The sequence below is a fragment of the Tyto alba genome, unplaced genomic scaffold (assembly GCF_018691265.1).
Source record: "Tyto alba isolate M040663 unplaced genomic scaffold, T.alba_DEE_v4.0 Super-Scaffold_44, whole genome shotgun sequence".
Classification (NCBI taxonomy): Eukaryota; Metazoa; Chordata; class Aves; order Strigiformes; family Tytonidae; genus Tyto; species Tyto alba.
Window position 1 is genome coordinate 6,383,274 of NW_024881320.1, and position 283,232 is coordinate 6,666,505.

General features: G+C 37.1%; 4 protein-coding genes and 1 long non-coding RNA gene across 31 annotated transcripts; 3 read left to right on the plus strand and 2 right to left on the minus strand.

Moving 5' to 3' along the window:
* Nucleotides 1-42,392: 42,392 nt before the first annotated feature.
* PIWIL1 (piwi like RNA-mediated gene silencing 1) lies at nucleotides 42,393-62,480 on the plus strand. Of its 3 annotated transcripts, none has more exons than XM_033008347.2 (21): nucleotides 42,393-42,460; nucleotides 43,129-43,212; nucleotides 44,704-44,854; nucleotides 45,580-45,705; nucleotides 47,266-47,480; nucleotides 48,565-48,686; nucleotides 49,351-49,431; nucleotides 50,364-50,561; nucleotides 50,899-51,010; nucleotides 53,229-53,349; nucleotides 53,976-54,093; nucleotides 54,257-54,371; nucleotides 55,100-55,287; nucleotides 55,876-55,948; nucleotides 56,287-56,487; nucleotides 56,781-56,884; nucleotides 57,394-57,464; nucleotides 57,953-58,106; nucleotides 58,993-59,118; nucleotides 60,238-60,385; nucleotides 61,172-62,480. In XM_033008347.2, exons 2-21 carry the CDS (start codon nucleotides 43,132-43,134, stop codon nucleotides 61,286-61,288), a joined length of 2,622 nt encoding a protein of 873 aa, XP_032864238.2. In that variant the 5' UTR covers nucleotides 42,393-42,460; nucleotides 43,129-43,131; the 3' UTR covers nucleotides 61,289-62,480. The 3 variants fall into 3 exon arrangements, with proteins under 3 accessions (XP_032864238.2, XP_032864237.2, XP_032864239.2); XM_033008346.2 differs by having other exon boundaries at nucleotides 42,420-42,520; XM_033008348.2 differs by lacking the exon at nucleotides 45,580-45,705 and having other exon boundaries at nucleotides 42,420-42,520.
* Nucleotides 62,481-63,740: 1,260 nt separating this feature from the next.
* RIMBP2 (RIMS binding protein 2) lies at nucleotides 63,741-217,252 on the minus strand. Of its 19 annotated transcripts, XM_042805397.1 has the most exons (28): nucleotides 217,154-217,235; nucleotides 216,302-216,436; nucleotides 178,135-178,272; nucleotides 133,448-133,537; nucleotides 127,187-127,309; nucleotides 120,520-120,624; nucleotides 116,644-116,694; nucleotides 114,557-114,577; nucleotides 111,025-111,229; nucleotides 105,137-105,288; nucleotides 101,933-102,009; nucleotides 100,917-101,026; nucleotides 99,689-100,498; nucleotides 95,280-95,431; nucleotides 94,445-94,912; nucleotides 92,186-92,335; nucleotides 88,073-88,231; nucleotides 84,326-85,057; nucleotides 82,488-82,605; nucleotides 79,420-79,572; nucleotides 76,289-76,473; nucleotides 73,855-74,023; nucleotides 71,671-71,736; nucleotides 70,222-70,325; nucleotides 68,377-68,448; nucleotides 67,232-67,366; nucleotides 66,599-66,645; nucleotides 64,679-64,806 (listed from the first exon to the last, which is right to left on the minus strand). In XM_042805397.1, the coding sequence occupies exons 2-27, from the start codon at nucleotides 216,425-216,427 to the stop codon at nucleotides 66,619-66,621; spliced, it is 4,698 nt and encodes a 1,565-aa protein (XP_042661331.1). In that variant the 5' UTR covers nucleotides 216,428-216,436; nucleotides 217,154-217,235; the 3' UTR covers nucleotides 64,679-64,806; nucleotides 66,599-66,618. The 19 variants fall into 19 exon arrangements, with proteins under 19 accessions (XP_042661337.1, XP_042661327.1, XP_042661340.1 ...); XM_042805403.1 differs by lacking the exon at nucleotides 66,599-66,645 and having other exon boundaries at nucleotides 63,741-64,806; nucleotides 217,154-217,252; XM_042805396.1 differs by having other exon boundaries at nucleotides 64,679-66,645.
* A 21,179-nt stretch (nucleotides 217,253-238,431) lies between these two features.
* STX2 (syntaxin 2) lies at nucleotides 238,432-257,078 on the minus strand. 7 transcript variants are annotated; one of them, XM_042805484.1, is made up of 11 exons: nucleotides 256,861-257,078; nucleotides 250,360-250,431; nucleotides 249,884-249,983; nucleotides 248,322-248,396; nucleotides 247,313-247,386; nucleotides 247,009-247,117; nucleotides 245,212-245,285; nucleotides 244,963-245,100; nucleotides 243,443-243,553; nucleotides 242,038-242,086; nucleotides 238,432-240,547 (listed from the first exon to the last, which is right to left on the minus strand). In XM_042805484.1, exons 1-11 carry the CDS (start codon nucleotides 256,888-256,890, stop codon nucleotides 240,414-240,416), a joined length of 966 nt encoding a protein of 321 aa, XP_042661418.1. In that variant the 5' UTR covers nucleotides 256,891-257,078; the 3' UTR covers nucleotides 238,432-240,413. The 7 variants fall into 7 exon arrangements, 6 of the variants coding, with proteins under 6 accessions (XP_042661418.1, XP_042661413.1, XP_042661414.1 ...); XM_042805479.1 differs by having other exon boundaries at nucleotides 241,959-242,086; XR_006166736.1 differs by lacking the exon at nucleotides 238,432-240,547 and adding an exon at nucleotides 242,458-242,531 and having other exon boundaries at nucleotides 242,072-242,086.
* Nucleotides 257,079-257,162: 84 nt separating this feature from the next.
* LOC116965384 lies at nucleotides 257,163-259,163 on the plus strand. The gene is made up of 2 exons (XR_004409327.2): nucleotides 257,163-258,012; nucleotides 258,535-259,163. It is a non-coding gene; the product is annotated as an uncharacterized LOC116965384 (long non-coding RNA).
* A 2,200-nt stretch (nucleotides 259,164-261,363) lies between these two features.
* Nucleotides 261,364-266,194, plus strand: RAN (RAN, member RAS oncogene family). The gene is made up of 7 exons (XM_033008299.2): nucleotides 261,364-261,496; nucleotides 262,397-262,439; nucleotides 263,346-263,430; nucleotides 263,523-263,648; nucleotides 264,682-264,869; nucleotides 265,436-265,606; nucleotides 265,715-266,194. Exons 2-7 carry the CDS (start codon nucleotides 262,404-262,406, stop codon nucleotides 265,757-265,759), a joined length of 651 nt encoding a protein of 216 aa, XP_032864190.1. The 5' UTR covers nucleotides 261,364-261,496; nucleotides 262,397-262,403; the 3' UTR covers nucleotides 265,760-266,194.
* Nucleotides 266,195-283,232: the final 17,038 nt, after the last annotated feature.

Consider the following 283,232-nt stretch of genomic DNA (forward strand, 5'->3'; position numbering starts at 1 on the left):
ATTTTGTTAGAGTTCTGAAAACCAAGAAACAGGTGGTTGTACACAAGACACCGTAAAAATCTAGAGACAACAGAAAATTAAATGGGACATAAACTCAATTGCTAAAACAATCTGAAATTAAATCAAACAATCTGACTTGTTTGAAGTGTAGTCAAGAATATCCATGCTGGTTGGAATTTATACTGGAAGACCATTCCTGCCCCCTCAATCTTTCTCTCTCCTGCTCTTTCTCTGTGTTTTCTCTTTCCTAACATGTTCTCCTGCTAGTGCACCAGTACCAATCTCTCATGAATTTTCCATAAACATTTTCCCTTAACCAGCCTTTCTCCCCCAACATCCTTCTCTCTTCCTCACTGGTATCCAGTTGCCCCTCCAACTCTCATACCTTTGCTCTAGGTGTTATGTTGTACAAGGGGGCCAGACCGCCCAAGACAAAACAACAGAGGTACATCTGAGCCTACCAGATAAATTGCTTCTCCCTGAATCTAGTGCTAAAAATGTTTCACATTTCCACAGTATCTTCCATTTTAGCACAATAGTGCATTTCAGAAATAGAATTATTTGTTTTCTAATATCTTTAGGGAACAGATAAGGCAACATTCAGAGACACTGCAGCATTACTGTTGAACACCAAGAAATGTTAAGTGCTAGTTAAGAAGTGAAGAGTATTTTCAGTTCCCTGTGAAGCCACAGACATGATTTAAACATGAGGAAACTTTCGCGTACATTGGGTCGTACCTTCTGAGTGTGAATTTTTTTGTGAATACTTATTATGAGTTTTGTTGTGCAGTACAATTCCTAGATTGGGATTTCAGTGCAGGAAAATGCTGTGGGCACAACAGGCTTAAAACAATAAATGGAACCTAACTTTGTCTAACTCAGCATTTAGAATTTTTATTGGCAGAGACTTGCAGTAAGGAACCAGAAATCTTAATTCAGCAAATTCTTTCTATCACTGCTCAACCTTCTGTCCTCATAGTAAATTATTTACCTCAGCAATGACTCAGTTAGCAAAAGATTAAAGGCTGGATTCTTGCACCCTTGCTGTTATTGGCTAGTATTATGAAGCATCCTGTTGAATGATACAAAAACATTAGTGAAAGTAGTACAACTCTATGTGAAGAAAGGTATCAGTATTTGTGTTCATAGTCACAATACAAAAAATCCTTGAAAGCTCACTTGATAGTCAACTCATAGATTTATGTCACAGTGGGAGCTGTGAAGCATTACCCACTTTAGAGCATGACCCACAGCCAGATTCCAGGTACTGGAAAACCATACCTGGCCCTTGAATTTCTTAACCCAATACCTTAGGAGAGGCCTTATAAGGAACTATCTCAACCATTTCACTCTATTTTGTCTTACCATTTTCAGTTTCTGTACAGGTAAACATAAATATCTGTCATTTTACAGTGATGTCTATGTATTCCACACCATTGCTTTAACCTTTGGCTCTATCTTCTGAGGTAGTTTAGGTTGTAATGATTTTAGCAGTGCTTTTGTGTCCTGTTGTCGTGGTTTAGGCCTGGTTGGCAGCCAACCACAATGCAGCAGCTCTCTCTCTCCCTTCCCCCCCGGCAATGAGAAGGGACAGAGAACCAGGCTTGGGGTTCAAGATAGGACTGGGATGGGGAAAAATTCCCCTTTATGATCACGAGCAAGAGGCAGACTCGTTAGGGGAAGAAAAAATAGAACATACATTTATTACAGACACTAACAACACATAACAGAGTAGGACAGTGAGAAGCATTGCCACATCTTGAGAACACCTTCCCCCCACCCCTCCCTTCTTCCCGGGCTCAGCTCTGCTCCCAATATCTCTACCTCCTCCCCCAGTGGGGCAGGGAATGGGGGGTGCAGTCAGCGCTGCCACTTTATTCATCTTCGGTGAGGGGAGTGTCCGGAACTTGTTCCTCCTGCTCCATCGTGGTCCCCCTCTCACAGGAGACAGTCCTCCACAAACTTTCTCCGACATGAGTTCCTCCCATGGGCCGCAGCATTCCCCACACTGCTCCGTCATGGGTCACTAACTTCCTCCGACTGGATTCCCTCCCACGGCTGCAGCCCTTCCCGAGCTGCTCCGGCGTGGGACTCCCCCGCATGCTGCAATCCTCCCAGCACTGAATTACAGCAGCGGGGCTACCTTTTCCCATGAGACCCCAGCCTTCTTCGGGCACAGAACCTTGATCAGGCAAGCAGAAGCCACAGGCCATAAATCAATGTCTGTTCCACCGTAGATCTTCATGGGTGGCAGGGGGGGGCCGCGCTGCCGTCTCACCACAGGATACAGGGGGGTCTCTGCTCCAGCACACCTCCCCCCTCCTTTCTTCCTCCGTTCCTCCACTGACCTTGGTGTTCACGCAGCTGCAGCAACTCCTCCTCACAAGTCCCACTGCCCGTCACCACGTCCCTTCTTAAATACGTTATCGCAGAGGCGCAGCTGATTGGCTCAATTTCCCAAACAGAAGTGGAGCTGACTTGGAGCTGGGGGAGCTTCGAGAAGCTTCTCACAGGGGACCGCCCTGATAGGCCCCTCCCCTGCCACCAAAAAGACTCCACCATTGACTCAACCCAGGACACCTGTCATGACACCAGTTTTTTTCATTCATTTCTGGAGGCTTACAGATAAGTACAACCTCTTTAGTAGACTACAGTGTTTTGCCTTGTTACTCACAGGATCAAAGTTGTCTGCAAAATACAAAAATTTGACCCTTTTCATGTCAATACAAAGGCAACAAAAACAGAAACTCCAGTATAATCATCCATATACAAGTCTAAATAAATAAACCTCATGAAACTACAATTATTAAACTAAATGTATCTGACTCCACAAGCCTTTCATGGACCTAACTCCAATTTAAACTGATAGTTCTCTGGATTAAAACTTTCAGTAATAAATCCTTTTTTATTTGAAGTTAGCAAGTCCTGAAAAAATATGCATGAAACTAATATTTTGTCACTAGACAAAGGTCAACAGGTGAAAAATTTTATTTGGGCTTTTTATGTGCTTTGTGTTTTTTTTCCAGCTGTCTTGTAGATTTCTGTAAAAGGTACAGAATCCTGTCAAATGGCTCACAAATTCCACATACAGCAGAAGTATTTTATCCTAAGGCTTTTTAGTAAAATTTTAGACTAAAATGGTTGCTCAGTGATCAGCTATATGTTTGGCTACTTGTAGCATCATGGTTGATTCTCCTTTGTTTTGTACCTTGAGCAATCGCTACGGAGCGAACTAGTTGTTAGATACTTCCATCCTGATCATCCTAAGCATTTTGCATTAACTATGACCTGCTGTGCAGAAGGAAAGCAGCAATGAGGTATCACATGTAAAATGTTCAAGATAAGCAATTAGATTCTGTAAATTTAGGGAGCAGTACCATTCTTCATAAGCAAAGTGTTACTTCATGATAGCTTGGCAGAGGTAAATCAAGGGTACTCCCAGAATACTGTACTATGCATTGTGAGTGTTTTTGGTTGGCAGTAGTCTTTAAGAAACACAATGTTTCCATTTCTTTGTTGAAAGTTGAAATGATAAATTTCCCACATAATATTTTAGAATTCAAAACTGTTTGGCAACTCTTATAAAACAACCCATATGCTATGTAGGCACTAAGGTTTCATCTCTTACTTCTCTCAGCTATCATGAACTGAGAGTTATCATTTCAGCTTTCTGGAGAGCACTTGATGCGGTCAGTTCCTTCTAAAGCATATTTTGTTGGAAGCTGTTAGAAAATTCAGTAAAGAGACTTTGATCACGATCCATTCATTGATTTTCCTGGACTAACTTTTATATGGGATTTAAAGTGGATTTGAAGCTTCTGTTTCAAAAGCAAAGCATATTTTCCAAATTCCTGCAATGCCTCACGGCATCAGCTTTGCTTTTGAAATAGAGAATGAGGATGCAGAGATATTAAAGCTAAGCTCAGAGAAACATGATTTTTCACCCCCTCTAGAAAAACAGGAACATCCTTACTCTTCCTTTGAATACATAATTAGTGCTAATTGAAGACCCATGTCAGAAATTTATACAGTGGGACAGGATATAGAATGCTCAGGGTTTTTTGCTATCAGTGCCAGAGACAAGCAAATCAAGATCTGCATTTGTCCTCTTCGTGGATTCTTATGTCACATGCAAGACCTACAAATTATAAGTGGTCCTCTAGTTATACATAGTCCTCGCAAGTAGTTCCTTGATATTAATGTACTGGTTCAAAATCTTAAGTAGCACAAGCTGAATCCTACCCTTATGCTGACAATTTTTTGTTGGGCCACGCACCCTACAGGCAATATCTGTTCTAGGGAGATAACCTCAGCCCCCCTATTTAACTGCCTAAACTCTTGGCTAATTGGCCTGAAGCTGAGTAGGGAACTATTTTGTCAGCTCAGTGGAGGGGTCAGTTATCTCTGGCAAAGACACACTGACAAACGGGTGATTATCTTAAATCGGTTGGGCTAGAGCTGGAGACATGGTGAGAGTTAAAATTTACAGCTACAGCCCATGTGTGATAAAGACAGAGCTATCCAAAAAAACATGCATGCTTTTGTTCATAACTTAGATTGACTACAGAAGGCCTTTTTTCTCCAGATAAACTCTTTTGCTGCCAATATCTTATAAAAATGGTTAGTTTCACAGTAAAGTTAATTGATAAACATTAGGCCAGAATCTCAAAAAAACCTGACAGGGATGTGACTACTTTTGAACAAGAAATAGGTGAGCATCCTTACTGTGCAATACAGCTTCCTAACCATAGTTACCCATAGTAATAACCTAACTAATTAAAAGAATGTTCTGGTTGAAAAGTTAAGCCTTCAGAAGTTAGACAGTGTCAGAATTAAGGTCATAATTTCTTAATGCCTTAGCAATTTTTATCTTTTCTCCGCTGTCTTGTTTACATGGAATTTAGGCAGGCCTCTGAAGAAGCACAGAGGTTACAGAAGTATTGTCTGCATTTTGATTTCTAGTGCCTGCCCCCACAGTGGTTCTACTAACTAGGAGGGATTAGTCCCCAAAAATTCTTCTCTGTTTCTTTGATAATATAATATAATATAATGTAATGTGATGTAATATAATATAATATAATAATATAATATAATATAATATAATAATATAATATAATATAATATAATATAATATAATATAATATAATATAATATAATATAATATAATATAATAAATATAATACAATATAATATAATATAATATAATATAATATAATATAACATAATATAATATAATATAATATAATATAATATATATACTATAATAAATATAATAAAATAATTCATTAGCTCTGTGGAGATCTTAAGTTCCAAAATAAATATATCTCCATACAGGCTTTTTTGCACTCAGCAAAATTTCCACTGAACTGTCAAATCTGTATTCTTAACGAAAAAAGATGTCCTTCCTTCAAAAATATATGTCCCTCCTTCAATTTTTTTTTCATTAAGCCTGAAGTAATATGAGATTCTCAGAAAAAAAAATAAACACAACTTTTTCTTTTGAACAAAATATCCTTTTTTTGTGAAGTCCATCCTTACAAAAGACTGAAACATTTCATCTCACATAGTGTCCATAATCACATGCTCAGCAATGAAGACTTCAGCTCAAACAATTAATGGTTAAAAAAAGAGGCAATTAAGGCAGCTTTGGTAAATGTTGCTACCTATATTGACCGCAATACACCATTTCTGTTTAATTCTGTTGATGCCTAAATTAAATGCACGCTTAAAAATCTTAGACTATTTCATGACACTTCATACCAGTACTGAAATTGTTACTGTTCTTTGTAGCATACACAGAGATAGTAGGCTCAAGTTAGCACATATCAAGACCTTGAGAGTGCATTCTCCTTTTCATACATACTAATGCAAGGGTGACTTCCATCAGTGCTAACTAAAGTTACATGTCTAGCTCCCCCATTCATTAAGATGAGAAAATTACATAACACAAAATTCCCATTCAGCTTTTAAAATTTTCCAGCTGTTAAGCAATTCCCTGGATCCAAATCAAAGTCTGCACATGCTCTGGGGGTAGAATCTCTACTGAACTAATAACAGAGTCTGGATGGAATTGCATTATTAAGAACATTCACGATAGCTCCATGAATCTGCCTGGATGTGGATCAGCTGCTCCTAACTCAATCATATGCTACATAGTTATGTCCTTATGTCCCTGGTATCACTTTTTATTTTTAGGTTTCCTTCCCTCCCCCTCAATTTGACAGTAAAAAATAACCCACTGAAGAGGTATATCTGAACTAATGTGACATTGAAATGGAACCAAAATTCATTGCCAGCTTTGGGAATGTATATCTACAAGGCAGCCCCACATTTGGTTAAACTAACAAGTGAAAAAACCTACAACCCAGCACTTCTCTGGATTTTCCCTTTATAGATGTTTGCTGTAGATCCAAATGAGTATATCCTTTACTCTGGAACTGGAAGAATAATGCACTGCGCTCATACATTAAGAATGAATGGAAGAGAACTTTAGAATGTAATCTGTCTTTATTCACTTGGGGCCCTATTCAGCAAAGTGCAAACCAAATGCTTAGTTTTAAAATAAAATCACGTGTGTGTTTTAAATGTATTGCATGTGTTGAGTAAAATTCATCCTACCAGTAAGGTCATAAAGACATAACACATCAGCACTGGTGGATATTTCTTTTACATAATGAGTTCACTACAGAGACTAGCAAATTTTCTAATTCCAGTCAGACATTAGCTCAGGCTTTATGGAAATCATTTAACCTCTCTGCCTCTGTTTGCCCATCTGTAAAATGTGGATATTAATGTTGAAAGAGCATACCAGGCAAATTTCATTAATGGGGTTTACTGGTCTAAACTAACCATATCTTTACACAGGGCACTAATGACAAAAAACACTGCAGAAAGAAATTGTAGTGTTAAATGTCATCTCCACTAGGAAACCAAAAAATAGTGAGTAGTTCGGGCCTGAAGGGGCAGGAGGGCTAGCAGAGGTGGCTCCTGCTTACATTCCCCCAGGCCCAATTTTCATGAGGCTGTGTCATGGATTAAAGCTGTGCCCAGGATTTCAACGGGTAAATCTGTAAATCTGGTAAATCATTTACATCAGGACTGCCAACTCAGTGTCTGAAAATCATTTTAAGCATGGAATATTTGGTAGAAGTCTTGCTTACTATTATGATAGTATTTTTACATTTTGGTTTTATAGAATCAACTGTTAAAAACTGAATACAACCTTGAATTCTGGCCAGCATGGAGAAAGTGTTGTTGCAGTAATTGCAGTAGTGTTTGTGAATGCATCCCAAAACAAGATACACTTGCTTGATTTTCAAATTCAGTAAATAAGAACTATTTATCTGTGTAGAGGGAGAAATCAGTTTCCCTCTATCAGCTTTCCCAGATGCTTATTCTGATGGAGTGGAACTTGAAAAGCCTGGCATGTGGGCCATGGTTGCCTGAACAATATCAGTCTTTCATCAACAGCTCTACAATCCAAATATCATGTTCTGCACAGATTCACATAATACTATAAAGTACATTAGCTGCTTTGGCTCTGTTAACTAATATTACCTAGGATGATCAGAATTTTGGTTTGATTCTTTGGAGAGAATGGCTATATAGGAGTTATCAATAATGGAATACGAATTTCTGAAACAAATTCAGTTTTGAAGGGCAGTTGCCTCATTAACCTCAACAGCAGTATTTCTTCATAACGGTTTTGCCTTTGCATATCAGGGACATAATAAACTGCAATAATGAATGACAAATAGTTCTCTTATACCTGTGCTTTGTTCTGATTAAAGTGACCCTGCTGCTGGACCATTAAAGAAGTAGTGGGGGTTTGTTAAGTGCTCATCCTATAAATAGCAACATGCAAAGCCCAAACTATTGCAACATGACAAAAACTGGAACCAGTATTAAATTAAGTCTCAATTGCAGGAATTCCTTAATAGGAGAGCTTTCTTGGACATCTGGGTCTTCCTAAGGGTTTTCCTAAGCCTTTCACTCAAGTCACTCAGAAAAAAAGATTGCACACTGAAATGTATGCTAGAAAGATCCAAGCAATTTTGGAATATTTGTTAGGGTACTGGAAGTGGACTAGCTTCAGCAGCACTGGGCTCCACCTGGGTTAATTTGTCCTGTTGCAAAGCAGTGAATATTCAATCATTTGCTTTCAGTTTTTTTGTTTTAATTTGCTAATTCATGTTGATACTTTATAAACTTGAACTGAAAAGGAAAAATGTGAATTTTGGTGTAATTAAGTGTGATGAGCTTTACAATGGGTTTTACTTTATGTTAGTGTACACTTAATTTCTATAAAGATTAAGTAGCTCTTATACATCACACAGACCATTTAAAATGGTTGTTCTGAAATCAAATTATTTTATTTTCCTGTACAAAATGTGTTCAGTATAAAGATTTGTGTTGCAGTGGCAGATAAAGAAAATCCAATAAACAAGCAAAGTAAAACCTTCAATAAAGTCATATGCTAAGAAAGACTTGAAGAGAAACTGTTCAGCTGTTCAAAAGTAATCATATTACATAGTGGCTACAGTTTGGTGCAAAACAGTTCTGAAAAGTCAAAGAAATAGGATGTTTTGGACAGAGACTGCAAATGGAACTAAGGAAATATTTCTGAGGTTAGCAGTTTCATTCTCTGTCAAATTGATCCTTCTTCAAAGATGAATCATTTCAAAGGGTAAAAATGGACAAAAATAGGACAAGTCTCTCTTTTTTTTTGAGTATGAAGACTTAAGTGCTAGGTTTTCACTCCTTAAAATGTGTTACTTGATTTATTTGGCCTAATGATAATGTAACAATATTAGATTTGTATTACATGGTTTGGTGAGGGCAGAACAGAATTTCTACTATATTGGAGAGTAAATGAAGGGAAGTAAACCACTTTGCTATACTGCAAGAACAATTATCCCTTGAAATAGATACATAAATTACTCTAAAAACTTTGAGGGAGTGAAGGGAAGTGAACAAAAATCTCTAATGCTCTGTTAAATAAGGTGAAATAAAAACTTAAAAAGGGTTTGCTTCATGAAATGTGCATGAAGTTGGAAATCTTATATCAGCAGATAATACCAGTTTTGTTCTGCGTGTGGTTTCTTGTAATTTGCTAGGAAACATCTGTCACTGACCTTAGTCAGAAGCGGAAGACAGCACACATCTGTCTGATAAGGTGAGTCCCTTCATCTTCAACATGTTCTAAGTAAAATTCTGGATCTCTTATGGAACTTCAGTACACATGTTTTAGGTTCCTTCAAAAGCCCAACCAGAAAATGTGAAATGTAAATTCAAATATTTATTCCCCTTAATTTATCTTTTACCTCAGCAATACCTTCATATGTTTAGTCAGATTAATATAGTTATTCTCTCTTATCAATTAAAATATATACTTTCATAATAATTATGCTATGCCATCAGAAAATAAACTAGGAATAAACCATGGCTGAAAAATTCCAATTGATTTTGCCAGGGTCAGTGTTTCATTTTAGGAATGGTGTCCCTTGGAACTACTTATACTGGTGTCGGTACTTGCAGAGGTTACGCTGCTTCCGAGGCAGGACCTGGGTCTCTGCATATTCCTGCAATTCAAATGGATATGCAATGTTTATAATGATTGAAGTTATGGCCTATATTGCAATACCCAAGAGTCTTTTGAGTTTTACAGTGTATTTTATAACTGTTTGTGCTACCCTGTTTAAAAAATAAACAAAACAAAACAAGAAGCTAGTAAAAGAGACAATTAAATGTCTTAGGTTAAGATGCTCCATAATTTATTGCAGATCTATGAGAGAACATTTGTAGAACCCATTTAATTCATTTAATAGTAATGCAAACATTGATATAAATTAAAACTCCAGAATACTCTCTCACATCTTTTCTCTCCCCATGAGAGGTGAATGAAAATGATTTATTACTCATAGATTATAATTGCTTAAATTAGGTTATGATGTAAGAAAAAAAATTCTAATCCCTTCTACCAGGCAGGAGCAAAATTCTACAGACAGAAAAATTATATCTAATGCCAGTGTGTTAAGGAAGAAACATCATTCTTCTCCCTTTGGGGAAACTCTAAGAACATCTTTTTAGAACTGTCAAAATTCACAAGCTGTAATAAATTATTCTTTTTCATTACCCATTTATTAAGTAGGCTGTTTGGTATAATAGCAGAAAAATTCTGTTTAATTTTTACAGTATTACAGTACTGTGATTTCTAATTTGAAACAGAATTTATCAAGAGCAGTGATGTGTTTTATTTTGTACATTGGGACCATCTTTCCTCTGAATTCTGATGAAGACAACTTTTAAAGCATGTAATACTCTGCCTGCCAGGATGGTTACATGTCAGGGAGGTAGGCTGGCTCAGTGGAATTGCCAACCTTAGGGCTAGCTCATATAAAGAACTTGGACTGCAAGCTTAGTTAAGTTGGGTACATGATATGTACTACTGCATTTCTGCAATCTCTTCCTAACGTACGTCACAATGTTTAGTGCTTCTCCTCCTTTGAAATAGGGGATCCCATCTTTTTTCTCTGTCAGATACTGATGGACAATTTATGATGAAAGGAGTTCACTCACTGCTTGTAGTAATTATATTAATGTATTTGAATCTCTCTTTTTTGCAATTACTTGAAAAATTAAAGTGGTCATCATATGCAAAATTTAGTACCAGGTTAAACAGGAAATTTGAGGAAAAACAGACTACCAAAGAATTATAACAAAAATAGAAATGTTATAAATATTGGCTGTAGGAAGCTTCAGTGATCTCATTAACTGTAATGCTAATGTGAAATTCTGAATGAAACTTTATTCTGGATAAATGGATAAAACCCTGGTTTAGCAGATGAGAAATCTGGAATAAGGTCCTGGCTCCATCACAAATCTCTGTATGATTCTGAGAGTCTAATGTATTTAATATAATAATTGAATGTCTTATAAATATTTACATATATTACACTATAACTTTATTACTATAATTTATTTTATATAAAATTTTAAAATATATTATAGTAAAGGTCTGCTCAGAGTAAAGCTTCCTTGCCCTTGGTGGTGGAAGTGAAACACTAATGACTTTGTTTTCATAAAATGAAAGTAAAAAGATGTATTACTCTTCTGGTTTGCTTAAACTGGAGTGAATGTTCACACTCTACCATAGGTTTATTATGTGTAAAGAGCTTCTGAATACAAGATCCAAAGTTAAAAAGCACATTGTAAGTAGTGATTATAATGGGTTTATTTAGAGCACTATCAGGTGTCACTCAGTTGTCATGGACCATATCGCATCCATTCTACCCATGCTCAGAATCAAATATCTGAGGTATAATACTATAAATAGCAACTACACTTCCATATTCAATTGTTGTGCAAGCTCAAGGGGAGGTGTCTGGCCAGATCCTCAGCTGGCAAAATTGAACTCTTGCAGGTCACACAGTATTACACCATGCTTCTCCTGAGGTTCACTATGTTTTTTTATATGGTGTTGCACACATGGTAACACATATCTACATGGTGTAGCCTAGAAGATATGAATTCAGAAGCAGAGGGAATAGATGGATGCAGTAATATTTTCAGGAGATATTTGTGAGACCTACGGTCACCCTCCACCCCCAAAAAGGACATGCAATGAAATCAGGAAGATAAAACTACCTATCTCCTATGCCCTGAATGGCAACCACAAGCCAGGAATGCTGCCTTGTTGGCTTTGGTTGAAAATATATAAATAAATGGTGGTTATAAAACCCACATTGTATCTTCACAACCAGCAGCGACATAAAGCTGCTTTCTTCAGCTAGGAAGTAGATTACATTTTTATAACTAATCTGCAACTCTTTGACTGAAAAGATTTGCTAAGCCCCACCTCACTACTTTTTTTCTTTTAGGTCTGTGCACTCTAAAAGCTTCCTTCCACCTTCTTCCACCTACTTCCCAAAAGTATATGCTTGGCTATTTTTTTGGACTTACAGTATGTAACTTTGTTTGTGCCTTGCATTGTTAAACAGGATTCACAGACAGGGAAAAAATCCCAACACCCAAACAACTCAGTGCTTCACTGATCCATAAAATCATTATAGGCAGCATTTTAGTTTCAACAAGTGCCAAAAATTCTCCCACCCCCTCCCCCCCAAATAAAAAAATAAAGCAGAAACAAAAATAACAAGGCTATTAATCTTTCATTAAGTTAAAGGGATGAAAAGGAATCGCTTAAAGTATCATTCTTTCCTTGCACCACAAGATTGGATGCCCCCCTGCTAACTTCAAAGGCTCTAAAAGAAGCTGGTTAATATTGTTGGCACAGAACCAGATTGTGGTTTACTTTAGTTTTGCTGATTTTTTTTTTAACAAAAGAAAACATTAAGAGTTGGACACTGATTGCTGAGTAACAGCTATTGAAAGAGGGTGCCTTTTGTGCTGCTACCAGTAATATGTCAATTTTCAGACATGTAATAGCTGTTCAAAAAATCATGTCAGTCACTGCATGAGGGCAAAAGTCTGTAACGTTGCTCCTGTTTGTTCTGTGGTTTCAGATCAGATACAAATCACTAGTTTTCCCTGTATGCCAGAGTGTTTGGACTTGCAATAGCTTTGGTGAAATATGGACTTTATCCATCCCAAGAGAAGTAATAGATCCCCCATAAACCACAAAGTCACTCACCTGCTTCTGCGCACAATTGCTATTATATTTTCATTCCTCCCCAGCCCCAAAGTTTGTGTATATTGAAAACAAAGCTAATTGCTACTGAGTGACATAATTTTGTGGTTACATTTCTTTGTGCAGGGGTTTCTTTTCAGTGTAGTGCAAGCTGTTAAGCTGCAGATTGTGGTTGCCGCTGCCTGGCAAAGGGTAAATAACAAGAAGCAGGGAAAGGGAAGGCAGGAAGTGTTTGTGATGCTTTGATGATGTGCTGATAGCTTAATGTGCTTGGCTGAGTTGTGCGGTGCAGGCTCCTGTAAATCCATGTTGCTTGGTGTGCGTGTGTGGCAAAGGGAGAAAACATTCAATATAGTTTGCTCTCTTTTCCAGATAAAGAAATAGCTCAGTCTCCACTGCATGGTTGGCCTTCAGCCTTAAGTGGACAGTGAGGAAATACAGACGTGACCATGCAAAGTGAGCCCTCCTGGGGGGTTGAGCACCTTAATTCCCTGGGTTTCAGTGTGACTTGTCATGGACAGAGTAATTGGAAGGCTCAAGGAACCTTTCTACATCCACACAAAATAGCTGCTGCACTAGGCACGGCGTGTGTGAGCAGTGATGTCAGGCTGGGGAGCTGGAAACAGACAAGAGTACCCTCCCGGTGTGGGGCACGGGGAGCTGTAGAAGCTTGGCTCTACCTGCCAACATAGCGACCAGGGTCACTGGCTGTACACACCTGGGAAGACAAAAAACCCCACATGTGCTTCTACACAGACCAAACCGAAAGCCAAACCCTGGAGCTAAAATTTGCAAATGGACAGTCCTAGAGTAGCTGAAAGTGTTCTATTCCTATAAAGGCAGAGCACTTTCAGTGTCAGGTCTCGCTAGTAATGGCTATAATGCTGACTTCTAACATAGGCCACTGGTCTCCAGACTTCTGCTTACCTGCTGTAACTATCTTGGGTGTAAAATGGGTTGAGAAAGTACCAGCTGAGAATTTCAGTGCAGTTTATGGAAATATTCTGCATATAAAGGGAATAGATATTTTTAAAAAACAAACTATATAAATATAGGATAGTTGGAGGTATCTATTTTATTCGATCTGTTGACATTTATTCCCCTAAGGCAGCACTACTAGATCTGGCCTTTCAAATCCATATTACCAAATAAAGCAGATATATCCCATTTGTCCCTGTGAAGTTCATTTTCTACTTATACCAGGCTATTAATGCATAACAACTGCAAATAAATTTGGCTACTTTCCCCGAAGTGTATTTTACCCAACATCTTCCTGTCATGCTCATATCCATTATCTCTTCTAACTATTCCCTCTGGGCCAGATTCAACATTCATCAAAAAACTTACATTTAATCCAACAGTGTTTGCATAAGGCGTATATACATTCTTGCATATGCCAAATATGACAGATATCTTAAATTCCTTCTTTAAAACTCTTTTCAGGGAAAGTCTGTTTTACTGTTGCTATGATGAATAATGTCTCCCTGACTTCTAATAAACTATGTATTTTATTTGTCTGAGTTGGCCCATAAATTCTTTGGAGCAGGAGGAAAGGGCATGACCATTATCCTTTTTGGTTTTTTTTCAAGAGGAAACATACATATCCTGCACAAAATAGCAAATGGAGCCAGTTGCACTGTTTGTGAGGAAGGGCACCCAATACGTCCTATTATGAGACACCTTTCAGTTGCTCATAGTTCTACCAAACTGTATCTGTTTGTCTTGAAATATGTGATCTCAGCTGACTGCCTCAGTCATTTCTAAGAGTAAAATGGATAAATTTCTTGTGTTTTGTGTTAAAAAATCCTGGCAAACAAAGTGGCAATAATGCTGTTATTTGTCTTCACAGACCCTGAAAGTGTAAGTTATGTTTTTAAAATACTCATACTTCAGTGATAAGTGCTACAGAAAGCTCCATTAGGAAATTAATAATTCTATCTCAAAGTCAGTCTGTGTGCCATACATAAGGTAGGGAGGTACACACTGAACACTGGAGACAAAGAGAAGCATTGAACAATGCCGATCTATCTCCATGTGCTGAATGAGGCACAGGTCCTCTGGAAAAAAAAAAAAAAAAGTAATTATGTAATTAAAAGCTCTGCCATAATGTATAAACAGCAGGAGGCTAATCCTGCTCCATGAGCATCTCAACTCCCAGCATTTTCTTATTTTTAAGTGCTTGAGTTTGACCTGAATAATTTTCATATAACTTGCTCCTCTGTGTGTATAATAAATAATAGAGACTAATGCAAACAATCCAAAATGCAGTTATTTCATTTAAGCAGCTGTATGAATTGCATCTGTTTTGGGTAGAATGGCTCCTACATAACAAAAGGGATTCCTTACCTGAAAAATTAGTTTTCTCCATCTCTCAAATTTTCTGGTGGCGTTCCCAGTTGGACAGGACAAAGAGTAAATTCTACAGAAGTGTCTCTGCCAGAACCTGAGGAGAGATGCATAAACAAGACATCAACTGGGTGCCCTTCCTGGCTATGGGATCTGTGCAATCCCATCAGCAGTGACATTACTCTGATTTTTTGTCAGCAAACTCTCCTCTTGCAGATGGACAGCTGGTGCACTCAGTTGACTTCAGTGGCTTTGGATCAGGCCTTGGGCATGAGGCACAGATGTAAGCATAAGGAAAGATTGTATTTCAACATCCGATATAGTCTGGCTGCATGCTGCATCTTTGTGAGTTTTACTGAATTTATGCTTCACTTTGTGCAATGTTTATCTTGAAAAGAATGGTTTTTTAAGCTTGGCTGAGCAAAAAGACTTTTCAAGAGGGGTAATGGCGGTTCATGCTTGAGACGACTGTCTGTTAAATGTTATATTAATGATAAGATCCTAAAAGAGCTAGTTTGGGGTGAGCAATCTTTTTCTTTCCTTTTTTTACACTATCTTTGCTGAAGTTTCATTTCTGCTTATAGTGAAGGGGAACAGTTTTCTTTTACTTTTTTTTTTTTTTCCTTTTTATCACCAACTTCAACCACAGGGTCAGCTTTGATTTGGGTGACTCAGAAACATATTTATCTCTGAAGTTCTCCTTCTGTTCCTGGGAATGAAGTGTTTCTCCTCATCTCAGAAGAAAGAGACATATTTTAAATAACAGCAGTGCCAAAAAAAAAAAAAAAGAAGGTAATAATAGCTGTTTGTTTTACCTGCTATATAGTAGGCCTGATTTATATGTTGCTGGTAGATACACGATTTGAAGAGAGTTCTTTAGTTTCACCGTGGCAATGTTTATAGTTTGTTTATAGAAAGAGATCTGTACTCCAGATTTTATTCTAAACTCTTCTCAGCTCAGACAGTTGTTACAACAGATAGGCTTGACCTAGTACTCACCCTGTTTAAGATGTGTTTTATTTTTGCAGGCATTCCATAGTTACAGGAAGCACTCAAGCCTTAATCTGGACCACTTGTCGGGTAGTGAAAGGAAAAATACAATTCAGGGAGCAATCCTCTTGAAAAACCATACATGGGTTTTAGGGAGAACTCGGCAGGCCTGCAAATGCTGTAGGCAGCTTTGAAATCCCCAGTTTAAGATGGGCCACTGAGGCTTTCTTGTTGATGCCCCCAGGGAAAAGCCAAATGCAGCGCTCATCACAGTGTGAATGCACATCAAGAATAAACTGAGATTTTACATGGTTTGATCTGTACATCCTTTTCCTGCCTCCTTCTGCAGTTTTGGTGGAAACAAAACTGCTTAGAAGCCTGAAAACCCTGGAAACATGTTGGTTCTCAGACTCTAACAGGTATCTCCATGGTCTTCAAGACTCTTAATTCTTTTGTCCTCATAGTTTATGCCCTTGGGCAGAAGTACATGCCATCAGTGCAGCTGCCTATCTGTTCAGAGGGCTGTGCACAGTTAGAAACAAGTATTCTTGGCTATAGTTCTTTGTGAGTATCAGACATCCTGACAAGGGTCTTTGTAATTTTCTTGGCTTCTGTGGTCTTCTGTTGCTGTACCCATAGTAACTGGACTGTAACTACGCCTGGTGTGGCCAGGATCTCTTATATAGGATCTCGCATGATGTGTATGGTAGTCTGGTAACAAACTCGTAACAAGCAGTACTTGCTTCATCTTTCTTTAGTATTTGAACTATCAATTTTTTCTTTGACTATAGTATGGCTAAACTAGAAATAACAAATTTCAAGTTAAGTATACTTTAGAAACACTGCTGTGAGCTTTAATTTACTTATTTTAACCAAATGCACAATTTGAAAGAAGAGGGTCTTGGAGCAAATGGAGAATATAAACAGTGGTCTGTAACACCCATGTGCAGTTGCTCTTTGAAACCTCTACAGTCAAAATAGCAATACAGAACACTACCTGGGAAGAATCCACCATTCAGAATAAAAATAATGTTTTCCTATTTGCTTAGCTACAGATCCAAAGATGCAACCTCTATAAGCAGACTGCAATATATTTAGCAGTAATGAGATAGTACTAATGGAATACAATTGAGTATGTCCTTCCAGTAATAATTTTCTCTATATTTTCTTTTTTAAGACCTTTGAGATCTTTGTTACCTTAATTTTGTTCAGACCAGGGGATATGTGATTAAAGACAAACTGTTTTCTGCACTTTGAATTTTTTGTCTAATTTATTGAGTGAGAAACCAAATTCCAAGGCTGTAGATCATTACAATTTCAAATTAAGTCAGCTGCAGCTGTGGGTGCTCAACATCTCTGAGAGATAGACACGAGGATTTTATACTACATTCATGACAAGGGCCTAGTAAGTACCCTGCTAGTTCTACAAACACAAACAAGAAGATTAGATATGTAGTTTCAGATTGCTCTGAATTACCTGACACAAAACAAAACAACCCAGATGTATTTGTAGCAAATTGGAAAACTCAATATTATTGTTTTATTGCGTTCAGTGGAAGTGGAATTTGCTTTTTCTGTTATGTATCCAGTTCCATCCAGGTAGATCAGGGAATTAGAAAGTTCTAGTAATTCTTCGAGGGATTCTTTTAAATTCTTTATTGCAAATCCCAGTTGCAATGTTGCAATTACTACTTTTCTGCAAGGTATGTTCACTCCAATGTCATTATGATATTCCTTTTCACTGGACAATCCTTTTGGAAAATGAACTCATGGGGAGGAATTAGGTTGCAGATGAAAATGGAATCAGTGGTCAAGTAACTCATATGCATGCAACCACAGGGAAAAACTATTGTACATGCAAACCTATTATTCTGTACAAGCAGTAATGATATATGGGCCTGCATTACTGAGGACCTAAAGTGTACAAGTTCTGTACAAATTTTTTCTTTAAAGAATTCATAATTTGTTACTTGTAAAATTGGATATAATACATATTCTGTCCAGTAATGAAGCATCATTGAACTAGAATTCCTATCTAGCAGGAAGCCATACTGGGTTGACAGCTTGATTTAAGGAGGTTCATTTCTGAATGACTTGGGGTTGAATGCAGATATGTGGTATATCCACACAAACCTGAATTAGCTAGATGATTGTTTTTCTACTAACAATATATAATTATAACTTGGTTTTATTGTCATTAAAAATGATTTGCTGAGGTGATCAATTACATATGTCATTTGGAAAAAAAACCCAACATATGCCTATAGTTCTAGATCCTAAAGAATTCATATTAAAATGGTGGTCATATTGCATTTTGACTTGTAATAAAAATATTACTGTTTAAATTTTTTTAAAACTACACCAGTACAGACATCAATGGCTAAATACAGAAAGCCAGATATTCAGCAGATACAAACTGCTGTAATTTATTTCCATTGAACTGTTGCAGTTTAAACTAATTCAGAGAATCACTCTAATGGACCGCTTCTGCCTTCACACTGAATGTTGCCTGAGTACACAATTAGTTTTACTAATTTAATGGAAACTCTTTGCATGTTTTCCCACGTGCACTAACCTCAGTTTCAAGATAAGAAAAGCACACAGTGGAGATCAGTGCTGGCACAGAGAATGTTATCGAGGCTGAAGTCAAAGGGTGATGGTAGTAGCTGCTACTTGCAAAATTCCTAACTCTCCTTGGATGGGAAATTTGCACAAAGGGACAGGAAATTCCACAGTACTGATAAAAAAGTAATTTAAAAGAGTATGATGCTAATAAGTATAGCTTCACTTTGCAACAGCACTGCTTTTTACTGTCTGTGCTGAGACTGGTTCCACCTCTGATTTCTCAGGTTTTGAAAAGGATGTTGATCCAATTGCCACTACCTTGTGCTCCAGTCACTTGTAAATTTGGCAGTGATTTTGTATTTCTGAAAGCTTCATGGAAGCAACCGCTTGCTACAGTGCTTCAAAGTTCTTTTCTCTCAGCTCCTGTTGCTCCATGGCTTTTGCAGGAGATCCATTTCCCTGCTCTCCTGGAGTGTTAGCTTTCAAGCTGCAAACATGTGAACGGAGTATGGGAGAAAACAGGGAAGGTTCATTTAGAAGTGGAAGGACTAGCATGACTAAATAATACCCTGTGTATCCTGCAATTTCCAGTGAAAGTGATGGGGAGAAAAAGACTAAAGATTTGAGAATTAATTCTTTTATCCTTCTCTCTTGGGCTTTTTTCCCTAGCCTTTCAAATAGGATCTGGACTATTTAGCTGATGTCTCTTTCCTGTGTTATTTCATTTGATGATCCTGTGTTCAAACTTGCTTACAGAAGCACAGAGCCCTGAACACAGAACATATGCACAGAAAATAAAACTTTTCTTCATAGCTGTTTTTGGATAATGTTTAATGGATTCATGGATTAAAGAAAAAGATGGAAGAAGTACAAATAGTTTATCTTTTAATATTTTGTTTAAGAAACCCTTAACACGTGTACACATCCTATTCTTATCAACCTGGGAAAACAAATAGAAAGTTAATGGAGCAAACCAGTCAGCCTAATATGACGATTACTAGCCACCCTGAAAAAAAATACATACATGAAGAAACAGGCTTCCTATTCCTTCTTCTAACAATGCTCCCCTTGCATAGACCTGAGACCAAATCCAGTGTAATGAATCGTTCATGCTAACACTCAGCATTATGAAAGATTAAACATAGAATTGAATGGCAATCTTGTCAGACCATTTACTTTCCTTAGTTGCAGCATACAAACCATGATGCATTCCTCAACTGTTGTTAATTTAAAGGGTTTGAGGCTGAAAAAAGGAAATTTTGGAAATGTCATGCTGGTCCATGTGGGTTAACTTAGTTTGAGGTATCTGCTTTTTCAGTTTGAGGATTCAAAGTGACTTGGTAGAAGACTCTCATTTGCTTTTTTCTCTCTGCTCTTTCTCTTTATTCTGAAAATCAAGGCTACCAAGATATAATATTAGAATTTTGTGCAGCAGATTATTAGCAATATTATGAAAAATAATTAATACCTTAGTTCATAAAAAGTTGAGTAGATTTTAGGTGTGTGTAGATAGAAAATAAAATGTTTTCTGTTTGGGAGATTGTACAGTGTAAGAACATATTTGTATTTCACTAGAAATAATGTTAAATTGTGCTAAGAAAAATCATGCAGATTACAGATTTGTCATGTGCCACCAGAAAATATCTGTATCCAGATAGTTAAGATTTTAGAAAGTTTATTTTGGCTTTTGCTTTTGTAATAGAAACCTCAGACCTATATTATTATCTCTCCAACTATCTAGGCTCATTGTCTTCAAGCTTTTAACATATGTTCTTAACTGTGTTTTCAGGAATCTGTGTAAATATCTTTTTTTTTTTTTTGATAATATGTTTCTTCTTATTCCTTTGTCCATTTGGGAGCTACACAATTCTGACTAAACATCCCTGTAGAGAAAGAATATCCCACTGCTCAAAAATTTTTTACTTTGCTGAGTTCTGTTTTCATTTAGACGCATAGTCAAAATTCCATACTTGATCAGACTAGTGGTATAGTTAGCCCAGTATCCTGTCTTTAAGAAAAGCTAGTAACAGATGCTGCATAAGACAGGAAAAGGAATGCTTCGGTTAGTAACCCAGGGGTAACCTGCCTGTGGGGAAAGATTTCTCCCCAAGCCGCAACAGTGTGAGACTGAGTTATGCTCTGAAGCATAAAGTTTTATATCCCTTCAAAAATTGCAGTTTTAACAAATGGCTGTCGTGATATCACAAAACTTTTTGTGATCTATTTCTTCATAGAGTCCCACAAAGTTCTTGCCTCCACAGTTTGTACAGTGACAATGAGATCAATAAGCCAATTACACTCAGCTATGAAATAGATTTCCTTTCTGTCACTTTTCTATTTGATCCATTTCAATTTAATTAAATAGTCAAAATTTAAAGTATATTTTTTCCATCTTGAAAAATAGATCCTTCATTGTAACTTTTCAGAAAATAGCCTATCTAGTTCTTTATTTTTCATCTGTAATAATTCTGAGTTCTTACATTGATGAAATATTGTTTAAGCAACCATCTCACTTATCTGCTGTGATTGCAGATTCAATTTTCTGTGAAAGAAGCTAGTTCAACTTGTAATTCTCTTCTGTCTTTCATGGATCATTTTCTCAGACATAATGAATTCTTCTGAAACTGATAACTTTATTTCTGATAAAGTAATCACAGTAAAATAATGAGTCACTATATCATAATTTTTGCTTTGTTTCTCATTGCTTGCCTTTTTCACTTGAAAAAAGTCCTTGAGTTCTTGATTAGTCTTCTTGGCTCAAAGTACTCGTGTTTTGTCATGCTGGAAGAAAAAAAATATTCAGATTCTTTACTTTTGATTCACCACTTCTCTGAAATAATGAATGGTATTCTTTCTTATAATGACCCAAAACATCAAGGGTGGCTTCCTACTCACTATGAAAAGACATAGGTCCAGCTTTTTCATTGGGATAAAAAACTTGTTAATAAAATCAGCGCAGTGGTTCAAATACATTAGTCTGTTAGACCTCCAGTGTGAAAGTCACAGATTGTAAGAAGAAGAAAGGGAAGGAGAAACAGATTCATGAGAGGAAAAAAAAAGGAGAAAAACGTGATTTCAGGAGGAGGAGAGGAGAGGAGAGAAGAGGAAGAGGAAGAGGAAGAGGAAGAATGTTACCATCAGTTCTCTCCCACCAAATTTACTTCTGCCCAGTTCAGTGCTGGTACCACTACTCAGGTCAGAGATTTATTAAAATGCAATGAAGTGACAATATTTCTGGAAACCTGGAACCATCCTGTAACTGTTTGAAGAATTCTTCTTAAAGGGACTGATCCAAACCACACAAAAGTAAATAGGATCTTTTGCACTGATTTCAAGAGGCTTTCAATTATACCATAATACTACATTGTTGAAACAAATGCTGAACTGGTTGTAGGCAAGGTATTTGGGAGAAGCCACTACTACTGTTACTAACAGAATTTATCAGTAATAGAAACAAAATACTGTACTGTATTCACTGACATGGTAAAATAGTTCTCTGTTCGATAACTTTATGCAATGAAAACCATCACAAACTTGAGATCTTTGAAATGTTTGAAGAACATTCATCAGAAGTTTGAAACCTGTTATATTAGAACTATCAGAGGTATTTCTTTCTCAACCAGCACATTTTAAAAGTATATGCACTTTTTCAAATGCTATTTCATATCCTATTCCCAGTGATGACCTCTACTATCTGTGCTGGACTTAGGTATTATTTTTTACTGAAATGAGATCTCTTTAATCAGCTTTAAAAACATCATGAACTGAAACTGCTCTTATGTAAAAGTTTAACTTTACTTTCATCAATTTATAATCAGAGTTCCTCTGGTATGTTTGATTCCTGACAAACAAGGATAAAAGTCTTGTGCCCCCATTGCTAATGAGATGATAAAACAGCAGGGATCAAGTTTTTAATTACTACAGGCTATGCACTGGAGAGGTACCAATGATATTTTCTATTGCATGTCTAAGTTGTAACTTCAGGCTTATGACAGTCATGCTGTGTTCCTCTGCCTTTGATGATCACTCATCTTTGTCTCCTGAGAACATACAAAAATTTCTGAGCTTGGATCCTGGGGGGCTTGCAATTATTGCTGTAACCTGGCACAGGTTCCAGTGTAGTACCATTGCTGCTCAGCGAGGATCTGATGTATGAACGGAGGATAGGACATGCAAAACATCTATGAACTTTTCTTCTCAGACAATCTGGCTTCTCAATCTAGTTGTTCCTTTAATAATTATGCTTTTAATTAAGCTGGAGAATCATTTAATATTGTTTCATTTTTTCCTATTAGAAGCACAATCTATTGCCTTCTCATACATAAAGAATTACAGCCACAGGCACACAGCAATACACATTTTTGGCACTAGGGGACTCAGGTCTTGGAAAATTGACAATACAGGCATATTTTTGGAACCGATCATAATTCCTACCCATGTTTATAAGCTTGTTGAGCAAGTTTTGTTTCTCTAGATAAAATTAATACTGATGTAAGAGATTAAAATGCATTTTCTAGTAATAAAGTTCCATTATTAGAAAGAGCTGAAGCTGATGATTTTGCAGACCTGTCCCCAGTTTTACAGATCTCAAACACACTGATCAACATGGATATATTTGGCCATTATTCTGGTTATTCAAATGCTTCTTTTTCCTTTTGCTCCATACCACTGTCTTAGATAAAAGGATATTTCCTTTGGCTCCAGTGCAAGGCAAACAAAAGGAGAGCCACCAGTTGTGCTAACATAGGCAAAGCGCTGATGAGACCAGAATGAGGATGTTTGAAGGTTACATGGGAAGTCACCTCTCTCAGTTGCCTCAGGACTGGATCACTGCTTAGATCACCAGAAATTTGTGTGTGTGGGATAAAAACAGAGGAAAAACACTGAAAGTATCTTCTCGCTGAGCGTCTATGAGGATTTTTTTCTCTGAATACAAGGTCTATCTTCTCATGAAATTTGTTAAGTTTGTGAAATCTGAACATGAACTCACCTGATTCCTCAAATCAAGAAGAGGTTTCCTCCCTACAGGCCACATATCCACCAAAATTTGCTCTGGACCTACTGCTTCTTTTTTTTCTGCCACAGCTGCACAGCTCTGCCACTGTTCCACAGAATCCTACAGATCCTTTAAATTCCTTTATGCTGGGAGAGCACTCTGTGAGAAAATTATTTCATCCCTATTTTGTGTTGCCTTTTCTGTTCAATCTCTGCTAGATGTGAGAGATAGGTATGTCTCAGCTTTTTTTCTAACCAAAATTAAGCTGCTATTCCTTTCTTCAATTCCTTCAGTTTAGACTTTTTCTCTGCAGCTAATCTTAACCCAGAAGGGAGTTTTTCATCTGCGGAAGGAGTTAAGACCACAGAAATAGTGACATCTCTAGCATGAAGTGGAGTCAGCAAGGAGGAAAAGAAGAGTCTGAATTCAGGAGCAGGAGGTCCTCCTTGAGTCCTGAAATACAAAAAATAAGGAAGTACTTTTTCTCTGTTTAAACCTGAAGATTTTACAGTAGCACCATTTGTGTACGGGAAAAATACCAAAGGATGTGCCAGTACACAGAGATATTACAAAATACTGTATGAAAACAAATCTTAACTAATATATTCACTTCAGCAAGAATTGTGAGTTCTGATCTGCCTTGGATTCTCCAGGGACTGCATGTCAGACAAATGTTACAGAAATTAAGAGACCAGATGACCCACTTCTCTCTAGCTTGAGGATAAAACCCCACTGATTTGGTAGCCCCATGCAAACTGGCTATAAATAATCATTCTTAAGAAAAACAGGGTGGTAACATTAACTTCAAAAAGTACTTCCCAAATTTGAAAACTTCTATTAAATGACCAGACATGATTAATGCAGTTGGCTGTAGAATTCAATTACATTTTAAAAGCAACTCATGAAGGAGACTTCATACTTGTTTTCTTTTACAACTGATATGACAGATCAAAAATGTTAATGCTACAAATACTGTACTGACTAGAACTCAAATATAGCTTAAATGCACTGATTTATTTTACAAATGTAGGACATCTAAGTGATATACTATTGTTCTGTAGAGGCGATCAATGGCACTTAAGAACTATACAGCTTGTATCAACTCAAAACAAAGCATAAACAGAATCAAGAGACATTTAATATGCTACATAATAGATCTTGAAATGAAGTTGACAATAAAATGTGTATAATCTAAACTGCAGAAATCACTCCATTTTAATGATCAGTTCCTTAAAAAGCAAGTGTAAGGTTTAGCAAAATGTGTGCATAGATTGAATAAATCATTATGCGTATCAATTATATCTCAAAAACTGTGTACAGCTCTTATAATATCAAGGACTGGTTTTAATTACAGCTGCAGTGTAACTAACATTTTCCTAATTTTAATGAGTGTTGTTCAATTATAGGATTAACTTGTGCTGAAGCTGAAGAAGACAAAAGAATTTTGAATTAAAAGATTTCCAAAGATATCTGAGAGGTACACAGAATAGCAGATTGTTTTGAAATATGTTGGATTTTGGCCCAAATGCTGTTTTACTTTCTCACTCAATGAGACATCCCATAGGAGCAAGGCAAACAAGATTTTGCCTTTTTTCCAGAATTGTAAAAAGTAAATATTGCAATGGGCTACAAGAGCAAAACTGTAGTAAATTCCTGTCTCTATAAGATAAATTTGCATAACTAAAATGAGCACATTACTTCATTATAATCCTTGATTTGGAGATACATCATTAACACCAACTCTTGTAACTTTCTGTGTTTAGTTGTAAATCGTGCTTGACTGGCATACTGTATCTGTATTAAGTGTGTACCATTATAATAACACTGATATAGCAGCAAAATTTTACCAGCTAGGCAAAGTATTAAGTGAAATATTGTATAGAAGTCAAAGAACCACTTGGAAGACTCCTGAATCAAAACCAAAGCCAAAAAACAGAGACTTTGCATTTATCAGTAGCATTTCAAAGTGTTTAAAAATTTTATTGTTGAAGAATGATAGAACATAGTTTACCATAGACTAGGGTAGAGAACCCACACTTTGAGAGGTGACAAGAGTCCATTTTGTGGGCACTCTAGTTTTTGTCCCTCTCTTTCCCTGATTTATCCAAAGGGTGGTCATGGTCAACTACTTGCTATTTATGTTCAGGTTTTTTTATTTTGGTCCATTCTTAGGCTACTGGTCATGAATGAGGTTTAACGTGGGACATAAAGAAGACTGACTTTATGATCCACAAACAATTTATGGGAAGCAGATGGTTTTGTGTAAACATGTGAAGTGTTAGTACAGAGATTAGAAGTCATCATTCAGACTTGAAAGCAGGCTCTTGAATACAGGAGCAGAAGGAGCATTATATTTCTGTTTTGCTAAAACTATGCCACTATTAAATTAAAGAATTCCAAACCAAAGTATTAATGCTTACAGAAAAGTGAACATAGTTCTTGAGGCTACTGACATACCTCAAGACTGTGATTTCTGTCTGATGAGGACAGAAACATTTGCATTTGGCATCTAATTTTTCTTCAGCAAATTTCTTTCCTCTGACTTTATCATTAAAAGAGCTGTAGTGTCTATCAAGAACATTATTTTGCTTATGCAAAAGGAAAACTAGTTAATAGGTGCCTTTTATGTCAAAAGGTTGTATTGCTTTTGTCCTACTGCTGGGTGGCCATAATATTGAAGTCATAAATGGGCAAATGTCAAAGCAGGTCTCCTGGTGTGCCTGACTCCCTCTAATAATTAGTTGCTGTTTTATTATTCTGTGCCTTAGTTGTGAGTACAGCTGTCAGCTGACATAACTGATAATGGAAGGACCACATTCCTCATAGCTAGACAACTCCCTTCAAAATACATGGCATATTTACAGCCATCAGATTTGCAGTATCAGGTTCCAGACTATAGCTGTGCACAGCAAAATTATATCTGAACCTATGTGACTGCACTGTTAAATGCATGTATTTAACATCAAAAATTTATAAGCATACAAAATAAAGAGGATCAGACCTTCCATCCAGATATGAGTGTGCCTTATGTTGTTTCAAAAGAACCAAGCAGCTTCACCACCTAGCTGGGAAGTCTCTCTTCCCTGGTATCACCCCGTGGAGTAACTGCTGCACTGGCCCCAGCTCCCTTCCCTCTCACACAAGTCCTGGAGAACACAAGAGAAGGAGAAGGAGGCCCCATGGAAAGAGTATCCCCATGGTCCCCAGCCACCACAGCAGACGTCTGGAGCAGTAAAGCACTAACATAATTTAGCAACTTACTAAAAAGCAAGTTAAAATAAAAGGCAACTGCAAAGGTTGTTGGGAATATATCCATATGTAGACAGGAAGCTCCAATTTCTATTTGCCTAGCGAAAAATACATCAGCCATTTATGCCTTACCTATCTTGCTGCTGTTCGAAAGGTGTTTTACCATCCTACCATCCTTTTTCAGACTCTATAGACTCCTGTGATACTTCAAAGAGCAAAAAACTTCTGTTGGATCTGATAACTAATAAGGGAGAATCTTCCCATTCTAACATACCTCTTCTTTGAAAACTCCAGGTAGCAACACCAGGTCAGTGCCCACTAGAAAAGCTTGTGATGCCAAAGTTATTTCCTGGGTGACTTGACCTCGTGGGAATAGGGGCTTATTGACAGAGCAGTGCCGTTGCGTGGGCTGCACCAAGAGCTGACCAGCTCAAGGTGACTCTTCACAAGGTGTGCTGCAAGGACACAGGTCTGTGTTCCCCCCGTGCAAGCAGGCCTGGGGTGGCACACAGTGATGATTATTCTAGACATCTCTCCTAGCCTGAGCCAATTTGGATAGCAACAAGAAGAAAGCATAGATGTAGGAGCTGCTGTTCCCTCTGACACTAGTGGGAGATTCCTCCATGCTGTGAAAGCCTTGGGTGAAATGTGGTAAGGGTGTGTTCTCAGAAACAGCCTTCTTCAAGAAGCATTCTTGAAAAGGAAGAAGTTAGGACTTCTTGCTGAACCAGCCAAAAGGTACACAAGTTTAATGCTGCAGTATTATTAGCTCTTTGTGTACTTAACAAAACATGTCAGTAATATTCTGTACAAAAACTTTTCCGTAGCAACTGTCAGACTTGTTAAAATCTGTAGTTGAGCAACCAGTCAGGACATGTGGTTTTCTTGAGGAGAGGATTGTTAGGAGAATTGTTGTGCTACTTTATTCCGGAAAATCAAATTAGGTCCTTGCTATTCCATATTCTATCAATAACTTCCTACTGAAAAGGCACCCTCATTCATCATGGACTTAGGAAAACAAGGCAAAAAAGCTGATTCAAAGCTAGCGGTGTTCAGGAAGAATATTTAGAAAACATTGAATCCTTAACATCTCATTCCCTAGCCTTTATTCAAGGAAAAATGCTCTGGTATAAGCGGCAGAATCTCTTTTCTGGGCAGAATATATAAGGGCAGTCCCATATGGCCAGAAGAAAGGTAAGAGACCAGAGTTTTGGGTAGAGAATTTATTTGTCAGAGCATGCAACTGAACACAGAAATGATAAGAAAAAGTTTACTGAGAAGACAGACAACCAATCATATATCAGTAAATATTAGGGTTCTGCTAGCAGTCACATATTGACCCTGATGAAGATGGTAATTCATTTTAGCAGTTATTTGAATAGGAAAAAGCCAGAGTGAAAAAAAGGAAAAATAGAGCAAACAACATAGGATTTTTTTCTGTTTTCTAAACACTAGTGAATCATTCACCCCACTTTTTGCTAGATAAGAAAGTTCTAGTGGTGGCTGTTTGTGAGATACTTAATGCAGTGAGGCTCTTTTTTTTAATTATTTTTGCCCAGGAGACAAATGTGTAACCATATGATTTTTCCCCCTGCTATGTTAAAAATGCATTTGTATTTTTTCAAGCACACCCCGATTAAAGAGGGCACATCTGTTTTAAGTCCTTCTTTATGAAAATTACTGAGCTTCCTCTGAAAGCTTATCTTTTAATTTCAAAATTCTTTGTAGCAATAACTTAGATAATAACCAACCATATTTCTGTCTTCTTTAGGAAAAAAAAAAAAAAAAAAAGAAAAAAGAGAGAGAGAAAGAAAGAAAGAACCATTTTGAGCTTTGAACTCCCCCTCCCTCCCCTCTTTGGGTCTCCTTTGAAAAGGCCCCCCTCATTTGCGTTTAAAATGGATGTTTCATACTGGTTGATTAGTGTTAGTATGGGATACCAGCCGCTCTGAGCCCAAGGCTCAGCTTGAGATCTGCGGATTATTCATCAACTTCCCCGGCAGGGGGGACCGTTTCTCACTTTCACTGCACAGCAGCAAAGTGTTCAGCTTTGCTTTTTAAGATTTTTTTTTTTTCCCTTTTCACAAAGTTTTTTTTGTTGTTGTTGTTTTTTGGTTTGTTGTTGTTTTGTGCTTTTTTTTTTTTCCCCCATGAAGGGGTTACTTGAGTGTACATAACACCAGATCACCTTTAATGCCAAACCTCCCCCCTCCCTGACCAGCTTTTTGGTCTGAATAGCACATAATGGATCGGGACGTATTTACCATATGTCTGTCTGGTTACATCCATTGTTTAAGGCAAAGATCATTTAAATACGTAAATTGAGACTTGGAGAGGCACTCGATTTTATCACTATACTATAGCCTTATTTTAGCATCTTTTCTTTTTCCTTGGGTCTGACTGATGTTTTGTTTATCATATATTAAGTTAGAAAAGATGTAGAGGACATATGTCTGTATTAAAAATATTTCAGTAACATTTATCATCATTGCTGTTAGCATTTTGAATACCAGCTCTGAACAGGCTTTTTCAAAATTGTTATTTGACATTAGCTACCTGTGTATGTTTGTAATATTTTATTGTTATTATTAATCATACCTATTGAGATAGTGCTTCAGAATCAATGAAAAGGAGTGCAGAATGAAATGTCCAGAACAAAAATAAACAGCAGACAATTTTGTGTGCCTGAAATCTAGCCCACTTTTGTGTCATCTGATCTCACAAAAGATGAGTTCCCTACAAACCTGGTGTCTCTCAGTCCCATAAGCCATTATGGATACAGGAATACAACTGCTACATGAAGAGTTTTTCCAGATATTAGTGAGCATATATATTTTCCTTTGCTCCTTTGTCTCCAACTGCCTAAAGGCATTCATCCTTCCTTGAACATAGTGACTACACACAAAATTATAATGTCTACAAAAAGGCAGAATTGCTTTCTTTTAACTTTAGCCATCTAAACCAGACATGAACCTTGATGATTAGTTCAGAAGAATCTATTGCTGATGGAAAGAAACCAGCACCTGCAAAATGTGACCATCCCATCAATACTTATGATGGAAAAGAATATCCTCTAAATATGGCACATACTGTCCCAACTGACAGAGTCCAGATAACTAGTTTGGATCAAACCCCTAACTTTTAGATAGCAGAGACTCGGTGAGAAGCTTCACATTTACTAAGACACAGGATGATTTGGTGCAATGCTCACAGTCATTCATTATTCTTAAAATTAACAGCTACCACAATCTGAATTTTCTCTTTTGTTTCCTACTGTCATCCCTGAAAACGCTCAAAAAAAAGATTTATCTTCTTTGGTAATTGAGTGAACTGTATTTCTCCTTTGGGACATCTTCAATCTGTTTACAAGGAGATTAGTAGGAGTAAGAGACACAGCACAGTACTATGCAGACTTTGAAAACAAGAACTTCTTTACACCCTCATGGGCACCCACAGTTCCCCCTTCCTACAATACATTTCCTCTGTTACCTTTTTTTTTGGTTTTGAACCTATACCTCCTGGCTGAGCTTTCTCACCATGAAATCACTGCATGTAAAAGTCAGATGTGATATTTTAAAATACAAATGGCCACAAACACTGCACACTGTGCCAAGCTCAGGACTACCGATATGTATCAGGCATGCTCTTCTGGGAACTGGCACTGCAATACTCCCTCCAGGTCCTGTGTTCCAGGAGGGCTCAGCCAGGAGTTGTACCCACCTGCTCAAGCACCTAAGGATCGGGAAGCTAAGTGATCAGAGAATGATTTTAGGCCTATCCAGGGTTAAACATATGCTAAAGAAATGATGCAGACTGAAGCTGAGGATTTAGGTGCCTAAATCTCTCTAAAATTTGTTTGGCACACAGGAATGTTTCTTTTGACAGCTTTTAATGCTTTCTTACGCTTCTCAATTTTGTGTTTGCTGCAGCCATGACCACAGCAGTATCTGAGTGTCATTCAGAATTACCTCATGTGAATTCTGCCTCTTTCCTCTTTTTCCCAGGAGGAATCCATGTAATAACTACAAAAATTTAAATACATACTATATATATATACATATATGCATATGTATTTGGACCAGTGAAACTAGTAACCAAGATGTTTGACTCCTGCAGCCAGGAGATGGGTGTTTTCATCACAGACATCAAAAGAAATTTATGAAGGAGGTAGGAATGACAACGAAGCTGATAAGTGAAAGGATATTGCAAAAGATGTTGCAAGAGCTAGAAAGACATATTTTACATACCGTGCTGCATTACAAATGATACAGTCCACAGAAAATACTCTGGAAAGAACTCAGAGAGTGTGGCTAAATTTCTTAGGGCCAGTTCAGCAGGATAGTGTAAATTGGCACAGCTCCACTGACTTGAATCAATTTGGCCAAATAAATTGCAACAAAAGAGACACCAAAAGAAAAACTAATGAGCCCTCAGTCACTTTATTTGGTTGTGTCTAGAGGCATAGTGATACTTCAGAAGTATTGCTTACAAAGCATTAGTGATAGTGGTAAAGCCATTTGTACTAGACTCATTTAACACACATCTGCTCAACTCAATTCAATTCAGTGAAGCCATGTACATAAGTACATCGCCTGCTTGATGGGATAAATATTTGCTTTATAATGCTGGCATGCCTGCAGGGCTCAGTTGAAAAGGCTTTGGGGCAGTAAGCTTGACAAGGCAGGGAAGGTGGTGACCTCTTCTCTCCTTTCTTTTTCTTTACTGAAGTATTATCACAGAATCATAGAATGGTTTGTGTTGGAGGGGACCTTAAAGTTCTCCTAGTTCCAAACCCCCTGCCATGGGCAGGGACACCTTCCATTAGATCTGGTTGCTCCCAGCCCCATCCAACCTGGCCTTGAACACTTGAAGGGATGAGACAACACTTCCAGGAATGGGGATTATAAATTACAATCAAGGATTATATACTATAATACTAAATACATTTGATAGTACATCCTTATTCAATACATGAGAGCAATGCAATGGGTAGCAACATGGATCAGAGTTCAGCCCAGAACAGATTTTAAATACAATGGAGTTACTACATCTTCAAATTACTGTTACTGAGATCAGGATCTTTACTACTATAGTGATCACCATGCTTTCTCACAGAAGTCCATGTGGAAATCCATTCAGTAGGATCATTTGTAGCATGGTCCATCAGGCATTTGACATTTTGAAAGTTAACCAAAACAGAATTTTATAAGGTCATTATCTGCAAATATTCTGAGGGAAGTGAATGAAATGGTAACAAATGTTTTGCATGTAGGCAGATACAAACTTTTTTAACATAACATAAAATGTGTGAGAATGATTTAAACTCAATTGCAAAATTAATGATTGGGTTTTAAAATTGTAAAGCACCATTTAGGCTTAAAGAATCTTCAAAATAAAGAAAATAACTCAGGTATTTATTGTTTTGCTTCAATTTACATTGGTGCTATAAATAGCTGACAAGAAATGATGACAAATAAGCTATTGTAACCCTTTGGGAGTTTATTAGGTCATTTGTGAGAGCATTGAATAGAGTCATTTGTTGCCCTCAGGTGTTTGAGAGTCTCTTTACCCTTGGGAAAGGAATTTAACAAAGGAGTGTATTTCAAAGAAGGCACTCTGTGTTTTCCACCCTTTTTCTGAAGTGTTTTCAAACACACTCCAAGCTAAAAATTCTCAGAAGTGAGAAAAGGAGGTATATATCAGACAACCCCTGAAGCAGCTGACAATCCCAGGGAGCAGAAGATAGGGTCAGATTCTAGAAGCTTGAATCCCAAATACATTTTCACCGTAGGAGGCCCTGATTTATTTTTGCCCCACCCACTGGGTGCAAACTTTGAAATGCACAACACAAAAGCATTGGACTAATGCCCTACTTGCTTTTTTTTTTTTTATTTGGCTGAGATGTGACATGTCTTATTTTTTGTCTGCTTCCAAAAACACTGGGCAGGTCCTTTGTTACAAAAAGACATTGCATCTGCCTTAATCTATACATCTTCTTAATTAAATAAAGGATTAGCATTTGTTTAGGCTATAATAAAACCGATTGTCAGGGAATGTCCATATAGCCATCACAATGAATCTGCTAAACAGCTTTAAGGAAAAGAATAACTACAGCTTTAATTATCTAGGTAGCAACTAGGTAGTTATCTGTTCCAAAAGCAATGGTCCTTATAATCCCTCCAGTGGAAAGAAGGGTAAAAAGGAAGCCAAGGAGAAAAGAAAAATGGAAGTGAAGATGTATATATTTTTTTTTCTTTTTTACTTCTTTGAACACTAGCAATGAAATTTAGCTCATGATTCCTATCTAAAATGCACTGAGTAAGCAGTTTTAGCATCACCCATCTTGTATTTAGTTCAGAAGGTGCTATCAAGTGAATTCACTAGCTCATTATTTCTGCTTAATTAAGATACTCAGAGATGAAAATCTGTGGAAATTAAAAGGTTAGTAGTGACAATAATGAAATAACAACACTGTCTAACTAAGTAGAGCAAATTTGCAGTATGGAAGTCCTAAATGCAACTACAGCAGCTGAAGGAAACCAGGTAATAAACAAGATTGTTGTTTTATTTTTCCTTGAAGGCTATTGCTGATGGGTCCAAGTCAAGATTGATCATCTTTGTTTCAGGAAAAGCATCCTTCCTGTACAAATTTTGTTTAAAATAACTTTTATTTCTGCTGTCTATCAGAGAAACGAGTGATACAGAAATAAGGAAACCACAGACTATAAAAATAGTGCAAAAAAAATGATTTTGATTAGGGAGCTGCTGAAAAGACAGTAATTAAGACTGGTGTCACAGGAGTCTATATATTAAATAGGGGCAAATGCACTTGTGAGATTCATTGATTGGGCCAGGGATATCTAAAATGATATAAAGTAGAATTCAGCATGAATTTTTCTTCCTTAATCATAAAGGATAAATCTTAAGAATTAGTTTTGTAGTTCATTTCAAATTAATGCTGATCAATCTTCCAGCATCACTGCTCTATCCTTCACTCTGTTTGCCACTAGCAGTAGAGAAAAACTACAAATGGCTCAGAGATTTTTTTATTTTGGTATTAGGACTGATTATTATTTCTAGCTCTATACAACCAGATGCTCTATTTGTCACTATAAGGCCATAAACCTGGATTTGGTGGGAACTATTAAAAACTCTTGAAGTTTGGGAAAAATTTATGTCCTTCTAAAAAAAATAACTTCTTTAAAAATGTACTTTATAACTTCTAAGGGATGAAAGCTGGCGCTTTTTATCTCACTGGGGGGCTGGAAGATTTCACTGTGTTTTTACAGTGTCTGCCAGTCTCCTTTCCATAGCACAGTGTCAGGCAGGAGTTAACTGTATGATTGGGAATGAGAAAAACAGAACAAAGCAATGTGAAAGAGAACCTGTTTTGAAAACATCTTTCTGTGTTCTGGATGGGGTTTTGTTTCCCTTGACAGAAGTCTGAATGTAGTGGGCATTTCTGACCTACATTTTTGGGAGCTGACTACTGCCTGTCTGTGTGTACATAACACACAGCAAAACACTGTCTGCGTTCTCACTGCCTGCTGGCGGGCAGGGACTTGTACATTCCCAATGCCCTTCAGAGCTGGTTACAGAGGTTCCCAGACCATCTCAGAGATGGTCCTGCAGATTTGGTTGCTGTATAACTCTTCTGTCACTGAAAGGACCCACTTCAAGCAGATTATAGCTACAATAGAAGCTAACAGGCATTACAAACTTTCAACCTGAGTGTAGCAACTAGTGTCTCAATGTAATAAAGATGCCTGGCCATTGGCCAGAGTTCCCCTGCTCAGTAAATAAGACTCAGGAGGAGTCTCAAATAGCCAGCTTAACATCTGCATGCTGGAGTTGAATCCCTCTGTCCCCTTCTTTGCATCTATAGATGGATGCAGGCTTGATTCACTAAGATCTGCAGAGTAACAGTAGTTCCCCTACCACATTGCTTGAAGTGTGTATACTAGGACATGCCATGGAGGAGGCTACAGTCCTGCTTTCCACCACTCAAAAATTATTTCCTGGCCTTATTCAGGGCTTCAAGAGTGTACTGTCATCCACTTAGACTCCACTTGAACCCTCCCTCAAGTGAATGCCCTCCAGCTCTTGTCTTCAAATAGTAGTGTCCATTGGTTTTGCTCATACAAGCCATACCGATTTTTCAAAGGCAGAGCTGATGCTTATGGCACCTCTTCTCTCTTGCTTTCTCATTCCTTAACTGGATTCACTGTGCATTCAGTTTGCAGGAAATTCATGCAAATAAGCCACTGCATGCTCAAAAGATGAAGAATGGATGAGATTAGGCTGCCCCTATGGGAATAATTCATGTAGCCCACGTATCTTTTGCTTAGGCTGAATTTGAGAGCACACAGAAATTAGCTTGTCAGTAGGTGAATGTTCTGACTGTGACTGCTGCTTATTCCTGGCTGCCGCTCATTCCTGGTTACTATAGCTCTTACAGGCCTTTCAGTATTTTACCCGTATTATCATGAATGTAATCCACAGACTGCATGCATCTGACTGGAAGACACTTGTTTTCTCCTAAGCTGACTCTTTGGTGCAAAGAACCTGATCAGTTTTGTCAAGATAGTTTTGTGCTGGGAAAGTACAAAAGAGTAACTTGGAGTGCCTGAGGAAATCTATAATCAAAAAGTTCAGTGCATATGAAATTAGGCACCCTCAAGAATAGGCAGCGTCTAAGCAGGAGATTCCAGTATCAGTATGGTAATCATATTGTACCCTATAAGCACACAGAGTCTGTTCTTCCATGTACCTCAATGGAAAGTTTGTTGTGTAAGCAATTTAGGTAATTAAAATCCATGTGTTTAATTCTGGAGTGCTTAGATTAAATTAGGAGTTCTAAAGAAACCTGCCACTCTCCTTGGTGGTAGAATAAATTAAGACCTCTGCAGAAACACTGCCACTTAAGGCAGGGAAATTTAAAATCAATCGCTCATACTACCTACAGCAAAATTAGTTCAGCTGTGAGAGTTGATTTCCATCACAGTGCAGATGATAACTCCTGCTAGTTCCCCTGTTATTGATATCTGTGTCAATAATTCAAGCACACAAATGAAAGACTGAACTAATATGAAGACCAAACTAGTGATATAGTAAGCGATAAGAAAGGTGTTGAGATCCTGAACTGAAATGCATCTTTGGTATTGGAAGTTACATCCATACCTTGGAAGAACCTAAAATAGAGCTATTCCAATTCTTTCTCATTCTCCCAATCACCACTAGCTTCCCAACACAACCCCTACAAAGGAAATCAGATGCCATTCCTGTCGAGGGATTAGCACACCAGTGCAGCCTCTGTTAACATGTTTTCATACCCTGTGCTTCCAGTTCCTTAATAGCTTTGGTTTAGCACATTGCCTCACTTGTGTCCTGAGAGGATGGTCTAGGTTGAAACATTCATAATGAAATAATGCACTCATTTTTCTCTCTCATGCAATCATTGTATCACTTTATTATGTGGTGCTCATTTTTAATTAATTTTACACATAGGAGAAATATCTTTCCATAGTGACAAATGTGCTCTCTTTAAATATGTAGCAGTAGAGATTGAGCCCTATTAATTTTAACTTACTGTATTATATATCAGATCATTGTGATTGATTAATTCTAAATGAGAGATGCTAAAATAAGATTTAAAGAAAAGGTTCAAAATTAAGATTAAGCCTTCATTATTTTGGTGTTCAATAATTTAAAATTACATCCTTAAATATGGAGCAATGCATTTAATTTCCAAAGTACCTACCAGACTGCATCTGGAGTGAAGTTAAATGCTAAGACACAACTGAAATATTCATGTTGTCATCTAGAGGGTGCAATACAAGATGACAAAAGTGATTTCAGGTCTTGACAATCAAATATAGGAGGAAAAGGTAAGAAACTCTTATTGAAGTCCTTGATATAATCTAGCAAAGTTTTCTAGTTTCTGAAAACTATGAATCCTTCAAGCAAGTCTCTAACTGTTGGCCAGGATCTTAAAGCATCCATTTATATGGAATCCCACAGAATCAAGGGTGGGTCAATAGGGGCTTAACTGTCCATCCCTGTTTTGCTATTCTGGAAACACTGAATTCACAAGCACCCTAACTAAAACTTATTGCCCTAATAGGCGGCTTGGGATAGATTCACTGAAACTGTAAGAACAGATGTGTCTGTGCTTATGTAGACTGCAGACAATAATACTTTTGCCCATGTTTCCTATTTGTGCAAGTACTATATGAAATATGCCAGAAAGCCACATTTTCAAGAGTGCAGCAGTCAGTCTTAAGAATTACATTTTATGTGGATCACTGTCATGAATGAAGCAGTAGAATATGAGTAATTACTGCCACTTGTGGAAAGAAGAACATGTTTAAATGCGACATCCTTTGAAAAAGGTCAGGGAGCACCAAATGTTCATATTTTATTTTCCTTGTAAATACAATAGACAGTTGCCTTCATGCAGTAAAATGTTCAGATTAAATACTGTAATACAGAAAATTTATATGGAAACAGAACACAGGGTGTGTGGTTTGGTTAATGCAGCTACCCAGGTGTAGAAGACATGTAGAAACGTGTTTGATACTTGGTTGTGCTCTTCCACTCCTCTCAGCCCTGCAGACCAGACTGTATTTGTAGGCAGCCAGGAGTAATGGGCTTTTTCTAATACCTTACTGCTACACTGAGGAATTTACTCTGCACTTTTGTAAGTAAGGGTATCACTTGTGGGTTTGTGTTCTTGGTTCTCATGGGAGTATATTTCCCAGATAACCAAGAACTTGGCCCATCTTTCAGAAGAAATTATTGGAATAGTGTACTGAAATTGTTAAGTCACTTCCTTAGATAGTCCTCTAGATTGTCACTGTGGATCTGATATTGTGCACAAAGGAGTAGCCACACTGGCCTCTGTCTCTGCATCAGTGACACCGAGACACAAATTCAGTGCTGTGGGCATGCATAAATCCTGTGCTTCAAGCCCACTCATTCTCATGCACAGTGCTGACAGAGGTTTCAGTGATAACATTTCAAAAATGATTTTGCAACTTAAGAAAACATACTTCAGCAATTACCATTTCCTTTACCATGAAACCAAATTCACTGTACATTACAGCTTTAAAACTGAGATCTAAGGTTCAGATCAACTCTTTAATCCTGACTGTGGCTTCGGGTACTTCCTGATATTTATGAGAAATGCTCCAGGCCTGCAGCTGGGCTTTGAACAAAAAAATAATGAACTTCGTTGACTGTGAACAAAGTTCTATACTATTTTAAAGAAAGTTAAGCTGTGACATTTTTTAATCCAACACTAAATTACATAACCCAAATTCTCTGCATAATTCAGGAATGTTCAGAGCAATAAGAAGACAATTAGATCAAACCAGGTTCCTAGATGAGCTGAAATCAATCTATCTAAACTTGAGAATTCTTGCTAGTCTCTCTCCTGAAATACATCTCTTTGCTTTTTGAAATAATACAATATTTTACTATAATATCTGAATCAAAATACCATTTCAGTTCTATTCTAACATACTCCATACACTAATTCTGCATCTCCTCTTGTTAGTTAAAAAAACAGAGATAATAAAGGATAGGACCACATCTTACAGAATTTCATACTTATTTATACAATATGCTTTACAAATCTAATTATGGTATTAGCTTCTGGAGGCCTTGTTCCAGTCTGTTTAATGTGACCTCTCCATTTAATATGGCTATTTATCGAGAACTTCTGTCATATCACTTCTTGCTCACTTCGCTCAGGATTTGGATACAAATTAAACATCAGCTAGGACTGATGTGAATTTGTAATGGGCAGAAGTTAACAGAAAGTAGAGTTAAGTTGATACAGCAGAGGAAACTTTGGCAGGGATATGATGGTTTGTAAGTAAGAGGCCATTTTCTCTTCAGGAAAAGAGGGCACAGTCTGACAAAACAGGGCTTGGAACAAGTAGTGAAGATAACTGCAGTGATTAGATACCCTGGTAAACAGGGAACACATGGAACAGAAAAACAGTCTGCTTCTATTGAAACAAAATACATTGTTGTCAAGGGGAACAGCAGAGAGTATTATACAGATTCCAAGAATAGTGAGTGATATTTTAAGGGAAGTTACAAAGAATAAGGGTTCAGACGAAGGAAGTAAGGATCTGAAGGAAAATTAGAAATTAGGGATGAAAAAAAAATAGACTAGAGAACAGCAGAGGAAATACAAAGTTGAAAAATATACTTTCCCTCTTCCTGAGTGAAAATGCTTGCATTATATTTGTTATGCAGTGAGTTGGGTATTATCTCCTTAGTAAACATTTTTTCCATAACATGCCTTTTGCTTTCTGTTTTGGTATGTAAATACAAGTTTCCCGGCCCCGCACACTCTACCCAAGATAGTAAGTAAACCAGGCTCCACTGTGTAAGCAGATCAGTCCCTCTATCACACATACTTATAGTGAATTAAATGTGACATTAAAAACTTGAACTGGAAAGAAGCAAGACTTTTAACTCATCTTAACTCATCAGAAAATATTTCGATAGTAAGTCAATCTTTAAAACCTTGCCTCTCTCACTTTAGAAAAAAACTAATTAGGAATGTAAACCCACTGTGGTCCAGATTTGTGAATACTTAATACCTACTACAGGAACTTGAATTTTTAAGTTTAGTTTTCAGCAATTCCCATTTGAAATTTTTTAACAAATATTTAATAAGGTTCAGGAGCAACATGTTGGGCTTTTTAAAGTCTAGCCTCACGTATGAATTGCTGAGTTCTGTTGTAAACTGTTCCTAATTGTTAGTTGCTTCATCAAAATAGACAATACTTTTTATTCTGATATCTTGAGGTATAACCTCTTCTGGGACTAGAACCAAAAGAGCTATTGATAGCTGGACTTTGTGTTACAAGAAAGACATGAAGGTAAGAGTTCAACTTACATTGCTAGGAGTTTGCAATACATTTCAACACTACACTAAAGGTACTGAAGTGATCGTTTTCCTCACTGTGTGTGTTGGAAGTTGGAATCACTTATTTATTTACCATTCAGAATCCCAAAGTGCTGCTAACTACACAAGTTAACAGCTGTCTGGTAGTACAGTTCCTGGCTCCTACCTCCTCAGGCATCTTTTTCCTGTTTATACTTGTACATCAAATGGGCCTTTGGAAAAATCCCTGATTTTCTTTTGTTCTGTTTTCTTTGTTCTGTTTCCATGCGGTCTTTTCCCCTTTGGAGATGACATATATGGGAAATGGCTTATTGTAGCAACAGGAGGCAGAAGGCAAAAACAATTGCATCATGGGTAAAACAAACATCAAAGCAAAGTGCAAGCCAAGTAGCTCTGAAAAAACTACTTTATATGTGATATTTTGATGTGTCGAAGTCCAGCACTGCTAAGTTTTTTGGCAACACAGAAAAAATAAAATGCAAACAGTTACCATTTTCAAAATCCTGTTTTTCTCAGTGATACTGAGAAAGCAGCCAGGACTAAGGACATGATGCACCTGTTGCAATTAGAGCATTGCCATTCCCACATTCCCTCTGACTGTGAAAATTCATTAAGCCTACCTGTAGAGTCAGTTTTAACTGGGCTTGAGTTGCTAAGAAAAAAAAAAAAAAAAGCAAGTCTGAAAGACTGTGAAAACCAAATTGGAACCTATCTTTCATGAAGTAGTAATTAACTGTCTGACAGCCCACATATAAAAATGAGGGTGCTTATTGTTGATGTTTATTTTCACTTTATAAGGAATTGCTGTAGGTAGCCAGCCTGATTAAGTACTTTTAACAACTCCCATCTAAGGATAATTAAGTTCTGCAGTGAAATGTAAGGAATTTGGCATAAAAAAAATAAACATTAAGTACTGCAGATATTTTAAACTAATAAACAAACATAACTATTTCCAACACACACATTCTGCTTTCTCATGATTTACATGATGTAAATGACTTTGACAACATCTTTATAATACTGTTTATCTTTAAATACTGCTGAGACAAGAAAATCTGCATATTGTGTTTCTGCAGCTTTAACCCCCTGACCCATTGAGGAGTTCTGCAGGCTAGAGAGCAATAAAAGTTGCCACTGTGGGTGCAGAGCCCATAGCAAGCAGTAACCACTGCTCTTAAAAGCACTGAACATGCCCCATTTAAGTGTATGTATTGAGTTTGTTAAATATTTATCCAGATCTATATATGAATAATAAAAATCAGATTCTAAAAGTACTCCAACTATCTTTAAGCAGCAATATCCACGCTTTCATAGTTTGAAAGCTCTTTTTAACTTATAAAAGAGAAACTGGCTTCCTATGTGGGTCACTATGCTGACATCAATAAGCACAATGCTGGCTTTAGAGACAAACTGACAATCAAAATCAGAGATATTTGTATTATTTCTGTTAAGTGTTAGTGTTAACAGTGTTACTCATTTCTACCTGGAATAACAGAGAACAAGGAAAATTAACTTTATCCTCTATTCACTGGAAGTACCTGAAAAATTGTAAATGACCTCATGAGGTCAGACTGGTCTTTTATAAAGGTAAGTTTTTAATTAGATAGTGTTATCTCTTGTCCCTTGAAGCTGGTGTCTCCAGATGCATCACAGCCATCTAATCTTTAAGCAAAGGCATACTTAAAAACAACAGAAATGTGCTCTTGAGCCTTGAAGCAGTCTAGACATCCTGTCTTTCCACTGAAGCGTGGAAAAGCTTGCGACAGTTAATTCCCATTTAAGACTGCTTACTTCCAAATCATAAGATTTGATAGTTCTCTTGTGAAGTATCTAAAATACGGATTGTGATTCTCTGTGACAATCATAGAAAATGAGTTAGCCTGGGTACTTAGAAAAGAAAAAAAGAACACTTTTTTTTCTATTTGATTACTAGTCTGCTGAAGAATGTGTCTCAACAGACAGTTGCTCATGTGTTTTGAATTGATGCTTAATCAGATTGTGTCAAAGCATTCCTGCCCACGGTTCCTATGCTATGAATATTGTATCCCTTGACAGTTTCTGTCTGTATTCTGTACATCTCTGGAAAAAAGCAAAGGCATCGTTGTAACTGTTGTTGAGAAATTCAGTCCTTCACTGAAACAACTTAAGGGTTTCATTTCTTGTTTTCTTGCTCCACCTTCTGGCTAACTTAAAATTTATTTTTCAAGTAAGACGTAGGATGAGGAGGAAATAATTTTTAGAGGGAAAACCCTCCCCTCACAAAGGTGACAAACAGCGTTCAGAAGCCCAGTTTTGCCAGCGGGGCCGACACCGAGGCACGAAGGGCTGAGGGAGACGGCGCTGCCCGAGGGCCCGTTTCTGCCGGGAGCGCTGAGGCCTCCCGGCCCCCCCTCAGCGTTAACTAGGCGAAGCACCCAGCGCCGCTTCTACTCGCCGCCCGTAGACGGGAGCGGGGTAGCAGGAAAGCGGAGCGGGCTTCGGCCGCCTTCGGCTCCCCGCCTTCGGGGCTCTTCGGCAGCCAATCGGGGGAGAGCGTGCGTTCCCGCCTTGCACCGCCAGCGCGTGCCGCCCAGGGGGGTGTGCGCCTGCGCGTGGCGCCAGCGGCCTCAGGAGAGGGGGGTGCTGCGGGGTGGGGGGCGATGCGGCTGCTCCCGGGGGACAGGTCTGCGGGTACTGGCGGCTGCGAGTGTGGCTGTTGGCCTTAGCGGGAGCACAGCCGTGTGGCGTCGTGAGAAGGACGGTTTGTTGTGTATCGCTGGGGTGGGAGCAGAGTCTCTTTGCGGCCCGCGGACAGGCTGAGGTAACGCCGAGTGCCCGGCAGCGCTGGCGGCGGAGGGGGAGCTGCTCTCTCTGGGCCCTGCAAACTTCTCGAGGCTGGTGGAGAAGTTAGGGCCGAGCCCATGTGGAAAGGAAAGTTGGGTGGGGGCACACGATAGACAGATCCCAGGGGCTGGTTTTGTGCCGTCGGGGAGCTTAGCAGGCAGGAGTGGTTGGCGTGTGCTTTGGGTGAAGGTTGTGCTGCTCCTAGCATAACCCAACAAATCAGGCTGAGTTGAGTCTCGAGTGTGTAACTTGAAAGAGGCATCAGTAGGGCCAGAGTTAAGCTTGGCTGGGGTTGCAGATCCTGCTATGCTCTCCAGTTTAGTTGACTTTCTTCACAGCTTCAGAATTTTTGGTAGACTCTGCTAGTCAGTTTAAATTTTATGATAAGAATCTAATTTTTGCACACTACCTGTCGAGGCTGTGTGGAAATCCAAGAGCAAGGAATTCTGCAGAAGTGGGCATATTTTAGTGAGCCAGTTGAAATTAAACAAGGGCAAATGCAGTAGTGCTGCTCATAATATCTATTGGAATAAGGCTGGGGGAAGGAGAAGATTGAACACTAATGCTGTAGGTGGTTTGTCTTAGAAAATGACAGGAAGAGCTAGAGCCAGAGCAAGAGGAAGACCTCCAGGACAGGAGACTGCTATTCCTTCTGTAGGAGCTGCATCTGTAAGTTGGTTCTCTTTTTAAGGAGCACAGCCAGGCTTTGAAATGTCTTAGCTCGACTACCTATTTTAGTATCATGTTAGATGATATATATGTGTGTATATATGTTATGTCAGGTGTATACTTCTATTAACTCATTATTAAGGAAATGTTTGTGTGCTTACAACCAAGTACTCTATTGTAATACAGTCGTCATAATAGAGCTAGTGGAAATAGGTAAGCGTTTTCATAGTCTGCTTTGTCCACTGTCATACCCTGAAGAGAAGCAGAACATGTTAGGCTGCTGTTGCTGTTGATGCATACTTGGGCAGAACCTGGGTCTGGCAGGTGTTCTCATCTGTTCCTGTTGGTTTTAATATCAAGGACTTTCTGTCTGCATTGGAATTGGTGTTTAGGGCTTGTTTTGTGTTTATATGCTCTGCTCAAACTGTTGGATGAAAATGGCTGATAATTCTGTATTTGCAGCCATTGCCAAATACCTAGAGATTTTTTAAAAGCAGTTCTTCAAATTTGTCAGTTATTAATAATCATCTTTCATTTGAGAATGTGGTTAGACTGGAAGAGTGTTTCTAGTCCATTTCTTGAACTACTTTATGAATACTACAGGGAGCACAAAACTTAGGATAATATGCTGTTACTGTGATAGTACTGGGCTCTGATTTTCACATATAATCTAGGGCTCCATACATTTGATCTTTGCTGTAGTGTGTATGGGTATTTACAGACTTCTTAGAGGGTATACTTTCAACAGATTTTATAACATGTAAAAATAAGGTGGAGAATGTAAGAACAGAGGCCAGCTTAGTTACTGATATTGTGGTCAGTGTCAGATGCATCTGGGAATCACAAGACATGTACCAGGAGCTCTGAAAGCAAGGGTGTAGGGAAATTCCATGGATTGCTGGCAGGTTGTATGACACTAGTTCAGACAGAGCCAGGCTGGCTCTCTAGCTCAGGTTTCCTGTTCATCCTTGATATTGGCCTCTTGCTTGTTTACACTTAAACTAGAGAACTTGACTGCTCCTGGAGAGACTCACTTGCATCGCAGACTGCAATCCGGTAACATGCAACTGAATTGTTGGATTGCTCATGGCTGAAGGTTGTGTGTTGCAGTTCTTCCAGGCATGACTTTTAATATGATTTATTCACTAGACAATAAAATTACAAAATCTTTTTATAAAATAAGTAGTCAGCTATTTATTTGTTAAAAATGAGAAGTCCAGATATTTTAGTTAGAGCTGGGAAAGAGAAGATTTGCATTTACTATTAGTTAAATGAATATTAACTTAAAAAAAAAAATCCTGAACCCCATTATATTGGAGTTTGAAGTACAGAGTAAAAACTGTTATTTATTATAGAAAAAAAGATTTAAAATTATGTAACACTTGGGTATTTGAGTATTCTGTACCTGGTTAGTGACTTTGTTTTGCTGTACTCTTGGAAGTATGCTGTTTCTTCAGTTGCGGTAGAAAAAGCTGTTCCCAACTATTGCAGCTTCAACAGACTTTGTCAAGTCAGCCACCCCATCATCGGCAACCTCAGCAGCCCTGTGCTCCTCCAGCAGCATCAGAAGATCTTGGTGGCCGTGGGCGACAGAGGGGCCCCCAGGGTATTCCACAAGGCCAGAATGGGAGAAGGCCAGAAGGTAAGAAAGAAAAAGTTCATTTCCTACAAGAGCAAGTGTTTTGAAGAGAGTGCAATTAAGGCATTTTTTAGACTGTATTTCTATTTTTTTTTTCTGAAATGAGGTTTATTACTAAGATTTGGAAAAGTTCACTGTACATACCTTGTGGGGATAGTATTGTCATTCTAAGGTACAGTATAACTGAACCAGGAATTTTGAAAAGTACATTAAGTGTGTTCTATTCCATCTGTACCATCTCCTTTAACAAAATAGTTTAAAAAAATAAATTAGGAAGCAGTTGGCACGATTAACTGCATGAATACCAATAGTAAATTTCATTTTGATATTTAATTGTTTTTCATGAATCTTAATAAGTAATTTAAACTTGCTTATTTATTTCATGTCACACTGTATTTAAACATACTGCTGCCAGCTGTGGCTGGAGTGAAAGGTTTGTCCTCTGTATTTGCAGAAAAGATTACTGATTTAAAGGGTTTACATCCTTTTTTTCATCTGTCTAGTGAGCGGCTCCATTTGCTTACTAGTTAACTGGCTGTATATCTTAAAGTTAATATGTTACCTGAATGTTATTTTAAGATTAATTTCCTACATAGCAAAAGCTGAAACTTAACATTTCATGATTTCTCTTAATTTTATATATATAAATGACTTTCAAAATTGAATTGTATTTATTTCTTTGTATATAATACTTGATCGTAATTCTTCCTCAAATTTCAAAACAATAGGATTACAGATTTCTGCAGGATTTCAGGAACTGTCTTTAGCAGATAGGGGTGGACGTCGTAGAGATTTCCATGACCTTGGGGTAAATACTCGGCAAGCCATAGAACATGTTCAAGAATCAAAAACTGGTATGTTCAGATTAGACTATAGACATTTAAGCAAGTTGAAATGAAAAATAGTTTTGCTTTGTTTCTGCTTTTAGTATGCGGTAGAGATCCAAATAAAAAAATCTTCCTTGTGTACTAGAAAAAGATACAAATAACTCCTGATAATTGAAGAGTAAGATGACATGTCTGATGGCAGAATGATTCAGACAGAAGTTATGTAACTTTTTAAATTTCAACTGTTTAGATGTAAATGATGATCCTTGTATGTTCCTGTTGTCCACTTCTTCAAGCAGAACTCTACAGGACTCTAGATTTGCTTCTAGAAGTTACAGTTTGTAACACATTGGCATAACAAATTTGTAAATCACTCCTAATAAATGTGGAATTTGAGACCTTTTCTGAAGAAGCTTTTTAGTTTAAATAAAAGGTGATATGCTTATTTCCTTGAGATGAAATCATGCATATGAAAAGAAGTAAAACAGTCTGTCATGATGGTCCTGCCTTCTTGCTAAAATGCAATCCTTCTTAATGTTCAACAGTGCAGGGGTTCTGTGCTGATAAGTTTTGTGTTGCAAGTGACTCTGTGAGACATCAGAACAGTGTAATGGCAACTGTAGTCTACTTTTGCTTAATTGAATGATAACTGGAGCATGCCACAGGCCCGGGAATGGTAGGGCTTAGTTCTGCTCATGTCACTTTGGGCCACAAGCAGTGTAGTTGTTTTCAGTCTCACCTAGATTTTCTATTTAGAACTGTGCTGATGCTAGATCATGGATCACTGTACTTTGTAGGCAGCCATATTTCTGGCCTTTTTTTTTCTCTTTACAGCTTTGTACAGCTTTCTAGTATAATGCACATACTTTGTATGTGGTAGGATTTTTTTGTTTTCATTTAGGGTGTTGTATTTCAGATAGGAAAAAATGGATAATGAAAACCAAATTAAAATGGATGATCCATAATTGTCTGCAATGTATTTTTTGTATTAGACTTCTGTCTTTAAGTCTAAAAGAAATTGAAATGAAACATGAAAAAAAGCAGAAAGGGATACTTTAAATGAGTGAGTGATCTGGAACTAGTTCTTACTGTTGTGGTTTCTTTTGTTTGTTTGAAAAATCTTGAAATACCTGAAGATATGTCATCTCATCACATAGGAATGGGAATGTAGATATTTCTAGTGGTTGATTCTCTATTAGTTTTTGTTCTGTGTTTATGATTCATGTAAAGGAAGATCAATTTGTCCACAAAGGAAGTTTAAGTTTTGGTGGAAATTCTTCCCTCCAGTACCTGGTACTCATCCTTTGGGAGACAGATTACTGATCTAAATGCTTACTTCATTTGTTGTGGGAGTTTTCCTGAAAACTGAAGGAACTGTGAAAACCTCTAATAAGTGGATGAGTGTCTATGATAACACTATGCCTGTGTGAGCATTTCCTGTAGCTTACTGAGCTAGAACAGTTGCAGAACACAATTGACCTCTAATCTTGGTCTTAATGCCTTAGTTTTATAAAATTTCTCAAAGCTGTTGAATTACTAGAAACTGGTGAATTTTGTAACTACTAAGATGTTTGCCTCTCATTTCAGGTTCTTCAGGTACGATGATAAAATTAACTACAAATTACTTTCGATTGACGTCTCGACCTCAGTGGGCTTTGTATCAGTACCACGTTGGCTATAGTCCCGAGATGGAAGCACGTCGTCTTCGATCAGCTTTGCTTTTTCAGCATGAAGAGCTAATTGGAAAGACACATGCATTTGATGGATCAATACTATTCTTGCCAAAAAAACTAGGGAATAAGGTGCGATTTTATTCTTTATTTAGATTTGTGTTTTATGATGCCTCTTGTTTCTTACTGGTCTGGGTGAAGTTAGAGAACTGATGTCCCATGAGCAACATTTAGTTGGATTGAATATATTAGTATAAGCTAATTCGCTTGTGTAAAGAAATTTGGTAATAATTTCTGGTTTTAATGCTTAGGTTCTGCAGGCTAGAATAATCCACTGCACAGAATTGGATAGTACAAACAGTATTTTTCCTTTAGTTTTCCTTCTGCTTACATCTTTTCATAACTTCTGCATTTGAAAGGGTGGATTCGTTGTGTGTATGTGGGAAGGTTTTGGTAGTTTGGGGCTCTGAGGTAGCCCCTGTGGAAAGAGTTTAGGGGCTGCCCTGTGCTGTACACAGCCATCTCCAGCAGGCTTCACAGCAGACCCACCACAGACCAAAGCTAAGCCCATCCACAAAGTTGATGGCACCTCTGTATATTTAAGAAGGAGGAAAAAATGCCATAGCAGAAGAAAAATCTGAGAATAAAGGAGCAGCCGAGGGAAAAGTCCATGTACGGATGGTAACCCCTGCCTCCCCCACCTCCAGCCCAGGTGCTGCTCATTGCCTCGCTGGAGGGACTGATTGTAACCGGTGGTGTTAACAGAGAGGGAGAGCAGAGTACAGAGTGATCTTGAGCCTGGAAAAGGGAGAGGGGGAAGATGTTTTAACTCTGTTTTAGTGTTCGTCTTTTTGCCTCTCAGTACCTGAATCAGTAATTAAGTAAATATTAATTGGCAATATATTAAGTTTATTTCCTCAAGTTGAGTCTTTTCCCATGTGATAGTAATTAGTAAGTGATCTCCCTGTCTTCATCTTGAATTCAGCTGCCTTGGGAACAGCCTCCATTCTACTCCGTTAGCCATCTTCACTCAAATGAACAAAGCATTTTAGGTTGTAGTTTACAGTCAGGGTAGGAAATCTAATTCCTGTTTCAGCTAAGTCTTGAATTGTTACTTAGAATCTTACTGTACAAGTCCAGTTTGATATTAATGGAGCAATGTCCAGATAAAGCCCTGTTTGCCTCTAGATTTATTAACCTAACTTCACTTTCTCAGGTTACTGAGGTGTCTAGTAGGACTCGAAATGGAGAGGATGTGAAGATAACAATCACGCTAACTAATGAGTTGCCACCTACTTCACCTACATGTCTACAATTTTACAACATCATTTTTAAAAGGTTTGCTGTCCGAGTTATGTCTTTATAAGAAGTCATTCTGAAAATATCTGACTTAAGTTTTTCCTTTACAAAGAATGGACCAGAAATCAATATTACAAATGTAAATTTTTAAGCGTTTGTAGCTACCATTACTGTGTGGCCAGCCACATCTGGCAACATTTTAATGTGCAGTTTTATATGTGTGTTTCTGGCACATGTTAGTGTGAAATTAATTTATACCTTTTCCCTTAAAAGCAGATTCACAGTGGAGCGCTAACTGTTGTAGGCAGTTAGTCCTATCTCTGCCCTCCTTTTGTGTCTGTGAATTTGCCTCATAAAACAAATAGTGCTGCAGAACCTTCAATTGGCAAATTACTTTTTCTGCTGTAGGTTTTCCACTTAACCTTGGTACCCAGACTACCTGGTTGATCTGAAGTATAGCTTGTTTAGACTGCTACCTTCAACTGGTCAGTGAAGGATTGGGTTGTATGCTAACTTATTTTCAACTGATTATAAAGGCTCTGGACACTTAATAATATTAAATTTAGTTTCATGAAAAGTTCACATTCCAAACTGTTTTATCTAGTCAGATGAACAAAAAATGAGGTTCTGCAGAGGGATGGGACCATGCATAGTTGATACACTGAATAATAATGGTAAATGACATCCATATTTCAACTTGTAGGCTCTTGAAGATGTTGAATTTGCAGCAGATTGGACGTAATTATTACAACCCTGGTGACCCAATCAGCATCCCTAATCACAGGTTTGACAAAAAGGATACTCCAGTTTAAGGCGGGGTGCAGGGATAAAGGGCGATATTTTGATACCGCTCTGGTGGTTTGTCTTGTAATAAGACCATGGCCTTAAAAACTGGTGTTCCCAGGAAACATGGTATCTCATTCTCCTAACTTAGTTTCTTCCATGTATAAGATCTCATTACTTGTTACCAGTGTGTGTTCTGCTATTACATTTTACTCTAATGTCAAAAATCTTGCTCAAATGTCTGTACGGCTGAGATCTCTGAATCTTTATTGCTAAAGCTCAGGAGTGTCCAGCCTTCATTCTGAAGGCCATTTAATGTGCCATGTAAATTCATATCTGGCCACACCCCAGTGGATGGGTAGTTCTGGAACACCCGTTGCGAGCTGTCGTGTCTTGTCCCCATTCCCTGCCAGGATCCTGTACAATGTGACTGATGCTTCTGGCTAGCCTGAGGCCTGTTGTACACCTTGGTAAGATTGAGTTGGACTGAGGCCCTGCCATGGGGCAGTGGTGTACTCCTTGCTGCTAACCTAGCCTACAGAACCTCGTTGGTGGAAGAAACTGGCCAGTGTTCTACTAGATAAACTGTTGGTCTCTTTCGCTTTAAAGTGGCTTGTATACGCATATACTTTGTATTTAGGATATTTGTCTAATAGCATGAAAAGGATTTTTTAGGTTTTGAGACATCTTTTCTTCCCCTTCAATTGTATTGCTACATAATTTAATTAATCTTTTATCTTAAGTTAACTAAAGATACCTGCATGTAAAATATTTTTCATTTTGTTAGCTTTCAGGAGCTTGCTTATATTTGGATAATGATTTCTTTGTGTCTTGAGTGCTTTATAGTGTCTGGGAAGGTGAACAGAAATAACTCGAGGGGTGAGAATAGCAATGCTTTAAAGCATGTTAAGATTCTGTGTTCTCTTTCAACAGGTTGACAGTTTGGCCGGGCTTCACAAGTTCTATCCTCCAGTATGAGGAAAGCATTATGTTATGTACAGATGTGAGCCATAAGGTTCTTCGCAGTGAAACAGCGTTGGATTTTATGTATGGTCTATATTACCAGGTTGAAGAACAAAGATTTAGAGATACCTGTGCTAAAGAGCTAATAGGTTTAATTGTTCTTACAAAGTAAGTCTCTTTGGACTCTTGTTGTCTTGGGGATCTGTTTATTTTTTGGATGTTCCATGTCCTGAAGTATACAATGAAGCATCAGAAAGCATGAAAATGATATGATTGTCAAGGTAGCAAACTAATTGAGGTGACAGTTCTGTTTTCATTTGATTTTATTACAGTTTAGCTTTTAGTAGAATTGATGGCCTGTTAGAATTGAAAACTTGAAGTTATTGCTGCTGATAAGAGCAAAACTTTCAACTTACATAAGTATTGCTATTAACTTTTTTGTCCCACAGTTCTGTTTCTTTTCTATTTGAGTTGTCAAAGAAACCTGATTAAATTGTTTACTTAGGTACAATAACAGAACATACAGAGTTGATGACATCGACTGGGATGCCAACCCACAGTGTACCTTTAGAAAAGCGGATGGTTCTGAGATCAGCTACGTGGACTACTACAAAAGGGTATGGAAACGTAACTGTCAGTGTGTGCATTATGCTTTAACTTGAGGCATTAGGGCATTGTTGGAGGTTTACTTATGATGCATGGATTTGTGATTCGTTATTTTCTTTAATAGAATTTTATTTTTAATGGATACTGTGTAACCTGAGAGCAGAATGTAACCTGTGCATCATGATTCAGCATGAGTAGTCCATTCCAGAGAGTAGCTGGTCAGGCAAAAATGCCAGGAAGCCTGCGTGGTCTGAACAAGTAGCTCCTGGGAAAACTCTGAAAGGAAGGATACAGAAGGTGGAAGCAGGGACAGGTAATCTGTGAGGAGTACAGAGATATTGTCCCAGCATGCAGGAATGAGGTTAGGAAAGCCAAAGCCCTACTGGAATTGAATCTGGCCAGGAATGATAAAGGCAACAGGAAGGGCTTCTATAAGTACATGAGTGACAAAAGGAAAACTAGGGAAAATTTGACCTCACTGCTGCCAGTGAGTCAGGGCCCCTGCTGGTACAGCATGTGGAAGAAGGTGAGGTACTGAATGCTGCCTTTACCTCAGGCTTTACTAGCAAGACCGCCGTTTGGGATTCCCAGGCCCCAGAGACCAGGAAAAAGGCTGGAGCAAGGAACACACGTGCCACTGGTGGAAGAGAATCAGGTCAGGGAATACTTAGGCAAATTAGATACACTGAAGTCCATGGGCCTTGATGGATTGCACCCGCAAGTAACTGGGGCAGCTGGCCCATGTCATTGTGAGGGCACTGTCAATAATCTTTGAATGATAGGGAAAAGTGCCTGAGGATGGGAGGAAATCAAATGTCAGTCCTGTCTCAGAGAAGTTCAGGGAGGATGATGCAGGGAACTTCAGGCCAGCCAGCCTTACACTGATCACTGGGAAGGTGATAGAGAAGCTAATCCTGGAAACCATTTCTAGGCATGTGAATGAAAGTAAGTTGTCAGGAGTAGTCAGCTTGGCTTCACCAAGGGAAAATCATGCCTGGCCAACTTGATAAACTTCTGTGATGAAATGACTGGCTTGGTAGATGACGGGAGAGCAGAGGATGCTGTCTACTTGGACTTAAGTAAGGCTTTCGACGCTGTTTCCTCTCAGATCCTAGTAGAGAAGCTGCTGAACTGTGGGCTGGGTGAGCAGGCAGTGAAGTGGATTGAAAGCTGGTGGAATGGCCAGGCCCAGGGGGTTGTGACTGGTGGCATGGTATGTAGGTGGAGGCCTGTAACTAATGGGGTACCCCAGGGCTCAGTGCTGGGTCCAGTCCTATTTAGTGTCTTTATTAATGATTTGGATGATGGGGCAGAGTGTACCCTCAGCAAGTTTGCCGATCACGTACTGGAGGTAGAATATATGAACTGCCATCTTCAGAGAAATTACTCTTTGATGCTTTAGTTCTTTGAAACAAAGTTTATGTATGTCTTTCATAGCTTAACCTTCTCTACCACTAAGGCCTACCACTGTAATTGTGACAACTTTCTTCACATCAGTTTCAACTGTAAAACAGGATGGGACTTAATAAACTAGAAACAAAATGTATATTATCCATTCTAGTTCAGGATGGAGTTTATAAATGATAAATTCTCTCTGCCACCTTGCCTTTGCTGTGATCTCACTTTTTTGTTTTTAAATGCTATCCTTTGGATGGTTTGTGAGGTCGTGTTCTCTTTAAGGAAAAGTTAAACTGAAGTATGTTTGACTGTCAGCTTGTGTCACTTTTTTGTTTGTTTTTTTTTTTTTTTTTTTTCCTTTCTAAACTAAACTAGTGGCTGCTAGACAGACCAACTCTTAGCAGATGCAAGGAAAGGTTTCAGGAGGGTTGAGTTTCAGAAGCTTCACTTGGAATCTTGTTTGTTTCTTGTGATGTCTTGAATTAAATTGCTCTGTAGGGCGGGAACCTTGTCCATTGCTGAACTGCAACGAGCGTCCTAATCTTGAGTTAGATACTGTGGGTTATACTGCCTCAGCAAGACAGAAGCATTGTTTCTGTTGTCTCTTGCAATTCAGTAATTTGATGGCACCAATAGAATAGTGCTTCCCTTCTTGGCCTTTTCTGACAAAACCAAATCCAGTTAGATGTGCCAATTAAAAAAGGTTGCTCATTGCTTTGTGTTGTTTTTGTTTGTTTTGGGACAAATACTTATTTTCTAAAGTGAGCATTATTACTAAGAAAACTTGAGTGTTTGTTATGAATAAACTAACATATGATATATGTTATACAGCAATATAATCAGGAAATTACTGACTTGAACCAGCCAGTCTTGATCAGTCAGTCTAAGAGGAAGAGAGGGAGCATGATGCCAGGACCTGTGGTTCTAATTCCAGAGCTGTGCTTCCTAACAGGTACTGTAGCATTTTTTTCATATCAAATCATCTGTCAAACCATAATGTGTACTGAAACTGGTATTTTGACAGCAGCCTCTTGCCAAGTTAAGTAGAAATGTTTTGTTTGTATAAGTGTGAGTTTAGAAACAAGTTTTGTAGCTAAAATCTTAGATATTTGAATGAGTCTGGGGGGTTTTGATGTTGCATAGTCCTATGTGCGGTGTTCAGCTCTGGCCTTATAGATAACTTGTAGAGTTTTTTGGCAGTAGGACTGCTGTTGAAAAAGATAAATTTGCTATAAATTGATAATTTTGTAAGATATATCAATACATATTTTCCTCTGAGATACTCACTTTGTACTAGCAGTAGGTGTCCCATCTCAGCAATGTTTTATTTCTGCTTTGGAAATATAAATAAAAAGCTGCATGTCTTGTGTGGTTTCCTCTCAAGTGCAAAAATATAGAATATTTTTTTTTCTGTGCAGATGGGAATGTATGTACAGGGGGCAACTAAAAACCTTGATTACTACTTACACCACTTTACGTGTCTGCAGTACATGCATGGTTAATCTGCATGACTTGCAAGTTTACTTTTCTTAGTCCTTAGTCTAACTTTTACTCAGCAAAAGATTTTGCTGTTAACAGGATTAACTGAGAAGATGCGTAATGATTTTAATATGATGAAAGACTTGGCTATTCATACACGACTGCCACCTGATCAGAGGCAACGTGAAATTGGAAGACTTATTGACTACATCCGAAAGTACGCTACCTTAGTATCTTCTGTACTTTTTTACCATACAAATTTTTCACACCAAACTTCTTTCTTTCAACAAAACTTTGGAAGTCTTACTGGTTTTAAAAAAGAAAAGTCTCATCAAGAACAGATGTCTTTATGTTTTAATTTGAATCTTGTTTTTAAACAGAGATGACAGTGTTCAGAAGGAACTCCGAAACTGGGGTTTAAGCTTTGATTCTAATTTATTGTCCTTCTCGGGAAGAGTTGTTCAAGGAGAAAAGATTCTTCAATCAGGAAATGTGGTAAATAAAACAACTTCTAAAATCTTCTGGATCTCTTACTGATGACACGAGTTCTTAAGGAAGGAAATAATACTTGTCGGTTTCTAAATGAAGGATTGTGAGTGAAACTGTTATATAGAAGTCTTTGTCCAAACAGGAGACTTACAAACTTCTTCAGTTATTTACAAGTTCTGTTTAGAAACCCCAGAAGATTTTTCTGGCTTTCATTACAATAGTGTCTTTCTTGTGATATAGCCCCTCTATCTAAAAAAAGTCATTTTAGATACACAAACTAGGAAACTAGAGATGTTTCTAACTATTTTCTGTTTATTACAATACCAAGGCTTTCAAATGAAAAGCCACTAATTATTTCAATTCAGGAGACAGAACACCTACAGTATCTGTTCACTTATTAAAAAGAAAAATGGGACAAACCCAAGTCAATACATAAACAGCTACGTCTTTGTAGTGCAACATCTGTGCAGAAAATAGTAACAACTTATCTGGGCTAAAAAAAATCTTAAGTATCTTTGTATAAATATGAATGAAACATTTGAAGAGTGTAGGATTTCTTGAAAGGGCTAGATAAAGCTTGTTTTAGATTAGTGGCAATAGCAGTAAAAGAACATAGGAAGTCAAGTCATTTCTTCTAGGCAGAAGCAATACAGTCTGTTGTGTATTGGGAAGTATTGTGGTATAGCTTGTTGGTAGGGTGCTGATTTTCTTTCCTTACCATCTCTTATTTACAGTTTGATTACAATCCTCAGTTTGCTGATTGGTCAAAAGAAACTAGGGGAGTTCCCTTAATCTGTGCAAAGCCCCTGGACAACTGGTTATTGATATACACACGGCGCAACTATGATATTGCTAATACATTACTTCAAAATCTGTTTAAAGTCACACCATCTATGGGAATCAGAATGAACAAGGCAACCATGTAAGTGTCTTTAGAAAGCTGATGGAAAAATCATTTTATACTTACTAAGGTATATCTGTTAGCATGCTTAGGCTGTTAAATGAGGAGATATGTCACACTACTGACTTTGGTCAGATTTTTAATAAAACAAAGCTGCTTTCAGTATGCAATTTTCTCTAGTGCCTGACTTTCTTATTCATGCTTTTATTTGTGAGAGCTTTTGCTAGGGGTTAAAGCATGCCAAAACCAAACAGTATTAGACATATAGTCATTGAGCAAAACCTTCTCAAGTGGAGCTATATTTAATACAAGAAGGAATATATGATTTATTGCTCACTTTGAATGTATTCTGATTTGTTCTTATTGCAAATATCTTCCTTTGAGTACCTGCGCATTGCTTTTAACTTGGAATGTCATTGCTTTTAGAAGCACAAGTTGGGGATGATTCCTCTTAATCTTCAGAATATGTGAATACTGTATGTTTATTAATAGCTATAAATGTGACACTTCATACAGTACTGATGCATAATGACCATTTATATTTTTGCTGAAGTTTCAGTAGTTGTTAGTTGTGTTTTTTCTGTAAGCATGTTTTCTCTTCCTTTTCAGGATTGAAGTAGATGATAGAACAGAAGCTTATTTAAGGGTTTTACAGCAAAGTGTTACCCCTGACACAAACATAGTATGTATTTGAATCCATAGTTACAAATCACGGTAATCTCTAATTGGTGTTTTAAGACTAGTGGGAATCATTCTCAGAAATAAAATTCTTGGCTCCTAAGTATCTACCAGATGCCTATTCATACTCCTGTTCAAACCCCGAACTAACTATGAGTATCCTTCTGGAAAAGAGCCTTTGTATTTGTCTCTGAAGTATAGACACTGGAACTTTCCAGGTATTTCTTTCACCTTAAACACTTGAATATTTCTCTTGAGTGTAAGAAACTTTTCTTAAAGAACTATAACTGTTATGTAAATCTGAGAATGCAGCTTCTTAAAATCATTTTTTTTCCTTTAAAGGTAGTTTGTGTTTTGTCTAGTTCCCGAAAGGATAAATATGATGCTATCAAGAAATACTTATGTACAGAGTGTCCCATTCCAAGTCAATGTGTGATTGCTCGCACTTTAAGCAAGCCACAGACTGCTTTGGCCATAGCAACAAAAATTGCCTTACAAATGAACTGCAAAATGGGTGGAGAACTTTGGAGTGTTGAGATTCCAGTAAGTAATTTTTTTTTTTTTTTAAATAGTAGCTGTTGTCTTTATTAAGCCTTTATTAAAAAGCAACTTTTTTTTCCCCCAAAATAAAATTGAGCGTTCTTTGTGTAGTTTGTTTTGTGTCTGTGAGAAGAGGCGTGAAGTTAAATATGACACACGGAGACATTTAATTCAAGAATTTGGTGCCTGTGGTTTACTTAGGTGTCCTGAAACCATACAGCCTATATCATGATCGTGTTAGGTGCTTTGGCATGTCTTTACGTACTAATACACATTCTGTATTGATTCCTTTTAAGCTGAAACAGGTAATGATTGTGGGAATCGATTGTTACCATGACACTTTATCTGGGAAGCAGTCAATTGCAGGATTTGTCGCTAGCCTGAATCAAACAATGACGCGGTAAGATTTGAACGCCAAAACAAGCAAACAAATTTGTATCTTTCCCTTAACTGAAAAGTAATTTGAATATGGTGGTCCATCACGAGTGTCCAAATTGATTTACTGTACATTGTTAATAAGAACTATCATGAATTATTTTTTCCACGGCATCCCTTAAGGAATAGGCTTGTTCTTCTTCCACAGTGCTTGGGAGAAGGGGTAAATGGTGGGGCAAAGGCTGGGATGAATTGAGGGCATCAGGGTGACAGGCTCTTCTGCTTCTTGAGTTGACTTGTGTGAGAGTGTTTTGACTGAGAGGAACTGCACGTGGTGAGAAGGCATTTGTCTATACTGCAGGGGCTTTGCGAGGAAAATATTCTCATAGTACACTAACTCTTGCTTGACTGCCCTGACCCACAATAACCATAAAGACTAAAAAGACTACGTGGTCATAGCTGTTTTAAAAATAACTGCATTGAAGTAAGCCTGGGAATTGCTTTGAAGGTCATAATTTATTTTGTCCTCCACAGGTGGTTCTCCCGCTGTGCTGTTCAAGGTCGTGGGCAAGAACTTGTGGATGGGCTCAAAACCTGCTTGCAAAGTAAGGGAAGGCTGTCTGCTCTTGTTGAGTCAGATCTAAGGATTGACAATTTAGCTTCCTCAAAATGCACTTCCTCAGCTGCCTTGAGGGGAGACATTACCATCTTGCACTTGGATAAAACCAGATTAAAAATACAGTTGTAAATATTGCTGAAAATTAATAGCATTTTGTTTGTGTTGTTTCACTGATTCCCATATTTCTTAATAATAATTAAATACTACTTATCAATGCACTTCAAAGCATGTTTTAAAGGAGATGGATTTAAAGGATTCCAGCTCCTTGCTGTGAGAGAGGCCAGCGGAGTATGTAGCCTCCTCAGGTTTGTTCTTTTGTGTCGGTACATAGGTAAACAAGAATTCTTTTTGCAGGTAACATCTGTGTATCATGATGCGTACCTGTTTCAGGTTGCTGAAAGTTTCAGTAATCCATTTTTGTTTTGCAATGAATTGTCATTATAGCTAACAGCTTTTGCTCTTTTTTTTTTTAAGCTGCTCTAAGAGACTGGTTCAAGTGGAATAAGTATTTGCCCTCTCGTATTATTGTGTATCGTGATGGTGTGGGAGATGGACAACTAAATACGTTGGTTAATTATGAAGTGCCTCAATTTCTGGATTGCTTGAAGAGCGTTGGGAAAGACTACAAGTATGTTTCCACCAACCCCCTTTATTATACTGCAAGAGAAATAAACACTGGGATAGAAAAACTGGTTACAGATGAAGATTGTGTCATCTCTTCATCCGTATTTATTTTTACTTATGCTCAAATAACTGCTTTTCTGATGATTGCTTACATGATTTGAGAGAGCTAACTTATAATGTAATAGGAAATGTTTTTAGTACGTGCACCACATGAGTATTCAATACACACATATCCACATATACTCTTTATGCATACTCTTCGTTCTTGATGCATGTGGGAATTAATACTTTTTTCCAACTGCTTGATCACATGTGTCCAGTAGGTCCTATTTTTTCTTCCCGCCTCTGAAAGGACTATCCATTGTCCAGTTACATATGTTCTGCACAGTTTTCAACATTCCTCTTTAAAACTTATCAACTGCAGTGATGTGAGTTCCTAATCTGCTCTGAAAATTGTAAAAATTTCCTGACACTGCAGGCAAGCGGAGCACAAAACAAGTTCTGTTTAGCTCCTGTTAATGGCTTGCTCTTTACCAAAAGTACTGTTAAAACACAGTGTTTTCTTTATGAAAAGATGAGGTAGAGAGATAGAAATCAGTTCTGTATTTAGATCCCTCTTTGGTCTGCTTTGTGTCTCCCTTATAAAGTTAAATACAAGCTGGATTGGTGAAAAACAATGAAAGTTGTACCCGAAACTAAAAGTCTACCTTTAGGAGCAATGTCCTGTTTAATCTAAATCAATGAACTAGTGAAGACTTGCATGTGAAATTAAAGCCCTGGAGAACTCTAAAATTGCTGTTAAGTTGAAGCTCTAGAGAATCTGCTTCTGAAATTCTCTCAGTGCAGTTTTTCAGGATAGTTTTGGGTTTTTTTCTTTTCATTTATTTTAGTCCAAGACTTACTGTGATAGTTGTGAAGAAACGAGTGAATACCAGATTCTTTGCACAGTGTGGAGCAGCACTTAAAAACCCACCCCCTGGTACTGTTGTTGATGTGGAGGTTACCAGACCAGAGTGGTAAGTTAGTATGGAAGTAACGCTGTTTCTGTTTGCTGGCAACCTGATAATAAAGGAAATAGATCTGACTTCAAATTGACGGTGGGATCAAGTAGAAGAATACTTTCCACACTTCTGTCCTTTTGAAAAGAAATCATAGAGAATGTGTAGATGAAAGAAATGGACGGGCTTACATTTTATGAATTCATCATGCAGTATGTCATGTTTCCAGTATGCTATATTTGCGTACATGAGTGTGTTACATATGCTTGAAGTGTGTACGTGCTTTACTTTTTGGTATTTCTCTTTTTGATTTTTAAAAGTTTAGTACCAAATGAGTACCTATTGATAGGACTGCCCAGCTGTCCATAACTGAAATGAAATTCTGGTTGTATTTTTGACACTGCACATAAATTTTGTTACTTTGTAAGGGTGCATTTTATGAGCAAGTGTTGGAAGCATTTTTTGGTGGTTGGGAAGTCACCAGAAGACTCAGAATTGTACAGGGATGGGTGTAGGTAACACACATACACAGATCTCACTGACTTTATTTGCAAAAACATTCATTACTAACAGCAAGTCGCGCTCAGTGACACTCAGGTCAGGCCTGTGGGAAATGCGAAGCTTCAGCGCATGTTGAAAAGTTTGACTTTGGTCAGGGGATGCTGGAGCGCATGGGGAACAGTGCGGCTGTCTGGCAGCACATGGTTCCAGTAGGTCTCTCTGCCTTTTTTTTTGGTATTTTACCAACCTGCTGCAGGTGTTCCAAGTGTTGTGATAGGTGACAAACATCCAAACATGGCTCGGGGTGCTAGATTGAATGAAGAGCATAAGCCAAGTGCATGTGCAGGGTGGTTATCTGGAGGAAAAATGTATATGGTGAACGGTTTAGATCGTCATGGTCTTAAGACCTGTTCCATATAATATTATTTACATTCTTCCAGATTTCCTGGCCTTTCAGAAATAGAGGAAACTGATTATTTTGTGACCAAAGCATGGACGTACTTTTGGGGTTTATTGAGTATGTGTGTAAAGTGACTTGAAGAAAATAAGTAAGAAAATTTGTGGGGATTTGCATTTTTCTAAGAAAAGCAGCCTTTTCTGTATCAGACTTCTGGGGTTTTGTTTTTTCTATTACAGGTATGATTTCTTTATTGTGAGTCAGGCGGTGAGAAACGGTTGTGTTGCACCCACTCATTATAACGTAATTTATGACACTAGCAAACTGAAACCTGATCATGTACAACGTTTAACCTACAAACTTTGCCACATGTACTATAACTGGTCGGTAAGTATTTCCTCTGGGAAACGATAGTATTTTTCTTGTAAGATTGTCCATCTCCATGCAGTAACAACCCACAAGAAGATAGAAAAAGGTATCCTTAAAACACCCATTCAGATCCAGAAAGCCTGCAAGTATGCTTTGTGACCTCGAGTGGTGGTTTGAGAACTAAACATTTTATAATTACATGATTTCTATGGAGTCTGAAGATAACTTTAATCTTTATTCTCACCAGAAAATACTTGTAATTTTGAATACTGTTCCCAAATTCTATGTCAAAAGCAAAGCTGAAGTGACTATTTCTTACCTGCAGAAATATCTACTACTTTGTGTGGAGATGGAACTGTGTTCCTCCATTTCCCTTGTGGCTTCTGTTGCACACCAAGATCAGCACACAGTCAGGTCTTGCCCGAGGTGTGCTTTAGATTTGTCAGTTTAGTAATCATAAATATTTTTCACGACTTACCCATGTCTTGCCTTTGGTGAGATCCAGCATCGAATGTAAACCTGTGTAAGAGGCTTTTTTGGAGTGAGGGGAATGGAGTTGGGAAGTTTTTTGCATCTGTTTTTCTATAAAGCATGTTTTTTTCATGTGTTCAGTGTATGCAATGGTGTTTTCACAAATTGACATAAACTACAGGGAATATAAATTTGACATGTATCCAGAGCTTTGAATTTCAGGACTCTGTTAGAGTGAATGCACACTTATTTAAATGACTTATGACTTTGAAATAATTCTTGTTTTGTTGTGTCTTTGTTTTTTCTTTTTTTTTTTTTTTTTTTCTTCTGCAGGGTGTTATCAGAGTACCTGCTCCTTGCCAATATGCTCATAAACTGGCTTTCCTTGTTGGCCAGAGTATTCACAGGGAACCAAACCTGTTGCTTTCAGACAGACTTTACTATCTTTGAAGTTGAGTTACCAGTTAAAAAAAATAGTGTAGTTCCTTTCTAGGGAATGTAGAACTGTCTGGATTTTTGTTTTGGTTTTGTTTGTTTTTAAGACATGCATTGGATAATGAGTATGTGCAGTTGTGGAAATTTAATTTCATTGTTGCAGCAAAAAATTTGAAATAGCAGATCTGCATTTTGAATAGGTCTCTGCTCGCTATAGAAACTAAATTTTTTATTATTTTTTAATACTTATTTACTAAAGTGTTTCTGGTATTCTTCACAAGAGATTATCAGTTCTTATTTTGTTTTGGGGAAGTCTTACACTGAATTATTTTTTGCATACAAGATATATAGTTGTGCAAACTTCTGCAGCTAGCAGATTACACTTTCATTTTTTAAATTGCAATTATTATTTCCTTGTTTTTCTTGTGTGTTAAAGTGAGGGTAGAATTTTGTGTCCTAAACTATTTAGTATCTTAAAAAGAGGCTATCAGGTGTTCTTGGTTATCAAGGCTTTGTTTTAAGATGGCGTAGTGCTGCAAAACCTATGGAAGGGTTCTTAATCCTTCTCTTGTAAAAGATTTGCAGACCAGCCAGAAACTGTCTTGTGCTATAGAAGCACCTTTATCATCTGAGGCTTTGGTATTCTCTCCACAAAAAGTGATGGCTTTGACTTGGCTTGCGTGCTGTTATGGGGGCTGTGGGACTTACCATGGAATTTCCTATTGGCATGCTATTTCTTAGTAGATAGGAAGTTGCAAGACTACACAGTGTGAGTAAAACATTGTTTTAGACAACTGCAAATTCATAACTGGAATAAACTAAGTTTCTGGTTGACATTGTTTAACTGCATGCTTGTTAAATAAGAAAAATAATTCCCATCAAAGAATATCGGTGCACTGATGGGTAAAAAGTAGTTTTACTACTCATGTTTTTTTTTGGTTGTGCAGTTCCAAGTAGCAGGAAGTGCTTTGGCCTTGGTTTGTATTGTACTTCCAAGATTTTAACTGGTGACTATTCAGCAGCAGTCACTTAATTTGTAAAGCAAGTAGTGGTTGTGTTGATGGAAGTCTGATTTCACGTTTTTGCATTACCAGGCGCAGAGTCAAACTAGTGCAAATGGAAGAATTTGGATTAGTGCTGGTTTTTTACTTAACTTGTGAACCTTGTTCCTCTTCTTTGTGAGATTTAAATAAAGTTGTTGCTGTAATCCTTGTTTATTGGATTGTGTTAGAGGTATTTGCATACATATTTCATGACTGGGCGTTGGGCATACTATGTGACATTGGTTAGAAAGTTACTCTAGCCTTTTTTTATCTCTGGAAAGCTCCTGGAGTCTTGCGTTTAGATCAGCCTTAATTCTACGGTAAGCTTCAGCTGCTGTTGACAGCTCTGAGAAATGAGGGAGCTCTGGAACTTGTATTCAGTTCAGGTTTTTTTCTTTCCTCAGCTGAGAGAATTGTACCAACCTCTTCCTTCCACACTAAATACGCGAAGAAGAGAGGCACAGGGGTTTTTGGCAAATATTTTGGTCTTTCTGTTGTCACAGAGTATCAGCTTTCCCTATTCACTACCTAGTATTTTGTATTTCGTCCTAGTTATGTATCGTTTACACCAGTGATGGGTATTCATTCTGATCTGGTCTCTATCACTTGAGCTCAATGGAAAAAGCGCTTAGTGCCGCTGCTTCCCGAGTGGGCTGCGGCACGGTGGGGCACGGCTGGAAGGTGCAGCCTGTGCCCTCACCGGGCACGTGTCTTCCCGGCTGTGTGCGGTCCCTTGGAACGGGAGGGAAGGCTACACCCTCATCGAACAGCTGATACACTAGATTGATGAAACATACTGCACTCTACAAAATATCAAATTATTTATTTATATAAAATATAATACACAACAGTTGAACACATGCACACACCCACACAGTACTTTACCACAAATTTAGGCCGGTTATTTTCTTTAATTAAATGTTATAATCTAGCACACAGTATCTTACAGTAATTTACATTATTATCTGAAGACACAATGGGGAAGCTTTGATCATTCATTTATAAACCTTCCATAAATTACAAAAAGAAAGGCAGTCTGAAAAGTATGTATAAAGAGTAAAAACAATTTACAAATGGACAAGAATTACAAAATAGTAACAGCCAATGACTGCCATCAATGTGTTAGATTGTTTTTCTTGAGATGCCAATATTGCAATTAATATTTATCACCTGTTGCAGCCTTTTTACTGGCTACGGCTTCTGTATGTAACGCAGTTTTTCACTTTTTACTTTAGATGTACATTTTATCTTGAATCTGACATCAGCAATATGAAAATGCCTTTTAACTTAGGACTGTACCTCCACAGGAAAAAAAGTTGGAGAGAAAAGGTCTTTTTGTTGTGGGATTTTTGTGTTGTGTTTGTATTGTTTTTTGGGTTTTTTTTGTTTGTTTGGTTTGGTTTTTTTTTTTTTTTGTTTGTTTGTTTGTTTGTTTGTTTGTTTTTGTCCTGGTAATTTAGAACAGTGATCCAGGAACTCTGAAACTGAAAGTTGTATGGTTGAAACTGGGTGAGTCTCTGAATAACTTACACTGTATCTGATTTCATTTTGGTGAAAATGTTGACAAAAGAAATCAATACAAGGGGGTTTGGTTTGGGAGGGGAAAAAAAAGAAAAAAAAAAAAGAAGCAAAAACCAAAAAGAAAGCATTTTGCACAGCACTTTCAAACTCCCAGGAGTTACATCAGACATTGAATGGAGTCAGTAACATAGTACTTGATCTTAAATTACCATGTTTTAGGGAAGATGAAGACAGTTGAATACACAGTACATACGAAGTATACGCTGTATATTTATTAGACAGTACAAATCATTGTGCATTAATAAGGCAAAACATCAAGGCTGATTAAACTAGGAGTTTCAAGACCATTTTTGTGTATGATAAAGATTAGATACAGTGGGGTGATCTCTGAACAGGAATCAATGAATAGAGTTTTCTTCTCCCCACGCATGGTTAAGGAGACTAAAGGCTGAGGTTTATCCAGTGGAGTTGCAGGTGTTGAGTTGACTTCGAATAAAACCATGTTCTTCTGGTCTTAATCCCACATTTTTTTTTTTTTTTTTTAAGGAAAAAATACTTGCAACAGCACATCCATTTCCTTTTTTCTTGCTGTTTTGATTAAGCAAGTCACATGATTCTATTATGTCAGAGTTAAAAATGCAAAGGTTTGGTATAGTTGTACCGCATAGTCATGAAAGCCCTAGTTTTGACGTTTAAAAAAAGAAAAAAAAAAAAACAAAAACAAAACAAAAAACAACAAAAACACAGACTGGAAGCTTTACAAGTCCAGGAGTACATGAATCATTTCACTGCACCAAGCTTTTTCAGCAGTTTCTTGCCTTTGGAAAGCAGCCCCTTTTTCTTTTTCGAGGACATATCCCTGCCTCTCCCGGGACTACCAGACCCCATAGGTGACGGAGGTGACTCAGAATGGAGATGAACTGTGGGGGATGGTGCTCTCCGTGATGTACCTGTATTCTCAGGAGGAACCTATTAGGTACATTGTTATAATTTATTGAATGTTTGAAAGCTTAACAGCCATTATCATCAAGAAAGTTGGTAACATCACTTGTTCCATTACCCACTTAAACAAAAGGGCTGGTTCCTTGCTTCCTTGTGGCTTAAAATACTGTATGGGCTTATGAAAAATACATAAATTTTGAGAAAAAGTATAGACACTAGAAAACACTCCAATAGGGCCCTGGTTTGGTTATACTTTTCTAAAGAAAGAGTTGAATACACTTGCTTTGTTGTAACTCTGTCCCCAGAAGCCACAAAACTGCTTTTGGTTTTGCATTTCAGTACTCTGATAGTACAAAAATTAAGGATACTTGTAGCTATAGATTTAAGAAAAATTAATGTGTAAATTAGTACAGATTAGAAACGTATAGAAGCCAAACTGTTTTTAGAAGAAATTACTTAAAATGCTACATGATAACTTATTTTTTAATGATCTTTAAATGCCTTTTCTTAAAAATTGGCTAGCAAACTTTATGTACATATTCGAGAAGATGGCACACTGGCTTAAAAAAAAAAAAAAAAAAAAAAGGAAAAAGAAAAAGCTAAAATGAACCTTAATTGCAATCAAAGAAAGCTTAAAGACCCTGACTGCTTGATGTGTATGCTGCAGCTATGAGGTTGCTGAATGAAGGTGAATACTTGTACGATAGTTAGATGACAGCATTCCTAGATATTTTAAACACCAATTTTTTTTTTTTTTTTTTTTTTTTTTTAAATTGTCAAAAGCACTTGAATGAAAATGCTAAAACTACTTATACTCAGCCTGTCCTAACTACAGTGCCTGGCTGACAAAATGTGCTACTACCAATTAAGATGATATTTTCATAGTAGAATCCATGCCTCAGGGACCCCTACTATCTTGTAGTTCAGGTTAAAACATTCGCGATTTACTGGCTTGTGCAACAGTGAGTTAAGCAAAGGGGCTTCAAGCCGACTTTGATTTTAAATCAAGGTCTAATTCTAATGAAAAAAAAAAAAAAACAACTTGGTAAAGCACCCCAACGTACACCTGAAGATACCATATATTTAGTCTAATGCATTCGTTCAGTGAGCTGCATGGTTCATACTGAGACTTTTATTGCATTGGTAAACCAAACAGTTGCTAGTATTTCAAATGTGCACTTTCTAGGAAAATCCAAGTAAATTGTACCATATAAAGGGATTTTTTTCAGAATTGTTAATAGTTGGTCTTAGGCAAACTGGGGTATAATCGATTATGGAAAACACATTTTAAGGCAAACAATTTAAGTAGCTATATTTGAGTGTAATGAGTTTCAAAACCAACTATACCCATGTAAACTACAGTACATATCAGCTTGAGTTTCATTTGTATGTTCTTTAAGGGTCGGGGGTGTTGTGCTTTTCTCTTGTTACAGGAGCTTGGAATTTTTATATCCCAGGTTGGCTAACAATGCAATATGCAGCTTTTGTTTGCAGGGTAGTTAGACATCCAACTCTCCTTTCTACGTAAACATAAACATTTAGCTCATGAAGAAATATGTTCCAAACTTTGACCTTCATATAAAGTGAGGTCTAATTGACTTATTTCTAAGGAATCCTTTTTAAAGGATTTGTCTCCTAAAAAACTATATTGACTTGACTAGATAGCATAAAAGCATACAGCCTATTCTTCTGTGGCCAAGGATTTTGGAGACATATTTCTTTCTTTTTTTTTCCCCCACAATTAAGTTTCAAGACTTGCATTAGAATGCCAGGTAGCTTTAATTGAAATCTCTATTGGTATCTTCAGTTGCTCACTTACGTGAAGGCTACATTGCCTTATTAAGGTGTGAAATGAACACTCTTCTTCTGTTTCCAAGCAGATGAGCAAAGAAATAAAAATATATATAAAATATATAATATATAAAAATATTGCAGTGATGAAACAAAACCAAAAATGAGATACTCTAAACATGATTAGTCTTTCATAAAAGGGGAATTCTCTGTACAATTAACTAATGCCAGTTGGAAGAGGAAGGATTAGAAGTTGAACACTGTCAGTCAATCAGCTGCATTTACAACTTGTATTTAAAGGAACACTTGTACCAGCCTCGCATCCACAAGAACGTTTGCTTTCATCTAGATACTGCACGTACTAGGAGTAGTTTAGAGCCATTAGGAAGTAACTACTTTCACCAGGGAAAAGCTGCTTAAACTCAAATTATAATTGAAGCTACTCTAATGACTGCAATCAAATGGTAAATTTAGTTTCTTCATTTACAAATGTAACAAGCTCGTGGAAGGCTAAGTCAAGTCCTCTTTATGTTTTATGTATTTGAAAGTTAATTTTAAATGGGCAAATGGATTTAAAATGTTAAAAGTAATATCTAAATTATATATGAGATAGAATGGAATGGAAAATAAAAATTTAAGTTTTTCTTATTCGGTTGCTTACCCTTTTTGCTTTTGTACGCATCGGTGTGTCGTGAACATAGCGCGAGGGTGCATCGGATAGAAAGACTTCAACATCATCAGGCACTTCTTCAAGAAAGTTGGAAGGAACCAGCCCCTTCTGTCCGTTAAGTTCACCCTGCAACATCAAGAAAATTTCAGTAAATATTTTAATTAAAGCAAATGTAGGTGCCCAAGCAGGTCAGGAAATACTTGTGACCATTTCAAAGCCAGTGAGAAAATGCAACTACCCATCTCGGGTCACTGGGGCCATGAAGCGGTTACACACGGCCAAAGATGGGGCGAGGTCGTTTGTGTCACGGGGAGCAACCAACCCTCCTGCCCCCCGAGCCGAGGTCCCCCCCTGCCTTGCCTTGGGCCCCACAAAGGCGCTTCCAAGACCATCGAATTACTCCTTTGGGCCTCAACTTCTAAAAATGTATCTGGGGCAGCTGGGCCTGTGTCCTGCGGCCAGCACGCTGTGGAAATGGAAAACACAGGCAGAGAGGCAGCTACTACCAACTTGAAGACAGTTCAGCTGGGCAAGTGACACTGGAATATGGTGTCCTGTGATTAAACTGTTCCTCTTGTTAAAGGCATGACAAAGTAGTACGATCAGTTAACTAGTGCTTAAAACACCACTGAAATATTTTATCGATTTATTTTAATCAAATAACACCTTAGCGTAGGGACAGGCTGGATCTCCCACGTGAAATGCCTTACCCATCAGAAGTCAGCACCATGTTTGCACAGGTACGTGTTGATCAAAAGGTGCATTTTCCAGCAAACTAAACGAGGCACATATAAAATGCCAGAGGCAGCTCTGAGCCGCATGAACAGCCACCCCTAAAATCAAGTGCTGAAGGGGCAAGAGTTGGACCTTCTTTGGTGCCGTGTGGTCGCTGTCTCGGGCTCCACCACATCCCTCACAGGGAGGGACCTTGAACCTGGGAACCTCCCTGACAGCGCTTCCAGGCATGCCCTGGAGGTTGATGTTTTTGTGGAAACGGGATCACTGCTATTCCCACCCCACGAGGAGCTGGGGCTGTGACCCGAAATCCTCCCGGCGCCCGGGTGATGGCTCCTGCTCGCGCGGGCTGCTCCGACAGCTCGGAGCAGTTGGAAGTGGCCAAACAGGCACCAACTCACGTAGTAAAATCCATCTTCGTCAATCTCGCCAAAGACAGTGATAATGTCCCCTGTGCAGAACGTCAGCTCCGCCTGCAGAAAAAGGAGCACGTGACTGTGTGTATGTTGTTAGGCAAAGGTTAACATTTTCTTTCGTAATAGTAAATCCATTCATATTTTTCCCTCTCCTTTATGTTAAGACACGGTGAAACCGAATTGAACTTTGAGAGCAAAACCTTTTTTTGTTTTTTAAATTTATTTCTTAGCTTGCTAAATCTGGCACCTCTCCCACTGGGTTCCAGGCACCCACAGGATTCCCTGTGACAAACGAGCTGTGTGCGACACTCAGACCTCATCTGCCCAGAGCCTTGAACCACCTGAACAACCTTCGAACTATGTGGCTTCAGCAGTCCCTTGAAGTCAGTCCTGTGAGGAGGGAACAAGCCGCAGGGGTGGGACATGGTGCAGGTCCACTCTCTGCACGGAGCTGAGCTGGGACTGCGGGCGCGAGAGCAGCCGAGCCCTGCCCCTCCCGGCACACAGCGCCCCGCGCTAAAGCCCGGGGGCGACACTGGCCTCCGTTCACTTAAGGCTTCGTAATGGGCATCTCCAGTCTCTGAGCTGCAAACAGTGTACTGGGCTCTTTTTAATTGCCTGGGGTTTAAATGTAACTTAATTAGGTTTTAAAACTTATTTTTAATTTCTTTCCCGTGGCCATGGAAATAGAGAAGACAAATAAAATGTTTGCAACATATCAGTACAATTTATCTGATTTGTTGCCCAAACTACGAAACACCTTAATTTAGAACCAGGTTTGGTTCAGTGAGAAAAAGAAGAGATCTCTGGCTGCGTTTTAAAGCATTAAGTCCCACGTATTTCAAAATTCACTTTCTTCTAAAAAAATCCAAATTGTCCTACAATTCACCACTTCAAAACAAACCAAAACATTTTAAAGGCTGAGGAAGCTCCCAGGTATGCAATACTGGTTTTAGAGCTTTGAGTGTACCCTGACATTCTTACCACAATGCTTATATAAATGAAAACTGCATCAACTCTTGACTTTCCATGTAACGTCAACGACAATGTGAAAAGTGATTCTATTGTTGCTGATAACAAATGTGGAGAGATGGGAGACTGTACGTGGGTAAATGGAAGATAAACCTACAACGAAGATCTACCTAATGCTCAGTTGTTAAGATATCCTTACACTGTTATAAACAAAAAAAAACAACAAACAAACAACAAAAAAAGAGAGACTACATATTATCACAAAAGTTCAGATCAATTAGGAGAAAAATACACTGTATTATCAATGCTGTTCTACTGTGCTATATTGTTCTGGTGGGGGCTGTGGAGGAGGGCTGCTCTTTGAAGGAATTGTAGGTTACAGAGATTTGAAAGCATGCGTCACTGTCAGCTCATCAGTGTGAGCTAGGACACTTCTCAAAAATAATCATGTTAATATGTGGAAACATAGAAAGGAAATCTGAAAACAATAATTGGAAAATAATAATTCTCTACTATTTATAGCTCCATGCTTTTTTCCGTACAGATTTTTGTTATATACATGTGTACACATACATCGCACAACATATATAGATAGCTGACTATAATGTATTGAGCCATATTAAATAAATCCTACAAAGAATATTCCTTGATTTTGTTTGACCAAGCACCACAGGTCTATTTGTACAGAAGTCACAGGCTTGTCATATATGTTTGCCCAGAAACATTTGCCCAGTGTTTATAATTCTGAACTTTTTTTTTTTTTTTGCACAACCACTGTAAATGTGTAACAGTGCTTCTCAGTACCGACTATGTGATGGCTCCATAAATGATAAACACAGGAAACAGTTCTGTCAGTACCTCCACATCAACGTTAGGAGAACTTTCTCTTGGATCATAATCATACAGCGCCACCATTCTTCTCGTAGACACAGAATGCTGTCTGCCACTCCGCCTGTTTCTTTCTGTTCCAATCACAAGGAGAGGAAGGGAAGGAAAGCTATCAAAGTTATTTTGAAAAGAAAAACAAGGTACAACTTTTCCCACATCATTTTCACAACAGCGCAGTAACAATGTTGATATTTCTCTAGCACAGTGATAAAAGGTCACAGATTATCAAACCTCCTAACACAGATAAAGGTTTCAAAACAGTATGTACTTTTCATAAATAATTTTTTAACAGTTGGCTTGCCCTTTTTGTTCTAAGCCACTGAATCCTCTGAACAGTATTTATCTGCAAAACTAACGTTCTGAAATTTTCAGCTATTCTTGGTTGTAAGAATCAGAGGTTCCCAGGGTATAACAAAGCCAAACAGTCAAAATTCATGTTTGTTTCATTTTATTCAAACTTCCACATTTACTGCCTACTCCCCCCTCCTAATCACAAGGAATTTTATGACTGGGATCATTCTTCAACTTTCTGCTGTGAGACGGGAAGTAGGAACTTGCAAGTGGCTTGCAATATTTTCAAGACTCTCACTAGAAAACCACATTCTCGAGTACTGTTCAATTTTACAAGTTTCCTTTGTGGGGAACAGAAGGAAAGAAGTAAAATTTGTAGTTTCCAGGAACGACACAAAATGCTTATTGATTGCTATTAAACATTTACAGAGAAGTCCAAAATGGGCTTCATTTTAAATTTGAATGCTATTAGCATGATTCTTGCGGATGATTGCTGTAGCAAGAGAAACATGCTTGTTAGTGCAGGTCTGATGAGCGTTATGCAGTGTGACAAAGGAAACCTGGGGCTGGGAGGCACCCTGTGAGTGTTCCGGCAGGAGGGGGGCACTAAAGCTTCGCCCGGGGCAGGAGCGGGTACGGAGTGCAGCGCGTGCTCCCCGCCCTGCCATCGCCCACCAGCCGACACTGAAGCATTCAGTCAGAGATCGCTTCCTTTGGCTGGGGGTGGCTTGGCGTCATTTTCCCAGCTAGCAACGCAAGGGAGAACACAAGGAACACAGAACACAAGGAGAGATCCAAAACGAAGGCACAGACTGCAACAGACCTGGGGCCCAATCCCCCTGATTCCCCAAAGCCTGGACCGACCGCTACCCAAACACTTGTCTCGGAGTTGCGCTCTCCACTTGGAGGTACTTCTCGGGGGCAAGACCTGCCCGCTGCACAGGGTCAAGGGCCCCTCTACGACCAAGGAAAGGATCTGAAAAGGACCCTATTGCTAATTGCTATGTGACAATATTTTCCAACTTCTGGTTTCCAAAAGTTCAAAGGCATAAAAAAAATAAATCTAGACAGCTCAAATAATTCAGCTAATTTACAGCTTGAATCAAATTATTGGTTCTTAGCACAGACCTCTTTTAGACTTTCTGGATCTGCGGTGTACAGAGCGTGTGCTCTCTTTGAAACGGTCACAGTTGACTTCAGGAAAGGAATGCATATAAATAAAAGAAGAAAAGATATGAAGCTGTTCAAAGTTCTGTTTTTAAGGATTTAATGTGGGCAAAGGATTAAGAAAAAGATAGTCATATGAACAGAGCATGTAAAGTGTCTGATATGACATTAAAAATATGAGTAACAATACGAGACAGACTGGCAATTAGAGACTGCTTCTGCTAAAAATCCACGTGGGCAGCCTCTGTGACAGCGAAGGTCTGAGCACGTGGATCCCTGCTAGTCAGAATTGGTATTTTGTTTAAAATTAAGCCAAACTAACTATTCTTTCCAAATCCATTAGTAAAAGCGTTTGTTGGTTTTTTGCTTTTGAAAATGGCTAACAATTTAAATCCATATTAAAGAGAAAATACATGATGCTTTTTTTTAAAGTGCTAAAATATTTAAAGGTGAACTGCTGGGGGTAGGTTGCTAACAGCTTGCTCAGAAACATCCCAGAATAAAAAGAATTGACTGAATATGCAAGGCAGGGCAACACTTTTGTCAGAAATTGCCTCTCCCTCTTTCCAAGATAAAGACTTTCTGATTTCTCAGCTATTTCAGGAGACACTTCCAGTTGAGCACAACAAAAACATCCAATTAAATTTGCAAAATATGACTGTTAGACAGCCAAAGCATTCAAATTACAGGGAGCTATGTAGATTAGTGTTTTCATTTCACAAGTGTTCTGTATCAACAGCTTGCTGTCGTTGCTAAGAACAGAGAGCATTGAGCAGAACTTGAAGCAGTAAGTTTCGACCTTAGCTTTTCAGGAAGGTATTTTCTGTACCCACATGTGACCTTGTTGCTAAAAGTAGAAATATATTTAGACACTTCTTAATCCCATCAGGCCCCTAGTTGTGTTTACAGATGTACCTGAAGCAGGTCAGGTATCTCTTTCTAATGGACTTCAGAGGATGCAGACCCGTGCTAAAACAACTACTTGTGCAGAATAATGCTGTAGGCAGCCAACCTATTCAGGCACATCTGTAGGTCCCACCATGCACCTATCCCAAGCTTTTGTCCTATAAATGTACATGTAGGTGTATGTGCTATATGCTATACCTACAGGAGCAGATGGGCAGAGGGGTTTGCAAGTGCGTGTGGGTAGGAGGATTCACTGTATTTATGTGGCAGAAGTAAATAAATACACAGATTTGAATTAGGAATTCAATTAAGCATTTAAGAACTTGAATCATCCTTCCCTTTCATGGACAATGGAGAATTTAAAAATATCTCAATATCTTAAAAGAACAACAAAAAATAATCTGTCTCACATTTACTAATACAGTTTTGGAAACAATAACGTCTTATTCAATCTAAGAAAACAATTGTAGAAGATTTCTTTGGGTTTTTTAGCAACCACTTTTACAGTTCACTTTTAAACAGGACTGGACCAATTCCAGCCCTTTATACTTTCTGAATCATGTTGAAAATCTGAAAACATATTGAGATAGTTGTATGAAATTTATTTTTAGAAATAAATCTAAGTTAAGGTACTTGAATTGTGTATCTGTGTACAACATTGAACCAATGCTGTAATGTACATGGTTCATAACACAGAATTGTTTGGCCAAACTCTGCTTTGTAAAGGGTTTGTTACTGCAATATCCATAAAATCTCATAATATATACTGATATCCCAGAGAAGATTATACATAACCCTTTGCCACCATCCCTTTAAATTATTGGTAAATTAGGAAAATGTAGAAGAGTAAAAATAACAACAAATAAGTGATTCTTTTTATGCTTTGCAGCAGTGAGCGTATCACAAAGCACCTCAGCACAGCACACTCCAAAGCACAGGGATCATGTTCTGTGTCTAGAAATCTTTCAGGTGACAAAAACCCATTTTTTTTTTTTTTAATAAGAAAGTAATGAGTGGTGAAGATCCAAGTCCTCATTTGCAGCAAAAGATGTGACCAAGATTAAATATTAGCTGAATAAAGTCATCCAGATACTGACACAGAATTTATCCCATGGTGTAGTAAATTGCTGTAAAATTTAGATGCATCTGCATATAATAAAAACAAAAGGCAAAGCGGATCCAGCCAAGTTATTAGCACCCAAAAGTTAGGAGAAATTAAGTGTATATATTTTCCCTTACCAATTTTCTCAACTGGTGTGTTCAAAGGAAGGAAGCCTTGTTTTAAAAGCTGATCCATCATTTCTTCATCATCTGCTTGGATCTCAGAGACCATATTACATGGGATAAGGCCAATTCTTGTACAGGTTTCTCCACGATAGAATCCATCAGCATCTTTGTCCCCATAAACCTGTTATTCAGAGTGATAATGTTGGTTAACAAAGGTTTTAGCATTTAGGAATTTTAATGCAGGCTAAATGCTTACTAAAGCACAGACAGATGACTACAGCTCGGCTGTGGAATTACATTACTTTTTTGACTACTCTGACTTGTTACAGAACTGGAATTTTTATGTTAATTTGAATTATGACTTCAGATACATAAGCAGAATTCGGACTTCTTTTGTCAGCAGTGAAATGCACAAAAAGTGAGAGATACCATTAAAATTCATCAGTTTCTCCCTGTGCTGAGCCAAAAATGTACCTGCTGGTTTACACTGATGTTTACGGCATTATTCATATGGCATCGTTTTTGGTGCCATGTGAACTATATTAAAAAATAAGCATTTGCAAAACTCTGCCAAAGTGGTGTTATTTTGAATAGAACAACTTGTATATGATCAAAAATGCCTATCTAATACTTCATATACTTGGTATATGGACTTAAGCTCTGCTCCTGTCTTTCCAGAAAACATATAATAAGGTATTAAAATAGCATGAATTTTCATCAATGAGAACGGGTAAATCCAAAATTTATCTTAAGTTCCAAACACAGAGTCAATTCATAAAGGCTACTAATGATACAAAGGCCTAGATCAAGGACTGTATTAAAACCACGATGTTCTTAAGGCCTCATTGATGACTGAATTTAGACCGTTCCTTGTTGAGGGTCAATTGGTTTATTTATCTTCTTTACAAACAAATAAAAAACCCCACACCAGTCCTGTCAGTTCAAATCTAACTTCATTAAAACTGACTGTTGAACTGCCTCATCTTTGTAGAGCAGGAACTTTTTTCAGTTTTAACCACTATATATCCATGGCTTACTTCTCACCACTACTACTTCACACAGTACAGCATACGTGACCGTAACATCTGTACGTGACAGACCTCATACTGACCCCCCACCGTCCCACTGCTCAGGTAATGTACAGAAAGTATTTTGAAAATGAAAACTAACTCATCTTCGAAACAATTTGATAAGAAATTCCAAGCAGCAGATCACACAGTAATTACCATGGTCCCAAATATAAAAGAAACATCACTAAGAGTAAACATCTGATACAAGATCTCTCTAAACTTTTCAGTGTCAAACATGTACATATGTGTGAAGAAATAATTAAAATACCTGAGTGAAATCAACATTCTTGCAAACAAAAATGACCTCTTAAACAAGTTCCATATTTGTGGCATAAATCTTATATTATGTAAGGATGTAAACAAAATATCTAATAAAATATTTAACATTTAAAAAAATGTGATTTAGGATATGGACATTTGTGTTATGATGCAATCCAACACAGTGGAAGGCAGCCAGTGTTTTAATAAGTTACAATTTTATCTTTGAAAAGGGTAGTGTAACAAACGAGTCTGTCTTTCTTCAGCTTCTGTTTCAGATCTTAAATCTCCATTACCCTGGGACTATCAGCAGCTGTTTCCTCTGCCTCTCTCATTTCTGCCCATTTTGCACCAGATCGATTAGATACAAGCCTGCAGGAGGAGATGAATATATTTGCTGATCTAACAGAAAAACCTGCTAGCTTTTAAAAATCAAATCAGCAAACTGAACAAATTTGCCTTGCAGCTGCACAACCGTAAGATGAGGCAAGCTGGGATAGAGGGCTGGCTAAAAACGTTGAGAGAGCCTAACACTGTCCCTGCCACCTGAAACACAGCCCTTTGGCCTTCTGTGCTCTGTTTAAAGGCAACTTGCCTATTTTATACCAAACAGTCAGAAAAGGTTTTCCCAGTTTCAGAAGAAGGTGACTCTAGAAGAGAAATACCTAACTTCTGGACTTCAATTAATCTTAAGTGTACACTAGCTAGGAGCATTCAGCATTTAACAAAATACAGCAGCTCTGGCACGTATGAAGGTATAACACTGAGTGCTTCTGCGGTACCTGTGCAGCAAAGACATCCTCTCTGAAGCAGTTTTTCCTGCAGGGTTTGTGGCAATGGACACAGGGGGCTTCAGAGTCACAATTTTGGGCTTAGCATCTAGATTTCTAATTGAGTCTGGCCCTAGCTATCTATAACAACTTTGGAATTTTTGCCCATTACCTAATTATTTTTAAGCCATTAGCACTAGGTATTAGGTTCCACATCCATTGAGGTTTACAGCCTGAACCTCTGGAGGAAAAAAACCTTGGAGTCTAGTCACACAAGTTGCTTTCTCCACCACGAACAAAGCCTGTTTTAATACTGGGTCCTTGGTTTCCTTTGTTTTTAGATCCCACCTTAATGATCTGCCCTTCTTTAAATGGCAGCTCTTCTTCTGCAGCATCAGGATTTGGGGACATTGTCAGTGGATCGTAGTCAAAGAGTGCAACAAATATTCGAGTAGAAATATCTTCTGTGCCAGGATCTGTTTCTGATTCTTCATAAATATCTGGAGAAAGATGGTCGTGACCACCATAGCCATCTATGAAAGTAAATCCAGAAAAAAACAATTCAGTAATACAAGTTGACCTCATCTTTCAACTAGTCCAGTTAATATTTGAAAAAAGTTTGGCACTTCAGTGAAAAAACCCCAATAACTTAATGCATGGCTTGCTAAGCTTGGTGGGGTTTTTTTAAGTATCAAGTTGTTATTTTTTAAGAACACATATACAATCTGCATGCACTGAATGTGGTTTTGATCTCCTACACCACACTGACATTTACACACGTGAATACAGCTCAGGTAAGAAAGCAATTTCTGTTAGGTTTACTAGAGTTTGCCATAAGTCAATGAAGCATGTTAAGAGTGACATAATGATCAGTCTGATAGGCTTCATCATTACTGCAAAAATAACCATGCTTTGGATCCACCTGTTTTCCAGCACAGCTGCTTCTGCTCTTCATGGACACAAGAAAGCACATCCCAGCTGTGTTGACATACCATGTTTTAGGTACCAGGTTTAAAACATGGTTATAACCTCTTAACTCCAGACAGGCAAGAAGAAATATATTTCAGTAGTGTTAGTTATGTCAGGGTTGGAATTGCACTGCCTATGGTTTTGTTTAAACACGGTCAATAGTTAACAAAGTCAGCAGCGCCCCAAACCAACCCAAACACTAACAAGATGTGTTAAAATCCAGGAGAAATGGTTAATTATGACTGCATTTAACCATGAGCTCATTAGGAAAGATCATCCACAAATATCGCAACACTTGACACTGCACTGAACTCTGTCCACTGCAGGGTACCAAACTGATTAGGACATAAAAAGTGAGAATTGATATGTTGTCTCGCACATCTTTCAGACTTTTCAAATGACCTGGAGAATGCATTTAGTTCATGATTCAACAACATACTGGATGGACTTCAGTAAAACTGAATTAGAAAATTAGGCCAAAATGGCTAACAATGAGTATTTTGATTGATAGATTTCAAAGGCTTTTAATTTTGTTTTGAAAAAGCATATGGTAATGCTTTCCTCAAAAACAGGCTCTTTCAAGACCTATGAATTTGAAGTCCCAAAAAACAAAGCCCTCAAATTCAGAAGACACTTCTGAAAAACTTGGCTCATTGTGCAAGTCCCTCTAACTTCAGTGGGAGTCATGTACTTTTGTTCTTTGCTGAATCAACACTTATCAACTGGTTTACAAAATCCTTCACAATGAATAAATTGAGAAAGCAATGTTATGAATTATGATGAAAATGTAGTTCAACTATATCAAAACTTTTACAAACCATTTTCATATTAATACAATTTTTACTGTAATCACCTCTTACAAATTAAAGACTCCCATTTTTGGTAATAGTTTGAACATTTAATATGGAACATTTTAGATAAGATTTCTTTTTTTACCTCCACATCAGGTGCACTTTATTCAACACTGGATATTTTTAAACTACCAGAAAAAACTTTCAGAGGGTCACAGCTTTAAGGGAACAGCTAGTAACTCTTGGGTCCAGAGCACAAGAAAGAATGTGAAAAGGGAAAAAATGCAGAACAGCAGAAGGGCAGGGAAAAATTCCAGCCAAGAAGCTTTAGGCAGGCACAAAGCACAGAAGGCAAGTGTGAGAGAAGGGCATATGTGGGACAGAAAGCAATGGGACACAAAGGATGGGATTCTTCTCTGTTCTGTTCTCCTCCCACAGTCAGGTTGTGGTTCTGTGGTTCATACTCAGGCCCACCAGGCCACCTAAGAGAGGTGGGTTGAAGGGTGTTTTGTTTTTTAAATTAAAAGTATCAATTTTTGCGTCCAACTCCAACTGCAGTTAATGGGGGTTAGGTGCAAACATGAATTATAGCCAAATGTATGAATGAATTGTAGCCAAATGTATCTCAGCACTGGCCTGTAACAACCTGACTCAGAATAGTCATGTTTGCTTCAGTGAACCAGAAAAGCAAATAATCTTTTGAATGAGTTCAATAGCCACTTATTCTTTCAAGAGGTATTTATGTATATCATACATACACACACACATATAATTGTGTATGTAAAATCTTAAGTCTTTGGATGCAGTCAGCCAGATTCCCAACTGCTGCACAGCTGCAATCACAGTTGCATTGAATTCACTAGGTATACACAAGCTGATGATCCAGTTGTAATTCAGTCAGATATGTTTGCTTTGAAACTCAACATTAAATTACAATTTCCCTAAACTTCTGGGCCCCTTTTGTTTCATTCTGGCTATCAACAAAACCCCAATGTATTTCTTAGCACTATATAAGGCCTGGGCTGCTTTTATGGGTTAAGTGTTAGACGCTTCAATTTAGTGTTTTATGAACTACGAAAACTGAGTTGTTGATCATGTAATGATTTCTATGTTGATGAAGCAACAAATACTATCAGTAGTGGGTATAACTGTCTTATGTAATATGTCACTATGATGTAATTATTCCTAAAAATAATAGTAATGTTTGTCTTCACCAAGTGACACAGCCAAAGTCCTGTGTGGTCACTGAAAAGACCCTGAATCTTTGTTTAGCCCAAGCCATAAATCATAATAACATTTGGTAACTGCTTCCTATGGTAAGATGCTGGGTTGTGATATACCAGCTACTGTTTGTCCCTGTCCAGTCTATATGAATCAAGTGGAAATATGGTCACTTTGATGAATGGTTGTTTGGGTGTATACGGTAAATACTGACTGGCAGTAGTAGCAGCATAGCTTCACAGAGGTTCATGCAACGCAGTGTGCTTGGAGTCAGTCGAGTATGGAAAGGTGGCTGCACAGCAGTTTCAGGACAGAGGACTAAGGGCTGTTTGTCCCTTACAGCTGAGCTGGAGAAACTTACCTGAGAGCAGACAGGACTTAAGAGCTAGTTCCCTTGGCATTCTGCTTTGCATGCAATGTTGCCATACAGAAACCGCACTTGTTAACACGCAGCTCTAAAACGTGTCTGTCATAAAGGATGAATAATGTTCGGCATACCGTATCTATATTCAGAGGCCATGGTACGCTGCTGAGGCCATTTCTTGTGTCCACCAATGCTGCGATAATAAGCTTCTTCTTTTACAGGTGAAATATTTCCCTCACTACCTGACCGAGACCGACCGCCTTCACTGTTACTGTCCATTGTAATTTCTATGGAGAAAAAGGGAATGATCTATTAAAACATATTGTATAGTTGCCTTTGTGGAGGCTCCTGTGGTCAGGCTTTGCCTACCTTTTTTTCTGACTTGCATACAGCAGGAAGGCTACACACTGCATAAGCTTTGCCAGATGTCTCAGCCCCTAGAAATCCTTCTTCAGGAGGGGAATCACATAAATGTGTATCTCCTTTTTTTTAAAGTATCTGAATTTTGTGCTTTTAAAAATTCATACAGTGTAATACTGTTTGTTAGATCTTTGTATAGGAATCATCTTTTATTATGAGGTTTAAACAATCCTACCTGCCAGATCTGCAAGGTCAAGAGCACTGTAAACTGTACTTCACCTTCTAAAGTATCAACCTAAAAACAAAAATTAATTAACTTATTTAAATCCTACCTGCAAGAAGATACTAATCCAAAGTACTTACAGCCTAATGGAAAAAAAAAACCTCAAAGAATTTAAATTCTGGAACATTTTGGAGAAATTTTTTATCATTGGAATCCTAAGATGCTTACAGTTTTGAAGGTCTTTCCCACTAAACCTCCCAGAGCGGCCTTAGGAAGTTTCCATCACTTCTATTTTACTCTGTTTTTCACTCTGTGGAACTACATATTATAACGACACAGCTATGATAACTTCCTTCCTCAAAACTCATACTTGAGGCCCTTATTCACAGTAAACTTCCTGTCAGTGGGAGTTGTGAACAGTGGGTTCAAGTTTATACAATGCTCTACTGTATGTTTTTGGACACCCTACTTCTACCACATTTTACTTATCTGAACTCTTGATACAGTTCATATCTTGTTCCAGCAGGCTCACAGGAAGCAACTTTTGTGCAGAGTTTTATCAAGTGTTTAAGTTTGCTTCACTTATGCTCAAAGTGATTTATTACAGTATGATGCTGAAAGCAAGAAATATTGCATACATATCCTTTAGAAATTTTAATCGCTAGTCTTTTAGTTATAAATTAGGACTCTTGAACTCGAAAACACGTAAGGCCTTTCAACAGATTCACAGCAAATAATTTGTTTAGTTAGATACTGTACATAATAGTCAGCAGTTTGCTTGTTACCAGCATTAGACAGTATTATTGTTTATTCCTAATGGAACTTTCCCAAAGAACATTTGTGGATTGTACATAACACAAAATACACTAATTTATTCTTTAAGGTACACTGAAAGAAATAAAACCCCAGAGTTTATTTTCTATTTAATTATCTGTTTGAGCACAGATCGACTATCAGAAATTAATTTCTTTATCTGATTCCTAAGCTGTTGCTATTGAACTGTTAAACAGTGAAGTCATTACTTAGTGGTTTCCATGTCCTAACTTTGTTGACAGAAAGTGAGCTTTGATAAATTTAATCACTTCCCTTATTTTGTAATTAAAATGAAAATTAAAAGGAAACTCAAAGGATTAATTCAAACCAACCTGTCTACTCTCTCACTATTAATAAAAAAAAAGTTTTATCAGATAACATAATAGAAAGAACTTAGATAAAAAACTTGCCTCAAGTAGTCCAAGCATAAAAGTGAAAACTCCTGAGGAAAAAAAGGCTGCTTGCAGAGAAAAAGGACATGAAAATCTAACAGTTTTCACACCATTGTCCACGAGCTATTTGTTTCAGCTAAAAATAACCTGTCAAAAGAAGCACAAGAGCCTCCCTGGAGCTGATTCTGCTCCATACCATTTTCATACCAATGTAATTCCATTGACATCTGTGAAGATTATCCTGGTTTACACCAGGATGTGGGACAAGAATCAGCCTCTCACCCATCATACTATATTGAAGACACTAACACAGTTTCATGTGTTATAGCTGTGTGTGTTTTCTTATCTATGTTTTCAATAATAATAATTGCTATCTACTAGATAGCAAAATAACTGCGCCCACTAGGGAGATTTTGCTTTTATTTTACACTACAGGCATTTGAGTGTAATTCTATGAAAAGGGAAAAAGGGAAAAATGTTTAATATTTAAAAATAAAAGCATTCCCTAATGATCAGTCTTTTTCTTTCTGGTAATCCCCATTTGTGATGTCTCTTAGTCACATAAATGTCAGGTGAGAATTGCCTAACACTGCTTGCTTCTCCTCCTGAGTCCTACAGTATTCACAAATTAAAGTCCAGGTTAGGGACGGGAACCAGACTGACTTTACATCTTCATGGAGTGAAGTTCTGCTAATAGCTCACAGAAATCTTCCTGCATTTGTTTTGCATGTGTTTCCTGATTTTCAGTGTGAATGTTTCTTATTTGTCAGTATAGAGTGCAAGTTTTAACAGATATGTATTTGTCCATAGTGTCTTGATTCCATTATCTTTTCTGCACTATTTTTTGGATTTTCTGGTATACACCAACATATAATTTAAGTCATAAGTAAAGCAGAATAGGGATGATTCTGTAAGAAATATAAAATCTAGTAAATATATGAAATTTCTACTAACTTGTTATATTTAACAGCTTCCATTTTTTCCTGAAAAATTCCAAAAAGTAGTCAAGAAAATGGAAAGTGAATGCAAAATGATGGTTGATGAATGGAAAGATGGATGGCTGAATGGATGGCTGAATGGGTACATTTGTTTTACTGATCATATAGTAGCCTGTTTGCAATTTTCTTCTTAGGTAAGATCTAACAGCATCTAAGCTTAACGAAGCTTAGAAAAGCTCCAATATCCACTAAATTCAATGAAAAGACTCCCAGTGATGTCAATGACTACTGATTCAGTCCCCTGTGAAGCCCCAGTACACTTATACTTGGTACGAGATGTTTTTAATTCCATTTCATCCCATTTAAACTAAGGGTAACCATAGTTCAAGACAAGTGACTGTTGTTCCTTTTTTAAGGACCACCTTCCCAAGTCTGAGTCTGCAAAGAACAGAAATTCACCAATCTGTCCAACTAACCAATGGAAGGGACCAACATTGGTCGAGACCTTTGTGGCACTGCACTGCCATGAGAGGACCTTCGTCCTGCATGCTCCGCCCTTTCAGGCCGTCCTGCAGATGATGGATTACCTAAAAGCTAAAAAACAACAACAGAAAAAACAGGTTGGTAAGTTACATGCATGGTAACATTATGGTAATATGGTTGGACATCAATCAGGTCAATCACATTTGGAAGCATAAGCTCTAAAGGCAACTAAACTTAGCTTTTAACTGAAAGGTTAGCTGAAAAGTAAATACAGTTGCCTGGCAAACCTGCAAAAGAAAAAAAATGGTTCACTGATTTATGACAAGTTTTGTAACCAGCAGTCACACATCAGAACAAAAAGAAAATAAAAGAATAATTTTTGAAATATTCTTTTGCCTTTGTTGTTGCTGCTAAGGTAATGTTATAATCTCCTGAAGAGTAGTACAACCAGTCATGAGAGCTGTGGAGATTGGACTGCACTGAAAAGGCAAGCCTTTTTTTGTATTCAGCTATATAGCTTTGTCCAGTTTGTAGCATGTGAACAAGTGTACGTCCTTCTGTCTTTGAGCACAGTGCTTTTCTATAGTGGCCTTCTGTTGTTAAAGCCTTTTAAAGGTCATTGAAACACGTAGAAGGGAATGTAGACACACTTCATCTCACATCACAGCTGTCTCTGTTCACTACCCTTGCAGAAAATGTTGCTATTTTAATAAGCAAATGGTATAATTTTAATGCTCTTCAGAGTTTATCATGCAGTCACTGAGATTAATACAGCTTGGGCACCAATTTTAATGGGGGAAATTTTTAAGGATCATTTCAGAATAAACTGCTAGGCTAGAAGAGCAGTCAGCTGATTTCTACTCTTACATGAAACACATTAGATCTGAGGTTTCCACTCTGGACTGTTCCAGACTGAGAGGGTAAAGAATTTGCTTTGGCCTTCAGGGAGCAGGAAAGCCTATGGATGCATCTATCAAAGCTTGGAGACTACAGATTGATTGGAGACTACAGTGGAGGCTATAGATAGATGGACAGAAATGCAAATAGGCAAGATCACACGCAGAGGCATCCTTGGAAGATATGGAATGATCCTGGCCTCTCCCTTTGGAAGAAGCTGTTTGCCTGCATTCTCATGCAGAGATGCAGTCTGCAACTTCAAAGGCAAGAAGAGGTGGTCTAAAAAGGAAGGCAAAGTAGTGACATTGCAAAGATAAGGTAGAAAATGGAAATATGATGAAACCTGTGACTCCATAAATCTGGGTCACTGTCACACTGGGGGAGAATCTTGATTCTTGTCCAGAGATGTTTCATGATAAAGAGCATATCCTGAAAATTCTGGGAATGAGGTGAATAAAAACAACATGATGAAATGAATTCCTTGACATTAAAAAAAGAAAAAAATTACTGATGAAATATTTTTCCAGTTAAAATGCAGCTTTTATTTTAAAGCAACATTTAGATGGGCAAAATAACGGAAAACAATCTTTTGGAAAAATTATAGTTCAGCTAACCCTTAATTAAAATTTAGATTCAGTTGTCCTTTAATAAAAGCAACCATTATTGTAATTTGTTCTGTGGGAAAATCATTATAAAGCAAATTAAACTGATTTCAGCATGACACAAAAGAGGACTGTAAAGGAAAATGCAGAATAGTAAACTAAAATGAATGGGGAGAAAAAAAAAATGAAAAAATGAAGCAGATAGGTCCAAAGGATGGACCCTAAAAATTAAATCAGAAAAAAAGAAAAATAAGAAAAGATAAAAGGAACAAAAGAAAGAAAACAGACTGATTTGGCAAGCAGATGTTAGAAGGAAGATTTATTTCACACACCAGAGAGTCTTCTGCATCTCTGTGGGATGGTTTTGCAAGTAGACCAGCTGCCCTAGAGTCAGCCATTTTTAAGTCGGTCTTCCAGCCTCCCTGAACATCTTCATTAGACAAATTATCTGTTCTATTACATTTCTGAGTGTCATACTTTTTCTCGTAACTGGGCTTGACCTGTTCACTCCTGGGGTCTACAAAGGAAGGACCCAAGTCACCAAAGTCTTCTTCAATGCTGGTTTGTCTTGTTAAAGTTTTCCTGCGAGCAAGCAATGGCCTCATGCTTTTCCTGCAGGAACAGTTAGCAGTCTCTGCACAACAGCTAGAAGCAACGTTGGCAGAAACTGAATCGCAAGTATATCTGAAATTAAAACGTGATTCTTCTTCTTCACTTCCACAGTCTAGTCCACTGTCTGGGCTTCTTGATAAGGAACGGCTATATTTACATCCTTTGTCTTCTGCAGCAAAATCCTCCATGCCTGAAATTCTGTGTTTGGCTGGGTACCAGAAGTTGTGCTGCTGGTCTTGATTGTAGGGCCTAGGTGGTCTAGAGTCTCTAGCTATTGTGGGATTCTTTTTATAGGGCATACCTAAACCCTGCTTGTACAGCAGTTCAGAGTATTCACCATCCTCTTCAGCTACTTCTGGAATACTGAAAAGCTTTTTACTGTGATGTATCTGCTGTGAAAAGTCAGGCTGTTCCAAAAAAGTGGCTTCAGTGGTCTTATTCTTATCGCACTCCTTAAGATTATGTAATGTTAAAAACCAGACAGGGAACAAATAGTGTGTAACAAAAATAAAATGGGAGGGAAAAGGGAGAAGAAAAGAAAAATAAAGACAGAATTAGTTTTAGAGCAATGGCAAACATAAGACATGCAGCTTATTTAGTGAAAGGATGTCATGCTTTGAATGAGAATCTGTGAAAAATAAAGACATGATTAAGAAGTTGCTGGATGTCAGACAACAACATGAGAGGTCAGTACAAACAACTGAGTGATGCTCTTAACAAGAATAAACCCATGCATTTAAAACAAAGCAATAAAAGCTGCATACAGGTTCCAGCATGGTGAATGAGAATGGCATTAAAGCACAGCACTAATGCTTAGTATGTTCCTTGCCCCATGCCAAACTGCTATTGACGTTTTCTTTGTAACCAGAACCCATATCCGAGAATTAAAATTCTGTTCTAGCAAGCTTTCTTGCTTTGTACCTGTTAAAGCATCCTATATGAGTAACAAATACTCCTAAATCTCCTGCCAGAGGAGAGCTATTCTGCAGACATCATTAAAGGAGTTCTGGTTTCCTTTGTAAAATTGTAAAAAAAACTGCACCAGTTTTAAAGCTTGGCTTCCACAGAAAGAACCCTGAGAAGCAGGCTGCTCTCTGATGTCACTTGGTCTGTACTGTCATCAAATCTCTCATCATAATCTTGTACCTGCTTGATAAAACTAATATTTGAAAATCAGCCCATTAGCAGAAGTAAGTAAAGGTCTCTTTTTATACCAGAAGTACGTAAAAACTATCCCATCCTGGATATAATAAGCATTCTAAACAGGAGAGATACAGTTGTAATTTTTCTATTACATTTACACAAAACATAGGTTGGTGTGACAGAAGAATCCTATGCAGTAACTTTGTTGGACTCTTGGGAAGAGACAAGAGAATAATGATGGAAGAGGTGTTGGTTTTGATTAGCATGGTTTATGAATTCTACATCACGGAGATCGCCTCTCCCTGTGCTTTACTCAATGCCCAGATCAGGTAGGTCTCTGGACACAACAGCACCCATAAATAATGACAGGATCATCTTGGAGATTTCAATAGCTCATTCTCTGAGCATGTTAAACTTCACTGAGTTCTGGATGTCTTCCCCTTTCAGGCATTAGGAACTTTCTAAGTTACTTTATGACAACACTTGTTTCATTAGTTTTTAAAATATGTGTCATACTTGTGAGACTTCTGAGACAAACTGCGATAAAAGTGGAAAATAGTCCATAAATATGAACAGGGATAGTTTTGATTGGAGCTCAAATATTCCACATTTTAGAATGCTCAGATTAGGTAAGTGATTTGAATCTTCCTTTGATCATCTGTGTCAGCCTTTGTTTTAGGGAGCCATCGGAGGAAATAATAATCTCCCGATAAAGTAAATATATATCTGGATGCAAAATGTTTTCTTGTAACTTAGGGGCATCTATTAAATCAGGAGAGAATACTCAATTACAGCTGCAAGGACATAGTTGGCATACATTCAGATGCAAGAGGAAGAGGAATCTGATTACATTATGGAAAATTCAGTAAACACATTTTTCATTTTTTTGCCAATTTCTGATGTTGAAAAGGGAAATTTGATCTAGTGAAAGAGGGGGATATTATTGAGCACTTTGGGAGCAGAATCTGACCTGCATTTTATATCAGAAAACTTATCAGCATGGTGGGCCATATTCTCCAAATGAGACTCAGACATCCATGAGTCCTTCCCCAAGAAGGACTTGTATACTGAATTCCACTTCTGCCGTAACCTTCATATACACTACCACATCAAGAGAAGTATGTCTGCAGACTTTAATGGGTTTAAAATTATTTACGACACCAGTTAAGAATCTGGACCTTTCTTTTTAAATATCAACATTGGCAATGCTAATTTAAAACCAAGAAGCAAATATACTTTCTGATGCATGAAGAACAAGAACAGTCTAGGGATAATTCAGTTTTTCCCAGAGGAATGGGACATAAGCAGCATGCAGAAGGATTTCAGTTTCAACCTTTATGTTAGCAGAACAATAGAAACACTGATTATTTTTTCTTTTGAAAAAGTACCTGTTCATTCCAGATAGTATCAGAATAAAGGGACTGAATTTACAGTACATGAAAACAGTTAAAAGAATGGTCAAAATTTTTGTATGCATGAGAAAATAATATGTTTTATAGTTAAATAATAGCATATTGGAAGAATAATCAACCTGTGGGTTTCCCTATCGCTCAAGTTATCCAACTTTCTAACACAATTTAGTGTAATTGCTAGGCACATAAAAAACAAATACAACTTACATATACAAATATACTGTGGAAAATATATATTCTGTATTGGGTAGATTCAACATTCTACTTATGCTTTAATTGTTGACCTAAAGTTGTCTTTCATGATGGATATTCCTGTGTAGCGTTAAAGCAATATTTCAGATAGGTATTTCCTATTGTCTCTGGTAATTCCATAATAATCAGAGAATGAGGAATTCTGATAATGCATATGTAAACAAATCTGACTCAACTCCCTTTCTTACAAGCACAATTTAAAGCCTGTGGAAGAGATGTGACTAGCACTGGAAACAGGGACAAATTACTCAGACATGAAAAACCCAAGTTGTTTGTTTGTTTGTTTGTTTTTCTATATGTATGTATGTTTATATAAATCACCTTGCTCAGAAACAACACACTGTCCAAATAGCACATGTAGTATATTGTTGTATAAACATGGGAAAGGTCCCCAGATACAGAACAGAAATTGCAACTTCAACAATTACATACAGGAAAATAGTCAATTAGTTAAAAGTTTAGCTATCAGATAATGCAAATTAAAAAGTATTAAATGTATTAAAGTGGCCTTGACATAAACAATGTTTACTGTAGTTCTAGGTCTATATGACAGTGTGAGTTCTAACGGTCTGTAAAATCCATAATTGACTAAAAGAAACATTTTGAAGGAAGAATCAAAATATGGAGGTACTCTTAAGGTTTCTCTGCAGTCACACTTACCTTAAGTGCATTGTGTGAAGTCACACTGACTCGTCGCCTTCCTCCATCCTCCAGCTGCATTTCGGAGTACAGCTCTTCCTCATCTTCTTCCATAATATCAGACAAATCAGAACCTCTGCTGCTCTCTGTGTGGTACTCTTCACCATGGCAATAGTGAGGCTAATTGATGGTGAGACAGAAAAATCTTAACTGATTGTAGGGCTGAAAATCCTTGTATAACACCAATGAGGACTAGAGCATCTCCTAGTTTTGTATATCACACTAATAACCACCTATAAAATACATCATGTGACTTGCTGCTCTATTCTAGTGGAGTGATCATGTATAAATCTTTTTATTCCCATTTATGCCCCCAACTCAAGAAAACTAATCTTAATCTCATAGGTGATACAAAAAAGGATATTTGCATTCACAGCACCAAATCTAGTTTTAGTCTTGATTAAAGAGGTCCTTCATGCATCAATAGACTTGCTGACCAAATTGTAAAAGCCCTAGGATAATTCACATACCATCTGTTCTTCATAGGTGTTCATTACATCACATTGTAATTTAAAAGTGATCAATATTTAATTCTTGCAGGATGCTATCATCATTGTATGATACAGTTAGCTGTTGAAATTTGAAGCTTTCATTCTCTTAAACACTGTAGGAAGACACTGGCTAAAAGCTTAACTATCTTTTTAAATTAGTCCAAATATTTCAAGTTCCTTTCGGTTTCCAATTGGTTGGAAGATAAGGAGGAAAAAATATGTCCTACTAAATTATTAATGTTAAATAGGAGTGGCCTCTGTTAAGCATTACATCTAACAAATCAGATCATAAACAAAACTCATTGTATTTTCAATGAAAAATTTTCAAATGGAGTCATGACATGACTGTCAAATTGCAGTAGAATATTTGAAGAATCAAATATTCTAGAAGTACTAGACTGCTATAAATTACCACATTCCTTCCCCCAGCGATACTAATAAAGAAATAATTTTTGTGGTGCCAGATCGATTCCCATACCTGTGTAACACACTGATATCAATCAATCCCAGCAATGAGGAGAAAATGTCTACAATAAGCAATTTCTCCAAAGTGAAGATGGATTTGCCCTCCAAACATAATAGACCGTTTCTCCTTTTAACTCTTTGTTCTGGGGCTGAAAAGATACTAGGGTGAAGCCTTTAGTAGCAATTCTCAGTGCCAAGCCCATAAGTGTTTATGCATTATATTAGGATCATCTTAGGAAAAAAGGTACTACAGTTTTTGGTTTCTTTTTGAAGTTAAAACATCAGACTATATTCTAATGCTTCATTTTTCACATCTAAACATTGTGGCTCTTATACTAAATTTTATTATTTTATCAGTTCTATTCCATCAGAATCTAAGTCCTGTTTTTCCTACAAAAATCACTCCTGCACTCCTGTTCTCAGCTGTATTCAAAGAAACTTGGGGGTTGCACTGGCACAGTACTACAAAACTTGCAAGTGCACAATGCCTTGTAGATTATCAAAGGTCAGTACTGCTGAAATAAAGCCCCAATTGCATGGGCCATCAAACTACAGAGACCTAGCAAACTGCCTCCAAGGCTTACCCATTGTGGTTGTACTAGCAGGAATGCCTTGCTAAACAACCACTCAATTATTCAAATCTCATTCAAGCACTGCATTAAATGAGGTATAAAATGCAACTAGAAGATATTATATAAGCAATTATGCAATTCTGCTTGCAATCTATTAACTCTGTATGTAACAGGGCATGCATACTTTATGTTCAATAACTGGGTGCATTTATACATGCAGATTTCCAGTAAAATCTCTATGGTCATATATTCCGTGCACTTGTGGTTACTATTTCACGTGCTTATCTAGGATTGCCCTTCCTGCAAATGTCCCAAGTTGTCTCTGAATTTCAGGTCTGTCTCTGATATTTGTTTCCCTTGGCCTGGTTTTCTATTCACAAAGCAAATCAGAAAACAGTATCTTCATACATTTTTGTGACAAAAGAAAGAATTATTATTCCCATTTTAGTCTTGGTTGACAAGTCCACTGACCCAGATCCTCAGAAGTATTGAGATATTTAGATGCATAAATACTTGTGAGGATCTGGGCAAGAAAGACTAACTTTCTAAGTCGAAGTTCACAAAGAAAATCTGTGAGAGACTGATATTGCATCGCTGTTTCAGAATTGTGATCCATGCCACCCTTCCCTGTGGGGCATTTTAAACTGGAGAGTGTAAAATCAATATATCTTCCTGCAAAATACAATGTGACAGACATGAATGATTTCCATTAGTATCCATATCTAATGCTAATAAAAAGCTTGATAAAAACCCACCAAAGTTACTTGCATTTGCTTGCAGTTTTTTAACTCTTATCTATGGACTAAGGCACATCAACTGACAGGAAACCAAAGACCTTTGATAGGGAATCATCATACAGAATAGGAGTTGCTTCTGGAAGACACCAGCAGCACATGAACATTACAATGAAATCAGCAAACTGATAGTTTCTTATGGAGAAAACCACCACAGATTAGGTTTCTCCAATTATTTTTTCACTAACAAACCAAGAGGTAAAAGTGATCATCTTTCATAAACAATGTAAATGAGCAATTAAACTACAAATAGGTGTATCTCTGAAACTATAAAATAAATATTTAATAATAAAATTACACTTAACACACAGCAGCTGTTTTGCCAGACATAATTTAACCACTATTTCTCAAAGTGCATTTTGTGACATAGTGTTTTAAAGCAGTGAGGAATTCTTTCAGCCTTACATGAAAACTAAACTTGAAACATAATCAGATCTAAGAATACTTGTAACCAGAGAGATTTCAAATCTAGCTTTGAGGATATTCCTAGTAGATAACAGAGCTTTATCTTTTTAGGCTTCAAGGAATATAACTTTAAGGGTTCCCAGGCTTCCAATATTCATATACAAACTTCCTATTTTGTAGAGCTTGGTAAAGCAGACACCCTCCAAACCGCCCTTTAATTATCTGAGGTAGTAAGTCCATGTGGAGCAGCAACTTTGTACTCACATGGTAGATACCCTAAAGTTTACTTACCAAGGTTAAATATGAAGTACGGTTATCAGAAAAATGAAGTTGATCTTGCTCCGTTACAAACACTCTAAACTTGTTACACTGGGCCTTCTTAATAAGGTCACTGGTCCTACTAGAAAATCTTGGCCTCTTTGTGTCCAGAATAATTTTAATTGTATAAAGAAGTACAGATACATCTCACCAACAAGCACATTTTGTAATCACAGTGTTCATGTATTCTAAAAATGGGAACCATTGCATGTGAAGATGGAACAAAATCAAATTCTGAAGCCACGTTTAGAATGCTGGAAATTTGAAACAATGTTTATACACTTACAAATGGTTGAACTTCTAAAATGAAGGGAACAAAAATTCCAGAAATTTTCAGAACTGGTACAAGAAGGAATGCCATTGCTGAACCCTTCAACATGGGAGGTCAGATGTTTGGCTAATAAGATTATTTGACCATGCTAAAACATAATTAAATATATCTTTGCTAGAATTCACATCTCTCTTGAAAGTAGTGTAATAAATTACTTTATATTTGTTTCCAGTGGGATCAAACCAAAAGCTGCACAGATGTGCAAAATTTTTCTGGCATCTTCCTATTCATTACAACATGTCAAGTATATATGGTACTGGTTTTCCGCTAATTAGGATTACAGTTTATAGCTTTTATGAAACACAAAGATCCTTCCTCTTTTCCCTTTTTTCATAGCATGTTTTCATATGCAGTAGTAACATATCATACAGAAAAAGCCCAGAACTCAAACATGACATTCCACTCACATTTTCAACTTCAATTTTTTCAGCTTCAGCTTTTTCAGTTTCCAGTGCTGAAGACTGCTACATGGGATAACAATCTATAGATGCATGGTGCCAAGTATTCTGTTCCCATTAGACACTGCTATACTCCAGTAACAGGACATTCATCTACCTCCCCACGATTTAGCTGCTTGTCTACGTAGCTTACCAATATGGCTACAGTAATCAGATGGTGACTTGGATAGCCTGCTGAGCTTCATAAAATACCTGTTTCACGTTGGACACCTGACACAATCAAAAGACCAGGCTACTTACTTGTTTTCCAAGTTCTGACCCTTTCAGGAAATCATCAACTGAAGCCCCCCTTCTTTTGACATTAGGAGAATCATAGCCATCTTCCTCATCATCTGAGTTAGCATACTGGGCTGCATTACTCCTTTCACTAAAAACACTCCTCCTCTCCATCTAGCAAAGCGACAAAAAAATGCAAAATTGTGAAGCGGACTCGTTCTTGCAAGCAGTGAAAGAAACAGTAAAAATAAGACATAACAACTCAAGAACACAGCACTTAAATATACTCGTGGCTTAAAGCAATGTTAGCTTACCCTGAATGTAACCTTTTAGGAGTTTTGAAAAATTTTTTATTTGTCATATTTCTCTCATCCATAAAGTTATATGTTTTTATGTGACCATCAACTCACCTGCTAGCTTTCTTTCCTGTGCCACTTAAGTCAAAATTCTCAGTATTCTACAGTCCGAGACTGCTAATGAAGACACAACCTAGTACCTACAGCATTTTTGACCTCATCACAAAAAAAAAAATTATAAAATAGAATTAGACCATGCTTTTCCTCTGATCTGAGGTGACTCTTACACTCAGGTACTGATTCCTGTTGCTTACTCTCATGAGAATAACCATCAGCCATCTAACAGGCTGGACGAAGGGCAGGGAGAAAAGATACAGCTTCATCTGCAGCAACCTAGCACAAGGGAGGAATTTCTACTACTGGGGACTAAATGTGACAAATATCATTTGCAGAATTTGATTTAATTTAGAGTGAATCTATCTGTAAACTTCTGTTCAGATCCTGAATTAAACATTTCAAACATCACTAAAATTAATATTAGACATGGTTCAGAGCATACAATATGTCAGCAATTTTCAAAAACAAATAGTATTTAAATTGTCTTTCCTATATGGTTGGTAAATCAACTTTGACCTCAGAGTGCCAAAGAAACCTATTTGTCTTTTCTCCCCCTATTACATTTATTCCAGTTTGCTTTGTTTAATAACAAAGGGAAGAAATATATGCATGCATACATATGTATTTAGCAGACCTTATTGATCCAGAATTATTCAGCTTCCCAAAATCTGTACCATCACCCACTATCTCAGTTCTGTCCCAAAACAGGGACACTCAATAAGTTGGGGCTGTTAAGACATGTGTGAACTGTCAAAATTAATGGAGTTATTTTGGAGATGCGATGGGAGACCAAAGACTGGACATAACAACTGATGATTGCCAGATGAATGACCAATAGAATGTATGAAAAAAGTGATACCAGAGCTTGAAATGAGTAGCAGGTGGTTGTGAGCAGCTTGTGATGAGAAAGTAACTGCCCAGGGCACTGGGATTATTTAAATGTTGTATGCTTGGGTAGGGAAACCAGAGGATGTTGTCATGATATATACACATCAGATATGCTGACCCAAGAGCCTTACATATGGGATTTAACTATCAAACATCTGAATCACTACAGCAGCCATGGGTCATAATGGTCTCAAAACCAGGGAGTCTCATTTGGGTAGCGATGTTTCTAGCAGCCACAAAAGGAGCTGTAATGAAAAGCTTTCACATGGCAGCTACGTTGAAGCAGCTGTAAACATATGTGAAGGTGTAGCACTGATAAAGGGGCACTCCTGAAGGACAAATATGTAAAATTACCTGTGGATCCATGACAGCATACAAAAGAGTACTTTATGTGCATCTAAACAGCTATTTGCTATTTTGAAAAAGCAGATGGTTTTAGAATATAAACATGTCTCTTATATGACTGCTGGTTAGATTCTCCTATAGAAATGAGACTCTGTCCTCATTCTGTTAACTGTCAAAAAAATTAACTCACGGTAAGTCTGCTCAGGACTTCTGTCTATCTGCCTATTTCTGCACCCATTTTTAAACTGCCCTTTATTGTTTTGGTAAATTACTTCAGTACTTTCTCACATAGGCACAAGCCTCCCTTTTAACTCCTGCAGGATCCAAGCACAAACTTTGATGATTATGATTTTTTTTTTTTCCAGAAGTAAGACTGCGTTTTTGGAGACAACATTTCTTGTGATGTTACAGGGTTTCTATAATGAACCAAGGCCAATCAATGTTCTTTATGCTACAAGCATATTTGTGGAAGATGGCACAGAATTTTAGCATACTGCTTCTTCTCATACTATGGATCTTCAGGGTTTAGGAATGATTAGTTACTACTTAAAACATGTGATGAAAATATTCTTTGACGGAAAGTGACACAATGAATAAAGCCAGCCCCAAAAAGCCTTAAGAAAAAGTTTGCCTTTACCCTATTGCTCTCTGCAACTCGTTGTGCAGCTTCTCTTGCCATGGCTTTTGCAACAGTATTTGGGACGGGTGTGCCTTGAGGTTGGGGGAGTATTCGGTTAGGTGATGGCGACCTCCTCCCCTGGAGTGGGCTGTGAAAGTTAGGAGCAGGTGGCTCAAGCATGTGTCCATGAACAGGGGATGCCGAACGAGTCTGCTCCCATGACTCATCCATTTTTAAATGTGGGCCTAAATGTTCTTCTTTGGTTTCTGGGGCTCCGGCACTTGCTAATGGCTTAGATTTGGGAGCAGTTCTGGGGTGAGGGGTTGGAGGCACCAGTAGGTCAGATGGAATGGCAGCAACAGAAGAGTCCACTGATTCCCCTTGTGCAGAGACCGTTCGAACTGTAACTTCCTTTGCTTCCAAACTCCTCAGTCTCATTAGCTCCACCATTGTGTTTTCTGCTGTTGGAAAGATCACCTCTGCCACCTGAGTACACAAATAAACAACTTACTAGCATGAAGACATCTGTTTCCCTCCCCTAAACACAACTAAAGTCTTAACATGGACTGAATTATTGACAACACAGAGTGGGTTGCAAGTGTCCACATTAGGGCTCCACACCAGTTAGCACCAGTTATCTTTAATCTTTTCAACCCATCTGTCCAAAAGCTTAAGTGTTTAAAGGAAGTAAGCTAATGAGTAAGTTATGCACAAACAAAAGAGTAAGTTCTACTGAAAGCTGAGAAAACCCTGCACACATTCAAGTGCTGTCACATGTTTATTGTTGCCTTTACCTGTCAGCTGAAATTCACCTAATGTATATGGTCACTGTAACACTGCAAGGAGAACTCACCCGTTGACCTTTCGCATAAACACCGTAGCCTGTGACGGTGGCACCATGGGAGGTCCCTGTTGCTGTCAGAGTTGGTGGCTTCCAGGACACCTGTATGGTTGCTGGGGTGGACCCAGCCCGTACAGTAACATCTTGAGGTGGAGCTGGAGGACCTAAGACAGACAAGATTGGTCACTGTTGAGCCTTAGATCAGAAGTATATATGTCAACTGATATACCTGTAAGTTGGAACCTACAGATCTCAAAACACTTTTTTTTTTTTTTTTTTTTTAAGATAACAAAATATCCTTATTGCAGTTGTTATGTAAAATCAGAAGCACAGGCTCAGCAGGCCATGAAGCCAGACACTGACTCGCAGCTTACAGCCATTAACTAGGCTATATTTCTTTGCAAGATGGTCTGTACTTGCAACTTGCCCTGGACCTATTTTTATCCCTCTAGGCTGCATAACTACTACTTATTCTGAATGCAGAAGATCTTTACAGAAAAATTCAGGGAGAAAAAGGCCCAGAAGTGGCACTGTTAGTGGAAAACTGCTGCAGGTGACAGCAAGTGACTTTTTGGTATGTATTTCTACACTGAATGCACACTACATACTCAGAATTCACTTTCAGATTCTGTCTCTCTGGACCATCAGTCGCTCCAAGACAAGATTTATGAGCCAGAAGGTGAAATGTGGGCTGCAGGCCGAAACCTTAACCTTTCCAACAAGCAGCATGCTGGTTTAAAGGACAGCTGGACTCAAAGTCTTAAAAAAAATAAAAAAAATACACCTACTAACCTTTTAAGGCATTTACAGTATGTTAGTGTAACAGCACACCAAATACATCTGTAATTAGAGGACATTATTACCCTACTATAAATTGCTCTACTTTGGACAGAAAGTCAAAATAAAAATATCGTAGAGATTATTAGTTCATGAATACTTCAGGCATCTTGTGTTAATTTAACAGTCAAACCCTGAGAAGTGCTTCATGCTAAAACATTTCAGAAGCAGGGTTCAGCTGGAGCCATCTCTGCATAATAGCCGTGTGAATATAAAACTGGTTGCTGTGAGTTTGCTTTTACCAGTGAGCTAAGCACAACCAATTTCTGTTCATCTACCAAAAAAGCTACAACTATTTTAACTGTGTGTATTCATTGCTACCAAACAGATCATGATGCAAGTGTAAATATCACAAAAGCTCCAGACTCCAGATATGCTGGCAAACCATGAGTGCATTCCAGTAGTTTGCTGTCACGGCATTTCATCCTCTAGCGGGCATGGAAATAAAATTATGGTCACATTCAGGACACTACAGGCACAACATGAAATTTTTGCCTATAACATCCCTTGCATCTATAATGTATTTTTAGCTTGCAAGGCCAAAGTATGCAAACTGACCTAATGCTATTCTTGGACAAGATGTAGATTTTGATTTAGGATTGAATTTTACCTTCCCTGACCATTTTATTTTATTGACAGCCAGCACCCTCAATCCAGCAAAGCTCCTCAGTTTACAAGAAGGAATGCATCTGATCTAGCCCAGTATCTTGTCAATAACAGTGACTTTAATCTGCTCCTGCAGAAGTCACCTTTCTTCCATTCTTCCACAACCAAACAATCCCCAGGGAATCTATCTCAACCATCACAGGCTGTAGCAGAGTTAGATTTAAAGAATTGTAATGCCCAAGGCTTAGCATGGTTTCTATGTCCCCCCATCATTAAATGGGAAATTACTCTTGATGACTTTTCATGATCTTGGTCATCAACATGAAAGTTTTTTCCAGAAATCTGCTACAGTTTGATCTTCATGAATTTATTACCTAAATTAGTTCAAACCCCATTGGTCCTGATCCTGTCAATACTTTTGTCTATTTTTAGATTTGAGCACCCAAAACAGAAGTACTTATATTTTAATTTAAGCAATTTTAATGCTTTGGTGGATCAAAAAGAGGAGTTCAACTGCTCAGCAACTAAAGAGCTGTCACTCAGCTTTGGTCCAATAGGAAGCAATGCGTTTTCAAGTATAAATCATGCAAAACATGATATATCTATGCAATGAGAAAAATGAAAAGGTGACCTCCAATTGTCCTGTATTTTTCACATAACTGCTCTCTCAAGCTTTGAAATATGAGCAGTTCTCTCAAGTTCATTTTTGCCTGATGTATTCCTAAAAACCTGCTGAGACTGCTACAATGTGAAAATTTGAAAATATTCACTGGTCCCCACTCCCTTTTTGGTATAAGTGGCTGATGGTATCCTTTTCTGTAAGGATGTTGCTGAACCTACTAGTAAAGAGCAGAGCTTCTCAGCTTCAAATAAAGCGAGCACGTGTATTAATCTGTAAACATTTCTGAAGCCCTTAGAAAAATGTCAGTACAAACATTAGCAGCTGCCTGTGGCCAGTTATGTTGCAGTTCATGCTGCACTGTCTGCTAAACCTGACATTTACCACAACTAGAGGTTTATGTGACATCACTCACCCTCATGCATCTTCTAGAGAAGCACACTAACAAAGGATTCCCTTCACACAGAATATCTGTATTGCTCCTTCAGCATACTCTAAAAACATCTTTGAAACATGTCCCTTACAATGTAGGTCAACTGAAGATATTTAAGGTGGAAAAATAATCCAGAGTTTGAGAGATAAAATAGTATTAGTCACACTAAAGACACTTTCTCTGTTTTTTTTTGTGTTTTTTTGGTTTTTTTCTTTTTAAAATTTCTTTCTTTTAACTGTAGTTTGGAAAAAGAGCTATGTGATTACTCAAAGCCAGTAATATTTGCAAGACAAAATATGACACACTATGATAGTAACTCCCATTTCTGACTCTGATTTCATGGGCGTCCATTTCCCTTTGTTTCAATGACTATTGAAATACAAACATTAGCCTCTAATCTCTTCAGCAATTTCTATTTTATTTTGCTATATAACAGTGAAAAGCTGACATGCTTATGTAAAAGTGCTCTCTGTGAAATGTAGTGGTAGGGAATATTCTGGGATCTCTGGATCAAAAAGCAGAGGCTTTCCTGTATTTTAGCTCCTCAACAGTGAACAGCTCATGTACTGCTATAGCATACTTCAGCGGCTAGAGGGAGATACAGCATGTTAAGTGTTTGGCCTGAAAGAACTTCACTCAAAAGGCCTTTCCCAAATACAAGTTAGTATATCTAATAAGTTTAAGCCACCATCTAGGTAGTAATTCCCGACTCCCACAGAACATATACATAGTTTAAAGTGCTTCCTTCCCCAGCTGATTCTATAATAGCACTACCACTTATCTCACTGAAATGATTTAAGACAAAAGAGAAAATGCCTAAGCTGAGAACACCTTCACTGAAACTATAAATCAACACCAGTAGGCATACAAGCTTAACTCCCTCTCTGCTCAGCCTTCATTACTGTCCTGCATGTCTCCTTATATGTAAGTCATGCAAGCCAAGGAAGAAACCAGAACGAATTCCTGCCCCTTTGCTAGAATCAAATCCCAGCAGGGAGTCAATTAAGCCATAGGACAATACATACTATTGAAATTTCACTTGCAAGGAGGAACTTGTACTTGACTGTCCCTGCTTTAGATGCACTCAGGGCTCTCAAAGTCTGAATATATAAGGAATCTTCTACTTGTCCTTGATTAGATGACCTTGGTTATATGGATCTATATGGAGAGATGTTCAAATCTTTTCAGTACTGCCATACACATTCCAAAATTATGATATTATCCTTTAAATGCACTATATTATTTCTGCTTTAGATTTCAACGCTACTTCACTGTTCTTAAACACTGGGAAATGACTGGTAACACTTACCAACATTCCTAATGTAAAAACAAGGTAGGAAAAAAACTCAGACTTTCCAAAACAACCAATTCATTATCTTTACAAATTCAAATTGTACAATGTGATTACAACTTCACAATCAAAATACATTTATATCCCCTAAATGACTGTGTAGTCCTCTAAGATGTCTGTGTTGTTTTTCATTACAGAAAAGGGTTGGATCATCTGTGTAAAAAGTGCTTTACGACATACAAATAACATACAAATAACATGTCAGAAGAAGTAATTGTTTTTTTCCCAGTGTTGTTCACACCAGTGAAAATTAATTACTACCAGAAATACCATAACAGGACAAAATAAATACAAATGGAGTTTACTCTGATAAAACACTTGTGATCTGTAATAATAAGCATGTCTTTCCCTAATTTATCTCCCAAAAATGCGTCAGGCCTTACCCAGGAACAAGGAAGAGAATAATGCAGGACAGGAATTCATTTTAGATATGATAAAGCAATCTAATAATCCCCAGTCTGCTCATGAAAGTGACAGGAATTACAGTATAAAGCTAAAAGTTAGATTAATTTATCTAGTATTGTCAGAGAAACTTAACTGGAGAGAGTTTTGTGGTAGGGAGAAAAATATCAAACCTGCTGGCAACGTAGAAAATTCCACAGAGGCTTCCTTTTTTTCTCGTTGTTCCAAAGGAAGCTGCCAGGGCATCTGATGGGGCTTTGCCATGACCTTCACCTTGTAGGCCATATTGGGCTTCAAATTAAAAAAATGATACTTGTAGCTAGCAGCCTTGACAATGTCAAATTCTTCTTCATTAAGAAAGATCACGTGACTGTAATTACTATTTGTAGGGAGCCAGGACAGCTCAGCAGAAATCTGGGTTATATTGTCCACTTTAAGATTTGAGGGGGCTACTATGACATCCTTCCCAACTAACAAAGTGCACTGCAGTTCATCTGAGTTACCCTTGTTTGTAATGCTCTGAATTGATATTCGGTATGTACAAGTAGAAATGTTAAGCTTTTCTATAAGAGCTTTCGTTCTGCTTCCCAAGGCTATGTTCATCCGTACTTCTTTGTCAACCAGAACATTGTAGCTGCTAATGGTTCCCCATCCGGGTGGCACTACCGGTGGCTCCCAGCCCACAATGACACTTTTGGCTAATTGTTTAATAAGGGTGATTTTTCTAGGATAAGGCACAATGTCTTCTCCAATTTCATCAATGTTCACATCCAGAGTCCCTGCACCATTGCTGATTACACTAGAGTCTATGTGACTTGGTGGACTTATCTCCAAGAGATCTCCTTCCAAAGTAGGACCTGAATGGTTGATAAAATTCTGATCTTGTTCACTGCTTAATGTGCTTGATAACCGGGTCTCATTGTCTTGAACAAAATCCACAAAATTTGAAGGGACTAGTCCTCTTTGTCCATCTAGAAGTTCCCCTGGTGAGAAAGAACAATGTCATTAAAATCCTTGAAGGAACATACCTCTTGCATGTCAATGCAAGTGGACAAGATAAGGAAGAAGATATAAGTGAAAACTGTATATAAACAACATTCACAGTTTGAGAATGTAAAGGCTCAGTGAGGCAAAACCAGAACTGCCAGTAAGCTTTCTTGACAACTTAAATCTTGCCAGTAGGAAAAGCTGACAATATAAAATATCTTATAATTAGCTTTGCCTGCAAGGAACAGCTTTGCTGGTGCAGAAACTCTGTTAATTAACACAATGATGATAGGGGTAATTTTAGCAACTGATTTAGTAGTAGATGAAGAAAAGAACTGGGAGCGTGTTTGACAGATGAACTGATTCAAGTCTGCATGAATTAGCACGAATTCACAGATAAAAAAAAAAAAATACCTTCATAAAAGCCATCTTCATCCATGTCTCCATACACATAAAGGTACTTTCCTGCAGTGAGGGGGAGCTCTGCTTCTGGATTTTCATTTGGTCCATCAAAAGGGTTGTAGCTGCAATGGAGTACAGATGGGAAATGTGTGTTCACCTACAACCCCCACACTGCTAATCAGAAAAAGACTTACAGTTCTAAGGCTGCAGAGAAACATAGCTCCTCAGTTCAACCTTTTTGCTTCCCTTCTGAAACATATATTCTGAGTGGAGTCTAGGTCAGTGTGTTGTGAACTGTATCATGGACAGGCTGTCATGAAACGCGACCTATTCAGTTGAGCACTACAAATTTGAACCCAAGTCCTTTTCTTTAGAATTTACTTACACATTTCTCATTTAGGTCTCTCTAAAAAATAAAGATGATGTTGCCCATGTATTCAAAGTGAATTAAAGCAAACTCAGTTGTGGGGGTCTTTTCTAGTCCCCATTTTCTGTTTGTTTTATATGGCAGCCTTTTACACAAGATTATTAACTTCAACAGAGAAAAGTTAAATAAAGAAAAAAGCAGTGAGTTACAGCTAAAACAAGCTACTCATAGAAAAAAACTCATTATAAAGTATTTAAAGCCACGTTCATCCTGAAAGAAATTGTTAGTCACAGAAATTTTTATTGTGACAGTACTTTATATCTGAATTTTTAATGTTCAAGACAAAGATGTGAGGAACTTCTAAATCTTTCTTGCATTGATGACAAAGCAATTTATGAGAACAGATTGGGGGTACACATTCTCATCTCATTGAAGGCTAGAAATACAGCAGTGGGTAAAAGAGCCATGACATGTTCAACTTTCTTTGACAATTACCACACATGGAAATGGAAGAGCCATGACATGTTCAACTTTCTTTGACAATTACCACACATGGAAATGGCAGTATTTTGCAGCCAGTGCAATGAATAAAAGTGAAGCGAAACCAAACGTTGGATATTACAAGTATGTATTATATATGTAATGAGCTGGGGATTTTTACCTATAACGGGCAATGCAAAGATGGACTTTCCCAGAATATCTCTGCTTTGAGGTATTGGAATTCTGATCATTATCCATCTATAGAGAAAAAAAAAAAAAAAAAAAGACAATGTGATTTCAAAAAGATGCATGCACTGTTTTCCTGACAGGCAATATAAATCAGTGAACATGCAACATTAAAAAAAAAAAATTCTAACATGGAACAGAACTGGTTAATTTTACTTAGAAGGGCATAGGCTACACTGGAACTGCAATTCAGATTCTAACAGGGCAAAATAACTGAGTTAATTAATTGACAACTTGCTAGAGATTCAGATCACCAGTCTAAGACTGGCTGTTGGTTTTCCTCAGCAGCTTGCAAATTTGAAAAAGCACCAGTAGACTGGTGCTTTGTCATTTGGTTGATGGAGCTGGCTGAAGGAGATGTGATTTTGACTCTTTCATGCTCCTGACTAAAGAAATAGGCATGACTTAACCATAGCAGGCTTGCTGACCGCCTCACTCTCCTGACTAAGCTTTTACTAAAGTTTTCATTACAGTATAGTAAACTCTGTTACTCCAAGATGACCTACTGTAAGTGATATGCCTAGTGTTTCTGGGCATAGTATAGCTATATGATCACATAGACAACCTGAGGTGATACCTTAATTTTTTAATCAGAAAACAATAGTAGAAACCTGATACCAGTGACTAAATACTTAAGACAAATGCCGAGTTTAGAGCTGGTGCAAGTATCAACTTCCAAACACTTGGAAACAATGAGTATCACGTAAAATGTACCCCCTTGCCAATCCAATCCACAGCAGCAGCATCTGTTGAACTCCACCCTTTCCACTAACTGAAAGAAATAATATATTTCCTCTGAGTTTACTATCATATTTAACTCAAATCTGCAAAGCCACACATTTATTCCAGTACAAATCTGATTTACAGAACCTGGAGATTAAATTGTGGTGCTGAATCGACACAGACTCGACCTATTTTAGCTCTGTGTTAGGTATCTCACTAGTAAAATATGTGTTATGCTTTGACTCTAGTAGTTTTTAAAGTGGGAGATGCACTTCTTTCTTCCACTTTACTTTTCAGTAGGCTGTGAACCCTCTTAGAAAAAATGGACAACTTTTTGCCTGAGCTTGAGAGGACTTTAATTAAGGTAGCAATACCAGGTTAAACAGTGGGATTAAATATGATAAATTGTCCAAAAATTGACTGAAATTTTACAATCTGGACAGAGTGAATATTGAACTGCAACTTTCAGGCTTAAACTGGTCCCTGCTTGGTTCCCAGTATGGAACAGAAGTGCACCAAAAAAATACTGAGTCAAGTCACTCTTCCTCTGAATTCACTCTTAAGAGGTAGGTTAGCTTGTTGGGTTAGCACAATACACACTATTCTGCCAACACTCCACTTCCAGTGAGGAGGACAGTAATAGTCAGCTAAGAGGTATTTTCCCCCTGTGTAGCATTTAGGCATGCAGGTAAATTTTCAAGGGTTATCATCCTGAATACCTTTTTACAGTCATGTCACAAAGCTCATACCTAACCCAATAATGCTTATTCTAGAAGACTTTGTTAATAGTAACAATCAGGGAAGTTGTGGATACATTTTTGCAGAGTATATATTTTTTTTTTTTATTTCAGACTTCAGAGCATTATGGCCCATTTTTAGATTTTATTCATACATTCTCCCTCTAGATCTGGATACCTCTAAAAAAGAATGGAGTTTAATTTCTGTGAGCTTGCATAATGTAAGTATGTATCACATAATTACAGCCTAGAAGGCACACAACGAACAATTCTGCAAAAGAGGGCTTGACATACTCAGTGAGAGATAACTCACAAATAATAGAAAAAGGGAATTAAATTTGACATGCACTTCTTCTGTTCCTTGCTGTTAGTTCTGCTTCCCTAAGCCTCATTGCTAAGCTGCTTTTTCTGGTTTGCCTATTTTGGGCTGATTTTTCCGTGGCCTTTTCAAAAAGCAATGAATGTCCCCACTTTTCAATAATGCTGGTACACATAAATATACACATATATTTATTTGTGGATAATCCGTAGATATGCCTATGGAATTCCTACCATACAAGAGTCCAATATTTTGCTGACTATTCTACACTATACTCAGGCTTGTAATCCATTTAAAAATATTTTTATTCTATCAACTTTCACAGGTTCAGTAGCAACGAATATAAAATAGATACAAAATATGCACACAGTTTCAGTGTATTCACTTCTGTAAAGATTAAGAAAGGGATTCAGGACTGTAAGGTGAGTGGTAAAATCTGAAGATCATGTCTTCATGGCTGTTTGCCCATATAAAACAGGTTTCCAGTATTTAATAGAAAACAATACCCTTCTATAAAGTTTTCAATGTGTCCTATACCTCCTTATATTTAACATTTGTCCCAAATACCAACAACCAAATTGCTATGGCACCTTTGTAAAGCACTTCTGAGCTTTCCATTGGCTTTCTACTAGAATTCTACTGAAAACAAGAAAACCTTTATAAGAAAGGAAGAACAGAACCTTTCAAAAGTACAATTAAATACAAGCTGTAAAATTGAATGGTGGAAGAGTTTAGTGACAACATCCTACAACTTTCACTTCCAGGTTACAGACTCAGTATCAGTTTTGGAGAATGTGCTGGAAACTGCTGTTAAAAGGTCTATCAGCCTAGCTGTAGTGAGAAGATTCACGTCATGAAAACCAGTAAAAGAACAAGTCCTGCAGAATGAGCTACTTCTCTGCCAGAAAATACCTGCATGGACAGGACACTGCATGGAATTTCTCTTCCATGTTCCCAGGCTGTATCAAAATCACACCTTTTGGTAGATATGATAAAATTATAAACCCACATAACATAGACATACACCAAAACAGACACAGACAGAAATGTTGACTTACACCTCCTATGCACAGAAGCAGTACAACACTTGGAATGCATCATTGAATGCTGAGGTTTTCAGAGAAGCTTGAGGTGCTCACACACCCATTTTTTATGCTGTGTAACTAGGCTATCAGCTGAGACGACTTTGAAAATAACAGTTAAATTCCCACTGGTTATGCTCCCAAGTTGCCTCAGAAAATGAGAACATTCACGTCTTGGCATTTTAAAAGCAGATGGATCAACCTGCATCAGTCCCCTGGAGAGGAGAAGTCTTGGCCCCATAACATACATTTTCAGTAAGAAATTTTAAAAGACTCACATCTGAATCAAATGTGCATCTTGGGGTACCAGATCTTGACTTGGATAGGAATGTAGGTTTGACAGACAACTGTTCTGGTTTGTCTCCAGATATTTGAAGGGGTCGTATAAACTCTGAAATCACACAACGACTTCCAGAAGGACTTTCATGACCTGGCAGAGAACAAAATACATATGAGAATAAGTAAGTGTTCTCAGGCAGAAACACTGACAACTAATAAGCAGCAGTGTGTTATTTTTTCCTCTTGTTAGAAATCATTCTAGAGAAAGACTAAGGCAGGTAGACTGCAGAGCATACAAGTAGCTAAGCCTACTACTTCCCAGCCTTTTGGCAAGTTACATAAGTCAACAATATGTAATGGAACAAAACATGGAAAGTGAAGATATTTTAATTAAAATTATAATAAAATATAAAGTTTCCCCTAATTAAAAAATAAATCCATCTTTGTTCTGATCACCTTGGTATATTTGGAGAAGTTATCTGACATGCTAGTTAACATGTCCAACACTAAAAAGCTGCTGTTGGAACCCTTGTATTTATTTCAGGAACTCTGTCATATGCTGTAAAGTAGAATCAATTTGTTCATTTATCTTTTAAGATAGCAACTGAAATGCTAATAATTTAGTTGGCAGGATGGTACTCTTGAAATGAAGGAAAGTGGTTTGTTTTTTTTCAGGGTACTAAGTTCCAAGAGCACCTGCTTCATATTTCTTAAGAGCTCCTCATTAACACCAGTATTAAAACACATAATTTGATCACTACCATCTCTCCAGCTTCTAAAAACCAGAAAACATAGGCTATGAAAAAAGAAAAATTTCCAGAAATGCTTTTTGAATATTTTTATTGTGTGTTTTTTTGTTTTTTGTTTTTTGTTTTTTTTTTTAACACTTAAAAAGGAAAAGGCAGTTTACACTGCATATTTAAAGGACCTAGGGACACAGACTTCCAAGAGGCTGAACACTCTTATCTCCTATTGACTCAAGTGAAAACCAGGCCTAATGATGAGGAGACAAATAAAAAGAACAACTTCATCAAGGTTACAAGAGAGACTAATAAAATGCAATATAAAATATTTCCATATTTTTTTCCCATTTACTGTTATTTTAGTTCCCACACCACATGAAAACAAGCAGGAAATTGTAAACTAAGCCTAATTATAGTTGCAACATCAGCAGAAGTTATAGCAAAGTTCAGAGCCTAGGCATTGCTGATGCAATCAGATATGCAGAGTGCCTTTTCTTTTCTCTCTCTCTCATTAACATAAGGAACCTATGCTCTAATTTTTCAGTCCCTGGATATGTGTAGGTTCAGCATTTCCTCTCCAGTTCTGCCAGAAATCTACACAGCAATGTTTTGCTACTGAATTGCAAGCTTCCCAGACACACATCACCAGGAATTATCAGTGGAACTCTCTATTCATGTTGCACAGGAGAATAAGCTCCAAAACATATCATCAGAGGGTTTCTCTGGTGTGCTCCTTAGTCCAATATGATTAATTTTCTCTGCATCACTGTAATTTACAGCAGGACAGCTTAAGTACATTGACAGCAGGGAAATACACAAGTCATCATGCAAAAGATTAATTACAACCAGCCCTGCTTACAGCAAACCCCAGGCTGAAAAAGGGCATATTTTTTATTCTTGGAACCTTCCTCACATATATAACAGAAAAGACATCCCTGTTCAGAAACCTTTAGCCAATTTAGCTCCTTCTGTTTGCTGTTAATGTGCTTGCCATATCAGGCTGCCAGTGCCAAGCCTATAAATAATTGGTCCAACTGTGATTATTCATTCAAAGGAAACTGCTGTTTGGTCACATACCTCTTGGATTTTCCAGGCTTTGTTATTGAATTAGTTGTACAACATACAAAATGTGGAGAAAGATCCTTGGACACGATAGCCCTTGCTTTGCATACATATAGGATGATAACCAGGATAGGAACACATTATCAAGAACTCCAGGAATATCAAGACACTGGAATATATTCAACTGTCTTATTTCTTATGCTCGTAAAACAAGGTACATAAAATTTACCTTGAGTTCTCAATACATAGGAGAGAAAACTGTGTGGTAGTTGTAGTTGCATCATGTGACTGGACACATCTATGGCTCCAGATGATGCTAATAACTAGATACAGCTACTCAGATATCTCACTTCCTATCAGAGTAAGTATATACACATATCCATCAATGTATGTGGAAATACAGCTTCTGCCTTAAATCTAGCTATGCAAAATGGATCTGTCTTCCTAACTGGACTTATTGCTGCCTTCAGTGTCCCCTCTTTCTCTACTCATTTGGTTACTTGTACAATGCAACATCTCTCTGCTCAATAAACTCTGCACTGGGTGCCACTGACTTCTGTCTCTCTATGAACAAGTGTGCGAAATAACAGAAGATGATCCTCTAAGGCTCTTTCCCATGCTGTGGGACTGCTATTATCTGGGACCACAAAGCAATTTTTGAAGCAGCTTAAAAATTACTGCATTTTCAAGGTATTCTAATATCTGCAATACATTGGAAAGAACAGATTTTCAGGCGAGCTGTATCATACAAGGTTAGCAGTTAGTTCCTGGGTAGTCTGAACAGAAGACTTTTTTAAAAGGTCATGAGATGCTTAAATAATACATGTAAATTCATGCTGATTCTATGTATGTAGAGCCACAGATAGAGTAAAAAAAAAATAAACACAAGCATCATCAAGCAATGCCTTTGCAAAAAATTGAGATACACTGTGCATGAATTACATTCCTCCCGAAAACTCACGAATCTCTGATCTCCTGATCATTTCTATAGAGGATGTCTATTTTTGTGTATTGTGAATACATGAGTACAGACAAAAATGGCTACATTTAAAAACTGGCTTAACTTTACCTCCAAAATCAAAAGCAATTTCAAACTAGGTTCTCTTGTTCATCCAAGGAGGAATCAGACCTAGAAAGACTTTTTAAAGCTTGCTAATTCACTGGAAACTAAGAAAAAAAAAGATAAAAACACCTTTCCTTTTATATTTGCACTCTGGAAAAAACTAAGAGTTAAAAATTAAAAATACAAGAATTAAGTGCATAAGAACACAAAGCAGCTTCTAGAAATGTCTGTTTTCTTCTCTAAATACTAGAAAAGAATCTTTTAAAGGCACAGGGATTTTGTTTGTAGTCTTGTAAAATCCATTTACGCTCAAAACGTCCTGTTCCATGACTGGAAAATATCTGTTAAGGAAGTCTGTAGAACACCCTTTCAAGGAAAGAGGCAAGGAAAAGCACCAGACATAGTTTAAATGTCTCAGCAGAATTAAAACGGGCCATACTTGTAGTACAATTAGACTCTTCATTTTATTTATTGGAACTGCTGATTCATTATGGACTACCTAAATTATCTAGAAAGTGCATTTAAATGAGCCTTTTATCTGATGAATAATAAATCTTAAGGTTTCTATAACTGATTGTGACATTATTATATGTTAAGAGTGAACTTTTTACTTTCTAATCTATTCTGGCTAGGTTTATTTCATTTCCTGATACATTCAAACATCACCAATTAAGGCAAAGCAGCTGGTCATAAACTGATCTCATTTCCGTCATTTGCTTTGATTTGAAAGCTGTCCTTGTGTTCACTCTTGTGTTCTTTCTTCCTCACACATAATAAAAATAATTACACTTCTGGTTTGAAGAACTTGCTGTAGCATTACCATCATTATTGTGAAATGGTTGATTTAAATAATTAGAAATCCTGCCCACTTGCTCAAACGTTACTTTATTGTTATCAATGCATTCATACTGCGAATGAATATTGGCCAAGTATTTCTGATGTTTATACACTAGTGCTACAGGCCCTGAATTCTAAGTTGCATAAAAATTAATAGGTTATGGGAAAAGGTTTACAGAACAAGACCTTCAAATTACTTCAGTACATACTTAGCTGTGTTTTCTGTGCTTTTAGTCATGGATTTCTTGAAAGATTTCTGTTTGTTAAGTTTGGAAGGTTTTTTTAAGCTGTAGTTGTTCCATTTGTGTTTCAAGAATAAATATAAATTAGTTTGGAGAGATTGACTGAGGACCTCAAAAAGTTTAGCTGACTTTTATTTGAGGATTGGGACCTATTTAGATCAATTCAAGGGGTATAGACTGGACCTTCACTAGCTGCCTAAAGGTAATTTCAATACCTAATTACCTTTCCTTTAAAATTAGTTGCTGCTTTGAAAATCCTGTCCTTAGAGACATGAGGAACTAATCCCGTCGGCATTAAGGAAATTTCTACTAAATTCTTCTGGCTATCAGGTAATGCTTTCTGAATTCTACATTTAGAGCACTTTAATATCCACTTAGATAAAACTTGCAGCTCCAGAAAAGCCTATAAACTAATATGCACACAGTGGGCATGACTGCAAACAGCTCAAATTTTGTGTTCAAAAACCCAAGGCATATAAAGAACAAAGTTACTGAAGTGAAATGAAAAAAGGAGGTCACCTTGGTTCCTTTTGACATGGTTTCACACTGAGTTTAGTACCCTTCACTGAAAATAACTGCTCATCTGTAATGATAGGGAAATGATTTGTGATTTTTAGTCCCTATGCCCCAGAATTTTTCTAGAAGCTTAGAAAGATGAAATTAAAAAAAAAAAAAAAGTCAAAACGACTTCATTTTTCCAGTTTCTCTTTGTACTTATTCTAAAACAACTTTGAGGAAATTTGTAAGTAATGGAAATTACCTGACAAGTGTTCCTTTGCAGAACAAATAGTTAAAGTCATTCCAGCACAGGTGATACTGAGCTGGTGAGCACACTCCTCAGCCTTACTAATAATACACAAACTAACGTGATTTACATGCAAGTTACTTTCAAGTGTCCTCAGTTAACCTCTTGCCTTGATCTTTTCAATTTTCTTATGAAGAATGATTCATTATCAAAGTTGTGTACTTAGGAGGAGCAGTTGCCTCTGGCAACAGGAGATAACCTAGTGGAAGTTCAACACAGACCTTGGAAAAACACATACTGTGTTGAATATACAAGGCACTATAAGTGTAAGAAAATCAATACAGACTTTTTTATTTTTTTTTAAGTTTACATTCTCTGTTTCTTTTAAAACTCAAATCAACAATATTTTTGTTATGACTTTTCTGTTTCTAAAACACCTGGCAGTTACATGCTCAAATACTATTTTAAACACAGTTAAAACTTTAAACACACCTTTGCACAGTTTAGTAAGCAACTGTAGGTATTACCCCTATTCAGTTCTATTAAAATATATCCCATGAAATTCGTTTCCAACCAAAATGACTGTGTGACTGAATTTGTATTTTTGTAGACAGTGTTTGCTTCAGTTTAAAAATTTTTTTTATGTTTTACTTTCAATTTTTTACAAAGTGTGTATTTTCTGTTGAACAAATGCAACTAAACTGAAACCATTTTCATGTTTGTCAAAATATTCCATTCAGTTTTTCCATTTTCTAGTCAGCTCTATTTACAAGTTTCTTTTATGTAATGGCTTATGCCGTGTGTGAGTCTCTGCTTTCTTTCCCCATGAACTGCTACTTCAACAAGATGACAGACCTGCTCCTGTACCTGAAACAGTGAAGCCTGTATATGCAGACAGTCTTTTTTCTTCCTACAAAAGTAGGAATACATAATTTTAACACTGAACAGGCTTCTCATCACTACACCTAACAACAGTTAGAGAGAATTCTGTTCACAACAGTGCCTGAATAAAACTGGAACAACCTCAGTGAAGGCTTAAGAGATACCCTGAAATTTAAACAAATCACAAAACAGGAACAGGAGTGAATTCTATCCTCCATTTGTACAATGTTGTACACAATGTACAACATTGAGTTGCATCTTAAAACCTAGTAAGGGCAGAACAAATACATACAAATAAAATGCTGGTCATTACCTTTGCCTATAGAAGTGGCTATTCCATTCATTAACTGGGATAGAGATTTACCAGGAGAACCAGGGATATCCGAGGATGCCACCGAGTTACTGCTCAGGAGATCAATCTTCCCTGCTTGCTGTCGAAACTTCTCCAGTTCTCTGGACAAGAGGTTAAATTGTTCGCTCTGTGTCCGGCATTTCTCCTCTAGCTCTCGGACCTTGGCCTGCACAAGGAAGACATAACACAGACATTCGACTGAGATCAGAGTGAGCTGTGACTGCATCCAATTTTTCTAAAGTACCAGGAAGCCAGGATAGGCAAACTATTTGGGATAAGCAGGCCCACAATCACATTTTTCTCCCCCATATTTAGAACTAAACCTTTTAGTAGCCATGTCATATTGAGGTAAGTACTCTTTTCATCCCCAATTTTCATAGGGGAAATTCCTTGTCATATTTGTTGGCAACGCTAAAGAAATCACTGCCAAGAACACCTGTGATCCTACAGCTTTGTGACTTCTACACACAACTGAATGTCACTTTTATGCTCTTTTCCAACTTTTTTCTAAAACTCAGGTATATTTCTGAGGTTTGCCCATCCTCTGCTATTAAGTTGAAGCCTTCTGAATTGCTAGATTAACGTTTATGTATTAAAAAACAACAACAAAATCCCCACAGTGGTTCATGCAGAATGTGGGCCTAGCTACTGGCTGAATTCCCTTTCAAAAATAATGCTCCTCACTGTAGAGGCCAAACCACACAGAAGTAATCCAGACACCAGCCAAGAGAAGATTTTATGTAATCTTGTGAGAAGTACCAAAATATCATTGCTGGCAAACAATTTTCTTTTAATTTTAAGGCATCAGGCTTTAACAAACATTAACTGAAAAGATAAGTTTCTATGCCGACATGGGAAATTTGCCTACATATGGTTTATGAAATCCTGATGTGAAAAAATGAGTGAGGCGATGGAAAGATTCCCTGGCCTGAAAGGTATGACAAAGGGCATGGGAATTCATGAGTTCTTCTACAGCTTTTACTCAAAACATATATAAGAGTAGTGAAGACACTGAAGCATGAAAAAACCCTTTTATTCAAATCTGCACATTCACTGTAACAGATAAATTAAGGATATAGTAATATTTTCAAAAGAATGAATTTAAATTTCAATGGACATTTATAAACAGCCTGTATATCTGTTTGCATATACTATTGGGTATTCCTGAAGAGGAAAACTACAAATCTAGAGTGCCCAGAGAGTTAGGAAAGAGCATATTAACACCTGTTGCAAAGACTGAAGAATCAGTCAAGCTCATAAGAATTTCATTTTTGAGGTCTGATTTTCATGTAGGGACAAACAGTTGGTCTGTGCTCTGGAAATGTGCCAGAGAAGGAGTGCCATTTGTGACCCCTTGTGTCCTATGTGCTGTGACCCAAATGCTGCAAGCAGAAGTAGCTCCACAGAGGCAGTAATAAATCCCTTACACAAAACCCTAATGCATTATATCCTAATCTGTTGCTTTATGATGAACATATAACACTTTCCTTCATTAAAAACCCCTTTATAGTATATGCCTAGTTAAGCAACTGTACTAACAAAAGGAGTCTGGATATCAATTAGATTCATTCAACTGTATTAAAGGTTTCTTTTTCTTGGAAGAGAAAAATGTTTTCAGTTCATATAAGAAAAAGTGCACATATCAAGAAAATGACATATATTACATACCACCTATACAAAGATCTTACCACCGATAAAGATAAACAAAACACTTATAGACCCCAGAACACCACAAAACTCCAAATTTCCTACTGCAGAAGGTGGTATTGTTTGTTGTTCTTTTTTGGTAACAAATCCATTTTTAAAACTACAGTGAATTTTGAGGATATGATTTCTTTATATTCAAAAACCACAGATTAATTTAGTTTTGCTAAAGAATTCTCAAGGTATCTGACTGATTATGAAACAGAAAACAATAAGATACAGAGACATTGTGGGAGTTTTACACAAACCTTAAATGCTTTGATATTTTTTTTTTGTCTTTCATCATTTCACTGTTGTTTTTAGCTACTGAAAAGTGAGCCTTTGCTACTTGTTAATTTGCTGCATGAATGAGGCATCTATGTACAATTTTAAAAGACCATTAAACAAACAAAGCTTTGAACTGTTTTGGGTTTTTAGATCCCCTCTTTCCAATGGGAAGTTTAAGGATGGGCTTTTCAACTCTCTAAAAATATATACTGACCTCTCCACATTCAGTTATAGAAACTCTAGCATAAAATAAAAAAATTAAAACATCACAGTCCAGACCCAACAAGATGCTAAGGCTGCCTTAAATATATTTTTCAAAAAATATTAATTTAATGTATTAGTATTATTAATTTCAGAATAATTTGCATTTCTGTATATGCCTTCATTGACTTTTCTTTTGAGTGCCTTGAATCTTCAAGTTGTTTCTCATGATAGTACAAAGCCTGGAATAAAAATGCCTTTACTACGTTTTTTTTTTTAATCAAGGTTGTGAGTTAGAAGTAAGCACAAAGCTGGTACAATATAAAGAAAAAATTGCAGTAAGATCCACAACAGTACTAACAGGAGGCACTCCCCAACCCATTTTTATTTCTTGACTTCAGGGAGGTGCTTCGTTCATTTTTAGCCAGCCAGACTCACCTCACTGTAGAAATTCTATGTGTTCATGTATGTCACTGCAGAGTAAGGTATGTGCTTGTACTCCCAGAAGTACTAAGTTTTTATCCTGTATCATGGTTCTGCCCATAAAGCATATCCTAATATCAATGGCACAAAAGCACCAAGTCTACCAGATCTCCTTAAAACTGGATCTGCCTATAGCAGTGGTTGTATGAAGAGACATTCTCTACTGCAGACCATATTGAATGTATATCACTTAAGACTTGCCAAGTTTCTCATACAATACATAGTGCTATTTCTAAAACTTGAACAGCTTCTTAAGTGGAAAATGAAGCAGACTTCATCCATTACAAGACATATACTGTTCACACAAGACAGATAAGATGATGAGCAACTTTCCAGGTGGACAGGCTTGAATTCAGACTAGTAATTAGCTCACATATTCTGCTGCAGAGATACCGTTTCATAGTTTAATTGTTCATGTAGTAGCAATGGCTTTCAGTACGTGGCTCAATAAATCAACCTCAGGTGAAAATATGACATAAAATTATCTCTGTATTAACAAAGGAACAATCTGAATTCAGACAAAATCCACACAGTCAGAAAGCTACAATCTTGAATAAACTACCAAACCATTCTTACTGGGCATGCTCATGAAAAATAAACTTTCAAAACCAGTATCAGATTTCTCATTAAATCATGCCATATTTGAAGATTAATCTCTTGTATAAAAAACTTCTGATTTTGGTGATTTGGTATTAGGCCAATAAATGCCAAGCATGCTTGCATAACAATGGTTCTAGCACACATCCCATGCAAGGTTAGGCAGGACTATCGTACTCATTTTAAAGGGAAAAAGTGCAGGATTCAGGACAGGAAAAGGAGAATTTATGCCCTAAAATACCTGCATGCTGTCCAAGGTGCTCTGGATGAAGTGCAAAGCAATAAATTCCAAACAAGACACAGTAAACAAAGAGATGTGAAATAAACAAAGAAATAAAAACAGTCTTGAGCACTTTTTTTACATTTCAAAGCAAAATATATTAGAACAGTTAACACATGTAAAAACATGCATTAATGCAAACCACACTATAGAATGTTTCAGAAATCAATACCACTGCTGATCTTAAATTGAAAAAGGCAGATTAAACAAAATGCTTTAAATTAATGGGCTTATGGGAATAAAAAGCAAAAGCTGAGTAAATCCTGATGGGTTATGCAAATCGGAGGTCAAAGACAAATCAGCTAAATAGGAATTTTGATTAGCTTGAGGGGGATAAATAATCACTTCCCTGGTTTGTTTCTACTTATGTTTTCCTGCACCATATACTTTCCACCAGGCATTAAATAACAATTTAATCTTATATTCTTAAAGGCCAAACAAACTTAATATATACGGTGATTATGAAAGCCTATGAGTAAAACACTTTCTGTGGGAATATTTTAACTTTTATAGATACAAATAAGCAAACTTCTAATATTTTTTTAAAGACAATTAATACACCTGAAAAACCACCTTCCATCAATGCATGACCAGTAAGTGCACAGACAGAACTGCTGTGAGAAGGTAAAAAGACTAGAAATTACCATCTGCTAAAACCATATTTCTAAATGAAATATTGACAATGCACTTGCTACAATCAATCTATGTTATCACATGTTCTTTATGATATGTATGTTATGTTAAGACTTAATAACCATTTAATGACTTTTCTTTTCCTCAGACAGAAAAAACTAGTTTGTAGTTACCAGCGAAATCCTATTTTGCATGAAAAAATGAAGAAGGGAAAAGAGAAAAAGGAAATCTGAATGCAATTAATGTGTTATTTAGTTGTGCATCTGTATTTTCTGACACTTTACCTTAATCAAGTATGTTAAATGATATGACTGGAACTTAAAGAATCTGTTGAGACTAGTTTTGAAAAACTGGGAAACAATTGCTTGCTTTAGGAACCTTCTTAAAGGAATTCTAATTTCTGCTACATGTTGTCATTTGTCCTAATTTGCACAACACTGTGGGTCAGTCTGTATTTCTAAACAGCAGACAGCAAAGGGAATAAAAGGTTTTGTCAGCACTAGGCAGGTATTCAGGTGTATTAATTTACTTCAATTTTCCTTTGAATTTTTGTGTTTTCATATATAATTTAACCATAACTGCATATCCATTATAAAGGCTTCACTATTGTAGGTGTCTCAGTTTAAAAATCCCTAAAAATTTAGCTTCAGTTGAAGACAAAGAGATTTTGCAAATCTTGCCCTATTCCAAATAAAACTGTCAGGAAAGCTCATGGATTTTGAATGGGAGTAAGAATTTGCTCCAATTCTTCCTGTCACATCTATACAAGACACAAGCAATTCTGTATCCTTAGGCACAGAAGACTAAATGACTAGATCTTTTCCTTTTTTTTTTTTAGGATTAATGGCTTGAAGAAAGGCTTGCAATGCAATACAAAGTCCATAAACACATTTTAGGTCATACTACTTAAAAAAAATCTAGCTTTCCAATAAAAGAAGTGAAGTGTTCTCTCTCTATCACACCCTTTAAAGGTTTTTCAAAGTATCAACATTTTTTTATTAGGTTCAAAATTTGTGGCTCTTTAGCATGTGGTTTTATGTTTATTAGACGGTATTTAATTAGGAACCTTGGGTAGCTTATTGTTATTTGCAGCTCTACTTCCAGTCTAAACAATAACAATTCTCACAAGTAATCACTTCCTTTTTATATACCTGACAGTATTTTACCAAAAATGGTACCAAAATTTCCATTCTATACAAACAGAAACTGAGGTGTCCACAGCACTTCCAACAGCTCAGCTTAGTGCACTCCTAACTGAATTATAGTCCTTAAAGGATGCAATTACACTAGAAAAAAAACAACCCTCTATTTGCATACATACTAATTGAAACTTTCAAAAGTGATGATATTGTAAAGTTACCACATTCAGAATGGAGCCTCCACAAGCAGAGGTAACACAAAGGATATCTTCTTACCTCTAGTAATTGAACTGCCCCTTCATGTTCCTTCTTAGCTTCAACCTGAGCCTTGTTTTTATGAGAAGAGAAAAAGAGAAAAAGAAAAAGAAAGAAAAATCAATTAGTTATGACACATATAGTATGCTCTAACCACATAATGTAGCATACTGTATCTTCAAATCCAAAGCCAATTACGGTCTTGAAGGGATGGCTCCACCAATATTACTATAGCGCTTTGGTTCCAAGCCACTGAAATAGCTGCTTATTTTTAGGAGATTGAATCTTAGTGAAGCTTAATAGCATTGGTATTTTGTTGGGCCAAGATGAACATGCTCAACATATTGCAAGAACACATCAGAAGTGTCTCTGAAACCCTCTAAATTAAAACTGAAAAATGAGCTCGTTATTCTACCATACCAACTAGGAGAAAGAAACACAAAAATTAAGCTCATTCTTTAAATGCAGCAACAGTATTTATCATCTAAGTAAATAGCTCACAAAACACTTCATGGCAATCACAAGAAAGTTTGTCTGTAAATAGGAGTGCAAAATTTCGGATCCAATCAACTGAGTCAAGAAAGGAGGGAATCGATAAGAGCAGAAAAGTGTATTTTATGTAACTCAAATTAATTTATCAAACGTTACTCAAGAAAAATCTAAACCTGAAAAACAAAAAAAATGAAACTCTATAACTTTGTGTTATTCTATTTCCATTTAAGTTTTCACTATCTTCATTATTGAAGCTTGCCCAAGATAAGCAAAACTTTTTATTAACCACCATCAGGTTGATAGCCATGTAATGCACTAACTTTGTCCCTTAGCTCTTTATCACTGTAACCCAAAGATCACATTCTGCACATTCCTCATCAGAGAAAAGTCTCCAGTTTAGCAGAAGCCAACACCTCACAGACTTTTTGATTTAATGGGCCAGATACTCCCATGATGGACACCGATACAGCTATGTTAACTTAATTTTCATCTGTGACAGCTACCCTACTCTGTTATTGGTTTCAACAGAAGCTGGGTCAGGCCATAAAGTCACAACCAAATACATCCACCCAAACTATACTTCACTGTCATGCATGGTAATAAAGCCTTCTTCAGTCCTGCAAGCACAGTCATATCTCTTCCTGTACTACAGTAGTAAGTCTTATTGCTAGCACCTGATAAAATATCGGCTTCACAAACATTACCAAACACATGATGACAGGTTATATAAAGCCTTGTGTTATCCATCACTACAAGTTTAATAAAATCTACCCAGAATATGAGTTTTTGATAAATGATTAGAAAACCTGCATCAATAGCTATGCTATCTCTCTTTTACATCCAACTGTCCTGTATTAAAGCTTTCTTGGAGAAAAAGACCATCTGATTCCCTATCAACACAAAACCTTGATGAACAATATTATATTCTTCCTTTTAGGCTGAAAATCTGATCAGTCTGTACATATATTAAAAACACAATGAGTTTTTATTTATAATATCAAAATGTGACAGCAAATGCATCAGACTGTACCAGTTACTTGATTTGTTTTGCAATATACATTTCTGTAGTTCATCAGCAACTCTATGACAGTAACAAGATATGCTATGAAATGTCATCCTGTTACTGTCTGGAGTTACTACTTTAATTTCACAGTACTTTTTGAAGTAATTGGATGACTCAAATAAAGAAAAGGAAGAAAGAATTTAACACACGCACTAGGTACAGTGTGAGGTCAGCTCTGGATGAAATGTGAGCCATCGATTCTGGTTTAATGATGGAAGCAAAGTATAATAGTTACTTAGGTAACAGATTTATTTAAATTATTTTTCTGATAATATACACTGCATTATAATGTTGGAAAGGTTATGTGTTGGATACCAGCAGTCTACAGGCTAAAGCAGGACAAATTAGTCTATACTCATCTCCACTACCATACCGAGAGGTAGCCTGGGTATCTCTCTACAAGGTAGAACTGCACAATACAAACAACCTCCCAAAATCTTTCAGTGTTTTGAATACATTCTGTCTTCTACCCATACAGTGTACTAATTTGGTCTTCATTCTTACTCTATATCATTACGGAAGCATCTCAGACAAACTTGGATCCCAACATGTCACAATGGAAAAGAATCTGAGCTTAGAAGGGCTGAAAATCAAAAAAAAAAAAAAAAAAAAAGCCCCTTTTCTTTTTGAGTGGTATCTAGAATGAATATCACATGCAGATTTTGTCAAGAGATGAGATGGGTAGAATGCTCATTTAGGTTGTCACAGCTCCTTATCATGAAATGCAATAATAATTTTAAGACACAATAGTAACTTAATCACATAGAATTAGGATATTTCAAACAAAGATTTAGATGTCTCAGGTTGAAAAAGAGTATCTGTGCAAAGTCCTAAGAGGAATATTTCAGGCTAATGAATAAAACCAGTAAGAAGGATGAATTATTTCTTAAATGGTTCTAAGTAATGCTAGATGAATTGTTATGGTGGATTTTAGTATAGGAATTCTAAGCTAAAATTCTAGTGGAATTTAGTGGTAAATGATTAACAGATAATAAATTTTAACAGAAATGATCTTGTATTTCATGCTACTTTGGGTCCACTGAAGAAGAATTTAATCACTGGCTACAGGTGCTGGACTACTCACACCAAGTAAAATACCAAATATAATACAACCTCATTTGTGTCTATCATGCTACTGCTTAGCAATAATTACTGGAGAAAACAGTATTACTGAGATTTGTCTCCTGTTGCCAATCCATAACAAAAAGACCCAAGTAATATGGATTTATTAGAAGAATGTAAAAAAAAAATATCAAGTAGAAAAGCTGTAGTTTTCTTTGATTTCTTTGCTTTGCCAAATTTAAGTCCAAAATGTATGTGGAAGTTCAAATAATAACAGCTGAATATAACTAGAAATTGCATTTTGAAATATGCCTAAATAGATTAATTGCAAAAGGCTAAAATAAAACTAACTGAAAGGTTTCATTTGGTTAAATGAAGCTTTCTATTTCAAGCAAACCATATTAGATACATCTTTTTATTCTGCTGAGAATGTCCCTCCATGCCAATTCTCTATCAAACTATCATTAGCATTACTATTTCTGTGTTTTGATCTAGTCAAGCAATTGGAAAAGTCAATGTTAGTACTGAGCCACTTACAGCATTAAGTGACTTTGGTAAGACTGAAACTCAATATCATGGTTTTTATATTATAATGAATACTGAGAAGTTGCCATGAGGAAAAAAAAAAAGTCTTAAGTGATTTGTGAATTAGAGAATGAGCTTGGAAATGAAGCATTTAAACAACTGTTTAGTTGATGAAAAAGAAGATCAACTGTGATGTATAAGTACCTTGACAAGGACTTACTTTAATCTAATTTAGTGGAGAAAGGTAGCAAGAATTACCAGTGTCTGGAAGTGGAAGCCAAAGAAATCCTAACAAAACATTAGTATGTCCGTGAGAATGATTAATTGTTCCATCAAGTTGACAAGGAAATGGTGGATTCCCTGTATTTTTATTATCATGAAATTAAGACTTCCTGACATTTACGGAATGCACAAATATTTCTGAGCCCAATATAGAGAGAAGCAATGGAAATACAAATGAAATATATGTATTTGTATCACTTTTCTCCCTACTGGGAAATATGTAGACTTACATATACTGGTCAAGTTAATTTTCAGTGCCATAAACATTTATAAATCAATTAGTGCACTCATGTAAATTCAACAGTAGACATCCACTTGTTACAACCGCATCAGCAATCATGTAGAACAATCCAGAACAGGAATCAGTTTGGTGGTTATGGTTTAAATTCCTTCAGACCAGGAGATCTGTGTCGTGACCTGCACTCTGTCACTGCAATCTGCTATTTCACCTGACCTTCCCTTTCTCCACCTACCTTCTGCAGGAGTTCAATTTCCTGCTGTTTGGCGTTGAGGACAGCCAAGGCTTGCTCATGCTCCAACTCCAGCTGTTGCCGCCGTTCAGCAGCCTCTCGCATATGCTGTTTCAAAGGAAACAAAAAAACAATCAGGAGACCTTAACACACTCTACCTGCACCCAAACATGCTGCCATTCCCAGGCATGCAGATGTTCATCTCAACATAAAGCTCTCTGGTATCTCTGACAGGCGAGTGGGAAACTGGAGACAATTTTAACTCAGTCAATACTTAGAGGCATATTGCCAATGCTAAACTCAGACATTTTGACAGCAATCTTTTTCAGGCTATACGACTCCGTCATTGCCAGCAATATGGCCTCTGTGACACAAAAGTGAGCAGTACCCATTTTATCCATCAGGCACACATTTACATGGGGCATCGTGCTGAAAAATTAGAGCTTGGTAAAAAATTAACTTGACAATTCCCTAAATGCCTCTTTATTTAGGATGTGAGTTTGTGATTTGTTTTGCAAATGATAACCCAAAAGAAATAGCTTACCTTTGCTAATCTCTGCCTATTATTTATAACAAATAAGACACAGCAGAACACACATAGGTGGATTTGGACAAAAATGACTACACAGTACTCAAAAACAACTTTTAAAGTACAGTTCCTACTAATGATTCAAAGCAATATGAGAAAGGTTCTTGGGAAGAGCACAAGCTGAGCAATGTCAAGATACCCTTTGCAGATAGAAATCTTTTTCATTACAGGTTAATATTATTCTCCCAATATCATTATAACTTTCAAACACCCTGTTAATAAATGGAAGTTAAGAAAGATCTCTTTATAGATTCTGATCTCTTCTCTGGTGAGACTGGTATTAAAGATTTTTATTTTCTAAATGACATACTATTCCCATAATACTCTCACAGCAGAGGCACAATGTCTTATCTGCAGCGCCATGAGTTATTACAAACAAACACAGACCTATTAGCAATCAGCACTTGAAAACACAAATACATGGATAAAATAGACAAGAACAGACCAAAATACCTCTTATTGTGTACATGAAAAAATTTTATTAAGTGTACTTCTAACCTTTAATGAGCTGTTAGTCCCTGTTACATGTTACACATAACAAAGAGCGACAGCACAGTGAAGCTCATTTCTCTCAATCTGGATATGTTTGCAAAGGAAGCAGAAATGTCTCCAATAGTCTATTTGTCGTCTGCTTGGCATTTATTTATTTTCATTTGATGTGTTGATTAAAAACAAAAACCCAAACAAATAATCAAAAATTTTTCCATTTTATCAGTTTTGACTCTCAACTATGGCTTGCTTTCTAGGAGTTTTGTGAGGATTCAGTATTTTGACAGTAGACATTTCCGAATTGTGCACATTGTACAAAAGGTTAATGGATATATTAATGAGTAATATCTATTCTCAGTATTTAATAATGACCAAAAATAATGGTTCCAATTCTCATCTCATCTGAATGAACATAACCTATTTTGATAATTAGTACTACTTATGACTGAAACTAGCACGAAGCTACATTTACTGAGCTCAGCAGCTTCCATCAAGTCTTATGTAAAATGACACTGATGGAGAATCAGCACATTTCTTATATTCAAGAAATGGTGAGGCAATCAAGTAATTCTCACACCTTTAATTAACAGAAAAAAAAAAAAAAAGAAGTCTCACTTCATTCTCAGATTTAATACTAGATTTGGTACAGCTTATTTTGATACCATTAAGTACTTACTACTTTTACAAAAGCTACTACAGAACATTTCTAGTCCTTTGCAGTGATCAATAAATAATTAATATCATGACCACAGAGTGAATCTATAAAATGTAATGAAGAAACAGATTGTGATATATCATCTGTGATTCTCCCCAGCTTTTAATTTCTCTGTTTCCTAAAATACATATATAATGATCTACAGTTCACAGATTTTAAGGTCAGAAAAGACCATTTGGACATCTATGTTAACCTAAAAGTATCTCTCAGTCATTTTAGTACTGTCATGATCTACTTAGTATTTAAAGCAGCAAGGATCTCTTCACCCCAGCATCTGTCCCTCCCCTGGCACAGCAATTAAATCTTCCCCAAACCAAAAGCAATTCCTCCCCTCCCACTCTGCTCACAAATCAGTTCTGTCTGCAAATCTGGTTTGAGCTTCCTATCTGCACATCAGCTGCTGTCATTTCTTCTTCCAAGCCCGAGGGGAATAGGTTAGGGCAGTGGAGGAAGACTGCAGAGATCACTAGAAGAACAGCAGAGAGAGAGCTCTGAGCTGCTGAATTTTTTAAGCATCTTCCTTCAGGACTGACTTCCACAATGATTACATTGCCATGCTTTGTGTAGGTGGTGGCAATCCACTTGTCCATGCTATCAATGTCCTTAATGTGAGGCAGGTTAGAATATTCTAAACATGTAAATTTGCACTTCCCTTTTTGCACCATTTCTAGAGGACCTAATAGTGTTACTCTAACAATAGAAAACAAATCCACATCTAAAAGAACATAGAAAAAATACAGTGAGGGTTTAATATTTCAAAACAATTGGCAAGTAATAATACATCTTTCAAAGAAAGTGTGAAGAAGAAACTCTTTCAGTGTATCTTTCAGATCAAAGTCAAGAATCCTGCTACACAGCAGAGAATGAATTGGGGACATCATGCATATCTCAGTTTTCTTTCAAACTATAGAGCTAGACAGCTGTATAGTATAAACTGTTTCTGAAATAGCACTTAAGGGACCTGCTCAAACGATTCTTGGGTTTTTTCCAGCTTCCTCATGGGCAGCAGGGGGATTTGACAATGAATAGCCCATACTAGCTTCAACCTTTTTAGTGGTTGCACTGTATTACCTACAGCTGCAAACAAAATAAAGAAACCCATTCATTCCTATAGCAGTGACTTTTACAGTTCTAAAATGTGCAACTGGTTAATGCTAGAACAAACTCAAATGGCTTTCAAGTACCAGATTCTTATCAGACAGATCTCATACATGATGCTGAATGGGGAGCAGATTTAATTCTCACTTGAGTTCTCTTATCAAAGGACTTGTCATCTGTGCTTGCAGATGGGTGGGCACCATTACAGTGGAATGAATGGGAAAAGCTGGCTGAACACATCAGAAAATCAGAACTGTTCTATGTGAGAGGCACTATGAAGATTATCATAAGTTAGCTAATTCAGCAGTTCTTCATCTTTCCTTTTTTGCTTTGTTGATACATCCTGAATTTCTCTTTTGACAGGGAAACTAGGCTAAATATTTCTCAAAACTTTCCAATGGTTGGAAAGCTGCAAACCATTTTTTCAAACTACTAATTTCCTGAGCATATGAGGACACACATGAAATACACAATTAACTGCATCTGCTTGGGCATGGTTTAGTGCTAAAAAGGAGATTTAGGGTTTCAAGTCTGTTCGATGTACTCTGCCAGTTCAGAAGGGTTCTGCTCAAGGGAGAAAACTACTGACCATGAAAAGCCAGGATCTCTATAACCACTAGAAAATTTTTGGTTTCAGTAAAGGGAAAATTTGAAGGAGTTCCTAAGCAAAACAGTGAGATTTACTGAACGTTTTTCCTAGATCCACTAGAAGTATTATGCAGCAGAAATTAAGCAAAATCAGTCAATTAACCAGATTCAGCTCTTCTACAGAAGAAATATGAAGGAATCATTAAGTCAAATGCCAGTAGACAACCTAATTAAAGAGTGGAGAAATTAACATTGTGTGGTATGGCCAAAGAAGAAAGTTATGTTCTTTAATTGCAGAAAATAAAACACAGTCCATCATCAGATGAGTTTCAAGTGTTCAAAAACATACAAGCCTAGCAAAATCAGTATTTGAACAGGGTACAAGAAATTAGTTTTATTGCTCAGGAAAGTGGGTTTTGAATAGATGAAATAAGAATTAATGTCAAATCACTTAAAGTCTAATCCTCAGCTGTTTTATGAGCCATCAATTCACAGTTCATTTCTTTTCTAAACTTTTTTCCTCATATCTTTCTACTATATGCTCCTTGAAAAAGTGAACTTCTGCAGCTATCAAGTTGGAATCCCACAACCATTATATGGAGAGCACAGGCAAGACATATCTGTTAAAATAGCTTCTAGATGTTGATCCTGCTTTCTGTAGGCACTAGCATATGGCTCATGGTGATATACCAAATTAGTGATAAAGGTCTGTGGAACTGTCAGTTTTGTATTCCCCAGAAGAAAAGGAAGGAAATAACAGATAAAGTAAATTATCTTCCACTGCTAGAGGAAAATCTTCCTACTTGTTCTTGGAAAAAGTTGTATTAATCTGAAGATAGATAACACTGTATCACTCTTATATTTAATTAAGCAGTTTAATTTTCCCTTCCCAGTAGATGTATTTCTTATTTGCACACAATTCTAGATTTATTCCATCAGTGCTACCTATTGACTGGTGAATAGGACATTGATAATTTCTTGCACAACAATATGCAAAACAGGTAACTCCCTTTAGCATTGCCTAATATATGATTTCAACAGCTCGTGTTTCTAGAAACTGCTGGAATAAGATGGTTTAGAGAGCAGTTAGCATACTTTTGATAACCCCACAGTCTTTTGAAGACTCAGCAGGAGGGAGGTAACTTATAACTACCTTTTATTTCCCTTTGTAGCTAGAATACCTTCTCCTCACCATCAGATAAAGCTTGACAGAGGGTTTCAACAATGTATTACCAATGCAACAAGCCAAAAATAAAATCTGTCCTTCACAAAACTCAGACAGGGAGGTAGCCATTTTCATCACTACAACCATCTCCAAAAGCCCAGATCTATTCTGACGTAGCCACAGCAAAACTATTTTTCCCCTTTTAGAGTGAGTCCAATGTAAGTCAAAATCATTAACAAATCGAGTTTTAAATAAGTGACTGTACTTATGGCAAGCTGTTTGTACACTGGCTGAAGCCAATTAGCATTATTAAAACATTCTGCAAAGAGTCGTCTTTCTTGAAATTTAAGATCTCAGATCGGTTATTTTTGTTTCCATCTCCTCCTACTCTCAGGACATCCATCCCCCCCCTTTACTAGCCACTTCACTGGTTTGAAAAAGGAAAATTTTAAGCTTGAGAAGATGAAAAATAAGCAGCTCTTTGGCAGTCTGTCAAAAACGTTTCAGCACCTGATCAATGCTCCATTCTAAGCAGATGAACACATCTTTAATTTTTCTGAATGATTTGAATTACAGACAAGTGTTTAGAAGTTTTTTCTCTCTCAAGAATTCTCACTGTAGTCTTCACTGGTGCAGTTCCTCCACTGATGCAAACAACTGCAACTGTATGACTTTTTTTTTTTTTTTTTTTTAAAAAAAAAAAAAAAACAACAAAACAAACAAAAAAACACAACAAACCCAAAACTTAGGTGCTTAACCCTCTTCCAGGCATACTTTGGTGGCAGTTTTCCACATCACAGCTTGCATATTTTCTACAACTAGGAAAACCTGAGAATAGTGGCCCATTCAAACCCGTTTGTGTTTCTACCAAATCACCTGTTTCCTTCCACTGGCTCCCTCTACTCAATCACACTGGACACCAGCTCATTGTCTGTAAGGGACCTTTCAGACCCTTGTCCATTATTCCTGATCAGGTTTGGCTTATCAAGTTACTGACTTCCAAATTTATTTAACTAATGACACTTCAGAAATTTAGTTGTTTCCTAGAAAAGCACTGTTTCCTTCCCACAACTAGAAATTTTTTTGCACTTTGTTTCAACATATACAGATTATTGTCCCCTTGAATTAGCTGGTACATAATAATCTCTTAGCTGATTCCATTTTCCAACTGAATTTTACTCTATTCCAGCATCTCAGCTAGATCTTGTCTCTGTTAGATTCACCTGGTAAATTCCACTATTTCATAGAATCATTTTGTACCATGGCATGATACACAATAACCAGGAAAACAGGAGGACAACATCTTCAACTACACAGTGAAACCTCTACTGAAGTATATACTTACAATTCAAAATGCATTATTGAATTTGTCTAAGTTGAAAAGGAAGCAGAAAATTAATGATGTGAAAACAACTGTGTATCTAGAAAACAAGCATGGCTAGACACCAGCATACTAAGCTTCTCTAGAAGCATGTTAAAAGAAAGGTGGTTTTGTACCAGGCACTGTAATTCTTTCTAAACAAGACCTTTCTAATAAACCAATAGCAGGTTTTGCAACCCTGTCCTGATAATGGGATGCACTCTGAACAGGCAATATGATCTGGAAACAACAGCTTGTTTCACAAGGCCGCAATAGCATCTTTCATCAAGTTAGACTAGCAGACATAGTTCTCTTTAAAGTAAAATACCTTGGCAGTTGTTCATATTTCCATCATCGGCATAGTCACTTCTTATCCTTTTCTTCTCATCTTGACTTACCTCCAATAACTGTATAATGAAAACCTACACCCAATTACTTATAAAGTGTCAGATAAAGATCTCTAAAGACGTCTCTCCTCCAATAGTTTTAGATCCCCTGTAGGTACTTAGTCTACTGTATTCCATACGTTTTATTATAAATAATAAGGGCATTCAGTCCCCTAGTTTGAAATGCACTTATGCTTCTTTGACTCACTGAATGAGCATCAGGAATATTAAACAAGAAATAGAAGCACTGGATTGTTGCACTTTATGGCATTATACATACCTTTAGGACCTGCTCTAAGTTCTCCAGCTTGGCTTGGAGCTGGTGTTTTCCCTTTATAGCCAAATCTCGTTCTTTGGTCACTCTAAGAAGGGTTTCTCTAAGATGGTCATAGTCTGATTTTACCTAGAAAAAATAAAATGCAATTATTGCCCAAACATCTAATTAATGAAGGGAAAACTATAATCTGACATGAACATTTCTGCATGTTAAAATGGAAAAAGGAAAAAAAATTCAAAGAAAATAGGAAAGAAGCATCAAAAATGCAAGAGAATGTTCATTGAGGAAATTGTGTGTGTTTCATATATGTGTACACATGCAACACATTTTCTTTTGACGAGAACTACAATCTGGCAGACATAATGTAGTTATGCATAAATTATGCAAATTTAAATAAATATACTACATAACATACAAAATAAATGACAATCAAACAGTTCATAATTTCTCTGCATCTCAGAGGTGTCAGAGATGGGTGTGCTATACAAAGAGACAGAGATCTAATGTATATATCAATATAACTCACGTACATTTTTCTGGACTATTGTTTAGAGTAAATTGACTTCAGAATAAATTTAAATACATATGATCAGCCTATGCTAACATTTGAAATCAATGTCTCTACAATTCAAAACCAAGTATTCTTCTGCAACAAAACCCTCGCTCTCCCTGAAAATATTTGCATACAGAAGGTTTTAAAGGATCAGATACTCATCAGGTAGGATTTGTTTTCCGATTTAATTTACTTGGTGCTATCTTAACCATTTCAGTATGACTAAGCCTTTTTATACAGGATTTTGTGAATCATCAGTGATATTGACTACTTCATAAGCACACACAGAAAATAAGAAGATACAGTATTAAACTATCCTGCCATGGAAAAGGTTTTTCTTCAGTGTAGATCAGCTGAAAATTTGATTTCTTATCCCTGACCATTTTACGACTTTATGTCCTGTATTGATGTATAACAATAGGATTATCACAACTTGCATCATACCAGAAACTTCAATTTTTACGTTAAAAATGGAAACCCACCAGAAATAAACATGTGGGTAAAAATATACATAACATTCACATACTATTTCCACTTCCCTGTAATGTTGATAGAATGTATAAAAGTAAAAGAAAGAGCCATAATGAACAGCTTCCAAGGAGCATCTGTTTTCCTTTGTTAACTGCAACACAGTGTAGAAGCATAAACAATGCTGGCAGGATGGCAGGATTACTGACTAAGGCAAAGCAAAGCTGTACAAAGTACTGGGATAGTCATGGGCTTTAATTGCAGTGCAATGGTTCCTTCTCAGTTCAGTTAAGGAAGTGACAAGTTCGTTTTTTTTGTGTGGGTTTTTTTTTTTTTTTTAATTCAATTACTGTAATTTCTTGGGTTTTTAAAAGAATGAATGCCATTAAGCAATCTCTGACATGGATATCTCCTGGACATTTTCTAAAGCGGTGTTTTGGAAACTGATTCAGCCTTTCTATTTGCCTTCTGGCTCCAGTTTGTTAACTTGCAAATTTTGTCATGGACCAAACAATCTAAATGGTTGCAGCCAGCCCTCATATTCATCTTTGCAAGAGGCCTCTTTAGAGTGCTGTGGAGTAGAAAAAAGAAAGAGGATAATGGAACAAATCATGTTTTCCACAAGAACAGATGCAATTATTGTCAACCTCAAGATTTTTTTTCTGTGCATAAATTTTTCTTTTCATCTTCCCTCATTTTTTTATAACTAAGTAAACTATTAAGCAATGGATTTTTCAGAATCTATTAACTTCCTGCATCCTTTGTATTGTATTTTGTTGCTCAGACCAGTCAGTGTATATTGTTGAAGAATAATGGAGTGGAAAAAGGAAGCAATGAGGTAACATTATCAACAATGCCATTTGTTAGTGCCTATGATTCTCAGTTAATTTACTGAAGATGAATAAAGTACAATATTTTGAACAAGTTTCAATAAAAGATTATTTTCCTCAGGCTTTAGTTTCCCCTTTCTCTATAACAGTTGATACAAACTAACTACCTTTATAAGGAATTTTCTAAAACTTAGTAGTCATCATCGTTTGAATAATTTTCAGGAGCTGGTGGGCAGAGTACTGTTCTGCAATGTGGTTTTCCCTGATGGCAGCGAAGAGGTTATCAGAACAAACAGTACCAATCAAGCAGTTAACATAATTTTGGAAAGAGATGAATTAGAGACAAGTAGAACTGTAGATATTTTATACATCTCAGGATCTTTCGTTTAGGATCTCAAAGCACATACCTAAATTAGTTAAAGTTTGTGAAGGCACAAATCATTCTGATAATTTCTCTACTTTCTCATTTGGCATATCAGCTTTTGAACAAAGTTCTGTGTAGATTTTCATTTTGCAGGTTGGAAAGAACACAACCAAATCTACCAACCACCCTCTGATAATTCCTGTTGTTACTTCCAGCAACACTGACAACTTTTAAGATTTCTACAGGGCATTCTTGACAGTACTTTCTCTGAAGACTGTGTATAGAATGCTGTGATGTACAAATTTATATAACCCATGAGGCAGTACAAAACTACTTGACAAGTCTACTATATCTTTTCTTTTCTTTTCTTTTCTTTTCTTTTCTTTTCTTTTCTTTTCTTTTCTTTTCTTTTCTTTTCTTTTCTTTTCTTTTCTTTTCTTTTCTTTTCTTTTCTTTTCTTTTCTTTTCTTTTCTTTTCTTTTCTTTTCTTTTCTTTTCTTTTCTCTTTTCCCTTCCCTCCCCTTTCCTCCCCTTTCCTTTCCTTTCCTCCCCTTTCCTTTCCTTTCCTTTCCTTTCCTTTCCTTTCCTTTCCTTTCCTTTCCTTTCCTTTCCTTTCCTTTCCTTTCCTTTCCTTTCCTTTCCTTTCCTTTCCTTTCCTTTCCTTTCCTTTCCTTTCCTTTCCTTTCCTTTCCTTTCCTTTCCTTTCCTTTCCTTTCCTTTCCTTTCCTTTCCTTTCCTTTCCTTTCCTTTCCTTTCCTTTCCTTTCCTTTCCTTTCCTTTCCTTTCCTTTTTCCTTTCCTTTCCTTTTTCCTTTCCTTTCCTTTCCTTTCCTTTCCTTTCCTTTCCTTTCCTTTCCTTTCCTTTCCTTTCCTTTCCTTTCCTTTCCTTTCCTTTCCTTTCCTTTCCTTTCCTTTCCTTTCCTTTCCTTTCCTTTCCTTTCCTTTCCTTTCCTTTCCTTTCCTTTCCTTTCCTTTCCTTTCCTTTCCTTTCCTTTCCTTTTCCTTCTCTTTTCCTTCTCTTTTCCTTCTCTTTCCCTTCTCTTTTCTTTTTTCTTTTCTTTCCCTCCCTCCCTTCCTTTTTTCAGACAACATTTGTTCCTACATGTGAATTTAATGCTTCCTCTCCAAGCAGGCTGTTTAAGAACATATCGGATATACATGAACTTGAATTACACACAGAACAGATCAAAACATCACTGTTCCCAGTGGCAAAACCAGTAGATCTAAATAGACTGCCATCATAAAAAATTCTAATTTCATGACAGAAACAGGGAACATTTTGATCTGTGATATTTGTCTGTTTAATGTATCAACCAAATTATTTTTCATCCTGTGCCTTCACACTTACTAAATGAACCCTCATTTGATTCAGTTTTGAAGGCCAGAATACTACTAAAGTGTCTTCCACTTCCTGAACACTTAAACAGAAACTAGTTATTAAAAACCAGCACACCAAAATGAAACAGCAGTTTATTCATTGGTGAAAAGGTCCATCAGCCTTATAACCCACTATTTGCCTTAATTCTAGACTTCAGAGACCTGCCAATCTCTCAAACAAATGACATTGTTCAGAAAACATTATTCAAAAACTACTATGAAAATGGTACGATTTCAGGTATTGTGGGAATAAATTCTGAATGTATAATGCCTATTCTATTTTTATATAAAAACACTTGCCCATATATATTCAGATGAGCAGCAAACCAACTCATAGCCCAGTGTCATAGCACTCCTAAGGACACAAAATCTTTTCACAAGTACTTCACTCCAGGAATTCAATGCTATTTCTCTTATGCAGAGTACCAAAACTAAATCATGTAAGTTATGTACAATTTTAGCTTTATTTTGTGGAATAAAAGGTAATCAGACTCATACCTACTCCTTTCTAGAGTCAAATTTTAGCAACTGCATTGTGTAAAACTGAGCAGTAGTGCTACATAACATAATGCATAAACACTCCTCCAGCCCCATTTGCTTGGACAAAATTGGCCTGTTTTTCAGGCCAGCTCTCAGGGGTGAAAAAGAATAAATTATTTTAGGCATGTTTTCCCCTTCAGGGCTGAGCCCTAACTCTGTTAGAATTTTGCTCCAAATTCCACATCCAAAGTTGTATAATTTCACACTTTCTGAATAGAAAAATGCAACCTAAACTGCACATTCTATCCTCAAACAAAAAAACCAAACCAAACCAAAACCAAACTCAAACCAAAACAAACAACAACAAACCCAACCAAACAAACAGAAAAATCCAAAAATTCCCACAGAAAACCTGTTATGCAAGAAGGAAAACACAAGGTTTGCTAAAGTTCAGGCTATACTGGAAAGATTACACATTGTTACATTTTTAAAAATGAGAGATACACTTAAAGCAAGCCTTTCATCCTACTGAGGCTGTGATATTAAACTTGAAGCACGGGCATCCAGAATTGTTACATTGTACCTTTCACAGGATTTAACATATTTGAAGAAACAAACACCCATAGTATGACAAATTCTGACACTACAATAGTAAATGGTAATTTTATTACTAACTTAGTGGCTAATGTGTCAGAGATTGATGTTTTATATTTTAAATTGGTTTTGCTAGGTTTTTTCAATGTATCTCAAGCTCTTCTCTATAGTAAGAGACAAACATTACTTATAATCAAGCATTATTAACTGCATAGCTCTTCACTTTCTGATAGTTAGAGAGCTAACATTTTTAGTGTCACCAATGTACAGAGACTTCACAGCATTAATGCTACATGTTATTCCTGTATCAGTTACAATATAAAACTAAGACCTTATCTTTATGTGCCTTATGAAAAAAAGAGTAAAAGCAATGTGTAAGCAACAATACAGAGAAGAGAAAAACATTAAGAAAGGGAGAAATTGTAGAAAGATGGTTAAATAAAATTAAGTGATGCTATGATACACATGGCTTTTCCTATCATAAAGTATTACATTACACTATCTTACATATATATATATATATATATATAACCCCAATTTAAAGTCCTCAGCAACAGGAAATTTCAGGTCTGCTTTGATACCAGGTGCTACACACAAAATGTAGAGTACATGCATAGCTATCTTTGAATTTTAGTAATTTGCATTGTCTCAGGGACTTAATCAGTCCTCTTTTGGATTGGAAATTTGGCAGTTGGCTGCTCTGTGACACATGCACGTCAGAGGTATCAAAGCATGAAGCTACCACTGTTTTGCAAGATTTGAGGATGGGCTTTCATTAAAGCCAATGTGAGTTACAGCTCTTCTGTTATGAATGAGGTTGCCGAGCAACTCACTTAAGCCCTGTAGAAATCCCAGACTGGAGTTTTATTTTTAGCTAAATGTAGCCCTATAAAGTGGCTGTTTCATGATGTTTCTTCCACTGAATGCATATGTGGTGAGGTAAGGGACGTCAGCCTCTCCTCCCATGCTAGTCACACTGTGCAGTATTTGCCACAGATATAATCACACTGTAGTCAGAAAGATATTTTTTGTCCCATAACAGGCACAAAAAAGAATTGAAGAAAAATTTTTATTATTAAAATAGTTTTTCTATCAGGACCTGGAGTAGCTGGGACTATGCCATGTGCCATGATATAGGGGAAGTTCTGGAGATTTGCTGCTGGACAAGAGCTTTTCAACATTTTATTGAGAAATTTAAAAATGCAAAGGTAAAATGCAGAAGGGTAGGGAAAAAGACTATTAGATAGTAATTATTTCTATCAGTATTTTTCAGAAAAAGAAGATACTTTTTCAATCAAGTCTCATAAAAAGCACTGAAAAAGTCTTTTTAGCAAAGACTAATAAAAATTTAGAATACTAAGAAATTATACATCAGGAGAATGATGTACCTCTCTAAAGTCTATCACTGTGTCTTAAATTTTCACTTGAAAATAACGTTTGTTCATAAAATAAATTTCTGTAATTCTTAATTAAAATATTTTATGTTCTAAAGTAGAAGCATGCAAATCTGAAAAAAATACTATGCAATCCACTTCTATCCACTCTACAGACTGATTTCTGTATCAAATGAATATATGAGAACTGTGCTCATGATGTTACCTGGTCATATTGCAGTGCTTTGTGGGACACACTTGCATACTGAAGGCTCAGGCGATTCTTTTCTTGCACAGCATCCTTCAGTTCATTTTCCTAAAACACAAATAGAATGTTATAAGACCATTTATCTCCATTACAGTACATCCTATTAAGTGCTTAAGGAAGCAATGTTTTTGCATTATTTGGTATTAACAAACTATTAAGAGTAATATCAGGCACAAAGCCACAGGCACTGAAGGTGCAGAAGCAGCAGATTAGTTTGCAATTACAGTTGGCTCTATCATAAACCCACATGTTTTCAGTAGATGATCTGATTAGAGATGTACAAGCCAAGACAGATGACCTGACTTCACAGGCCTGGTGCCTACAAAAATAATAAGGAAAAAATCTCCCTGTGGATGTAACAAAGAGCTCAAACCTGGCTGTCTCACTTAGAGCTGGGAAGAGAGAGACTGGGCTCCCAGAAAAAAATGTTATCAAACTTAGGTCTTCAGAAGGTATTTTAAGGGCAAAAGCCAACAACTGGAATGCATACATTTTTATATTCACATATTTCACTTTACTTATAATGTATATCTGTATATAATACACGTATATATATACATTATAATAAAATGATTTTTAGAGTTTAGGTAAGGTATCTATGTACTACAGTGGGAGGCAAATCAGAAACGCAGATGGAACTCAAAGGTAAGTAACCTATGCCTAAAGAGCAAAGTATTAGCCTCACAAATGTATATTTATATATTCAGAGAGCACTGTAAGGAAGAAAAAAAGGAAAAGTAAATAGAATGCAAATATATAGTCAAAGGCCAAACTAGAGGGGTGGAAATATTTTGTCAGGTCACACAAATCAAAATACATCCAGCTCAGGAAAAAAAAGCAGCATCCTCTGATACTTCTGACTATTTTTTGCACAAGTTTACAAATGTAGTTGTCTGAGATTACATCTTAAATTCGATTCCTTATGAAAGTTGCAATCAGTCAGGCTGGGAAATCTATAATTTTTACATTTTATAGTGTGCATTACATATTATCTTCTGAAAACATTTGTTATATTTGCCAAAAACTATACCAAGGTGGGCAAAACGGCCCAGCCGTGAGTGATTTTAAATAATATATGATTTTGCACCACTGAAATCCATCCTGTCAGCAAATTGCTCTATTAATTCTGCTGAGAACTTAAGGAAAACTGTTAATGTTTTATCACAATTTCTCTTTAAAATTCTCAATATGAAAAAAAAAAAAAGTAAACTTTTTATTTACCAATATAAGTTCTAAAAAAGGAATTTAAAGATTATAATATTTACATGTTCTTCATACTAGCTGAACCTAAAAACTTGCTATTTTAGGTACAACTTTCTTAAATCAGTTTCAAAACTCTGCACCAAGATTCATGTTTTGAATAGAAAACTAACATTTTCCATGAATACAAGTTGTTAAATTGCTTATCTAAATTGTTTCCTAAGCTTCATCCGCTGAGCATCAGAACTAGTGAAGCTTACATATTTCTGCCTAATGGCTACTTGACTAACATCTAAAAAGCTGCGACATTCAAATCTGACTGAAATTAACCACTGGGTGCAAAATGTATACGTTCAGCTAAACAGATAGTATGATCATGTGAATAATTTGTTTTCTATAGAAGATGAGAATAATATGTCAGTTTTATAATGAATTTCACACAGAAAAGACCATTCTCAGTAAGAGTAATTTTAACATATCAATTCTGCAGAAAATACTGCATTTCTGCTCACACCTGGAATTCCAGTCTGATAGTTATATTTGAACATAAACAAAAGATAGTGAAAATTAGTTCAGCTTAAGTAATGACATGTTACAGCACCACCACGGTATAATATCAGAACATCTCATCATCTGTGGGAAGTGGTTCTCTTGACTGTGTTAAGCACTAATGCACTAAACTAAACTAAGACAACAAGCTGCAGAATATTCAGTCTTCTGATTGAAGATATACTTATCTCACACATAAGGATCTCAGCAATTACGATTTCTCAAGTCTGTTAAATCTGTTGTTCAGGGTGTAATTAAAAGTGGCAGTCAGGCTCTGTGAGATGCTAGACAGTTCTGAGGGCCAAAATGAGAAGAATTTCTTAGCTCACGTTGCATTTTCAAAGGTGTGAATTAAATCAGCACATATTTTTATAATATGAACAAACTTCACAGAACAGTTTCTTGGATATGCAAATAAATAATTGCATCCTATTAATTGCTGAAAGTCACTTGTAAAGCATTGTGTGTCTATTCTGCACTTTATAAGGTGAAAATAAGCTACACTCCCTGCTCTGAAACCCTTACAACTGCAGGTTTTTGTCAGGCCAGATTTGACATTGACTTTAATGGATCAATTTTAATTTGTTACAAATCAATACTGCTCAGCTGAACTTAATGGGGAACAAGTGATGATGAGTTACCAGGTTTTAATAATGTTATTAAAAGGAATTCAAGCAGAAATGGGGAGGAGTGGAAGGGAAAAGAGAGGAGGAGTAATTGATGGCAATCTAGGCCAATATCTTTCACACTCTACATAAATTCTTCAGAATGGAAAACAGTTTATGAGTGATGACACAGCAACTGGGTTGGATTTTAGTCTTATGTGAAGAAAATATATTCTATTATATTATTTGCAAGGATGAATAGAAGTAGAGAAGTAACTATCCTGTTTTCATTGGTCCTTAGCTATAAGCCTCTTTCACTTTTATCTCTGTTCATCATAGTGACAATTTCCCTTAGTATGTTTTCTCATTTGCCAAGATAAAGCCCATCTATGTTCTGCACCCCAACCAAATCCATAAAGATCAAGAATCACCTGAAACATTAGCAGGAATTACTGGCACACTTCTAGCCTAAAAAATACACAGATAGAAACCCAGCAACTAAAACTCAGGTGCAAAATTTCCACTTGCAATATTTGCAGTAAGGATAGAATGTATTTGTATATAATATCAGTGTGTGTCCTGGGTTGAGTGAGTGGTGGAGTTTTTTGGTGGCAGGGGAGGGGGCTATCTGGGCGGCCCCCTGTGAGAAGCTTCTTGAAGCTCCCCCAGCTCCACGTCAGCTCCACTTCTGTTTGGGAAATTGAGCCAATCGGCTGCACCTCTGCGATAACGTATTTAAGAAGGGACGTGGTGACGGGCAGTGGGACTTGTGAGGAGGAGTTGCTGCAGCTGCATGAACACCAAGGTCAGTGGAGGAACGGAGGAAGAAAGGAGGGGGGAGGTGTGCCGGAGCAGAGACCCCCCTGTATCCTGTGGTGAGACGGCAGGGCGGCCCCCCCCTGCCACCCATGAAGATCTACGGTGGAGCAGACATTGATTTACAGCCTGTTGTTCCTGCTTGGATGATCAAAGTTCTGTGCCCGAAGAAGGCCGGAGTCTCATGGGAAAAGGCAGCCCCACTGCTGTAATTCAGTGCTGGGAGGATTGCAGCATGCGGGGGAGTCCCACGCCGGAGCAGCTCGGGAAGGGCTGCAGCCGTGGGACGGAATCCAGTCGGAGGAAGTTAGGGACCCATGACGGAGCAGTGTGGGGAACGCTGCGGCCCATGGGAGGAATTCATGTCGGAGAAAGTTTGTGGAGGACTGTCTCCTGTGAGAGGGGGACCACGATGGAGCAGGGGGGAACAGGTTTTGGACACTCCCCTCACTGAACATGAAGGAAGTGGCAGCACTGACTGCACCCCCCATTCCCTGCCCCTGCGCCACTGGGGGAGGAGGTAGAGATATCGGGAGCAGAGCTGAGCCCGGGAAGAAGGGAGGGGTGGGGGGAAGGTGTTCTCAAGATGTGGCAATGCTTCTCACTGTCCTACTCTGTTATGTGTTGTTAGTGTCTGTAATAAATGTATGTTCTTTTTTTCCTTCCCCTAACGAGTCTGCCTTTTGCTCGTGATCATAAAAGGGGGATTTTCCCCAATCCCAGTCCTATCTTGAACCCCAAGCCTGGCTCTCTGTCCCTTCTCATTGCTGGAGGGGAAGGGAGAGAGAGGTGCTGCATTGTGGTTGGCTGTCAATCAGGCCCAAACCACGACAGTGTGTTTGGTAGTGACATAAATACATGTACACTTATAATATTTAGATTGGTTGATCTCAGAAAAAGCATAAAGAATAAATGACTCAAAGTTTGCAGAGCAATAGCACATGGTAAAAGCCAGAAACTGAACCAAAGTCGTGTAAATTTTAGCCAAGCTCCTTTATTGTGCTATGTCTATGGAAATGATTCAAGTCATAATTACTGTCTACACAGAAATTCCCACAATATTAGTTTCAATTTGTTGACTTGAGTCATCTCTCAACAACAACGAACCCTTACAACAGGGGCTCTGTCAGAAGAATACTGGTAGGTTCAGCTGCAATAGTTTAGCTACTGCATAGTATTATCAGTCATGTCCCTGAAAGCAACTCATGATGTGGTTACCGAAGCAGCCCATGCTACTGTCCAAAGGGGAACACAAGCTAGTTTCTATGTAGTATACATAAGTAGTACTTCAACGAACAGTTATCTTCTCTCTCAAAATTCCTCATGACCAGTTTCTCCAGTGTTGAATGTTTCCAGATTCTGTTACTTGGAGAAACACAGTTATGGTACATGTAATACATCTTCTCTTCTAACCATATTCTCTTCTCTTGTGGCCGTGAAATACTACCTGGATTTTTACAAATGATAGTTATGCATCACTGCAGTATGTGATTTTCTGTCTAAACCACTGACTTCAGTGATCTGGTCCCTTAACAATATCTGCCTCAACATTTTCCAGTTTAGTTAAACAGAAACCTTCAACAAAAAAAGACCAAAGTTAATCCTAGCTATCCTAGAACTGAATTCCATCCAATAGGCAATTCATATATTTTAAAAGATAATTGAAGTAATGTAGAGGAAAATTACATTTTTACTGTTCTCTTCCATGTACAAACCAGAAAACTCAAATTTCTCCTATAAATTCTTATTGGCCCCCAGTTAGTCCCTGAAAGTTACCAGTTCATGGCTGCTCTTTGCAAAAGTGCTGCCATACCACTGCTGTATAAACAACCATTTGTCTGGGGCCAGAGTGGCACACAAAAAAGGTGGTTTTCCTTTGGGAGAGGGAATCCAACACATTTGATTATTATTTTATTATGTTGTGAATTGTCTTCATTAGGAATTTATGGTTGCATCCTGAAAGAGATTTGAAACTTCGAACACATTTTAAGGGAGACATGCCTTTTGAAAACTCCTGGTTCTTGCACATAAAAGCTATGCTTCCTTAAGATGCTATATTGACAAAGAGTATTTTTCCATTCTCTTTCTTTTATTTGGCAGTTAGCACTGAATGCATTAACAGGGCAACACTTCTCACTTCAGCTCTTACAGCTGCCAATTCCAAACAGAACCTCCAAGTCAACAGAAAGAAGAGGTCAGCAAATACATAGGGCACCAATCACAAATGACAGACTTACATGCAATAGGCTGGATATGTGCTTCTTGTCTCCAGCTTGCCTGTCAATGCTAGGGATTCTCCGCTACAGACTTCCCCACTCTCAATTTAATAACTCTACCTAATTCTAAAGGGAACTTGTAAAGAGATGCCATGCTGTTGTTGCCTGGATCTAAGAGGAGATTTTGTGGGATTTTACAATTCATTTCAGATCTTGACATGACTGAGATTTTTAAACTTCTTGACAATAAACCAGTACCAGTCCAGAAAATAAACCTGTGGAAAGCATTATCATGTACTCTTCCCTCATCCTTTCTATTTTTTAATGCAAATAACTTCTGACTTCTTTTTACAAACTTAATGAGTGTTGTCCCCTTTTCCCCTGCCGTCCACTCCCCTGTTCATTTATTCACTGTATGTAACAATTCTGACAATTTAATTATGCCTAAGAAGCAACATTTTACTAGAGTCAAATGAGGTCTACCATTTAACCTAAGGAAATCAATCCACTGCAGTTATTAATAAAGACAAGTAGAGTGAAAATTAAGAACTCATTAAGCCAGTTAGTCCAAGACACAGTATAAAGGTAAATGCTGACTAAATGTTAAAAGACTAATGTGCAAGCAAAAAGGAAGGAGTAGTTCATACTTCCCAAAAAGCTTCTCACTGGTCTCAAGAGTCTTGATGTTGGATTTCAGCTATTAACTGAACAGTCTGTCACCCCTTTTCTGATTATGTTGTTACACAATACCCATTTTAAAAAATCAAGGCTTGAAGCAATTTAATTACTAGTCTAGCATGCATCCAACAATTTTACAAACAGAGAAATATGTGGAAAATTAATGATAAGGAAAGAAACATTAGAAGCTATATGCAGAACTATTTCACCTTCCCCCAGAAAAAATTGCCAGTATTGTCACAGATTAGCATCAACTAGCTACAGAACAAACCAGCCCCAAACTTTTTCTAATGTATGTGTGCAGAAGTTGCACAGACCTTAGCTTGCTCCTGTTTAAGCTTTTTTACCAAGTTCAATACAAGAAGCGTAAACCATACTTACATATATTATATATGTGGTGGTATGTCAGACAAGCTGTATTCATGTCAGGAGTATAAGTAGCACAATTTGCAAAAAGAATCTGAAATGTCTTTAGCATGTCAGACAAAATCCCAAACAACAAGGATATTTCCCGCTGAATGTAAGGAATGCTTCAGGCATTCTCAGCTCAGACAGGCATTTTGGTTTAAGAAAACAACACTAAAGATGATCTTTTCAGAATCTGCAAAGTAAACTGAATCAGAGAATTGACAGCCCTCCCCAATGTATACAAACACAAACAGTCCTGCAGTGTGCTATTTTTAAAAGGGTGCCCAGAGCACTACACAGATTTAAAGGCTCACAAACCAGTACATACTTCACAAAACATGAGACAATTAATAAAGAAACATCCATGAAACATTAAAAATAAAAGACATTAGAAATAAATTGTATTACCTTATATATAAGTTGCATCTTTTTAAGTACAGAATTGAAGGCAAAAATGTGTGTTCTTAACAGAGCAAAAGTAAAAATTCTCCTACAGATATGAGGACTGACTACAGAAATTCATGGTAGGAGGATGACTTCTGTAGATTTAATACAATTTGACACCACTGTCTGGGTAATAATGTTCTACATTGCCTGGAGAAAGGCATCTGTTGCTCTGTGTGCTAGTTTGCTCATCCATCAATTATTTTTGTTGAAAAAAAGGTTATACACTATTCATTTATTTGTAGCTCTTCTTCTTTGAAACTTATTTCTGCCAGTAACCTAGAATGACTGTATTAGAACACCCTGATTATAATCTCCTGTGATATTTCTCTATTTTGATGATACATGAATAGAATTAATCCAAGAGAAAAGGGAAAACCTCTAGTCTACAGCTACTTAAAAAGGAAAAATGAAGAATCTTCTCATCTTTTCTAATGTATTTTTGCCCTGTAAATGACTCACTTCTGAGGTTAGGTTCATCACCACCAATTCATTTTTTTAGTTCTTGTAAGAGCTAGGTTTTAAAGGCAAAGCTGACTCATACTGAATAGTACATAGTAGAACTATTGAAAAACCTCATCATGGACAAGCTAGCAGAGCTAGGCTGAGAGGCAGAGCCTGTACAACAAGCTGCCATTGAAACTTTTCTGATTTTCTCTTTATAATTAACATGTGGATGATGCAAGAAAAATACAGGCTGGCCTGTATGATTCTAACTACTATATAATATAGCACTGAGCAAAGTGGAACCAGAAGTGAGCAGAGAAAAATATCTTTCACAAAAATGCTGCTGTTCTGTTACAGTTAGTTAATGTTCTGACACTACTTCCATGATATCTGACAGCTTTGGATGCATACTGGTAAGATAAAAGTGGGATCAAAGAAAGCACTGAAAGCTGCTGAATGTCCCCTCCCTGCCCCATGAAGGGTACAGTTCTATGCAGTACTGTCTTCCACAGTTGCCAACTTTGACAGTTAAAAAGTTGTACTTTTAATAAATTGCACATTATAAATTAGTGGAAAACTATTAAGTGCAATGAAAAATAATCAAATTAAAGACTTCTTTTTTGAGGTGTTTCACTATTTCCATTTCATTCTTCCTCTCAATTGTCATAACGAAGTACATATTAGCAAGTAGCACAATAAAGTAGTCAGATATTTTATGACGTTAGCATTTAAAAAACTAAGGAAATTCTATGGAGATTATTAAGTCATACGTAAGTTTTTTCCACTACCACTCTTAATATAAAGGAAGATCTACTCAGAAATGCTTGCATTTTAAATAAAATCACTTCACAATTAAATCTCCTACATTTTAAAGATAGGAACTTTTCCATGCAAATTATGCTTTGTTCTAACAAAGGAAAACAAATGCAGCTTTATTCCTCTAATCAGTAGGCTGAATTTAGCATAAGAAACATTACATAAAAATAGCGCTTCTTAGAAAGCACTACTAAATAAGGAACACAGGGTCTGTAGCAGTTTATTGGACTTGGAAATCACCAGTGTCTTGGCACTGCAGTGATCAGGACCAGATGTTATGGAAGAACAATTAATGCATGGTATTATTTTTCACTTCAGTAAGACTCTTAAGATAATGAGTTTTGTGCTACCAACTATATTTCATTCATGCTCTTTCTGTCTTGTCCTTTGGAGTATTAGCTTTTCATGCAACTGTTTCTCATCATTTGTCCACACCGTCTTTTCTACCACCTCAAACCCATCACCCCCATAAGAACACTGATTTATATGATAAGGTACTCACTGACATGTTTTGCAGAATCAGAGAGGAAAAGGACAGATCAACATCAGATTCACCTGAACTTCTGGAAGATTCCCCTATTTTAGAATCACATGTAACCATATTTGATTTACTGCTGCTCAGACTATGGCCATCACTGAAAATTGTTCATCACATTCTCCATCTTATTTTCTTCACCTGTGGCACACAGTATGAACACAGTAAGATCCTCTCATCTCTTTTAGTAATGAAAATGGGTAAAGCAGTAACTTTAGATATAAGTGCAATGGTTTTATTATAGCAGCCTTACTCATGAATAAATAACACAGCAGACATTCTACCTGCAACAGTTTATAATGAATTACCAAATATGCAAGTTCTCTTCAAGACATCACTTTTTGACTTTATACCTACAGTGGCTGAAGGAAGTAATCATGAAGACAGCAAGAAAGCAGACATTCCCCATGATAACGTTATTTAGTATTTGTTATTATGTTTGTATTTTATGATGCCTTGCTTCCTCCATGAGGTATGTGGAATGCATTAACTAGACTCTATACTCAAAAGCAAAAGACCAAATGTCTTTGCACACTTTCAGTTCACACCACAGATGGAATGAAGCCTCTAACTGGCAGTAGGTGGCATTATTTTTTTCTTGTTAACTTCTTCAGAAAGTATCAAACACTAGCAAAGACAGCAATTGTATAACTTATGTTTTCAGTATCATCTTTTAAAACCTTCTCAGCATTTGCAATGAAATGTTATTATTGGATAACTGCTTAATTCCTTAATGACAAAATCATACATAATCTTTTTGTGGATAAGTAGTATACAAATGCATAGCTGATAACCAAAGAATCAATTCAAGGTAATTTTAGGCCTGTTGACTTCAAAGAAAAATAAGGAGCAAGTGAGAAGTCAATTCTCATCAATGATGAGTTATTTATGTATGTTAACACTGTAATACTTTCAGCCTAGGGCTGTTCAAATAACTAAAATTATGCAGTATTGGTAATGCTGTCATCAGTGACCATATACAAATTATTTTTATAGGCAGAAGTTTTAATGCAAGTCTTGTACCAAAGTAATTCTACCACCATCAACACAGCTGTTCCTAATTTAGCCACCCAGAGCACCTATGCAATGTGTTTTAGCTTTTTTCAGGCTATCCTCTTGAAGATACCTCCTCACTTTAAGTTAGCCAAACTACTATATACTATTTCCTTTTGTTCCACCTATCAAATACCATCCAGCTGATGGGAACATAAACATAACCAAAGATACAATAAAAATACTTTTCTGTAGCCTTTAGTAGTAAATTAATCTTAAACTTAATATTACCGTAGTGTTTTCCCTTTGACAGTATTAGAAAGTTAATTTTATTTGTGGGCTGAAGCAAAATCAATATTGATTCAGGGGGTTTTATTTCAATTATTTTTACATGCACTTCTCAACACAAAAATTTAATCTGTGTATCTGAGAGACAGACAGTCTAATTCTCATTTACCATAGCACAGTTCTTATTTCCACAGGGACAACTTATACCCAAGGGAAAGAATAATTTATCTACTGCTAAAGGAGAAAGGAGTGAACAAGGTCCCTGGTCTTGTATAAAGGCACAAAGGAAACACAGTGTGGCTTAATTATTAACCCCATTTAAATGCTGGTATCAAGCTGGCACAGTCTGAAGAAGACATTCCCCAGTGCCCCCTTAACAAATATTTTCCTTTTATTTTACCATCATACAACCTATTTTTTGTTTCCCATTGCCAACTGGTAGCAAATTGTTCTTTTGCCTGGAGTCCAGTGGATGTGCCAGAGATCTAACTTATTTCTGTAGGCCAAACCAAATATTTAAAAATAATAAAAATGCATAATGTGGCTTTATTGGTTTCTGCACATGTGAATTTCCATTCACACTTTGTGGTAATTCATAGGGAACTTGCTAGCCACATTTTCCACTTATTTCAATTTCACTAGTCGCAGAACAAACAAAATGCATCAGCTAAAAAATACGAACAAAGTTGTTCTGATCACCACTGAAGCTCATTAGGGATAAGGCTGCAGAAAGCATCTATTCAATTATCTACTAAGGCATTAAGGTTTCCATTTGCTGATTAACAGAACATAGAGAGAAGACTGGTGAATGGCAATGTGAACTTAGAGATGTCTCAGTAGAATACCTTATAGGATCTTCTAAAGACTGTGTATGTTAGTATTCGGCTAACACACCAGTTGCAGACACTTTTATGTAGGAATAGCTCATGGAGAGATCTTGTCAACATTGATTAAATTGTCAAATTCATTGTGCTATTTCTTAAAATAGAAATTTCTTATTCTTACCTAAATAGAGCAATCCATTTTTTGTTTTATTTCACTGATAATTAAAATTCAATCACTTAGATCAGCTTGCACAAACATTTCTCAAAAAGCTTTCCTTTTTGTCATGCACAAAGAGGAGAGAATAGCAAACAAGATCAACTGTTGTCATGGTAACACCATGCCCCAGCAGGTGAAATACTCAGTCCTGTGGCACTAAAAAAAGGATGAAATGTACTGAACCTTAGCATGAATGACATCAACTAAATCCCAACAAGATAAATGTTTTCTCATAGACTGGCATATTTTTAAGTAATACATTTAGAGAGGCAAAAGTTAAAATATGTGAACTCTGGTGACATTAGTAATCATTCAGTTGTCTCAGGGTAATTTTATTAGGCAGAAATTTATATTGATATGTTGGATGATTTTGCAAATCACTATGCAAAGTTTAGCACAATTTTTAAAAATTGTAGAGTGACTTGAAAACAGAAGATAATTTTTCATTTCAAGACAGATATGAGAAAAATATATTGAATAATTTTAAGGGTTAGATGACAGAAGCATCATTCAAAACCAGTTCTTCATGCTCCATGAGTTCTGTTTTCAGAACAGATAATATTACAGCCTTCAACTAAGCCTGTACAATCAATTTTTTGTCTCCCATTAAGCGAAGATGGTGTGATTAAATACTAAACAAATTTATGAGTTAACCAAAATAAAGTATTATGGTCCATGGCTTTCCCTGCATGATTTTTTAAGAAAAGCTGTACAAAACTGCATGTTGGTCCTTCTATGATGCAACCAAATCTTTATCTAAAATTATCTACAAATGCCTACCTCAAAACACTTCATTTTCATTTGCAGAGAGCAGAAAAACACTTTGCATTCCTTCCTTAGGAAGAACAAACATGCAGGTAAATCACAAAGCCACCTTCTCATCTGCAGGGCTCTCAACCAATGAGAGATCACCATGTATCATATTCTATTAATCAAAGCTGTTTTCAAACCATCTTCAACAAAATTTGAAAACTAGATAAAAAATGGAACTTTATGTGATTTCTTGCATAGTATAACATTAAATCTTGAAGGGCTACACAGTTAGTTCTAAACAACACAGACATTTTCTCCATCCATTTATCAAAATGTAATGACTTTAACAAAGCTTAATGGTTTTATTATGTGTGTATTTATGGGTGTGAAAACTTACACATACTATTTTTCTAGGGATTCTCAGGAAAAATACATCACAAAACAATGAGTTTAAACAGTGTGCCAGTCAGAATTTGAAATTTATAAATTGCTCACAGTCCTTAGGCAAACAATGAGTGAACTGTGCATTCATCCTTCCTAAGTGCCAAAGAAGAGAAGGTAGCTCTATCACCTAACTAAAACAATGTTGTTTCTTATCCTTCTGCTCAATATCATCTAAAGTCCTGTTGCAAGGACATCAAGGAGATATACAATAACAAGCAAATACTAGAATTCACCAAAAACTTTTACTTTTTTCAAATAATATGTCATTATTTTATTAACTTGAAATTTAGTTCAACCTTGAATGTCAGTAATGTACCAAACTTCAATTAGAAGAATTAGAAGAAAAACTCTGTCTAAATATATTTTTTATATTTGAAAGCATAAGACAAAATAGGGGCTAGAATTGGGTCTAATTAATATATAATTTTGGAGGCAAGAAATCCTCTACATATGGAAAAAGGAAAGTAGCTTTACAGATTTTAAACAGTAGCTGCTTGAAGACACTTCACAGCTTGGAGTTACAAAAATCGTATTAGGAAAGGTTATTTGACAGAGTTCAAATGAAGAGGATGAGAGCAGTATCTCCACGAGAATAATATTTACATATATTGATATATGTACATGCTGGGGATGTCAACAGTTTGTACAGTAAACCTGGGAGGAATACATGAAACCTGTTTTTCACAGAGAGAAACTCAGTAATTAAGACCAAAAAATGTTGGGTTTGGAATCCTCTGCTGGTTATAGACATCCCTGAAAAACTGGGGCAGTCACCAACAATGAACACTTTGGAAATGTGGTCTTAGATGATTTAACTGGCACTGAACAGTAATATGAAAGCAGAGTCAGACACAGATACTAACATCCTCCTGTGTACCACACTACACAAACATACAAGTCTTGAAGCCTTTAAGAACCACAAGAACTTCTTTTTTTTTTGCTGTTTTAAATCTGCTCTACATCTCTGTATTCTATAAAGACAATTTTTCAGGCATTTTTGAAGAGAGCAGTGTATAAACGAAATACTTTGTATTAACATATCACAAGAAACAACACAAAATCTAAACAATATATTTAGCATGTTACTTTTTCTTATCTTCTCTTTCCTAAATCTAATTAATGCTGCCAGGGAGGTATTTATATACTATTCTGCATAGTATAAAATAAAAAGTAAACTAAATCATCAAGGCCCCAAATCAGGCAAGGAACTAACTGCTTAAGAGCAGTGGAATATTGAAGCAATTTATCCAAACCCCCTAGTATTTTCTTCTTCTTTAAACTCTGACACAAATCTAAACAGAGCCCTGACTGCTTTCAACAGGGTAGAAAATCATCGGCTAGAAATCTGCATTAAAGTTGCAATCAGACTTATTTCTCTGCTATTTCCAAGTCTTATCAAACATACTATTTGGCATCTCAAATTAATCTTAAATTTGCTTCGACATGACTAATTAGGTGCATATTACCCGTAGTCTTAAATCATTATTTCATTACTTAGAGTTACATGTGGTAGCAATGAAATGTATTTCACTCCCACTTACTCAGAAAGCAGTCCTGTATGTATGCAATTGCATCCATCTTCCTTCATTAATGACACAGGCAAACAGAAAGAGTCAGAGTTTCCTTCTCCTCATTCAGTCTGCACCACATCATACTCTTAAATGAAAATTAATCTTCCTTACTAGCTGAAGCTGACCTTTTAGCCACTGCCTGTAAAGAGAACATCACTCCCCTGGGGGCTGTTCAAGGGGAGGGCCTTTTTGCGCCTGACACCTCTCAGCCACCAGATGAGATGAAGCAAAATCACATTAAAACAGGTAATTGGGGAAGGTATGATTAATATTATTTATACAAGGAAGGCTGGCAAACCATGCTCAGCTTCTTGCTTCCTTAAGTACCTCAGGCAAGGAAGCTCGCTGTGATCTGTAATGTCAGTAAATATTTACATTTTGGTTTATTCTTTAAAAGTCAAAAATTAACTGCTTGAAGCTGAATGTAAAGATTCTGTAAGATTTCACTCAGTTTCTGTATCTATATGCTACTATTATACCACTGAACTAGACCAAGACATTCTGGGACTTAGGGCATCTGTATTCATTTAAATAACTGAAGTTTATTCATAGTTGTTTCCAAGATAAAACCTTGATATATTAGGGAACCACAGAGTTTATTTTTTTGGTACTTGCTCATTTATTAAATGAGATGTGCAAAATAGTTTACAGAGACTGAAAAAATATTTTGTTTTCTGTCACTCAAACCAATCTGAGTATTAGAAAAACCTTTTTAATATAAGCATGAATTACTCATATCCTGAATATAGCTTTAAAAATCTCTTTCTTTCACTTCATATGAAATTCACAGTATTTATGTCCTCCTTAAAAAAAATGTACAATCTTTGCTGTTGTAATTTGTACACTTGCTGATATTTATTCCAAGTTTTATATTTAAAATATAAACAGTCTAAAACCAGGTCATAAGTCTGAAAACCATTAGGACAACCAACCAGGAAGAGTCCAGTTGGAGCACAGAACTCAGCTTCTGTATAAAATACCAGGTGATTAGCAAATAATCTTACTTAAGGAAAGAAATGGAAAGGGGAGGAATAATGATGCAAAATATTTCCAATTTGTAAACTGACTGAAAATAAATCTTGACTCAAGTGATATATAGAGGGGAAATAAAAAAAATAAATTAAACTCTGGATAGTGAAAATAACCCTAACTCAAGGAAATCTCTGAAAATGGTAGGACAATATAAAAGAATACTACTATTACTACCGGAATATAGTATTCCACTTCACAAAATTAAGTGTTGAAAATTTCTCATGCTGAAATAAAGATCAAAAAGAAAATAATTGCAACGTTAATAATATTTTGCTTTAGGGCTTGTTGTATTTAATTTTTTTGGTTCATAAAAATCAATTGTTGTGGCAGCTACAAATTTAAAGTTTTGTGGAAGTTCTCAGGAAAGGCTTTGAGGATAGGAAAAAAAAAGAGCAATACTGAAAAGCACTAGTCACAAAGAATGTCTTATTTTCTCTATTTCAAATTACCAATCATAAAACAATGTAAAAAAAAAAAATCTATCCTACACAAATGAATTAAAAAATTTATTTTTAAAAGAATGACTGTCATCTCCCAGTACTCTAACTTAAAGATACTGCCAACTAGTGTATGCTAACAAATATAGTTCAGACACTATCTTTTGGGCTTCTTCTTGTGACATAAATTAGGATGCTCTTAATTATAACGTTCTCTATACTTGTATTTGAATGGCTTTTCATATGAACATTCAGCTAGCATTCAGCTTTAGTCTAGAAACCTCAAAATGACAAAGGTTTTTCAGCAGACTGTATCAACATTGACCAACAGATCAAACACAATTTAATTGATCATAATTAAAAAAAAAAAATATTGTAAATAACTGATGGAGTACGTGTCTCTGATCTGGTTTGAGCCGCTGAAGAGCTTTTAAAATAATTCAAACACTGTACATCCTGGACCAATAGGTTGGTATCCATGTTTGTTTCAAGTTTTAAGCAAGTACAAGGCCAGTTTAAAAAACAAATTAATGAAATCATTACTGTGTTTAATAAAAGATACAGTTTGTTTTATAAAACCTAGTGTGTTAGGATTGCACTCAATACCAGAAATAAGATAACCAACTCATTGTACTGACTACTTCACCAGTTTTCTTCTTTTTCTATTCAGACTGAATATACAAAGAGATAAACCCATTTTTAAAAACACCTGAAATAATATACACTATCCCAAAACCTGAAAGAAAAATAATTTAATTTACATTCTGGGAAGATGTAGATTAATTTCAATTTTGTTTCGTTTGAACTTATTTTCACTTCCCAGTTTCTGATCCTCACATGTTGTGTATTATCAGTGCAACTGAGGAAAACATTAACAGAAATAATTTACCTTTATTTATTAAAGATAAAATTTGTTTGCCGTATGTTTCTTAAAACTATCTAAATTATGTTTTCTTATGAATCATCAACTGAAAAAATGATAAAAGATTATATTTGATTAAAATCATCCTCATGTTTCATCTTTGTATAGCAACCTCCTAAGACATACACAGACACTGTCAGCATAATTTCTGAACTCTCCCAACTCATCAATTAAAAACAAACTTACAGCTTAAAATCTATTAATGGAGTCAGAATCAGATCTCTTGCAAGGTAATTATAATTCTCTATGCAAAACAAGTCCTTGGAGAACATTTAAAATCTATACAAAAATTTCCAGCACTTTTGACACTGGAGACCAGACACTGTCAACTATATTTCTACCTATTATGAATTTCATTAACATACATTTTTTATTCATACTGAAGTAATTTTAAATTATTGTTTTGTTTTTTTTTTTTTTCTTGATGTATTTATTTGTAACAAGAAATGCTGAGAGATCTTCAGTCCTCAAGCAAACTAATTAGCTCTAATAAAGCCAAAAGAAATTAGTTTTGGTTAAATACTAACAGATAACAAATTTAAGTGATGCTTCTGAATTGAAATGGGCTGAATTTCAAAACAGGAGGCTAATCAAAAGGGAGCTTCAATTTACCTCCCATTATGAATAAATATTTTTAGATTGGACGGCATTTCTAGACACATGAACAGAAAAAGACAAGGAGAATGTGTGTGTTCATATGACAGCTACCATGAAACCTCAGGAAAAACAAAAGTAGACCACAAGATAGTAGGGAATATTCAAAAGAACATCACTTAACTGCATTTCTGAACATATTCATTCAAAAGTCTCAATAATATTTGCTGAAGATCAACTCTGCCACTTTGCTTCTAAGGGCCACTTCCTGATGTCATCTGTCACTTTATCACAGAAGTAAAGGCAGCTAGCTACCCTCTGCATTTTTAAAACCAGCTGTGATAATAATTATGCATGCATTTTAAAGGTTGTAGTGTAGGGAGGTCAAATGCAAATGATGCCAAGCTTTTCCTCGTCTGGAGATCGAGATGAAATCTCATCACACTGACACTAGGTTTAAATGAAGTTGAACATCACTGAATTCCCTCTGATATGGCTATCAGCAAAGTGAAGAATGAAACAAAAAATTAAAGATAGCCCCAGATGGCTTGACATTTATGAAGTTTTCTAAAACATAAACTTTGTATCATTGATTCTTTTCTCCAACTATTTACTGGAGAATGACACCTGCCTGTAAAAAAGTGATTACCAGAGATCACTGAAGTACCAGAGATCAGATGTTTTGACAGACTCCCCTGCTCCCATAACAACCAATATGTCTGTTGTTCTCATAGGTGTAATAGTGCATAAAGATTAATATTTCTCCTAGATTTCCTCATGCAGAATACATAGCTCCAGAACTGCTATTTAAAGTATTTCCATTACCTGTAGCACTAAACTAACCTGTATTTTTGCAAGAACATTTTCAGTTGCCAGAAAAAAAAGTTCTTCCACAACGTTGATGTGATTTTTTATCTATATACAAAAGAAAGAACCCGTGACAGAAGGCAATTTCAACATACAAAACCAGTCTGCACCGTTTTACTCTTCTGTATAGTCTTCACTTATTTCAGGTTATTTCATACTGTAATCTAGGGTACAGTTTGTCCCACCACATCACAGTTCACAGTGTGGTAACAGTCCCATTTACACTCTGAACAGACAACTTTTTAATGTTCTGACTACCAGTCCCTTCCCCCAGAAAAGTGAGTTATGGAGAGAGGAGTATGTATGTTTGTATACGTGTGCCAAACTATATCCACACACACATATGTTCCACTCAGGAAAACAAAAATCAACTACAACGCAAGCCAACAACCTGCCAATTCTAGAGTTTTTATAGATTACACTTAAAGATGACTGCTGGGTCAATAAAAAAAAAAAATAAAAAATCTAGACATAAAGAATTGTTACATGTGTTATCTCTTTACTGCCAAAACATAGCCCAGACGGCTGATCAGCTCTGAAATGACCTATACTTCTTATCCAAAGGAAACCACAAATTAACTCTTTCTTTAAAAGACTCTGTTACTCTGACCTTTCACCTCATTAAAGGATATTTTCAGATACTCCTGCCAATTCTTTCCCTCCACTATTGCCAGTTTGGTGTGAAGTCTACCTGACAGAAATCAGGGATAAAATCTCTTTTTAGGAATGCAAACTCAATTTTCATAATAAACTACTATTTTCTGACTTGCAAAGACTAGAACCATTAATGTGAGTGTAAAATCTTGTGTAAGCATTTTACACGCCAGTCATACAATTTATTTTTGCAGAAACTAGAAATAGCTGAATTGTCTTTTTGTGTATGTTCTCCTGACATTCCTTAAAAAAAATAAGGAAGACAAGAAAAAACGTGATCAGAGATAGCAGGTGTCTCAAGATAATACTGAAATGAGCTTTTTATCAATTTGAACATCTGCCCTTACATATATGATCACAGGACAGCCATGGTCACGTATTGAAAATTTGGTTAACCCCAGAAACATAAAACTATGGGTCTTTAAAGGACCCAACATACCCAGTAGCAAAGTAACACTGGAGAGAGGACCTCTCCATGGCAGAGCTAGGGAAACAACAAGTGGTAAACAAAGGAAAGAGAAGCCATGTGTCTACCAGCTTAAAACATACCATGGAGTACAATTTTGTGAAAAACTAACAACAATGATGTTGTAAAATATGTCATAAACAAAATTCAAACACCTGTCTCTATCTGCAAGATGAAACACGTATGCTTTCTCTCTCCCTCCATGTTATTTCTAGAGTGCAGGATATATAGAATTTAATTTATCATTTATGCCAATGACAATTACAGTGTTTTAACTTTCTCCTAAATTTGCAAATCCCCTCATTAATGATCCTTTCCCTCCATTAGTGGTTTACTGTTGTTCTATTTTGTAAGCTTCCAGCAAATTAACACTAAATTGAATTCCACAGAAAAAGACGTTACAGGCTTTCTCCCCCATGTCTCCTTTAATCACATTTTCTTCTCTGTCAATTTACACTATATTTAATGGTGGCAATTATTTGTAAGCTTGATTTCTGATGATTATGCTTATTATAGTTCAGAGGATTACTCTTCCTGTCTATCTTTGGCTAATTTTCAAAGAAAAGATTTTATCTGGAACAATTTGTCTTTTGTGTAAATATCACTTTTATCCTTCACGATTTATTTTCCCTTCTACTTCTCTCTAACAGCACTCCACCCAGTGTGTGGCAGAGGGCACAAAATCCTCACATATTTCCTTCTTTCACAAATCATACTAGCAAATGGTGGAGAACAGACAGAAGAACTAGAAATAAATCAGTATCATTCACTTGAACTAGATGTAGAACACATTCTTCTAATTATGGACAAGCAATCTACCAATGGCCAAGCCTATATGTAAATACATTCCTTTACTATTTTAAATTGCTCTGAAATTCTTTTAAGAAAATAAAATTATTATTTGTTGGCAGTATGTCATGAATATAACCTTCATTTTTTTTTAATCTCTCCATATAAAAGTATTGCTTTTTAAACCTCTATGCTTCAAACTATTTGAAGTATGATAGAAGGTTATCTGCCTAATCCATTTATTTTACTCAGATGTTTCAGATTTTATAGAGCTATGCAAAGTTTGGGTCTGCTTAACAGACCTGTAAAGCTCTTCACAAAGCAGAAAATGAGTCAGGAGAAAAAAATATACAGCCTTAGGGTGGTTTTAAAAAAAAAAGTGTGGTAAAATTAGAAGTGTTGTAAAATTACAAAATTACTACAAGGGACAAATTTTTAATTACATATATTATTGACATTGTAACTCCCTAGAGAATCCATGTTACCTTTCTCCTTTTATTTTCTAATGAAAAGGCAGCAGCTGAAGAAAGCTTGTTAACTCCATTTTTTCAAACTTATGATTCTGTTTCAATCCTTGTCAAAATGGAAACTGCATTTCAGTTAGGATCTTGACCAAATGCAAACTACTGCAGCCCTGAAACACTCAGATGATGCTTTACGTACTCAGGGGAAAATAAACTCACTGCCAGCATCTTTCGTATTCAGTTTTCGTGTCTGATGATCAGAATCTGTCCCTTTTCTTTACTGTTTTCAGCATAGTTCTGCATGATTCAGTCCTGGTGCTGCCAAGACTATGTCATCATAAATGGGTTTTAACTACACAATTAACCAAATGACTTAACATCACTGTTCTTTCTTTGAGAATGACTGAAGTTAATGCTGTCTCCTTAACTCAGCTTCTTAACTCAGCCATTGCTAGCTGAACCACATGTAGAAAATGAAAGAGCAGCTTTCCCTGAGAGTCCTAAACTGCCCACAGTGAAGTGATATGCCTCTGTAGAGTAAAGATGACAAACTGAATGTTATGGCATTTTACATCCCTGACATAGAAAACTTAAAAATCCCTGTCCTGTTCCCTGGATAGGTTATAAACCAATCAAAAGTTTGAACAATTTTTCTCTGCTGGATTGTCAAATGGCATTATTTCTTCTTATGTGCAAAATGTCTGTTGAAAGTTGCTCAAATGCCAAAATGTGTCTAATCCTGCTATAATGTGGTAGATAATAATTTCTAAATTTAGGAAGTAATCGCTTTGCTGTCCAGGGAAGTGTACACTAAAAAAATGATCTCCTCTAGGCAAGTCCTCAATTTAAACACCTATTCAAACTTCTGTGAACACAAGCACTAAACCTTTGGAAAAAATGAAGCTATACAATTCCATTGTTGCAGTTTACTGTTTTCATCAGTGCTTGCTCTGTATCACAACACAACAAAAATAACAATATTCAGTGCTTAGATGTCATCCAATACATAGTTACAAATTGCTTTGCAAATAAAACTGTACAGTTCTCTTGGGTAATATTCCTTTATGTGGAGGATTTCGACTTTCCCAGTTGTAGTTCTATTAGAATTCTGAACAAAAACTTGACATTTCAAACCTCTTTGTGCAAATGAAAGAAAAGAAAAGTTCATGTTTTAAATACAATCTACCTGACACTGCTGCCCTACAGCAGTTTCTTGCCAACTTGAATCTTGGGAGAACTTTGATTTCAGGAATTTCAGAGGACATAATTCTTAGTTTCTAAAATCTGAAAGAGACCAGAGTGAACAACCAAGCAAACAATATGGCAACAGAACAGTTTGCCATCTGCTAAATTAAATTACTTTTTCAGTAGCCCTACAATGTGGATTTCAAATACACTGTCAAATCCCAAACCAGCTAATTAGTATCATTCCGGATTTTAAGAAAGTATCAGCAATGATCTACACACATTTATCACGTACAGGTTTTAGTTTCACATATGTTTTATATTCTATGAATTAACAGAGAATAAAAGATTCAACAATAGAGACATTCCACATTTCAACTATAGTTTTACAATTCATAGGACTGGGCATCAATCCCACTGAGATTTAAAAAAAAAAAAAAAAAAAAAACAACAAAAAACAAACCAAAAAAAAACCAACAACAACAAAAAAAAAACAGGGATAAAATTTCCAGTAAATTTTCATAAGTATTCAAAAAGAATCAGTGAAACCCGAATGAAACCATACAGACCAGTTTGTGAACTGAAATCATGGACAAATTAAAAAGAGAAAGAAGGGTGTCCCACCCAAAGAGATAAGCAGAGGCCTCTGTGGAAAGCACAGAAAACTCCCAAAGTACTTTGTCACCTTCAACTGCTGCCTGGTTAGGGGAAGTGGAGGAAATTTAGTCCTATTCATTTTGGTGTGCATATGCACACTAGCTCCTGTCTCCTACAATAAACCCCCTCCGCAGATTCAATCACTCTGCTAGCCACTGCCATGACGTGACCATACTTTATACATGGGCAAGTTTTCAAAAAGGAAAAATGCTTTTTACTGCTTTTGAGGTGTTGATACATTCTCATTGAACATGGGAAAACTGTTAACAAACATATAGAAGAAAACGTACAAGTCTCCAGACAAGTCCTGCAGATTCAGGATTTTACTGTTGTTTACAAGGATGATCATCTGCTATGGCAGTAAAATGTCACCACAGATTAGAATAGTAGTATTTACACTTTTAGTAAGAACTCTTACTATGATGAACCAGAGCTTTAAACAGTCGCATATCATTTGTAGGTTTATGTCACTATATATGTACAGTCTGATCTTGTAAACCTAGGCAGCATACTAACATACATAAGTATCAAGGGTATGACAAACATCTATCAAAATTATCTTCTCTGAACATTCCCATTTACTATGAAACTGCATTCATTTAAATAATACTATTACAGAACTATGAAATACCACAGATCAAGCCTTTGTAGAATTGTATACAATTTTTCATTTTGAATCAAATCTATTTCAGTTCATGGCCAATGTAAATATGAGTATTACTAAAATGTTCCACAGAAAATAAAACCCACTATACACAGTAATTCTGTGTTAGGGAGTTCAACAGTTGACAGAAATTGTCCTGCTTTTCTCTGGGATAGAGTTAATTTTCTTCCTAGTAGCTGGTACACTGCTCTGTTTTGGATTTAGTGTGAGAATAACGTTGGTAACACACGGATGTTTTAGTTGTTGCTCAGTAACGCTTATCTTGAGTTAAGTATTTTTCAGTTTCCCACACTCTACCAGCGACGAGGTGCACAAGAAGCTGGGAGGGAGCACGGCCAGGACAGCTGATCTCAACTAGCCAAAGGGATATTCCATACCATGGGACGTAGTGTTCAGTGTATAAACTGGAGGAACCTGGCTGGGAGGGCAGATGGCTGCTTGGGCATCAGTCAGTGGGTGGTGAGCAGTTGCATTGTGCATTGTCTGTCTGTCTTGGGTTTTATTTCTCTCTCTTTTTGTTAACTTCTTCACTTTTAACTTTTGTTAACGTTTGTTAACCCCAGTCCACTACAAATAGTTAATCCTGAAAAGATCAGATCCTTAATTTGATCATTAGTATGCGCCTAAAACTTCCTACCAGATGAATGCAATCACTTATTTTCTTCCTTGGTTTTGGGGAATGGCTCTAATCTTATCTGACCGAAACTCACTCCGAAATAGAGACACATACACATACCCAGCACAAGGGGAAAAAATAATATAGCAACAAATATTGCTTCACTCAGGATAAATAATCACAAAAGCAGCAGAAGCAGAAAGCTCTTACTCCATACAAAGTGTTTGAGAGGCAACACACACAGGATTAAGGTGAAAAAAGTGTTTGCAGATTCTAAAAAAAAGTGTTCTAAGATTTTTCATAGAAGGAGCAGCTAACTAGAGGTGTTTGCTATCATACATGGAACCAACTGCACCTTAATCATCCATAAAACAACCTTTCACTGATTCAAAGCAGATTCCTCCCATAGACTGAATTTGGTATTGAGATGGATTCTCAGCCCGATTTGATATAACTTCTTGGTTTGCCAGCAAGACAAGGTATATTGCATAGCTCCCGTAAAATTTAATCCAGAGCTCTGAAGTCTCACTATTACTCTCAATAATCTCTGGTAGCCTGGGATCTAACAACTTAATTTCTATGGCATTAGAACTCCGTCTTTCTGGGATACTGCAGTATCGTGACACTGCAGAGTAGTCCACAAGTGAAACTACATATAAATTCAGTACTGAAAGAAGTGAAATATCCATATTTGTTCTTGGAAATTTTTTCATAGGACTTTACCTGGACCCTCATAAATGAGAAACTTTATGGTCTTTAAAATCTCCTGTATTTTAAAAATCTAAAGATGAGGATGGTGATGGATTTTTGAAGATTATGTAAAAGAGAGGTTACATCTTAAATATGTTCCCACTTCCAAATTAAGATACAAAATCTCTTATATTTTCAAAAACACAAACAATGAAACATAGTGCTGGTAACACTGTGATAACACAGAAATGACCACGTCTAAGGCTGTGAAGGGTAGGTTACTGTGACCTGAAATTCACTGCTTTTTAATCAGTGAGCCTTCAAAAGAAGAGAAAGTGTAAGAGTAATAGGGGGATTTTCTATTCTTCTGAAAAAGCTTTATTGCACATACTCACTGTGTCTACACTATACAGTGTCAGGCAGACACACAGGCACAGAATGGCTTCTCTTTTCAACTGGGTGAGCTAAGAGAACAGGCTTCTAAAAATAATTTGTTTTGTTCGGCAATAGCTTTCGTCATTCTTTTTGCTATTCTTGCAGTCTGTGAGGAAAGCTAATTTTTCTTCACAGACCTCTGCATGTGTTCTAACAGCTCAACACAGGCTCTGATTTTTCAGTCTGCTTAGGAATCAGAAGAGGTTTGCAGGGTGGGAGACATTAGTGTTACTTGAATGAAATCTGCTTGAGAACTTTTATTGACATATTCTAAAGAAAAGATTCAAAACATGAATTGTGGAGGAAGAAAATGGGAAAGAAAAAATATTTAAGATGCTGTTCATTAGAAAAAATAACCATATCACTTTTATTCACTAACTTGATGTTTGCAACTGAAAAAATTTAACACTCTCTGTTTCTTCTGAGGCATCATTTAAAAGTGCAATTGAATTATACATAGTAGTATATAAAATCAAATACCTATCAAATGTCTGTATCTTTAATTCCATTAATGGGGTGAGACTATAGGCCAGCAACACTTTCCAATAGGCTAAACCACCGTTCTTTTGCAGAGACCTACTCATTCATTTGCTGTTGTGTGGAACAGTCCACCTCTACCCCCCAGCTTCTTCGTGATCATCTAGTTCACAGTTGGATCAAATCTCTGCAACTGCTGACAGGGACACAAGCCCCCTTCTCCTTCACTGACAGATGCTCTTAGAACTATGAAGTTTGGAGAAGGACATGACTGATGGAAGCCAGATGGAGAAGTCAGCTACATGCCCAGAGGACTTCTAATGATTCACAGATCACAGTTGGCAACTTGTCCTTGTTAGTACAGGGCTTCTGTAGCTTCTTATTTCATCAGTATTTTTGAACTGTGAAGCTTTTTTTTTTTTTTTTTAAATAAATTAAATTTTTGTACCAACTCTCCATTAATAAAAGGTTCCCAAAACATCTTGTGTACTAATTGCAGCATACAAGCAGAATTGAGCCCTTAAAATACATTTTCAGATAACTCAGAATATTTTAAAATTATTATTCAAGTTGAAACAGTTAGTTTGAATTCAGCAAAATGAAAATTTGAAAAAACTTCTGCTTTTTGTCAATCATCACCATAATTTTCTTCAATATTAGCCATTGTACATCTATTACTTTAAATAAATCAGAAGTGTATAAATCAGAGTCTGCAAAAGAAAAATGGAACTGAACTCAAACATCATCAAATTTCACTAAACAGTCAACTTGAAATGACTAAACACTTTTTTTGGATTATTTTAGTTCTTAGCTCTACCAAACTCCCCCTTCTGACAAGAATTCACAGAATATTCTGATATTATCAGATCTATGCTTTCTGTAAGAGGAAGTGCAGTCCAAAAATATCTAGTGTGCTAAAGCACAGATGACTTACTTTTGCACCACCCAAGATGGCAAGCTTAAAATACTGACTGGTTTCAAATTGTTAATATTGACCCTAAAGAAAAAGGGCTTTGCTCCCTATAATATTAGATAAAATACCACACCAAGCTAACAGCCCATGGTGTTCAGCTACTTAGGCCTGGTTTCACAAAATTTTTACAGTGCCTTCCCAAATATTCTTTTCAGCTTACTAAATATGGTGCTACTTTTTCCCAGAGGTAGAGATTTCTCAATCACACTTGAGGGGTTGTCTTGCTTTTAAATTTAGTTATGTGGCAATGTGCTAAAAATGCTGTTACATGGGAGGACTGCAGTCTTATTCATTTTATAGATAAGGACGCAGTCCTATTTCAGGAAAATTATTTTCAGAAACTGAATAGTTGAGATCTTGCATGTCCCAGCTCTTCTGTCAATCTAATTTGGCTCATGTGACAACATGATGAACTCACCAGGTTAGAATACAAGAAACAGAATTGAAATTGAATTCCTAAATTGAAAAGCCCACTGATGCAGCAGCAGAAGGGAGCGGGGTGGGGAAAACTCATAGCAATTTTCTGTATTGGTGATGTTTTTCAAAAGTAGGTTCCCCCCCCCCCAGTTACCTGCCAAGGAGAAACACATAAATTACAGTTCACAAAAAATACCTAGCAAAGTCAAGCATTTGATTCACCAAATTTTTCTGTTCTCTAAATCATGATCTACAAGTCTCTATCTCTGAGGCTGGCAAATGTTTCACTGCAGACATAAAAGCAGACAGAATTTACATGGCATGGAGACATTGCAAGGACATGAAGAAATCCAGGCAGATTTCTGAACTAATTTCTATTATTTCCCTTTGGTAAGTGAAGAGCTAAGAGAACATTTTTCTCTTTCAAGGTAATGCTTATCTGCATTGTAAATTACAAACAATCCTAATAAATGAATGAGATGAGGTTTCAACAGAATATATATGTGAAATAATTCAGAAATAATCAATTTCTTCCTTTATATTAACTCTATTTTTTCAAAATACTGCCCAAACCAGCAGAGATCTTTCAGTCCTCTCCCACCATCACAAAGAAAGTACACAGAAAGATATGAGCCCAAAGGCCCTTCCCCAGTGTATGACCTTCAACATCAAGGACTCTGTAGAAGCAGTGGAAGAGAATGGCCCACAGAACTCTTATAACAAATCTGTTCAGAAAATCAGAGTAAACACTCTTTCTTTTCTTGCCTGCTACAACTATCATGTCCCATGCAATAATTCTGTTATGCTTGTGTAAAATTCTCTAGATCCAATCATGCAGCTATGGCTTTATTTACTTATTCATTTTTAGAAAAAGAAAAGGGAGGAGGTGTGTTGTTTTCTTAGCTCTTTCATTATTATTTCAGAAAAAGAGATCAAGATTTCCACTTTGCTAGAAATGTAGTAATTAATTCTGAGCACTGAGCCCTGTAAAATGTTGTTACAGTGCAGGTTTTATGGTCACTACAGAACACATAAACCTTAACATATTCAGGATGGTTTTTCACATGTATTCCGTTTATTTGACCTGTTCCTTGGAATCCTGTATATCTGGATTTATGGAAAGAAAGACTTCCTTCAGAGTATTCCACAGCATGGTCATTATGGGTCTCATCAGGGATCATAATTTATAGTTTCACTCCAAAACCTCAGCTGGATTCCCAAAATTACAAAATAGGTTATTTCATTCCTGAAGGACTTCAGGATGGGAGAAGGGTTTCTTTAATAATGCTCTGGCACTCTATAAAATCTAGGAGACATCCATTACTCGGTCAGTCAGCCTATAAAAATTACATGACTTTTAACACACATTTTAATTGCTTTTAATTATTAACATTTACATTGCTATCAGAATGACAAAGTGTCTCAGCTGGAGACATGGTTAAATTTTTAATAACACTGGAAAACAAAGCAACAAATCTCAGACTGTGGATTTTGAACATACAAAATATTACATGCATGTGCATTTATAGATATAATATTATCTATATAAATATGTATAAAATTATCTCTCTCTGTAGAAAAAATATATAAACATAAAAACATATATATATATGTTTTCATGCATGTACCCATAATGAAATCTCATGATCATGTTGTTCAGAAGGTAAAAGGAGATTAAGCCCAACACGATTTTGGGTTCCACAAGCTTGAACAAAAACAATTGTACAGATTCCTAAAAAGCCTACCTTACCCTATCTTTAATTTGTGGAATTTTGACAGGAGAATGGTAAGGCTACTAAAGATTGTGTCGTAACAGGCTTGCTCACTACACATTTCATCATTCTAATGGAAAGCACTCGTTACAAAACCCCCCCTACATGAAATAAATTACTTATTCATGTACAAAGCCAGCTATCAATAACCTTGTCCATTTAAAAGTATTTCACTCCAAACAACTAGTTTGTTTGGTTTTTTTGTTTGGTTGGTTTTTTGTTTTGGTTTTTTTTTTTTTGTTCTGTTTTTTTTTTTTTTTTTTTAAACTACCCTGTCAAATACCTTACAATTCTGTAATTTTAATTGGCACTGGAGATCATTAAATACATTTATTGCTCAAAACAGATAAGAAGCTCCCCTTGTCTCTCTGTGGTTCTCTCTTAGGACTTTTTCCCCACTTGCATTTTAACAACTTAACCAACTTTATATACTAGATCTTCAAATTAATTGTACCCTTTTTCTGGGTGTCTTAACCTCAGAAAACAGATAGGTTAAGTATTAGCACTTTTTTTTTTTTTTTTTTTTTTTTTTAATAGAACTACAGTTCTTTCTCTTATGATTTTTGCCAGAAAACTTAAATTTTCCTGGTGGTGTCACTATGAGATATCTTCCATTTTATATGACCTGCTTATTTCAGATAAAGTTTATAGACATGTTCGCTGCCAAGCAAGCCTTCTATCTTCTGAAGTTTCCAAACATCTATTGTCAAAAACTCAGCTCTGTCTGCAATGTTAACCACAAAAGAGTAAATGAGCCACAACACCGCTGAGGCTAATGTCATTAGGTTGCCGAGAGACACCTTGAATATAATTCAGATTGACTCATAGCTAAAGACAGACAGCCAGTAATGCTGTTAAAACATCCCCAAGGCTTCTTGTTCCTTCTTTTCTAGAAAGTTATTCACACAATAGATAAAAGTTGAAACAATTTAAAAAAGAATACTAGAAAGCAGTGAAGATAGTTCCCTCCACTATTCAGATATGGACATACCCAACTGATCATGCTCAATCCTTTCTTCAGTCATCTTTCTTCCCTTGTCACACACACCATCCTTTCAAAAGGATGTGTCACAGTTTTGACTTCCCTCTTGCTATATCACTTTTTGTTTTAGCTCTGGATGAGCCTCAGTCCTCTGATAGGAGTCTTAGGAGTATGTAAATAAAAGTCAGACTCCCTATGAAAGACTTAAACCAGTTTGGAGAGCTGGAAGTATCCCTGAACTCTTAAGGTATTAGAAACTATTTTTCATTGGCATATGATGTGGAGAAGATTGCTCCCCTCTTTAACAAGAATTAGGATGCATCTGTCCTTAACAAAAGGGTGTCTTATAATTGTCCAACTTTCAGGACTTTAAGGAAATTGAAAAACTATGCAAGAAAAGTAGCAAATATGAGTTTCAGAGGAATGAAAAGAGAATAGTGTTAATACAGTGCTAACAAACAAGGTTCTAGCTTCCTTCTGATACTTCCAAATAAAATCTGCAAACAATACTTGTTGATTCAAATCCAAACAATTAAAAAAAAAAAAATCATGTGTGACAACTAGTGTTCAACTCTATGTGCATCAGAGATGATCAACCTGCTAAAATTGCCTCCTGAATTTGTAAAGTTGGGTCATAAATGATTAATTACATAATTGAGAAACACACAGAACACATCTTGCCACTGTTGTTACTTTTCCTATATTTAGCATTTTTAAACTTTTCTCTTCTACACTGACTTCAGACCAATGTATTGCCAAATTTGCAAACTAGACAACATTTTTTAAAGAAAGAAATAAGAACAGATTCTCTTATGAATAAGTTTTTACCAACTTTCTTTATCTTTCACTTACTCCCCTCTTCATAGCCTTGGTTTACATTTCAGAATCTGACAGGACCAGGGCTTATTCCACTAAACCAAATTACAGGTATTAATTAATGGCTCTCGCTTGTTTGCCAGCTCCTGCAAGCAGAAGGGTAGATAAAAATGTATTTACAGCAGAATTTAATTACCTATTTTCAAGCCACTAGCCTCCTGGCAAAAGTCTCCCAATGTAGTGCAGAATAGGACTCGGATTAAGAATTAATTTACTGTCAACAATGATCTGCTTAATCAAGTTTGCTATGAAATTGGTAGGGAGCTCTGGAGCCTAATATTGCCCCAGAGCCTTCTGCATCTAAAGACAGGTTTCAGAGATCCATAACGTAATCATCATCCAGCAAATCCAAGATCTCTCTCATATAATCAGGATCTGCCTCTGGCAAGCTTACTACTCACATTACAAAGTTATAGCTCATGGGTTTGAAGTTCAGTGCAGAAGTTTGACACTTTCTTCCTCTTCCAGCTAAATCTTCCACAGAAACTACTTGCATAAATACCAAGATTAGCATGTAAATACAGGCCAGCGTGTTCTCTCTTGTCTTTTCAAACCATAATGTAAATATAGAAAACTGTTAATAAAAAAAGACAAAAAAGTTTAACATACAAATGCTTCTTCTAGCTCTATTCAGATTACAGAGTTCTTTCTATAGGAGCACAGCTAAAGATGGAAATAAGGGATTAAGACTGAAAATCACAGTTGAGATAAAATTAGCTCTGAACTGATCCTTTTGTTTGTTAAAATTTTGAAATTTAAAAGATCTTGATTATCTTTAAAAATAAAGTCAATCCACATTTTCTGCTAGAAACCAACTGATAGAATAATAAAAGTCTAAGTGTTGAAATAGAAAATATTATGCCAGAAATAAGCAGATAAAAACTATTCTCTTGAGCTTTCAAGACCAGGTTTTAATGATCTCAGAGGCTCCAACCTTTCAAAAAATATGAATAAGCTTCTCACATGGGGTGTTTAGCTTGGCTGACATATTCCAAATTCTCTGCAAATTATCACCGGTTGTCAAAATATCCTGGGGGAAACTCCTAGAAGTGCTTTGAACATCATACCATCACAGTAGCTTACCTATTTCACTACTTTTTCCTTGCTAAGATTATGAATCATCCTTATGTCTCCCACTCTGTCACCCATCCATATTTACATCACAACTGACACAATAGCATATCCAAATGCTTCTTTTTGCAGCAATGAGGACTGATATTTTTGGGTTTTTTTAGTTTTTCCTCCCTCTTCTTTTATCTTTTTTTTTTTCTTTTTTAATTTCCCATTTAAAAAAAATAATTTCAAGGCTTTTCCCCCTCATTTATTCTCAAAACAGAATAATACATGATACATCTAAAGAAGCACTATGTCACTGTGTAGAATAATACTTTATAGACTGAATTTAAGAAATATGGATCCAGAAGTTTTGGTTCTTAACCCTTAGGTATGAAAATGAACATGGATACATTCAGAATTGTACAGACAGGACCACTATGCAGTTCTACACCTTCACCAAAAGCTGACATGTGCACACGTGGTGGAAGAGTACACTCCCTATTTATGGTTAAATGAAACCCATGGGTTAAAAATTGTGAAATTTATGTGTAAGTGAAGATCTAGTACAAATCTAAAAAATATCAAGCTTAAGTTCGTTTTATTGCTTGTATGAAGAAAAATCGTAGCTAATAGCAAACTCTTGTAGTAGTATTTATGTTAATGATTATGCTGTTGTCAGAACTCAAGCATGCACCAAAGGTAAACCAATGAGAATTCTGAAACACAAAACCAACCCCCACAAAAACCCAGAAATGCACAGACATGATGTACTACATGATAAAGGCAATTCAGTGAATGGATGTTTGAGTAGTAATCACTTATATAATGTAATTGTTTAAATATAGGAGGTAAGATGAAAATATAAAGAATGCATCTCCATAAAGAAAAAAAAAGCCAACATCTTAAATCATAGCATGTCATTCCTAATCAGTCCCACCTCTAGAATTTCTCAGTTGAGTTTACATACAATATATAGAGAGTAAGTCCTTTAATGAGTGTGTTAAGAATATGGCAACATGGAGTCAGACATCCAGAAATGTTTCTTTAAGCATTTGACCGCATCCATTCTGAAGGGAAAAAGTTATGAGAAAATTACTGCAAGTGTCTATGCCTTAATTAAAAAGACTACTTAGGTTTTATTTGTAAGACTGAGCTTTAATCCCTGTCTCTCATCTGATCAACTGAGTTACCAGCTAATAATAACTTCCTTAACATCTCTATAGATCACTGGGTTTCCAATATGTCATTTTCGTAACAAATGCATTGTTCCCATATATTCTGTAACACTGCTTTGTTTAATTATCTTCAATGACACGTTTCTCATACCCTGAAAACTTCTTCAGAAGCAAGGAAACTACTATTTTCACTCTTGTTCTAGAAGGTTCCTGCACATTCTCTTTTAAATCCTACAGGTTGTGTATTACAAGGATATATTATGAAATATTATGGCATTTATTCTCTGAACTTGCCTCCAAAAATGGCTGAGGATATAGTTGTTAAACTCTTCAGCATCTTAATAAGTGTATACTTCACCAGAAAAGCAGAATGTTCATTCATAAAAAATATGCAAAATCTATTTTACAACACTGTATCTTTCATCTGTCAACACAGTGTATGTGCTACGATGCTTATGCTCATCCAGATACGGCAAATTACCAGAGCACATGTACAGATCTTAGAGCATGCAATAGTGATGGCAGTGACAATACTAGAGGGTTCCAGTTGTTACCATTCTAATAATTATCTCCCTGCCCATTACGATACCCTTTACAATTACAGCAGTGAACTGAAACCAGCACCTCCTACTTTCTAAAACCCCCTTTCTAATTCCAGACAGCACTTAATGGAACTAGCAGGCCTAAAAATTTACCCCACACATCACAACTTCAGTGCGTGATCTATCACCGGGTTCTTCACTTACACATCAGCAACTTGGCTTGTTTCTCCTCTCTCCACAATAGTATGCCTAGCATTACATACATGCTGTATTGCCGCAGGTGATTTTTTTGATACTGTTGCAACAGGAAAATGGATGTTTTCAAACCTTAAGTTCTTCTGGACCTTGATCTAAATTTTTAAACTGTCAACTATTTAAACACAATTTACGCTCTCTCAAATAAAGTTTTACCATGCTGGATTTCCTTTCAACATGAGAGCGGTAGGCATTATGCTTTGCTTTGTAAATTCAGAACAGAATTTTCTTTCTGTGCAATCATCTTCAAATTTACGCACTGAATTCCTTTCTAAACAGCTGCAGAGGGCTAGCTGCTAAGAGCAGGCAGCAGCAAAGCCCGCCCCCATCTCAAGTGGGAAGCTAGGCTGCAAACCATCAAAATGCCAAAGGCACAAAATAGCATGCTTGTCCCAGTTTCTTCATGTTATTTTGGTATACTTTAAAAAAAAACCAACAACACATAACTCATTAATTATAACCTTTCAAAAGTGTTTTCCTTTCCCCCGAACTGTTAAAATTTATTAGAACTGCAGCCAAAGTTCTAATAAAACTATTTTTAGTCTTTGTCATGCAGAGAACATCATGAAAAGTCTCATCTTTCTATTAATGCAAATGTATTTAAGCAGTCAGTGCAGGAAACTTTAAAACATGCTAATCACTGTTTCATTGGACTCCAGTCTCTAATGTCTTTGCTGATGTGTACATATCACAGACAAGCTAAGTAAAGGGAATACTGTCACTTAAAAGTGTCAAAAGGCATTCAAAACTCCATAAAGTGACAGCCATATGTATATTTTATTGCCATATTTATATATTTCATAAATTTCCATATTCAACATCCTTTTAATATATAATGTTCTTATTTTCTGGTGTTTGAGCTGAATTGCCACAGTGTGTTATAAATGGAAATGCTTTTGATAATCACAGGCATTGTTTTTCTTTTTAAAGTGATTGAGTGCTGATGAAAGGGTCCAGATTGACGGCCTTGCAGATTGGAGTTCCCTGTTAATCCACAAAGAAAACAAGGCACTGTCAGGGGAGTAGCTGACCAGTTTCCCGACAGTGTATCTCCATTTAAATCCTTAAGAGAAAAAGAGAAAAACCCCAACATGCATATCACATCTCTAAGTTACAGTCTGACTCTTCCTGCTCATATCTTTGGCCATGCTTCTTATTTTTACTAGCAGAGAATGTAATCAAAGAAAGCAGTGCATTTCTGGGATCAGACTGCTGCCCATGAGCTGCTTTGTAGCACACATTTAAATCCAGCAGCACACATCACTCTTAGGCCAGCACATGTATCTTCCAGTGTGTAGTTAAAAAGACTACATGAATTTTATCTAGTAAAGCACTGAAGTAACTTTACTGGGTCTTACTTGGCTTCCGCACTCCTTTTCTGAAAGTGGTTCTCATCTACTGGGTGTCCCATTAGGAATGACAGATACTTTCTTCTGCAAGTTGTTATGATAAGGACAAACCTACCCAAGACAGATGTAGGTAACTCTCAATTTTGTAACTATTATTTATGAAAATTAATATATATATTTTATTAGCAATGTGGCCAAAATATTGGAAAAAAAATATTTTGGATTTTACATCTCTACCAGAGAGTGTATAGCAGCGAGCCTTACATCCAAAAGACAAGGCCTAGACACTTCTCTAAACCACCGGTTAACTCTAAATCCATAAAACTGAACTAGAAATTTAAAGAACAAAGACATTATATAAGTGAAGAAAAATATAAGTGAAGAAGTGTCTAATGACACACAAATATATCAGCAATTAGGGGAGAATATGCTAGCACAGAAAAAAACCAAATAAACCCACAGGATTTTAAAATACCAGAAGTAGCTCAGTCAGAATACTTAAAACAGGGCTACATGGCTTAGTCATATGGTTGCATGAACACAAGAGGGTGATGTGGCCAGAAACAGGAGTGTTTCATTGTGCAATGACAGCTGTCAAACAGCTTCCTCAGACACGCTCCTGCAGTATTCAGGTAAAATCCTGCCTGCCCACAGGGAACTAGGGAACTGTCAGTAAAGAGATCATGGGTCATCCCTTTCTTAATAGATATCCAGTTATATAGCTGTCTTCTAATCTTGATAACAGTTCATAAATCATATTAGCCCTGGGTTTTTGTAAAGATCAAATCCCACTGAAATGAATCCTTTAGTCTTTTTTGGAAGCATTGGTTATGTCTAGAATTGTATCTACAGTTAACTGAAATGATATAGCTGTTAGAGTACATACCGTCTGCATTATTTTTTTCTCCAGGTAAAGATGCCTAAGTGATTTTGTTTCTGGAATTTCAGCTGTTAGAAATGACCTGCAAACCATGGCAACACAAAATATGCCATCTACTGCGCTAAGGAAGGAACTAGGAAGTTTCAAAATATGTTCATAGGTGTTCTTAATGTAGTGTGCTTTGCTTTGAATCATATTCTATTCCTTTATGACTACATTTCACATTTTATGAATTCTAAAAACCCACATAGAGAAAGAGTTAAATCTGATATTTGCTTTGCTGAAATGAATAGTCTCAATTATGCCTTTGAGACCATGCACTCAAGCCAAGATACTTTTGGCTCTATGTGAGCATATTTTTAAAATTTATTGCTAATTATTTATATAGCTCATTATCTCCTTGCTATGCTGAACACGACTCATTTCCCTTGTCCACCCACTGCCTCTCAGGTAATGATGAACTAATGGTTTGAATGTGTCTGCATCTATTACTTTTTTGAGAAGGAAAAAAATTAACCAGTACAGCCACTTTGGAGGAACATTTAGTGAAATCCAAAAATGAGATCTCACTGTCATTAGATTTGAGAAGCAAGGCACTAACAATGCAACTTTCCCTCAAATACAGAAAAATCACTTATCAAGGTTTCTTCAAGAGCCATGCAGGTATCTTATAGACAACTGTGAGCATAAAGAAAGAGTAAGAGAGAACATCCCAAGTGATGATTGCTTCAAAACTGTTTTAACCAATGTAGTTAATTTGTAGTTAATTAATAGCCTCCAAAATAAAATAAGCTGTACCAAGGGCCGAGATGATGTACCAATACTGGTACATATTCCCCAAGGAGAGATAAAGTCATTGTTTACACAGAGCATGCTGCCAAATGTTACTGAGCCTGCCGTCCAGCAGCATATAGGTGGTGGCTGCCTCTCAACATGACAGAAAATGGTGAGGCTGATGGACACACTTCCACACTTGTTAGCATGTCTTTACACAGAATAGGTACTGTTAGAATATATTTACACAGGTTAGCTACAACTATACACACCATTTGAGAGCCCGGTTCTGCAAAATATTATGATCATTGAAATACATTGTGAGCCATCTGCAACATCAGCGGAATTACTTGTGCCAATTATTTACAGCAATAAATAACTGAAGTATTGCACATACTTTCATATACCTCACTATTTAACAGCAATCTTGTACTCTGCCAGTGCACACTGAATGTTTTCCAGTGTCTGAAGACACTCAGAGCTTCATACACCATGGTCTCAAAATCATTTAAACAGACAAGCAGAAGTTTCTGTGCCTTTAGTAAACTGGTCTTGTCCAACTCCCAGATTCATTCTATTCTCATTGCGGTACTTCACACTGAGAAAGTAACTTGCACTGTTTCCCAATATAAAGTGAATGTTCCAAGTTGCAGGAATGTTTGCTGAAGGACGATGCTGAGGGCTACAGTACTTACAATTTTACCTTCAGGTTACAGTACTTACAATTTTACCTTCAGGTTAATTTACCATAAGAATTAAAAATTTTGGGACTGTAGTTTGTAGTTATGTAGTTACTTTTGATCTAAACACAAACATTCCGCATGACTTACTTTGTTATTTTTAAATTCTTCATAAAAGGACAACTTTTCTTTTTTTTTTTTTAAACCAACATTTCTCAGTAAAATGCCTTTTGCATTTGGAATCCGCACTAAGATCCCCAAACACAGATGCAAATACGGAATCTGCGCATATAAAATATGCATGAGTGCTAAGCACAGGTTAAGACAGGAATATGTAAACTTTAACATACACTAATATGCTCCTGTTCACACATCCCAGTTTTTCTGGTTATGTTTGATGAAAGACAGCAGCTCAGAAATACAGTTTTATATGTATTTTTGACATTCAATACACTTTTCCCCAATATGCCTTTTTTCTCTGATGTACCCCACCAAGCCATGAGCTCATCATAGGCTCTATTATCCATATTCAGAAAGGAATTTAATTTAAAATATCTTTCTCGCAGCTATGCTGCCTTCACAAAGTTCTGTACACTTTGTACAGTGTTTATATAAACTGGATTTTTGATCCAACACTTCTGATGTATTTTAGCCAGTGAAAAACAAGTCTGGCAGCTTTGAGCAGCCTTCTTGCTGCAGATCTAATTACTAGTACTTCTCCAGGAAACAGTGAGAAGTTTGTTCAAATAATGCTCTAGTCTACATTTATATGCTGTTAGAGAACAATTTGATTACTCATACAGATAAGGCTGTATCTTGCTTGCACTACTCATATTACTAGCCTTGCTGACTTCAGTGGTAGTACTGATAATCAGAATTTGGCCTGTATTATGTGAAAAATAAAGAACACCAACACTAGCAAAACACTTGCAGGTATTTAGAAATGACATACAAATTCTTCTGGCATTATGTCATCAATTTTAACATACCGGATTCTTTTGCCACCCAGTCACTCATTTGAATAGTGATTGCAATCATTTGCCATACTAAGGGTGTTAAAGAGTCTCTTAGAAATGCATTAAAGGACAGGCTAATTCAGTTTGAGAACCAGAAGACAACTAGAAGTTGAAGAATCAGTTGTTTCACAAGATAAAACCCATCAACAAAATTAGTACTAAATGGTTAGGTGTTTTCGAAGCTGCAGTAGGGAGTCTGAGATAGGTCTAGACCTGAATATGAAACAACCAACAAGAGGTGTTGCTGCTCTTCCTATGGGAGAAGCTTTGATACGCACTAACATTTTCATCATCTGGGTTTGATGTAATGACTATTTGAAGTTAAAATATGAATTCTCATGCTATAAAAAGTCAATCAGTCCCCTACATTATTTGTAAATTAAATCTCAAGCCAAAATCAGAGAGCCATCATCTAATTCACCTCTAAATTTAGTAGTAATACCACTGAGCTTAAAGATTTTAATATGGGTTTTAAGTTTGAGGCTTATATTTTTAAAAATCACCTGAATACTTTGTCTCCAACTGATTTACTGGACAAGAAGCCTTGCAAATGAAACTACTACAAAATTCTGTAGTCTAATTCATTAGGACAAAAATTTAATTAAATCATGTTCTCTCCTCAGACATACTATTTTGTCTTAAAGATGATTAAACAAGAGGCAAATGTAATTAGGCTAGGAAAAAGTATAAGCAAAAAAAGTAATCTTATAAAGTATTTCAGAAAAATTAAGTAATAAATCACCTTGCTCCATGAGCCTTTTGTTTTTCTGTAACTGATAATGTATTGAGTTCCTGTAGCTTTCTAGTCTGATACAAGTATTAAATTTGTTAAATTTGTGAGAACGGACGGTACATTTAGGAGAAAGATAATATATACAGCTAAGCTTATGCAGATAGCATCCTTCCTGAGAACAATGAACAGAACACAGGGTAGTGAGATTTATGAAAACACAGACTACATCCATAAATACAAAATCAAGATTTTAAAAAAAATATATACACTATCTCTTAAAAAGAATTCCAACTTATACCCAGGTTCAGAAAATGATTTTTTTAGGGGAGGTGGAACCTTTGAAGGTTTGCACCACTGGCTGTTTATTGGCTGAATGCATTTAAATGACAGAGTAGGAAATGAAAAAAGAAAAACCATGACCTGCAAGCACTACCTGGGAATGAGAAAATCTGCATTCTGTTCCTGATTCTAGCTTTTACTTTCTTTATATATTAATTAGCTCATTTGTTCTGTTCCTTATAGAAGAATAGAGACAAGAATGTTTCATTGCTCTTGTTTGTTTAGACTGGATTCACTGCTCAGTTATCTCAGCTATATTGAGATAATTTTGCAATGTCTCCCTAAGTCTGCAGTCACAAAACCCAAAAGCCTAGTTTTTAATATAAGAACCTGCATGGTTTGAATATATCACATATAATAAAGGTTTTCAGAAGGCCTTACATTTGAATTTTATAATCCAGAAGGATTAACGGATGTATTCATGAGAGAAATCACAACTACACACCTATAGTACTTGAAAAATATGCAATATCTTTTTTCCAGAATAATAACAGTACAGCATTGCATCCAGCACAGGCAACACCGCCCTGATTCACCTATGCTCTTTTGAACATCTGAACATGCCTCATCTCTCCAGAGCTCCCCTAACAGAGACCATCATGCGGGTAAACCGCTCAACGCCAGGCAGCAACAACAGTGCTCGAGAGTACCTGCTCCTAGCTGGGGCCCCTCCTGACCTATGCCGACTATGGCTCAGACTAGTCCACCAAAAAAAAAAAAAAAAAAGACGGAAACTATGTTAAAACAATGTTATTATTAAAAGGTCATATTTGAGTCAACCACCTTTTTAAACTGAGAGATTAAGAAAAAAGGTCACCCTGCTTTTGTGGCTACTAATTTAATCCAATCTTATACTGGACATGTCTCATTGTTTGGGCCTTTAAATATCTTTTACTGCTTTCACTCATTCCGGAATGTAACAACCTGCCTGAACTCTGATTAGAAAAAGATGTTTTTTAAAACCACATCAAGATCTATTTTTGATAGAAGTTTTCTTCACAGCCTGCAAATAGGAAAGGCTTTTATTATACTGGAACTGTATCAACCAAATCAAAACACAATTCTACATTTGCATAGGTAGTAGTTAATCCAGAAATTAACATTGGAAATTTAAGTTTATATAAGTCATTCCACTGATATGGAAAAGAAAACTTATGATGGAGTGGTAAAGGGAAATAAACTGTTAAAATAGCTCATTGCCACTCAGTGCCATATGTTTAAAAATGTTCAAAAGAGACCCAAAATTATAAAAATGTAAATACATTATGATAAACTTCAGCATTTATCAAAATCCAGATAGTAGCTTTGGCCATGGATATTGTTGCTTTCATTGCTAAAAAACTCACACATGTACAGGGCACAGGAAATACAGGTAACCTTAAACTGTTTCTTTTGTAGAACCAGCTACCTAAGCTAAACACTAAATATAATATCAGAAGCATTCATAATTTTTATTATTATACTAATATCTAGCCTAATATTTCTGCCACCATTAAGAGACTGCAAGCCATCTCTGACTAGAAGCAATACTCAAAATATTTACAAATTAAAAAATAAAAATATTTTTCTTTCAGCCCAGTTTTTACTTATAATTATTAACATCTAGTGTTCTGACTTCAGTAAACAATGAATCCAAGTGAATGGGAAGCATGACAGATTCCTGATTTGCACAGCAGCAAAAAGGCTTAAATGGAGTAAAGTGTGTATTTTAGAGAAAACTACGTATAGCAAAAGACTAAAGCAATTACAATTTTTCCATCATGAACATGTGATAGAGGGCTATATCTCTGCAAACTGCCGTTGTTATAGAAACTCTGCTGACATGTTGCTACTACAGTGAAAATGGCATTATACTCACATTAATGTCTTTTTTATCAACCTCAGTTCAAAATTCAGAGCACTTTAATTTACAATCAGGGAGCTGCACATCATTCACTGCAGCTGCAGGCAGTGTCAAATGCTGCTGTTGCCTGGTAACTAACAGGTACCTGGTGCAAGTCTGTTATATTTATGTACATAGAAAGCTAATGACAGAAGGCAGAGTGAACATTTATCTGAAGGTAAAAAATTTGGTCTCTATTTACTAAAATACAGGATTTTCCTCTTGCAGTGAAACCATTGCTGAAACATATATTACCAGAGTGAAAAATTGTACTTATTTCTTTTGATCGTCAGTGTAAATGACTAAAAGTTATTGTTACTGATATAGCTGTGTCAATTCATTAAAACTTAAATAGGGGTGAACAGTATGTTAAAGTTTAGCCACAAAATACTGTAACTACAGTATGAAAGAAACATTATTCAGTATTTTGTTAGGAAATTTTAATCCTGGCATCAGAGTATCTAGCTCTCTCACTATCTATACTACAATACTTTGTAAAGAATAGCATTTTAAATAGAGGCTAATTTGGGTGTCCAAAGTTTACGCTTTATCCAGAAGGTTGCTACTGCCCAGCAGCTACTTAGATTTCTTATGTTGCCCTTAAGTACAGACAAACTGAGCAGTGAGAATAGACTCTGAATGGACGGACTCAGATACAGTCTACGCTGGACTTAAACAAGCTGCTTCAAATAATCATTTCATTATTCTTTTCTCAAGACCCTAATCCAGACCACTGCTTTTTATTTTATAACACAACTTGACGTTTCTTGAAAGTATGAATTATTTGTGTGAATGAAATTAACAGCAAAATTGCCCCTAATTTCAATGGCATCCCATTTTTGCCTCAGGTTGGTCTTTTGTAAATGTACTGCATCTGGATCTACAAACAACTTCTGGACTTCTTAAATGACTTCTGTTAAGGGAACTTCTACACACAACATTAGAAGATTGACTTCACTATTTTTACCAGAAATGCCTTTCACCAGACCTTAACATTCAGTTCACACCACAGCTATGTAATTATTCTTTTCAGAAGCAGAGATGCAAAGAAGGCATTAACAGCTGTTCAAAATATCACATTTATGCACTTTTCTCTTGTCATATTAAATATAATTACCTCTGATGCAATCAAACTCATATCCTTCAGATGGATAAACCCAGCACCAAATTTAGAACCTCAAGCTTCAAATATCAGGCTCTTAAAGCAAAGCTTTAAGCCTTTACTTTCAGTTCAGTGAGGTACAACATAAGAATAGTGCGAACGTTAGGTTTAAAAATGGTATCTTTTTATGATTTTTCTTTAAATTATTCTCTTAGTTATTGGTTGGAAAGTGTTTTTAAGATCATAGGTGGTATATGAACTACATCTTATAACGCAGCCACCAAGAGTTGTGGATCAAGTAACTGACCAACATACATGTTCCTCAGAACTCTTTATCATGGGAAAATAAATCTCAGTATCTTATTTTTCATAATAACTGCCAGTCCTGACGGGTCTAAAGAACTTACAGTATGCACTTATTCTTCACACAGATATCGACATACATGCTTTTAGGCTGGCACAATAGCTAATTTTTAAAATGGGAGAGTATACACTAGTAACAAATATACATGCAGGTCTAGATATAGGATCACGTCTTGTTTAAATACAAGTATACCTTCAAATATGCAATAATTAATTGCAATCAACTCTACATGGAGTGAAAAACTGTGTTAACAGCTATAAAGCATGTTTATAGAATAAATGTTTATTAGCAACTCCTCTGCCCCTTATACATTAAAAGTAATACAGTGCATTCTTTATAGAATTTAAGAATATTATCTACTATCATTATGACTGTCTACAGACAGATACCATACAATGCCAAACACAATTTTAGCATTCCACGTTGTATACTTTTCAAGAATCTATAGTTTGAACTCACTATAAATATAATGGTGACAGGTATATACAATCAATAATCATAAATAAGGAAAATTTATGCATGTAAACAAACATTCATATTTATATAATCATATGATAATTAAGATTGGAGGACTCTGGAGGTCACATAGTTTAACCTCCTGCTCAAAGCAGGGCTAATTTCAAAGCTGGATCAGTTTGCTCAGGCCTTTCACCAGTTGTGGTTTTCATCTCTCCAAGGAAGGAGATTTCACAACCTCTCTGCAAAATGACCACCCTAATATTAAACATTTTTTTTTCCTTAGCTCTAATAAAAATTTCCCTTGCTAGAGTCTGTGTCTATTGCCTCTTGGGCTTTCACTGTGCATTTCCATAAAGATTTTCTCCATCTTCTCTATAGTCACCCATTAGGAAACATGTTTTCTGAAGAGTAATAAACAGACTGTATCATCCCTGAACACATGGTCCCTGGTTTTGTGCAGAACATGTCCAAGCCAATCATTACTTATATATCACTCAAAGAAGTACCACCACAGTAAACATATTTGCTAAAATAAAGAGTAACTTGGGACTAATAAAATCATCTGTATCTTTGGCAAGAATTCAGAACAATGTCTGCCAATGTTGGGACATAAAGAGATCTAGGGAGCACATTTCAATTTTGAGGTTTTGCTTTGTAAACTGAATTTTAAAAGTGTAATTGCTTTAGCACTGGAAAGTAATGTTATTCTACCTCATTTGAAAAGAATATTTCTCTGTAAAATAATGTTAGGTTGAAAAACAAAGCCCTGAAGTTTATACCTAAATGCAAGCTCTGGAACTTGTAGTTTACTCTGTCTCAGGTAAATATGAACTCAAACAGCAGAAATTACTTACACTACTTCACCTTGAACTAGTATGCCTGAACAAAATTTTAGATGCTTTACTCTTGATGAAGAAAGAACAAATTTTTAACATAATTTAGTTCAGCTATTAGAAAAAAATCCCCACTGTTAACATGATAGACAGATGTTTCCTTGCTAAGTTACAAAGTTTCATTATTTCTGTTCTTCTACTAGGTCTAAATAATAAGCAATAAATAAAGGCAATGTAGAGTTCAAAACTGATCAATATTATTTGCTTCACTATCATGGAATCCAGTCAGTTGTGGTTTTTTCAGTGTTTCTGAAATGATGGCTAAAATACACAGTTTCTGCAATTCTAGAAGTTAATACAAGGATTTTCATGTCTCAGTACTATTATGAACTATTAAGTGCTAGGATTTGTTTCTGCTGGCAGGACTATGAGACCAGCAACCTGCCCATTGCTCACTCCCCATGGGCATGCTGTATTTTCCAATTGTGCCATTACAACTGCTCCTGCAGCTGTAGAAGGAATTGCATGAGGAACTGATCTGAGCTAAAAACAATGCTTGGGGTCAGGCAAGGGGAGAAGTAGCTCATTATGCAGGCACTTTTATGAAAATGACAACCGTGAAATTATGGCTTAGCTAAGTCAGGCAACTGGCAAGTTTTTAGAGGATAAACCCATATACAGTAGATCTCCTCCTCTACTCAACAAACTGCGTTTACTACTGACAATTGACTCAAAAATTCAACTAGAGACAACTAATTTAATCTAATTTCTCCAAAAACTTCCAAAAGCTTGTCTTCCTTCTTCACAGCATTTTTGTTTCAATTATCAAGTTTTAAAAGAAAGAAAAGAAATCGCACCTATTATATTTTCACAGTCCCAAAAGAAGTAAATTCCTTGGTGTAATGAAAGCAAAAGCAGATAAAACAGCTATTAATTACAGGAATCAAAGCGTAGTGTTTTATCTGGAACTCTGATTTTAAAAAGAAACAGAAATTTGTCCATTTATGTATCCAAATGTCTTTGTACTTAAATGAAAGTATTTTATCTAAGATGAAGAATTCAGGGCACCTCACTCGCATACATATTCCTCTCTGGAAATTGTCTTCAGGTATACCAACATTACACTATAGCTTTTATATTCAAAGGATCCTTCTAAAAGGTTCCTCTCTGAATGCAAAAGGTGCCTGAAAATCAGAATGCACACAAACACTTAGAAATCCAACCCCAAAAAATCTGCTGACATTCAGAAGCAAGTGTCAGGATATATACACAAAAACAGTTCCTCTCAGAAAACCCCAACCTCTTGATGTTACTGCACATTCAAAGAAAAAACCCAAACAAACAAATAAAAGAAGCAGCATGGACTGCAGAACTAGATTTGTCTTTCAATACATCAGTTGCCATAAAATAGTAAAAACAAAGACAGGACTTACTAAAAACTGCCAGTGATGATGCTCTTGATTTACAGTGGTGACATGAGACTTGGAAATCTGGGTCTCTTCTAAAAACTGGGTCTGATCAAATATTTTCTGTGATGTTGCAGGATGCAGACATGATGGATCATTTCTAAACTGTGTAGAACAAAACAAAACAAGTCAAGTGACCAGTTCGTTAAAACTGCATTTGTACTAGCTAAGACTTGCTCTTCCTACAACACATTCTGTTTCATTAACGTTTTTCATTGCATGTGCCCCCAAAAGCTGCTTGAAAGTGATGGTTAAATATACATTACATACATAGAAGCCAATCTAAACTAATAAATTCAGCTTTGCTGAATAAACATATTGTCAGGGCAGGCAACAAGACTGAGATCCAACATAAATCTCCAAAATGAGACTTAAATAATGTGGTCAATGGTCCCTTGCAGGAAATTAATTTCAGAGTGAAAAAATTCAGTTTCGATATTTTCTGTATAAAATGTAGGGACACGGAACTAAGCAGAAAAATTCTGACTAATATTTATCATTAGAGTCTGCAAGTTTGTCAGAATATCATATAATCATAAAACTGTTTGTGTTGGAAGGGACCTCAAAGACCATCCAGTCCCAACCCCCCTGCCCCGGGCAGGGCCCCCTTCCCCCAGCCCAGGGTGCTCCCAGCCCCGTCCAACCTGGCCTTGAACCCTTCCAGGGAGGGGGCAGCCACAGCTGCTCTGGGCACCCTGGGCCAGCGTCTCACCACCTGCACAGGGAAGAAATTCTTCATCTGATCTAAAGAATTTCTAAATCTAATCTAAATCTACCCTCTTTCAGTTTAAAACCATTACCCCTCTTCCTATCCCCACACTCCCTGATCAAATGTCCCTCCCCACCTTCCCTGTCCCCCCTTTAAGCACCGGGAGGCCACTCTAAGGTCTCCCCAGAGCCTTCTCTTCTCCAGGCTGAACCCCCCCAACTCTCTCAGCCTGGCCTCACAGGGGAGGTGCTCCAGCCCCCTGATCATCTTCGTGGCCTCCTCTGGACCCACTTGAGCAGGTCCGTGTCCTTTTTACACTGGTGGTCCCGGAGCTGGACCCAGCACTGCAGGTGGGGTCCCACCAGGTCAGAGCAGAGGGGGAGAATCCCCTCCCTAAACCTGCTGCCCACACTTTTCTTGATGTGGCCCAGGACACGGTTGGCTTTCTGGACTGCAAGTGCACATTTCTGGCTCATGATCAGTTTTCCATTCATTACTACTCACAAGTGCCTCTCTGCAAGGCTGCTCTCAGTCCACTATATCTCTACATTAACAATAAAGTTCCAGGAAAGCTAATAGAAAGTACCATCAGAAATCCTGGGGTTTTTCCTGCCAGCTCAACCACACAACTCACAGTGCACCCCAAGTTAAGAGGGATCATCAGGTTTGATATTTTAAATATTTTTTGATGGACTCAGACTCATCAACATTCTCAAATTCTTTTTTAAAGAAGGTGTGGGAACAACCACCTCAAATATACTACCTTTTCATGTAAATATAATTTCAAATGTACATGTTTCCGAGGAACCTTAAAGGATTCTGAATTTGGGAAAGTTCAAAACTACTTATTCCTTTGCTTAACATTTTTTGTTCTGGCCAACAATCAACCATTCATAAAATGACTCCATAGAGATCATAAATTATTGAAATAGGCACAATCAAAGTCACCGAAACCAATGGAAAAAGTCCCACTGATCTTTGGGTAATATCTTACTTGTTTCTAGTTTAGCTTCATAACCCAAGAAAAGATCCAATAAAGCAGTTCTCCCCTCAGACAAAATTAGCTTCCCTTCCTTACACCATAAGTCAATCAATTTTAATTTTAATGCATATGACTCTTACTTACAGCAAGTAAGAGTCATATGCATTTTAAGCTGTTTCTTCAGGAAACAGGAAAAATGGTGAAGAAGTTTTTTAAAAATAAAAAAGGATTTAAAAAATAATGTAACGTAGCATCAACATTGTGACAGTTTTAAACGAACCCAAGTTTAATGTAAAGTCTAGTATGAAATGCAATTAATTTGTTTTTCCTGTTCCCAGAAGCTTAGCAAATCACTAAGATGATTACATTTAAAGATACCTATGTGATTGATCACTTCATGAACAGCAATGAATAGGTGGCTGTTTCTACTACATAAAGATCAGATGTAGGTCTGTCAAAAAACTCTATGATTTCTAAGATTTAATTTACAAGGCTTTAATTCAAGTGAGAGAAAGAATTGAATTGAAGGACAGCATGCAAATATGAGCAAGAAACTTCTACTGGCATGGTTAAATTCCTCTAAAACTAATATTCAAAACTTCCAAAAGATCCACAATATCAAGCATCTGAGCAGTGCATGGAGCCAGTAGATTTATATGTCTATTCACAAGCCATCCCTTGAATTAAAATATGTACAGTGCATTACTCCTCACATACATATGTTGTCAATAACATAATCAACAGTATTAGGTGCATTGATTAAAAGAATAGAAGGGATACAAGTGTAAAGATAACATTTTTTTCAGAACTGACTACAACCCCCATTCCACATCCCTCTGCACTGCTTGGGAGGAGGAGGTAGAGAATTTGTGAGTAAAGTTGAGCCTGGGAAAAAGGGAGAGGTGAGGGAAAGGTGTTTTAAGATTTGTTTTTATTTTCTCATTACCCTACTCTGATTTGATTGGTAATAAATTAAGTTAATTTCCCCAAGTCAAGTCTGTTTTGCCTGTGATAATAATCTCTGAATGATCTCTCCCTGTCCTTATCTTGACAGATGAGCCTTTTCTTATATTTTCTCTCCCCTGTTCAGCTTAGGAGGGGGAGTGGTAGAGGAGCTTTGGTGGGCACCTGGCATCCAGCCAGCATCAACCCACCACACAGACATACTCCTGCAGTAAATAGAGGGTGTTTTGCAGTTAATTTCTATAAGAACTTTTGCTGTGTCCTCACTTTTGCACAAGGTTTTCACAACTCTGAACCACATGCTCTATCTTCACATTCCTCTTTGTGCAATATTCAGGTAAAAATAGATGTGTGCAAAGATGTTAGTGCTCTTGAAATAACTGTTTTAGAAACAAACGTTATTGCAACCACAGCTGTGAAGCAGTAAGGCACCTTTCCATAATATTTGATTTGGGTTGCATTTCAAAAACTAGAAAATAAATAAAAAAAAGAAAGTAGTAGAAAGGTCTACTGAATAAGGTCAGCAAACTAAATTCAGATGAAACCCCATCTTTGCAGAGATGGCTTCGTTTCAGCTACACTGTGAGAGGGTAGGAAAGAAATACTCAAACGCAACTCATACAGTGTAGTGTGCCCAGGATCCAACACACTACACTGTGCAGTCAGCAGGGGAAACATGACAATAGCTTCCTTCTACCCAATAAACAGAACTTAGATCTTTTCCTGTCTACATCCTGCTAAAAACTATCAGGGTATCAGTTTCCACCCCTGTTCAGCCAGCAGTTCCACCTTTCATCCCTCAGTAGCTGCATTTTCACATAAGGATCTCTGCGCTGCTTCCTTATGCTGAAGAAAAGCTTCCCTATGAGCATTTGTCAAAAAGTATCCAATTGTCCTCCTTAAAATTCTCAGTTGCTTCAGTACCTATGAAAACTAAGTAATATTCAGCCAGGTGACACCCCAAGGTTACTCTCATCCCCACCAGTGTTGTTCCATCATTTCTTCCTACTCCCCTTTTCTGTCTTACTAGTCTTATATCACCTGCTAAACTATGAACTTCTCAGAGAAATCATTCTCATCATTACATTCATGTAGTACAACACCCTCTGGAGTCTGAATTTGTGCTAAAAACTATAATGTAACAGCAGAGAAGAGCTGACATATTTATTGGCCTGGGTAGATAATAAGCATGAATAAGTTCTTCCAAAGACTTTAAAACTTGTATTTTTCACTAAAATGGAATTCTAAAAATAACTTTGGATAGTGCCCTCCACACACAAAATGTCAATGTGTATGAATTGCATCCTATATGCAAAAGCTAAATATCAGAGGTTATTGTCTAACAGATTGTTCAGAGTTAATGATAGATAATTCCACTCATACCCCCACACTTCCATCTATTTTTAAATGTCTTTACTTACATAATGTTTGATGTCTTCATCAGCACCAATCTTACTCTGATGGCAACATCAAGGCTGTACTTGTAGGACATGGGAAATCACACTGAAAAGCATGCATCCTTACATTTCTGTTAGGCTTGGGCCTGGAAGCACAGGAGCTTTTATTTATTCATGAGTTTCCTGCGAAGAACTAGTGGTTGCTTTCTGTCAGCTGAATAGGATCGTAATTCAATCTTCACTGGGACCTGTTTATCTGAATGACTCATTAAGGTGCAGGCTGACTGCTAAAGAACTCTGTTTCATAATAACAAAGCCTTTTGTTAGGGGAATATATGTTTTGATAAGTCACTTTATGCAGCATGAGTTTATCAAGTTCATTTGGAAGAGATAGTATGATTTCTTAAAAACATAAACAAATGAAGCACATTCATACCTGTAACAACAATATTTTGCAGCAAGGCTTATGTCAATGGGCAGTAGGATGTTTTATGGGCACAGGCCTGGAAAATGCAAACTCACAGCTGCAGGAACACTGGAACAGAATAGTTTCTGAAGTGCTCAAGGCTTAGTATTCAAGAACAGGATTTGCAATCAGCTTTTCAAACAGAGCTGTTACCATTCCTCTGAAGGTCTAGTCTTTCCAAAAGGCTATCTGTATATAAATGTCAAGGAGCCAAGTAGAGTTTCACAAATCTACAGCTCTAGTATCTACAGAATTACTATAAATCCAGGTAACAAATGACCTCTTAGACTCATTAAGATAATACCCATTACAGAGTTTTCACTCAGGAAAGTTTCAGGTAACAGAAACAGCAAGAATAGTTGACCCTTTACAAACAGATCTTTTCCAGAGATCACTGCTATAGTATACATGAAATGAAAATCAGCTCAGGAGCTGAAAGAGTTGTTCTAGGAAAATCGCCTAGCAGACTGAGCACATGAGGTCAAGTGATAGACTGAGGTTATTGCTGGCTATTGCTTAACAGCTCTGTTTGGAGCCAAAGGATCACAGTAATAGTTTACAAAGGAAGAAGAATACAGAGGGATTATGCTTATAATGGCAAATAAGTCTCTTTTTACATTCATTTTCACATCACCTCCATTATAACTATGGAACAGTATAAAAAAAATAGATGCTGAGTTGGAGTGTGTGCATTCCCTCAGGATTTTTTGAACCATTGAGAATGGTTGCTTATAAATTTCATCCTCTGCTCTGGGGCTTTGATATTTTTATATATTGAATCTAATTTAAAATCAAGACTTTTCTCAGTCATAGGAAGGAGGAGAAAAGACATTCCAACTTTTTCTCTGTCCCACTGGTATGAGGCCCTGCACTTTGTAAGTTGGTCCTTGACTGGGTTTGCAGTCATCTAGTTTACTGTTCTGTTTGCACTTGACAGCAGTTTGAAATTGGAACTATTTCACAAAAAATTATTGCAGTTTCTCTCTAGGCCCATGGAAGGTATCCATTTTTGAGGTTAGACATCACTTCAATTCACAAGAAGAGTATACTAGTCATGGTCTTGCACACTATATTACAGCTACAAAACCAGGAAAGTCCCACTAAATGAACAGGGAATTTCTGAAGTTCATTGAAACAGACAAGATGAAAATAGATGGTTATAAAAGATGACTGAGGAGATGAAAATATATTTTCTCTTTTTAAATAAATCTAAATAGACTCTCTCCTTGTGTTCAGCTGACTGGCCATGGACAGTTTCCTGACAAACATTTTCTTAGGGATTTTGCCTTCCAACATTTCCTGTCCTTTATTGTATTAATTTTAAAATCTTGCTTGGTGTTTCTTTTATAGCTGATCTTTCTGCAAGTATTCCAGCAATCTTAACCGATTTAATCTTCTTCCTCACCCCATCCCTATGCAAAACTTTTTGCTTATATATATTCATGATATAATTTAAAATGGATTAAATTAATATAGTTAATTGTTGGCTATTAACCGAAAACAGCCATTATCATAAACAACAGTTCTGAAGCCGTAATATTTTAGGTGACTGACCTCCAGAAAGGAGCAAGAAGCAAAAGTAATGTGCGAGTCTGAAAAACTGCCCTGGGATAGCTTAAAGTTTAACATTACTTAGTTATTATGCTATTCCATAATATAGTGATACAAAGAATTGATACCTCAAGGTTCAGCATAATGAGACCTTTTATCATGGTCCACTGGAGATCTAAGTCTTTATCAGTTTACATATTTATTTTCAAGCTGAAATCAGCAAGATGCAAAATGTCAGCAAAAGGTAGAAGACGTCTGAATCTGAATACTAACATTCTAAGGAGCATCTATGAAGTCACATCTTTGTTAAAGTTTCCTTAGAACTAAGCCACATTGGAGTCTAAACCAGTATTTCATGCAGATTAAAACGTCCAATGTATTTTATGACAGCTAAACTTTTTCTGATTGGTGAGGTATAAATACCAACTTTGAAGATAAAACAATATAGATACAAAACCAAATTACATTGTGAAACAATGTTTTAGAAATTAGTTTGAAAGATACTGTCATCATGTCATATGGTTTCAGTATCTAACTATACATTAAAAATAATTCAGCGATCGACTTTGATCTTCTATTGGAAATGACAAATGCATTGTGATTGAAGAATCAGTAGCCAAGTTACACAAAAGATAATAACATTCAAAATGAAAGGCAAGATGTCAATAATTACAAAGTTACCAGTCTGCTGAAGCAGTTCTTAAGTGTTATATTTGTAATGGAAGACACTTCAATAAATCATTCACAAAACACATTTCAATCTTTCCTCTTAAATTGAAAGGATTACCCTGACCTGTCTCTGCTTTCAATACATGCCCTTTTTCTTCTACCTCATTCAGAGAAATACTCAGTATTAGCAAAATAATCAGTAGTATTACAATGGATAATAATTATGCAGCTCTACACTCTGTGTGGGTGCATGCATATGTTCAGAGAAAGATATATTTAATACACATGCTAAGCAAGACAATATATTTTATTTACTGTCTATAATTAATTTATTACAATTTATTACTATCCTATTAAATCTAAGTAGGTAACAATTAGGCAAACTGTGGACTAGCAGCACTGTGAAAATGCCTCTTAATTTTTTAAATTAAAAATACAACAGAGAATAAATTCATTATCTGTATTGTGGTAATGCAATACAATATTGCAGTGTGTCAGTCAAGGGACATGGACCACTGTGCTACCCACAGCACAGAAAAATATTGCATGCCTTAACAAGCTTATAATCCCTTTTTGTCTATAGTAGTTCACATATGACATCTTTTCTTAAAAATGAAAAATCATGAAAATTTACATCTGCCTATGTATTTTCACCAACAAGAAAAACTGAAACCATTGTGACATTGAAATAGCACTACATTATGTGCAAAAACTAATGTGATCTTCATGACCATTAAAAAAAAAAAAAAGATGGGATACTGCATTTTACCTAAAAGATGGATCATTGCTAATTCCAGAACCCCCCTCACAGTTCCTCTTAGACTCAAAAATCAAACCCCAAGGAAACATAAAATGCTATAGTTTTTTTTTTTTAAGCACAAGTGCCTGCAACTTCCAGGGATGTTTCTTTAGTTTCCTACCATGTCACTGGCTCACGGCTGAGTTTGTGTAGTTTATAACATATGACAGGGTCACAGTGCAGCGATTTGGCTGCAGGCAACCACCTTTACAAATCATACACATAAACACACAATTTACTCTTCATACAGTCTTGCCAGCAGAAAAACCACTTCACATGCTTTGCAATCTTATCGATGTTTTACTTTTTCATGGAAACAAAAATAAATATATATTTATTACAATTCTTCATTACCATCAAATCTTATCCAAATTAGCTGATCTACACAGCCACTGACACAGGTATATGGCTGAGGTGAACTGTAAATTATATACACAGGGACAGGGGAGAGATTGGAGAAGAGGTAACAAGCTTTCTACAACACCAAAAAGCTTTCGAAATAATAGTACCACCTAAGAAGCAAGCCTTGGGGAATTATGAAAATTACTGTTCAAGGAAAAAAAGTCAAACTTTTAATCAGTTGCAAAATTATTACTGCCCTGCAAGAAGACACTTGCTTTTAATTGAAGGACTCAACAAGTAAAACATGGCATTTCATGATTCCTAAACTATCATTTTTGAAGTTGTTAACCACAACACCACAGACCTGATTTCTCTAATCCAAATGCATTTTGCTCTTCTGTTGCACTAGTCCCCTGATCTTGTACTCAAAGACCAGGATTTGAGGGGAAAAGAGGGGATATTTTCTGTCATATTAGAATATGGGGGGAAACACGACACCAGTGCTCCAATAGTTGTTGTGTAGATGAGAAATGTCAGTATAATGTTCACTGAAAACATGGAGCTGTCATGGATAAATCTGAGAGTGGGGAAAGAAATATGAAGTGTCTTGCCTGAGAAAGCAATGACTTAAAATAAGTGAACCTCTACGTCACTGTGATAGTAATAACTAATGTTTCTGTAAGAAGGAATGAAAATAAAATTATTTCCTCACTCTTGTGTTCCTTTTTTTTTTTTTTTTTTTTTAAATCTCCAAGGTGATACTCAACTAACAGGCAAGGACTCAATTTAATATGAAAATAAAAATTCAAATGGTGATACACTGATGTTCTTAGAAGTGGTCCACACACCAGGTTTGGTGCCCGTAACGGTTAGTATAAAGTCATTACAAAACATCTCAAATGCCATCTGGAGAATCCATCTCCTGGCATCTCTCCATCAGTAAGACTAAACCATGCAATATATGTTTGTTTTATTTTCTAGTATTAAGTCAAATATTACCCTGCATCCTTATTACAACTGAGAATATGAAAATACTTTGATGATGTTTGTCCTATGATATGAGAGCTTTCTGGTGTATTAAACAATCTACAGTTTTGTACTATTATTTCATATTTCAAAGTCACAAAACAAATTAATTAGCAAGATCATGCCACTTCGTCCTTAATCTCATTAGAAAAGACTAATGGCTACAGAGTCAATTATTTCATAGAGATTACTGCCTTAACACCATTAGACTTTACATCACACAGTCTCATTTTGAATTTACAATTCCATTGTAATTTCCTTCACTAGTTTAATTACAACTCTTAATTAAGTCCCTTCTTTAATCAACTTTATAGCTATGCCCATTCATTTATGGCTGCATATAAAATAAGAAACAAAGAGCAATTTACAAAACTGTAAGGCAAACACAAGGGCTTTCGCAGTATTTGGCTGGACTTAACCTCTGCTCCAAGAATTCCAAGAATCCCTTCCTTTTAAATATCCATAATAAAGTCATAACAAATACAAAGAAAACTAAAATTTTAGCTGGGTTTTCAAAAACCATGATGGAAAAATTTTGTATTTTGCAGTTCCTGAGAAACCAATTAATTAGGACTTATATTTACATACTTCATTGTTTAGTTTTCTGTCAATTTTAAGAATCTGTAAGCTTGGTCACAGTTTTATAGTTATTCCAAAAGCTAAGTTTAGATGGCAGGTCTTTTATCTATGTACTGTGAGGATACACTGGAATTTTTATATCATACTTCTGTGATACACTTAGACATCCTCTTCTGACATAGAAAACACAAATCAATAGTGAGATAAGGAGTGTCAACTGCAGAATAGGTAAAGTATTATAGGAAGCCTAGCTGCTTAAGGTAGAAAGAAATTGCAATTTCTTTCATGTTAATATTATTAAATCATTAAAGTGCCTATATATATATCTCTCTATATATCTAAGTGCTTTTCATTAATGAATGAAAAGATCTACTGTCGCTTTATACAGTTTGCAGTAAAATGTAATTCCAGTTTCTAGAAGGCATTAACGTTTGAGTCACTGACTCATCCTGTCAGGTTGAAAACACCCAGTGTATATCTTACGTAAATTTCTGTTTAATAGGATTCTGAACATACCTCAAAGTTCAGATTGATTTGGCATTGTATATGCCTTTGTCTGCATCAGGTGTGAAAATTTAAACACTTGACATTTCCAAAACATACTGGCTTAAAGAATATTTTCCATTCCTAATGTTTTTGACATTTCAAACCTGTTACAGACACTCTCTGAAAATCATGCTGCTGTATATAAATCCGGACCTCAATCCTTCGACCAGGAAAGCCCAAATTTAGTCTCATTTTTTGTAGACCCTCATATCTCTACAACATCTACACAAGTATATGTATTATTTTTTAACAAATTACTGTTTCAAATTAAAAGGACAGTATTCTTATTTAAACAAAACCATTGCTTATACTTCTCAAATCAGATACATTTTTTTAAAAAACAACTCTCTGATAATACTTGCAAACTCACTTCCCTTGAAGGTACATATGCAGCAAATATCAGCCTTCTTTTCAAGAAAACACACTATCTATGAATGAGTATCAGTGGAAATGCTAGCTAAATGTTCACTCCATAAATATACTAACATATAAGCATTCTCACGGTGAGAAATATTTACTAGATCTAAAGAGAAGTGGGTCAATACAGAATTGCTCAATATCAACATCTAATAGCATAACTAACAATCACAGAATATAATTTTTTACTGTTTGGTATTTCAATAGAAAATATTAATAATCCTTTTACAACAATTATACTAGTTCAAGAAAAAAACTGAAGTATTCTCCATTAAACTGTAGAATCTTTCTTATTTGGCAGGCGTGATCAGACAGAAGAAGCAGACAGATTAGGAGACAGATCTCCTAAGAAGATGAACTTTCAAGTATTTGACACTTTTTAACTGGACATAAGGGAAAGGTGTTGGTCTTCAGTGACCTTCACTGGAAGAGGAGAATGGAATGACTAGGAATAGCCTCTGTCTTTACATTATCTTTAACTGGTTCTACCCATTTTTTTTTTCCCCTCTCAAAGAAGAAGAGGAGAACTGAAAGCTAATTTAGGTTCCTTCCTTATTGCAGTGTTGCAGATAGCACAGCCATATCCTTCTGATCATTAGATTCTACAACTTGGGAGTTTGTGCTATTTCTTTCTGTGTTACATCACACACACTGAGTCATTTCTTTAACCTGTCTTCTCCTGTCCCTCCAAATCTCTGTGATAACCAAACCTTGTTGTCAGGCCTTCATCAGACTTGATTTCTTAATTAGGGCAAAATGTTTGTCATCCCAACACACAACTCGCCCTTTTCTATCATAAAGTAAGTAGCTATTGATTCGGTAGTCTTTGTTTGTAAATTGCTGTGAAGAAAAACTTTTAAATTTTCTGATGTGCTCAGCGGGAACTGATCTCTCAGGAAGGGGTATGAAACACCAAAGACCCCTATGCAAAGGGCTATGAAACACCAAAGAAATTTGGAATAGCAAGTTTTCCTGTTGGTTTAAACACATTTCCTCTTTTGCTTTTTTGAATTTTTCTTTCCATCATGGTATAACAGAAATTTATTGATAAAGAGCCTAAATGTTTTTTCTACTTAAATTCTATCTTTCATATTCTCATGCATAACTGATAAAACTTTTTAGTTACTTTTTTCTTTAAGATCTATTAGAATAAATGTACCAAAAGTAAATTAGCAACAAAAATGTGAAATGCCAACAACCTCTCTACATGCAAATTTCTTCTCTTAAATACAAAAAATGAGACCAAGGGAATCTTATTTCACTGAGCAAATTAACAAAAGGTCAGAAAGCTTGATCTTTGTCACTGGTGTACTCTGTCTGAAAACTGAACTGCCATTTAAATATTTATAAGGGAGAGCTGTAATTGCAGGTTGAGAGCTGTGAGAGAGCTCTGCATGTACAATACAGGAAACTGAAAATATTCATGACATGGGAGATATTCCACCAAAGGAAAATTTTGTGTAAGTAAAGGAGTACTAATGTGGCATTCTAATAATTTCTGAATCAGGATACATAAGAAGGTGACCTGAAGCCTTTTACTTTTGGAGTCTGTCATGGGACACAGACACTGAAGAGAAGAGAAATTCAGACTGTTACTAGCCACTGAAAACTGGTGAAAAAAAATAGTTTCAAATTATGACAGCACAACCAGCAGTAGATGGAACCATGTTTCATTTCTGTGAATATTTTTTAATGAAATAAAGAAAAAGGGGGAAAAATGAGAGGAGAAACAGCTGCATACATGACAAAGTTGAGAGAGCAAACAAAAACATTCCAAACTACTGCATCTATTAACTGGGCTTGCTACTAGCAACAGAGCTATCTCCCAGAAGATTAAGGGTTCTTATTAGATAATCTCCCTTCCTGCCTGATTTTAGTGCCTTTAATTAAACTAAATTTCTACTTGTCCCTCTATTTTGAAAGCCAGTTTATTGAAAAGTCTTTTCAAGCAATTCTATTTGGCACCATAAGAAAAAGAAGAAAGCTCAGAGAAGTCACAGTTCTCCCTTCACAAAACCCCTGAAAATATGAATCAAGATGACCAGCCTACAACACACCAACAAGCTGCACTATGCCTATGGTTCACTCTGCCATCCTTTATCTGTGCTCCCTTCCTTTTCACCAGCCCAAATATGCTCCAAACACACAGTGGAGAATATTTCCACTTTGGCCATTTAGTAAATTACCATCCAGTCACATGAAGCCCTAGTCCCAGAATTACTCCAAAAAGATGCTCTGCAGACCACAGCAACTAAATGACAGCATATCAAATGCTTATACAGGTGAGATCATATATTGAGATAAAGATGCTTAGAGGACTATCTTGCAATAAACTGGATGTTTGAAATGAATGTAATTTCAAGATAAATTATATATAAACTGTTTCTATCAAAAATATGTAGAGTGAGCTTGATAGGATTACTTCTTAAATATCTTAAGAGAATGAGCATTTAGCTTAGATTTAAGAAGCAAGTAATCCCATGAGCACCAGACTAAGATCAAACGTGTTCTGTTGTTGGTCCTGCTCATTCCACCTTTCTAAAAAGGATGACTACCCACATAGTCTCCACCTAATTATCTCCATGATATTGAAAGGTTTGAAACCGAGGTGTATTTGAAAATCATATAATGGATTTCAAAAGAAAGAATCACAACTTCTTCTTAAATAACTTTTTTGGAGCATATAATAAAATATGTTAATCGGTTAAACAAGCCAACATCCCAAAATATTCCAGTGATGACACCTGGTGGAGTTGCATAGTGATTTCTACAAGCTTTCTGAATACATTTAAGACTACAGGCAACCAGGGTGTTGATCTTTAAGACAACAGTGTGGAGGATCCATATTGCACATAGAATTCAGTATGAAATATTTTTCATGGCCTTTCAAAGGAAAATATTTGTGTGCCATAGGATTCAGACATGTAACTGTCACTTCTTGGTATACTGGCAAAAAAGAATAAATTAAATTACAGAACATAGTTAGGAAGGTGCAAGGCATCATTACCAAGCAAAGTCCTTGACACAGATTAAATAATCTTAAAACATACGATCCATGAGCAAGCTCATCAAAAAGTGTTAAGATCTAGCACTCCACTAATATTTGGAGTGTCATCTAGGACTAAAATTGAGGTAAATATTTATAGGAGCCTGATTAATGAGTTCACATCTGTTTATATAAGCTTTTTTATTATTACTATTTTTTTTATGAAGAGATTGCTTAAGAAAAAGATTGCTGGGTAAAGTTACTAAGCACGTACTATGTGAAATACCCACTAAGAGATATTATGGACACCACCTCTTGTTTAGAAAGTCTTCTCAGCAGCAAATTGTTAGAGATTGGAGGAATATGCATACAAAATATAACTACCCATTTGCCTTGCTCTTACTTTGTCCAAGCAGACCGTTGATCATAGCTGAAGAAACTATACTAAATGAGGTGGAACTCTGCTATATCCTGTTCCTTACATTCCTACAGCCATCATTACCACTCATACCATTTTTTAGCTTTAAAACCCATGATTTTTTGAACATTCGTTATTCTATCCAGTGTTTCTGTTTCCAGTTTGGGGTTTGTGAAGTAAGAAAGTATTTCAAGATTGCCATTTCAGCATTCCTAGCTGGAATGTTCATTCAAAGTGTATTCATGTAAAGACATAAAACCTTCATTTTACGCCAGCATTTCTTTCAATAAAACCTGACCTATGGTCATTCAAAGCAAACAAGTCAGAGTTTGGAATATTACTGAAGTAAAGCAACTGTTTATCTAAATTAATTTTTGTGAATAATATTTTTGCAGTGAAAATAGGGCAATAATGAGATTAAAGGAAAAAGACAACATTTTATCTAGCTCTAATTAGACAATATCAATAGTGAAGTCTCTGTCTATTTGGGCAGATGCTAGTGCCAGGGAAGTTTTATGGTTAGGTTCCACAGAGTGGGATCTGTATTTCATATGAATTACTGGGCTCCTGCTTGGCTCAGATTTTGATGACAATAGACCTACCCCACCTCCTGTCAATACACTTTAACTCACTTATAAAATCCATCTCAGTACTCAATATTTTTGACAGGTCTTCCACAAGGTCTACCATCTTGAAGGAAACACTCCTGCATTTTTTGTCAGAGTAATGAAATGACTGGTGTATTGCCACTGCCCTCTCCTGGATGAGATAATTACGGGACAGATGTCTGTGGTCCCTACTACTCTGGGGTTTCAGGAAACAGGCAGCTACTCTACAGCTCTTAATTTTTATTTTCAAGGTAATGTTCTTGAATTTTATTTTTATTCTTGCCATGCAGTAAAGATGTGCAGAACAGCAACAACCACAAAACGGCAGAGTGACAACAAACTGGTGTCAATAAAGTAACCTGAATTTTTCAAGAAGCTGACAACATGAAGACCCTGTTGATTTCAACTAAAAATCCCTATGCTTCTTGCTTTTGAAAGTGAGTTCTGGTGATATGCAAAAAATCTAGCTTAAAATCTGATCACAGACTCATTTTCTGGCCTAGTTGTGACAAGCTTCCTCCACTAGTTTGGACTAATGAAAAGTAATTTGGTGACTGTCACCTCTTTCATAAGATCAAGAATAAATGAGTAAGAAATGTTTGTTATCAGAGCACAAGAATGGGATTCAGGGGATGCAGATCTACTACCTGGCTCCAAAGACTCAATCTCTGACCTTGGATAATTCATTCAGCCTCTATGTAAAGAGGAAAAAAAAAAAAAGTTCAAGCCAGGCAATTTGAGAATAAACTATATTATTGACATAGAACCAAAGAAGTACAATAGTGATGATGGATTATACAAGTATCTCAGTAGTTGAAAGAACCTGGGCATGATACATAAGTTGGAAAAGTGATTCCTAATTATCCATATCAGTAAAACCACTCACTGATGGTGCTTGCTGCCCTATATCTCTGTTCAAGTATGTTTCTAATCATAGCCAGATTGAACAATTCCCATTATGACAGGAAATAGGAAACACTACTGAAAATGATAAGTTTAGCTTGAGAGTAATTATACAGATCTAGCTTTGGATGAATGATGATCTTGATTGTGAATGGGAATATTGTTGTTTAGAGTTTTTAATAAATAAATTTAAAAATTAGAGCTCACTTGTCACTTCCAACTCTACGTAAGAAGGAACAATAGGCTGTACTGGAGGCTATCCAGGCATGTAATTACAGCGCTGGAACAGAAACATCCCATAGACTACATCATCAGAATGATAAAAACAGACTGTTGTCACAAGGAAAGTACTTCATAAGCAATAGAATGCAGACCCCAACCAATGGGAAAAATTGTAAAAAAAAAAAAATATTTATTTTTATTTGATAATAGAACTACCTGTCAAAGTGAAGTACTTCATTACAAATGAATGTAACAAAAATTAGCTAAAGCTTGGGCCTTTTTATAAAAACCCTCAAGAATAATAAATATTTAAAAAATAAAACAGAGAGGCAGTATAGTTTAGGACACCAGGTACGGCATTAGAGGAGCCCTAGGATCTATTCCTACCTTACTTACTTAACCTTCCTATAACATGGGTGACACCTCTTTTCTACTCAACTGTTTCAAAAAGTTGAATTCCAGTCCCAAAATTGTATTTTAACAGTCAATAAACATAGGATCTGTAACAATGGGGTTAATTTTGTCCCATTTATCTGGTATATGGTGGTTAAGAAACAATAATCTATGCAATCACACATTCATCATGTTTGTGACAAACCTAGCTTGACCCTCCTCTCCTAAATAGGACACTTGGCAGCTAAGACAGTATGTATGCTTTCCAGCACATGCAGCTGTTATAAGGAAAGGTGCAGGAGAGATATAGTGATATGGAATTGGTCCATATATTTCCACCCAGTTAGTTCACCTTCCATTTAGAGCCCTGACAGTGCATTCAGTGTATAATTATCTGCACTGAAGGGTTCCAGCTTTGTATTACCCTGGGGAAAATACTAGCATCTTACTGTCTCAGCCAATAAGCAGGGACTGGCATTTGATTAGGGTGATTTTACTTACTTGTAAGGGCTGAAATATTCCCCCTGTGTAATACTCCCTTCCAGAGTGTAACTGAACAATTATTTGTGGCCCTATTTTCTACAAGCCCAGTAGACTGAAGTCATGATACCTGCTCAGTGCTTTTGAAAAAAATCTAGCTTTCATTTAGGTTCCTGAACAGGAAAGCAGTGCCAAACAGTAGACATTTAGCCACTTGAAACACATATCTTTGAAGACCTGAGTTTGTGTGTTCCCTGAAAAAATCCTCCTACAACATGGTGCATCCCACCTTTCAAAACCAGGACCAGCAACTGCAAAAAGTCTTTTCACATTTCCACTTTGACTTTGCTACTATTTCCCAGTCCATTGTGCATCTCAAGCCCAACAACTATGCAGGCTACCTTTCCAGTAGTTTATCTTGCAATGACCATTTTAAACAAGCCAACTGTTTCCCTAAGAAGTTGACACATGAAGTCACTGCTCCATGAGCAGTGAGGTCTTCAACAATTATATTCATGCAATTCCCAGACTACTCCTCCACACTTTTTTCTATCAATGATCATCATCACTTTGTGCTCCATTTTCACTTTTTGAAGCATATATTCTGTAATCTTCCTAGCATACTTCTTCCATCAAATTGATAACTCTTCACAAAAACTTGCACTGCTGGCAGCTCCACTGAGCAAACTTGTATTTTAAAAAACCTCTTACCGCTTCTCATATCCTCGCCTTAATTTTACTCTTCTTTATGCATTCAATATTACATTGGTTTGACCTTTCAGCTTAAAAAATTCTCAGTCACTCTAATTTTCTTAATGCCTCTTGCTTTAGCTGACATCAGTTCTCCAAAGTACTGCAATCTTGATGGTTTACATATTTTTAGCTGCTGTGCCAAATTACTCTGAATTTAATTAGTTAAACATTTAGCTGCAGAGATCTATCCTAAATTCAATGAAAGAGTCTGCTGTCAAAGTTTTTATGATAAACTCAAAGCCACTTTAATTTGATACCTTCTGGACATGAGGTCCTGATGAAAATGGCTCATGTGTTAGTGTCTTACATCTAAAAAGGACTCCTAACTCTATGTCTCAAAAAACAGAGTATCACAGAACATCACAACAAATACTGTGGGCAAGAGCAAGAAATATGATTCTTGGGAAAAATACCTATCTGTCTACCTGGATTAAATTTTTGCCTGCCTTTTTTTCTTTTTTTTTTTCTTTTAAATACTCTGAGGTAAATACTACAAGTATAAAGTAAGATAAAGATGCAAGCAACATCTCTATACTACCAACTATTTCTTTCATGAAGCACGAATATTGAATAATCTACCTAATTTAAAAATTAAAAATTTACAAAAGGCTTATACATTTTATTCATGTTGCAAATATGGTTGGCCTTTGTGTACTGGAAAACTGGTATAAGAAATCACTGTTATGGTAAATGTGCCCTTAACTATTTTTCACAGACTACAAGGAAGCTTTGCATTATCTATCATCTCAAACCTGTATAAATCTCTTGACTAAGAAGAAAAAAAATATTTTATGAAAATTGGATATCAATCAGTGTTAAATTTTCTAAAATAATTGTTTTAATATGAAAATTTACAACTTCACATGTTAAAATATACTTCACATTCAGGTTTTATAAAAGTACAAAGGATTCCATGGTTCCCATGAGAAGAGATGAACAACAGCTCAGAGTTGACACACCTACATCTGCATTCAGCAAAGCATTTAAACGTCAGTTTTCAGCAACATTTATGAACAAGCTACTGTATCATTCTACAGAAACCACACACTAGCAAAAATACCACCTATCTTTTTAACGGGGCTGTTAATTTTCATTTAAATGAGCTACATATCAGCCAGACCAATTTGTCTTTCATTTGCACACATGTAACCAATATCTTTCTTACTGGCATTATCCCTGAGTGATACTACCAGAAGTCTACGGAGAATCAGGATTTTAAGCCCTAAGTATTATCAACATAAAATGTAAATCCTTTAAAAAGGATTTGACGTGGCTTTTTATGAGCAAATGACAGCCAGGGAAATGTCTAACTCCCTTTGACATAAATAACAGGACAAGAACTAAAGGTTCATCCCTATAATGAAATCTGAAACCCCCCAAAAGCCAGAAGGCATCTGATAGCAGCTGGTATCTTTCAATAGCCAAACCATCTTAGTTTGGCATCCCTGTTTTGGCAATAGCAAATGTATGATTTTGGCAAAACCAGTCTCCCATCACTACACAAATAGTGTCTTGAACCTGTATTGTAAAGTCCATGATTCTTCTATTCTCTCCCATGTGTAGTACTTTTAATGACTTCAGTAGGGAACAGCAGTACCACTGTTAATTCTCTGATCACCTGGATCAAGGCTCTGTTGACAATTACAAATGATTTCATGATCAAGTTTAAATGTATCTGCCAAAACAGAAATTCAACCTGCAGAGAGAAAACATTTTTTTTCCAGTGCAAGTCTTTGACATAAGCCTCGCTGGATCTGTGCCAACATATGCAGCCAAAAACATTAGCAAATAGACTAGTCCTACAGCACAGCCACCTGAGCACTGCAGGCTTCCCCCTGCATTCCAAAAACACTGCAGTCCACCACTTTAGCTCTACAGGTGAATAATCTGTCATTATGGCCATGCACTAATGGGCTAATCAAAAGAGATTTTCAGCCTGTGGAGTATAAAACGGGACTGCTTCACTCTAAAATCAGAGAAGTGTCAACATCAGACTTGAGCCTTCAGGTCCGAGCCACCATATAGTATAAGAAACAAAACTGTATTTTCAGATAGTAAGCATTTTGCATCTTCTACATGGAAGGTATGAGTGATGCATCAACATTTATCAGAACTAAACGTTTTTCAAAGTTTATTCCAGTTATAGAGATTAAAAGTGCTTAATATTAAAAATTAATCACATTTTTATATAAAACTGAACATATAAATCTTCACAGGATTATTTATCATTAGAGGTATATAAACACTTACACTTGACCTAGTTCTCTGGGCCTGCTTACTCTTAATAGAGAAAAACGGGCACTTCTGAGATGTAATTTATCTTCACTCTAAGACAGGCACTAAAAATAGAAAGCTTTCTTTCTCCATCTAATTTTTATCACTTATTACTAAAGTACTATACTGCCCAAGCACTAGTCATTGATCATGGTCTCTCTGTGATGGTGCTATAACTGGTCCTTTCTCTGGCTAGACTTACAGTAAATTTACCTTGACCTCCCACCTGCTTGTCTTACGAGTCATTTAACAGATCACCTGAACTCCATATACATCTGTGCTTACACTTTAATTTCACATCAGACTGTGCCTATAATAATCACTGACACTTGCCCTTTGTCAGGAGAGCTCTTTGAATAAAGGCAAGTTAAATAACTAAATTATCACAGGTCCAGAATTAAGCCCTGCAAGTGAGAATCAATTTACTTTGACTTTCCTATTAAGTTATATGAAGATTAGTTAAAGGATTTTCTTTTTCTCCAGCCTCCATCTGCATCCTGTATAAGCGAAAGAATAGAATTGATGATATGCAGGTCACATCTATCTTCCTCTTTGATCCAGTTAATGAAATTGAAATTCACTGCAATTTTCTGCTTTCCACCGTTTAAGGAATGCGGTTACTTTGAAGATTCCTTGAAGCTTACAGTATTTTTCCTCATAACCAGATTCTATTTCTCCTGGATATCTTATTACTTTATCACTGCCAGTATAAGTTGTTAATATAAATCTTCTGTCTAAAGCAACCTAGACTGAGCTCCACAAATTTAAATTCTGTCTGGAATTTGTACAGCAACTTTTCTATAAAAGTTTTTTGCTTTCTCTCTCTCTTACACAAGCATCACATATTTATAACTACTGGTGCAAGTACTGGGGTAGCATTTAAACTATGACCTCACACATGCTAAACTGGCTGAAAAGGAGTCTTCATCAAGTTAATGGTCCAACTGGTAGGTCAGTACTGAAGCAGTTCAGAACACTATCCTTTCTCTACCAGAATATGGAAACATATCATGACTGTACACATATACATAAGGAGAAAGATGCTGCTTCTCTCCAGGAGAGACAAAAGCAAGATAACAGGGCACATAACAGGAAAGGCCAAAGTCCAAGGCTGCTGCTGGCTCATGTACGATCTGTGCAATTCCTCTGGAACAGGCCTTCCTAGCTATCACATTCCCAGTTGCCTTTTTGCCTATGGACCCTCTTCTGTTCCGTGGTCCAATTCATGACGTTCACAAACGCAGGAAATCAGAAGCAGGTAAGGCTGACAAGATGCACTTAGCATAGGACATCAATGAACCACAGCATGCCATGCTGTAAACAACAGAGAAACAGCCATGGGCGAGAGAAAAGAATGAGGTTGAGTTAGCTTGTGAAAGTCTCACTTCCATTGTGACAGATTTGAGAGGTCTGTAAATAGGTTGTGAAGCCCTTGTTAGGACTGAGTTCTGGTATGTTAAAGGGAGTACCACACTTTCTCTAAGTGATTTGCTACTGAGCTTTGTACTGCCATTTCCTTCCTGAAGTTAGAGAACAATACAACAAGAGGAACCAGAGTACAGTCTTTACACCGACCTTCCACCTCTATCTTCCATGGAGCAGATTAGTGCACATTCTATTTTAATTCTGCATGAAAACCATTAGCGAAAAGATTGGAATACATTAATAAAAATAAACAAACAACAAACCATACTACATCTCCTTTAAGTCTTTACCTTGCATGTTCCACTGGCAAGCTAAGATAAGCACACTAGAGGGAAACTGAGAATGCTCCAGACGGTAAAGGTTAACATTGCTGTGATATGGCTTGTTTTTGCACAGTGATTAGGCTCGCTGCCAGCCTGATTCCTTCAACATTTTACCTATCTGCAGCTTGAGTGATTATATTAATAAACTTCCAGTGCAGACAGCATGCTAAACTCTAGCCACTGTTCATGTAGGAAGAGAATGGAAGTAGTTAAATGCATTTTGTCTTCTAAATTCTAAATAAAAAAGGCAAATCCTGTCCTGATTTTCTCAGGAAGAACCATTCCTTAGAAACCTCTAGCAATCTTTTAATTCTCAGCAGGATTTTTAGGACAAGGAGAATTCCCTATCAGCCAAATAATTTTTTTTCTCTTTATTTTTAAGGTTGTAGCAGCAGATCTAACATCCATATCCATCAGCTATCACAGGTCTGCATAATTCAGATCCCAGTCACAATATGCCTATAAATTACAGTTTGAAGGTTTTAAGGCCAAAAGCATACAACTGTACTATTCAAGCTAAGAGAATAAGTCATCAGCAATGATTTGCAATCAGAGACATATTTAACTCATCAGAGGTCAGTCCAGAGATCTTCAGATCAACTCCGAAATAAACAGAACCCTGAGTGATCAGATTGAGTTGCACACAATCCCAAGTATATCTTACAAACTAGTACATTGTCAAATAAGGATGGGGAGCAATTGAATCCTGTTATGTAACAAACAAACAAGAATATCTTCACATTTGGGTAACAGCAAAATGTTTGCTAGCAACATAAAGGGAGAATTTTAAGCAATGTATTACAAGTTACACTGCTTAATCAATCTCTCTGAACCAACAACAATGAATACCTCTTTTGTCAACTGTAATAAATGCAGTTTACTTTTCTGCAACAGGAACAACTCCCTGCTAGCCCTAAATCTTGACTTCTGCCTCCATTGTATCCAGAAAGGAGATGAAAGGAGTATTTGCAGAATGAGTCAGACGTAGCTACTATCTTCCTGTAGGGAATGAGGAGCACATGGTAAGCAGTCAATAAAAGTACCTGTCTTTTTCACAAAATGTTGTTTCATCACTTCACCCTCCATTATTACTAGTTGTATACAGTATACAACTGCTGTATTTTGTTTGGTTGTTTGTTTTGTTTTAACTTCTGCATCAGGAGAAGATTGAAAACTGAAAATGTTTCATATATATTTTACAGAATACGACACATTTACCGGTAAGTTTAGTCAGTGGAGCACAGCTATGGTGTGGGCTGAACAGTCAGCTTTCATTCTCAGCTCTGTCACTGACTCATTGCAGAAACTTGGGGAAATCATGTGCCCTTCTAAACAAAATGGGCATAATAATCATTCTTACCAAACAGATGTGCAGTAAGATTTTGTTAATTAATGTCTGTAAGTACTTCAAAATCCCAAGATGAGAGACAGAGTGCATCATATGAATCCATAAAACGTACAATAATGTATCTAGGGAATAATGCATTTAACAATTCTTAAACATTAATCCTGTGCTTGTAAAAGGCAAACTACTGCCATCCTTTTCTAAACACATTTGCATACACAGATCCAGAAGTCAATAAAAGCTAGGGACTCTGTGCCTCCAAACCTTCTTTCACCTCACTGATGTGGAATCATTTAAACACTACCCGTATCAAACAAAATTGCCTGGAGACAAACATGCAGGTTGTGTACAAAAACAACCCTATGACTAAGAAAACAAATAATCCTGTTTTCTGTATGCTTAATCATTTGCAACCTGATCTTCAGGTTGGGCTCCAGCAGAACTGCGCTGCAATCCTTCTCAAGACTGAAAAGATTGAAAGGGCAGCAATAATCCATGATGACCAATCCAGGTAACAAACATAAATCTAAAAGAATACAAACTAATGGCAAAAATTAGACCATCTTTAACAAGGAACGTTTAGCATAAATGTAGCAATTTATTACATGGGTTTCTCTTCTATCTTTATGGAGAAAAAATAAGTATCTATTAATAACTTATTCTACTTGAAGCATATGCATGAGGCTGTCACTCTAAATTGTCTTCAATTTTGTTCCTGTTACCCCTCCTCCCTTCACATGACTATGGCATGTATGTTTTTTTTGAGACACATGTTACTTGTTAATTATTTTAACTAATGAAGTTTTGCTGCTAAGTTTAGAGATGTAACTTCCAATTTTCTCTTCACAGTTGAATCAAAGAAAGTTGGTATTATACGCCACTCAGTTTAAAAAGCATTTTGTGCTGGAACACTTTGTTCCAGAATCAGGCCCAGATCCCTTCTAAGAAGAATTCACATGTATCAAATAACTGAAAGAAGGACCCTTAACTCTTGCTTACTCGAATCAAAGGATCAAAACCACTACTGCCATTAACATCCACCTAACCACCTTTCCAGCTGATCACTTTCCTGAAAGCATCCTCGAAATCTCCTGAAGTTTTTTCAAGGAAGTGGAAATCAAGACGTGTTATTATGAGAAGCTGGCAAATATGTGCAGATGCAGGAGTCTTCTCTTTTGGAATGCATGCACTGGCTGCCCATGCCTAGGTTGTGGGCTGCAGTGGCCTCTGTGAGGAGAGGCTGACGCTGGCCCATGTCAGATAAAAGTCTCTGCAATGATGAAAAATCAGAGGCAAAAATCCTTCATGCATCAACTCACTAGGAATTTTGTTTATGTGGGCCTCCAAGAACTGCTCTGAATTTAAGACACAGCCTATAGGTAAGCCATACAGAACAGAGCGCAGCTTCTACTGCCCTTGTGGCTAGCCTTCCAGAAAAAGGAGCTGTGTGAGCTTAAGGTATGTGGAGAGATAGACTAATTCATTGCCTTCCGTGCAGGGACTGCTGATGCCTTGCGTTTGGTTGGCATGAAGACACATCATGTTTTAAATTACCCTTACATGGCTATTAGTGAGTTCTATCAACTGTTATGTTCTTTAAATTGCTTCCCCATCTCTTCAATTTAGTAACAAATGTTCTCCTATGGGTTTGCTATTAAGGTGTTAAATTTCCCTGGATACTTCCCCCCACCCATCTTCAAGATTGGCTTTCATTTGGCATAAATCCTGAGCAGGTATTCTTGAGACAGTACAAATAATAACCCAATGTATTTGACCCCACAGGAATAACAATTTGAAATAAGAATCTGCTTTTCCCAGGAACACCTTTGGGAAAACCCTAAAAGTGAACAGCAGAACTATTCACAATACAGCAAATATTATGACAGTGAGAGATTAGGAGAAACCTAGGGCTTCCAGAACAGACATATCTTTTAGTTAGGAACTTTGCATTTTAAAATATTCAGTCACCTACACTGAGAAAAATACCACAGGCACTATGTAAGGATTACAAAAGTAAAAGGGTTTTTCTTACATAAATATCATTCATGTAGCACTTTGAACAAAGAGTTCATTGAGAATTACTGAATTCAGACAGTGATCACGTCCATGAAGCACTTAGATAAGGCAAAAACAGAAGCTAGGCTAAACCTTACAGACAGATGCTACTGACAAACTACACTAAAAGCAAACAGCTTTATAACGGTTTTGAAGATTTCTATCATCCTGACAATCTTTTGGTGTTTCTGAATTGAAACACAATGTGTTAAGTATATGCTTAACTTTAAAAATTTCAAGAGGCAGAATTAGTGATGAAATCAGACTATTACCTAGCTGTTTTATTGCTATTAGGCTACAAAGCTCTTTTAGTGTTTATTTCATAACATAAACTGTCCAAATTCCTGGGTTATTCATACAGCACTTTCCTTTTATTGTTCCAGTTGCAGTTCATCTTTCTTGAACATAAACCCTACACTGACACAAAAAAATAAAGCTTTAAAATGTATTTTAGGTATTTCACAGTATATGTACATTTTTTCAGTTATTCATGATGGAAATAATTTGGCTCATTTCTTACATTTCTCTCCTTTCCTTTTAAACATGTATGAAAATTTTAAGAGACATGCAACACAGAGTAGGATGTTGTGAAAATTCCCCTGAAGTGTTTACTTGATGTTTGTATTATTTATGTAATAGTAGTCTATTATGAATCCAGTAATGATGAATAGTGATAGTTAAATGTTCCTGTGGGAATTCAAAGGCCTTCTTCCATAAAGTAGGTTTGATGGGACTATAAAATTCCAAAAGTACTTCTTCCCATGCACACTTGTACTGGATTACAACAGTGGGATTCATGCACATGAGAAAAGATTTACCACTTATCTGAAAAATACCTACTGTGCCAACCCGTTATGAAAGAAAACCTTTTCAGCCCTGAAGTCATTCCAATAAATTAAGAAATACTAATAATAAGAACATGGACCTTTAAAAGCACTGCAGCTCACAGGCATGCATTATTTTTCCTAGTTAATGCCAGCAATTATACTTTTAATGAATGTTGAATATTATAAAATCAAAATACATAATGCTACATGCCTCAATTCTGTATTTTTCTAAGAGCCATGATTGATATGAAAATTCTGTCCTCTTGGCAACGCACACAAACAAAAGATCATTTTTATCCTCAAGGCAGATTTAATGTCAAGGACAACCCCTTTTGCTTACTTGTGAATTTTAGTTTTGAACGGACAGCAGTCCACAAATTATAAGCTTAGAAAAAGCTAAATTGTCAAAAGTTACTGAGGACAAAGACAGGACCAATGACAAGGAATTAAGGAAGATACTGTCATTCATCAGTATTTAATAAAGAACATTGCTGAACTCAGCATTAAATCAACCAAGCTATCACATATATGAAATTATTACAATATGCAAGTCTGGCCAGACACCAAGAGAATCCTTTCATACATATCAAAAATAAATGAATGTTCCTACAGAATTAGTAGGTTTATCATCAAGATTTCTTATTTACATCATTCCATTTTCCACTCTGCCTTCTCACTGTGGTTTTTTTTTTAAGCCTCTTCACTTTTTCCTTCCTCATTCAGTTGCCTGGGAAATCCTACAGCATCTGATCTAACTTTTATAAAGGGACAGTGCACAGAGATACAAAGTAGGGAAACTAGCCTGGTCCAAACTCAAAAAGAACACCAGTATAGGTGAATGCTTTGCTCCAGTCACCTTTCCTTATGCACAAAAGACCTTTCTCCTTTGCAGAATAAAATGCATATATTATAAATAATTTCTCCTAGGGGATTGCACAACATTTTATCTTTCAAACAGTAATTTCTTTTAGGTGAGGGGACTAAAACTAACTATGGCATTATAACTTCTCCAGCACCACAAATCTACCTCCAGCTCCTGAATTGAAAAATTAATCTCAAATTCTGGTTTTCCCTTATTGTGGCTAAATAATTTCTCCCATCTGAAAAAAAAAAAAAATCTACAAACCTACTCAAACAGTAATGTACATCAAGATTCTTTTCTAACAGTCATTCTTCTGGATTGTAAGGAAAACGGCCATACTGAATCAGATTCCAGAGCCAGTCAGTCCAGGCAAAATTGGCTATCAGATGCTTAAGATTAAGGCACAAGAAAGCCACAATAAATTCCCATAGTACAATCTCTGGGCTCCTGCAGGACCTGAAATAAGATACAATAAATACTAACAAAACACTAAAGCACAGAGGGCTTAACATCCCCTCCAATTCAACTATAGTCCAGTTCCATCTACACATTACAGTATGTAACTCAGTGATGTTAGGGAAAAAATCCTGTTACTTAGTTACAGGAAATCAGAGCTGAACAAATATCCTTTTCAATAGCAGCACAGTCTCTTAAATGCTAGTAAATAAAGTGATACTAAAAATCAACAATGTTGTCTAAATATGATGGTACTTTTTACAAAACAGACTAAATTTTAGTTACACAAACCAGAATATGGGGAGAAGGGAAAGAAGACATATGAGAAAGTGGCTAAAATGTGGGGTAAGGAAGGAGAAGGAGGCTTCTCCTTTGTGCTACCTCAAATGCTGCATCACTGAATTGCATTGCTGAATCAATAAAAACTCCTGAGCCCTGTAGACACAAGTGCGTTACACCATTGGTGTCAGCAGTACAGTGACCTAATTCACTACTTGATTCTTTTAGCGCTTATCATCGTAGACAACTTTGTCTTATTCTGTTTTCTAAATTGTTCTGTCTTATTTTAAGACAATTTCCATAATCCATGTATCAAGCAAAAATTATGTATTTACAAAACTTCTATCGTTAGATCATAAAAATACCAGAAGCTTGGAGTTCTTTATATTCATTTCCTTTTACCAGTATTTACTGAAATGAAATAGAAAATTTCCAGAGGGAAAGCTAGAAAGGTTGCAAGCTAAGCATAAGGTTTATGTTAATTAATACCTATCAATATCAAAGCTGGCAGAACTCTCATTTGCATCTAACTGGTGGGATCAATATCTACAAAGAACTCACTGAGCAGGGTTGCTTTACTCTAGCTGCATGAGATACTTCACCTTTCAGAACTATGAAGAAAAGGTGTGACGTACCACCATCGTAGGAAATAAGCTTAAGTCCATTTGAGCCATCAGTGCTATGACAGTTGGTATGACATGAAGTATCTACCCTTCCTTCCAAATCCCGTCTCCCTTATCAACAGTGTTTAGACAGGTTGTTACTCAAAAGCCTGTAAAATCCATGCTTGTATTTCTTCCCTGGTAGGAATCCTCAAGAAAAGATTGTCACAGCTGCTGCTCCCTAACACTCATCACTGGCAAGGTACCACAGAGCACAGACAGTTCAGATAAAACAGACATTGGACTATTGCTGATAGTGCAAGAAAAATATCTTCTATTTTAAGTCTTCATGTTTTATACGTGCATTTGTTCGGGTCAGCCACTTGTTGCATCCTGAAACAATTTAGGACGGAGCTTGACACGGTCACATCTCTTTCCTCACTCTATGACCGTAAGGCACATTAACTGGAATATGTCCAGCTCCTGAAGAGCTCATCTTGCATGTTATTAACAGAAACAGCTGCCTTAATGACAGGTTTCCTTTAAAATACAAAGGCATCAGCTGTACCCATCAGCCCTACCACACAAACACAAAACTGCTTTACAGTTGCTTCTTTGTTCTCATCCTAATTCATCCAGCAGCCAACAATCATGATAACTCAGAAGTGTTAACTGGACCTATCTAATTTTCAAATAAGCCAAAGCTGCCGAATCACAGGGAATGTACAGTATATACATTTGTATAGATGATTTAAGACTGTTGAGCAAGAGACCCCTTCCAGCAATGAACCATTTGAAGTTTCTGTATACCCAGAAGGTAAGCAGGCAGTTATTAGGAGAATAGACAAACTGAGTATAGCCATCATGATTTATCATAGTAGTAATTTTAAAAAAAGTTAATACACTCGCAAACTCTTTACTATGAGTAGCACACACGTAAACAGTGAGTTAAAGTGAAACAAAAGAAAGCCTGTTTTTAGATGATCAATACTTCTCCCTCCTCCCTTCTTACACAACATATAATTAAAAGAAGCAATACAATGGATAACATGTTTGACAAGACTCTGCAAACAATATCCATAGATTTGCATTAACCCTGCTAAATGATCTTGGGCAAATAAACCTGAAGCACGTTGAAAATTTCCCATCTGCAAAATGGACAGAATGATATCAAGCATCATTCTTAAAAGCACTTTGCAAAGATATTTTACTGAAAATTGTTATTACAAACTAAGGGCTACTCTAGAACGAAATGCAGGTTCACACAATCACAGATTTCAATAAGAAGTTATAAACTTGAAAATCTGACTTCATTAACAAAACCAACCAACCAACCAAAACCAACAAAAACAAAGAAACAAAACCCAACCAAACAACCCACCCACTAAAATTTCATCTCATTGTTCCTAATTTCTAACTGTAACTTTTGTTGCAAGGCTACAGCAGCTCATTGCCTTTCCAGCAGATAACAAAACTGAGGCAGAAGGTTCTCCTGTGATTTACTTGAGAACACAGAGCATGTCAAATGTCAGAGCCACAGACAAGACCCAGCCTCCAGGGCCCACATCCTGGCCAGGAAACCAAAATGAGACTTACTTTCTTCAGGGCACAGAGCTGGTCCATCAGCAATGGAGTGCTTAAGCTGCATTGGATAGTGTATAAATATGTTTTAGGCAGCAAAAATGTGAAACTGTCTGTGAAGTAGGACCAAAAGATGGTGGCACTGGTTCAGAAAAAGCTAGAGGAGCTATTATTCTATGAGTGGATACACTGCTGTCATTTATAAAAGTGGCCCTTTTGCAAAACATTAACTTAATGAATTACCATGCATTAAAAATTGATCATCCTTACATAGCATTTTTTTTATATTCTGTATTGATTTATGTTTTCATTTTGCAAAATGCACCAGAGCCCAATTAAGATCCATAGGAGGTGAAGGGGTGGAGGGACAGACTGAGAGATTTTCTATGTTTGTTCTGTACTCTGGTCACTTCAAAACTAAAATGAACAAAGCTATCAGGAAGACAGAAGGGATCCTAGCATACTGCATTTAATATTATTCGATCATTACCTGGCATGTCAGAGTGTTTAAATCTAATCCCTCCCCTCTTCTACCCTGCAGGAAAGGCAGACAGGGCAGGCTGCAAAGCATTTCAGGGAAATAAGACAATTGGCCTGACAACTGAGGGCACAAATCTCGTGCCAGAACAAACCATCCACAAGATTTCTACAGTCATTGTATATAAAAAACTTGATCAGACTGTTGGCTTCAGACAGCGCCTTATGTCAGGCCCAGTATGACACAAGCACATTTTCCCAAACTACTTAAAGGTTATGTAATAGAGATCTGCAGAGCATTAGCAGTCACATGACACATCCCACTAAGATTTCAAACTGCCACCTACAAAATTTAATTAGCAAGCAGTAAACGAGAGAGAAAGGAAGAAATAGACTCCTGGAACTGACAGAATATTCTTAATGTTCTGAAGTATATACAGATTTGGGGGCAGGGAAGTGGGGAGAACAGAAAGGAGGTTTTAACAAATAGGTAAATCTGTGACTGTCCCAGAAGAGGGAAAATGCAGTAAACAGGAGACAGATTCGACCACGTATTGCTTGTTATAGTGACAACTGTGAGCTTCACCCAGCTGAATTCTAAGCACCATCAACTCTATCCATCTTCAGTGAGAGTTTAGCCCATCAGCACCCTCCCAGAGATACTGTGCTGAGCTATCCCTCCTGTCGTAAACTGGCACAAACATAAAAGTCTCTGATGATTAATATCAGAGAATATTTTTAAGCAAATTGGACAATATACTTACTAAAGATGCACTTTCCATGTCAGTGAAAAGGCACCATGATATTCCATACAGGAGTAACAAATAGCATTTTTCAACTGTATAAGGAGGAGGTATTCATCAGGAGCTGGAATTGTGAACCACTGGAATAAATTACTGATTCTGGAGAAATTTAGTCTTGATTTACGATTTTTCTAAACCAATCCCAAACAAGTTAACCTGGCTCAAAAAGAGCTTATTTTCCTTCCAGAACTGGAAAGAAGGGGTATTACTGTCATTTTTTTCCCCACACACATCCAATGTAAAAACTTAATTGAAACTCTCTTTAAAAATTATTTATGATCCTCACAAAAACAAAAAAGACAAGGAAAGAAAGGGGTGCATGTGCTGACTGACCATCAGCCCACTGTGCTCAGATCAGACCTTAAGGAAGGTAGCACACTAAAGAGCTTACTACAGGATGATCTTTAAAGAAAAAATGGAAGATAGTTTCTAATTGTCATTAAATGAGAACACAGAAGAGAGACTGTGCCATACTATCATCTTTGCAATGCCTTCCCCTTGATTCTTCACTGTACTATCATGCATTGCTGCTGCTTGCTAATCAGTGTCAAACATTTGTCATAGTAATACTTATTGCCTTAGAAACCAAGTGTTACACTGTTCATAACACAGAAAATAGAAAACTGTATGACAATTTAAAAAGAAAAAAAAAAAAAACTGACTTACATTCCCATTTCCTCTGTCCTGACTTTTGCCCTGTAAATGCTTCTACCAAACCACTGCCATCATCAAGTAAACTAGGCTCTTCACTCCAAACTGAACATATCCATGGGCATAATAGAAAGTTTAGCAAATCAAATGTTATTCCAAAAAGATCAGAATCAGTTCAGGTTCTTCTGACACTTGGAAATATTTTTCTATAGATGAAGAACATACAATGAATACTGCCAAGTGATTTAGAAGCAGCACCTAGAAGCTTCCATTGAGATTTAGCACTCCAATGGAGAAAACAGTCTTCGGTCTGAAGATTTCATTTTCTATGTAGATAAAACAAGTAGGATGTAATGGAAAGGGTTCATTATTATTCCCATTTACAGAAAGAGAACAGAGCCCAGGAGACTCAAAGTGCTTTGCCCAGGGCCATTCACAGAATCTGTGGCAGAGCTGGAAGTAACACTCTGATTTCCTTATCAACTGCCACATCACAAGCACAATACAAAGTGTTGAGCCACAAGCCTATAAGCCACTCTAATTTCCTCACCAAAATGCCAACCACAGGTGGCTTTGCAATCATACTTTACAGAACGAACATGACTCGAACATGTTATTTATCAGGATGGTTACAGTTAGCAAAGAAACCTTCAGTGACCACATTCAAATTTCAGTGTCAACCAGCTGCTCCAGAAGATCATTGACTGTTCTCCCAGGGTAATGTTATCACTACTGTTTACCAAGAGCCCACTCTCTGCAAATAAGCCTGACAAAAGCCCTCTTTTTCACTGGTGAACAGAAACTGGATTGATGACATTGCTTTGAAGAAGCTGCATTTTTTTCAGCACTGTCGCTACATTCCAATTCTATTTTTAATCAGAAATGAAAAATATATTCCAATGTAATAACTTCAAGGGGGGAATGCTACTGTCAGTGATGCTTCATGACAATTCCCATCTGTGGTGGGCAGTCAGTTTAGAATATCAACAATCAGCTACTCTGACATTATTTGTAGCAGTGACGGTGGCCTATAACAATTTCAATTAAATGAAAAACAGCCTTGACTCTCAAACCACACTTCATTCAACATAAATACTGAAAGGACAGTACAGTGATGCATGACCAACTGGTTTCTTATTTCAGAATTAAATCAGCATGATTTTTGACATTTAATTTGGATAAGTGGTGGGGCATTTGACACACATAAAGGAAAATCCAGAGGATACTAACCATCCAGAGATCACAGACATCTTATTTCTACTCCTGGCAATCCATAAAGGTTCGGACTTTCGTGATAAGCTACTACCAGAATGAACACTGTTGTGCTTATACATTCATTTCATACTCAATATCACACCCCTACCTAAACTACAGTGAGTATGCACATCTAACACATATCTAAAACAGAATGAGCTGACATTCAAAGAAATACGTATTATGTATATATGCAAATGTACATACCTAGCTTATACCAGTGCAAGATTGGCCACATACAGAGATGCTTAAGATTTCTGAGCTTGCAATTTTCAGTTAAATAAAGTAACATCTATCAGCTACTCACATCATTTTCATGCAGAAATCCGTGGAACTGCACTGTCCCATATCTTGTTCCATCTCATTTTTCCTACCCCTAAAAACCACGTGCCATTTTAAAGCTGTAATTTGGTTATAATTCTAGAAAATTCAACACATTAAATTTCTCAAAAAGGTGCTCCAGATACACCCAAATATATAAAGTTGTATATAATAACACTGCACATCTGTTCACTGCCTCTAGTATACAGTCATGCTGTACGTTAACAGGCTGGAACCCATTCAGATATATAGCTATGAAAAATCAGGGTTGCTCTCTAGTCTGCAGGTAGCATGACCGCTTCACTAGTTTCATTCAGAGTAGGTCTTTTTCCTATTAAAAAGGAAGTAGTATGCATAAAGCCACTGTTCAGGACCACCAGATATCTTAAACAAAATTCACAGAGCCACCTGAAAAAGATTCAACACCCTCCTTTAAGGTACCAGAAGTAATGCATATGTATTTCAAAGGATGTCTGCAGTGGTGAATCCTCACTGACATCTGTAAGATTTGATCCAAATTGCCTTCCTCATTTGTCAGCTAGGTAGATTTGAAAGCCCTCCTCCAATAAAAATATAATACCTCCTCATCAAAAAAGCTGAAATATAAAGTGACTACAGTAACTTTCATGTAAGTCCATGTATATTATTTTTTATTGTATTGAATTTATGGAGATGTTTTAGTTTCCACTGTACTGCTTGATCTGTGTTTTAATATTTCATGCTCTTTTCTTAAGGCAGTTCTTCTATCTTGCTAAGCAATAGTCCTTATTTGTATTTTGATGATGGCAACCATAGTATTCTTTCTCTGTCTCATCAGACTTGGTGCAATTATTAATGTTAAGATCAATGGTTTTGATTTTAGATATTTCTTCAAAATATATCAAATCACTTAAGGAACAGACTCTGTATTTACAAGATGCAGTAACAAGACTCATTAATAAGTTATTTTGCTGAGTTATTTTATATATAAACTCTGCATCGCTATCTGCACTGGACAAAAAAGCCTCGTCAGTGTTTTACCCCTAAAACAACAGACAACAGTAGCTTAAAAAGAAAGCCCAAGGCCTTCATATGCACTTACATTTTCCTCAGTTAAAACTGTACTAAGACCATGTACAGTTGTAATGTCGACCATCACTCTTGGAAAGGCATACCTTCCCTGCCCAACGCTATAGGCAATAGCCAATTTTGAAAAGAGGTTAATAAAAAAATCGTGCAGTGTCCCCTATAATACTGAGCGCAGCATACTGGTACGTGCTAACTAATTAACTGGAATATGTGGTTAATATGCATATTTATATGCATAACATAATAAAATGTTATTATTCTGTTCTACATACTCATATATGTAACATACTTTGCACAAATACTGCCACATATACTGTGTCCATATATATATAGCTGCAGATCTCTCCCTACCAAAAAAGGATGAGATATTTACTTGCAGTTGGTCTAATTTAGTATTAGATGCCAGACAAATGCCATGTATAATTTCATTAAGAATATCTGTATGGAAGAGTAGTCACATTGATGACTTTGCCATGACATGACAATATACATCTGCAAAGCAAACAGATAACTCTGAATATGTACTGTGCTTGGGGGCTTGGTGGGGGGGGGGAGCTGCTGCTAGCCAGTATGGTTACTAACTTTGCGCACAGACACTAATACAGAAAAGAAACATGGCAACATCAAACCTGTCAATATAGTGGTTTTTTTTTTTTTTTTAACCTTAAAAGTGACAGGAAAATTACATCAGGTTAAACATCAATAGGAGGGAGGATGCAATAATCTAGCAAGAGTTTAATCCCCTTACCTAGTGCTCGTGCATGATACTAACACATTTTATGATTCTAAACATCACCTAGAAGAAAAGATCCAGTGAAGGGCACCACCAAATTGCAGCAGAATAATAAAGTTTGTCTGCCTCTGATAAGAGTTACTGCTGCATTACTGCTAACTAAAAAGAGGATTCTCCTACACACACACTTACAAATCTTCAGCCCTCCCACCCTCATTTGGCCCGTGAAACATTTAACAGAAATAGCTATTTTTAGAAAGGGTGAAATCTCAGCATACCTTCAAATCAAGTGCTTCCGATGTTCAGCAAGATCATTGCAGAGAGAGAACTGCAGTCTACTGTGTCAAATTACAGCCTTGTAGAGAAAGGCGGCAGCGTCGGCAGCACCAGCATTGGTGTGTTTGCACTGCTAGTATTCAGGCTAGAAATGATTCATTAGTTGTCTGCAGGGAGGCAGGGTGAAAAAGAGAGAGCAAGCATCATCGGCCATGCAGCAGCTGCCAGAGCCTATGAAACAGCAGTGCTCGCACACACATACGCACACAAAGATGGCTTTCCCTATTTGCCAGTTTCTCTTTCACATAGTATTAACCCCGACACAGCAGCAGGGAGCACAGACAGGAGCTGACAAGCAGCAAGTGGGATCGCAGCAAGGGTGTCTTTCAATGGGGGGGTGGCAAAGGGGGAGGTGGGTGTTGGGAGATTTTATTTTACCTCCAAGTAATGCTATCACAGGATCTTCTCAGTAGGTCATCTGTGGCCTACTGGCACGAGCCAATGAACTGTAAATGTGAGCTGCAATTTTTTTTTTCACTCTCCAGCCTGCCCAATGGAAGGCTTAGAAACTCAAATGCAGAAGGGTATTAAAACAGATTACCTGGAGCATCCTAACCATTCTGTCTTTCCCCTACTCAAGAAAACTGCATATAATATATTTACACAAAGCTTCTAAGTATGCAGTGATCATCTCCCCAGCAGCTAGAGGGAGACACTGTAGGGGGAAACAGGGAATGATTCTAAAGAAATCAATTTTTTTAAATATATTTTTTTTCCTCTCTCTTTTTAAAATTTTTTCCTTTTTTCTTCCCCCACCCCCACCCCCAGCAGAAGTGATCTGATTTACAGAAGCTGACCACTTTGGGAGTGCATTCACTATAATGTAACTGAACTCTCAAGGCTGATGAAGGTTAAATTATCACAAAAACGTATGAAATTATGTTGAATGGGACTTCTGTATTTTCTTTTCAGTATTTATCAGGAGAATTAAATATTGCACTCTCAAGGCATTATTTTATTTAATTCTGCTAAAGTATCTGCAGAAATACATCTCTTCATTTAATAATGTCTCCCTACATTAATTTACAGTTCCTATGAAAATATCAGTCTTCTCCCCACAGTTTTACTAGGAGACATAACGAGGAAGAGGAGGAGAATTTTCAGAAAAGTTTGGCATTAACAAAAGGATCCAGATTTTCCCCAAAGCCTAATAGTTCTTTATGAAGTTGAAATGCATAGAGAGTCCTGATGTCCAGGAGCTGTCAGCACCAGATGATACACTGGAAGGTATTAAGAGCCATGGAAGAGGAAATCAGAAGATGATCTCTTTCTCAAGTTTTGTCTTATCCAGATTTCCAATCCATTATAAATTTGAACCCTGAACCATGATGTTTACTAAACAGCTAAGGAAAACTTCCAAACTGGCATTGCCTATATTTCTGGGTATTCCAGTTTTCAAGCATCAGTCTATTTAAGTGCTTTATTAAGAACATTACCCCCCAAAGCTTCTTGCAACACTGAGTACCACCACTGTCACTTGGATGAAAAGAATTTCCCTTCAGAGATTTAGAATTAAATTATGGTGCAGAGTATCACAGTGTGATCTTCAAAATAATTCATTGCTTCTGAAAAATCTATCCATCATTATACAAATGAAAAAAATCTGATCCTTGGTTCTGTGATATTACAAAAAAAAAATATATATATGAGGAAAAGTGTTATAGACAATGTGTGCTTTCTTCCCTGAGGATCTACCTTGGCACATTCTAGAAAGACTACAGTTTTCTGAATTGAAAGTCCAACATCTAAAAATAAGGTATCCAAGACCACTCTTTTATGTAAATCTCAGCCCCAGATGACCTTCCCTGAGATTACTCACGACTGTAGTGGGAACAACAAAACTCTGGTATTTTCAGAAATAAAAGCTGTTCCTACTCAGGATCTTATGTTCCTTCCCAGATTAGACGATCATTTTGACCACCAGGCAAGTGTACTCTTACTTTTATAACCAGTGTGTGGCATAAATTGTTTTCTTTTATTTAAAAAAAAAAAAGGTCAAATTTTCACAAATTATATATATATATATATTTTTTTTTTCTCAGTTGAGCTACATGAGTTCAAATCCCAAGGCTCCTTATGACTATGACTATATCAGCACTTACCATACTGCACCAGCAACAAATACAGATCCGCAGCATATGACACAAAGTGATAGCAGAAAATTCCAGGTGACACATTTTGGAAATCTATCTTGTCTAGGCTGGAGACTAGATGAACGTATCCGTTGTTTTATGTGCAGTTGTACAAACAAAAACTTGCTAAGCCAACTTCATGCTTGAAAATAAGTCAGATCACTGTTTAATGGCATTGTTGATGTGTTACACTGAACCAAACCAACTCTTCTTGTTCCTTTTCATAGGTGGATTTAAAACATGTATATCTGTACATGGGTGTGGCTTGGTGTATATCTATATGTATATATTATGTAAAGTAACATAAATTTATGGAAATCTTGTTTTAAAAAATGGAAAATTGTATTAATAAATTAAGTCACTCTGAGAATAAAATAGCAACTAATTTTTAAAACTATCAGCACAGATTCATTGTTATGAAGATTTTAACACATATTCTTTATCTCAAGTAAACATTTAGAAATTTGAGTCATTAAAACGACATATTCAACTTGTTATGCCACAGCAGATGAGAACTCACACTTTACTGGAACTGTAAGGCATTAGGATATTGTTAATATAAAGAGTTTATTATTAATTTGGTATTTTATATGGCCAAATATCAGCATCAAGCATATAGCTTGATAGCAATTTTTTCCCATTTAGGGCTAGATACAGCTATGCTGAGGATGGACTGCTGGTAACTAGGAATGCATCTATAACAGTGTTGCTGAGAGAAGAAAGGGAATTACAGTTCTTTATGCCAGGCCAAGAAATCCCCCCAGAATAACAATCCCAGTATTACAATTCTACCTTCTGACAGACAGTTTGCTTTAGAAAAAAGAGATAGAACATAAGACATCTTTCTGTATATGATAGCGCTCTATGAAATGCCATTTTAACCATGTAACCTTTCACAGGCTTTAATGGATTTCATGTTCTTTCTGGTCTTTCTGAATTACATGAAACAATTATTTAAAGTACATCATAAAAATGAATTTTCCTCTTAGTACTATTAGTATGAAAAGTAAATCTTGCAATATGATGTTTCAATAAAACAAGCCAAAATGATGATAAACCCTTCCCTTTCTAATTCCAGTTTGTACAGTGAGATAGACTGAAAAAATAATAAAGAAGCTCACCTTGCTAGCTGCCAAAACACACACAGAGCCTCCTGTGGAGATAAAGGACAGCTGTCTCTGAAGCCACAACAGCTCTTTCTGAGATTGTTTCAGTAACTCCTCTGTGTTGCCTGGCTTCTGCCCCATCAGTCCTTCCTGCATGACAAGAAATTTTCAATTTCTATTTTCTCAAATATATGGCGATAGTAACATGTGATTTGTCATAGCTGAATTTCTAACTAAACAACAACATCTGCTATAACACTATCTATATTTATGCATGTGATATTTTGCTTAATTTAATAATCCTCTGCCACCTAAAAAGCAAGATCTCTCTTCATAGCATCAGCAGTACAACATACTACACTTTGAGTATCCCAATAATTCATGCTTAATAAACTTCCTCTGGCTATTAATCAAGCCAGGTTAGGTTGAGATAGAAAACAACATGGACAATTCCAATCTTTGCAAAGTGGAATAAGTTCCTCTGACATGATATACTGCTGTAACAAAGGGCTCGGAGATGTTGCTCATAGGGCACAAAATTAGTACAAGACAATGCTGAGAAGAGTTCAATAGTAATTACAAAGTATAGGAATGCCACTTAGTAATCCAAAGTACAAGTTTATATCCTTAGTGAAAATCTTAACTTGAGGCTGCATCAGAAGTATTGTGAATTCAGACCTAAGCTCTCTTCTAGACCTGATAATTTACAAATATTTAATATCAATAAACTATCTGTTCGGAGGAAAACTAAGCAGAAAACTTTTTATTTTTCTACTTGGTTTTAACACCTCTATGAATAAACTATATTCAGTGTAACTGTTTACTAGCACAGTTAGATAATAAGAACAGAACTGGATTTTTGCCTACCCTCAGGCATCCTAGCTGATTTTTGAGTTCTTCGCACTCCACTTGCAGCAGTTGGATCTCCAGATCTTTTATACTTTTGGATTGTTTGTTGATATGTTGCAGGTGCTGGGCCTTAACATTGACAAAGTGTATTTTTTGCTTTAGAGGAAATGTTCTGGTAGTTGTTTTTGTAATGACAGCAGTGTTATTGGATGACAGTGTCAATGAAGTTGAAGGGCTGACATACTGGTAAAGAGAAAACACATTTTTCATGTCATTTTTGCTAAAGCTTTGTCTGAGGGAAAGTATAATTCAAATTCTTTCAAAAGTCATACTATAAGTACATTATTTGAAAAATTTTCCTCTTCAGATCTTTCATTCAAACAATAAGTGAACAAGAGACAATCTCACTTGATCAATCACCAGTAAAGAGTTAAGGATAACACAAAGAAATGAAAAGCAGACAATTTATTTTCATATTATTTCTTCATTCAGTGGATGCCAGCCAGCCATGATCTTTCTGACTATATAGACATCAGTGTATTTACCACTTGATGGCAACATAGTGCTGCTGCTTAGCCACTACTTCTGGTCCTTCACTCAGCACTGTATCACAGAGCTAAGAAGTTATACTTGCTGCTGAACATGCACCTCACTTGGAAGCTGTACTCCAGCGACATCTGAGATGCTGTATTACAAAAGGCACGTTTGACCATGCTGTGAAACCTTCACTCGGAATCAGCTGTTCTGCAGTCAAATTTACTGTGTGAGAGTGGTGGAAGAAACTGAAAGTCCCTTCTGAGACTCAGCAGTTCACAGCTCTTTATGCCTCAAGTCTTCCTGCTTTACACCCAGAGATTACTTACTCCTTGACTTGTCCCAATGGGCTCTCTTGTGCAGTAGGATAGTACACCACTTCAGCAACAGTATGAGAACCTAGCCCAGGGACACAGGTTGATTTGGCAAGATACTACTCTGCATCATGTAATAAATTTAATTTTGATTAGGAGGGTCCATCTGTACTGTTAAAACAAACAGGTATTAGGTGCTTCAGTGTAAGAGCCTCACAATCCTTCAGATATTCACAATTCTGCTGCTGAATACACAGCCAGTTTGCTAAAACAAAAGACATTCCTAGAAATCAGCACAGTTTAACAGACATTTTCCTTCACTAAATCTATTTCCTCTGGCTTTTTTTTAGACAAAATAGTCTAGATATCTCTATAAATGGAAAATTAACAAAAAATATTATTCTGTCCAGGAAATTAAGCTGTTTATGTGGCCCTATCAGCTATGCAGATCCCATTTTTTGTATCATTTAGTCACCTTTCTCAAAATCCATTATCACTGAGTAAAACCTTCCAAAAAACATAGTGTCCTCTATGTTAATTCAATGCACAATTAATATACAAAGGCAGACACATTTGAAGCTCTTTCATTTTACAGTTAAGCTAGAACTAAGTCAGGAGACAAAAAAATACCATTTCCAGCCTGATATTGCCACTTGAATTTGAACAAGTTACTAATTTTTCAACACGGTCTACGTGTAAGACCATTTTGGTGTAGCTTTAATACAGAAATAATAACTTCACCTGATTTGTGTCATATTCAGCTAAGAATATTAATGTGGTTGAAAACTGACATTATAACTTAAGATGGTGTAGAATTTTACTTATAGCAGAGTTAGGCATTCTTTTGGTTTTACTTTGCTTAAATTTTGTTCTTGTATTTCATACCTAATTTTAGAGAGGACAATCGAATTCTCAGTTCATTATTCTGTGATGTGCAATCCCCAAAGTCTACAAAGTATGTTTTCTTATTTTCCATATAAAAGTTTTGCCTGTTTTCCTTTTTTTTTTCCCCCTTTTTGGGCTAGAGAAAGGAAAATACTCAATGTCATATTTCTCACACCCACATTTTGATGAAGGCCCAGGCACTGATAACAGGTGAAAAACTAAAATGAAACTTTCGACTGATCTGAACTACAGTTTAACAGCGAGGAGCTCCCTTTCTCTGTGTTTGCTCAGCCAGCCCACAACATGGCTCCTCCTTGGTGTTGAAGCTCAGTGAAGCTCACCCAAAATCCCAGCCCTGCCCAGTCCCTCAGGGGGACTGGGAGAGACCCTCCAAGGGCACAGCTGAGGCACAACTGCATGTTCATATCACTAATACAAATATATCCAAACTTGGTGAATGCACAATAAAAATTTGAATATTAATTTTTAATATTATTTACATTTGTAATATACTGAACAAAAATCCATGAACTCTGGATTAGTTCAGCAGGACCAAAATTTGATTAGAGATACTCAATTTTTAAGCATCTCCCAACAGCTCTTATACTTCAGAAAATGGAGGACTCATGTTTACAGAGGCAGTGGGATGTCATATTTAAAAAAAAAAAAATAAAAGAAAAAATTTCTCAAGTTTTAAAAAACCTGAAAGCTATATTATTTGTATTTCATAAAAATGCAAGTATGTCCCCAAGCGAGTCATATCAGCAGATACTCATATTTTAACAACAACCTGAAATACTGCTATAGCTGTCAAAGTACATATTTTAAGTTGGATTGTTCAAACATTTATATTAAGCCTTTCTATTGCAGTGTGATGTGTTTACCTTGGCTGGCTGCCAGATGCCCACCCAGCCGCTCTTTCACTCCCCCTCAGCAGGGTGGAGGGAGAAAATAAGATGAGAAAGCATATGGATTGAGCTAAGATTTACCATTTACCGTCACAGGCAAAACAGATTTGACTTGGGGAAAATAAATTTAATTTATTGCCAATTAAAACATGTTTAGGTAGTGAGAAATAAAGACAAAAATAAAAACACCACCTTCTCCCCCTGCCTTTCCCCAGGCTCAACTTCACACCCTCATTCCCAACTGCTCTACCTTCTCCTTCAGGAAAAAGCTGCTCTGGCATGGTGCAGCGTGGAGATCTGTTCCCCCCTGGTCTCTCCCTCACGGCTGCAGGGGAGTCTCTGCCCCAGGCCTGCAGCACCTCCTCCTCCTCCCCCTGCTCTGACCTGGGTGCTCGCAGGGCCGTTTCTCACCCTTTTTGCCTCACTCCATGCACCGTTTTGCCCTTTCTTGGATGCACTTTCCCAGAGGCACCACCAGCCTTGCTGAGGGGCTCGGCTGTGCCCTGCGCTGGGGCAGCCCCGGCCTCTCCTCACAGAGGCCGCTGCAGGCCCCTCAGACCCCGGCGCCTGGGCACGGGCACCCATCCCATACATGCATTTAAAATATTGTCCAACAACACAATCTAATCATCATTCACCTTTGCTGAAGCGGTCAGCATTCTCCATCTCCTATATCAAAGTAGATCCCCAGCACAGCAACCAGTCTCTCAGGATGAGGGCGGGGGTACATAACGTAAATGAAATGCAGCTGTGTAAACTGGCTCAGCTTCAACTGACTTTTCATTTTTGAAAGCCAAGAAGGCTCCAAATTTTGAATGATGAAAACTTCACTGCCCCGAACTGGAATACCGGCAGACTCTCACAAATAGATCCTGACACTGATCTCAAATGAGTAAATCAGGTGTTACTCTCCAGCAAATGCACTTTCCATGCTTTGAAACAATTAATTTTGTCAAAAATGAAAAGAGCTAGAAAAAGTGAATCAAACTGTGGTGTGTAATATCTGCTAAATCTTCACATGAATATTTAACAGGCAAGTTTCTTCTATTAAGCATTAAACTGTTGAGTAAATGATACAGTAAAAAGTCTAAGAGTTGCCAAACACTTAAGTGTTTATTGATTTTTTTTAAAAGCAATTTTTATCGTGTTTGTATCTAATGAAGGGAGAAACAGTGAAAGCTCTGGAGAGAGAATCCATTAGTGACTAAAAAAGATGAATCAGAGTAAACATCAGATAAAGTTTCCTATCACTAATGCACCCCCATGTCATTGGAAAAGTAGTTTCTCTGTAGATAAACAGGGTACTTTGTCTCCATCACAAGGGCATCCTCAAGTTATTGTCACTGCTTCCTTTTTGTATGCCAATCTCAGACTCAATGCTTTTTGCAAAGGTGTTGATCCCCCTCTTTCACAAGCCTTATGTGCAAACAATTATGCTGGAATCATGACAAAAGGAATTTAACAACAGTGTATTTTTTCATTGGGGCATTACTTCAAATTGACCAATATATTAAATTGGGTATTTTAAAATGAAAGCAGTAAATAACTGTAATTGGAAGACTTAAAAAAAAAAAAATAATAAAATAAAGCCAAGCCAGAGTGCTGTAATCCTGTAACTGGTTAATGTTCATAGCATAGCTCCTAAAACTGCAAATAATTAATTGATTTGTGATGGACCATAAAACCAAAGCATACATATCAGGGAAGCAAAACGTGAGAAAACTCCCAGTGTGTCAGATGCCAGGGAGGGTGCAGATGGTTGTTTCACCTTACATGTAGTCACTTCTGATTCGCATCAATGCCGTGACAGATGTTTCAGCAATTGGCAGTAAAGCTGCTGAAAGATTTTAGAGTATGTAACACTCACCTTGCTCCTCTTAACATTTATTGAGTTACTTTTCTGTTTGCTTCTGCCCTCAGATCTGCAGTGTGGAGAGTTTTCAGATGTTTGTTTTGCTTTCTTGTTGCTCTTTTTGGACTGTGGAACAAATTCATCAATAGTTCATTAAAATATATTATAACACATAGAAAATGTCTCAGTGATTCAGTTGGTCTTAAATCAATTTGTTCTTGCATGGTAAAGCACAAGTTTAAAAGTATACACTTGAAGCTCCAGAGGGTTAATGGAGCAAATCAGATATGGCATATTCAGTCAACAGCAGAGGACACACCATCTCTGTGGCAGAGCCCAGTTGCCAGCCCTGTTTGTGCAGTGCTTGGCGTGGTGTGAACTGTGCTAATGCTACAGAATGGGAGACTAGATACTACTGCAATCCAAATAATAAATGATATTATTGAGGCAATTCACTCCTTGTGTGGCATTTTGTCTCTGTCAATCTCAGGAAGAATCGTATATTGGGTTGATGTGGAAGATGGATGAAACAGCAGGGATACAAGTAGCGTGTAGTTAAATGGTAAATGGCACTGCTTCATCAGATTACTCAGTCAAAGGAGGGCACTTTCTGCTACATCCCTGGAATTAAGTGGGATAAAGAATCACACAAAGAAGGATCTTTGTCCCTTCTGCTGTTACCCAATACAGAATGACAGGGTAGAGAGTAAATATGCAGTATTATTTTAAGTGTGCTAGAGATTTTAGCACTGATTCCTGTTTTAAATTTCAAGGTATTGCTGAAATCATATGTCAATTTTATAGTATGCTACATTCCATGTAAGACAGTCTTCTCTCCTAGAATTTACAAACCTAAATAAACAACATAAAGCAGCTAGGGATTTGGCCTCACACTGTATTGTTCAGTTCAGGGTAGTTCAGTACGCTTTCTTTTAAGAGGCTTGATCCCTGTCTCCTCTGTTCATGGATGATTGAGGGAAGTTTCATAATGGAGTTTTCTGTTGTCCCTCACTCTGTGTGCTGTCTATAAGCACTGGCAAAGCAGCTGGGTTTTTTACTTTACATAACATTTAATCTTGGATAACCAAGACCGCTCCCAGAGGGTAAACAAAATGACTGAGATCTCTGTTTTTCCAAACACCACTGCCCTTATTTTCATCCTGGCTCTGCTGATGGTGAGTCAGGCTGTCTCTATTTGGCCAGAATGACTTGGCACTTTGTACCATTAGAGGTGTGGATTCCGTATTTGAGAAAAGTTGAACTTTGTAATACCAAGCAAGAAGCCGTATATGGAAAAAGGAAGTTTAGAGTCTATTCTTTTCTCTAATCAGCCCTCAAAATTATCTAACTACCCACCAGCAGAAAGTGGTAGGACAAAAAAAACAACTAAACAAACCAAATAGAAAAAGTGAATTGGTTCTAATAAAGCAGAGAGCTGTTTGGAAATGAAAAGAAACCTTTTATGTAGCTGTTCTGCAGTCACTGTCTGTGAACCAAAGGTGGTCATTAGAACTGCTGGTACTACAAACACCAACAATCTGTTACTGTTTTAGCTGTGATGATTTCTGCTATAGGCCAGGATGCTTGGGAAGAATCAAGAAGTCTCTTCTGAAAAATTAAAACAGTGTCCCTTCCCCCATATTCACTGACTTTTTCCTGTTTTCATCTGATGTTCCACTGGTGGGAACCCACCACATCTAAGACAGCACTGAAACCGGAGAGGTAGCAAATACACACAAATGCAAACGTACTCAGGAGGCAAGAGCACAGGGAGTTATATGCAAATAAACTTACTACACATGAAATACTCTTCCAAAGTGTTTTGATGGGAATTTGACATTAAAAACAAAACAAAGAAAGAATTGTCATTGCTGGACCCTGATTAAGATAATCTAGGTAAACCCGGTTGGTACAGCAAACAAGTATGAATACCTTTTCTTTAGTTCACCACTGTATCTAGATAGTGAAACCAGACTGAAATATAAATAAAACTGAATGAGCTGGTGCCAGGTGTAGGTAAAGTCAGCACAGCTCAATGTGACTGATGATGGTGAGGGCAGGAGGGAGACATTGCTAAAACTAACAGGAACAATCTTCACAGCAGCAGTTGGCAGTGACGCCACAGACTACTGCCCCTAGGAAAACCGAAAGTGAAGCCTTGCTTAAATGGACCTTCTATTTTCTGGCCTTGCTCATGCTTTCTTTTTTTAACTTTTCTGTTCCTATAGCTTATCTCCCCTCCAAGGAGTAGAGGAAGAAATGGGAAAACCAGTTTCCCTTCCAAGCTCTCATTTCCCAAACAGTGAGGTCTGTGAAACCCCACTGCCTCCTCTTAAGGCTCTCAGATTTCTCTCAAACTGCAGTGAAACCATTCATTTTAATAAGAACATTACATACATATTCTTTTTTTTTTTTTTTTTTTTTAAATAACCACTATTTTATAACTATTCAGTTCAGTTTTAATTTTGCTTCTATAGGTTACTGTATTGTGTTGTGGCGCTACGCATATCAGTATGTAAGAACAGAACTTTTAAGGTTATGACAGATGGTAATGAATCTTTAATCATAGAAAACATATTTTAATGCAATTAAAATAATTTCAGATTTACTTTCCTAGTACTAAATGATACGGAATTCAACGAGAGCACTTATTTATATCTGTGTAGGATAAAAAGAACGTTCAATGGAAAACCAAGAAAAGCACCCTAGCCTACAAGCCGATGAGTCATTCTGCGTAGCACATGCTTGCCTATAGCTTAGCAACGAACCAAATTAGATGAGAAGAAACGTAGAAAGCAAATATATCATCTAAAAACAATTCATATATGGATATGTGAATCCAGTTGTATTACAGGGAAACATAAAGACTTTGCATTTATTTTCTTCAAATTCACTTGAAGTTTATAGTAATTTCCATTATTTCTAGGGATTTAAAAAAAAAATCAGCTGTAATTAAAAATACATTTCAACTCTTGCTGAATTTTAACATCCTGTGATTTTATCTGTTTTCTTTCTAAGACTGATTTGTTCCATGGTTTTATTTGCCTCATATTGGAAGGAAAGTCAGACCCAAAAATACACTAGGGGAAACTGTATAAATGGGAACTCTGACAAAACCTTATAAATAGCTTCAAAGTCAAGTGAGCACAAGTGTGTCCAGCTGTCATGCCTTGGGTCTGAGCAGAACATCTGAGCTTTACTCTGAGTTTGTCCTGGCAGACAGCGAGTGACTCTCCAGGGTGGACCAGGTCTTCGGGCATAGGGCAAGATTACTGTAACCTAAAATTAGCCTCCTAAATTAATATATAGGCTGTCATCTATCCAGCTTCATTTTAGAAATACTGATCAGACCATACTCCACTAAGCACTTTAAAAGCCTTTTGTAGAAACTTGCTATAGTTCTTATAATGGTTCAGAACTTAATTTTAGGTGAACTTTATTTTTAAAATCCTGCCATCAGTAATTACTGAGGAACTGTGTAAATACGTGGTGAGAAATAGCTCTATATTGTAGGAGTAGACTAAATGTACTCTTCCACACATGCAAATTAAGTTATCTAAAAGTAAATGTACCACTTGGTAGGCAGCTTAGGAAGCAGAGACTTTTTTATGTAGGTAACAGGAGAAGAAGTTACGTTAATTTCAACAACATTAGCTACATGTACGCATCAGGGACAATAACATTGGTTTATCACAAAAGGTGATATCACATTTGAGTAATGTAGTTGAAGACAGACCAGGCAAACGTGTTGTATAAACCATCATGATGATGCCTTGTGGCAAACCCAGGAGAGATAGAGGCACATACTAAACTAGAATTTTTAATATGTTATTTGTTGTGATGAGAAAAATATTTCCTCAATAGAAGTGCAATAAATAAGGAAAAATTGAAAGAGCAGCCCATGGTCTTCTGGGACTATGAGCTTGGTTTTCAAAAAAGTGGATATACAACTCACTTCAGCCTTACCAGGGCACCAAAACTCAGCTTCTATCAAAAGTTCCACAAGCTCTAGAGCAACTCTTCTTTGGTAGAATTGGCATCATGATTACAGCCACAGCATAACCAAAATATCCTATCTTTGTAGCCAAAGGAAGTGTGTTAGTGTTATGACCTTAGAGCTCACAAAGAAGCTGCATTCTAGTTATGCTTATTGTCCATGTACTTTCTGCCTAAAGAAAAAAAAAAAATCTCCATTTTCTAAGCTGTCTACCAAAGAGTAGGATTTTTGTTTTCTAATTAACTATTTTCTATACTAGAGGCATATCCTACAATGTAAAATTTTTTATTAACAGGGCTTTATGTAGTTCCTCTATATGGCAAGATTTATTTTAAACACTTGCTTATAACCCCACCCCTCAAAAAAAAAACCAAACCAAACCAAAACAAAAAACCAGGCAAGCTTTCAGACAAATTCTGGCATGTTCTGGATTGGAAATGGTTACTCACCACTTTGTCTTCCTCTTGTTCTTTAGTCAAGGGCTTATCCACTTCTGAAAATGATTGATTTGCCTTGGGGGAATCCAGTACTGCATAGCCATGATCCAGAATGCGATCGATAGCTGCCTTCTGTAATAGAGGGAAAAGTGGTTTGAGAGCATTTAAACTCTATAGAGAGAAGTCTAAATTGGCTTACAGGACTCCTAACTTTTAATAAAGTCATCCAGCACCATTTCACTAGTTACAGCTTCAAGGTAACAGACATATTACTTGGATATTTCTTTTTTCCTTTCACTATGCCTTTGATTCCTCCTTCCCTTCCAAAACATTCACGACCTGTCTTGCATCTTTAATTCAAGCTTTGGAGATGCTGGGTGGTGTACTCTGACCATTCCTGAAGGTGTGTAATTGCCTTTCCTTTTCTCCTCCCAGGGCTTGTCAAAAGGCAATCAAGATATTTAGTCACAGGAGAAATAAGCATGGCTCAAAGTTTCCCTTCTCCTTTAATGAGTTTTATTGCAGATGAGCAGGCAAAGTGCTTTTGAGCCTTGGAAACTAGTACGTTTAGTAAGACAACCTCCCAGAGATTTGGTAGGTGTTGTGAGACAATAGGTCAAACTTAAAAGCTGCAGCACTGTGCCTTTCCTTTTGGAGAGCAAGCAGCTTCCTATCAGCACTTGGAGATTCTTTACCCAATGGGAACAGTGAAGTGTTTTATATCCAGTAACGATATATTGTTCTTACTTTGGTATTTATAAAAGCTGAACATAATGTCCATACAGCAAGGCAATCTGTGCCAGTGAAAGAAGTAATCACAGATAGAATGAACCTTACAGTTTCAACAGTGTTTTAGAAAGGGAGTAATTTTCCTCCTATCCAGAATTGGGACAGAGGTAAATATAATTTTCTTAGGCCAGTGATCTAAAAGATACATATCAGGCAAAATAAAATTCTGTGCATCAACACCTAGCAACATATTCTGGGGTTTTCTTTAATCATTTAAAAATTGAAGCTAAATTTCTACAGAAAACATACACTTGATATTTCAAACAGTATCAGAATGGGGTAGTGGGCTGGCTGCAAGCTTTGTTCTCAAAAAGGAGATGGTGCTTTCCACCCACCTTTCTGTTTTGTTCTGAACTGTAGGCACAGCAACCCAGTCTAAGATGAAAAACCTAGAACAGATTTCAGGAGAAATCCCTGTACGAACAGATCATCAAATTTCTTCTCAATTAAGAAAGAGCTCAAGAGTGAAAAGAGTACAATATGCAGCTCCCAGTCAGTTGAGATACGTTTATGTACTGAGAAGCTAATATCTAGCTTTCACTGCAGTGAATTCATAGACTGCTGATTTTCAACAGCATTTTGCAAAAGACTATTTAAAAATTCATCAAGAAGTAATTGAAAGTATACCTGCAAACTATGCAAACCATACAAAACCCATTGAATTTTGAAATTCAGTGTTCTTTTATTCTGAAAAATATCCAAAAATAAAACGGAAAGCACATGAGCAAACTGAAAGTTGAAGAAGCTGGTCTCTTTCCTGGGGAAAAAAAAATGGCTATACATTCCAGTGATTCCATACAGAATCAATGATTGAATTCCAAAAGAAAAAAAAAAAATCATAGAATGGCTTGTATTGGAAGGCACCTTAAAGACCACCTAGTCATCTAGCCCCAACCCCCCCTGCCCCAGGCAGGGACCCCTTCCCCCAGCCCAGGTTGCTCCCAGCCCCGTCCAACCTGGCCTTGAACCCTTCCAGGGAGGGGGCAGCCACAGCTGCTCTGGGCACCCTGGGCCAGCACCTCACCGCCTGCACAGGGAAGAATTTCTTCATCTGATCTAAAGAATTTCTAAATCTAATCTAAATCTACCCTCTTTCAGTTTAAAACCATTACCCCTCATCCTATCCCCACACTCCCTGATCCCAAGTCCCTCCCCACCTTCCCTGTCCCCCCTTTAAGCCCTGGGAGGCCGCTCGAAGGTCTCCCCAAAGCCTTCTCTTCTCCAGGCTGAACGCCCCCAACTCTCTCAGCCTGGCCTCACAGGGGAGCTGCTCCAGCCCACCGAGCATCTTCATGGTTTCCTCTAAACTCAGTCCTTCTGCTGTTGGGGGCCCCAGAGCTGGACCCAGCACTGCAGGTGGGGTCTCAGGAGAGCAGAGCAGAGGGGGAGAATCCCCTCCCTCGACCTGCTGGCCACCCTGCTCTGGATGCAGCCCAGGACACGGTTGGTTTTCTGGGCTGTGAGCACACATTCCTGGCTCACACTCAGTTTTCCATCCACTAATACCCACAAGTCCCTCTCCACAGGGCTGCTCTCAATCCGCTCCTCGCCCAGCCTGTGTCTCTGACTGGGATTGCCCTGACCGACGTTCAGGACCTTGCACTTGGCCTTGCTGAACTTCCTGAGGTTTGCATGGGCCCACCTCTCCAGCCTGTCCAGGTCCCTCTGGATGGCATCCCTGCCCTCCAGCATGTCAACCTCACCACATACAAATCACTTCCTTTTTCTAAAATCACAGGCCAGGCACCAAGCCACTAAGTAATGTATGTGCATTTATGACCCTTATATTTAAGTAACAGCTCAAACCCGCATTAAGAGAAGTTATTCTTGCAACATTTGTACAGAGGAATTCAATCTAAGCTTCCTGCATAAGTTTAAGAGAGAAAGCAATCAGAAGCGTGACTGCTCCTACTGAGCACCACACAGAGGTTTCTATCTAATATATTCTGGGTTGTCCAGCTGGGACTGAAAAGCTGGTGTCTACAGGCAACAAATTAAAAGATTCATAATGAAGATGCAAGTTTGCTAATGCCTGTATTGCTTGTTTAATGATGTTGTGAATACCATTACTGGCATTCATTTGCAATCTGTACTTGTATTACTTCAGAAGGGCATAAAATGTGCTTTCTGTCGTTAACAGAAGGAAAATATTTGAGAGGAATTAGCAGATTTACATTAGAAGTGTGCTTACTGGCACAATAGATTAATGCACAAATTTTTCATCTCAGGAATCACAGGTTTAAATCTACTTCACACGTGGGCTTGAACCAACTACCTTTGAGGCTAATAGGAGCGCTGCTGTGAAGTTCAGTAAGAGAGGCCATAGAAGTCCCTCTTTCAGCAGACAAAAAGTCCAGCAGAGAAAAAAGCCCACTAGATTCAAGAAGCTCATCTGTACATGTGCAGGTATTCCAGAAGCTCACTTCACTGTCTCTATTCATAGTTACTTGTAGACTTCCCTACTACTTAAATGCATTATTTTTAGATTTTATTTCATAACAGCCATGTGAATCCAAACTATATCGCCTAATAAGCCTTTTGAACTTTTAACTGATACCATATTCTAGAATGGTCCTGCATTATGTATTTTAAATATACTCCAGTAAAATTAAAATATACTCCTCCTCATGCTGTATATTTTCCTCAAAGGAACAGAAGGTAGGTAGGAAATCAGCCGGCCTTTGCAACATCTCTTGAAGTCAGTGGAAAGATTCCTATAGGAGTTGATTTGATTTAAACAAATGGCCAGCCATGGGAACAGAAACTCCAAGCCTCCAGACCCTCTCCAAGACTCAGGTTTTTCTTACTGATTTCTAATCATCAATGGCTACATCATCAGCTGTTGTAACCAGGAGTAGCATCACTGCAGTCAGTGAAGCAATGCTTCATTGGTGTACCAAATGAAGATTTAGCCTGTGATAAAAGATGCATCTCCTCAGGGACTATACACTATTTATGCATTGCTAATGATATGCTTAAGTAGAATTGTCTATTTTAGCAGCAAGTTCACAGATGCATATGAAAATACCGGTGAAATTTTTATTAGATGCTAAAATGCTATTGATGCTCTGAATTTCTTATACACAAATGAGTAAAGCTCTTAAAAAAAAACTTGTTTGAAACAAAATTATCATGGTTCCCAAAATAAAAATAAACTGCAAGTCAAGCTTCACCTCCAATAAGATAAATACTAACAGAAACATTATTAGACTAATTCATAAATGTTAATACTACAGTAGTGCTCCTATAAAGCCATAACAGCCTTTAGTAGGCTCAGCTTTATTTCAACCATAATTTATTTTGTTCCATATCACACTGAAGAAGCCTGAACCTAAAAGCCTCCTGGTCCAAGCAAAGTGAGCAGGTAATACTCATGTGATAAATGATATCCAGAATGAGGTCCCGTATTTATGCATTAGACAGCTGTGACATTTTTCTAAACAAAAATGTGCAAAGTAAATATAAAGGAAATTGTACAGCAATACCCTGAATTATTGAAAGGCTAGCTATGCAGAACAAACATAATTAAAGAGTCTCATTATCTTGCAAATAATCATTGTAAATAATGCTTTAGATAATTACTTCATTAGTTCTCAAAACACTGGCTTGTATTCTCCTCTGAGATTCCATCCACTAACTCTACTCTGAATAAATTGCCAAAAGGGAAAATCAAAAGCAGACCAAGCACGTGAGTTGGAAATGCAGTGTATACTTATTGTATGGACTTCTTTAAAATCAGGATGTTTTGAAATGTTTTTTGCAAATTTTCAGGTTAAAAGCAGTTTATTTTTCTCTATGTATTTCTTTTTTCTTCAAATTGCTTTCTGATGCATTTAGATTCATTCGCTAGCAGCTATATTTATCCATTTAAAGATGGTTGACAGCAGCATGGATAGAACTAAGATTAGTCTATATTATGGATGACTGTCATTCTTAACTAAACACACATATTGCCATTTTTCTTTACTACAAATACCATGAGGTAGATCCAATAATAGAAGAGACGATGTCTCTAAAAGCAACAGCCTAAACAAAAGGAAAGCCAAAAACCAAGAGAAGAAATGAGCAGAAAAATTTAAGACCTGCAATAAGATGGCTCAATAGCTAAGAAAGTCTGCATTTAGAAAAGTGCCTATCTTTTTTTTCAACAGCATTCTGTGAGTACTGTCAGTAATTAAAGGAATGGAGTGAAAAAGCGGCAAATATTTTCCTGGCCAGGTCCCAAGTCAATCTGTAGCACGGCAGAAGGCTGATGCTTACAAGTCACAGTATTTTAAAAGGCCTTTGCCAAAAGTCTGTTAAGGAAATTAAGCAGCAAGATGAAAATGATAAGTCAGCAGATCAAGTTAGCAACCATCCAAACCTTTAGATAGAAAAGGCACAGTAGACAAGTCAGTAACATTTAAAGCTGAGAAAAGATAATTAATTTTCAAAGGTGATTACTGAAATTTTTAAAAGGGAAATCAGCCTCGAGAGAATTAAGGCACATTTTGCAGAGATGCATTTTTTTTTTTTTTTAAAATCACCTTGTGCTGGTGTTAGAAGAAAGAAGCAAGTTTTAAGGCACTTAAGTTCCTCTTCAAAGAGGCAATCTGGAGATACTGAAGTAATTTAAGTTAACAGACATTATATAGACATTATTTGAGGCTAGAAAGCTAATATCAGGTAAATATGCATGATAAGACTGATGTGTGCCCTGATACAATGTTGTGGTGCATAGATTGAAGTAATAGGCATTAAATAGATTCTATTCTTGTAAAATTCAGAAAGCTATCTTAAAGATGTTGCTGGGCGTAAATCAATCACCACCAAAAAGACTAGAAAAATGCATCCCAGAAACTGGTTACCAAATCTTAAATTAATTAGTAATTTTTTTTTTAAGGAAAAAAAAGATGAGTAACATAGGAGAAAGGAATCTTACTTCTTTCTCCAGTCTTTCAATCACTGTCAGAAGCTGAGTACTGCTAATTAGGCCACATGAAAAAAACTATACTCAAATCCAATGAAGGGTTCTTGCACACTACCCACTTTTTCTGCCACGTCAGCAGTTTACAAGCAGTTTCTACACAGTGGCATTAGTCCATCGCTGTGGGATGATGATAAATGCTGATTTGTTTTCCTTCAGTTTCCAGTTCTCTTCCTTCCTCTGCTATATCACACTATTGGCAACCTAATAGGAGACCATGGTGCTCCTGTAGTGAATGCATAAGACATCAATGTTGTGAACTTAGTCTTCGTTAAACCATATTCTAATGATTATGGTTTAAAATTAAACATATAATGCTATTTCAGTTAGAACAAGTGGATTCGACTGCTAAGTCCCCACTGGCTTCCTTACTTGTGAAGTTAAACTACTTTAACCAAAGCTGTCTATTTGCAGATGCATCTTCATGAGGTACCTTCATCTGTCAGTACTTCACAGCTTGAAATGTAATACACCAGGACAAAAAATCTTTTTTCCCCTTCCTTGTCTTTAGCTAATCACAAAACCTGAATGCTTCAGTCTGAGAGCTTGAAATCTTCATTTGGATTTATAGCAACAATAAACTCAATTTCTAAGCGAGTCAGACCACCACTCCAATAAAGATGCATGTATAACAAACTAACACAGCATTCAAATTGTTTTGAATTTTTACTCACCTGTGTGCAAATTCATCCTCTCTTTAAACATAAGCAACTCAATTTCCATGCCAATAGGAGACATTAGCCCATTAGAAAATGAGCTAAGCAGAATTAACCTTATCCAGTACATATGAATTTAAACCTTGAAAATGTTTCCTTGTATCCCACACCTATATGGACGACCTAATTTGCTCATTTTTTGAAGATCTGACCAAGATAGTTCCTGTAAGTTTCTTGTTGATCTTTCCCCCTGCATTTTTCAGTGACTAAACTTTCCATTCAGAATTAATAAAAAACCCCAATCCCAACCCTTGTACAAAGGTGGGGGGTTTTGTGTTTTCTGTGTTTGTTTTGGGTTTTTGTTTGCTTGTTTTTTTGCGTTTTGTTGGGTGGGGTTTTTTGTTTGTTTGTTTGGTTGGTTGTTTTTTTAAACAAAATGACTGTAGTAGTTAAGGTCATATTTTGCTTCAGCAGATGTCAAAGTTCCTGTGATATTTGCTCTAAATGTAGAAGGTACGGGAGTTTCTCTTTAGGTTTAAACTCCTCTCTGTCAACACTTCCAATTCGCACTGACGCAGATCTGCAAGATCTATCAGCTGAACATTCCCACGGACGGCTGCAGCAGGGATGTTCCACTGAGGTACCTGTGCCACTGCCTGTGACACTTCAGGAGAAAAGGTAGTTAAAAAGTAAGATGCACAGCGGGCATCAACCCAAGCAGGCCTGCTGTAGTACTAAACATAATTTCAAGAGTACCATTCTCCAAACTACTCCCCTACTCATCCAAAGTTTACCCTTTAACATAAAGCACTCAGATAAATCAGAGCAATGAGTCAAGAAACCAGCTTCTGTCAAGGCAGCTGTTGGGAACGAGATTTTTTTGGTTTTTGAGATTCAAGTTGATTTTGCAGAGGGTACTGTGGCTTAATAGCTCACACTAAATATAGTCCAGGTATCAAATCTTTTCCCCAGACTCAGGTCCAGATTTCTAGCTGTTCTCAAATCAGAAATCCCAGGGAATGGCCTGTAAGAATAAAATTGGAATTAATTGTGTTTTCTAAGAGCATTTCTATCCAGCTGAAATTTACAGCAAATATAAAAGGTTGTGAGGGGGCTCTAAATGAATGGTTTTGTCTACCCTACTGCCAACATTCAGAGAATTTGCTTTCCACTTTCCCTATATAAAACTTAGCAATAAATTAAAAACAAAACATGGGTTAGTCATGCTTTTAAAGGGTAGCACCATTCATGACCAGCAGCCTGCTGTTTTGGACCAGTGACAGAACACAAGTCAACCTGCCAAGTCAGTCAGTATTCTAGCCAATGCACAGCATCTACATTGTGGCCAAATTCCTGGAGGTGTGTGTGAAGAATACTACTGGAAAACCCTCATGAAAAGCTCTGCTGAGAGAAATGCTGATTAAGATAATTAAACCAATTGCACAAAATTGCTCAGAAGATGAAGTGAAATAGCATTCTTCCAGGCCACCGAATGAATGGGACTAATATTAAAGGGTTTTATCACTTCTGAATGCATCATTGATGGAGGATTACAACTACTGAGAGAAAAAACTCCTTCCTGCATCCTTATATTCCCACAGGACAGGGCATCTCCTACTCCCAAGCTACTTCAGATACTGAAGTGCAACACTGGGATGGCAATTTCTCTTCAGTTTGATTAGTTTGTCACTTTTAACGAGGAACCAGATTTAGACCTCATTTACAGCAATAGATGTAACTCATGACTGCAAACTCATGATTCAAAGTGTTAATATGGAAAGAACAAAATATGTAGAAAATTGAAGTGCCTATACTAGTTCTTTCAGTTAAACTTTCTTCCTCGAATCACAAGCTAAAATGGGCACCCAAGTACAAACACTGCACTGCCACACAGATCCTGAGTCATCTTGGACAAGTAATTTCAGTGACTTGGATGAACTAGGACTTTATCTTCCAATTCTACAAGTAAGCAGAACAGCTCTGTAACACCTCTGATGAATGTTTGAGTCTACAGTGACCTACAAATGGGAACCAAGTAAAGCCTTGAACAGGCTTTCAAACAGTTGCAATTCCTTCACTTCTATTTAGCATTATCTGACTGAACGAAGACATATTTCAGGTAGTATGGAACTATCCCGTGAAGAAAAAACTGTCTGGTTATCATTGTTGTGAAATATCATAGCCAGTCACCCCCTACCCCTTGTGTGAAGCTCATATATCTTGCATTTGGTCTACAGTATGCCCTTCAAAATAACCATTTATGTCCTTCAGTTAACAGAAATTTGTTCCACAAATAGGCCAAGGAATAAATTATTCTCTAATCCAGATTATTTTATGAATTTTTAAACTAGTAAAATGTTATTTTGTTTGATGGACTTCCTATAGAAAAACAATTCCACTAATCCATAGAATATTAAGAGATACTGTTCTACTATACAAACAGTCATGACAGAAAAAGTTGGTTTTCTTTTTTTTTTAAAAAATAAATTCATGCTTATATTTAAAAAATTCAGTTAACCAAAAGCAAAGGTGTTTCATTCTGTGATGTAGAACAGTACGAGAATCTGGTTTGATCTCACCAGTGACACTGCTTTGAGCAGGAGGCTGCACTAGATGATCTGAAGAGATCGCATCCAACCTGAGTAATTCTCTGATACTGTGATATACAGATGTTCACCATAGGCTCGTGTCACAATTCAGGAAAAGAAGAAGCTCAAAAAAGAAGACAAAGATTTATTTACAACAAACTGTCAATTTTATTATACACACAACGATTCTTATATGCCTTCTTATCCACAAGCCTCCACATCTCATTTCAGAAATTTTAGATATAACTCCCTTAACAGACTTACCCTATGGTAGAAACACTGATGAAGATTATATAATAGCAGACTCAAAAAAGTAAAAACCTTCTAACTACAGAAAGCAGTGCTATGCACTACTACCAAATAACCTTGTCAAATACGTACTAAAGTTGCTTCTCAGTCTTCTGTAAGATTACATAAAAAGACTATAAAGTGAGCTGTTACATAAATGGCACCTCTGCTGAGTCTGTATTCATTCTGACATATTCCCTAAACCGAATTGCACTCTGTGTTAGTTTAATGTTGTCCAGCTCAATTTACTTTCAATTGACAGTAACTGGCATGGGCTGATCTAATAGTCTCATATTCTCTCTAAAGTATGGACATAGGAAATATAATTTTGTATGCAAAATAATCCTGTTTTCTTCCAAACCCACAAAGTCTGCTAGATATTGTTAGCAATTTGCATCCTAACTTAGCCATTTTTCAAGAACTATTTGCACTTGAACATCAAAATCCTTCTTTTCTCCTATTTGCAGTAAAATGGATTCAAATGTAGCCAGTAAAAGCAATCATTCTTTACAATACATGAACACAATTATTTTGTAATTACTTACCATCTCTATGTATTTCCCTTTGCAAAAACTTTTATTCCAGAAGGTTTTTGTTCTTCGGAACCTAGTTACAAGTGCTTACAAAATGCACTTTTTATTCTGAAATGTTCATTTGTAAGTGCTTTACTACTGACAGAAGGACTTTGCATGTTTGACAGAGGTAGCTAAAAGGGGCTGCAAATGGCACTACATAACTGAGCAGCCAATTACTGTACGTGACAGAAAAGCCTGAGCTGATTCACAGGTGCAAAGGCTGACCCACTGACTGCAGTATGAGCAAGGATGCCATGGTTATTTTCAGAAGTTGCATACAAGCCACATGAATGCATCAAAGCAAATTTAACATTGGGTAACCGAAGTCTTTAATCCTTCCCCCACCCCAAAAAAAACCCAACCAAAGAAAAAAAAAAACAACCCAAACCCCACATCCAACCTGTTCTCTCAAAACTATATCAAGCACAACTGTCTGAAAGGGTGTGTTTTTAAACAATATAATTTTTATACAGAAAAACATCCTAATTGGCAGCAGTTCCCTCATTTCCATTTGTCTTCTAAATTTTATCAGGCTTGTATTCATCAGAACTCATGCCGTGCTACACTAAACAAATCCTTCATTGCCTAGAAATGTCTGTTCTGTGTTTTATACTACAGAGCAACGAGAAACAGAATAAAGACAGATTAATTTGGAAACAGCTTTAGTCCATTCTATCAAATTAATTTATGTTCAGATTTGGAGCTTTTTCCATAGGTGAGAAGCAGCAGATATACCTGCACTTATAAATAACTTGAGCATTTTGGTTGTACAGATCTTTGTAAGAACAGCCATTTAACATTTTCCCCAGGCTAAGATTTTACTTCCTTGGTTTGCCTTTATGGACAAGTTTGCCTTATTAATTGCTAAGTGCAACATTACCACTCAGATTTTCTCAATACTACAAGGAAATATCAAACTAGGCATAACTGCTCAATTATCTTACAGTTAGTCATAAATTGGCCAATTTTCAAGTGCTTTGGTATTAACTCTTGTCATGGTTTAACCCCAGCCAGCAGCTAAGCCCCACACAGCCGCTTGTTCGCTCCCCCACAGTGCGATGAGTGAAAGAATCCAAAGGATAAAAGTGAGGATCCCTGGCTTGAGATAAAGACAGTTTAATAGGTAAAGCAAAAGCCGCACATGCCTGCAAAGCAAAACAAGGAATGCATCCCCCCCTTCCCATGGGCAGGTGGGTGCTCGGCCATCTCCAGGACAGCCGGGCTCCATCACGTAACGGTGACTGGGGAAGACAAACGTCATCGCTCCCAATGTCCCCCCCTTCCTCCTTCCCCCCAGCTGTACGTGCCGAGCATGACGCCATACGGGCTGGGATACCCCTGGGGTCAGTTGGGCTCAGCTGTCCCGGCTGGGTCCCCTCCCAGCTCCTTGTGCACCCCCAGCCTGGTCGCTGCTGGGGTGAGAGGCGCAAAAGGCCTTGGCCCTGTGTGAGCTAATGCTCAGCAGTAAGGGAAACATCCCGGTGTGATCAACACTGTTCTCGGCACAAAATCCAAAACATACTGGTTAGTATGAAGAAAATTAACTCTATCCCAGCCAAAACCAGCACAACTCTCCATGCATATCCTCATCGGTGTTAGATTGTTACAAAAGTTATAATGACAATTTATTTCTGGACAAAGATAGCACAGACTCAAATGAAACCTTGGACGTTCTTACCTCAAAATTTTTTCAGGAAAGTCCCCAACACAAAAAGAACACAACCAACCTTTCCCCTTCTACACCACCATACTGACACTTCTATTGCAATTGGTAGAGTGCTGACCATGGGAAAGTCTCATGTACCTCCATATGGGATATACAGGGGAAGATGATGATGGAGGAGAGGCATGAGGAGGAGAGGAGCACCACCTCCCATCCCTCGCACCGCCACGGCCGTTGGCCCTGAGCAGGCTGCTGGCCCCCTCTTCCCCTTGGCGGGTGCTGTGCACAGCTGGCTGCAGCTGGACGGACCCAGGTGCAGTGTCACCACCTGGATGGCAGAGCTCAGGGCTGCACCTGCAAAAAGCCATCAGAGCAGCAATCTAAGTGTTAGCACAGGGGCAATGACTCCAGTTACCACCTGTACATCAAACCCTGAACCGATTCCAGAATTTCCAGTTCTGGGGTAGGCAGGTAAGAGGAAGTTACTTTAATTCTGCACTATGAAAGACGCACTTTTATGAGGAATTTTTGAGAATATGTGAATAGCTTTATTGAAATAAATGACTCCCATTTTTTCAAGCTTAATATTAAATCAAAATTCCATGGGCATAGTTTAAATTAATAAAACCTATTAGTGTCTTCATAATTATCTCTACACCTGCTTTGATCATCTCTACACCTTTTTTGCTAAAACATTTCAGGAAATACACTACCTTTACACTAAGACCTAGGTATTGGTTGTTTGGCATATGTCATTGTAAAAACATACCAGCCTTATTCAAACACTACTGGAAATATTCACAAAGGTCACAATAACATCATGAATATAATAAGAGCCACAAGATACTTGCTTAGATAAATTTATTAGTGCATAGGTTAGAGATTTACTCCCCTCCAATATTAAGAGAACAGAGAGGTTCATGTGAAAAACAAGTCATGTTTTGTTTTAAAATAAACTCATTCAGGCAGCTATATAACAACAAGTAAGAATTATGGAGTGGCCTATTCAAATTTCTGTCTTGATGAACAAATCATTGCATTATAAATAAAAAAATTCAACATGACGGGATTTTGGGGGTCACTTTAGGTAACCAGCTGTTAAACAGCAGAACCACTTTTTTCCCCCCAGTCTATTTTGTGTAGCTGTATAAATAATATTTACTGTTAAAAATCTAGAAAACTATAGAATAAAAATATATTTTACCTAGAACGAGTACTAAGGCAACCAATCTTTCCTTACTTTGCATGTAAACTTCCTCACAAACATGGGTGAGTGTTCTGGATTTAAGAGGTAAAGAAATTTGTTCATTAATGAAGCCGAAATTTTTCAAGCGACTTCTTTATGGCTAACTTGCAAAAAGACCAATAAAAGTACTTTTTTCTTTTTTAAACGTTTGACATCTGAATAGCTCCAGCACATTCACAGTATATTTGGACAGCAAAGCAGGAATATTCATACATATAATATAAATTGTAAACTTTGCTGAGTTTCATTAAGTCAACAGACTGTGAGTAACTTTGATCTCAGACACTTTCAACAAAACATAAGTTTAAGGACTCTAACCTTTTAGGACCACGTTATTGCAGTTAACATTATAGCTGAATATTGGAAACGTTGACAAGTATAGTTGCAGACTGTCTTTAAAAAGGCACACATTATACTTTCCTCTAATTCTCTTACATTGTAAATATATCTACATATCTACATGAATATCCTTAAACAATAAGAAGTCAAAAATTCAAGTTACACATATTTTGCACACAAAAATACAAAAATAACCTGTAACATTAAATGCAGTTATTTGGTTACATCTGAAGTCTTTCAAGCTTTCAAGTCTGACAAGCTAGCATTACAACAGGCATGTATATACTAAAACACTTCATATATGTTATATAACACAAATTTTATAACAAATCAGTGTCTTAGTTTGTATTATGTTTCAAACTTTTCTGAGGGAGTTTATTCCTATGTGCTATATTCACACAGCAATATTAGCAAGCTTCTTAATTAGAAATCTTGACTTGGCTTTATAGAGAAAAAAAGTATGATTTTTGTCATGTTCACATGAATAAGGCTAAACTGATCAGTCAGTTTCCTTTACACAAGGATTATTTGTAAAATGATCTGCTCAAGTTCAAATTCTGAGTGCTTCATTACAGCATTTTACCAGAAATGTTCCAACTAACTTTTTATAATAAAGGCAAGGAAATATTTAAAGCAATTAACCTCAGTCATATTGAAAGGAAAAAAAAAAATCCCAACAACCTGGACAGTGTAAAAAAGCCTTTTTTTTTTTTTTCCCTTCAAGTATAATGCGATAGGCAGACAGTTAAAGAAGTAGTCTTTTCAGGATAAAATATTTTAGCACTTGTTGGCAAAAAAAATTTTGAAGTATAAAGCTTAGATAGATTCGTTAAGGTGACTAAATAATACACTTAAAGACAAGGCTACATCCCAAAAATGTTCACAAGAGTGCTAACAAAAGCAGCACTGGTAAGTTACTAAAATTCATGATTAGAATTATATTAGCAATAGGAAAAAAAAGCCAAACAGTCAAAACTCAATAGTCTCTCAACTCCCTGTATAAACTGTTTGTAACACTGAAATATGAACAAAAATCCTAAGTCACTTTAGTTCAAAACAATTAAGAGCAAGTTTCAGTCTTACAAATGTATATTTTTATGATGAAAATCCATATATATCCTAATACATTCTGATCTTCCTTTATAAGTAAACATTAAGAATGATTTTGTTTTCATTTTTAACCATTAGTGATAGGTCATCATCACGGAACAGTGTAAGGCATCATTTAAAAAGGTTTGGTTTTACCGAAGATGTATTTCGGAGTTTCTGAAGGTTTGTAACTCTTGGAATGTGCTTGCTATGATAGTGTTGTTGCTAGGATAATTCCAAGTATCAGAAGCAATACAGTGACACATATAATTATGAACATCAATTTCTGCAAAAAAGAGAGAAAAGTTGGGATTGAAATACCCTGTCAGATAAAGAACTGTCTAAATACATGCATAACCACAGAAAATTAATAATCCTGATACCTAATCTGAGTGTATTTTCTTTCTAGAAAATACTTACTCCTGTGATTTCCTATTGTTAATCTTTCTTTTCTAACATACATGTAACCATAGTTACAAGATAGAGTTATCTGTATAACATTTCTGTATTTTGCTTCACGGAAATAATTGTTATTACTCATTCCCAACTTCTGGAAATATCATTACGTATAGAAACAGATGAAATAGTGAACATTACGTATCAAGGTCAAGCCTAAGTACAGTAGCATTGCTTACTGCCACCCTCCTTGGATAAATATTTGTAGCCTGCTCAAAACTTTACAGTTGCACATTTATGAAATTCAGTAAAAGGTCAGTAAAAACATTGTGTAGGTAATAGCTCAGAAGAGCTGCAAGAAAAAAAAAAAAAAAAAAGATAGGTTCTATGTAAATGCCAAGTCTGACATTACGTCAGGTATTTCTGACTATAGGAAGTGATACAGTAAATCCTGTTATCTGCCCATAAACCAAAGCTGAGAAGAAACTAACACTGAAATTAAAAACTTTGATATTAAAAGCGTTAGTACAGAACACTGAATTCATGGTTAGCTGTCTGGAACAACATCCCGCTCATCGTGCTTCATATATAGTTTGAAAATACTACATGTAAAAATTTGAGTTTTTATTTGATATGGAAGAATTAACTGTTATTTTTCTACTTAGCCTGGCTAGGAGTTATCTTGCAAGAAGTGATATATTAGTACAGCCAAAATATGAAGACAGAAAAAATTATCAAATTTATGTCCTAAAATTCCAGCTGGAATCCTTGCAGACCTTCTTTTACAAATACTTTGTTATTTCCCACTGCTTCGTTTAGTCTAGTATTAGAAAACAGCTTTGAAGAAATTTTAGGATGTCCTGCAAGGCCTAATAGCCAATTTCATGGCTGCTGATATCTACTTCCAAGTGCGCGCTGCTTAAAATCATAGAAAAGCCCATTTGACAAAGTTTCAAGTGTAACTAGTATTCCATATCTTAGAGTAGATTGCTGAGGTGAACTTTCAGTATTAAAAAAATTTCAAAGGACTGCGAGACAATAATTGCATTTTTTGGTATCATTTCCTTCTGTGTTCACGAGTCTTGCGTGTGATTTCATGCTGTAAATTTAGCAGCTCACCAGCAGAGGTCAGCTTTCAATACTCACATGCATAGCGCTTCTACAGCACACAGAGCGACAAGATCCACCAATGCACCTCAAGCCTACCCCCTCAATACTAACTGTACAGATATTACGGGTTAGTAGAACAATACAAGTTACCAGAGCAAAACAAGAGCAAAATTAGTTGATTAGTTACTTACTGCCACACTGGCAGGAAGTCATGCATGCTGAGGTTATCCAAGCATCACCGAATACCAACAGTCAAACCAATAATTAGACCAATTATGGCAATCAACACCAATGACACAATGATAATTATCCACATTTTCTGTCAAAAAACAAGTTATTATTTTAATGTTAAGCACATTAAGACTTGCATTTATTTTCAATTTTTAAAATAGTAATTTTTTAGATCCACACATTCTTGTTAAAGCCTGCAGTATTCTCAAAATGAGAATTTTAGCTGTATAATCTTGCATGCATAAGAATAAACACTGTTAAACAGTGCTTACAGGTAAACTAGTGTGATTAACACATATATAGCTGTCAAAGATGAGAAAAACCACCATTTAGAAATATATTAGGTGGGCTCTTTTGACACTTCATAAATAATTTTTTTAAATTTAACAGGCATGTTATCTATATGTAGCTATCTGTATAGCTATATAAATATATATTATTCCCTCAAATCCAACTTACAGTAAAAAGCCTCACAAAATTGCACAGCATCTCCAAAGAAGAAATTATAATGTCAGAGGAACACCTCATTCACTCTGCAATCATAGTTACAAAATATAAAAATAAATCAGTAGTTTGATTTCAGAATACTTATTTGGCTTTCTTATGGGAAGAAAGATATTGAAACACAAACCAAATTTCTATGCCAATAGAAAATGCCTGAATGTTACTTTGAACGCAATTCTTTTCCAAAACTGAGTGTCGTGGTTTAACATCACAACCTTTCCAGAGGGAAGGTCTTCCCCTAATCTAGTACTTTTATAAGAGTACAAAATCAGTTAACTGTAAAAAGAATAATTACAGATGGAATTCTTAAAAAGTAAGCCTGCTTCAGCAAAACAAGTACTTCTACTTTTCCTGCTAACATAGTGATTTTATAGCTATAAATCCAGGTAAGTTTACCACTGAAAGATTCAGAAACCTCTAAGCTTATTTAGAGCCTGAATAATTTAAGGTATCAACTACCGTGATAAGAATCACCTTTGAATTTATCTACTAGCATAATACATTAATTCTTCTTTTTGGGTTTTTAACATTCTGCAACAACAGATTTTTAAGTGGAAAACTGTGAACACAGCCTTAGCTGTGCGTGAACTGCTTATCCATTTTTGTACTACAAGAAGTTTCTGTCCTCTACCAGTAGTATCAATTTTTTATATTAACTATAACAAATTCATTCACATTGGAAATGTTCTGATTTCCTCTGGGTTATGGAGGTTTTTTGTTTGATTGTAAAATCCTCCTGTAAATCTTCCTTTGTCATATACTAATTTAAAACAATGTCTTCTAATCTAATTTTAAATATCACAGCTACAAAAAAGTAAGATGCATGTATTGACTCCACCTTGAAGGACTGAATACAACAACATCAACTAAAACTGAAGGTCACTTCATACTGGGCTAAGTTAACAACACTGACTAGCACAATTACAGAAAGATAGCATACCCTCCGTGCTTTACTTTGATATTTAACTGCCTTTTTTGTCTCTTCTTTTGCATGTTCCACATAATCTGATGCATTCATCACATTCTTTTCTATGTTGTTGATCATTTCACCCTTCAAATGAAATTTTGAAGACAAAATTTTATTATTGGAATCCATGGATCCTTGTTTAATGAACCTAAGAGAAGAAAGGCTATAGAACATCAACGATTATTTTAAATAAGTGAATAATGTACTACTAAGTGGGTAGCATTTTTTCTGCTTTGATGTGTAAAGGAAAAAGGGAATGAGAAGCAAGGGCCTGAAGTTCTAACCAAACAAGGAACATTCATGGGCAGTGCAGGCATATTTCTCCCTTTTGCAGGAACAAACACTGAACACCTGAAAACATACCTTTGAATGTGAGGTATGTTTTAACAGCCCAAATTAAAACTGACATACTAAAGAGATTAGAAATCCCTAGCATGCCTGGGAATGGGAAAGGCTATTGACGATTTTGACAAAAGGCTCAACGATTATCTAAGAAAACGCACACATACAATAGCAACTTCAAAAGTTCCTCAGAATTGAGGATGTAGAATGTCAATACATAACACATTCAAATTAATTATGAATAATGAAATTTGGTAATGAAATGGAAGATTGGTGAAAAATTACAGTAAGTCTATTACCTGTGTTTCTGTCCATCAGAAGAAATAATCAGCAGCAGTAAACAGCAAAGCATTAAAGAATGATGCACAAGTAACTTTTGTTCATTTCTAATTCAAAAGAAAACTGCTACCAATTTGCCTTGGCTACATATTGAATATCAAAGCAACACAGGACAAAACCCATTAAAAAAAGAAGTCCTTTTTAGGAATGTTTCTCTCCTGACCATTATTTTTTTCCACTTTCCTGCACGAGTCAAAGAAGTCTAAGAACAGAAGTTAAAAATATTTTAAAAATAATTTTTAGATAATTGGTGTGTAAAGACTACAAATAGAACAAATTTATGTACATGTCAGACAAAGCTAATGAATATAAGAGATGACTTGAATGACTTGTCAATCTCTTTACATTCATGCAAGTCATAAAAATAATACCTTTGTAGCATGCACAAGCTGCATACATCCTTGCTAACACACATGTTATTCCAACAGAAGTCTTTTACCATGTCTATGACAATCCTAAATTCCCAAGATATTAGCCAACATTCCATAAGAGCTGTTCTTATTTAAACATGCACAAAATGTTCAAGCATATTGCTATATAAGCATGTTGAAGAAAATACTAAACATACCAACTGAAAAGAAAGCCTATCCTCAGTCATTCATAGCTTATACTACAAGTACATCTAGATTGCACATTTGTCTAAAATGAAACAAAAAACCTTTAGCAATAAACTTTCATATATTCTAATCACAGTCAAAAGACACTAAGTCCACACTATCTGAATATAAGTAATTGTTTCTGCATATTTTAAAGAGGAAGACTGGGGAAAAAAAATCCCACTTACATAAATGTGTTTGAACTGGTTCATTTACCTGAGTCTCAACAAACATTGCCATGTCCATAAACATTTCATGTAGCTCCCGTATGCTAGACTCCAGTTTCATAATATCTTTGTGACGTGACTCAATTTCATTCAGAGCTTGCCTAGTTATTTGAGAGTCTGATATAATCTTTGGGGAACAAAAAAAAAAAAGATATGAACATAAATAAGTATGTGCTGACACACTTGGAAATAGCAGATACAGCAGAATAGGACACATAACTGGACCAGAAATACATACATCAGAAGTGAAAATTGAAGGATTACCACTCTCTAACATTTCTTCCAGTTCCTCATCAGTGGTGGTCTTTCCAGCTAGGACAAAAACAACAGTACTTCACATAACATCACTTATTAATTATCGAATATAAAATCTCACCATATCAGAAGGATGACAGTTCAAATAAAATTCTTGTATTGAGCATTTTTCAGGATAAAACACTGTGGTGTTTAGCCATTATCAAATGCCATTTTGCATATTAAGAAAAAAACAGAAATTAGTAGTAGGAAGAAAACAAATGTAGAATCAAAGCTACAATGAGGAATTCCTGGTTGGTGGATTGGGTTTTTTTAAAATTTATTCTGGTTTTGCTTTTTTTTTTTGGGGGGGGGGTGTGTGGGGAGGGGCATCAAATTGAAGGTTTTGATCAGAAACATCTACAATGTGTACATATGAACCTCGGTAAGTAGGGTTCTTCAGAAGGATTTGAGATACAGTATTTATATAACATTCAATATTTACCTCTTCACTCATGCCACATTGGCACCTGATTTACTCACTCCCCACCACTGTGTGGGCAATAAAATCTTTACATAAATTTGATTTTACCAACACAGGATTACATACATAGAGAAGATGATTACCCATAGCGTACTTTAGCTTCTATTTCTCATAATATATCTAACAATTGAGGTAGTTTATTATTGCACGTTTAAGCAAACTGAATCCTATTGATCACACTGGTTTGACAAATGCAAGTGTTATGAGTTACACAATATTTACAAGTGATTTGTATGGTACAGTTTTAAAAATTACATATCAAATATCTGTTCTTACCATGTAAAATAAATTGAGTATCTGCAATAACATAAGTCTGTCCTATCAGATTAAAGTTACAGGCTGAATATTGCTTTCTGATGTTAATACCCAAGAACGCTGCAAAACCTCCCGCTTTGAAATTTTAAGTGCTCTGGAAAAGCTGAAGGCTCTAACTGGGTATTAACAACATTAACTTATAAGAACAATGTCCTGAGGTATTAGTCCCTCCCCTCAAACATACAGGTAAAGAATTTAATTTGCCCAATAAATTTTACTGAAATGCTAAATTGAACCATTAGCATGAAAGGATAATGACAATTTTGAGAAGTACATGAAAAGCAAAGTTGTCTTATAATTTGCCAACTTTTCTGTTTGCATTTCCTATATCAGCAGTATATGTACTTGTGTTTACAGGAGATACTCAAAAAGACTAATTTTGGGTACAAGATGTTATGGATTTTTTTTAGACACCTTCCACGGTAGATGCTGTAGCTCAGATTAGAGTCAGGCATTTCTCTGAATATTCCTCATAATAATCAATAATGAAATAAGTCACATGTGAGTAAGTCAACACATGATTAGAGTACATGCAATGGCAGCACTGATTTTGTATCAGCTGAATTTAACAGATGTTCTTAGAGACAAAAATGGCATAGCATAAAAAGAGATGCTGTCCTATTTAGCACGTTTAATAACACTTGCTATCTTCAGAATGCAGGTTTTCTTAATGTTTCATTTAAAGCTGCATGATTGGAAATAAATGAAACAAATGAAAACGATAATTTCATTAATAATTTTCAACATAACTGATTTAGTGAGTTTTCTCTATTTTCGTTACAGTTGTTCTGAAGAGTAGTATCAAAGAGTTTATGCCATAAAATTGCTTCTTTTCCCTCACATGCTTCAAGAAGATGTGTAAGATGTATGATGTAATATGAAACAAGTGAGGTACTAACAATACAATTCATCTTTTTTAAAAAGTGTATTCAGGTCACTTACTTATCTCTAATTGCCTCTGTATCCGACCTTTGCTGCGTTCTCGAAAAAGAGTTTGGGTCTCGTTGTATTCCGTCATGACCTCCACAAACTTGTGAGCTAATACAGAGTGCTGTTTTTGAGGATTTAAAAATGCGGAACAAAAATGTTTATTTTTTTTTGATACAGCAAACACTACTGCACAACAACTGAAAGTGGTATTTACATTCCAACGAAACAGAACATGAAGTTCTGAGACTATTTCAGAAAAGTGAATCGCATTCTCTGATTTACTACAATCTTTTTATTTTAACTTAGGTGATCATACCTGTGTTTTTCTTATTCTCAAATCCACTGATGTCCGATTAGCGTTTTCACCCTGATCAAAACTTTGTTCAATAGCTGAGAACAGTACAAGAATATTATGAGTCAATGTTCAGTATAATTATTTAATAATGTTGCTCAGTTACTTTGGATATACCACTATTACTTTTTTCATGTACAAGCTTCCCATAGATATGTTTAATATTTCAGGGGGAGGAGGGAGGTGGCAGTGATATAGAGACAGATACACAAATTTCAAATAATTTTGGTAATTGGTACAGATCATAAAACACTGCAGCTACTTCAATACTTTTAACAGTCATACTACTGCCTATTGAAAAATTTCAACATGTATAACAAAATGGACTGCTCTTACAGCTTAAATGATAAACACCATACCCTAGTGTTTATGGATGTATAAAAGCATAAAGTAACATTAAAACACTCGGCACATTTCAAAACATATGCTAAGTAACTAAGACATACTCATACAGGAAAGCCACAGCAAAACTAGCCGTGTATTAAAATACAATAGGTGCTCTATAGCAATTCCCTGTATAGACATTTATGCCATGGAGACTATATTTTTACAGTTAATTTTCTTCCAAAACTTCATGACTAAAAACCAGCATTTCAGTTGCAGAATACATTTCTACACAGAGGAATTACTTTGCACTGTAATTTTCTATGTCATTTCTAAAAGCAAGCAAGCTCTTTGTCCTTCTCCACAAATTAGGCTGTGCTGTGACCCAATATTTATCAGTGATGAAACTTGCCAAGGAGGAAGAAGGTAAAGGATGATACTGTTACTGACATGGGCTGTAAATCAGTTGGCAGAGAGGTGGTTCTCTCTCTTTTTTTTTTTTTTTTAAGAGCTGTACAATACAATTTATGCATACATAATACAGCTTTTAAAGTTTAAAAGTTCATCTCTAACGCACTGGGTTTGTAACACTGTTACCATCCGTAATCACTACAGGCAAGAGTACGTTTTATTTCTCCTCACAACTTACCCTTCAACCTGGCTCGGATTTTATTAGCAATCTTCTTTATTTCCTCATTTAATTCTTCAAGTTCTTCCTTTGTTCCTTTAAAAAAAAAAAAAAAAAAAAAAAAAAAACCACACCTTTTTTTTTAGAACTATTAATGATTGATAATAGTAAGCCAGCAACCACCTACAACTTTACCTTGCAATCTCAATTGTATTCAGTACAACCATGCAGAGAGGAAGCTCATTATATTTCTAAGTACTTTAAATATCAGTTTTATAACAGCATCCTGATTCCTGCTTCTTATGACAGACCCTTACACTTGGGAAATGTTATTAACAAATCACCAACTAAACCGGGTGATAAAATATTCCACATTTTTTCTTCATGTGACACTTTCAGAGTAATAGTCATTTGATGGTCAAAATGAAAATTCACTGAACTCTATCAAGTGAAAATACAGATTCATCTCATTTTTTTATTTCTGCTGTTTATCATGGACTTGTGGCTTTTACCCTTATTAACAGCTGTACCATGCACTAACTATATTTTTTGAAGAATGCTATACAGAGTATTCATGAACTTAGCTAGATCTCTGTTACTGGTTTTACTGAAGGGACTAGATTCACAAGAGCATACATTACTTACAAGCAATGTCACACTCCTACACCAGTCAGATGCATTACTGAGCACAATTTTTAGCACAGACACAAGCTGATAAATGAACTGAGACCACATATTTCAAATGTTTTGATGAACCCTTATTAAACTTGAGGTTCACTGACTGTATACAACTGTTAAGACAAAAAGAAGTCCACAAAATCATTTGTATGAATACAGCTATCTGCCCATCCATAAATAAATAGGGGGCGAAAAGAAAACTAACATCCAAAGTTCAGTTTTTGTCAAGAATATAAAGCTGGCATTGCAACATTCCACAAAAAATACCTCAGCATCTTTTCTTCCCTTTTCTTTAAACCCTACCCACAAACCCAGGCATGCCTTGAATTAAGAAGTGTTGAGAACAGAGAAGGTTCCATGTTTCTGGGTAAGTTCCCTAAACTTTGGTGTTGTCTGTTCAGAAAGTACATCTTAATTTTCAGCTTTGGGGTTACAGCCTCTTAAAATAGGGCTCCAGCACAGAACTCTTACTACCACTGAAGCAGCTGGCTATAGTGTTAGTGTTAAGACAGGATCTTGCCCTACTGAAGAATAAAGAGAAGATGATGGCTCTACCGTTTGAGCTTCAGTTGACAACTTCAACATTTTCATAAATTAAAAGAAATGCAAGTGGCCTCTAAGTTTCTGAACACACAATCAATTTCAAGATACTATATTAAACTGAGCTTTGGTCTAGTAAGGGTTTGGATGATGCAACAAATATTCCAAAAATATATTTATTCAAATGAGACTTAAAGGTAAAATTAAGCAAATTAAAATATTAATTAAAAATTGAAACATTTAAATAAATGTTGTTACATTTTGCATTCTGAACACCTGAAGTTCTATTTCTATAGAAAGCTAAAACAAACAAAATATTTTAGAATATCTAGCCACACGTGTGATCTAAAAAAAGTGATACTTACTTCCTTCAGGATTTGGTGCTGACAGGATAATGCTGTGCTGCTTCTTGACTTCTTCCACATTTTGTGCTATTTTTGCTATATTATTTCTAAGTTCCTCAACCTAGAGGAAGATAAATATGGCAATGAAAACATTAGAATAATTCAGGGCAGCCCTTTTTTTTTTTTGGTAAGAAAAAATGATATTCTTAATTGCAAAGATATTCTGTATGGCCAAAACTTTAAGTGCTACTATTCTTAATAAAAAAAAATTTAAATTCTATAAACAAATTCCTTGCTGACAGGGAGTTAAATGCAGTAAAGGCAGAAAATACTCTGAAATAAAAAAGGAAATGTTGCCAACATTTGATTTGGCATACCTTTACAAAGCATATTGGGGTGTGTGCGCGCACAGATGAATTGTTAAAGCTAATTACATAAATTAAAAGGCATGGAGAGAAAACTAATTCTTTAATGCATGGTGAAAACTATAACTTTACCTGTTGGAAAAAGTCATCCATAAAATGGTCTTTTTCAACAATAACTGTCTCCCCATCTTCATTTCCTTTACACTGTAAAAGATAACAAAACAAATCCATGAAATAAAACTCTGGGTACTGTTCTGAAACAACTACAACTTTTTCTGCATACACATTTTTGTCAATAGTCTGCAAAGTAAAAAAAAAAGTTTTCCTTTTCTGAGGACTGTAATCTAAAAACAAACAAACAGAGAGGTCAAAGTCAGTCACCTGACTACCACAAAGTTGGGAATGCTAAGGCATGTACTCCTCTAAGCAACTTCAGGACAGAACCAGTCTGTAAGTGTTGTCACAGTTTTCATTACCTGTCATAAAAAGTATTAAAATACAATGTGGCTTATAAATGTTTTCTCACAGCATAAAGACACTTCCACAGCTAGTCTCACATGAACTGAAAACAATATCTGGTTTACTGAGACAGTAAATCCAACCCTCTCAAAGAAATACTAGAAGGGGTGCTGATGACTGCCTTGTGATGTAATAAGCTAGACATCTAATGAAAGCTAGAACAAAAAGCGATTAACCTCTGCTTACTAGTTTTGCCCTTGGGTGTTTTTTCAAGGCTGCCACTTCACACCAATTTAGACATAATTATGCTACACTAAACTATACATGCATTACATAATTGATAAACCCTTAGAAGAGCAGCCAACGAGGCAGAAGCTCAAGTTTACAGGCTCTCACAAAACTCCAGGGCACAGAGCCCAATATGTTCCCTGAGTCACACTTCCCTAACCCTTGAGCCAGCCCAGCAGAATATATGGATCTTGACAGTAACTGAGATTCAAACTTTATCAAAGGAGAAGAGCAAATTAACATGTATCACAAAAAGGCAAATAGTTCCAGCTTCCATGTTCTCTAGTTCCCTCTGTACAGCACAGACTGTTTGAACTGCATTGAATCAAAATTAGAACAAAATATTATTCTCTCATATAGTCAGTGGGTTATCTGTTAGGAAAACAAACTACAAGATAGGTATCATTAAGGGATTTTCATGCCCAAGACCCCTTTTTCCTTACAAGCCCCTTTGATCTTCTAAAACATACTTTCTGCTCCTAAACCTGATCCTATTACCCAATAAGCCCTTTGTTTCTGGTTTTATTAAATTAGGTGAGATCCGTATTATTGGCATTACAATTCTGTAGTTTAATCCAATGTTGAACACTGCTATAATCTAATGAAGAAGGTTATACTCAGTGAAGATCTATGCATCAAAATCTAAGAGTGCCTCAAATCTTCAAGGCAAGTTATTACTGTGTGACAGTTCCTTTCCTGCAAATTCAGGGAGTGCATAAAGCCCTACAACAACATGTCTGTCAGAAGTCATCTGTTTTTTATGCTCAGGGGAAACCATAATGCCCCAACTAAGATACAGGGATTTAGACATTCTTGCTCTCTTGGACCACCCACCAATCACTCATAGTGCTGTGTGTCATTAAAGACTTTTTGTAATTCCTCATTTGGGGGAGATAATTGCTAGAACTCAATATTAAAGAATCTGTCCTTTTTGACTGTAATCAACAATCTTGGTTAATACAAGTACGTGAGGAAGCCTGGGCCCAAATGAAGTCAACATTTATCTATACCAGATACTGCAGTACTACAAAGCTACCAGTTGTAAATTAATATTTAAAATGGGCTATACCTGAGACATTTCATTTCATTCTGTAAAGTAATTTACTGAGTAAAGAATAATTTTTTTACTTGTTGATAACCATAGCCTACATTTAGTTAACAGAACTATAAATAATGAAAACCAGTATCAGCTAAGAGATTCAGCATGCCAGCTTTTAGTTTGGTCATAAGGTCTTAGTAAAACATTACACACCTGAGTGAATCTTAAACAAAGGAAAGATACAAACTCCTTCCTGGGCAGTCCTGTTTGGAGATGCCAGGCTGGAAGGAAGCCATCATGGTTATCCATCCTGCAGTCAGCTCCACATTCATTTCACTTTCACATCTGGCTGCAGTGATACCCTCGGCAGATCAATTTGCTGTCTACAATTTTTTGAAGGATTTATGGACAGCCTACTTTGCACATCAGCACCTAATGACTTGTCAGCCTCTGCTCTCTACATTCTTAAACCATCACTTAGCTAAAATACAGCTTATTTGCTAACTCTAGTCAACTTAAGTGATGCACCCTTTTTTGACAAACACCCAATTCAACCAAAACCTCACTTTTTATTATCATGTTCAGAAATAACATATTGTTTCTCCTAGACCCTACCTCCCCAGTATAAGCAGAATCACAAAAAACTGATAAAAAGTTTCACATCAAGAGTCTAATGAAGTCTGTTTGCAGCTCATACCTTGACCTTGCAACTGAAAGCCTGGGCCATACAACTCCACAAACATTCAGACTTAGAAAATATATCAAGTTCCCTCAGAAGTTGGTTTATATGACAGAATCCAGATATTCAGACAATGCAATTTCTCAGCTGCAAGTAGGAACTATCCTGATGGTTTATGAAACTTCTGACATTTCCCATACCTTAAAGAACTGCAGAAATAAAGCTAGCTTGAGATATCTCACAAAATTAATTATTGACCTTTGAAACTGAAAACAGCTTTTGACCTAAAACCAAGACTATTACTTGCCTCTGAAACTCCACTCAAGGTTAGTTATTTCTCAGTCCAGATCACGTGCATTCTACTGGCAGGCTGAAAGGATAACAACTGACCTCCATTATCCCAATGAATCAGACCCAGGGAGTGGGTTACAGAGTGTTACAGTTTCTCCTTACAGCATCAGTGTTTCCAGAAATTCTCTTATGTCAGAGCTGTCAAATAGGGCTTACAGAGGGCCAAGGAGATCTGTCAGGCAGCTTTGTCTGGTCAATCATTAACGTGCATTTAATAGCATTATTGTACAACCAGAAAAACATCATATGGTAACCGTCCACAAGAAATTACGCTATTATGACATGGAAAATACACAGCTCATCTTCAGAAAATGCCATGTTTGGACAAAGACTAATGTAAAAGGTTAACTTGGGGAAAAAAAAAAAGAACTCAGTAATGTTTTCTTCCTTCTGAAAAGGTTCCTTTTATATTTTTTTTCCGTATTGCCCAATTCTACCAATTTTAACTTTTGTGACTTTGTGGTTCATCATTCATTCCTAAACAGTTTTGGGGGCACTAAGTGAATTCTCAAGAATTGATTTACAAAAAAATCAATGCAGTTCTGTTCAAGTTACAGGTCCTTGATTTTTTTAAAAAAAAAGAAAAGAAAAGAAAAAAAAGCTACAATCAAATATAAACATACCTTGCAAACGTTATGTCTATAACCTTTGTCTAAGACATCCTCAGTAACACTCAAGAGTAAGATATAGAAAGCATATATTTAAAATGATTCACCAATCAAGCAAGAAAAATGGATTTCAATATAGCTCTGCACCTATTTCAACATATAACAACATGGTAATTTCTGAGCCATATGAACAATGCACCCCAAACTCAAGACCTACAACATTATGCTTAAGCAGAGACAGTTTAAATCTTACCTCTTTCTTAAATGATTTAACAACAATAACAAAAAAGTCTGAGTTTTATTAGCAGACCTTTAAAAGGACATCTGCTTTTAATATCTGACACTAGCTAAATGTGCTGGACTGAGTGTCTGAACACAGATCCTACAGCTCTTTTTACGCCATTTTAAGATGGACTTGTATCCATGAACAGCAAACCATTGAAGGCTGGGAGAATATTTTACACAATCATTGCTATGTATTTGCCCTGTTTTGTTTTGTTTTTTTCTTCCCTAAACATCTACTGTCAAACACTGCTGAAAACAGCGTATTGGATCAGAGAGTACCTTCTAGTCATCTTTTAATCTTACACTAATTTGTGTAAGATTAAAATAACTAATTAAAATAACAAAATAACTAAAACCAGTCTGGGATTTGATCAATTGTCCAATTAATTGTATTAAAGGACAATTCAAACAGCTGAAAAGTTCATTTTGTTCTGCTTAGAATAACTTAGAAATTACATGAAAATAATCCCCCTAAAAGTGGGCAAATAAAATTATGGTTGCCATCTTCTGAAAAAGAATGTACTTTATTTTCTAGCTAGAAAATAAGAGGAAGCAACATTATATGAAGGCTATAGAACCTGCGTGTCTTCACCAATTTCTCATCAGCTACTATTTTAGCACTGCTTAACTGCCTAAATACAGTGTATTAATAGAATTATCGAAAAAGTTGTAATTTGATGTTAACAGACGACAAACATTGATAAGCAACATTTATCCCTCTCCTTTATAAAGGGAAACTCAGGAAAAAGTTATAACTTTTAAAGACAAAAGAATCTGCTTGCTGTCAAATAAAATCCAGGAACACTCAAATGAGGATGTATAAACTTAAATTAACATTTCTGCTAAAGGGAATGCTGTATTTAGTTAAAATGGGTCAGTGTAGACTGGCTAAAGTACTGGAATCTCTTAAACTACTTGTGGGGGAAATGGGGCCAAGGGAACTCACATGTAAGGTACAATCAAAGTAGCATATAATGACATTCTTATATTAAGGTAAAGAGGCAAAGCATAGCTATTGCTGAAGATTTTGCAGGCCCAGGCCTGTTTAAAAAGCACCATGCATATGCTCTACTCTTCACTTAATGATTTAGCAAAATAAAATACAATGGAACTACACTAATCAAACTGAAACAGTCTGGAAAATAGGCAAATGTTAATACATTATTTCTTCAGATTTTTTATCCCTTTTCAAAGCAATCTTACCCATGTGTGATCAAGGATCACTGTTCAAAAGTGTTTATACTAGTAAAGGAAAAAATCACTTCACAAAAATGTGCTCTATTTTGATATTTCAGATAAAGATGTAGGATGGAAGTTGCTACTTCCACGAGTTCCCTGTGGAAATCAAGTTTTACAAAAGCCATCTCCCTTAGGTATCCAACTTTTCAAAACTTCATGTCAACTACACACTTTTAAGTGATAAAATGTAGACTGGATCTTAAATAACTTCTACCTTCATTTGATGTTTAAATACTTTCTTCTAGTTAGAAGAAAACTCCAATTTTAAGTCTCTAAGCTATTTATTAATTCTACAGGCAGTGAAAATTATGTTGATGCACACAAAGCACTTCAGCAATTCTGACCGTTGTGCTTAAAGCTGTAGCCTGCTGCAGTACAGTAATGTTTTCAGATGTCAAATACCAAACTTGGCTTAAAAACCCCCGTGTACGGTTGATTTGAAAACTTTTAACAATATCTAAGAAGCAGGTTTGGTTGTGGGTTTTTTTTGTTACTAAAAAACCCATAAAACAGCCCCCTGCTGCTTCCCCTTAGTCAGTATGAAGTCTACATGTTTAGGATTATAAATTAAAAAACAAATTCAGATCACCATTTGCTGCCTTCGCTTTCTGGGAAGCATACACCAGCACCAAAACGTGGCAAGTATTTCTACAACCTAGACATGTTAGGAATAAGAACAGGGCAAAAGCATACCTGAAAGAAATGACACATTTCTTTGGCATGACACTGAAACATCTTTCCTGGTAAAGATAATGTAATCCAATCATGCAAAAACTTTTCAGATACCAATTCATCCTTTTGGAGAGGAAGATAAAGAGACTGGTAATTCCATCACTTGGAGATGGAGCTTCCAAAATGTATTTTGTGATCCAGAAGATATGAACTTAATGTTAAGATGAATGAGCCCCAAACCTGCATGCAGCTCAACAATGGCCAACTTCTACAAATATGTGAAATCCTAGAACTATCACAGGAACTCCTGCATGTTCTCCATTTCTTTTCAGGGGGAAAAAAAAAAAAAAAAAAATCAAATATCCTTTTATTTTAACCAAGCCATATCCTGTTGAAGACAGACATGATGGTACCTCCCTCCAACTCTCCTCTCTTTTTTAGGGCACTGTTTTCAAAGCACAAATAGGGGAAAGGAAAAGAGCGTATAAACACAACCAGCTACCATGGTGTAAACACACGAAAATAAAATCTGCATATAGCTTTATTGACGCATTACTAGTTAAACAGCTCCCAAGCAGATAAGCCTACACCACAGGCACTCCGAAAAGAAAATTATTATCCAGTTAATCTGTCACTTAAAACGTTAACGTTTGAAACGCGCTAGAGGCGAGGAGGAAGCGGGGGAAGGTGATCTATAAAAGTCGCTTGAACTTTGCTGCCAGATCGCCAGGCTCCGGCGCGCCTCCCGGGAAGCAGCCGCCCCCCTCCCGGAGAGGGGAGCTGGAAGGCCGCGGGCGGCGGCCGGGGACCTCCCCACCCCAGGGAGGCGGCGGCCCCCGTAGCAGAGCGCCAACCTTCCCGCCGCTGGCCGTTACCTCAGGCGGCGACAGCGGCCCGCGCGGCCCTCGCCCCCCAGCACTCCGCCGCCTTTGTCCCCCCTCCCTCCCTCCCTCCCTCCCTCCCTCCTCGCCCCTCGCCTCAGCCCGCCGCCCCACTTCCCGGGGAGCCCCCACCTCTGCCAGGTCAGCCAGGCGGTCCTTCATCCCCGCAACGGCTCAGCGACCCCCACGGGGCTCCCCCGGCTGCTCCCGGCTCGCTGCAGAGGGCGGGCCGCCCGGCCCGCCGCCGCCGGGGCCGCCTCCTCCTCCGCTCCCTCCCGCGCGGCCGCGGACTGCGGACACCGCGCGCCACCGCCCCGCGCTCCTTCCGCGGTGCGAGCGGCAGCGGCCACGCCCCGCCTCGCCCGGTCCCGCCCGGTGTCCCGGCGGGCACGGGCCGCGCCGCGCATGCGGGGAAAGGGGCGGGGAGGAGCGTGCGCCCTGGTGGGCGGGCGCGGCAACCATCGGCGTGGGGCAGGCGCCTGGTGTTGCGGGCGTTACGGCGAGACCGGCTGTTCGGGCGGGAGCGGCGGCGCCGCGGCCCCCTGAGGTAATTCCTCGGCTCCGCCGGAGCGTTCCCGCTCACCGGCGGCGGCGGAGGAGACGGGGTGGCAGAGCAGGCAGCCGCGGTCGTAGCGGCGAAGCAGGATGCGGGAGCGGTCGGGAAGGTATGGCTGAGCTGAGCACTGCCACAGTGGTGTTGAAGAGGGGCGCCCGAGGGAGGTGTCGGCGAACTGGGGCATAAGCGGTGCCGGGGTTTGTGCGAGGAAACGCCCATCCCAAGGAAGCAGCGCGGCTGGACAGATCCCAGCAAGGATTATAAGCCACGCAGTTCTGGGGGGCTGTCATGAGGGAAAGAGTTGTAAAAAGTTGTGATAGGTTTATTTTTTAGTTGAATTTTATTGAGTTATTTTCCGGTACGTGATGTGGGTGGGCTGCAATCGGACTTGGTGTAACTGATGTCTAGTCCAAAAAGCGTACAGACTGAGTCCTCTTTTTGCCGACACTTCTCATCACAGGCCACGGACACGCCCCTTCACTGTTTCCTAATGTTGAGCTGTGGCTTGCAGCCCGCTCTTCACCGGCAGAACAGCTAAAAGTGATCTGTATCATGGCTGGAAATTAAAAGAAAGCTGTACACTTCCATTCCGTGGAGCAGAAGATGACCCACTGACTTACTTTAACTCTTTAGCTAAAACATGTTGGCACACATTGCCTGTTCTTGATGTTTAGGGCTCTAGTAAAACACCAGAACTTTGCCAAAGTCCTAAATCTGTACAATAACAGGTATGTCTTAAAGGCCTGGGAGTTTTTAGGAAACAAAGCATGCACATACTAAGGAAGGCAGAAAATCTTTGGTGGTATTGTGTTCTTCGGTGCCTGCATAAAACTACTTCAGACTATAGTCAATTACCTGTAATTATTAGTATCTCATTTCTATTCTATATAGACTTTATCTTCTAGACTACATGTCAAACAACTGTAAATTCTAAAAATGTTACTTTTGGATACTGAGAGTAATAATCCAATGCATAATTTTCCTCATGTCTTTAAAGAATTTTATTCCACTGCTGGACCATGAATTTAAAGGTTCTGAATTATCAATGTAAGCCTTTTTAATGACAGTAAATGCTGAATTTTTCTTTTCTGAACTAATTTAGAACTATATCTGCCCTTCATCACTGATGCAGTAGATGGTTATCTTTCAAGAGTGTAGTATCCTAACGAAACCTAATCAGACGTGTTTTACTCTGTGAAAAGGTGAATGTTTGTCTTTTTAATATGTATTTTGATTGAATTTTGCTACAGTATGATCCAGTTGACCTATCCATGCTGGAAGTGACTAATTTCCTCTTCAAGCCTCTTAGTGTAATTTCCTGTCTCGCCTTGAACACCAGCGTACAGACCTCCGTTCCTGCCCAAGTTCCTGAGACGTTTCCGCGGTCACTGCTTTAACTGGGAAGTACAATTGGGTTCCTTTTCATTGCTTGCCTGCATATATTGTTCCCTTTGTTTACAGTTTACAAAATTATTTTGCTTCCTACTAATACAGGAGTTATCAAATATGTCGTTTAGCTCTATGACTGTTTATCTCCAGTACTACCTTTTGTACCATTCCTCATTTGCATCTTCAGACACTTAGTAAGGGTGGCCTTTTACTTTGTGCATTTATCTGCGTCAGTGAGTTGCTAAGTTTGTTCACAGTTGACCTGAGTTAAGATATAGAAAATGTTTAGATATTTTAAAAGTAATTATTCTGCTGATGACGAAGTGATATCTTATGGACCCTAAACCTTTAGATAGTGATATAACACTGCTGATGAGTGCTTGGAAGTGCTTTGTTGCCTTTGCTGAATGGGGTTATCTGGAGCAGATGTTTTGTGGATCCTCTGAACTGAACACTTACTTACACATGATGATAAAACAGATGATAAAAACTAGATTCCGTGTAGTAATTTATCTTTGTAACAGTGAAATAAATTTGATCCAGGAGCTCAATGCTATGATAGGGGATTTCTAATTAGAAATCTATTTTAATTATTCCAAATTAAAGTACCAGATAGTATTACCAACACTTGAAAATTGACATTGTTATTTTGTTTACAGGAAAAAAAAAAAAAAAAAAAGTAGTTTACTAATAAATTTGTAACAATATTGAGAAGTTTCTAAAGTACACTTCTATACAGAGTGCTTTTTTTTTCCTGGAAGTGTTTATATTCTTAAAAACTGCCATATTCCACTAATGCAGCTTTATGTGCTCCTATTTATAAATGTATGCCTATTTGTCAAGAGTGGTAGGATTCAGAAGGGTTTCATAAAGATAGCATTGTGCTGAGAAAAATCCGAGTTACATGTTCTGAAAAATATCCTTCCTGACACCTAGAGGCAATCAGCAAAAATGCTAAAAATGCCACAAACCCTACTTGTCCAAAGAAGGAAAGGCAAATTCAACAAGCCAGTGATTTTTCCAACAAAGAAGATCTTATGCAACATTTGGTTTGGCATTACACTATCAAATAACCAAAAATTACAGCACAGTGCACCCACTCTTGCAAAACTTTGTGTATATGTTGCATCTGTGTCTGTAGAAAATGAACAAGAAATAAGTTATATTTCTATATATCACCTGCCATTAAATATTTTCTATGTTAATTCAATCCAGAGGTATTTTTTTTTAAATCATGTATTTAGTCTAGATTATGGTGTACACCAACATTATGCAACCACATGAAAGTTGTTTAAGTATACTTAAGCACCAAAAAACAGGGACCTTAAAAATCAGTGTGAACCCACAAACTTGACATTTATAGACCTATACAAGGCACTGAGATCATTGAAAGTCAGTTTTTGAACAATTTTGTTCCACTGAAGTTTGAACTTGAGAGTTTAGAGAACTATTCAAAATCCAGGGCTTACAAAACAACTTTTGTTTTCACTAATGCACTCTCTAGTGAATGCAGATCAGTTTGTACCAAGAACTAAAAATAATGGTTGTGCTGGGTTTTGGTAGCAGGGGAGGGGGCTACAGCGGTGGCCCTTCTGAGAAGCTTCTCGAACCTCCCCCAGCTCCAAGTTGGACCCTCTGTCCATGGCCGAGCCAATTAGCAACAGTGGCTGCCCCTCTGTGATAATGTATTTAAAAAGGGGAACCTGAGAGGGGTTTGGGACTAGTGAAGAGGAGTTAAAAGAAGGATTAACAACCAGGTCAGTGGAAGGAAGGAGAAGGAAAGGGGGAGGTGTGCCAGAGCAGAGGCCCCTGTATGCCACCTGTGGTGAGACAGCAGCGCTATCCCCGCTGCCGCCGATGGAGGATAATGATGGAGCAGAGGCCGAGCTGAAGTCTGTGGAGGAGCCCACACCAGGCAAGGCATATGTGCTTAGGGGAACCCAGGACTCAGTGGAGAAGAGGCCCCCACTGTTGTAGCTGGGCGCTGGGAGGACTGCAACATGTGGGGAGGACCCACACTGGAGCAGCACGGGAATGGCTGCAGCCTGTGGGGAGGACTCATTCCAGAGAAGGTCCATGGAGGACTGTCTGCAGTGAGAGGGGAGCCCCGTGGAGCAGGGGAGGAAAGTGTGGCGCTCACCCCACCTCCCGAGAAGAGCGCCAAGTGACTGTAACCCCCATCCCCTGCACCACTGGGGAAGGAGAGAGACTGGGAGCAGAGCTGAGCCCTGGGAAAAGGGAGGGGTGGGGTGAAGGTGGTTTTTTTTTGGATGTGGTGGCAATTCTCACTGTCCCACCTTGTCTGTTAAGGGTTGTTTTTATTAGCATTGGAATTAAAGTGTTTTCTTCCCCTAATGAGTCTGTCTTGCCTGTGACCCTAATGGGTGACCTACCCCTCCCTGTCCTTACGTCGCTTCCTGAGCCTTTTTTTGCTTTATTTTCTCCTTCCTGAATGGGAAGGGGTGAATGAACGGCGGCGCGGTGCATACAAGATCAGTTTGTACCAAGAACTGAAAGTAACGGTCCTGAGGTACGTTTAAGGAAAGCCCCTTTGAACACAGCCATTTTCACCTGAAAGCTGTTACATTAAATTCTGCTGCTTTTCCCGCCCGGCCCGTTGGGGACGCGGCACACGAGCCCCCTCAGGGCCGGCGGCCGAGCAACGTCCCGGGCGCCCGCCCGCCCCTTGCCACGTGACGCGCGACCCCTCCCCCCTCCCCGTGGCCGCGCGGCGTCGCTCTCCGGGTATTTGAACCGCGCTTCCGCCATCTTCCTGCCGCCCAGTCACTGAGGGGAGCGACGCGGAGAGAAGCCTCGGGAAAGGTAACGGGGTTGGGCCGGCCTCCGCTTCCTTCTGTGAGCGGGCGCGGGGAAGCGTGGTCGCTTTAAGAAGCGAAGCGGTGGGGGGATGGCGGTCGCCGATAGCTGCCGCCTGGGAGCGGGGGTAGGGGGTGGGTTGGGTTGCGGCGAGGCTGGGCCCCGAGTGAGTGCCGCGGCTGGAGTACCCGAGTTGCGCGGCGTCCTTACTCCCCTCGGGATGGAGGAGGTGGAAGGGTAGGAGCTGTGCCCCGCTTCCCCACAGATAAAAGGGCGGGCGAAGTCTGGGAGGGGGGAACAGAGCGGGGCCTCCAACGGCCCGAGCCCGCGGGGGGGAAGGGAGGCGGCGCTGCTCAGTCATGGTGGCTCATGGCGGGGAGAGCGCGTTAGGCCCGGGGCGGGGGGGGCTGGGGCCGCGCTCCGCCCGGGAGCCCCGCGGGACGCGCTCTGGGCGCTCCCGCTCACCAGGCGGGTTCGCGGGAGGGATGGGATCCTGGTTCGGGGTGGGCTGCGGAGCGAGGCTGGGGTCGGCTTTCGCTGCGGTGCCATTTGCACGCCGCGGCTCCGTTTCCCTTTTTTCTCCCCCCCTCTCCCCCAGGCAGCAAGCCGGAGGGGTGCGGCGGCAGCCTGCCGTTACGGGGCTTCGGGGGTGGGCGGGGAGGCGCCGCCGCCATTACCGCGCGCACTCCCGCCGCATGCGGGGAGGCGCTTCCTGGCCCGCGAACGGGCCCGGGCCCACGCGTGCCGTCAGCCGCGCCGCCGGGGGGGGGAGCGGCGGGGGCCCGGCCGCCGCCTCCGCGCTTTCGGGGGACGATTCGGGAACAGAAAACGGCGGCCGGCCCCTTCCGGCTGGGCCTTGGATCAGCTCGCCCGTTGTGAGCTCATATGCTGCCATTTCCCCTGCAGACCCAGCATGGCCGCCCAAGGAGAGCCCCAAGTGCAGTTTAAGGTAAGGGAGTGGTTGTGTGGTGGTGGTGGTTGTTTGTTTGGTTGGTTTTTTCCTTCAAGTACAAAAGCGGCATGAGCGACTCAAGTGCTAACGTGGATGGTAGGTTTGCTTGCAAAGTGCTAGTCTTCCCTTAACGGTGCAATTAGTTTATTGTAGTAGTGCATATAACTTGCACAAAAAGATTCCGTTGCACTGATCTGATCTGATGTAATTTATAGTTTAGTGTAATAAATTTTAGTGATGCTTTGCCTATAGAATGACTTTTAAATTTCAGAAGTGAAGTTCACATCAAAAAGTGCTTTGAGTGAGTTAGAATAGTCTGCTTTCTGTTGTATATTAATTGTTTAGGGAAGAACTTGAAATGCTTCAGAGCAGAATTTTCTGGTGTTTTATGTGGGTAGCTTTTTAATCAATTGTCAGAAGTCCTTAAGATTGATCTGTGAAAAGTTATTACTTGAGTTTCTTACAATACTAGGCGAGAGTATCCCAGATGTTCATAGTGCAGTCATTTTGCTTTTTTTTTGTTTGTTTGTTTTGTTTTTTAATTGTAAGATTATGGTGGTTTTATCCAGTTCGGGTGCGTGAGTGAGATCCTCTCTAAGTATGGTCACATTCAGGTTGAAAACCCCAAGTACTATTAATTCAGTCACTTTGTAGTTTAGCACATTCACACTGCATTGTAGTTTTCAGCTACAGGAACTAGGTAAGTCTGACTGGAGTTACAGCATAGTAGGCTTAACAGAATGGGTCCCAGTACAGTGAGTTGCTTCATAGGGAATTCAGTGTTCTGTTTACAGCATCTTGTAGGACTAAGGTCTTTGTGGTAATAATTCATATTTACACTAAAATGACCAAAAATTATATCTAGAAGTGTATTACTCTGACTCTTGCTTTATTTATCAACAGCTTGTCCTGGTTGGTGATGGTGGCACTGGTAAAACAACATTTGTGAAACGCCATTTGACTGGTGAATTTGAAAAGAAGTATGTAGGTATGTCTGAAGAAACATTTGAAATCTAATATGTTAAATTAGAAGTGTAATTCATGACTTGCTAAGTGCACTGCTTTTTCTTATTACTACAGCAACCCTGGGTGTTGAAGTTCATCCTCTGGTGTTCCATACTAACAGAGGCCCTATTAAATTTAATGTATGGGACACAGCTGGCCAAGAGAAATTTGGTGGCCTGCGAGATGGCTATTACATCCAAGGTAAGATGTGTGTGTATGTGTGTCTATTCTGTATCTCTTACAGTTCAATCCTTCATTCTATCCATGTCAGCCACTCTGAAAGCTGTCAGGGTGGCTTGCAGTGATGAGCTGGTTTCCGGGACTTCAAACTCTTCATGAAGAAACGGTAATTTCCTTTGCTAGGCAACTTATGCTGATGGGGGAATAGTCTAAGACTGTGTTTCAGCATGCTATTGCAGGCTTTGGTATTAATGTAGGGTAGTGGTGCACTTTGAGTGATGAGAGATTGCTCATGAAATTCAGTCATTAAGAGGTGAAAGTGTGTGTTTCAGTACAAATTTATATCTTTATTAATGTACTGTGCTGAGACAAGGACTTGGAACACGAAAGTGTAAAATTTTACGTATGATAATGAGGTTTTACGTTCTGTACCAGAGTCTGGTTGTCTTCCTAAAGAAGTACTGATAGTGTCCCATACTTCTGCTTGGCCAAGCTCTGTTCTGTGTGTACTTCAGTCACCTGCATGCCTTGAAAATTTTGCAAGGGATTATTAGAGTTTGAAATTGTTGCTTTTGTCTTAGAAGTATCAAGAATGTGTCAAGCACCTGTGTTCTTTGAAAAACTGTTTTGGACAAGGGTATCCCCCCAGGATGTGGACTACAAACTCTCAACCTACATGGAAGCCTCAATATGATGTCTGAGATTTACACAAATACTTAACAGAAAGTAAACGCCTATTTAACTAAAGTTGACTTTGTAATCCTTGTATCATCTCATATCATGCAACACCATGTTACAGTTGCATTGATAAAACTAGCTGGTGTTTAAGACTGGGTACTGAAGTTGTGAGGTAACAGTCATGGGCCAAGTTCTGTGGACTTGTATGTTGAACTTGTTAACGGAACATGGGCTCTCAGAACTCTGAATCTGAGAGGGAAAAGTTAATGCAGGTGCTTAATCCTTATGGTATTTCTATGGATATCTCTTCTCTCTCCCATCTTGAAAGCAAGTGTTTACTCTCCTGTTGTAACTCTCAACTATTATTTTCTTGCAGCTCAGTGTGCCATTATAATGTTTGATGTAACATCAAGAGTTACTTACAAGAATGTACCTAACTGGCACAGAGATCTGGTACGAGTATGTGAAAATATCCCTATAGTGTTGTGTGGCAACAAAGTGGATATTAAGGACAGAAAAGTCAAGGCAAAATCCATTGTCTTCCACAGGAAGAAGAATCTCCAGGTATGTTGTCATGAGTTTGTAGGAATCAAATATGTTGGGTCTGTTGACTGCAGTTGGGTTTTCTATGCAGTAATCAAGTGTTCTGCCTTTGTCACTACAGGCTGTAATATTTCAACTTTACATCTGTTGGCTGTTTGAACCTAACCTTCAGGGAAGGGCAAGGTGATGATGTTAAAGATGATCATCACTGGTCCTGAGCAGAAGCTGTGATGAGCTCATAAAGAGCTTGTGTGCATTTGGCTTTCACTGCTCAGAATCTCATCAGATGACACAGAAGTGAGACTAAAGTAGATCATGTCGCAGGAAAGATAGGTGCACTGTTGCCTCCTGAGAGTTCCATCTTTGATCTGATTGGATACCTTTTCAGTTATAAAGTTCTGCCTATTTGCCTGAAACTGTACATTTCTAGACACTTTAGATCATAATTGTTTCTGAGAGCATAAAGAACACTAAGGTAAAAATAAAAGTAAAACCAAGTGCATGTTAATCTTGATATGCACTAAATATCAGTTAGAGGTGTGTGGTTTGTTTTTTTTAATCATGTATTGTATGTACTTTTTTTTCAGTATTATGACATTTCTGCTAAGAGTAACTACAACTTTGAGAAGCCTTTCCTCTGGCTTGCTAGAAAGCTAATTGGAGATCCTAACTTGGAGTTTGTTGCCATGCCTGCTCTTGCACCACCTGAAGTTGTTATGGACCCAGCACTGGCAGCACAGTATGAGCAAGACTTACAGGTAAGTGACAAAGGACACAGAGGTTAATTGAGTGCCTGATAACTAGTGTCGGGACTCCTGGGGCACATAACTAAAGAACCGTTCTTAATTGTAACTTCTTTGTTTCAGATTGCTCAAACCACTGCACTGCCAGATGAGGATGATGACCTGTGAGGGATGAAGCTGGAGCCCAGCGTCAGAAGTCTAGTTTTATAGGCAACTGTCCTGTGATGTCAGTGGTGCAGCGTGTTTGCCACTTTATTATCTAGCTGAGCAGAACATGTGCTTAATCTTTGGGGTGCTGAAAGAGATGAATGGGCTTCGGAGTGAATGTGGCAGTTTAAAAAAAAAAAAAAAAAAAAAACCAACAAAAAAACAAAACAAAAAACCACAAAACAGAAACAAAACAAAATGAAAAAAAAAAACACAAAAAACTTCATATTTTGGACCTACATATTTAGCTGTTTTCTGGACTGCAATTACTTCCCCTTTTGAGTTTCAAATATAAGACTGCTGCAGTCACATCAGAGTGTTAAGTGGTAAATCTTGTTTCTGTCATTCCCATTCTTTTTTGTTTAGATAATAAAGTTGTATTTCAAATATCTCTAAGCAAGTGAACTTTCATGCATTGTTAGGAAAACTCTTCAAAGTGTCTTCTGTTCTTCAATTGAAGCTAATACTTGGTTGTCTACTGCATTTCTCATTCTGTTCTCCTTTTCACTCCTGCTTCTCATGTTATGCTCCTCTTGCTAAGTCAGAGCTAACAGTTAACCTTCCCTTGATTTCCTGAAGCATATAAGTAAAGCATGTGAGGAAGGCTGAACTAACTGCCAGGTAAAACTAAAGCAGTGAACACTTGACTGGTAGGTGTGACTGGATCAACATTCCCATGCAACAGGGAATGTTTGTGGTCTGCAGGGCGTCTTAAGAGAAGTGTGTAGTTCAGCTTGCGTATGCTACCATTACATAGAGTCTCTCAACTCAATATGTTCTACAATATGCCTTCAGAGCTCTGTATTTTTAGTAGCCAGAAGTAAATGGCATCTAGGTTTGTTAGGTGACTTAAGCTGTATCTTTGCATGGAACATCATTCAGTAGAGCTATAGCTGATTAAACAAACTCTAAACATCTTAAAATTCGCAAACAAGAAAACAGCTGTAATTTGAGCTAAAAAGCTCTTGGCTACAACACAGCATATTAACTGAAACCACACTTATATAAATATCTAGACTTGACTGTAACTGCACCAAGTTCTTAATTTGAAACTAGCTTACTACAGCACAAATGGTGGAAAATGTCAGCCTTTAACACTATCTTGTACAGATTAATCTTGGTCAATATTAGTACTGCTAGTGAACAAAACTAAGATACCATTTTTCAGTAGTGTTTGAGTACATAAAGCCTTGAACTCTTCAGTTTTGTATTTTTGGTTTCTTAATAAAGTGGAGCATTTCATTTATTCCTTTTAACTTGCATGTTTGTATACGTAACTCCTACTTGAATATTTAAGTATCCAACTTTTCTGGTACATGGTAGCAAAAAGTGTGGACTGATTATTCTGCAATACTGTTGTAAAGGAGTCATGTTTAAGTTAGTGCAAGTTGGAGTTTCTGTGGTTTGGTTTCCCGCTTGTTTTTTTTGGTTTTTGTTTTGTGTTTTTTTTTTTTTCTGTTTGTTTGTTTGTTTTGTTTTTGTTTTTTTTTTTTTAGCTAGTCAATGAGAAGCTGACTTGTGGTATTTAGGACCTGAAACTCGTTAACAAAAATAAGGAATGTCATACACTTAGTTTGTAAAAAGACAAACTCCCACTTAACATTCCATCGAATCTTCTTGCTGCATCATCTTGCTTCAACTTCACATTGTAGGTTTTTGCCGCTAGTGTTTACTAATTTACCTGTGCGTATCTTGGTTAATACTGCTAGCTTGACTATCTTGCTGCTCCTTTACTAGGTGTGGTAGCTTTTTTTGTCTTCAAGCTGTCTCACTTCTGAAAATGCACTGCTTAAACAAATTGGTTTAGAAAACTTCAGTACTTCTGCAGCATAGATATACCTTAAGAAGAAAAACCAGCAGCACTGAAGTTGTATTTATAGTGCTTGACAGCGTGTGTATGGTGTCATCTTTACAACTCCTTCTGCATGTGTGTACTAGCCTTAATATGAATTCCTATGAAACAGCTGAAAAGACTTATGAAACAGCTTTTTAAAGACTAGTATAACTGCTATGAACTTCGGTTTGTAATCTTCAGTATGCCTTCTCAGACCACGAAAACTCACCTCTGAAGTAGGCAGTAATACTAGCGCTGCTGTAATCTCTTCAAGTTGAAATGTTTGGGAGCAGAATTAAGTCCACTTGTTGCAGCATTATACTTTCACATAACTGTATTTGTCACATTTAGTCCCTGTTGATTATAATTAATGCAGGTAGCCTGAATATGCATGTGCAGATTCCTTGAATGAAGTTCCTTAACTAGAACAGTTCTTAAGTTTTTCACTAGTTGGGTTTAGGCAAAACAAAATCTATTTAGTCAAGTAGTGAGGAAAATAAAACTTGAATTCTAAGAACCTCTGTACTAAATACATCAGTCTGTATTAGAGCTCTATCGGAACTGAATTGAGGCTGAAATCCTTTGCAATACCTACTTTGTTCTACTTGATTGATTGCTGTATGGTTGGATCAGATTAACTGAAGGAGTTGTGTTTCCTACACACTCAAAAGTGAGTTTTCCCACACTAAGATCTCTTGTTTCAGATCAGTTTTTAGTAACTTGTCATTACAGATCATGCTCAGCTTTAACTTTCAAAAGCAGGATGAGGTGCTTGGCTGTTTAATGTTCCTAGTTCTCTGATAAAGCTGTGAGTGTAAGTGTTCAAGCTCAGAGGGCTGTATTGGAAGAGTAGCTGGAGAACTAGCGCATGTGCAAAATAAGTAAGGCAAAAGCATTTGTTCAAGACGCTGGCAGAGGAAATGTTTTGCCACTTCTCACTGAACCTTTAAATGAATACGTGCCCTTGGTTCTCTCAGGATTTCAACAGAGAATCTTTTCTAAAAACATGTGAGAACGCTTTCCTCCAAGAACTGAAAATCTCTATACCAAGAAGGTTGAAGTCTGTACCTCTTATGTGTGCAAGTTACAGTACAACAAAATTTAGCTTTGCCTTTTTCCTTTAGAAGTCATTCTGTTGGGTTACTAATACAGTTTTAGTCTAAACTAGTGGAGAAAACAGTGCTGAGACAAATTGTTCTTCTGCCTTCCCCTTCTTAAAACAGAAGTACATGTTTTGATGGAAGCTAGTTGTTTCCTGACCTGGACTGGTAGTACTGGTCATTTCCTCTTGCCTGAGTTTTGGCAACAGTTGGTTGGGCCCTCAAACCAGGATTGATAGCAATGTTACAAATAGCTGAAAAGCTAAATCTGCTGCTGCTTTGATCAGTTTGTTTTCACATGGGTGCATTAATTGATGGGCTTGTTTTGTGTGTGTCTGTGATTTTTGTGCTAAGCTGAAAAGTCTGCCTTTAAGAATCTTCTTTTTCCTGACACAAGCTGCTATGTGAACATCACATGGAGTTCTGCCTTGCACGTGTCCTGTAACACTTGATCATCTCTGCAAGTGGCCAAAATCGGGAAACGTTTTCAGCTGGAGACTTGGGTTGAGAGAATAGGAATGACTGTGCTGTCCTCAGCCAGTGGCTTTTTTAGACAACACCTAGGTTGGAACAGTGGAAACAGCTGTGGTGGTTCTGGGTCCTCATTGCCCTCAGGCTTGTTGCTAACAGATCTCCTGGTGCAAGCTATTGCCTTTCCAGCAAAGAGGGCAAAAAAGGACTGATTCCTCTGATTTAGAGCTTGCTCAGCTGCCTGACAAATAATGTCAAGTTAAACTCTGAAGAATGTTATGCTTGACACGAAGGCTTAATACAATAACCTGTTTAACAGTCTGTGGATCTTGCTGATGAGCCAAACCATAGCCTCTTTATATATCTAGTTATTGAATAATTGTAGGAGTGTTGAAACATAATGTGTGTTATTTATACCAAGGCTCTAGCATAGAGCCTAAATCTTAGGTTATAGGTTTGAGTGTATGAGGCAAATACCTTCAACTGTGTTGTGTGGGTACTTCTCGTTCACAAAGTGAACAGATTGTTCAGTGAGTGAATGACGCTTACCCAAAAATCACGTTCTACAAGCTGCATCACTGAAATGGGCCAATGTTCATATTAGGGCATTAGTTCAGTATAGGAATAGGTGGTTTGATTTTTACTTTGTTTTGGATAGTCATAGTTGATGTCTGTCTTGCTGTGATCCTGGAAGTCTGTGATTAAAAGAGTTGGATTCCCATATTTCTCCTACTTTCTTGAGAGGGAAAAAAAATTGAAAATATGAAGACTAATTTCCCCAAATATTAAACAGAATTTTTTATCTTACAGAACACTAATAGAAGTTTTGATGTTTGATCCACTGTTTCTCAAGTCATGGTTTTAATACATTTAATGCGAGCATTCAAAATCAAATTTAATTGATGTAGTTTCAGGTTACTAGGAGGCAATGTGCTCTGTTGTCTATTTCCATGTTGACACTTATTAATGAGGACTGAAAAGGGCAGCTGAAATGCAAACTCAGTGTAAAGTAAACAGTCATGAGCAGGAAGCTCAGAAGGTTGTTGTGATCAGTAACAACTAAGAAAACTTTAACCACTGTCCTTCCCATTGTGATTGTCCAAGTGACACAGTCACTGGTTATATACTCTGAAAAGTATCAGGATCTTTCTTGATACAGCTATTTAAGTTTTCTGTGCAAAGTGTTAAGCTAAAGATAGCAAATTGAGTGACTAATGTAAATGGTTATTTGCTCTGAACTTCTTTTTTCATTAAGAGCTTGTGTGAGCCAGTACCACAGTCTGATTTTCCAGTTGTAATTCCTATTGCTGCTACTTCATAAGCTTTTCCCTACACCAAACTAGCAGTAACTTGCTGATGACTTTTTTGCATCATTGGAAGCAAAGTGTGTTTTGCTTCTACTGAGAATATAAAAGAAACTTAACTTTCCCACCAGACTTTTTCGATGGGTTATACCATTTAAAAAAATTGTTAAAATTTCCAGTTCTCAGGTTGAGTTTGCAGGGCAAGCATTTAGGGGAAGAGCTCAAGCCAGAGAGCTTTGTTCCATTTATAAATAAAAAGGTGGGTCATAATAAACAAGAAATCTGTCTGCATTTTTTTGGCATTATTCATTGAGTTTTGATTCTGGAGCTAGCATTTTTATTTCTTGTATGTGGATGTTTTGTTTTACTTGAATACCTAAACCGCTGTCTAGTTACAAAACTTATTTCAAATTATAGCAGACAAGTACAGTATTTCTTCAAAGATTACATATAAAAGAGCTGTTTGAGACGCATCATCTGCCAGTCAGAAGTGCAGATGTTGCCAGGTACGAGGCTTAAACCAGCTCACTGCTGAACGAGTCTGATAGAGTTTAAACAAAAAATAAGCTTTGTTATGGAGACCGAGTGGTTACTGCATACTACTTTTCTCTCGCTAGCAAGTAGACTGTGTAGCGCCTGAGAGGAGAAGGCAATTCCAGGCTCGACTGAAACTCGTCTCTGCCGGGACCCGGGCTCGCTCCGGCGGTACCAGCTCCAGCCGGGCGGTGGGGCGCGCTGCCTGCGCGGCGGCTTCGCTCGAGTGAGGTGCCTGTAACTGAGCTGCGCCTCTTGGGGATGCACGAGGGCCGTGTAGTCAAGGAGGAGGCAAGGTGGATGATTTTAGGTTTATGAACGGTGGCAAATGTCTATAAGGTATGTGCTACTCGGTAAAAATTCGAAACAGACCAGGTAAGAGGGTTTGTTTCTTGCTGGTTTTGTTTGTTTGTTTGTGGGTTTTTTTTGTGTTTGTTTTTGTTGTTGTTGTTTGTTTGTTTGTTTGTTTTTTGGTACAGCATTTCTATTTCTTGCAAAATAAGAGAAATATAATTGGACTTTTCATACGGCTCTTTTTTCCTTTAAGTTAAATTCACAAAGAGTGTGAAATAGACCAAGACAGTGAATTATAGGAGGATTTTTGTCATCCTAATGCTGTTAGCATAGCAAAGCTTGGATACTGCCATCATGTACTTTCTAATTTTTTTCATACTCTTCAGCAAACATAGGTTAAAGTAATGAATCAGACCATACTATATGGAACCAGTCAACATCTTGATAACTGACATTAAATTAAAGTATTACTTTATGAGGGGGAGGAGGAATAAATCCATCCATTAAGTGCAGATCACCTAACCTTGATGCAAAACAAAAATCTTGTGAAGAATATGCAATAGTCAAATCTAGCACAGTACTGTGTCATGTAATTTATGTTTGATCTTGTAGTAAAGTTACAGTATGAACAGCAAAATGAACAGAAACCTTGAAGGATTGGTGTCCTGAGTAGTATTACGGTTGCTGCTCTGCTGTAAAAAGAGAGGTATTCCTCTACTCAGACCTTCAAATTTGAATTTAAGATGGCTGGAAGAACTGCTCTGACAGTTTTCTCTAGTTATGCTGGAGAATGTTATCTTTAAAAAGTTCCTCAAATGCACTCTGCGCATTTTGTAGGTGATAAACTGCATCCATGCTGTGCAGCTGAGGCCTCTGGTTCAGAGTGTGGAATAAGCAGTTTCTGACTCCACAGGCAAATTCCGAGCTGATGTAGCACTCGTGAACTAGTGGCAGCTCTTCCACAGGAGAAGCCTGGGCAGTGTGGCACAAAACCAAAGTGGCATCTTTGGAAACATAGCCTAGACCGTTGGTAAGATAAAGCAACGAGCAAAATGTTCCATTAGGCTGTGAGGTGACATCTCAGTTGTAAAGGGCTGAACCTGTGAGAAGGAATACGAGGGAACTCAAAAGCAGGAAGAAGAAAGCACGCACATGAGTTAGGTCACCAGAAAATGTACGGAGAATAGATGAAGAAAGACACAAATTACAACTAGAGAACGTAATGCTCATATGCTGCTAATGTGATAATGATTAATGCAACATTCCAAAGCATAACATGCTAATAGCAATTATACTTAATGGCAGTCTGTTATTGGATATCAGACCAAATAGAAGAAAGAAGTAGGGGGAAAGAAAAATGCAGATTGGAGAGGGAGGGGAAATGCCAAAACTCCTCACAACAGAGAACTTCACTAGAAGGTTCTCCACCACAGAGAACTGAAAATAAGACCAGTTTGGTACCCAACAGATTGCAAGAACTCCCTGTACCCACACATGAGAAAGGCTGAGCATGTACCCCTGCTTTGCTGGGAAACACTTTAAGTGGTCCTGACAAGATACCATCACAAAAAGCTTTAAAGAGAAGAAACGGACCTAATGGAAAAAAATTGAGTTTGTTCCATCACTAACCTTCATTGTGCACAGGTCAGTTGACTTGGCTAGAACTTCTGTGATTTAAATGGAAGCTGCCTGAGAAAATCTACCTTAACACCCTGCAACTTAAATATTCCTTGTCGGGTAGAGTGTTTTGCCACTTTCTTGTAGGTGAGTAACTTAAACTTTTCCAGATTGGGTGTTACTTCAGTAAACAGCAGGGACCTTCAATAACATGCAAAGGATAAATATGTTTTAGGCATGCACCATATTCTGTGTTGCAGTTAGAAAGACTTATACCCTAGGGTGAGCAATTTTCTTTTACTTGTTTTATTACTCATTTCAGTTGACTACTTTTTGCAAGTGCTCTTCAAATGCTTTGGTAACAGGCTTTTAAACGGATGAGTGCTGTCTTTTGATATGTGTGTGTACAGTTCCTTGTACAACTGAGACCATATCCTGACCTGGAAGCTTCAGTACAATACATGTGAAACAATACTTTTATTTTTCATGTAAATCGGCCTTGTGAAATAAATGAAAATGCAAGCATATATGTATAAAGCTTCTCTTCTGCCTTTGCAAAACTGATAGAAGAAAAAAATGCCACCTGCTTGGGTTAATTACGCTTTCCAAATTTATTTGTATTTCAGTTGCTGTTGACCTCTATTGCATGGATACCTGCTGCTAGTGTTTTACTGCTAGCAGAGGGCTAATGCTTTTATCCCCTCTGAGCAATGGATAAATCCTACTTCTAAATACATGGCATATATCAGTGGCTATTTAAAATCTGACATGTTAAGTTTTCTAATGCCACTTTCACTAGTACTGGCTTGACTACAGAACTGTTTCTTCCTTATTTAATTCCACAGATGTGAATGATGTGGTAGGTGTTCCTTGATGATTTTATCTCCTGCTTTTCACCCCAGCTTACTTTGTATGTGCTAAAAAAGGCTTAGAGCCCAAGAGAAAGAAGGGAAACACTTAATCTCTTGACAAATCAATATTTCAAACTAATTAAAAAGGATCTGGTAAAGGTCACATCAGTCATCTTTAGCTGCAAGTGACATCTGAATATGACAGTTATTTAAGGAGCCTACAAAAATCACTGAGATTGACAAATCCTCTAGAAAAAGAAAAGTTTGTTTTTTTTTTTTTGATCTCCATATCATATCAATTTTCATAGCCAAAATCACATTTTGAATTGTTGATTTTATTTTAGTTTGCTTTCCTGCAGTATGCATGAAGAACAGTGGCAGATACAAAGGGGATTTTTTTTTTCTTTTGTTTATTGTTTTGAAAACATGTTTTTAGCCAGTTCCATGATTTCAGGGTGTGTCTTGTGGTTTTAGGATCTTTGGGATGGCTGTTGCAGCCAACAGATGTAAGTGATTTCTCTAGTCAGATTATTAAGCATTACAGCAGAGTGAGGAACGAACCAATGGGAGTCACAGTGGTCAAGAGTGTGCATGGAAGGGAATCTATGCTGGGGCTTGGTTTATGTATTGACCCTGTTCTGTCAATGAAGAGCTAAAACTCCAAGACTCAGTACCTGAAATTGTGGAGTTTAATGTGGATCTTAATTCCGGAATTCAGTTCTCATGCTTTTAAATTAATTAATGGGTTGCATTTCAGATTTGATGATGTTTCAGATCTTAAGAGCACAGATTTGGAAGGTACTGCTAACACTTTAGCCAGCTCTCTGATTTCTGTCCCCACCCTCTCATTGCTTTTGACACTCTAGATCTAAAGTAAGAAACTACAAAAGACAGGAACCGTGTTATTCCCCATAGAATGAAAAGTCTTTAATATGTATATCTGTAATAGACTCAGATGTTCTTACTGAGAAGTAATTTGCAGATTGGCTTCTGGGTGTATTCTCCATTTGTGCTAGTAAACTTGTTTCACAGAGCAGCTGAATGAAACTTTCATGGAATTGCTTTTACTGAGAAAAACAAGAGAGAATAAAGTAAAACTATAAGAGAAAAATTGGCACAAATTCTAAAAGCAAAATTTTATCATGGTGAAATACTGCTGTAATTAAGAAAATCTGACTACCTGAATGATACCAAAAAATGTAGTTACAGGCAGTGGCTTTTTGGCAAATAAAATTTGACTTATACAGATTCTTTGTGATAAATGTTTTATGTATAAAATTATCTGATTTTATGTAAACCTGACACTAAGACTCAGATAATCAAAGATTTTATTAAGTTTTTGGGATTTGCCCAAAAGCATAATCTTGCAAAAATCAAATGTTTTCTTCAGTGTATGGTGTAAGATGTTCAAGGCACTACCACTACCAAGGATGAGATAGTAAATAGACAATAGAGTAACCAATAACTATTAATTAATAAGTGACACATCATCTAAAGAAAACTTCAAATTTATAATTTATTGTATGACGTTATTCACCTTTTTCATCTTGGAATCATCAGGCTATTATTCATGTTTTCAGAAAGGATATAGAAATTAAATCAGCTTTACATTATCATGCTATATACGCAAAAGTATTTTCATCTGATTAGGCCTGAATTTTATTGCCAAAAAACTGTATTTTGTTTTCAGGCATTGACCAGCAACTTCTCAATTTGTTAATTAGAAAAATATTTCTTCATGATACTGTTAGCCTTGTTGAATTAGCTCCAGGATTTTTGCCTGTTTGCTTTTTCTTCAATTTGAACTGTTCAGTTTGTCCTTTTCAGTATAATCAACTCAAAATTTCGTGCAATATTTTCATGAGTGTGGTTTACTTTCTGACTGATTTTGCCAAAATATCTTTTACTACTTGGTGTGTCCTAAGGGCTGGAGTCAGGCAATGGCCATTGCGACCATTTGATAGTCTTTTGTTAGATGGCATTATGTAAATAAGAACTGTAATGCCTGAAATTCTTCTATCCTATGAAGTTTTTTCATAGCTTTTGTGATTTTTTTTTTTTTTTTTTTTTTTTCTGATCTGAGAAACGTTTGAGTCTTTCATCAGCAGCTATCTTTGTGCAGGCAGATTCCTACCAGAGTCGGGGGCCCAGTTAAGAGCTTGTGGGGTAGCTTGTTACATCACATCTGATAGCTGCTCGTTCAGCATTATGTTTTTGCTATTGAAGGTCACAACTCTTAGAGGCTGCTCTTTCTCAAGAATCATTCTGCTGTTAATCACAGTAATACAGATGCTAATAAAATCTGTCTATATTTATAACTGTTTCTCATGCTAGTAAAACGTCTGTGTCCCTACCATACTATGAATTCTTCCAAAGGCAGTAGAAGCTTGTACAGCCCATACAAAATCGTTATGCACAATCCTTTCCCATAAGGTCTAGAAAGTGTTCCTTTTATTTTTTTTTTTTTTTTTTTTTTTTTAATTAAAATTGTTCTTTATAAGGCCTTGAGGGTTTTTGTTTTTTTGGCTATTTTTTGCTATGTGTTGGAAACTCAAAGTTATTCTATTTCAGGATTTGCACTGAAAAAATCTTAGTGTTGATTCTAGCCAAAGTTAATATTGTTTGTCTATGAGGGAAAAATGAAAAAGGGGAATATACAAATACATCAATGATCTTAGAAGTCACAGGATCATGGCAAAATGTAGTTGGAATGGACCAAAAGAACTAATTTAGCTCATCCTCATGCTGCAAGGTAAGACTGACTGTCTTCATAGTATCTCTAAGAAGTGGTTGTCCAGCCTGTCTTTCAAGACAGCCATTAATGGAGACTGCACAAACTTTCTCGTCCTTCACTCTTACAGTGTTCTACATTAATACCATGCCTTGCTGCTTGCTTCTCAGAAATGACTGTGAAAACCAGTTTTGATTCTTTTCACATGACCAAATCCCTCTGTACTTCCTGGCTTGTCACTCTCGACTCCTGCTCTGCTGGTCTTTTTTCCTCAAGAATGGCCTCCTTAGCCATCTGTTTCTTAACTTGCATTTATGTAGTGAGTTATTTGTGTGTAAATACAGAACACAAAACCCTTCACATTTTTTATTTTGACAGTTGTTGCATCTAAGTTTGAGACCCAGAAGAGGCTGTTATTGGTCTAGGCAGTGTATAAGCCTTAGAAATGATGGTTCTTTCCAGGCAACTTCAAGCCTGTGAGCTAAATTTTGATTTAAAAAAAAAACCAAAACCCAAACCAAAACAACAACAAAAAAACCCCACAACCCAACATCTTTCTAATAGATAAATTAAAGGTAGATATGAAATAAAGTTTGTATTAGCTTTACATGCAAAAATAAGCATTTGAGTTTTGTAGTTCGATGTATTGAGTTCTATTGCACAAAGAGCAATAGAAGTGAAGCTGTAGAAAGCTTTGGCATAGTGTAGCAACAAATCTGGATCTTTGAATATAACAGCTGGCCTGTGCTACTCACATTTTTGTTTCTGCTACTACAAGAGCTACAGCCATGCTTTTATTGTTAGGAAAATATACCCTTACTGTCAACTATACAACCCTCTTCTTTTTCTAATAGCAATGCACTTTCACAAATGATTTATTAATTTAAAAGTTTCAGTGTAAAGAAAAGCAACTCACACTGCTGGCCAGTTGTTGCAGCCTAGAGAAAATGTACAAACATGAAAAATCCCTTCTGTTAAATTTACTAGCTGTTTGGCTGGGAGAGTGCTGAAAGAAAAGGGGACCAAATATGTAATGTATCTTTTTAACATTCTAAGAATATGGCTACAATGTAATTCAAACTGTTGTTCACTGGGCAGCCACAGTTCAGTGGATGTTTAACATTTAAAAGTGTTACAGGGATTGTAGCAAATGCTGTCAAGGGAGAGCATAGCAAGGTAAAATGAGCTGATGGCACATCTGGAAGAATAAACACTAACAAACAGTTTTCAAAGTAAGAATGAAAAAAAACCCCTCAGTTTTATATTTTGGTTTTGCATAGAATTGCAGTCTTGAGTTATGAAAGCAGAGGAAGCTGTGCATGTTTTCAGTTTAAATTAAACTTTTTGGAGACTAGCTTTTCACTGGTAGTTAAGTATAGCCCTGATGTGCGTTATGTAAGGGATAACAATGAAAAGGGGTGTGTAGTTGTTAAATGCCTCAGAACAGATGCCATGTAATTCTTCCAGCACATGAGAAGTGCTATAGCATGTTACTGCAGCTATGTATGCACTCCATCCCATGAGGAAAAGAGAGAATTTGTGTGCTGGAAACCTTAAGAAAGCAGGACTCAGCCTTTTCTGCCTCATTTCCATCCAATACATCAAAACAGATTAATACAATGATGATACTATTTAAAATAAACAATTATTGCTTTTTAAAGCAACAGTTGGCAATTTAAGCAACAGCCTTCTGTCTCTGTGTGAGATTAGTTTTCCTACTTTTCCCCAGAATCAGGCTACAGGGCTATATTTTTAAAATGAATCTTTCATAGTTACTTTGCCAATGAGTATAGCCTATCATCATAATTTTATAGTAACACACTGAGAAAGAACACAGAGAAGGAAACATTTTTCAATCTTTTTGAAGGTGTGAGAGCTGGCAAATATTTCCCCCGCTTCCCCCCCCCCCCCCCCCCCCCCATATGAAGATGTTATTAAGCCAGGAACAATGGCTATCTTTTGATGGTGCTAAATCCTACCTAGAGTAAATATTCCTTTTGAGGAAGAGCACCGCATATTTGCTGAACTTTAAAGAAGCTGCTTAATTAGCAGTAATTTTTTAAAATAAACAGAATTCATGAGAATGCACAAATGTGCTAGAACTACTAATCTAAATTTTAACCAATAATACAGTATTTTATACTATAAAACCAGTTCACCTCTTCAAATCACTTAACTTTTGCCTCTGCTTTAAATTTTCTTTTACAATATAGAGATAAATTACCTACACTATAAAAATGAGAGCCAGTTAACTACATGCTAAATCTTCTGAGATACCTAAATAAAGGGCATTACTTCATACAAAGTACTTTGAGAGAAATATTTTAAGCCAATTCACTCTAATGATCATTTTTCATTCCCTTACTCAAAGAAGACCTGAGAAGTTGGAAAAGGGAAAAAACCCAACCCTTCAAACTACAACACTTTTTAGTACTGCCAAGTGCAAGATGGACCTGTCATGATATGGGGATAACTTTTTTTAAAAATCAGAAAAGTCATAGTCTCAGTGATTGGGATAGACCTACTGAACACCGGCCATGGCTCCTTCAAAAGGCTGAAATGAGCCAAACAGTGGAAGCGACAGCTTTGAGTCTGCGTTGCCCACTGCACTGATACCCACAGCCTGTGAATATAGGAGGTGTAGCTAGCAGAAAAAAGTAAGAGTTTTGAACTCCCTTTCTTGCCTATAAACTGTGATGTCAGTTTAACTCTTGGTCCGGGGTGTTTAAGTTTGTTTGAACTGTGGCAAAGTGGTTTCAGTTGCAGCCAGTTAAACCTTAGAATGGGGGTCGGGGGGGGAAGGCTGGAGCAGCTGAGGGCACAGTCCCTGGTTTAGGAAGGTGACTGCAGAATCCAGGCAGAGGTGGTGGGATGAGGATGAACAAATCAAAGAAAGACCAGGTGAATGACACAGATTACTTCTCTATCAAATGTGAGGTGCAGTTATCAGCAGGGATAGCTTCTTCACCCTGTATAGTAATTCATCCTTGTACAGTAACTAGAGGGAGAGAACATTGTTCACCAAGTCCTTGACCTTCCTGGTGAGTGTAGAGCACTGCAAGAGTTTCTAAATACATGTGCCAACATGCTGCTTTGGTAGTGAAGATATCAAACTTGGTCTGAGAGCTGTGCAAGGCCATCTTCACAGGTTTAGGAATGACTATCCTACCTCCCTCCCCCTTCACTCCCCCTACAGCTACTTCCTGCCCCCCCCCCCCAAAAAAAAAAAAAAAAAAACAACCCAAAACCACAAAACCCCCAAATGACATCAAACAACCCAAAACAACAAAACAAAAAAACCTCTTGGTATGGGCTCAGAATTCTACACTGGAATAGACTGTATAAAGGTGAGGTAATTAAACTGTGTTAGTGGTGACTCTTTTATCTGTGAAACTGCTTCAACTTTAGAGTTTTGTGAGTAAATAATTTATACTCATTACAAAAATAACTGTGCTGATATAAAGGTGTGTATTGAGAAGGTGGCAAGTTTGACACAGGATCTTGTTCTTGTTCCTTGTAGATGTGCAAATGTAATCAAATTTCACCTATGTACATCTGAGTAGTTCTAAGAGAGCTGGTAAAGTTGCTTTGGATCTTCCCTGTAGGAAAATCCAGCTGAATTAATTTACAAAACCGTGGGGTATTTTGTGTAAGTGAATTAAATAAAATCAGTTCTACAACTACTTACCTTGGATGTCCATAACAAACAAGAAAAGTTATCACTAAAATTTCAAATTTAAGTGGATGGGTGGTGTTATGTCAGCTGTAACTACCTTGTTAATAACTTCTGTTACTGACAGAGAAATAGTTTGACCAGGGAGTAATTTTACTCTGGAATATTTACTGGTGTATTAGTGGAGTCTGTGATATTAAAGAAGTTTTACAACGTCTAGCGGTTAGATTTATTCTTAAAATACTTCTAAGATGTTTGTTAAAATATTTCAATCTCAATTATGCACCGGCTCTCTTGTGGGAAGTTAATGATTCCAATGAAAACAAAAGAAGAAAACCATATTACAGATTGTTTTTCTTCTGCAGCGTAAAACATTCTTCAAAGGATTATTCTCTCTGCTTGTATTTACACAGTTAGTAATAAAGATACTTAACATTGGGTTATTTTTCATTTCCTGGTAAATGTTGGCTATAGCATTTGCTAATTTTCTGTTTTAATAATATAATCATCCTGAATGAACACGAGGTGACAAGGAAACTTGAAACTGAAAGTTAAGTTTAATTATCGCATGATAGGTCCCACTCACACTGCTGTGAAAGTGTTGCAGCTGACATGGCCAACATATAGTGATTGATCTTGTTTGCTGGTTAAGCTTTTGTCTTTGAAAGCCATGCCTGTCCCCTCAAAAAAAAAAAAAAAAAAAAAGGGAATTGGGGGTGGGGGGGGGTGTGAAGAGGGAAAGAAACCTGGGACATATAATTTCCCAGTGCCGTTTGCAAGCCTCTGATTGCCACCACAGATCATCAGGCTTTCTGCCTGTTCAGGGAAGTGATTCTACCTGTCAGCAAATGTCTGAGCTGCAGAGCAGCTCCTCCCTGGTCTGTTGGCTGTTCTCTGCTTATGTGGGACAGCAAATCCAGAGGCCTTTCACTGTCCTCCCAGTGCTGTAACACAGGGGCACAGCTTTCTGCTTCCTCACTCCCTTCACAGGGCCCCAGGGCAGCAGGGTGGGAGAGCTGTGCTGGGGAGAAGCCTCTCCAGCGAGTTTAGCATGGGCTGCCTCGTTACCCAGTTTATGCAGACCCTTGTGCTTTTATTGACATGCGAGTACTTTAAATGAACACTATTTCATCCACAGGTTCTTCAAGAGCAACCCACTGTGATTGTTTGTCTTCTGAGTGTCGGATCCATTACTCTGGTTTGCACGCAAGGTGCTCAGTGCTGCCTCTGGTCTGTGGTGGGAGCAGTGTGACTTTTCAGATCAGGTTTCCAGAGAATCACAGGAATAAATTCAGAATTTGTTTCTGCAAATAATCTCAGATGTCTGCTTGCAATTTGCTGTTTCCACAAAAATTTTTGGCAGTGAACATGTTTGCTCGGATTCTCACTATTGTTTTGGTAAGCATATTCTTTCCCCTGACAGGCCCCTCTTGGCAAATATTTCAAATTCCTGTCTTTCTCTTTTCACATTTTAGCTTTTCTCGGGATTTTTAGCTGCAGCTCTGTATTATTTCTTAGGGTGGCTCTACTTGTCAGTACGTGATGCAGAATTCCTAGGGTTTAAACAGAATTCATCTTCTTCCTTCAGGATATAGAAGAGTTTGTGGCTAAGAGTAATAAGGCAAGGAGTCTAACAAAACCTAGAGGGAAATAAGCAAAAGTCAGACTGGCTATAACACAGTGGGAAGCTAATTTTTTATAGGAACTGAAATGCAAAATTTTCAAAATGGTTTTGTTGTAGGTCCTAAATCAGGGTTACAAACAAAATACACATTTTATTTCAATGCTGAAATTCTGTAATGTTAAACTTTGTTAACACTGAAGAATTCATACTGCATGAATGCCTTAAGGTTTCCAAAATTAATTTTGACCTCTTCAGTCCTTGGACCCTGGAGTCCCATCTACTTGTCAGTCATCTGAGAGGAGCTAATTACCACCAGAGGCTTCAGAAGCTCGTTATACAGCTGGGGAGCCAGCTGGGTAAATCAGGGCCACAGCTACTACCAGACTTGCCGGGGCTTCCAGATATATAATCTCTATATAAAGTGTCAGTGGAAAACTGTTTCATCCTAAAAGTTATAATCAACTCAGTAGCCAAGAGTTTGGTGCAGAAGTCGTGATTAAAAAGTAGACAAATAAGAGGGCTAATATACTGGAAGGAATAGAGCTAAGAAAAGGAACTAGGCAAATACAGGCTGATATAGGTATCTCAAGAGATGGGGCCAAGAATCACAGAGTGGATGGGTGGGGAGGGAAAGATAACCAAAGGTCAGGAGGTAAGTCATAGAGGGGCAGTCGCATGCATGGAAACAAGAACACGTGATCACTTTTCTATAGATCAGTATCTTCTGCGTCCGTTAAATTTTTAGGCAGAGAATGTTTTGCTGCACAAGTAAGCATCTGGGGCTGAAAATAAGATCTAATCTGTTGACATAAATTTTGGCGAATGAAAAAGTAAACAAAATAATTTTAATTTTGCTGAGATATTAGCATGGTCTGATTCTGATTTTCAGTTTCTGATTTTGCCTACGTCACCTTTAAATGGCTCATGTGAGGGTAAAGAAGGAGTTGATATGGAAATACAGGGGTGAGATGAACAGGGATGGAAAGCTTATCAAATTTGGTTTAAAATATTATTCTTTCAGTTTATTTAACTGAAAATAAAAAAGAACTTGGAGGGAACCGAAAACAAGATTTTGCCACAGAGGAGCAGATTAAATGAAGAATATCAACTAGTTCTAGCTGGTATTTTTCTTTTACATATAAAATGATGGTTAATATTTGTGACATAGTTCGGAGTGTAATTAGGAGGCTCTTATAAAAATACTTAAATATAATTATTTGTTATTAAAAAAAACAACAAAAAAGAAAAAGACGTGAAGCAGCAACTATAGAAGTATTTTTCTAGTTCTTTTACTAGTTTTGTTAGGCAACTTTGAGCAAATCAGTGAAATGGCTAGTGCCTCAGTTTCCCCTTCTTGCTAGAGGCATAGTAAAATTAATCCCTCAGAGTGCCATGTGATTT

Excerpts from the sequence above, each read along its gene's own strand:
- RAN (XM_033008299.2), top strand. The coding sequence starts at position 262,404 with ATGGCCGCCCAAGGAGAGCCCCAAGTGCAGTTTAAG. Across the intron at positions 262,440-263,345 it reads AGCCCCAAGTGCAGTTTAAG|CTTGTCCTGGTTGGTGATGG; the intron begins GTAAGGGAGTGG and ends ATTTATCAACAG. Across the intron at positions 265,607-265,714 it reads AGTATGAGCAAGACTTACAG|ATTGCTCAAACCACTGCACT; the intron begins GTAAGTGACAAA and ends TCTTTGTTTCAG.
- STX2 (XM_042805484.1), bottom strand. The coding sequence starts at position 256,890 with ATGAAGGACCGCCTGGCTGACCTGGCAGAG. Across the intron at positions 250,432-256,860 it reads GCCTGGCTGACCTGGCAGAG|TGTAAAGGAAATGAAGATGG; the intron begins GTGGGGGCTCCC and ends TATCTTTTACAG. Across the intron at positions 247,118-247,312 it reads TGAGAATAAGAAAAACACAG|CACTCTGTATTAGCTCACAA; the intron begins GTATGATCACCT and ends CCTCAAAAACAG.
- RIMBP2 (XM_042805403.1), bottom strand. The coding sequence starts at position 216,427 with ATGGGGCAGAAGCCAGGCAACACAGAGGAGTTACTGAAACAATCTCAG. Across the intron at positions 105,289-111,024 it reads AGCCACTTCTATAGGCAAAG|GTCATGAAAGTCCTTCTGGA; the intron begins GTAATGACCAGC and ends GTTCTCTGCCAG. Across the intron at positions 100,499-100,916 it reads TGAAGATGGCTTTTATGAAG|GGGAACTTCTAGATGGACAA; the intron begins GTATTTTTTTTT and ends CTTTCTCACCAG.
- PIWIL1 (XM_033008347.2), top strand. The coding sequence starts at position 43,132 with ATGACAGGAAGAGCTAGAGCCAGAGCAAGAGGAAGACCTCCAGGACAG. Across the intron at positions 47,481-48,564 it reads CAAAAAAACTAGGGAATAAG|GTTACTGAGGTGTCTAGTAG; the intron begins GTGCGATTTTAT and ends TCACTTTCTCAG. Across the intron at positions 55,949-56,286 it reads TTACCCCTGACACAAACATA|GTAGTTTGTGTTTTGTCTAG; the intron begins GTATGTATTTGA and ends TTTCCTTTAAAG.